General features: G+C 42.8%; 1 protein-coding gene, 1 non-coding gene and 1 pseudogene across 2 annotated transcripts; all 3 read left to right on the plus strand.

The window, feature by feature from the left end:
• The first annotated feature begins 5,881 nt into the window (after window positions 1-5,881).
• Window positions 5,882-241,967, plus strand: LOC124551771. Its single transcript, XM_047126470.1, has 9 exons — window positions 5,882-5,951; window positions 17,636-17,639; window positions 50,312-50,607; window positions 141,146-141,232; window positions 152,644-154,791; window positions 199,059-199,167; window positions 212,759-212,940; window positions 221,657-221,755; window positions 237,126-241,967. Exons 1-9 carry the CDS (start codon window positions 5,882-5,884, stop codon window positions 237,446-237,448), a joined length of 3,318 nt encoding a protein of 1,105 aa, XP_046982426.1. The 3' UTR covers window positions 237,449-241,967.
• Trnat-ugu lies at window positions 127,686-127,760 on the plus strand. The gene has a single exon. It is a non-coding gene; the product is annotated as a tRNA-Thr (tRNA).
• Window positions 218,023-218,138, plus strand: LOC124552614 (annotated as a pseudogene).
• Window positions 241,968-288,358: the final 46,391 nt, after the last annotated feature.

A 288,358-nucleotide genomic window follows, 5' to 3' on the forward strand; every position in this document is an offset into this window, starting at 1 on the left:
GGCCATCGATTGTTCACTGACAGCCAGTCTGTGGTATCATACAAAACAAGGACTTCATTATTTTATTGGTATTGTTTTGACAGTGCAGTAATTCATTGAGTTGGAAGCACAGAAGAAGTAACAGGTTATGCGCTCATTTCATAAATAGTGCCAGTCATGTACGATGGTTTTTTCCTTGTATGAACATCAAAACTTTCCTGAAAAGTTTTATTCGTATTACAGAATGAACGATAATACATTTCATGATGCGCTGCAGAACATTCAAGATAAAATTTCGGAACAGGAGAGACAGTGTTGTAGGACCATATCAGAACAGAAAAATTGTGTACAACGATAAGGTGAGATAAATTACTGCACAATCATTATTTTGAAGTAGAACTTTGTACAGAACTCACTGCCTCCAATTCATTACAGTCAAGCTATTGCATTTTAAGTTCTAAAAATGTTTGCTTCTGGAGAGGAAGGCTGTTTTTTGGACTGCTGAGACACACCAGGAAGTAATTAACGTCACCATGTTCGGTAATATCTTTCTGTGCCTTCATCAGAGGTATTTTGTCCTTTACAAGCTGCAAAATTCTCCGTATTTTTCTCACTAGTTCCTTTCTTTTTTTGTGATGTGGTGCGTGGCAGTGTCAATGGCTCGCCGACTGGAGACAATGACGACCTCTCTAACGATATTCTTCATCTTGTGATCCAGACAGGGTGACAGGCAAAAATACTTGAGATAATGCGGCCGGAGTGGCCGAGCGGTTCTAGGCGCTTCAGTCTGGAACCGCGCGACCGCTACGGTCGCAGGTTCTAATCCTGCCTCGGGCATGGATGTGTGTGATGTCCTTAGGTTAGTTAGGTTTAAGTAGTTCTAAGTTCTAGGGGACTGATGACCTCAGCTGTTAAGTCCCATAGTGCTCAGAGCCCTTTGAACCATTTTGAGCTTGAGATAATATCATTTGTATCACTGGTTCTGTTTCCACTGACAGAAACTGTGCACAGCTCTTGGAATTAAAACATCTTTTACGAAATTCATGCGATGAAACCATGCCGAGTGTAACTGCATTTCAATAGAATTTTCTCTGCATCACCTGAACTCATTTTGCCAAGGTTTTTCTTCTTTTTTATTTTTTTAATTCTTCTCTGCAACTGTCTCTAAGGAGTTCCACTTCGATTTCAACTTTTTATTTTGAAGAATGCTAAAAGGGAGTAAGATAATATGACTCGTTAGTTTCCTGTTGTTACAGATGTATGTGATACGTGGTACTTGCTGGAATTAAGGAAAACGTGGAAGGGAGGACCCACCAATATAACTTTCCTTTCATACAACCTGTTTAATAATATATATCAACTGTGTTTCACAGATAATCGAAACATTTAACCATAAAATTTTCTTTAACAAAATGAACAAATTTGCAAAAATTTTTTACCTTAAAACTTAAGTTGAATAAGCTTTTAATCTTTGCAAAATAAATCTGAAATGCTGTATTGTAAAACAGCAACCAATATGGCAGTGATTACAAAACGGCCGGACCTGCAGCCCGCCCATTATCTGGTGAAACAGCGGAGTTTACTACCGCGCTGGACACAGTCTGTCTTATTAAATGCCCTTCTGCAACACATGAAAACTATATAAGCACCATTGATGACAAGAGTGATTCAATTATACAAAACAGATGACTTAACCTTTGATTTGAAAGTTGTATGTCGAAAGGTTCAGGGTTAAGATGCGCACCTGTGCTTAAAGGTTAAACAGATTAGCAAACAATATGACAATGATAAGGTTTACTTCAAAGTAACCAACTCTTAATTTCAATCGGCAACAAGTCCCTACTGGCAATTTTATTTTGACTAAAACCCTCGAGACAGTTGGCTTTTAATATTTTAAAAGTTAAACTGATTGTCAGTTATTAAGACCGCTCTGAAGGAACGTCTTAAAACTTTACTTGTGAACACTTATTACAAGAGAATTCACTCGGCGGAACTACAAGATCCAGCTAAAATACACCAATAATGAGCCGGTCTTTCAAACACAGAAACGAATAGCTTAGTACAACAGGTTGTTCAGATTATAACTAATGACTGAGAAATACAATTATAGTCAAAGAAGTGAACCGGTTAGCAGCTAAATCTAACCATAAGGCCCCTCTTTCTTCTGACGGCAACCTGTGCCTTAGTACAATTGTTCCGGCTGTATTTACGACCAAAAACTGATTAATTAGAACATTAATGATGGGGTACAGCCCAGAAAGGAAAGACAATATAATAGCAGGACAAATTTTCAAACGATAACTAGTGTCTTAGTACAATGTTACTGCCTATATTTATGACCAAACAGCCGAGCGAGTAAAACTCTGAGGGTCGGGTACAAACCAGAAAATAATAAGGAGGGCAGGTGGAGGATGACACAAATCACCACGAGGGTTGCAGAATGTTACTCCCCTTTATCAGCAAGCAGTTCCATGGATTCACGACCCGTCGCAGCGGCTACTGAGTGGTGCCGATGAAAGCCAGGTAGAAGAGGACAGCCAGGCCACGAGCGGTCGTCCGACACGAATGTTGCCAACCAGCCGGCGGGATGTCGGCCTGCCGCTTGTAGCCGGCGCTGAACCCGGTGAAGTACTCCGGTATCTTCGCTCTGCGCAGATCCTCCTTGCGCAGCTCGTGGCTTCGGCAGCTCGGACCTCACGACTACTTCTTGTGGCGACGCCACCACCAATCTCCAAACTTCGTGCCTTCCTCACGGGCCAGCGAACTCCGAATACAGGGCTATTACAAATGATTGAAGCGATTTCATAAATTCACTATAGCTCCATTCGTTGACATATGGTCACGATACACTACAGATACGTAGAAAAACTCATAAAGTTTTGTTTGGCTGAAGCCGCACTTCTGGTTTCTGCCGCCAGAGCGCTCGAGAGCGCAGTGAGGCAAAATGGCGACAGGAGCCGTAAAAGCGTATGTCGTGCTTGAAATGCACTCACATCAGTCAGTCATAACAGTGCAACGACACTTCCGGACGAAGTTCAACAAAGATCCACCAACTGCTAACTCCAGTCGGCGATGGTATGCGCAGTTTAAAGCTTCTGGATGCCTCTGTAAGGGGAAGCCAACGGGTCGGCCTGCAGTGAGCGAAGAAACGGTTGAACGCGTGCGGGCAAGTTTCACGCGTAGCCCGTGGAAGTCGACGAATAAAGCAAGCAGGCAGCTAAACGTACCACAGCCGACGGTTTGGAAAATCTTACGGAAAAGGCTAAAGCAGAAGCCTTACCGTTCACAATTGCTACGAGTCCTGACACCCGATGACAAAGTCAAACGCCTTGAATTTTCGGCGCGGTTGCAACAGCTCACGGAAGAGGATGCGTTCAGTGCGAAACTTGTTTTCAGTGATGAAGCAACATTTTTTCTTAATGGTGAAGTGAACAGACACAATGTGCAAATCTGGGCGGTAGAGAATTCTCACGCATTCGTGCAGCAAATTCGCAGTTCACCAAAAGTTAACGTGTTTTGTGCAATCTCACGGTTTAAAGTTTACGGCCCCTTTTCCTTCTGCAAAAAGAACATTATACAGGACACGTGTATCTGGGCATGCTGGAAAATTGGCTCATGCCACAACTGGAGACCGACAGCGCCGACTTCATCTTTCAACAGGATGGTGCTCCACCGCACTTCCATCATGATGTTCGGCATTTCTTAAACAGGAGATTGGAAAACCGATGGATCGGTCGTGGTGGAGATTATGATCAGCAATTCATGTCATGGCCTCACGCTCTCCCGACTTAACCCCATGTGATTTCTTTCTGTGGGGTTATGTGAAAGATTCAGTGTTTAAACCTCCTCTACCAAGAAACGTGCCAGAACTGCGAGCTCGCATCAACGATGCTTTCGAACTCATTGATGGGGACACGCTGCGCCGAGTGTGGGAGGAACTTGATTATCGGCTTGATGTCTGCCGAATCACTAAAGGGGCACATATCGAACATTCGTGAATGCCTAAAAAAACTTTTTGAGTTTTTGTATGTGTGTGCAAAGCATTGTGAAAATATCTCAAATAATAAAGTTATTGTAGAGCTGTGAAATCGCTTCAATCATTTGTAATAACCCTGTATATATCGGCAAGCAAAGACCTTCGAAGGACACAACCCACACATACGATCGGCAATGGGGCCGCAAGAGGGATAGTCGATACTTCACCTGAGCCAGTGGCGCCAGACAGAACAGTCTGCTACCTCAATGGCGCCACGGCTCAGTATGAAAACAGATATAGTAAGTAAATGTAGATGAACTAAGGAACTTTGTATCATTACAGTATCTGTAATTTTTCCTCACTGACTGGAAAATGTGAAGGAACTTCTTTAAAAGAAAAAAAAGGATTTCGTGCACTGAACTTCTGATAAAAACTGACAGAAAACGTCTGGCACGTTTACTGCAGGCACTGAATCGTAGTTCCATTGGCCACCGGCTTACGCTGCAAATACAGCGTGGTTATAATTAAACATTCGCTACTTGAGCCAGTGTAGACGGAAAACTATTTACCATGTAGAAACCCAACTTTATAGGAATGATGTTCAGAGTGTGTGCTGCGGGTTTTGCGTTGTTAGTAGTGTTAGTGTCATGACTTGCCGTTAGGCGCCGTTACTGGTACGGCGACATAGGGTTCAAACACAAGCATCAGTGATCATTACAGATGCAGACAGCCAATATGAGTCTGAAAATGGTGAGGAGGGCTGTTTTATAAAACAACCCCAATAGTGCCCCTTCTCTTCGGGACTCTCGGTGCATTTAGGGATTCTCTTTCCGCAACGGAGCTGAAGAACACGATTCGGAAGTTCGAATTAACTGGCGGTTTGGGAACTGCTCCTGGGAAGCGCCGACGGCTAGTTTCCCCACAAATTGTTGTAGAAGTTACTATCGCCATAACTGAGAATGCGAGACGCAATGGGCGATCTTCAGCCAGTGCACGATCTGTGTCACGACAGCTCAACATTCCATGGTGCCCCATTCGAAAATTGCTGCGTACAAGTGCGAAATGTTATCTTTAGTGCAGATCCAGGCAGTCGTGGATGCAGATAATCTTCACATTGAGCAACGTATATAACCTGCAACGTAAACGTAGTACGTAGGAAACAAATGTTACTCTCTAATGTGGAAATTAAAATGTGTTTCCTTCAATAGTTTATTCGTTACTTCTCTTCCACATTTCCTTACAAATATTTCCACTAAGTTTTATTGTCCTACGATCACTCGTTTTACATCGGTAGCAAAAGTTTAATTATAGCCCCCCTTACTTAAGCATTCTGACTTATTGCCGGCGCTGCCGGGCGCGGCTCTCACCATTCTGTTATGGCCCGGCTGCCGGTGTGAACACCACAATGGAAAACAAAGCGTTGACATCCTGTCCAATCCTTCACGTCGTGGCGTGGCGTGGCGTGGCACGCTTGAGCCGTCCACCTAAGGTGCCTTAGAATTCCGAGTCCGGAAAGTTGGACAAATTGGCAACAATGTACGATGCGGTAGTGTTTGATTTCGTCCTGCTGGCATAAAATGGTTTCTTATTGTAATTTTATTTTTCGCGTGCAATAACTCTGATAAACTGAATGAACACAGAATAGGCTACGCAAGACGCTTAAGTCGCTATGAGTGTTTTTATCAAGTGTCATTTTCATATTTCAATTACTATTATTTGTCGTGCGTTTACGTATTGGATTTCGCACACCGCAGTGATATGAAAGTTGTTTAACACTTTCGCTGCGGCTGACGTGATTTTCTGTGTAGTGAGGACGACGCATACCACGGCGATTGTCATTTAGAGGTTGCAGAAGAATTGCAGAGTGATGACAGCGTGGAAGCACAGCTTTCGAATCTGTTTCGTGACAGTTCCAAATCTGACGATATGGATCACGACGACTGTGTGGAAATCGACGGCGAAAAAGAGCCCGACCTGTCACACGGAGATAATCCAGGTGAGTTCTGGCATAAAGAATCACATAATATGAAGTATCACCCATTTACGAAGGAAGAAGTTTGGCAAATTCATCCTGATGGCAATTCTCCTATGGATTTCTTCAGATTATTGGTAACAGACGAATTGTTGCAACTTGTAGTTGACGAAACGAACGATAACGCAGTCAACATATTGCCGAGCGAAAATACAAAAGAGGGATCTAGGGTCTGTAAATGGAAACCTCTAAGTATTGGTGAATTACTAGTTTTCCTGGGTGTTTCGTTACATATGGGTAACGTTAAATATCCGCGATTACAAGAATACTGGAAAAAAACGCTGTTTGAGAATAGAGGAATAGCGACGAGTATAAGCAGATACCGGTATTTGATCATATTACGCTCTCAGCATTTTGCAAAAAATCCACTTCTAGGAAACCCAAAACCAGGCGATCGTTTATATAAGATACGACGTATATTGGATTATTTTAACACTAGAATGTCTCAAGAGTATTACCTGGGAAGAGATTTATCGATAGATGAATCAATGATTCTTTGGAGGGGAAGATTGTCATTTAGACAATACATAAAAAGCAAACGTAATAAACATGTCGTTAAGATGTACATACTCAACAATCCAGACGGTTTCATAAATAAGTGCGCTGTGTACACGGTAAGTAGTAAGGATATGGGGGGAAAAGGTCACGCTGAAAATGTCGTTTTGCATTTGATGGCAGAAAAGCTGCATGTTGGTCATCACATTTACTTAGACAATTATTATAACAGTTTTCATTCAGCTACAACTCTGTTGAACCTAAAAACACTTTCCACAGGTACTCTGAAATTAGATAGGAAACATACCCCCCCGAAGACGTTGTATCGGCAAAACTTGGGCGAGGAGAGACAGTTGCGCGGTATTCTAATGGAGTTATGATTGGAAAATGGAAGGATCGACGAGAGGTTTCCTACATTTCCACAGAACACCTAAATGTTATGGAGCAAGTGACGAATGCGCGCCAGCAAATAGTCACGAAACCTTTGCCTATTATTAGGTACAATGTGCGTATTTCTGGGACTGACAAACAAGATCAGATGTTATCGTATTATTTATGTGAACGAAAGACTATCCGCTGCCCGAAAAAACTATTCTTTCATGTCATTGACATGCTAGTTTTAATTCTCTATATCTGTACAACAAATACTCAGGAAATAAAATGACGTTGTACGATTACAGAATGAACATTATAAAGTGCTTCCTTCCACCAATGGACGCTCCACGAAATATGAGCAAGGAAAATAACAAACAAACACACGTTGTGCAAAAGCGGGAAGCTACTGCAGTGAAGAAGCAAGTAATGAGGAAGCGGTGTAAGAAGTGCACGGAACAAGGCAAGCGCACTGATACACCATACGAGTGTACAACCTGCCCAGACAAACCTGGATACTCGTTGAACTGCTGTATAATTTCCCATAAGTAGCAAAAACGTGATAACATCGGGGAAACTCCGATTATCAAAGACAACTTCTTTTATTTCTTTTGACATTGGATGGTTTCTTTTTATGACGTGAAAAGTAAGTCGACTTATTTCTTATTGCGTTGTAAAGCGTTCACTTCAGTTTTTTGCGAAAGAATTTGTTGTGCTAAATTTGTTCTAATAGCACCGTAATTGAAGTGATGGGGGACTCTATCAGAGTCAATCTTAAAAATGCGCATTTGAAGTAAATATAATTTCAAATGAATCCAGTTTCCTTTTTCCTTTTTTTCCTTCATAAGAATTTGAGTTCTGGAATCCAAATTTTTCCTGAATGCTGTGGATTTGTTGCTGTTTGAATTGTATCATTTGTTACATTATCAACAAATCACGAACATTTGAATGACGCCTGTGGCCCCTATAGGTGTCAGACAGCGAACAGACTTTAACGAAAAAATGGCTCTGAGCACTATGGGACTTAATATCTGAGGATACCAGTCCCCTAGAGCTTAGAACTACGTAAACCTAACTAACCTAAGGACACCACACACATCCATGCCCGAGGCAGGATTCGAACCTGCGACCGTAGCGGTCGCGCGGTTCCGGACCGAAGCGCCTAGAACCGCTCGGCCACCACGGCCGGCAGACTTTAACACATGACCACAATACAGTCGAAGCTTATTTGAAGTAATGCATCTCAGGTGTCATCATTAAGTCAGTATAGAACATGATCGTACAGATCTTACAACATCTTGACGTCAGCCTATAGCTCAGGTGTGCTCTGGAGCGTCGTCTCTGAGCGGTGCCTGCCGTTTCAGAGTGTTACCTGCTCTTTCAGAGTGTTACCGGCCCGCACTCAAGCTTTACTGGTCCGCACTCGCACGGTGCCGGGCCGCACTGGAGAGTTGGGCGCGTGCACCGATGCCGCAGCGAAAGTGTTAAGTGTTATAAAAGAGAGTTACAACTGCAAAACATGTCAAACATTGGTGCAAGACATTGCTCACTTTGGGTTTCATGGAGAGGGGCAGGCAGCGGGAGCAGTTTGAAACGCTTATACCACGTTTGGGGCGAATATTATCAAACAAATCAGGTTAGAAAAGGATTTTCTTGTTTAAGATAGTTCTGGCATGAATGACTTTCCACATTCAGTTACCCTCGATAACTGACATATCTGATGAACTGCAACATTTGCACTCAACAGGCCAGCTTGCGAGGTTGGATGTATGAGTACTGCACGCTCTAATTCAAAACAGCAAAGATCAAAGATGTGACTTACCATATTTTTGCTTGAGCGTCAACATTTCGTTCTTTCAGCATTCCTATCCAGCATTGTTAGTGTTCATGAGTTATCTTCTTAAGAAGGAATTAATGGCTGATCCTCCTCGTGCAAAGAGCAATCTGAACAGATAACATTTTTTTATGTAGTGGCACGGACTGCACTACGAACTGCCGCGCGGTGTAGCCATGCGGTCTCAAGCGTCTTGCCACGGTTCGCGCGGCTCCCCCCGTTGGAGGTTCGAGTCGTCTCTCGGTCATGGATGTGCGTGTTGTCCTTAGCGCAAGTTAGTTTAAGTTAGATTAAATAGTGTGTAAGCCTGGGGACCGATGACCTCAGCAGTCTCGTCCCATAGGAACTTACCACAAGTTCCCAAGTTTGCACTACGAACTCCTCTGAAGGAGAATTTCCATCACAACTGACATTGTTCTGACAACTAAGACACCTTTCGCTTGCAGTATAAAGAAAAAAAAAACCAATAAAACCGATCCAATTGTTGCTACTACACAAGGACACACTCTGCTGGTTTCCCAAAGAAAACTATCCGAGAGTCTGCTTGGAGTATCATGGCTCACGGTCTTACTCAAATGATCTTGGGCCCTTAAATGTTCAGCTTCTGCATTCCTTATCGAAAAACCGCCAAGCTAATTAGTTTTCAGATGAAACTGTTCTTCAAACCTGATTTGACGTCTTTAAATCCGAACATTTAAACTACTTTAGTATGACTGAAGGATGCAAAATCCAATATGTAATTGCATGATAAATACTAGAACTTCAAATAAGAAAATTACGCACGGTAAACACACATTCACAGCAGCCTAAGCGTCTTGTGTGACCGCACGTGTCGTTGCAGTTATTGCGTATGGAAAATAACAATAAAATAAGAAACCATTTTATGCTAACAACGCGAACTCAGAAACATTCGAAGTACATGATCGCCATGACAAATGGCGGCTAGCGTCAAGCAACTAATGGCGGGTGGGCACTGTCGGGCAACTTTCAAGCGTAGTTGTTCTGATATTGACGCATCCACATTCTCTTTCAGAAGGTTTTGCTGTTACTGTTGGTTTAGAAAGTGATGCAAATTATCTTTGAGACTCCATCAGACTGATACAGTTAGCAGACGGCAGAAGTGTGATTAACAAAATAAAGGAATGAGTTGACTCGGACTCGCTACTTTGTGTCTACATTGAGTATCGTTTAGCACTAGATCGCCAGCAGATACGGCACTGTAACGCATCGCTAGACGTGCAGAGTGCAGATTGCCGGGCTTAGAATTCTGAGGGGCGGCCAGCAATATTTGCACTTTAAATGAAGGATTCAGTCTATGGCGGTCAGCCTGCGGCCAGGTTTTGTGTCTTAAGACAGTACGTTCCGCGAAAGGACTGCAAAGAGAAGAAAAGTCGAATTAGGGCACGTATGGAGGTGTATAGATTGTTGTTTTTCCCACACTCCATTTCTGAGTCGAACAGGAAAAGGAATGGCTTGTAGTGGTACAAGGCACTTTCCTTCATGCACTATACAATAGCTTTCAGTGAACCTACATTAATGGAGCCATAGATACGAAAGTGTCGTGGCGATTCTTAGCTTACTTCACCGCCTATCTTTGGAAGAAAACTGACGTCGTTCTTGCGAAATACTGTTGAGTAAGTTTAGCCAGTATTTCAGGAATACCATAACAAATCAGTTGTCTTCATTGTAATCTAGTTCCGACGCCACAAAAATTAATAATCCGGCTATATCCGTTCATCATAAGAATAAACCTGATGTAAATATTGCACTATGTGTTCTTCCGCGTTTGCTGGAACCTCATTGGATTTCCGTTTCACGCGGGACTGCAGCCAAGCTTTCTTGAGTACTGTCAAGTACGATAATTAGGGTACGTTTTGTGCTGTGCGTTACGCGCACATCGACTTAGCGATAATACGGGACAACAGCTTTACCAGCGCATTTAACTTGGGCAGGACTGGCCGGTCAACTGGTAGAGCTAGCCTGCAGTGACGTGACCAGCTGCACTTCTCACGAAAAAAGGGACGAGCAGAGGAGCAATACAGCTTCGAATGTCATTTAATTTTTAAGCAGAATGAAATAATACACTGCAGATCTCCCACAACACGCTCCTTAGACGGCTAGACGAAAACCGCAACACGTTATCGTTTTTGCTAACGTTCTATTGTAATTAAAAACAAGAACGATGAAAATTCTTGACTTAACCACAGGGTAGTTTTTCTGCATAAGCTGTGTGTAATGTAAGAGAGTATTGAAGGATTTCACCGTATAGTTAAATATTGAAGCCACTGAAGGTATTACTTACAGTCAGTCGTCTGGTAATCTCTTAGCTCCTTCCTCATCCGGCTCGGAGAAATACATTTCGGTTCTGGAAGTGTCACCTGCTACGTTGATAACGAGCCTATCACAACAGAATCCACGAAGCCAACCAGGCGCTGCATTTTCTCTTCTTCTGTTATGACGAGCCGTTCTATAGCCCGCCAGCGTTCGGCAGTGACGTGTGAAAAAGCTAGGTGCGTTAGTTCCAGACAGCTTAACAGTCTTGTTACTTCCTGGGCCAAATCCCGCAACCTTGCTCCAGATCAGTTCTGTTGGGTACATATTGTAATGGTACGGTAGCAAATGTAAAAATGTAGCATTTGTATGATGTGCTCGATGACGTGAAAAAGACTGTTTTTCATGTTTCTTCGATACTTACCTACCCCTGTGGTATAAAACGATGGACGTACTGCAAATAAAGACGATTTGGTTTTTCATTTCTGTCTTAAAAATTAAATCGTTATGTTTTCTTATTTTTAATAACTTTTATGAACAGTCTTTCATAAAACATCCATAATTAAGAATTTGTATTTGAAAAGGAAACAGGAATTTCGCGTCCAATATGTAATTAGAAACAAGAAGACGTGCATTATTCATAAAAATGATTATGAGTTTTACAATAAAGAGATGTAGGTATTTCAAAATGACGAGAAAAACAATTGATATTGGGGAGATTTGAATCAACGGACGAATAACCGTATTTCGTGCGCATCCCATTACGCTACCAACTGCGATACACATTTAATACGAGGTAATTTATCAACTGCTTTAAATACAACACTGGAAAAACTTAAAAGGCAATTATCTCCGTAAATTTATGGAAAACAGTAAGAACAACCTATTTCTCGGCACTTATTAACCGTGTTCCACAGGCGTGTTTCAATAGGGAACAGAAAGAAGGTTCAGCTATTTTTATTCTGTGCATTAACAGCGCGACAATCAGAGCACAACGCTTTAGCGGCTGTGACTGTACACGATTTTTGAAATGAAAACTACGTAGCTTAAGCGTGATTAAGAAAAACGTTGATGGCTGTTAGTGCATTTGAATATCTTAAAGTTTCATTTTACACAACTTAGTAAAAATATATCTAATACATAAGTAGGACCTACTTCCAAGAACTTAACAACACCAGTGTACGTGTGCTAAGGCTTCTGACCAATCATCGTTTTTGTGTTTGTTTACATCAGGTTTATTCTTATGATGAACGGATTATAATAGTACGTATCGAAACATACAGTCGTACCAACCTCCACCCCTAAGCAGGACAGAGCAGGACAGAAAGAAAGTTACTAATACTGATAGTAAATCCTCCGCCACAGCCTCCCCTCACCCGCCTGCCACCGCTCCACCGTGTACTGCACAGTGACTTGCAGTGTTAAGAATTCCAGGCCTGAGCGTCCAAGTGAGTCTTTTCTGTAAATCACTTACGGCGAATTGGAGTGTTTCCTTTGAAAAAGTTGAAGCTGACACCCGTGCTCGTTCTTGGCCTACCCGAGCTATAGTTCATCACTGTTGCTCTTGACGATGACAAGAATTGTGACTCTAGTCCTACTTTCTGCCTTGTAAATAGAACTATCTGCAGACAACATTCTAAGCGTATGCAATAAAACAATTAGAAGTTAAGAAATACCGCACAAACAGCCCCACATGTGCAGAAAGCAGGACTCAGAGAAGCCATAGCCTTAGCACATCCTGATTGCCTGGAATTCTTGAGCTATACAGGGTGAAAAGTATTTAAACCGACAAACCTTAAGAGGTTGTAGGGGACATCAAAACAAATATTTTTCCCTAATGTCATTTTTTCCTATGAGGAGTATTTAAACCAGTAGAGGAAGATTTCTCTAGCGGCAAATTAATTAAACCAACAAACACTTTTCCATTTTTTTATGACCAAGAGACAACATATTAACACAACTCAATTTCAATTAAAGTAGATTTTCAAAAATGCCTCCATTGACACATAAACAAAGGTTACACCGTCGGATCATGTTCTGTCAGACACAAAAAACCCCAGAGTATCCTGAATTGTTCCCTCTGCTGCTACTATCCGTGCAACCAGATTCTCTTCTGATGAAACAGGGGTTGCGGAAAAAAGGTTGTGCATCTCTCCCCACACAAAAAAGTCCAGAGGGGACATATCTGGGGATCGAGCAGGCCATGGTACAGGACCTCTTCTGCCAATCCATGTCTCTGGGAACCGTCGGCCCAGGAATCGACGCACACGATGACTGAAATGTGCCAGCGCCCCGTCATGTTGGAACCACATGCGTTATATTGTAGGGAGCAGACGTCTTCCAGCAATTCTGGCAATCCTCTGGCGAGAAAATTGTAATAGTGCCTGCCATTTAATGGCCTAGGTAGCAGATACGGCCCAATTAAACAGTCCCCAACGACACCAGCCCACACATTAACGAAGAACCGCACTTGATAAGCGCTAGTAACTGTGGCATGTGGGTTATCCTCACTCCAAACATGCGAATTGTGCATGTTGGAGACTCCATCACGCCCGAACGTTGCTTCATCGGTAAAAAACACAGAGGATGGAAATGTAGGATACATTTCACACTGTTCTAGGTACCACTGCGAAAACTGTGCTCTGGGTGGATAATCAACTTGTTCCAGGTTGTGGACACGCTGTAAGTGAAATGGACGTAACAACTGCTCTCGAAGGACTGTTCTTACATTCGTCTGTTTCGTCCCCATGTTATGCGCTATTGCACGAGTGCTGATTGAAGGATCCCGCTCCACATGCTGCAGGACAGCTTCCTCAAACTGCAGGGTTCTTACCAACTGACAGCGTCCCTGTCCAGGTAATCTGCTAAATGACCCGGTCTCACGCTGGCGTTGGTACACAGCAGCAAAGGTCGTATGATGCGGGATACGGCGATTAGGATACTGTTGTTGATAAACCCGCTGTGCAGCTCGTCCGTTGGGGTGCGCTACGTAGTACGCACCAACCATATCAGTGTACTCACTCCAGGTGTATCCTCCATTAGTAAACAGAGACAATGCACTACTGCACTGGTGGACAGAAGTTGCCTACAACTGAAGAGCGTAATACGCCCTCTAACAACCGAAGATCGTAATACGTCCTCTAACAACTAAAGAGCGTAATACGGCCTCTAACAACTAAATACCGTAATACGGCCCCCCACCGGTTTAAATAATCCTCATAGGAAAAAATGACATTAGGGAAAAATATTTGTTTTGATGTCCCCTACAACCTTACAAGGTCTGTCGGTTTAAATACTTTTCACCCTGTATAGCCACCTACTAACGAACTGGGAAAACAAGTTTAGTATCAGCAAATAACGCAACAAATCTACTGGTGCAACGATGAGTATACAACCATAGGTTTTTTATACGGACATCAGAAGAAGTCAGTTATACCTGTTATAACAACACAAGTAATGTTGTTGTTGTTGTGGTCTTTTGTCAAGAGACTGGTTTGATGCCGCTCTCCATGCTACTCTATCCTGTGCAAGCTTCTTCATCTCCCAGTACCTACTGCAACCTACATCCTTCTGAATCTGTTTAGTGTATTCATCTCTTGGTCTCCCTCTACGACTTTTACCCTCTGCGCTGCCCTCCAATACTAAATTGGTGATCCCTTTATGCCTCAGAATATGTCCTACCAATCGATCCCTTCTTTTAGTCAACTTGGGCCACAAATTTCTCTTCTCCTCAATTCTATTCAGTACTTCCTCATTAGTTATGTGATCTACCCATCTAATCTTCAGCATCCTTCTGTAGCACCACATTTCGAAAACTTATATTCTCTTTTTGTCTAAACTATTTATCGTCCACGTTTCACTTCCATACATGGCTACACTCCATACAAATACTTTCAGAAAAGACTTCCTGACAGTTAAATCTATACTCGATGTTAACAAATTTCTCTTCTTCAGAAACGGTTTCCTTGCCATTGCCAGTCTACATTTTATATCCTCTCTACTTCGACCGTCATCAGTTATTTTGCTCCCCAAATAGCAAAACTACTATACTACTTTAAGCGTCTCATTTCCTAATCTAATGCCTTCAGCGTCACCTCATTTAATTCGACTACATTCCATTATCCTCGTTTTGCTTCTGTTGATGTTCATCTTATATCCTCCTTTCAAGACACTGTCCATTCCGTTCAACTGCTCTTACAGGTCCTTTGCTCTCTCTGACAGAATTACAATGTCATCGGCGAACCTCAAAGTTTTAATTTCTTCTCCATGGATTTTAATTTCTTCTTCGAATTTTTCTTTTGTTTCCTTTACTGCTTGCTCAATATACAGATTGAATAGCGTCGGGGAGAGGCTACAACCCTGTCTCACTCCCTTCCCAACCACTGCTTCCCTTTCATGCCCCTCAACTCTTACAAACGCCATCTGATTTCTGTACAAATTGTAAAAGGCCATTCGCTCCCTGTATTTTACCCCTGCCACCTTCAGCATTTTAAAGAGAGTATTCCAGTCAACATTGTCAAAAGCTTTCTCTAAGTTACAAATGCTAGAAACGTAGGTTTGCCTTTCCTTAATCTAGCTTCTAAGATAAGTCGTAGGGTCAGTATTGCCTCACGTGTTCCAACATTTCTACGGAATCCAAACTGATCTTCCCCGAGGTCGGCTTCTACCAATTTTTTCCATTCGTCTGTAAAGAATTCGTGTTAGTATTTTGCAGCCGTGGCTTATTAAACTGATAGTTCGGTAATTTTCACATCTGTCAACCTCTGATTTCTTTGGGATTGGAATTATTATATTCTTGTTGAAGTCTGAGGGTATTTCGCCTGTCTCATACATATTGCTCATCAGATGGTAGAGTTTTGTCGGGAGTAATACCGTACATGAATATGTCGTTGGTCTGGGGAACCAAAATACAGAAAATATCAAGGTACCACATTTAAAAAAACAAAAAGCCGGTGGTCCTTAACATCGCCAACGCAATATACGGAAACTGAACCAACTGTTAGTACATAGCAACCATATATTTTCTTAGGGTTTTCTAATAGTTGAACACATTGATGACATTCTGTCATCTATTTCGGTGTTAGATACTAGCGCTGCTGCAGCACTTCGTTACAGTATGTGAACGAAATTTCCAGGACGTAAGTTCAAAAGTGTCAGACTTCACGAGGTACAAAAAAATAAAATAAAATAAAACATAATAAAATATGCTTATAAATGAAGCCATTTACTTCAAATACAATATTTCGTGTATTTATCATACACTCCTGGAAATGGAAAAAAGAACACATTGACACCGGTGTGTCAGACCCACCATACTTGCTCCGGACACTGCGAGAGGGCTGTACAAGCAATGATCACACGCACGGCACAGCGGACACACCAGGAACCGCGGTGTTGGCCGTCGAATGGCGCTAGCTGCGCAGCATTTGTGCACCGCCGCCGTCAGTGTCAGCCAGTTTGCCGTGGCATACGGAGCTCCATCGCAGTCTTTAACACTGGTAGCATGCCGCGACAGCGTGGACGTGAACCGTATGTGCAGTTGACGGACTTTGAGCGAGGGCGTATAGTGGGCATGCGGGAGGCCGGGTGGACGTACCGCCGAATTGCTCAACACGTGGGGCGTGAGGTCTCCACAGTACATCGATGTTGTCGCCAGTGGTCGGCGGAAGGTGCACGTGCCCGTCGACCTGGGACCGGACCGCAGCGACGCACGGATGCACGCCGAGACCGTAGGATCCTACGCAGTGCCGTAGGGGACCGCACCGCCACTTCCCAGCAAATTAGGGACACTGTTGCTCCTGGGGTATCGGCGAGGACCATTCGCAACCGTCTCCATGAAGCTGGGCTACGGTCCCGCACACCGTTAGGCCGTCTTCCGCTCACGCCCCAACATCGTGCAGCCCGCCTCCAGTGGTGTCGCGACAGGCGTGAATGGAGGGACGAATGGAGACGTGTCGTCTTCAGCGATGAGAGTCGCTTCTGCCTTGGTGCCAATGATGGTCGTATGCGTGTTTGGCGCCGTGCAGGTGAGCGCCACAATCAGGACTGCATACGACCGAGGCACACAGGGCCAACACCCGGCATCATGGTGCGGGGAGCGATCTCCTACACTGGCCGTACACCACTGGTGATCGTCGAGGGGACACTGAATAGTGCACGGTACATCCAAACCGTCATCGAACCCATCGTTCTACCATTCCTAGACCGGCAAGGGAACTTGCTGTTCCAACAGGACAATGCACGTCCGCATGTATCCCGTGCCACCCAACGTGCTCTCGAAGGTGTAAGTCAACTACCCTGGCCAGCAAGATCTCTGGATCTGTCCCCCATTGAGCATGTTTGGGACTGGATGAAGCGTCGTCTCACGCGGTCTGCACGTCCAGCACGAACGCTGGTCCAACTGAGGCGCCAGGTGGAAATGGCATGGCAAGCCGTTCCACAGGACTACATCCAGCATCTCTACGATCGTCTCCATGGGAGAATAGCAGCCTGCATTGCTGCAAAAGGTGGATATACACTGTACTAGTGCCGACATTGTGCATGCTCTGTTGCCTGTGTCTATGTGCCTGTGGTTCTGTCAGTGTGATCATGTGATGTATCTGACCCCAGGAATGTGTCAATAAAGTTTCCCCTTCCTGGGACAATGAATTCACGGTGTTCTTATTTCAATTTCCAGGAGTGTATGTAGTAATATCTCCTTAACAAGTACTTTCCTCATTACTACTACTGTAAATGGAAAGTTCCTGTGCCATTATAGTGTTGGGTAAACCTGTGTGTGGCGTAAGTGACAGAGATGAAGGAATAATTTTGACAGATTCTGGCTAAAAATATTAATGTTTAAAGTGCTAGCTTCACTTGTTATTAAATCTTGATTTCCTGCATCATTACAGGGTACAAGATTCTGACACGGAGCTATGACTCATGAGGTCTGGGAGTGCTTTGTCATACAAACAGAAACAGGACCGCACACTTGTGTTGCGGCAATTTTGCCAGTCACTGTCGTGATTCAGTGGTGGCTGTGTGTACCTCTTCCGTCGAGAAAGTAAACCGGACGTTTTTGTCTCTGCCTTTACGATGTGTTTGCGGTGAATAACACTACAGTCAAAGGAGCTGCAGAAAAAATATGTGCTTTGTAAGTTTTCTATCACCTTAAACCTTACATGTTACTTTCTTAAGGAGCGTTTAAGGAGACTCGGATCTTCAAACAACGTAGTTGTCGTTTTTTGTATACTAAAATAATAGAGACTTTCCTTTTTACCATGACTATGTGTTTTGCATTTAATTTAGTTCTAGATGTTTTGTATTTATTTTCCCAACAGGTCCTAGGGCAAGTTTATAGCTGCATATTCTCGTAACAAATCTGTCATTCAGACTTTTCAGGAAACCTACAGCTGATATATTCGTGCAGCATGTTCTCACAGATGCTTACGTGCTATTCAGTGCACGTTTTTTAAAAAGATGAAACGTCCAGGTAGGTGCACAACTAAGAGAATAATTACAGTTTCTCGCGGCAACGCAAACAATGCTGTGTCCGAGGAGACATCACCTCCGACATCCAGTGCAAAGAAGCCTCATGGATCTAAAGAGCAGAATTCTGGTTCAAATCACATTGTTCGCACTCATTCTGTTTCTGAGTACGACTATGAAAACATTTCTTCAATAAGGAAGTGTAAAACAGATTTCGGAAAATTAGATTTATAATGCCAATGATAGCCTTTAGTAGACAGTGGTTATGTAAATAATTATGCTCTGAACCTAGGTTTTCGTCCTTTTGGACATAATCCATTAAATGTTCAAGATCTGTAGCAGAGTGTATTGCATTCTACAGTTTGCAGTATATGATGCTACACCACACACAACAAACGAAATACAGTTCACCGTCATGTGCTCTTAGAAATAAATGATCAGTGAGATGTCATTAATCAACAAAGACAGAAAGAGGAAGCTAAGAGAAAGAATGATTTGGAGAGGCAAGGTAGACAGCGAATGAAAGGTGCTAAAAGAGGCAAAGATGAAGAGTCGTCAGAAGATCATTCCAACGATTCGGGACTTCATGAGGCTGTTGCTGAAACTTCGAATATCGTTTCTTCAAAAAAATATTTTTTTTATCAAATAAGGACCATTTTCAAGTGAACTGTTAGACATGAAGACATATAATTTTAAGATCTTGACGCGATATGCCAAGTTCTTCCTGAACGTTTTTTCAGTGTACGTGCATGCTCCGTTTCGCGTGCTGCCGTTCTAATTTTAGTATTTTCACGCAGTTCGTCACACAATGACACCATTGCTCCAATATGATATGGTCAGTGTCTCAAACACATAAAGTGCACCTGTACGCACCAAACCGTCAACATCATATTACATAGAAGTACAGCTAATGATTAATACAAAATTAAGCACATGCAGAGCATATAGAAGCTAATAATTGATCATAACAACACATCATGTAACGCCCAAAACTAAATTACGATTACATAATTGGGGAATGGAAAGTATAGTACAGTAAAAGTACACTACTTCGTCCTGAACTAGTATTGTAACATTACCTTATCGTCCAGTCAACGAAGAAAAATTAGGGGAAAAAATTCGTGTTGTCACAAATCTTTGTAGGTTGATGATTTGGGGAGGGGACCAAACAGCGAGGTCATCGGTCCCATCGGATTATGGAAGGATCCATCCCGTCATTTTTGCCTGGAGCGATTTTAGGGAAATCACGGAACATCTAAATCAGGATGGCCGGACGCGGGTTTGAACCATCGTCCTCCCGAATGCGAGTTCACTGTGCAACCACTGCGCCACCGCGCTCGGTCAACAAAGCATCGTGAACAACATGCTAAAGATCTTCATCTGCGGGATGTGACAGCTGGGGAGCGGCGCGTTTAAACGACACTTTTTTTACGTTTTTCTAGAATAACTCGTAAACCGCGGCTTCTACCGAAAATATCCCGGTGCAGAATTAAACTACAGTAAATTTCCTACAAAAGAGGTCCAGTTTTCTCTCTAGAACTAACAGTTTATGCGTTGCAGAGGATGAAAAAAATCGCAAATTATTAAAAATAGTGATTTAATGGTAAAAGATTAATGTTTAATGCCCATTGAACTTAGAAATAAAACAAAATTTAGATTCTAGCACAAACACCCAGATTTTGGGACAGTGTCATAAGAGAATCGATTGAGATTAAAATGGCTGACGACCTTATGAATCGTGACACAGGGTACCAGCTAAGCAGAGCCTGGGATCCGGCTCTGGAATTGTTAAAGGAGCAACGGGGCCAGCTGCAACACTACACAAACAGAAGAACCAGAGACATGGAGATGGTAAACGAGCCCCTGACGGACTGCCAGGAGCACCAGACCGAAGATGGAACACCCAGAAGTGGGACTGGTGGGCGCGGACCGCAGAGGGAACATCCAGAACCGCAGCAGATGAAAAACGGAGCGGCAACGCTCCAACAGGTCGTGGTGAGCGGGCGCGGACCGCAGGGGGAACGCCTGGTACCCCAGACCGTAGATGAAACCCCCAGGAGCGGGTTTGGTGGGCGCGGACCGCAGAGGGAACACCTAGAACCGCAGCGGACGGAAAACGGAGCAGCAACGCTCCAGCAGGTCACAGGGAATGGGCGCGGACCACAGAGGAAGCGCCTGCAGCCGTTGGTGGAGGGGGAAGTCCATAGGCATAAATACTGGACCAGGTCCACTCGAGGAACAGTCTCAGGTCGCACCTGATGAAGGTCTCGAGCTACGTGACCGAAATATCGTGCAAGTACGACGCTGATATCCGGCAGAACACCCGACAACCCAAGATGTCATTAGATCGCCGGGAAAGCCTGAAGAGTTACAAAATATAAATTAGTTATTTTTTTTCTTGAATGAGTACATTTCAAAACTCAACTATTGTGTCATCATCTTGCAGACTGAGTAACGGTGCACCGTTCGTTCAAGTACCATAGCACATGCCACAAGCCATGGAACGTGTAATGCCCGATAATCGGCAGCCACACCGTGTGCTGAAAACAAAACCGTCCCCATACATTTCACTCTGTCCTTGATTGTCCTTATACAGGGTAATATTCTCGAAACTTCTCCAATAACTCGTCTAAGGCGTCTTTCCCCTCTGTTTAATTAAATATATGTTCCGCTGATACATTAATCCCTTCATCCATAGGGGGTCCAGTTTTTTTAGATTTAGTTGCTGAGATTATAAAAACTTTTTATAGCAATCCTCGTCATTTCTTGCGTCTGCAGCGAATATACCTGTCTCCCCAACAGAGCAGATACGTCTTCGGATGGTATCTCTCCATGCATCCTTCCTCTCTTCTGCATGAACTAATTCCTTATTGTCGCAACTGAAGGATCGAACACTACACATTTCGCCGCCGTTTTTGGGATTTTTCTTCGGTTTATCAGAGAATTCATTATCAATAGCTTCCGCACAAAGTAGACAGCTACTTTTAAAATCAAATATCGCTTCAGCTGAAAGCAAACGTTTGACACCAGCTGACGGTGAAAGCTGTTCGCCTGAAACAGCCTTTCTCTGAAATATTTTAATAGACTTTTCTGAAAGGTGCATGAACAACATCGTGTCTTTTTGTTCCTGAAATTATCAGCTTCCCCATCTTTTCTCAAATAATTGGTATTTACCAATCCACCTATTCCTTTCTCGGCAACATTGTGTAGGTCACTGACAACGTCCTTCTCACAGGTTAAACATTTATATACATAAAACGGTCTTAATTACAGCATATAATTACTCATTCAATAAACTGAAAATCATTTCATTATTTAAACATGAGCACAGTGAAGTTATTTTGCCTACACGCATAAGAGGACTAGACAGGAAATGCTGGGGAGGATATAGTCGATTATCATGCGTGTAAACTGAAGAGCGAGCAGTTCTCGTGGTGCTGGAACTGACCGTTCCCAGAAGAAAGCCACAACAGTCGTACAGGACGACTAACAAACAAGTTTCCAGCTACCAGCGCAAGGCGGTGTGCGAAGATTTCCGTAGATTGTCTTCGTTTGTGTTGTTTTATTAGTAACTAATATCTGTATTCCATTTAGTGTAGATGCATTTTGTGGAAAATAAACACTTCCCAGACGTGTCTGCGCACAACGCATTTTGTGGAAGATAAACACTCTCCAGGTGTGTCTGTCCAATGCGTCACCTGAAAAGCGCGTTGCGGAAGGGTCGGTATGATTGTGAAACAGCGTATAGTTGTTTCCTGCGACGTAGTGGTGTAGAGAGAGTGGGGACTCACTTGCTCGTTCTTCGTTTTGCAGACGCAAAGTATGTAAGTGACCTCATTCTAGCGACATGCCTTCCCTCACATTTCTTCCCTCCACCCACGCTCCCTTCCGCTGCCACCGGTCACTTATTCAGAACGCAATTTATCCCTCAATATTGCTTTATTCTACTTAGATATGGTACAGTCATGTATGATTTGGGCTTAACCTGCTTCGTTTAACAATAAACATTATTTTTATGCCATTAAAACAGTATTTTTAAAAATTTGACGTTTTTCCATGCCCTGCTACGCAGAAACTATTAGTTCTAGAGAAAAAAAGAATAGGGCATTTCTTGTAGGAAATTTAATGTAATTTAATTTTGTACTGAGAAACATTTTCGCTAGAAGACGCGGTTTATCTAGTTATTGAAGAAAAACGTAAAAAGGTGTCATTTAAACGTACCTCCACAAGAATGCTCACACCCGATAGATGGGGGGATTTTTAGCATGTTGTTCACGACACTCTTCCCTACCACTGAGTAAAAAATTGCAACTACACGAATTTTTTCCCCCGTTCACTCTTTTTTGGTCTTCGTCGACTGGCCTATTAGGTTACATTACAGATTCTAGAACTGTGCACTCGCGACGTAGCGACTATGGTACAGTCACCTTCTGCATCAGTAACAGACACAGCAAAGATGAATATAAGTCCACTGAGGCGGTCAGCTGTGAGGCATTTGTCATGGTTTCTGATAGATACAAAACTACACTGCTCACCACAATTAGGGGTTCAGGTAAGATATCATACAGAATAGGCATATGGTAACGTATTTTATTCAGATATCGGTTACAATTGTAATTTGTGTGATACAGTAGGATATTTTCAAAATGGCTCTGAGCACTATGGGACTTAACTTCTAAGGTCATCAGTCCCATAGAACTTAGAACTACTTAAACCTAACAAACCTAAAGACATTACACACATCCAGGCCCGAGGCAGGATTCGAATCTGCGACCGAAGCGGTCGCGCGGTTCCAGACTGTAGCTCCTAGAACCGTTCGGCCACCCGGCCGGCTACGATATTTTCCTATCTCAACTCTTTACTTGAGGTTTACATGGCGTTTGTGTAGAACGAGGCACCATGCGGCTACTATAACAGTGAAACAGTCATTCTCGTTGCCCTCTAATATGGTGTGTGATCATCTCGTACGCCAGTACAGTTGCTAACCTGCGTGGCATGGGCAGTACGAGGTTATCAATCAGCTCTTGAGGGATATTTGGCCATTCTTCCATGAGCGCAATATCCAGCTCTGCAACCGTTGTGGGTGGTGCCGATCTGACTGCAATGTGTCTGACAAGTGCATCCCAGATATGCTCAGTCGGGATTTCGGTGAACAAGCTGGCCACTCCATTCGTTCAATCCCCTCAGCTTCTTCCCTCAGCTTCAAGCATATTGTCCACCAGTGCCGCTCTGTGAGGACGAGCGTTATCGCCCACCAGAAGGAACCCGTCTCCTACGGCACCAGCGTAGGGTACAATAAAAGGTGGAAGGATCTCGTCTCTATACCTCTGAGCAGTCAAAGCGCCATTCTGAACGGCATAGAGGTCCGTGCGTCCGCCAATACTGACGCCTGCCCACACCATTCGTTCACTACCATGTTATGTTGATGTTTCCTGCACATAAGCAGGACTCTTCCGAGTTCCACGTTCTCTCCAGATGAGGGAACTACGATTGTCCGGCTGAACACAAAATCTTGACTCATCTGTGAACAGCACCTGGCGCCATGCGTTACGACTCCAATCCTGATGTTCCTCCGCCCAGTTTCTGCGGGTTAAACGGTGCCATGGTTTCAATGGGACACACACCATAGAACTGCGTGCGTAGAGGTACATTCCCGAAGATGATTTTGGACTGTTTGTGTTGATATTGTTCGTCCTGTTGCTGCCTGGAGGGTGCGTTGCACCTGAGTTGCATTCGGCCTCCTGTCTCGACGGGCTGCTAACTGGGGATAACGGTCATCTCTTGCTGATGTTACTCATGGGCGACCTTGACTTTGCCTTCTTTTAATGATTTCTGTCGTCTGAAATCGCGTCCAGATCCTGGAAATTACACTGTCGGACACTCCAATAGCTGCAGCCACCTTCCTCTGTGTCTGCCCCCTTCCAAACGTCCTATGGCTCTCCATACAATTCGGGTAAGTAACGTTGTTGTTGCATTGCACTACCTGCTCACTACACTATCTGAACCCAACTGCTTATGTAATTCGCTTGGCAGAGTAAACACAAGTCAACACCAAACCCCTCTGCAGCAACTTTCCGTTATTACCACTATCTCAGTGACCGTAAATTTGTTGTCTCCACTCCGTACAACGGACAGAAAGACGTCGAACCATTTTAGCTCATTCTTCTGATGGCAATACTACAGAATCTAGATATCTCAACTGATCCCCTAATTGTTTTGACCAGTGTATTTTTCATGGATACGCCGGTCACACGCCTGCGTTTAGCTTCTCTGCGCGGTGGACGTCGGCCGGAGAGTGTGACGTACGAAACACAGGACGTGACTACCAAGCAATGGGGACAAATGTTCATGAACTCTGCGGTCTGTTATATCAATGGATTATGTTTTAACGCCGGAAGTCCCTTTTAATAGTCACTGTGAGCTTAATTCGTTGCTATAAGACATAAGTTGTTTATGCCATTAGAAAACTAAGTAATCAATTCTGACCATTAGTTCTTTGTATCAAAGTTCTCAGTTTAAGATCCTTCAGCATCTATCCAATTTTGACTCTGAAGAATTGGGACCCCTTGTATATTAAGCAATTAGTGCTTCTTTTTACTCTTATTGTATGAAAATGTTTCTAAATATCCGTGTTCTTCACGATCATCAATTCCAACCGAAACGTGGAAAAATAAAAAGAACTGCAATACACGATTCTTATGAAATGTTATTAAAACGTTAAGGAGCTTCCGTAAACTGATAATGTGAAGAACTGATGTGAATGTGACCAAGTGAGAGACGTGCAGTCCTGTCTCTGACTAAGATAATATCTCAAAAAGCTGAATAGTAAGACATATTTAGCATGTACTTGTCATAATTATTTTTTAAATGATGTAGGATACTCGGGAGTTTTTATTACTTTATAAGTAATGTACTCTTCTCTCAGGTTTTCTCGGCTAGATTTACTGATGTAAAGTACTGTTGGTGTTGCGCTGCTACCTCTTAATTTGTCGATCTGAGTGCCCATTTCTTGAGAACACTGTTCGTGGGAGCAGTAATACTTCGGAGAATCTTTCCTTGGCTGACAGCATTGGAGCTTTGTGGATCAGAATATTCAGGATGGAATTTCTTTGTGACGGATGGTGAGGGCTCGAGGCGTGCAAATAGAGAACAATGTGCGTGGATTTTTGCGGCCTTACGAATCTCTCGTGTTTCGGCGTCAATTTCATATTATGAGTTATTATGTTCCAAGAACTTTTTGACTTTTTAATTCCATGTGGCCACACCACAAACTTGTAGTTCACGTATCGGTAAAACATGTTGACTTGAATTTGGCGGATTCTAGTATTCCATGTATTGTAGGTTCGCCACGACAGACATTAGTGGACTACACACAGCCAGCCATCGCTTTGTTCATAATATTTTCCGTCAAATAAGAAATAAGTTGACGTGAGAACATGCCTAAGAAGTTCAGTGTAACAATGGATGGACTTTTGGGTAATTAGTACCAAACAGGAACTCTCGTGAACAGTTATCCGTAACCCGGAGCCACAAGTGACTAGAGCAGTTAAAAAGTCAGTGCACCATCTACGAGTTCTGTTAAAAAAATAACGGAAATTTGTTCACAAAATTTTTCTACGCTTACCTTTTACCTATCGTGCATAGTCTCCTTCGAGATAATCTCCTCCACAGTTGATACACCGCTCCCAGCGTCGTTTCCACTTCCGGAAACAGTCTTGGTACGCTCTTGCAGGATCGCGCAGGGCGCCGTCTTCGAATTTTCTTTCATCTCGTTTATCGTTGCTAATCTTCGTCCTTTCAACGGGGTTTTCAACTTTGGAAATAAAAAAAGTCCAGATGGGCCAGTTCTGGAGAGTACGGGGGATGAGGCAGCACAGTGATTTCGTTTTCGTGCAGCAGTCAAGGACCAAAAGGAATGAATGTGTGGGTGCACTATCGTGATGCAAGAGCATTGAATTGTCTCGCCACATTTCAGGCGGTTCCCTTCCCACATTTTCTCGCAGGCGTCGCCACACATCACAATAGTACCATCGATTAACAGTTGCATGGGGGCTTAATTAAAAGAATAAGTGCAATAACTTTAGTAGCTGTGTGAGCGGTTACGAGGTCTCGTAACCGGTTGGCCCTGACTAGTATTAGCACACAATCTGACTGCATAAAATAAAAATAAAGAATGACAAGGAATTTCCATTAACACAATTGATTAATTAACTCCCCTGCAACTATAAAAGCTACGAAACAACAAAGCACAAGTCTAACTGTTCTGTGTGGTAGTGTGACTCAACGTACATGTATCTGGCTCGGTTCTTCCTCAATACGACAAAATATTTTAAACACCATTTACAATGAACTAATTGAAAAACCAGAAATACTACAATTGCACATAGAAACCAGAATTAAAAGTCTAATAAATGAACAGGAGCCAGATGCTTCGCTGACTGTACCTGGGAGCAAGAGGCATTGTCATTAAAGAAAAAGTAATACCTTTTTACCTCATTATATATTGACGAAAATTTTCCATTACACCAGCATCATAAATCAAAAGCCCATCTCCTTTCTCAAATACACTGTGGCATTTGCAACTTCTTCCATCTATACATTACACCAACCGAACAGCATCTACTCTCTCGCCCAACAGAACAACAACTGCCCTCGACATCCTCTCAGCTACTACTGCACCAGCGGAGGCGGCGGAATAATAATCTTTGGCGCAGTCTTTGGCGCTGTGTCTCAAGTGTAGCCACCTTTCACAGTCTGCCCTTGTGGCACGAATTCATGATGACCTGATTCTTCAAAGTTAAAGAAAACTATTAGCATGGCTTTGACATTTGACCTGACCTGACGAGCTTTCTTCTGGTCTTGGAGAACCTTTTCCGACCTATTGTGGAGAGTGAACCTTGGTCTCAACATCATAACTGTAGACCCCCATCTTATTAGCAGTTGTGATTCTCTTAAGGTACATCTAGTTCTCATTTGCGCTATCCAAAAGCTCTTCACATGTTGCAAGCGGCAGGTTCTTCTGGTCTTGACTCATGAGCTGTTGGACGGATTTGGCGGCAACACGATGCATTCCAACATGCTGTGTCTGGATATCATGGCATGATCCAACTGAAACGTTAAATTGCTCTGCTATCTCTCGGACAGTCAGTCTTCGATTGGCATGCACAATTTCGTTGACGTTTCTGACATGAACGTCGTCTACAGACGTCGGAGGGCTTCCTGAACGAGGGTTTCCGTCCGGCCATTTTTAAACAGAGTGAATCATTCGTAAACCAAGGACGGTTTAAGTACTTGTCACCATAGGCTTCCTGTAACATTTGGTGTCTCTCTCGCTACGGTCGCAGGTTCGAATCCTGCCTCGGGCATGGATGTTTGTGATGTCCTTAGGTTAATTAGGTTGAACTAGTTCTAAGTTCTAGGGACTAATGACCTCAGAAGTTGAGTCCCATAGTGCTCAGAGCCATTTGAACCATTTGGTGTCTCTCTGTAAAGGTTTTTTTAGAGTTTCACGCAAAATTTAATGCAGACGCGTTTCTCCTCTAACTCTGCCATCTAGAATTCGCAAACTCTGCGATACAAGCACTGGACAACAACTAATAGACGTACAACAATGAAACTTCGGGCAGTTACACATTAAACACAGGCATGTGCAGGGATGTCAGCCGCATTTCGCTCCAACACACCATTTGCGCGAAATTACGAATGTTTCGGAATTCTTTGAATAGACTTCATAATGCAGACTATTACGTCTGCTATTTACATGTGGTGATATTTGTTACAAGGGCGTTAGGCCGTGGTCTAACGCATGTTTCTGTGTATAGCTTTTCGTCGCGTAACGTTAAACACATTATCAGAGGCTATAAAGTTCTAGAGGAAAATTATTTACTTTAAAAGCTTTGTACCTATTCCGCATCAGTCTGGATATTCCACAAAGGAAATTTTTATGCGTGCTAATATGACATACAATTAAAAATAAAGTCTTTTCTGCAGTCATTTTTAGTAATTTTCGCTGTTACAAGTACTTAGAAGTATCTGGACAACGTACGAGGGTCATTCAATAAATGATCCCCCATCATTTTTATCAGAAAGTATTTATCCTTCAGAGCTGCAGTTTCGTGATAATATCAGTCATCGTTTCTTTTACCTGCACTGTTTTTCTATATAGCCCCCATCACGCTCTAGGACCTGACGCCATGCTTTAACTGTATGAATTAAGCTCTCATCATTTTCAGATTTTGTCGCAAGTAGAGAATCCAAAACAGATGAACGTTCGAGAGCGCCAAGTCTGGGTTATGGGGCGGTTGAGGCTATGATCTCCAACTCTATTTGGCGGTCTATTCATTTTTTCTGAGACGGGTGTGAACGTGAACTGTCGTGTTGGAACAAGATTTTAGGATTCTTTGAGACCGACCACGTAGGAACTGTTCTTCAGTATGTTTAGACTCTTCATATATGCCTCTGAATTACTGGTTGACTTTTGGGCAATATACCACTAGAACATCACTGTCCAAAAAAGAGTGTTACCATAACTTCTCCGTCTTCTTTGATGGATGCAGACGATGTCGCTCAAGTGACTGCCTTTTTGAGTCTGGCTCAAAATTACGCACCCAGGTTTCATCATCTGTACCGAGATGTAACAGAAAGGCCTATCCATTGGTCTCAGATTTCTCCAACTGCTCAGAAGAAGTGGCCTTGCTTTGAGTATTGTGGTCTGTTGTAAGCTTTCGTGGAGCCCCAACTTGAACACATCTTTGAATATCGACATCTTTGAATATCGAAGAGACTGAGTCATTCCACACGCACTTCCAAAGCTCTCCGATAACTGTAAAACCATTTGTCGTGTTGTGATGCGGCGACCTGCACGAATCTGTGCGACTCACGTTCTGGGAGCAATAGCTGTAACAGAACATCGCGAATGTGGCCGAACATGGAACTGAGCTTCTGCCCTACCCGATGCTTTCACTTTTCTACCCACTGCCCAACACTGTTCCTGTCAACTGTAACAATACCACACACTGCACACAAACATCTATGGATGTCCACCAGAGTTTCTTTTTCTGCAATCAAGAATTCAATAACAGCACATTGCTTGTAACGTCATGTTGATGGTTCACCACAGCTCTGCCTTGTTTAAAATTTCGCACATGTGTAGAAGAAACATTATATATGAAGGACCAACAGGACGTTTTACGATATACAGGGTCTTTCAGTATGATTATACGGGTATTAAGGCTTTGTAGCATTTATTACTTTCAACTTACAATTATTAATCACACATCAAATGTAAGAGCAACTGAGACGGTTTTGTTTCTGTACCTGTGCGCAAAGGGAAGAGTGCGGGACGACCAAGAGTGGCCGAAGAACGTGTTGAACGAGTGAAAGAGTTTTTCGTGTACAGCCCTAAGAAATCAGTTCGGAAGGCTAGCCGTGAATTAGCAGTTCCAGGGACGTCTGAGTAGAGACTTATAAGGAGTGGCTTGCAACTACATCCTAATCGTTTGCAGTTGTTACAAGCTGTAAATCCTACAGTTTTGCAAAGCAAATGTCGCTGCATGACGATGAAGATTTTCTGGATCGTGTCGTCTTCAGTGATGAATCGACATTTCATCTAAGTAGAAATGTAAACACACATAATGTGCGATTATGGCGGTCAGAAAATCCCCTCGAGATGGTACATTTGATACCGGTCTCCCAAAAATTGTGCCGTATGCCGGTGAAACAAATGTAACTGGAGTTTCTTACCTTGATAAGCTAGGACTATTGTTCTATCCTCAACTGGAAGAAACTGAATCACGGAACTTTATTGGAAGCAAGATGATGCGCCATGGCACTGGCATAACTCAATACGTCACTGGTTAAACGACGTTATATCCGACCGCTCGACTGGCCGCAAGGGGCCGGAGGACCAAGCTTGTTTGCATGTTTTCCATGTTTACACACTATCTGACGCCATGCGATTTTTACCTTTGAGGGCTTCACAAAGGATCATGTGTACGTGCCTTCGCTACCAGCTAACCTACCCGACTTTAGAAACAGCATGGTTGTAACAATTGTTCCAGACACACTGATCAAGGTGTCGAAGATTGATGCTCACACTGAACACTTTTAAGAAAAACAGTTGACTGATCGGCGCACGGTTTTGTGAAAGAAAGATCTGATGCTGAACGTCGGTACACTGGCTCGTTCCTGATTGTTACAATGTACGATGCAATAGGTTCAGGCAGCACTTAAGCAACTACCTAGCAAATTATCTGTCGCTCAAAAGTAGCAACTACTAAGTGTGAAGAAGTATACTCTGCAAGGAAAATGAAGCCTTTCATTACGTTGTAGTAATTGTATCAACAACAGTAACGAGGTTATTTCTGCGGAAAAAGTGAAGCTATTGTATACGATCTGCAATATCACTTCTGTGTCCGAGGCCACTAACGAACACTGACAGTCGTTCCGATCGTTGACGTTTCTAGTCCTGGCACGGTAAAAAATTGAGGCTAGGGGAGAGGAAATGCCGGAGTAATATTACGTATTACCAGACTTTGCTCCAGAGTCTCGGTTATATCTTAAGGAGGTACACCTCTTTGAAAATTTCAAAAAATCAGTTTTTGTTTTTTAGGCTTAAAATGTTCTCTGGGATGTCTACTTTATTACAGTGTTCACCCCAAGTTTAGCAGGAGCTTCGTGATCGAGTTGCAAGGCGATCTGTGAAGAAGTGTCTCCAGAAACCATTCACAGTGGGGAGAAAATAGTCGACCTGTAGTTTCAACGACGGTTGAACAGGAATTATGAAAATTACGAACGTAATCGAACTAGAGATCAAACTAGCCTGATAAAACTTCTGCACGAAAGCGGACGAAAAATGTATCAATCGAGCAGAGCTGCGGATAGCATAGGCTGCCAAAGAGGCCCACAGCACCATCGTGGCCACGAAGAAGGCGGAGGAGGACTGCTTTTGGATCTGGAAGGATTGCTGTATAGTTCAGGGATCACTGATTACGTTTAACTTAACTACAAAAAAATGTAACCCAAAACTTTAAACATGTTTTTCTCGAAACCGTATTTTTCAAACTGCCGGGAAGTTAACTTGAGAACTGTACATACGATTGAATTCTCTATCAGAGAACACAGCCTATTCGCGATATCTTCAAAAGTCTATTTTCGCTGCACACTTTTGTTTCGATTTTGTGGTCGAGGAAAATGATGACTGTTTCTACACGTCAACATTTTGTTAGAACTTAAAACGGGGTGTTCAAAAAGTCTCTCCGCAGTGCCGTATGATTGTTAGCCGGTTATTTTCAACAAGATGGTGCAACCGCGCATACAGCTCGCCTTTCAATGTCACTGCTTGTTGATGTTTTTGGTGATCGTATAATTTCACAGGGACTTTGGCCTCCACGATCGCCTGACCTAACACCACCTGACTTTTTCTTCTGTGGTGCAGCAAAAGCAACTGTCTATTAAAAACCGTCCAAAATCCATCGATGAATTGAAAACTGCAACATCCACTTCTCTGCTTCTGTCACAGAAGAAATGGTACAGCTTGCGTTCGGAAACATGATTAGACGAATTGAATTGTGTATTCAATAACATGGGGGACACTTTCAACATTTAATGTGAAAAGCTGTAAGTAAAAATGAATGTTCAATAAATTAATAACTTGTATTTCACTGAGTTTCATTTCGGTATATTCACTGCGGCATACGGCACGCGGGCTAACAATCATACGGCACCGCGGAGAACTTTTTGAACACTCCGTATATTTCAGTTATTTCCTAAGTGTGCTGATAGAAAATATATTGAAATTACCTATACAAAACGTTTTGTTATATGTCCAATAGGACGGATTCGAGAATTACCGCCGCTGACCAATATTCCGACTTCCTAACGACAAAAAGGTAAGGAATGAAACTGTGTCATTAGATTTAGTTTTACTTTTTATTTTACTTGAAAAAATCACAAAAATCAAGTATTATCCATGTGTTCAAAAAGAGTTAATTCCTTAAATCTATTCGGTGTTTCCACAGAGGTGGCACAACACATGGGATACTTTCTAATATCGTGTCGGACTTCCTTTTACTCGGCATAGTGCAGCAACTCGACGTGGCAAGGACTTAACAAGCCGCTGGAACCACCTGCAGAAATAATGAGCCATATATAGTCATCCATAATTGCGGAAGTGCTGCCGGTCCACGAGTCTGTGCACGAACTGACCTGTCGTTTATGTGCCATAAATTTTCGATGAGATTTATGTCGGGCGTTCTGGTTAGCCAAACCACTCATTCTAATTGTCCAGAATGCTCTTCAAACAAATTGCGAATATTTGTGTCCCTTGACATGCCGCATTGTCATCCATAAAAATTCCATCGCTGTTTGGTAACATGAAGTTCAAATGGTTCAAATGGCTCTGGGCACTGTGGGACTCAACATCTGAGGTCCTCAGTCCACTAGAACTTAGAACTACTTAAACCTAAGTAACCTAAAGACGTCACACACATCCATGCCCGAGGCAGGATACGAACCTGCGACCGTAGCGGTCGCGTGGTTCTAGAATGAAGCACCTAGACCACTTGGTCACAGCGGCCGGCTAACATGAAGCCCTTGAATGAAACTGAACAACGCCGTCTCCATTGAATGATTGGTTCAGTTGGACCAGAGGATCTTTTCCATTCCATGTAAACACAGCGCACACTATTATGCAGCTACCACCAGCTTGCATAATGCTTTGTTGACAACTTGGGTTCATGTCTCTGTGGGGTCTGAGATCTGCGACACACTCGAACCCTACCATCAGCTCGTCCCAACTGAAATCGGGACTCATCTGACCAGGCCACGGTTTTCCAGTCCTCTAGGGTCCACCCGATTTCGTCACCAGTCCACGAGAAGCGCTGTAGGTGATGTGCTCGCGTCGGTCGTCTGCTGCCATAGTCCACGAACGCCAAATTTCTGCGCACTGTCCTAACGGATACGTTCGTAGTATGTCCCCCATACATTTCTACCGTTATTTCACGCAGTGTTTCTTGTCTGTTAGCACTGACGACTCTACGCAAATTCCGCTATTCTCGGGAGTCAAGTTAAGGTCGTCGGCATCTGTGTTGCCCGTGGTGAGAGGTAATGCTTGAAATTTGGTATTCTCGGCACGCTAGTAATACTGTATATCTCGGAGTACTAACTTCTCTATCGATTTCCGAAATGGAATGTCCTATGTAGGTAACTCCAACTACCGTTCCGCGTTCAAAGTATTAAGTGCGGCACTGAGGTGTTCAACGATGAGTCTCGCTTCTGTCTGTGGCGGTCAGACGGACGCCGACCTATCCAATGCCCGGAATGATGGCGAGGGGAACTGCTAGATATGACAAGAGAACTGATTTGGTCACTGTTTAAGGGAGGCTGATTGGTCATCAGTATGTGGCAAAGATGGTACTAACATGTCCTTCATGAGCAGTGTATCAAATGACACATTCCAGTAGATTAATGCATAATGTCACACCACAAACGCCGTGAGGCATGTACGGTTCCATGACTGGTTGGCCAGTCCTCTAATCTGTGACTCACAGACCATCTATCGGATACTATGAGAAGACATTTAGTTTCATATCAACCACCAGCCGACAATAGTCGTAACTGCCACAGCATGTGTACCAGGCATGACAAGAAATTCCTCAAGATGTCTTTAGGAGGCTGTTTTGTTCCATGTCGCAACGGATAGTTACTCGAGCCATTTTTCTAGAGAGATTGAATAATGCCATTGTTAAACATCTCTATAAAAAGGTGGAAGGGGAGATGTCAATAACTACACCTCTATAAGAAAGGTGATAGGGGAGATGTCAATAACTACCGACCTAACGAATTTGTTTGCGTGGCCATCTACCGACCTTATCACTAACGACATAATTTTCCAAAATGTTTGAAAAGATGATGTTTTCTAAAATAGTATCCCACCTGAGTAAAAAACCAGAGTTGGGATTTCACAAGAGGTTCTCTACTGACATGCCGTTTACACGTCCACTTACCAAAATTTATAAGCATTAAATAACGAAATAACGGCGTTCGGATTTTTCCACGACCTGTCTAAGGCATTTCATTGTGTGAATCAAAATATCCTCCTAGATAAATTGAAGTTTTATGGGATTGATGGTACAGCCAACCTATGAATAATGGCACATCTAACCAAATGAATGTAGGAAGCTATACTAAGTAATATAACAAATTTAATCAGAGGAGATTTCTCTGACAGAGGAGAAATCACATATGGAGTTTTCCAAGGCTCAATCTTATGTCCACTAGTGTTTCTCAAATATGTAGACGATCTTCCGTCTAGTATACAACATGCAGGATTAGTTCTTTTGGCAGATGGCAGTAATATATAATCAGTTCAATCACACGTAAAGAAACGGAAGAAATGGTAAACAAAGGTCTTAAAAGTATCATTGACTGGTTTTCTACAAATGGTCTTACCCTCAATTTGAAAAAAATACAACATATTCAGTTCTCACCAACAGGTGTACTACACCAATGACAAGTAACACATAGAGGAATGGACACAACAAAAATTTTAAGTGTCCGTGTTGATGAGAGTTTAAACTGGGAAAAGCTCTTTTTGTAACTTGTAAAACAACTTAGTTCATTCACATTTGCTTAGAATCGTTGCTTTTTTGAGCCGAGACAAGTCAGTAAGTTGACATGTTTTTCGTCACCCAGGGCATAATGTAGGCATGTGTTAAAGGTGTTGGGCATTCTCACTATTGGTTCAAAGTGTATTTACTCTCTCATGAAATTTGTTGGAAATAATCTACTGCAGTTCAAAAGGAAGAATGATTTACATAATTACAATACCAGAAGGAAAAATGATATCCATTAGTTCACATTATGGTTGTCTTTAGCCCAAAAAGGGGTGAACAATGCTGCAACTAAAATTTATGATCACATAGCCAGTGATATAAAATTTCTGACAGACGGCGAAGTAAAATTTAAAATAAACTGGAAAAGTTTCTTCTTCACAAATCTTATTCCGTAGAAGAATTTCCATTATTGTGATGTGTAAAAGGTGGTGGGTAGGATTTATTAACTCACGAGTGTAGATTTAATAATAATAATTTTAAAAAATACTTATAAACGTTCAGCATGTGACTATATTGGAAATTAATTTCTGATGTGAAAGTAAAATGACTCGGTCCACATCATTACGATTTGTCGGGCAAATTATCCATGGCACATGAAAGTAACAAACAGACTAATACAAGAATATGATAGTTCCCGTGGGGCTCACACCTCATGCTGATGCTGATGATGCACGTAATACCGAATGAACAGAAAAATTAATCATTTAGTACCTTATATATATGTACAAAATTTCGTTAGTGTATACTGCGCAAGCGACCTTATGGTGTTCGATGGAGTGTACTTTGTATAACACTGTCACTTGTATCCCACTTTCTATAGCAGTCGAGAGTGGTGCGCGGGAAGTTCGACTGTTGCTGTGTCTCCATATGACGTCGAATTATACAGATTTTACCTTCGTGATCTTTTCCTAAGATATGTATAGGCGGCAGCGATATAACGGATAGTTCTTACAAGGTACCTTGTACGTGATGGACAAGGATTCTTCCAACGAATCAGTCTAGCTTCTGTCTTTCCTACGAGTAGCTTACGTTGTCACTCCACTTCGAATCGCCACGTGTGCCTACTCTCAAAATTTTAATGGGTGTGTCTGCTTCCAGTGATAGTTCAGCAGTCGTATAAAAAGCAGTAAGCGGTGTTTCCGCTTATTTATGTGCAGAACGATACATTTGTTTATATTTTGGTTGAAATGCCAATTACTAGCACAGCAACCTATATGTGCGGTTCGGTAAACAAGTTCCACAAGTTTCGTAAAACGGAACTTTAAGGGTCCTTATACAGGAATTACTTGCAGCTGACTAGCAGATAGTCTTCCCAGACAGCAAAAGTGCAGTAACCCTTAATGTTCTTCTTTCACATGCGTTAGAGGACATCGCAGGGAAAACGTGGTAATAGCATCAGCGTCGCTCAGATCATAGCGTGGCAAGTTCGAGAAAATGTGTTTCAGGAATGTATCTCCAGCACTGGATCGCGTGAAGATGACATAGAAGTGGCGCCATTTGAGATCTTATACCCATTTTTACACACTACGATATGTCTAGGATCTGTGCTCGTTGTGAGAGGACACAAGGAGAATTGGCTGCTGTCCGTAAACGGCTGGAAGCAGCATTGGTTACCTTCGACGTGCTTCTGGCTAATGCTCAAAGTTGCAGCGAGAGTGGCTGGCAGACAGTGGTGGGTTGGCTTGTCTCTGAGAGGAAGGCGGAATAGGTAACAGGTCGCGCGGCTGGTTCCCTGCGCCTTAGCAACGGGTACGAGGTGCGACCGAGTGTTGATGGTAGCTCTTAGCCAGCACGGGATGCCTCTCCTGTTGGGCCAGTGGCCGATTTTCCTGACCCGTCCGGACAAGTGCAGAGGCTGAGTATGCTTGTCATTGGGAGCTCCTATGTTAGGCGAGTGACGGAACCATTCAGGGAAATAGCAGGCAAGGCGGGAAAGGATGCCAATGCGCACTCGGTATGTTTGCCGGGGAGGGTCTCGTCAGTGATGTGGAAGAGGCCTGCCGGTGGCTGTCGAGCGCACTGGGCTCCATATAGTGGCACATGCCGGCACGAGTTACGCCTGCTGCTTGCGTTCTGAGGGCATCTGCGGCTCCTTTCGGAGGATGGTCGATTTGATGAAGACAACTAGCATCGCATGCGGGGTGCAGGCTGAACTGTCTATTTGTAGCAGCGGTCCCTGTATTGATCGCGGTCCTCTCGTTTGGAGCGGAGCGGAAGATCTAACAAGAGACTCAAATGCCTCTGCGACGTTATCGGATGCGAGTTTCTCGACCTCCAGAATTGCAGTGTTCCCCTTAAAAAAGGTCTGGCGTGCACTACACGCAGGTAGCGGCTACTAGCGTAGCGGAATACGTGTGGCGTGCAAATGGGGCTTTTTTAGGTTAGAAACCCCCCCCCCCCTTGGGATCAAAGACGATTTGCCTGATAAACTAGCCACAACGTCCTCAGAGAACGTTCGTCGTCGCAGATCAGAGATAGAAAAGGTTAGCATGATTTTAGTAAACTACAGGAGCATCCAAGGAAAGGTCTCAGAATTAGTATTGTTTACTGTAGGTTATAAAGCACAGATAGTATTATGAACAGAAAGTTGGCTGAAACTGGACGTTAATGACAACGAGGTCCTAATTTCAGATTGGAATATTTATCGTAAGTATATGGTGGCCGCATGTTTACTGCAGTAAAGAATTCATTAAACTCGAGCGAGTTTATCACGGATTCCGATTGTGAATCAATCTGAGTGAAGTTAAGTATCGGATATCGGTCAAAAATGGTAATCGGATGCTTTAACAGGTCGCCTGGGTCAGGAGCTCTGGTGGTAGAGCGCTTCAGACAGTACTTGCAGACTATCGTTAGCAATTTTTTAAATCATGTAATAGGGGGTGACTTCAACTTTCCAGATACAGCTTGGGAGTGTCATTCTATCAAAACTGGTGCCAGAGACAGCGATTCGTGTGACATTTTTCTGGATGTCTTGTCCGAAAATTACTTTGAGCATACAGGTAAACAACCAGCTCGTGAGGTCAACGTCTTAGACCTCCTGGCAACAAACAGACCTGAACTTATCGAATCAGTTAATGTAGAGGAAGGTATCAGTGATCATAAGGCTGTGATAGCATTTATGACGACGGGTCTGACGAAACATGTTAAGAGAGGTAGGAAGATATTTTTGCTTAGCAAGTATGACAGGATACAAATATCAGTGTATCTAAGCAGTCAGCATCAAATATTCGATAATGAGGACGAAAATGTGGAAAACAAATGGAAAAAATTCAAAGAAATCGCGTTATATGCCCTAGACAAATATATTGCGGTAAGGTCATAAGGGATGGGAAACACCCACCATGGTATAATAGGTATGTTAGAAAACTGCTACGTAAGAAAAGAGAACTTCACCTCAGGTTCAAGTAAAAACCTAGCAGACAAACAAAAGCTGAACGAAGCGAAAATGAGCGTAAGAAGAGCAATGAGAAAAGCGTTCAATGACTGTGAAAGTAAAGCTTTGTCAACCAATCAGCGTAAAAACCCTAAGAGGTTTTGGTCGTATGTAAAATCAGTAAGTGAGTCAAAATCATCTATTCATTCACTCAGTGACCACACTGGCACGGAAGATGACAGAGAAAAGACCGAAATACTGAATTCGGTCTTCAAAAATTGTTTTGCCGTGGAAGATCGTTACACGGTACCTCCTTTCAGTCGTTGTGCGAACCTCAAAATGGCATATATTAAGGTAATCGATTACGGAATAGAAAAACAACTACAATCGCCTAGTAGTGGAAAGGTGCCAAGACCAGATGGGATAGCTATAAGCGTCTACAAAGATTATGCGAAAGAGCTTTCTCTCCTTCTAGCAGTAATTTATTGTAGATCGCTTGAGCAACGAAGGGTACCTAGCGAATGGAAGAAATCGCAGGTCATTCCTTTTTTTAAGAAGGGCCGTAGGACAGATCCATACAATCTATACACCTATGTCGTTGACGTCATACTGTTGCAGAATTATGGTTCATGTTTTATGCTCAAGGATTATGACGTTCTTGGAGAAAGAAAATCTCCTCGATATAAGCCAACACGGATTCCGCAAACAGAGATTCTGCGAAATTCAGCTCGCTCTGTTCTTCCATGAGATCCACAGTGCCGTAGACAATGGTGCTCAGGTTGATCCTGTCTTCCTTGACTTCAGGACGGCATTTGATACCGTCCCACACTGCCGTTTAGTGAAAAAAAAAAACGAGCCTATCGAGTATCGGAGCGGATTTGCGGCTGGATTCAAGACTTCCTTGCAGACATGTCGCTTTTAACGCAACAAAATCGACAGATGTAAGGGTAATTTCTGGTGTACCGCAAGAAAGTGTGACAGGACCGTTACTGTTTACAATATATATAAATGATCTAATAGAAAGCGTTGGATGTCCTTCAAGACTATTCGCAGATGATGCGATTGTCTATAACAAAACAGCAATGCCAGAAGATAGTAACGATTTGCAAAATGACCTCCAGAGAATTGATGAATAGTGCAGACACTGGCAGTTGACCCTATACGTAAATAAATGTAACATATTTTGCATACATAGGAAAAGAAATCCGCTACTGTATAACTACACTATTGATGACGAACCGCTGGAAACAGTATCTGCAGTAAAATATCTAGGTGTAACTATCAGAAGCGACCCTACGTGGAATGACCATGTAAAACAGATAGCGGGGAAAGCAGATGCCAGACTCAGATTCATAGGAAGAATATTAAGAAAACATAACTAATCCACGAAGAAAGTTTCTTATAAGGCGCTTGTTTGACCCATTATTGAGTATTGTTCATCTACCTGGGATCCCTACCAGGCAGTACTGACAGAAGAGATAGAGAAGAACCAACGAAACCAACGAAGAGCGGCGCGTTTATTCACAGGGTCGTTTAGTCGGCACGAGAGCGTTACAGAGATGCTCAACGAACTCCCTTGGCATATGTTACAAGACAGTCGTTTTGCTCCACGGAAAAGTTTACTATTGAAATTTCGAGAGTGCACTTTCCGGGAAGAATTGGACAACATATTAATTCCCCCTACATACGTCTCTTGTAATATCCATGGAGAAGAAAATTCGAGAAATTAGAGTCAATATGGAGGCTTACCGACAATCGTTCGTCCCCCGTGCTATTCGCGATTGGAACAGGGTTGGAGGGCTCAGTTAGCGGTACAAAAAGTACCCTCCACCACACACTATTAGATGGCTTGAGGAGTATGATGTAGATGTAGATGCAGATGTAGAAGATAGCCAACACCCTTACCTGGTCTGGTATTACTGTATGTTTTAAATCTGTGGAGAAAGTTAAAGAATGCTAAACCTATTCAGGTTTTTGCTATCATCATTAGTCAAATTCCAGTGGTGGCTGTGAAACTAACGAGTGAGAAGAACTACTGAGTCTTCACTTATTTTTATCATTTAAAACACTGACCTACAGAATTTTGCCTGACAAAGACAACTCAAACTTGACCTATTCATTTATTACCCACAACATATAAACAAGCCCAACGCAGTCTGACTGCAGTACAGTGACAACATGGCTTCAAATAATTAACACAAAAGAATGGCCCTGAATTGCAATAAATACTAACAATAACCCATACTTTTTCAGAAGTCACTTACATTACAGAAAATCTTCGTAACACGAACTACAGCAAGCAGCAACTACAGCCAACTAAATAAAAAGATCCTAACTACAACAGACTCTAGCTTCTACGACGCATATGGTTAGCAAAAGTAAGATTTTGTTGAAGAGCAAACGATGTATTTAGAAAATTTCACCTTATTCATGTGACATCCAGTTCTAAAAATTATGTAGTTGTCAATAATTTCAGTACTCAAACATTACCAACTACATCCATCCTCTTTTTACAATGCATGTCCCACCAACACTGAGTCTCCACTAAGAAAATCATGTCCAAACCCTTCTCTATCCGATCGATGACTGCTAGTCTGTCCAACCACAGAATCTCTTTCCGAGGGTGCAGAGCGCTGCCAACATAAAAAAACATACAACTTACAACAGACTGTATCAATACCGCTGACAGCGCTCTGCACCCTCGGAGAGAGATTCTGTGGTTGGACAGACTAGCAGTTAGCGAGCGGATAGAGAAGAGTTTTTGGACATGATTTTCTTAGTGGAGACTCAGTGTTGGTGGGACATGCATTGTAAAAAGAGGATGGATGTAGTTGTTAATGTCTAGGTAGTGAAATTATTGACAACTATATAATATTTGGAACTGGATGTCACATGAATAAGGTGAAATCTTCTAAATACATTGTTTGCTCTTCAACAAAATCTTACTTTTGCTAACCATATACCTCCTAGTTGTTAGAGCGTATAGTAGTTAGAATCTTTTTATTTAGCTGGCTGTAGCTGCTGCTTGCTGTAATTGCTGTAGTCGTGAAATGAAGATTTTCTGTGAGGTAAGTGACTTATGAAAAAGTATGGGTTATTGATAGGATTTTTTGCAATTCAGGGCCATTCTGTTGTGTTAACTATTTGAAGCCATGTTGTCACTGTATAGCAGTCAGATTGCGTAGGGCTTGTATTATTTGAGTTGTCTTTGTCAGTTAAAATTCTGTAGGTCAGTGTTTTAAATGATAAAAATAAGTAAAGACTCAGTAGTTTCACCAACTTAGTAGTTTCAACTGGCTAACATCCACTAACATCTTTTCTCTGCGACATTTGACCAGCACGGGTTGCTACCATTTTCAAGGCTCTGACTATTCTGCTGCTTCACACATTAATTTATGCAGACTTGAAACAATTCTCATTGTATGCTTATGCGAAGTTTACCAGTTTCGTATGTATTTAATGGGACATTTGATGCTGCGAAATGAATATGACAGAACAATGAAAGACTTGAGATTATCGACAGTGCTGCTCACATAAAAGAAAGTCAAGTACATTGCAGCCGGAGATGGTATTTATAAAAATCTACTTATAACCTACTCGTTTTCCTTTGTTTAATACATACTGTGAGTATTTGTTTTGGTCACATTCTAACAACTATATCTCTATAACCAATGAAAATTTTACACATTCTGTAGGGTGGTTATAATTAAATTTACGCTGCTTGAGAGGGCCCCCAAGAAAAAGCGAGTGATCTAGGACAATGAAGCTGAATGGAAACGTTTGTAAGATTACGCGGAAGAGAAATAACGAAAAAATTTCCAAATGAAACGATAACATTTGTTTATTACATTCCATGTTTACGGTCCGTTTTACAAATGTTGCTCAATGTGATGCCCTTCTGCGTCTACGACAGCTTGGAATCACGCTAGATACAATTTCACAATATCGTTCGCGGCACTCTTCGAACTGTGTGCCATGGAATGTTCAGCTGTCGTGACACAGCTCACGCAGTGCTAGAAAGAGTGATCATCGCGTCCAGCATTCTCAACCTTGACAACAGTAACTTCTTCAACAATTTGTGGCGCAGTTCGCTGCCGGCCTCTCCCAGGAGAAATTCCAAAATCGTCAGATAATTCGAACTTCCGAACGTCGTCAAGCCCGGAACGCAGAGAGGACCTCTCCGTATTGCTATAATGCGTCGACACTCACGAAGAGCAGCAGCATTCTTTCTGTTGTTTTTATAGAACAACTTTACGAGTAAAGGCGCTGCTCACCTTATCCAGACCCATTCCGACTCTGTGCAACTGTAAAACACACTGACGCTTGTGTTTCAACCCCACGTCGCCGTAACAGTACCTGCGCCTAACGGCGACTCATGACACTAACACCACTAGCGACGCAAATTCTGCAAACAACATCTGAACATCATCCCTAGACAGATGGGTACCCATACGGTAAGCAGTTTTAAGTCTACACTGGTTCCAGTAGCGTAACTTTAATATAACCAACCTGTGTAAGGCACGTTTTATTCGAATTCGTCTATAGTACCGCCTGCGCCGCCAAAAATATTTTCTATTCTTCGCAGCGGGAAACATGTAATAACTAAACCACAAATGTAGCGTTTTAGAGTAATTTTCCATTTAAAAGTCTATTACGCACATCTAAGGTTTATTACTGAATTGTATAAATTTTTACTATACAATTTATGATTTAATGAACTGCTTTCAGATTTCTCTTTCTTTTCGTGACGATTATTTCGTATTTCTGGCGGTCCGTAATTATAGATTACACACAAAGATATAAAAATAGCTTATTAGAGTAACAGCATTACTTTATTGCTACTGTACTGTCATTCGCCCAACTATAATATTTAGAGCTGCCACAGAAATTCTGAGTGTTTCGCTAAATTTACAGGTAAAGTCGTTACAAGGCTGTAATAGCTGTGTTGTCAGATTTTTGAGGTTGTTTCCAATAAGTATTGTATTGTATGGGGACCTAGAAACGACGGAGAGGCGTCGTCCCCGCCGCAGCCCTCAGTGGTACACAACACCACAACAAGCTACAGCAGTCCACTCACCCCACCGCCGCCCCACACCGAACCCAGGGTTATTGTTCGGTTCGGCCCCCAGTGGACCCCCCCCCCCCCCCCCCCCCCCCCACCTCCCGAAACGACTCACACCAGACGAGTGTAGCCCCAATGTTTGAGTGGTCGTAATTATGGTGTACGCGGACGTGGAGAAAGTCACTGCTCAGCAATCGCCGACATAGTGTAACTGAGGCGGAATAAGGGGAACCAGCCCGCATTCGCCAAGGCAGATGGAAAACCGCCTTAAAATCCATCCACAGACTCACCGGCACACCGGACCTTGACACTAATCGCCGGGCGGATTCGCGCCGGGGACCGGCACGCCTTCCCGCCCGGAAAGCAGCACGTTAGACCGCACGGCTAACCGGGCGGGAATTACAATAGGTAGTAGTATGGTCATTATGACAAAAAACTTTTATATGAAGTCCCAGCATACTGCTGGAGTGCAGGACCAACAAGCAGGGCTATTAAATCTATATTTTCCTTCAAGATCCGTCAGAGCTGCAATAATAGTCATTTCTTTGTGGTGACTAGTGTCAACAATCACGTTCATTTTCTAACTATCATCTTAGACGTAAGTGTAATTATACAGTTCCCATCAATGTACACGTGTGTAGCCAAATATTCGTTATTCCTGATCAGTAATTATTAAATAGATGTTGTTGTGGTCTTCAATCCGAAGACTGGTTTGATGCAGCTCTCCATGCTACTCTATCTTGTGCAAGCGTCTCCATCTCCGAATAACTATTGCTACGTACATCCTTCTGAATCTGCTTACTGTATTCATCTCTTGGCGACCACTATGATTTTTATCCCCACACTTCCGTCCAATACTAAACTGGTGATCCATTGATGTCTCAGAATGTGTCCTATCAACTGATTCCTTGTGTCATATCAACCGATCCCTTGTTTTAGTCAACTTGTGTACATATTTCTTGTCTCCGCAATTCTGCTCAGTACCTCATCATTAGTTATGTGATCTACCCATCTGATCTTCAGCATTCTTCTGCATCATCACATTTCAAAAGCTTCTATTCCCGCCTTGTTTAAACTGTTTATCGTCCATATTTCACTCCAGACAAATACACTCAGAAGGGACATTCTAACACTTAAGTTTATACTCGATGTTAACAAATTTCTCTTCTTCAGAAACGCTTTCCTTGACCTTGCCAGTCTATATTTTATATTCTCCTTACTCCGGTTTCCTTTACTGCTCGCTCATCGTACATATTGAATAACATCGGGGATAGGCTACAACTCTGTCTCCTCCTTTCCCAATCACTGCTTCCCTTTCACCACTCCACTCTTATAACTGCCGTCCGGCTTCTGTACGAGTTGTAAATAGCATTTCGCTCCCTGTATTTTGTAAGTAGGCTGTTTATGTGTTTGTATGTTGGCAGCGCTATGTAGCGCTCTGTATTAAATCTCTTGCGCGTTTTTTGTCTCTGGCTTTTATTAAACCCCAGTAAGATAGTAGATTCTCATGTTTCCACAAACTGGCAAGTAGAAATTATAATATAAATTGTGTTACATGAAGTCTATGTGTTGATTATTTGTAAGTCAGCTGTTAAGTAAGTAGTTTTCAACCTTTACATCCCAAAAAATTTGTGATGCAGCAAATTTGTCTGGGGCAAGAAATTTTTGACCTGTAATTTTTAAAATTCATATTTTAATTTTAGTTTTTACCAGTCAGATGTCTCACATCTAACTCTATATGGTTACTCTGCATTTCACAGTTAATTGCCTGGTAGATGGTTTATGGAGCCACCTTCTAGATATTTCTCTATCGTTCAACTCTCGAACACCACACGAAAAAACCGAACACTTAAATAATTCCGTTCCAGTTCTGATTTCTCTTATTTTATGCCGGCGCGGAGTGGCCGCGCGTTTAGAGGCGCCATGTTACGGATGGTGAGGCCCCTCCCGCCGGAGGTTCGAGTCCTCCTTCGGGCATGGATGTGTGTGTTGTTCTTAGCATAAGTTACTTTAAGTAGTTTGTTTAGCGTCCGATGACCTCAGCAGTTTGGTCCCTTAGGAATTCACACATATTTTTCTTATTTTATTATGGCCAATTATCCATATGTAGGTGGGCGCCAACAAAACATTTGCGGTTTCACAGGAAAAGATGGTCATTTAAATTTCGTGAAACATTCTCGACGCAACGAAAAACGCTGTTGTTTTAATGATTGCCACCTCAATTCGCGTATCATATCGGTGGCACTGTTTCTCCTAGTTCACGATAATACAAAACGAGCTGTCCTTCTTTGAGCATTTTCGATGTACTCCGTCAATCCTATCTGATGCGGAACACACGCTGCACAGCAATACTCCAAAAAAGGGCAGACAAGCGTAGTGTAGACAGTTTCTTTAGTATATCTGTTGCATTTTCTAAGTGTTGTGCCAATAAATCGCAGTCTTACGTTTGCTTTACCTACAAGATAATCTGTATGATCGTTCCAATTTAAGCTATTCCCAGTTGTAGTCCCTAAGTACTTACCTGAATTCAGGTGCGATTTATCATGTACAAAGAACACGCAGGTGGTGATAAGTCCTAGATGCAAAGACAGGAAAACTAAATATCCGTGCTGTACATGGAGTAAATTCTTATGCGCAGAACACATTTTTTCACATGTGGAAGGTGGTTAATGAAGTAGACACTGAATGAACATTGTTTGCTCCAGATATTTCTTGTAAGCAAACTATACATTACAATCAAAATTAGGGCATATGTGTATTTATCACAATGTGAGTATTATGACTGAAAATTACAAAACTTTTCAGAACACTAAGAAATTAATGCTCTTAAGGAAAGAGAAAAACATTATTTATCTGACATACACAGATCATGAAAAGTTTTGCATCACCCCTTTATTTCTAAATGGATGGTTTCGAAAACATGTGGCTGTGAGACATTCATATCCATTCATTTTTAGTGAGTCCAGGTCATCAAATCAAGAGAAACTAGCACTCCTGAGGAGTCTCAATACGTGGTGGTACGTCCACTTGCTCGGATGCAGGCTTGAATACGTTGTGGCTGAACATCGATGAGATCATCAAGCCAAATTTTCACACTCTTCAATGGCAATTCTGCGTAAGTCGTGCAGATTGCATGGTCACTGTCGACGTCCAAAAACGGCTCATTCCAATCGATCCCAAACGTCTTCGATTGGTTTCATGCCGGGGGAATTCCATTCAGGTTATCCTATCATGCTGAAGGAACGTGTTTACGAGAACAGCAGATGAGCATACGAGCTATCTACCAAAATGTTGGCGATACGGTCCCACCATTGGCTGCAAAATCTCTTCCGTGTACGACAGTGAAACTGACCTCAACATCCACGAGAGGTATATGGTAGCCACATCTAATGATGCTCCAAAACATAACACCACCACCACCTTATTGCACATGTGGAACGCAAGGTTGAAGGTTTTCTATATTGCAGGGTTGTCTCCAAACACGTTGTCAGCAATTGTCAGGGTGCAAAGTCTGTGAACAGCATTCTACGCCAGTACTGGGGCGTCCATTCCGTATGATTCCTTGCCCATCTGTAACAGCGTTTTATGATGTGCGACGTGGATCTCGCAATGCTAGTTGGGAAGAGAGATTCGCATTAGGCAGTTGTCTCTTAATAGTTTGATACCACAGTAGCCTTTTCCAATGCCAGATACAGTTCTAGAGTACTGATCCCACAGTTTCGTTGACTGAAAAGTGCCAGTCGCTGTAGCCGAGCGGTTCTAGGCACTTCAGTCTGGAACTGCGCGACCGCTACGGTGGCGGGTTCGAATCCTGCCTCGGGCATGGATGTGTGTGATGTCCTTATGTTAGTTAGATCTAAGTAGTTCTAAGTTCTAGGGGACTGATGAGCTCAGATGTTAAGTCTCATAGTGCTCAGAGCCATTTGTACCTTTGACTGAAAAGTGGTAGATATCGATTATCCTGGCACCTTCCGGATGTGGACTGTCTGTGTGGTATAACACCTCAACACTACCTGTCAATTGGAACCGATTCCGTGTGCGCACCATATAACATTGACTCCAGTGAACACGTCGGGCAATTTGCCTGGTTGACAAGATTCTTGTGCAACATGGCGTTACGGATCCGGTTGTTGGTCGCGATTGTCCTTCGTGGCATAATTGTTGTCAATCTACTGTGCTATAGACGTCTGTAATGCGCCCTTACTGGTGCTTTACTTTTAGCTGAAATTCTGCTATCTACTCTAGTGCGGCGTTCTACCCGTAGGTAGCGCTTGTGGTAACTCTATGTACACTACTGGCCATTAAAATTGCTACACCACGAAGATGACGTGCTACAGACGCGAAATTTAGCCGACAGGAAGAAGATGCTGTGATATGCAAATGATTAGCTTTTCAGAGCATTCACGCAAGGTTGGTTCCTACAACGTGCTGACATGAGGAAAGTTTCCAACCGATTTCTCATACACAAACAGAAGTTGACCGGCGTTGCCTGGTGAAACGTTGTTGTGATGCCTCGTGTAAGCCGGCCGCGGTGGTCTCGCGGTTAAGGCGCTCAGTCCGGTACCGCGCGACTGATAAAGTCGCAGGTTCGAATCCTGCCTCGGGCATGGATGTGTGTGATGTCCTTAGGTTAGTTAGGTTTAAGTAGTTCTAAGTTCTAGGGGACTGATAACCACAGATGTTAAGTCCCATAGTGCTCAGAGTCATTTGAACCTCGTGTAAGGAGGAGAAATGCGTACCATCACGTTTCCGACTTTGATAAAGGTCGGATTGTAGCGTATCTCGATTGCGGTTTATCGTATCGCAACACTCCTGCTCGCGTTGGTCGAGATCCAATGACTGGAATCGGTGGGTTCAGGAGGGTAATACGGAACGCTGTGCTGGATCCCAACGGCCTCGTATCACTAGCAGTCGACATGACAGGCATCTTATCCGCATGGCTGTAACGGATCGTGCAGCCACGTCTCGATCCCTGAGTCAACAGATGGGGACGATTGCAAGACAACAGCCATCTCCACGAACAGTTCGACGACGTTTGCAACAGCATGGACCATCGGCTCAGAGACCATGGCTGCGGTTACCCTTGACGCTGCATCACAGACAGGAGCGCCTGCGATGGTGTACTCAACGACGAACCTGAGTGCACGAATGGCAAAACGTAATTTTTTCGGATGAATCCAGGTTCTGTATACAGCATCATGATGGTCGCATCCGTGTTTGGCGACATCGCAGTGAACGCACATTGGAAGCGTGTATTCGTCATCGCTATACTGGCGTATCACCCGGCGTGATGGTATGGGGTGCCATTGGTTACACGTCTCGGCTACCTCTTGTTCGCATTGACAGCACTTTGAACAGTGGACGTTACATTTCAGATGTGTTACGACCCGTGGCTCTACCCTTCATTCTGTGAAACCCTACATTTCAGCAGAATAATGCACGACCGCATGTTTCAGGTCCTGTACGGGCCTTTCTGGATACAGAAAATGTTCGACTGGTGCCCTGGCCAGCACATTGTCCAGATCTCTCACCAATTGAAAACGTCTGGTCAGTGGTGGCCAAGCAACTGGCTCGTCACATTACATCAGTCTCTACTCTTGGCCGGCCAGAGTGGCCGAGCGGTTCTAGGCGGTACAGTCTGGACCCGCGCGACCGCGATGGTCGCAGGTTCGAATCCTGCCTCGGGCATGGATGTGTGTGATGTCCTTAGGTTAGATAGGTTTAAGTAGTCTAAGTTCTAAGGGACTGATGACCTCAGAAGTTAAGTCCCATAGTGCTCAGAGCCGAGCCACTACTCTTGATGAACTGTGGTATCGTGTTGAAGCTGCATGGACAGCTGTACCTGTACACGCCATCCAAGCTCTGTTTGATTCAATGCCCAGGCGTATCAAGGCCGATATTACGGCCAGATGTGGTTGTTCTGGGTACCGATTTCTCAGGATCTATGCACCCAAATTGCATGAAAATGTAATCACATGTGAGCTCTAGTATAATATATTTGTCCAATGAATACCCGTTTATCATCTGCATTTCTTCTTGGTGTAGCAATTTCAATGGCCAGTAGTGTACTCGTATTTTAACAAATATAAGGCTGACGTTCCGATCGATACAGGATCAGTCACAACTGAAACACGCTTACACGAAAATCGGAGTGGTGCTACACTTTCGTTTTGTGTATGTATGTTCTCAGAGTTCATTAACAATGTTTTCATCAGTATTTCGAATGAACACAATTATTTTTTATTTCCAAAGAAAAAGATATTGATTTTGTGTTACTCAAACTCCACTGTACTATTAATGTCAAATTAATAGGCCATGCTAACGAAGGGTTAAATACCCGCCAGGATAGCCGAGAGCGCTAAGGCGCTACTTTGTGGACTGGGGTAGGCGCGCCAGCCCCGGATCGAATCCGCCCGGCGGATTAACGACGAAGGCCGGTGTGGCGGCCAGCCTGGATGTGGTTTTTAGGCGGTTTTCCACATCCTACTAGGTGAATACCGGGCTGTCCCCACGTCCCGCCTCAGGTACATGACTCACAAACATTTGCAACACATTCACACTATTTCACGATTTACGCTAGACGCAGACTGCTGGGGTACACTAATTCCGTCCTGGGGGGTACGGGATGGCGGCAGGAAGGGCACCCGGCCACCCCTTTCAATTGACATGCCAAAGCTGGTTAACCATGGCCGACCCTGCGTAATCGCTGGACAAGGCGCAAGCGATAGATAGAATAGTAACGGAGGGTTAAATACGGCCCCTTTCTCAGTATCGAGAGTGTGGTCCTGAGAAGACCGGACTCGGATGTGAGTTCCCGCGGAGGCCTGAGTAACGCAGAGCATTAATCGGGGAAAACACGAGCACGGCGTGGCTGGCGGTGAGGCGGTGGGGACGTGTACGCCGCGATCGCCCCCGCCCCCGCCCCCGCCCCTTCCACCCGCCGGTGACGTCTGCTGTGAGCCGCTGCTGCCAGTCGCGGGGGACATGCGGACGCGTGCGCCACGCCAGACCTGTGCCCGCAACGCGCCCACCACAGCAGACCGGCGAGCCGCGGCAGCGGACGCGACACCTCGCTGCACACTCTCCACCAGGCTCTCCTGCGTCGTCCTCGAGCGCCGTGCAAAAAGCGACAGGTGAGAGGCTAACACACAGCTCACTGGGTCTTTATTACCTATTTCACGGGCTCTCCACCAATTGCACCCGATTTCCCAAGCTCTTGTGTTCGCTGTTCGTTTCTAGTGCCTGATGTACCCAAGTTACGACCAGCCCCCGATTCTTCAAAGAATGGAACTCTCACTTATAAAACAGCTTCAGACGCCTGATGACTTTACAAATCAGATAATGTGTCAAACATTTCACGTTACGGCGTAAGCGAGAAAACGTTAAGAAAAGTTTCAAATTATGTTTTAAGTTCGTTTGAATTGCTCTTATCACGAAACGCTCCATTGTAAGCAAAAGCTACTTTTCAACGCATCGCGTCATATCTCCTGAACTATGTGTGGTACAACGGTATAATTTTGGGGGTACCTTCAGTGGTACCTACGGATATTGTCTGTAAGGTGTGCTGCCAGTAGAGTTAGTAATAAAGAAGCAATAAGTTAAAACGTCATTCCTGATGCTGAAGCTTTACTGTGCTCCATTTTAAGCAGAAGCTAGTTTTTCACGCATCTCAATATTTTTGACATAGTATTTCCTGAACTTTGAGTCGCACGATGATAATTTCGCTGTTACATTCAATGTTTTATGCGATACCGTCTGCAGAATTTGTTGTGAGTAGAGTTGCTAGTAAATAAGGAATAAATGTCATGGCTGATCTGTATCTACAAGGATACTCTGCAAGCCATACTTAAATGCCTGTCAGAGTGTTTATCGAACCACCTTCGCAATAATTATCTATTATTTCACTCTCGAACAGCGTGCGGCAAAAACGGACACCTGTATCTTTTCGTGCGAGCTCTGATTTCCATTATTTTATTATAATGACCGTTTCTCCCTGTGCAGATTGGCGTCAACAAAATATTTTCGCATTCGGAAGAGAACGTAGGTGATTGAAATTCCATGAGAAGATCCCGCCACAGCGAGAAACGCGTTTGTTTTAATGATAACCACCCAAATCCTCTTTCACGTCCGTGACACTCTCTCCCCCTATTTCTCGTTAATACAAAACGTGGTGCTCTTCTTTGATGTTTCTCGATGTACTCCGTTGATTCTATGTGCTAAGGATCCCAGAACGCTAAAGTTTTCCTGCAAGAGCATCGAAAACCTTGTGAGTGATAATTTTTTTTCCTTTGACCATTTTGTAAGGGCGCCAGCGAAAAAATGTTTCATAAAGATTTGAAATTATTTTTACAGCTTGTTGGAAGTCGCTAAGTGCTCTCACTTTCAAATACTGGATGAACACAGTCGGAGTAATTTGCGCGTAGTGAGTGAGTACATACAGGCTTTCTAACTGTAAGCAGTTGCTATATTAAACCATTTAACAAAAACATTATACATCTTTTTGAGTAGATTGTAACAGCAGTTTTAATTTTTAAATTCGGTCACCAGTTATATGAAATATTAAAAATCAAATTTTCGTCGCCCCTGGAAGCTATTAAATAGTCAACCTGGAACCGGGACAGTTAACCATGAACTATACACCGCGTTAGTTGGCTGGTAGTATAGACAAGTTCAAGAGGTGCAGTGATAAGATAAGAAATAAGGAATGCCTCCGTTGAATCGGTGACGAGAGGAACATGTGGAAAACATTGATAAAAAGAAGGAGTAAGATGTTTAGACGTATTTTAAGACATAAAGGAATAACTTCCGTGGCACTTGTGGAAGCTGTAGGGTAGATAAACTGTCAGAGAAGACGCAGATTGGAATATTTCCAACAAATCATTGACGTCGTTGGGCGCGAGTGATTGAGAAGCAGAGGTTGGTACAAGGGGGGAATTCGTGGTCGGCCGCACCAAAATAGTCATAAGACTAGAGACTAAAAAAAAAAAAAAATAATATTTAGGGGTTGGGCAGTAATAATATTAGAGCCCATGTAATACATAGGGTATTTCCACCGATTTTACAAGACTATATCATCTACGTTCACCTTTTTTAGAAGTCTAGAACATGTTCAGAGCTCAAACATAATGAGGCATCTCGAACAGAATAGACTCTTCTATGGATTGCGAAAACGTCGATCATGCGAAAGCCAACTTGCCCTTTTCTCACATGATACCTATGGATCAAGGAAATCAGGCAGATACAGTGTTTCAAACATTTGACTCCGTACTACAATAACGGTCATTACCAAAATTATGAAAGTGTGGGATGTCAAACAAAAGCTGTGACTTGACTGAGGACTTCTTAGTTGATGGAACGCAGCATGTTATCTCGGATAGAGAGTGATCGTCAGAAGTCAAAATAACTTCAGGAGTACCCAAGGGAAGTGTTTTGGGACACTTTTTGTTCAAGTTGTAAGTTAATGACCAAGCAGACAATATTAATAGTAACCTTAGACTTTTTACAGACGACGCATTTATCTATAATGAAGTACTGTCTGAAAAAAATCAGATCTTGAAAACATTTCAAAGTGGTTCAGAGATTAGAAACTTGCTTTAAATGTTCCGAAGTGTAAAATTACACATTTCACAAAACTGAAAGACGTACTATCCTTTCACTACAATACTAAATATTCACGATTAGAATCAGTCAACTCCTACAAATTCAGTCGGATGGCAGACTTCAGTTGATTGGTAAGATGCAGAGGGAACACAGTCACTCTACATAGGAGACTGCCTACAAATCACTCATGTGTCCTATCATAGAATATTGCTCAAGTGGGGCCAAAGCCAACGGCTTTGCCGCACTGGTAACACCGGTACCCGTTAGATCACCGAAGTTAAGCGCTGTCGGGCTAGGCTAGCACTTGGATGGGTGAACATTCGGTCTGCCTAGCGCTGTTGGCAAGTGGGGTGAGGAAAATTGAGCAGCTACTTGGTTGAGAAGTAGCGGCTCCGGTCTCGGAAACTGACATGCAGCCGGGAGAGCGGTGTGCTGACCACATGCCCCACCATATCCGTATTCAGTGACGCCTATGGTCTGAGGATGACACGGCGGCCGGTCGGTGCCGTTGGGACTTCATGGCCTGTTCGGCAGTAGTTTAGTTTTTTTTTTTTTTTTTTTTTTTTTTTTTTTTTTGCGGGGACAAAACCAAATAAGGCTCACAAGGGATACTGAATTTATACAAAGAAGGATAAACAGTAGAGTGTCATGAATACCATAACTGGCAGATTCTTCGAGACAGACGCAAATCATCTCGTAAAAGACTATTTACAAAACAAAAGAATCTAAAGATATTCTTCAGTCCTCCCGTAGGGATTGCGAAGGCAAAATTGGGCCAATTACAGCTCGCACATAGGCATTTATGGGGTCATTCTTACCGCGTACAAAGAAGATTGGAACGTCAAGAAACCCTCTGTCGTGCTCTTTACGGTGTTTCGCAGATTATGCAGACATACACTATGTGATCGAAAGTATCCGGTCACCCACAAGAAACATACGTTTTTCATATGAGGTGCACTGTGCTGCCACCTACTGCCAGGTACCTCTTATCAGCGACCTCATTAGTCATTAGACATCGTGAGAGAGCAGACTGGGGCGCTCCGCGGAACTCATGGACTTCGAACGTGGTCAGGCGATTGGGTGTCACTTGTGTCATACATCTGAACTCGAGATTTTCAAACTCCTAAACATCCCTAGGTCCACTGTCTCCGATGTGATAGTGAAGTGAAAACGTGAAGGGACACATACAGCACAAAAGCGTATAGGCCGACTTTGTCTGACAAGGATCGCCGACAATTGAAGAGGATCATAATGTATAATAGGCAGACATCTATCAAGACCATCACACAGGAACTCCAAACCTCATCAGGATCCATTGTAAGAACTATGACAGTTAGGCGGGAGGTGAGAAAACTTTTATTTCATGGTCGAGCGGCTGCTCACAAGCCACACATCATGCCGGTAAATGCCAAACGACGCTTCGCTTGGTGTAACGAGCGTAAACATTGGACGATTGAACAGTGGAAAAACGTTGTATGGAGCGACAAATCGCCGTACACAATGTGGCGATCCGATGGCAGGGTGTGGGTATGGCGAATGCCCCGTGAACGTCACCTGCCAACGTATGCAGTGCCAACAGTAAAATTCGGAGGCGATGGTGTTATGGTGTGGTCGTGTTTTTCATGGAGGGGGCTTGCAGCCCCTGTTGTTTTCCGTGGCACTATCACAGCACAGGCCTATACTGATGTTTTAAGCATCTTCTTGCTTCCCACTGTTCAATAGCAATTCAGGGCGCCACGAACTTGCAAGTCATTTTCAGCTAGGTGTCAAGATACTTTTGATCACATAGTATACAGGGGGTGGACAAAAATGTGGACACAGCACATTATCATGTCTAAAACGGTCATCTCTGACTTGATAAATACAGGTCGTCTAAAGTTTTCAAAGGTATCTTATCCCACTCTTCCTGCAGGATATTGGCAAGTTCAGCTAACGGTGACGCGTGTGAAGGCGATCATGCTCCTTTCGCCAAAGCAGACCACAAAGGCTCAATTATATTGAGGGCTGGTTACTGTGGTGGCCAAAGCAGATGCGCCAATTCAATCTCGAACGCACAAAGACAGTTTTGGAGAATGCAGGCTGAACTGAGGCCCTGTCGTCTTGGAAGACAGCATCACCATTGGGGAACAAACATTGCACAATGGAAGGGACCTGATCACCCAGAATGGTCACATAATCCTTGAAGTAATGTGGCCTTGAAGAGTAACCATGGGTCCCAAGTAATACCTTGATATGGCTGACCAAATCGTCACAGAAACCTCGTCATGTTTCACTCTTCGGACGTAAACTCGGCCTGAAGTTGGAAACAGTGTGAAACAAGACTCATCCGTTCAAATGACATTCTTTCGTTTCTCCAGAGCCAGGTTTTATGGCGCTGGCATCACGTTTTCCTGTTACGGGCATCTGCATCACTGCATCACTGATGAGTGGTTTTGTAATTTCAGTTCGCCCTCCAAGTCTCTGCTTATGAAGCTCCCTTCGTGTTGCTTTGCGCTGACAGGGTTCGCGAGTGCGACATTCAGTTTTGCCGTGACTTTTTCAGCTGCCGTCCTGTTAATGTTTCTCACAATTACACTACTGGTCATTAAAATTGATACACCACGAAGATGACGTGCTACAGACGCGAAATTTAACCGACAGGAAGAAGATGATGTGATACGCAAATGATTAGCTTTTCAGAGCATTCACACAAGGTTGGTGCCGGTGGCGACACCTACGACGTGCTGACATGAGGAAAGTTTCCAACCAGTTTCTCATACACAAACAGCAGTTGACCGGCGTTGCCTGGTGAAACGTTGTTGTGATGCCTCGTGGAAGGAGGAGAAATGCGTACCATCACGTTTCCGACTTTGATAAAGGTCGGATTGTAGCCTATCGCGATTGCGGTTTATCGTATCGCGACACTGCTCCTCGCGTTGGTCGAGATCCAATGACTGTTAGCAGAATATGGAATCGGTGGGTTCAGGAGGGTAATACGGAACGCCGTGCTGGATCCCAACGGCCTCGTATCACTAGCAGTCGACATGACAGGCATCTTATCCGCATGGCTGTAACGGATCGTGCAGCCACGTCTCGATCCCTGAGTCAACAGATGGGGACGTTTGCAAGACAACAACCATTTGCACGAACAGTCCGACGACGTTTGCAGCAGCATGGACTATCAGCTCAGAGACCATGGCTTCGGTTATCCTTGACGCTGCATCACAGACAGGAGCGCCTGCGATGGTATACTCAACGACGAACCTGGGTGCGCGAATGGCAAAACGTCATTTTTTCGGATGAATCCAGGTTCTGTTTACAGCATCATGATGGTCGCATCCGTGTTTGGCGACATCGCGGTGAACGCACATTGGAAGCGTGTATTCGTCATCGCCGTACTGGCGTATCACCCGGCGTGATGGTATGGGGTACCATTGTTTGCACGTCTCGGTCACCTCTTGTTCGCATTGACGGAACTTTGAACAGTGGACGTTACATTTCAGTCGTGTTACGACTCGTGGCTCTACCCTTAATTTGATCCGTGCGAAACCCTACATTTCAGCAGGATAATGCACGACCGCATGTTGCACGTCCTGTACGGGTCTTTCTGGATACAGAAAATGTTCCACTGCTGCCACGGCCAGCACAATCTCCAGATCTCTCACCAATTGAAAACGTCTGGTCAATGGTGGCCGAGCAACTGGCTCGTCACAATACGCCAGTCACTACTCTTGATGAACTGTTGTATCGTGCTGACGCTGCATGGGCAGCTGTACCTGTACACGCCATGCAAGCTCTGTTTTACTCAATGCCCAGGCGTATCAAGGCCGTTATTACGGCCAGAGGTGGTTGTTCTGGGTACTGATTTCTCAGGATCTATGCACCCAAAATATCGTGAAAATGTAATCACATGTCAGTTCTAGTATAATATATTTGTCCAATGAATACCCGTTTATCATCTGCATTTCTTCTTGGTGTAGCAATTTTAATGGCCAGAGTGTATCTTCAATGGCCCGCTGTCATGGTCATTCTACACACTCCTTCTACCGCTTGGTGGTTTAGTGGATGATGTTTCTCCGCTTTCCCTGTATGCGATACAAATCTTCGATACGGTGCCTCACGGAACATCAAACGCTTCAGCTCCCTTGGTTAAGGAAGCGCTCACCATACAAGTACCAACAGTTCGCCCACAGACGAATTCACAGTTCTGACCACGACTGACACTTGTAACGTATTGAGGTCACTGCACAGGTGCGTTTCGTAATCAAACACAAGCGAGCATCGTGCAGGCTTGGCTAGCATCTGCATTTATGTTCGAGGGTGCGTTCCTCGCGGTCTTTCCATAGTTTTCAAAAATGGTTCAAATGGCTCTGAGCACTATGGGACTTAACTTCTTAGGTCATCAGTCCCCTAGAACTTAGAACTAATTAAACCTAACTAACCTAAAGACATCACACACATCCATGCCAGAGGCAGGATTCGAACCTGCGACCGTAGCGGTCGCGCGGTTCTAGACTGTAGCGCCTAGAACCGCTCGGCCACCCCGGCCGGCCCATATTTTTCTCCAACCTCTGTAGATGTAAATGTAGAATGAAGATAGAAACTTGGGATGAATTTTAACTTATCCTCAGGACTGCAAGGCCTGTATGTATGCACAAACAACCTTCAGATGAGTCGACATAAAAGTGTTCTGGGTATGGTACCGCGTCATAATGTGAAAAACTACTGCTGCTGGAGAAAAACCAACGTTTTGGCCACGGTTGCAGCGGCCTTCTTGTGGGTCTAATGGTGATAATTTTTATAATCAATTTTAGGATCAAAAGTTTCATTTACAAACACTGAATATGTCCTCCGCCAGATATACGACAAACATCCAGGCGATAACCAAACTCTTCCCATACTAAATTTGTTTTCGGATGAGGTCCACCATGAGGAAACACATTTTATCTACTTTTATCCAGACATGTTTCGTTGAATTAACTACATCATCAGTTTTTTTTATTCTGTTCCTAGTTATCAATGGGCCTTTACATCAGTCCTCAGGAAGAAAATTCTTGAATTCCTCCTGAGATGCTAGAATAGGCTAACACGGCCCCCCGTATTTTTGCAATACATGCTACAGTCGCTAAACAGTATTAAAGACTCATGATTGTGTAGGATTCGAACAATGTGTTACTTGATCTACACACATTCATGAAATCGGTCTCAGATGTTTTCTGTAGCGTGAATGGGGGGCGTTATCAACTTGGAAAATGTAATCACTGGTTGAGAACAATTCTTACTGCATCAAAGGCCCCTGATTACCTAAACTAGTTGTATTAACTTTATCACCTACCTCTCCGTTTACAGTAATTAGATGAATTACTTTAATCAATCGTTGACCGCCCAAACCATTAAGAAACTTCAGTTGAACTTCTCAAAAGCAAGAAGATAATCTGGGTTGTACATTTGACCTGTTATTTTCCAGTGTTAAAAATAGACTCTCTGGATTATATTACCAGCGTCACAGTAGTCCAGGTTTCGTATGAATTACCTAGCTGAAACCTTCTTGCTGAATTTACCTCATTTAATAGACGTTTGACAGAAGCAGCTGTACAGTCGACATGTCTACATGTTTAGTTTGTATTGTTCCTGTGTACTGTTTTCGTTGATATCGTATTTCGACGCAGAAATCAGCAGTCATTTTCAGAATAATAATCCTATTAGATGTTACCATCCTTGGTAGCGTTCTACTGTAACCGTTCCACTCTCAGCTTCAGTATAAGGTGATATACTATAAACTCTGCATCCAGACTTGTCACGAAGTGCAGTAAATTTAGATACCAACGGCATATTTGTGACTCTTATTACGAATGTGTGAACTAAGCAGAGGAAATTGGAAGTTCGCTAGAGCCTCTATGACTGTATCACCACAACACTTACGAACGTGCTGAAGCGCAGGGTACTTCTAGAGGTATTATAATGCAAGGATAAAACCATGCACACCGGTAGCGCACTATAGATGTCGTGAATCAAGGCCCACAAATGAGATGATATACTGATGTCTATATTCTGATGGAATATGCCATTACTTTCCTGCGTGTTCTGTATTTGAGACATTCTAACATATGTGAAATGATTGTAAAATTAATGACAAAAAACTATTAGAATAATTTAAATACAACAGAGTTATAAACAACAGAGACCAGATTTTAGCTAAATGTTTTGTTGTTTCTGAGCCAGCGGGATTTAGGAAAAGGACATTTGGCTATTGCTGCTATTTTTACTTTACAATTGAGTCGTAATTTTAGATAACGTTATTGGGAACAAACGATCTGTCAGTTAAGTTAAATTAGTGAAAAACAGTTTTGATCTCATAGACACTTACTAAAAATGTGACCCGTTTCCGTCTCTAGTAGTAGGCTACCTTGAGACAACGCACAATCCGGCTGCGGATGACGATGCTTGGAGCAGTTGCGCTGATCCCGGTCCAAAAACTGTTAGAGACCGAAACCGATCATATTTTTAACAAACAAATGACTGTGAGATCGAAGCTACCTTTTACTAATTTTACTTAACAAGAGTTCAACCGATAGGTACAATGTTTGTAGCTTCTGAGAAAGTCTTCAATAGAGTTTTAACAGAAAAGCTGTGGAATATCATGAAGAAAAGAGGATATCATTATTATCTAATATCAACCATTAGATCGTGTGCGCAAATACGTAACTACTGTTGGATCCAACTGCAAAACTGTCAAAACCCCAACAAAAGAATGAGACAAAGATGTTATTCATCCTACACGCTCTTTAATACCTTCATGGTGCTGATATTTTCAGATGGAAGTTTAAGGTAAGTACTGGGAACAACTTTATGATTTCTCGATACCACAAGCACTGCTTTATGTTGACGATCTTACACTGATTACTAAGAAAGAAAATGGTCTTCTAATAATAATGAATTAAATGAATTTTATTCATAGTGGATGCTGTTGATCTCCGTGACTGTTCCCTTATAGGGTGTAGAAAAATTTCCGCTACCAGTCAAAATGAAAGGTTATTTTTTTGTCACACGACCGGCTTCAGGCTTGCGCCCATCTTCAGGTGTTTATACATTGATGTACATGTGTATACGCTGGAGATCACTGTATAAATACGAAAAAAATTATTTGCTGGTGACTAAACAGATACAAATAGGACAATTGTAAGTGGCAGGGCAGCATTTGTCGAAAATATATCTGTACTTACATAAATCTGAAGTATCATTCTAAAGTTACGCTGTGGTGACCGTTTTTCCACTTAGTTACACACTTATTATCCTTTTCACGTCCATATTTCAGTTTTATAAAGTTTAGTTTCATGTTTCACTATTACGATGTGCACTCGTGAAATACATTGTGTTTATGTACAAATATGTGGGCTGTGGTCAAAGAACTAAAATGCAGCATGTGTAAAGATGTTGTTCATACAGAAACATGTAGGTATGGTCAAAGAACTCAGCCACAGGAAGTGCAAGGGTGTTTCACATATAGAAACTTGAAAAGCTATTATAGTCAGCGAAGTTTTTTGATACACATTATGAAATTTTTTGATCCACAATTTTGTTGGAGAACTTAGAGCTAGGAAGTACAGTGATGTTATACAGGGTGAAAAGTATTTAAACCGACAAACTCTTGGAGGTTGTAGGGGACATCAAAAGAAACATTTATCCCTAATGTAATTTTTTCTATGATGAGTATTTAAACCGGTAGAGGAAGATTTCTCTGGCGGCAAATTAATTAAACCAACAACCACTTTTTCATTTTTTTATGTCCAAGAGACAACACATTAACACAACCCAATTTCAATTACAGTAGATTTTCAAAAATGCCTCCATTGACAGTTAACAAAGGTTACACCGTCGGGTCATGTTCTGTCGGGCACGGGCAAAGACCCCAGGAGTATCCTGAATTGTTCCTGCTGCTGCTACTATCCGGGCAACCAGATCCTCTTCTGATGCAACAGGAGTTGCGTAAACAAGGTTGCCATCTCTCCTCACACAAAAAGTCCAGAGGGGACATATTTGGGGATCGAGCATGCCAAGGTACAGGACCACCTCGGCCAATCCACGTGTCTGGGAACGGTCGGTCCAGGAATCGACGCACACGACGACTGAAATGTGCCGGCGTCCCGTCATGTTGGAACCACATGCGTTGTCTTGTTGGGAGCAGGACAGCCGGCCGAAATGGGCGTGCGGTTAAAGGCGCTGCAGTCTGGAACCGCAAGACCGCTACGGTCGCAGGTTCGAATCCTGCCTCGGGCATGGATGTTTGTGATGTCCTTAGGTTAGTTAGGTTTAACTAGTTCTAAGTTCTAGGGGACTAATGACCTCAGCAGTTGAGTCCCATAGTGCTCAGAGCCATTTGAACCATTTTTGGAGCGGGACATCTCCCAGCAATTCTGGCAATGCTCTGGCGAAAACATTGTAATAGTGCCTGCCATTTAATGGCCTAGGTAGCAGATACGGCCCAGTTAAACAGTCCCCAGCAACACCGACCCACACATTAACGAAGAAGCGCACTTGATGAGTGCTAGTAACTGTGGTACGTGGGTTATCCTCACTCCAAACACGCGAATTGTGCATGTTGAAGACTCCATCACGCCCGAACGTTGCTTCAACGGTAAACAATACAGAGGATGGAAATGTAGGATGCATTTCACACTGTTCCAGGTACCACTGCGAAAACTGTGCTCTGTGTGGATAATCAACTGGTTCCAGGTTGTGGACACGCTGTAAGTGAAATGGACGTAACAGCAAAGGTCGTATGATGCAGGATACGGCGATTAGGATATTGTTGTTGATAAACCCGCTGTGCAGCTCGTCCGTTGTGGTGCGCTACGTAGTACGCATCAACCATATCAGTGTACTCACTCCAGGAGTATCGCTCCATTAGTAAACAGAGACAATGCACTACTACACTGGTGGACAGAAGTTGCCTACAACTGAAGAGCGTAATACGGCATGTAACAGCTGAAGAGCGTAATACAGCCTCTACCGGTTTAAATAATCCTCATAGAAAAAATGACATTAGGGAAAAATATTTGTTTTATTGTCTCCTACAACCTCCCAGAGTTTGTCGGTTTAACTACTTTTCACCCCGTATATATGAAATAACTAAAAGCTGTTACAAATTAAAAAATGACAGCTAGAACTGTTTTGAGCCACAGTGCTGTCAGAGAACTTAGATCTGGGAAGTAGAATGATGTTACACACATGAAATTTGAAAGCTATTACAAATTATACAGTTACAGCTTGTGTTTACAATATGGCTATTGCAAATTACGATAACGACACTTGAACTGTTGTATGACTGCTACATCGAGTTTCCATAGAATATTACTTTGTTATTACATCAGAGGAGTAATTAGTTTTTGTTTTTGAATATTTAATTTAATCTTTGTAGATAAGATTTGTTTGCAAGCTCCGCTTGTTCGTTGAGAATAAGTTCTGGTGAGTTAGAGCTGTGGATATAAATTACTAGCTCTTTCAGCAGGTTACAGCTTTTAGTAATTTCATATATATAACATCGTTGTACTTCATTGCTCTAAGTTCTCCAACAAAAATGTGGATAAAAAAATTTCACAATGTGTACCAAAAAACGTCGCAGTCTATAATAGCTTTTCAAGTTTCTATATGTGAAACACCCTTGCAGTTCCTGTGGCTAAGTTCTTTGAATATAACCTACATGTGTCTGTATGAGCAACATCTTTACACCTGCTGCACCTAAGTTCTTTGACCACAGCTCACATGTTTGAATGAAAGCACAGAGTATTCACGAGTGCACATGTTAATAGTGAATCATGCAACTAAACTCCATAAAACTGAAATATGGACGTGAAAATGATAATAAGTGTTTAACTAAGTGGAAAAACGGTCACCACAGCGTAACTGTAATAATGATGCTCCAACTTTATGTAAGTACAGATATATTTTCGACAAATACTGCCCTGCCACTTACAATTGTCCAACTTGTATCTGTTTGGTCATCAGCGAATAATTTTTTTGTATTTATACAGTGATCCCCAGCGTATAAACACGTACATGAATATATAAACACCTGAAGATGGGCGCAAGCCCGAAACCGGTTGTGTGACAAATAAATAACCTTTTATTGTGACTGGTAGCGGAAATTTTTCTACAACCTAATAATGAATTGATTAAAATATGTTAGGAATGGAATCTGAAAATATCGATGCAGAAATCTAAAACTATGGCTTTTCCACATAAACATCTGCCTTTGACTAAAACTGTTCTTAGCAATATAATAATAACAGAACAAATACAATACATCGCCTATCTCCTCTGCGACATGATGCATGATTATGATACAGATATACAAAATGAAGTCAATAAGATTAATCACATTTGCAGGACAATCAGCAGGTTTGTGATTGGTTGGCGTACGTCATAATTACGTGAGGCCGCCAGAGTTGTGAGCATATGTGCAATGCTGGCGCCGGAGCGCCCATAGGACCATAAACAATTCAGTGCATTTCTCTGTTCTTTTTCACCATCGTGAGATCGCTGCCACGTACGACTAAGATTATAGCAGCTGTCCCGGTTGAAGTTATCCTCTCACATTCTAAATTTCTATTGCGTTTTTAACAGCAGAATCCCAGCATGTATAAGGGGCCATCACCAAGCTTCCATTCGAAGGGTGTACAGTCAAGAATCGGCATGTCAATCAGGCAAAATCGCCGTTCTTCCAAGTACTTTGCTGTCGTTGACAGAAATACAACGTTATCAGAAAACCACAAAGTTTTTATTTCTTCTCCCTGGACTTAAATTCCTACTCCCTTTACTGCTTGCTCAGCGTACAGACTGAATAGCATTGGGAGTAGACTACAACCATGACTCACATCCTTCTCAACCACCGCTTCCCTTTCGTGCCCCTCGACTCTTATAACCGCCGTCTGTTTTCTGTGTAGGTTGTAAATAGCCTTTGCTCCCTGTGTTTTAGCCCTGCCATTTTAGAGTTTGAAACAGAGTATTCTAGTCAGCACTGTCAAAAGTTTTCTCCATGTTTAAACGTGTCGTCTAAGAGAAGTCGTAGGTCAGTATTGCCTCGCATGTGCCTACATGTCTTCAAAAGCCAAGCTGGTCTTCCCCAAGCTCGGCTTCTAAAAGGTTTTCCATTCTTCTACAAAGAATTCGTATTATTATTTTGCTACGATGGCTTAAAGCTGATTGTTAGGTAATTGTCACACCTGTCAGCAACTGCTTTATTTGGAATCGGAATTATAACATTCTTCTTCAAGTCTGATAGCGTTTCACCTGCCTCATAAAACTTGCACACCAGATGGAAGAGTTACGTCACGGATGACTCTCCCAAGGTTCTAAGTAGTTCTGACGGAATGTCATCTACACCACGGGTCTTGTTTCGATTTAAGTCTTTCAGTGCTCTGTCAAATTCTTCTCGCGGTATCGTATCTCGTATTTCACTTTCATCTACTCTCTCTTACATTCCAATATTATTATCTTCAAGTTCATCTTCCCCCTTCCACGTTTCAGTTTTCCCTTCTTTGCTTAGGACTGGTTGCCTATCTGAGCTCCTGATATTGGTGCAGCTGCTTTTTTTTTCTCCAAAGACCTTTTTAATTTTCCTGAGGCGCTGTCTATCTTTCTCCTAGTTTCATCAAACCTTACTCTTTCTTTATTAGAAAGACTGTGTTCAGAACTACGTCGGTCAGCCTATTCGTACCTTTGCCGACTGCCGACTGCGGAAAATCAAAGGCACATCAAAAATGGAGAACTAGAGAACTCAGCAGTTGCTGAAGTCAGTTTCACAATAAAACACAGACTAATGTTTGATAAATAAAAATCTTGTCCCACACTTCTACATACTGGGATTCTGCTATAAAAGGAACAGTAGAAGTCAGAAAGTGCGAGAACAGCTTCAATCGGGACGCCGCTATAAGTAAGCGAGGTTTAGGTGCTGAGCAGACACGGAGAATGCACAGAACTGTCCACATTCACGCGGGTCGCTGGCACCAAGTATGCAGATATGGACACAACCTCTAGCAGCATGACGTACGGTGAACATCACGATCCGTCTATGGTCACCAGAACGGCAGCCAGTTATTTCTGGCAAAACTGTGGAGGATTACGTAGAATTACCCATATTTGTCGCGAGAAGTAAAACGAGAATGCTTTATAGAGGATGTCGCGAGAACATTCGGTCTCATAGATTGCTTTAAGCCAAACGCAAATAACACGAATTCAGAAGTGCTTTCCCCAAGAGCTGACATCCACCACTGCAGGTGCACTAAGAGCTCTCGTATTGGCGTGCCATGTGTGTGACGATTCCCACGTTGTACCGTTCACTGTCTCTGTGACGCAACGCTTGTTTTCCGTAGATTCTCTAACCCATACACAGTAAAACAATCTTTTAACTCGTACCTTAAAGTACGATATACAACTACAGAAAGGCAAGTTGACTGTTTATCTTTTCTGTGTTTTCGTCGCAGTATATTTATTAAATTTTGTGATGTGTTTGTTTAAAAGGCTTAATCTCGTGTTTTTGTAAATGTAAATTCATTTAGTCTGTAGCGCAGCAGCTGGTCACTGAGCAGCCAGCTACATAGCTGATTAACTTATCAGTATCCATTCGTGACACATCAGAAGGGTAGCGAGTTGCACATCTAGGATTCTCTCCACTTTTATAGTTTACTTCTTCAATTAGTCTTGCTAGGATCATTAGGATGTGTGTGCACTGTGAGTGGATGACGGAGAAGCTGGCCGAAGTTCGCGAACAGCTGAATGCGCTTTTGGCTACGGTCAATCACCTTCAGGCTGCTGCCTCGGCATGTAGCGATGGTGGAGAATCCGGCGCGTCGCATGGGTGACCTCAGTTGTCGCTTGTATTGCCCACCGACTCTGCTTCCGAGGCACCTCCTAGTGCACCTGACGCGGTGGACCCGACCTCACAGAAGGATGGGTGGCGGGTGGGAACGCGGCCACGTCGATCGAGGCGGAGGGCTAATGTGGAGACTGGCCGCCTGGGCTCGCCTATTCACCCTGTGAGTGGACACGTGGTCGCTACTTCAGCAGTTTCCGAGCAGGCACAAGGGGGAGGTGTTTACTAGTTATTGGGAGTTCCAATGTTAGGTGCGCTATGGGGCCCCTTATGCAGATCACATTCAGGATTGGAAAGAAAGCCAATGTGCACTCGGTATGTCTGCTGGGGGGCCTCATCAGGAATGTGGAGGAGGCCTTGCCTGCGTCTACTAATCGTGCAGGGAGCAGTCGTCTGCAAGTTGTGGCTCACATCAGCACCAATGGTGCCTGTCGCATGGGTTCTGAGGCCATCCTCAGTTCGTACAGGCAGCTGGCAGAGGTGGTGAAGACTATTGGTCTCACGTGCAAGGTGCAAGCAGAATTTCCAATTTGCAGCATTGTTCCCAGATTAGATCAGCGTCCTTCGGTTTGGAGCTGAGTGGAGGGTCTCAGCCAAAGGCTTCATCGACTCTGTGACAGTCTTGGCTGCAGATTTCTAGACCTGCGTTAGCGTGTGGGGATTTGTAGAACTCCCCTTGATAGATCAGGGGTGCGCTACACAAAGGAAGCAGCTACTCGGGTAGCAGAGTGCTTGTGGAGTGCACAAGCGGGATTTTTAGGCTAGGCGGTAGTCTGAAGTGCTTCGACAGAGACTCGCCAATCGATATGCAGCAAGAGAAGTCAAACGGCTTTCAGCATAAAGACACCTCAACTGTCATATTTTTATCAGGAAATAAAGTTCCCAAATTTACTTCCCTCCATGAAAGTTCTCGTGTTTTTTTTTTTTGGGCCCGAGAGCTGGCTGAAACCCGAAGCGTAAAGCTCTGAGATATATAGCGAGTCGTGGAACGTATAACGGAAAGATAGATTAGAGGGCCTCTATTGGGGTCAAAGTTGAGTGTGACACTAAAGTTATCTGGTCACGTACAACAGGTGGAGGTGAAACCAAGTTAATTGTTGGATATTTTTACCGGCCACCGGACTCCGCTGTGACAGGAGTCATTCAAAGAAAGTCTGTAGTTAGTAGCGCGTAAATACTCCGATCGTGTAGTACTAGTTGGAGACGACTTAACCTACCGAGTGCAGACTGAGATGTCTATGGATTCATTAGGGGCAGGGGAGCGGGGAAGGGGTGCTGACAAACAGATATGCGAAATACTTTTGTACAAGTTTTCTGACAACTGTCTTGAGCAGCTAGCTCGGCAGCCCACACGCAATGGCAATATCTTAGACTGTGTACCTACAAATAGGCTGGATCTCACTGACAAGAAACGGGGACTAGCGATCATGTTGTCATTTTAGCAACTATGATTACGGAAGTTAATAAATCAGTCAAGAAGGCTAGCAGAGTGTTTGTGCTAGATAGAACACAAAAGCAGATGTTAGCATCTCACTTAGACAGCGCATTGACAACGCTTACTTCCAGTAAAATGGACGTAGAGGATTTATGGGCAAAGTTTAAGCAGATTGTAAATCGTGGTCTGGAGAGTTATGTGCCTAGTAAGTGGCTAAAGGATGGGAAAGACCCACCATGGTTTCATAACGAAATTCAGAGCATGCTGAGAAAGCAAAGGTTTTTGCACCCCCTGCTCCAAAGGCAACACACGAATGACTACAAGCGAAGGTTAATAGAGATTCATGCGTCTGCGAAAAGATCTCTCCGTGAAGCATACAAAACTACCAAGGTCATACCTTAGAAAAAGATCTAACGGAGAACCTGAGAAAATTCTGGTTTTATGTACAATCGATAAGCTGGCCAAAAGCTTCCATTCACTCCCTTGTAGACCAGTCTGCTGTTGCAGTTGAAGATAACAAAACGAAAGCAGAAGTTTTAAATTTCACGTTCAAGAAATCATTCACACAAGAGTATCATATAAACATACCGTCGTTTGATCATCGGACAGACTCCCACACAGACGACATAGTAGTAAGCAGTCCTGGCGTAGCGAAATAACTGAAAGATTTGAAAGCAAATAAATAACCAGGTCCGGATGGAATCTCAATTCGATTTTACAAAGAGCGCTCTACGGCACTGGCCCCTTGCCTAGCCTGCATTTATCGTGAACCTCTCGCCCAGCCTCAAGCCCCAAATTACTGGAAAAAAGCACAAGTCACTCCAGAATATAAGAAGGTTAAAAAAAACGCACCCACAAAATTACAGACCAATATCACTAACTTCGGTTTGCTGCAGAATCCTAGAACATATTTTCTGTTCGAACACAACAAACTTTCTTGAAACTGATAAGCTTATGTCCAAGAATCAACGTAATTTTAGACAGTAATTCTCATGCGAAACTCGGCTTGGCCCTTTCTCACATGATATACTGAAATAATGGATGAAGGGCAGCTGGCAGATTCCTTATTTCTAGATTTCCGGGAAGTATTCGATACGGTGTCCCATTGCAGGCTGTTAACGGAGGTACTAACATTTGGAGTAAGTTCACAGATATGTGAATGGCTCGAAGACTTCTTAAGTAAGAGAACCAAGTACATTGACCTTGACAGCGAGTATTAATCGCAGACGAGGGTACCGTCAGGTGTGCCCCAGAGAAGTGTGGTATGACCGCTATTATCCTCTATACACATAAATGATTTGGCGGATAGGGTGGGTAGCAATCTGCAGTTGTTTGCCGATGATGCTGCAATGTACGGTAAGGTGCCGAAGTGAGTGACTGTAGTAAGATATGAGAAGAGTTAGAGAAAATTTCCAGTTCGTGTGATGCATGGCAGCTACCTCTAAATGTGGAAAAATGTAAGTTAATGCGGATGAGTAGGAAGAACTAACCTGTGGCGTTCGGGTACAGTATTACAAGTGTCCTGCTTGGCATAATAAAGTCGTTTAAATGTCTGGGCATAACGTTGCAAAGCAGTATGATATGGAACGAGCATGTGGGAACTGTGGTAGGGAAGGCGAATGGTCGATTTCGGTTTATTGGGAAAAATCTTGTGAAAGAGTGGTCCGTCAGTAAAGGTAACAACGTATAGGATGCTGCTGCGACCTATTCTTGAGTACTGCTTGAATGTTTCAGATACGTACCACGTCGGATGGAAGGAAGACATCGAAACTATTGGGAGGCAGGCAGCTAGATTTGCTACAGGTAGGTTCGAACAACAGTTAAGTGTTACGGAGATGCTTCAGGAACTCAAATGGGGATCCCTGGAGTGAAGATGACGTTCTGTTCGAGGTGCACTACTGGGAAAATTTAGAGAATCAGCATTTGAAGCTGACTGCCGAATGATTCTACTGCCGCCAACATACATTGCACGTAAGCACCGCGAGGATAAGATACGCGAAATTAGAGATCATACGGAGGCACAGAGAGAGTCGTTTTTCCCTCTCTCTATCTGCTAGTGGAACAGGAAAGGAAATGACAAGGAGTGGTACAAGGTACCCTCCGCTACCGTACGGTGGCTTGCGAAGTATCTACGTACATGTGGACAAGCCGACATTCTAGTCACATGTCGACAAGGCTGAGAGACTGGCTGCCATCACACCTGAAAGAAGTACAAACACATCATTTAAAAATGCACTAGATATAATCTATCACTGCCTGAGTTTGCTAATAATGTCACAGAAGTATGATTTTTACGTCTTTTTGTATTAATGAAATGTAGATTATTTTCCCCTCTGTAGATTCAAAAAGTTAAAGGGGGCGCATCCCTGAGCGTCTCCCCAGAAACTCAGTACTGCTCATACCCTAATCGAGGTTTGAACCAGCAAATTCCATTTTGCGGGGTAAGGTAAGGTGGTACAACTTCGATCTGTTGCAACTAGAAACATATCAAGGAAAGAAATAATTTATTATGATACTTGTTCTCTGACGTTTAATGAATATGCACAACAAATATTACATCATTGCAAGTGTTGATTCAAACACAACGTTACAGAACTGAGTAAAATTGTTCGAAAATGTACCACAGTAGATAGAACTGTGATCACTTCTTAGTACAATTCTGATCATTGGCTTCTTCAAATAAAAAGCACTTTTTTCCTTAGGCACCGACGCAAATTTCGTGGTTCCAAACATAACATTTTTTACAGCCAATCCAGTCACCCTTTGCCAATGATTTCTCGCTATAATAATTCAATAAACAAAATCCACAATTATTCTCATTGCTTACTAGCGATTTGAAACTTTTAATACTTCTTTCATCATTACTCATAGACCTACATTTCTGTTTATTGTTTTCGTTGCATTTGTGTATTCCTTTCTTTGTTCTCTCTTGAAAAAGGTTTCTTTTACTGCAGAGGTTTTCCATATTTACGTCTGAAGTGAGTCGAATTGATGTCTGCGTTTTTCTTTCCTGGAATGATGGTTTTTTCTCTGGAGTTGGCAAAATGTCCTTGACAGCATCGTGCTGAGAAATGGTACTGGATGCTGGTGTTATGATTTCCCATGGTATTCAGTTATATCTTTTCAAGGTATGCGCTCTTCACCAAGAATGTTGGTAGTAGCTTGATTGGTGGAGGTTGAAGGAGCAGGAGCCTCGAATAAAGTTGAAGGTGCAAATTTCTCCCCAGGAACGGGCTGTGCACTCGAATTCCTTGATTACACGCACACAGAGAATAGTACAGAATCTTTATTTTGTAATGCTTTCTATGGGACTATGACGAATCCACACAGTTGTATTTTTATGATATTGAGTCTTTAGAGACTTGAAGAAAGTTCTGTTTTATGGATGAAGTACATGTGTACTGTGTGGAGACAATCCCAAAAGTTATATCTCATTTACCTGACAGCACTCTACAACATCCAAGCTGCCATGGTTGTAACATGCGCAATTTTTTGTATTTCTTGAAGTGTTGAAACCAGATCATAAATACTCCTTCATTAATGTACTCTGATTCACTCATATCTGGGCGTTTCCTCACTCCTTTGAAAATTACCATTGGTGGTCAATACGTACCAGATGCGTTCATTTATGCATGCAGCAACAGTCACTGTTTGTCCTCTTTCCACGTTTGTTACTGAAACAGCTTCTCACTTACCTTTAAGACTAATTATTTTTGGCGGTCTGTTGTTGAGAGGAAAGCTGGAGTAATCCATATTATAAATAGACTTTGGTTTATCAAGCATATCACGTTACTTTAAGATTACTTTCAAATTCTAGAAAAATTTATTTACTTCCGGTTTATTTAAGCCTTTAGCTCTGGCTCGTGAGAAACCATCAAGTTTTCGCAGGTTAAGGTTAGTGTGTCTCTGAATAAATGCTCTAAAGCAATCGATTCCAGCAACCTTGTCTTCTAAGTTCAATGGATGTTTCAAACCATTTTTCTCAACCAACGGAAATGCGGCTCTTGTTAACTGGAGTGGCAACAGACCCAAACCTCGCTGTTCTAGAAATAAAGCTCTCTGGATCAAAGCATCTTCCATTTCAGAATTGAGTGCTGATGGATGACCAGTTCTGTTTTCTATAGTTGGAGGTAACCCAGCTTGCATTTTGTTTTTAATTTGCATTTTACCATGCATATTGCTGTGAGGAATGTCGTGTAATTCTCATGCAGCTTGAAGGCTCAAATGTCCGTCCATTAAACTCTTTACTGGATCATGTAATGCATTTGGACTCTAATTATTGTAGAGTTTCTTCTCTTATCTTTCTGGGGATATCTAAGAGAAAAAATAAGGGTTTGTTTTAAAACTCTCGCGAGAAAATATGATTAAGTATACAGAACTTATCTGTAGTAATTTTGTATAATATGTCTACAGTAACCAGTCTTGAGACTGAACTGCATTGATCGAAATTGTACTAGGGCATCGAAATTGTATTCAGGTATCGAAATTGTACCTTTTTCCTGTTCAAAAAGGTGCTATCGGTGAGAATGAAATTACGAGTAAATAGTAATGAGCTGTGTCAAGAGATGGGAGCACATGTCACTCAGTCTTTCTCTATGGATGCCTCAGAAAACGCAGAAAATGAAAACAAGTCTCTAACTTCAGTACTGTAGAATTTACAAGCACAAGGAAATTAGTTAGCTTATAAGAGCGCTTAAAAAATGGTTCAAATGGCTCTAAGCACGATGGGACTTAACATCTGAGGTCATCAGTCCCCTTGACTTAGAACTACTTAAACCTAACTAACCTACGGACATCACACACATCCATGCCCGAGGCAGGATTCGAACCTGCGACCATAGCAGTAGCGCGGTTCCGGACTGAAGCGCGTAGAACCGCTCGGTCACATCGGCCGGCAGTGCTTAAAACTAACAAGGGAACCTCCCCATCGCACCCCCCTCAGATTTAATTACAAGTTGGCACAGTGGATAGGCCTTGAAAAACTGAACACAGATCAATCAAGAAAACAGGAAGAAGTTGTGTGGAACTATGAAAAAAAATAAGCAAAATATACAAACTGAGTAGTCCATGCACAAGATAGGCAGCATCAAGGGCATTGTAAACTCTGAAGTGCCGTGGTCCCGTGGTTAGCGTGAGCAGCTGCGAAACGAAAGGTCTTCGGTTCAAGCCTCCCTCGTGTGAAAAAATTTTTATTTTCAGACTATTATCAAAGTTAAGGCACTCAAACATAATCAACTTCGCTCTCCAAAATTCCAGGACATGTTCAGATTTGCTTGGACACATGCAGGATTTGACGGTCTACACACGGAAAAATTTGAAAACGTTAGAAACATATGTTTTGACAGAGCACAGGGAAAACTGTGCGACTGTGAAACTGTTGCAGTCATTTGTTGCAGTTCATGTGACAAACTCTTATGTTTTCATCACTTTTTTGGGAGTGATTATCACATCCACAAGAAAACCTAAATCGGCAAGGTAGAAGAATCTTTTTACCCATTCGCCAAGTGTACAAGTTAGATGGGTCGACAACATATTCCTGTCAGGTGACGCACATGCCGTCACCAGTGTCGTATAGAATATATCAGACGTGTTGTCCTGTGGAGGAATCGGTTGACGTATGACCTTGTGAGCAAATGTTTTCGGTGCCCACTGGACAGGCACGTCCTTTCGTCTACTAATCGCACGGTTTTGCGGTGCGGTGGCAAAACACAGACACTAAACTTATTACAGTGAACAGAGGCGTCAATGAACGAACGGACGGATCATAACTTTGCGAGAATAAAGAAAGTAAAACTTTCACCCGATGGAAGACTTGAACCAAGGACCTCTCCCACCAGAGCTGCTCACGCTAACCACGGGACCACGGCACTCCTCAGCTCACTATGTCCTTAATGTTGCTTATGTTGCGCATGGACTACTCAGTTCGTATATTTTGCTTATTTTTTTCGTAGTTCCACACAACTTCTTCCTGTTTTCTCGATTGATCTGTGTCCAGTTTTTCAAGGCCTATCCACTGTGCCAACTTATAACTAAATCTGAGGGGGGTGCGATGGGGAGGTTCCCTTGTAAGTAACTTCACTTATCTCTCAACGAGAAAAAGAATTGAATCTCTGTTGCACAAACTAGTGTATTCAGAGAAAAGACAGGAGGAGCTGCAGAACCTTCCGCACTGCAGCAGCGCCACACACTACTAAACTGGAAATTGGCGCGAAACCTTATGTTCATCGGAATTGTTCCTATATCGAAACTTTACCACCGTATCCTAGCAATGCAATTCTTAACTACGGAGATCGGCATCTGTTCTTTTACAGTTGGACAAGTAACACCAAAGTCAAGTAAACAGGAAGCGTTCGGCGTGTTGAAAATATGTCTATTCATCTGTGCTTAGACAAACTACTTTCTTTGTTTCTATTAATCCTGCTTGATTAACTTTTTTGGTTTAACGGAGGATAATATATGTGCACTAGGTTTTCAACAAAGCCCATGTTACGTATGGATCTGAATTGATCAGATGCATAAGGAGAAACCTAAACTCGTTTCTGTGGAGCCCAAGACCGGTCTCTCAGTATTGACAATACTACTGCATTGCTTAATTCAAGCAAGTCAGGTATTTTTCATTTGTGTATAGCAGGCATTAAACTTGTTTTCATAGTTTAACACACACTGCACTGACATCCGAGACTGGGAGCTGCTACATCCGGATTGAATCTGCACACCGGTATGGGTTGTTGTTCTGAAACACGAGTCACTCGAGTCTGATTTTTAGGCAGGTTTTCAGTAGTCATCTAGGCCGATTCGTCATTGCTCCTCTGACAGTGAAAATAAACAATTAAAATACGAAAACAAAGATTGAAAAGTTTAGACGATTCACACACCCTTTCCATTCCCTATAGGCGGTCGTGCCCAACCTTTCTTATATCATTACCCCTGTGTGCAATTGGACATTAGCTAGTACCTCCACCTTCCACCCCTCTCCCGCCCTCTGTTGCCTCCACTCCCCCCCCCCCTCCCGCACATTATCACCAACTGTAACACCTGACTGAACTGTACAATGAAAGACTTTTCTTGGAACACTTTTGTTGTTGAAATGATGCAAGACTGTGATATTTTGTTTGTTTGTTCGTTTGTGTGTGTGTGTGTGTGTGTGTGTGTGTGTGTGTGTGTTTGTGTGTTGTGTGTGTGTGTGTCTTAGAATGAATGACGAAGTAATTCGTGGTGATCCCAAGTCCCACTCACAACTTCTTCTCAGATAAGAAAGATAACCATCCACACTTGTTACAAAACATACTTCCCCTGCATTACTCCTCTCCATTGTGGCGTGTGTGTTGGGTTGTTTGGAGGAGCAGACCAGACAGCGAGGTCATCGGTCTCATCGGAGTACGGAAGAACAGGGAAGGAAGTCGGCCGTGCCCTTTTAAAGGAACCATCCCGGCATTTGCCTGGAGCGATTTAGGGAAATCACGGGAAACGTAAATCAGGATGGCCGGACGCGGGATTGAACGGTCGTCCTCCCGAATGCGAGTCCAGTGTGCTAGCCATTGCGCCACCTCGCTCGGTAATTGCGGCGCTTTCTTGATCCGCACACTGCAAGCTCTTTTAAAATCAACCAAGTTAAAACGTGTGCACTATACTTACTGTTCGTAAATCAGCCGATTGCTGCGCGCCTTACTTCTGAACTGTCAGAAATTGGAAGAATTCAAGCTGTTAATGCTTTGCGTCTGATCAGAGCCATCATATACACTCCTGGAAATGGAAAAAAGAACACATTGACACCAGTGTGTCAGACCCACCATACTTGCTCCGGACACTGCGAGAGGGCTGTACAAGCAATGATCACACGCACGGCACAGCGGACACACCAGGAACCGCGGTGTTGGCCGTCGAATGGCGCTAGCTGCGCAGCATTTGTGCACCGCCGCCGTCAGTGTCAGCCAGTTTGCCGTGGCATACGGAGCTCCATCGCAGTCTTTAACACTGGTAGCATGCCGCGACAGCGTGGACGTGAACCGTATGTGCAGTTGACGGACTTTGAGCGAGGGCGTATAGTGGGCATGCGGGAGGCAGGGTGGACGTACCGCCGAATTGCTCAACACGTGGGGCGTGAGGTCTCCACAGTACATCGATGTTGTCGCCAGTGGTCGGCGGAAGGTGCACGTGCCCGTCGACCTGGGACCGGACCGCAGCGACGCACGGATGCACGCCAAGACCGTAGGATCCTACGCAGTGCCGTAGGGGACCGCACCGCCACTTCCCAGCAAATTAGGGACACTGTTGCTCCTGGGGTATCGGCGAGGACCATTCGCAACCGTTAGGCCGTCTTCCGCTCACGCCCCAACATCGTGCAGCCCGCCTCCAGTGGTGTCGCGACAGGCGTGAATGGAGGGACGAATGGAGACGTGTCGTCTTCAGCGATGAGAGTCGCTTCTGCCTTGGTGCCAATGATGGTCGTATGCGTGTTTGGCGCCGTGCAGGTGAGCGCCACAATCAGGACTGCATACGACCGAGGCACACAGGGCCAACACCCGGCATCATGGTGTGGGGAGCGATCTCCTACACTGGCCGTACACCACTGGTGATCGTCGAGGGGACACTGAATAGTGCACGGTACATCCAAACCGTCATCGAACCCATCGTTCTACCATTCCTAGACCGGCAAGGGAACTTGCTGTTCCAACAGGACAATGCACGTCCGCATGTATCCCGTGCCACCCAACGTGCTCTAGAAGATGTAAGTCAACTACCCTGGCCAGCAAGATCTCCGGATCTGTCCCCCATTGAGCATGTTTGGGACTGGATGAAGCGTCGTCTCACGCGGTCTGCACGTCCAGCACGAACGCTGGTCCAACTGAGGCGCCAGGTGGAAATGGCATGGCAAGCCGTTCCACAGGACTACATCCAGCATCTCTACGATCGTCTCCATGGGAGAATAGCAGCCTGCATTGCTGCGAAAGGTGGATATACACTGTACTAGTGCCGACATTGTGCATGCTCTGTTGCCTGTGTCTATGTGCCTGTGGTTCTGTCAGTGTGATCATGTGATGTATCTGACCCCAGGAATGTGTCAACAAAGTTTCCCCTTCCTGGGACAATGAATTCACGGTGTTCTTATTTCAATTTCCAGGAGTGTATATGGCTCTGAGCACTATTGGACTTCTGAGGTCATCAGTCCCCTAGAACTTAGAACTACTTAAACCTAACTAACCTAAGGACAGCACACACATCCATGCCCAAGGCAGGATTCGAACCTGCGACCGTAGCGGTTGCGCTGTTCCAGGCTGTAGCGCCTAGAACCGCTCGGCCACCTCGGCCGGTCACCAGAGCGTTCAATAGTAATAATAATAATAATAATAATAAACTGTGCGCTGCACTATAGTAGCCCTTACTTAGTTACCACTGAGTCGTGTTGTCAATTAATTCCATTATCTGTTTCGGAGCGATTAAGGAAGCAATTTCTGGACTGGTGCAGGTACTATTTACAATTTGGAGAAGACATTTTCTTGAGATATTTAGCATTTTTGCGTATATGTCTCACCTTTATCATCAGCGATGTACAGGACGAATAGCCGGCCCCAGTGACCGAGCGGTTCTAGGCGCTTCAGTCCGGAACCGCGCTGCTGCTACGGTCCCAGGTTCGAATTCTGCCTCGGGCATGGATGTGTGTGATGTTTTCAGGTTAGTTAGGTTTAAGTAGATCTAAGTCTACTGGACTGTTGACCTCAGATATTAAGTTCCATAGTGCTTAGAGCCATTTGAACCATTTTTGAACAGGAGAAAGTACAACATAGTGGATGTACTACGTGAGGAATTTGTAACCGCCATCGCGTTAATGCTACTAATTGAGAAAAAGTCATTATTCGTAACGTATATAATCAAGATTAAAGTCTTCCTAAATTGTGATAAAAGTGATGATCTTTTGAAAATAATTTAGTTTCGTGACTGAAACAGAATCGAATCGTTTAGATTTTGCCCGTCAGAAAATTTCATTTTACACCTCAAGGGGTAAATATCCCCAAGTTGGGAACGACTCCTCCAGGGTAACTGTCGCTTATGGCAACAGGAAAGGGGAAGCAAAAATAAGATAAAATAATTGCTAGTTTGTGTATGAATGATAGTCCACCTTTAAACACACTCATATAGCGGGAGAAACGGCGGAGAGAAATAACTACGGCTTGATTTTGACTCGGAAACTCCCATGAGCGAGTGCAACATTTTTTAAGACCCTGGAAAGATCAGGAGAAGTGGTTTTCGGGTCCCCATCCCAAAGTCCTCTTTTCGGTAACTGTAAATCACTTCTTGCAAATGTCGGGTTGATTTGTTGTGAAACGAGTGTATTGTGGATTCATACAAACTTTTCATGTCGATAGTGCTGCGTGTTTAGACGGAGTAGGTCGTATTTTCTAGTGGTCTGTTGATGCCTTTGCGGCTTCATACAGAAAGGTTCAAATGGTTCAAATGGCTCTGAGCACTATGGGACTTAACATCAGTGGTCATCAGTCCCCTACAACTTAGAACTACTTTAACCTAAGTAACCTAAGGACATCACACACATCCATGCCCGAGGCAGGATTCGAACCTGCGACCGTAGCATACAGAAAGGGAAGGGTGAAAGTTCAATCTCCCGCTTGTGCGTAACTTTCATGTTTTATCGTAGTATCCACTGGAAGTAATTTAGAAGACTTATGGAAAACATAAATGTGGATGGAAATCGGAGATTTGAACCTTAGTCATCTCGAAGACGACTCCCGGATCTTAGCCAGCGTTGCACCTCGGTCCGTAACGTGCTTTCATAAGTGTAAGACCTTTGCACCGATATGGATACCTTGTCATTCCGAATCATCAAATGCTGCCTATCTTTCCACTTTTTCACTGCATGCGTATTTCTGTCTAACCCAGACCGAGTTCGGGACTGTTTAGAACTCCGCGACGAATGCGCGACACGGTTCCACGTACTCTGACGACACGTCGAGACCTGCCGATCTGCGAGCGGTCGCAAATTGGTGTTACGTGCTTCCACGTGCTCGTTAGGCGTCCATCACGCGCCACTAGTGACGCTACAGATGAAACACACTATTTATTAACTTCCACTACTGACTATCGGTACTTTGTCCTGGAAGTTTTCTGGAATTATAGGAGTTTGGAAGGAAATTGCCTCATTATGACTACTTGATGTACAACGGAGTTTCTTCTAGGCAAAGGTATCCATCGTCAACTCGCAAAGGAAAGGTGGGTATGGAAGCTAAATATGTAAATTGGTTATAAGTAGCAAATTAAGTTTCAAATAGATATAAATGTCACAAAGAAAAAGAAACGCTAGAATTATTGCCCGGAGTAGACGTGAATTGGTTCTAGCTTCCAGATATAGGGTGAAAATTATTGAACTAAGTGAAAAACAACTTAAATTAGTTACAGACCATGGCGTTTACACACTATATTCAACATGTAAACGTCACAACAGATATTCGGATATAGATTATGACATGTTCGATATGCCTGCCATCATTGGCGATGAAGTGTCGGAACATCGATGTTGTCGATGACCTCCTGAATGGCTGTTTTCAGCTCAGCAATGGCTTTGGAGTTATTGCTCTACACCTTGTCGTTACTATAGCCCCTCAAAGAGCAGTCGCATGTGTTCAGATCAGGAGAATATGGCAGCCTATCGAGGGGCATGCCAGTGGCCTCTGGGTACACTAGAGCCAGAATGCGGTCCTCAAAGTGCTCCTCCAGGATATCAGACACTCTCCTGCTTCGATGGGGTCGAGCTCCGTCTTCAACCAACCACATATTGTCGAAATCTGGGTCGCTTTGGATAATGGGTACGAAATCATCTTCCGAAATCTTCACGTACCGTTCGGTAGTCATCGTGCCATCAACGAATATCGCACAGATAACTCCATGACTAGACATTGCACATCACACAGTCAGCCGTTGAGGGTGAAGAGACTTGTCTATCGTGAAATGCTGATTCCCAGTCCGACAATTGCGCCAATTTTGCGTATTGACGATCGCGTCCAACTGAAAGTGGGCTACGTCGCTAAACCATGCGCATGCGCAAACTAATTCGCATCATGCCCCACGGCCAGCATTGCAGTTTGAACGTCTTATTGCAAACCCCTCAGAAGTTATGACGATTCAATAATTGTCACCCTGTAGGATTTAGGGGTTTGAAAGCATACGAGTATTCCTCGAAATTATGATACGGCACTATTTTATAAATACTAAATTGCAAAAACTTAGTGACTAGATTGATTTTTTCCGTTTGAGGTACAGTAGTTGAGGGGCCAGATCTGTCTCACATTCACTGCGGTTTCTTGATAATATGGAACTATTTTGTAGGCGGAGACGTTGTGCACCTTACAAGCGGACTTTATGACTTGCTCTGTCCTCTTCGATTTTCCTTATACTTGTGGGATTTGAAGGTCAATACAGTAACATCAGTCACCTAAAACGGCACGAATCCAGAGGAAAAAAACCGCTTTAGTCTTTTAATCGAAAAGACGACGTTTCAAATCTCACTTGTAGCACCTTTTTTTTTTTTACTTTTATTGAAATTTTTTATTTATTACCAGATGTAAATGTTCAGTAATAAGCAATGAATGATAATTTTTAATAAAAGTAACATTTTTTAATTTTAATTTCTGCTCGCATGAAAATGTAAGTATTCACAATATATTAAAATTTGGTACAAAAGTGCGAAAAATCTACTGATGAGCCAAAACCTTTTTGACCGCTGCCTACCGTTGCCCAAGTTGAATGCGTCCTGGTGCTATTACGGACACGTGACGCAGTAAGGAAAGAATGTATTCGGAAGAGAGACGAATGGGCAGTCATTGTAAAGAAGATACGAACCGCAAATGCGGAAGTCCACTGAGATGAGCGGTTTTAACAAAGGGCACATTGTTGTCGCGCTGCGGCTGAAAAGGTGAATCCCTGAAAAGGCGAAGCGGGTCCGCCGCTTGCGCGCTACTGTCGTGAGCACCCACGGGACGTGGTTGGAGGACGACGGAATTATGCGTAGGCTGTATGATACTGCACGCCCAAGTCTCGTCACAAAACGTAGGTCAGAGAATCCGCGACTGTGTAATCCAGGATAGGCAGCGGCGATGTGTGGCAGATCTGACGACAGGGCACAATGCTGGTGCAGGCACTGGTGTTTCGGAGCACACCGTTCAGAGGCATTAGTTGAACACGGAGTCCCACGTCACACGACACTTACGTGTTCCAGCCAACGAATGTATGACATTAATGTGTGATGTACCGAGGTGTTGCCAAGATACTCGTGCCCATCCAATTGCCATAGCGTGCTAAAAGTTAACGTTTTTTATATCAGCAGCTTTTCCCTTCTCCGGAAAAGGAATCAACAGAATGATATGTATTAGGTTGGTGCATAAGTTCGTAACGCTTTTCCATAATTTTTACAAACACAATCAGATGCACATAACAGAGAATTTAGTCAGCTATAATATATTCTCCTTCACTAATTACGTCGGGCTGACTTTTCGATTCCGCTGTAGAAATCACGATGGCCGTGTTCGGTAGACCTCGTCCTCGACATAACCACATAAAAAGAAGTGTAATGGGGTTACGTCAGGAGAGCGTGGAGGCCAAACCATCACGATTAATCCATCGTCCAGTAAAGGTCATATCGAGATAGGCACGGACGTCCAAACCCCAATGAGGCGGTGCACCGTCTTGCTGAAACAAGACATCGGGGTGATACTGATGCAGCTGAGGAAGAGCATACAGTTGCAACATGTCCAGATACACTGCAGATGTGATGGTAACCTCAGCGAAGAAGAATGGCCCGATAATTCGATCGTGCAATAGCGCGCACCAAACATTCACCTTTGGACTGCCTCTTGTGCACTCCATGACCTCGCCAGGGGGTTGTGAACCCCAAATGCGCACATTATGGCGATTCATTACTCCATTGACAAAAAAACGTCGCTTCGTCGGAAAAGGTAATTCGTCTGAGATAACCATCATCGTCCTCAATACGTGATAGCATTTCGACCGCAAAGTCATATCGACGTGTACTGTCATTGGGCAACAAGACCTGAACGATTTGCACTTTGTATGCACGAAACAATAAACGTTTGTGTAAAATGTCACGGAGAGAGCTTTTTGGCATCTGTAATTCACGTGAGGCCCTGCGCACCGATTTCTTCGGACTTTGCAGAAAAGACTGCCTTACAGCTTCCACCCTGTCTGCTGAGGTTCTTGGTCGACCAGGCCTCGGAAGGTCAGCAACAGATCCTGTGTCCTTGAACCTCTCGTACCAGGCTTTAATGCTCTTGATATCAGGTGGATTCCTTCCAAATGTTGTCTGGAAGTGTCTCTGCACTGTGGTTGGAGATCGTGTCTCATGGTACCACACTGTGCCTTCTCGTGATTGGTTAACATGGCTTCTTGGACACTGCACCTCATCCACTACTTACGTACTGCGTACCTAAAACAGAAAAAACTTTGATAGTTGTAAAAAATTCGACACAAGTTTCATATTTGTATCTTACTTCTAGCCTGAGTTATCAATTTATGTAACCAGGGAAAAACTTTTCAGACACACTGTACTTTTTTTTTTTTCGGGTGCGCTCAGGTCGTTGTATGGCGAGCTGCTGCTTTGTTTGGGCTCGACCATTTCTTTCTGTTCCTTATATTAGCACAAAAACTCCATTTCTCGTGAGCAGTAACGACGCAGGTTAGGAATGGTCGGTGTTGTTCACGAGCCAATTGATGACGAGTAAGCAGAGATGCACAAATGCCCATCCGCTGGTTTTTGAGAGTTTGGCTTAAAGCGCGCGGTACTCATACCCGATTTTTGAACCTTCACCGTTACATGCAAATGTCGTACGATGGTGGAATGGTCAGAGTTCATCACATTTTCCAGTTATCGAGAACACTGACGTGGATCATTGTGAATTAATTCATTTAAACGACCTTCATCAAATCCCGAAGATCTTTCTCAACGTTGAAAGACACTTATGTCGAAATGATCGTCCTTAAAACGAATAAACCATTTTATTGCCATGCTCTGTCCAGTGGCACTATCCTTATATACAGCGCAACAGTTTCTGGTTGCCTCCGCTGCTCTCATTCCTCTACTGATCTCAAAACAGAAGCGTATATCACATATGGTCCGATTTCCCCAATTGGCACTCCATTTTCTAGCGTCTACAGCTCCACTCACTATTTCCAAATAACAAAATGATAGTATGTAAACTCAAATAGAAACACGTTTGTTTGTGTGGCCATCCTCCGCAGCAAGCATATAAATACCTGTTGTGCAAATCAAACTGCCTTTTCCTGCTGCTATTTATTTTATTTAATCCATACGCGTTTCGCCTTCTACTGTTTTAAGGCATCATCAATGGGATCTATAATGATACAGTTTTGTTAGTTTTAGGGGATCTATAATGATACAGTTTTGTTAGTTTTAGATTATCAAACAGTTCACTTCGCGACTTTTTGTAAAAAATGTAATTACTTACGATTTGTTGACTTGCCTTTCCTCACATCTGGTCTGGAGGTCGCACTACCACTTTTATCATTGTTCTATATTCACCTCCTCGTGTTTTCGCCATCCACACACTGCTCAGCATGTTTGTCACTCTTTTTTGTGGTGGACTATCGTTCTTCTGTCACTCGATACAACTATTTCGTCGTACACTTCTTTTCACAGCGTAAATATTGCGACTCCATTACGTGCTTCACCGTCTTTGGTGTGTTTAACTATGTGTCGCCAACCTAACGAAGTGTATGTTCGTTACTAACTTCTGTTTATGTTGTTTATACCGTCTGTGTGCGTATGAGTGAGAGAGAGGGGGGGGGGGGATAGAGCTGATTATTTTTTTTTTTTGGGGGGGGGGGATGGCGGTTGTACTAGCTGTTAGCGAGTGGCTGAAACTTTGGTGACAGCTGTTTTGACTTACCGTTTCAGTATTCTGGGGAGGGGTCATGGATGAGTGAGTGTAAAGATGTTGGGTTCTATTATTATTACATTCAACATTGTTTTTATATTTATCCTTTTTGCGAACATTATTCTATTATTTTATCTGTTAGTGTAAATAATGAATTGTTTGGCATGTGTACTTGGTTATTCAACAGCGTTTTCCCCTCTGCTTTGGTTTTATGTATGTGGTAATTTTCTTGCATGGTGAGAAGGTGCTTTTTATTGTTGATTCTTATTATTCTCATGCCATCTTCTCTCACCTGAGAGAAAATGACCACAAACCAACCACTAGAGAAGATGACATGATAATAATTAGAATCAACAATAAAAAGCACCTTCTCACCATGCAAGAAAATTACCACATACATAAAACCAAAGCAGAGGGGAAAACGCTGTTGAATAACCAAGTACACATGCCAAACAATTCATTATTTACACTAACAGATAAAATAATAGAATAATGTTCGCAAAAAGGATAAATATAAAAACAATGTTGAATGTAATAATAATAGAAACCAACATCTTTACACTCACTCATCCATGACCCCTCCCCAGAATACTGAAACGGTAAGCCAAAACAGCTGTCACCAAAGTTTTACCGAGCGAGGTGGCGCAGTGGTTAGCACACTGGACTCGCATTCGGGAGGACGACGGTTCAATCCCGTCTCCAGCCTTCCTGATTTAGGTTTTCCGTGATTTCCCTAAATCGTTTCAGGCAAATGCCGGGATGGTTCCTTTGAAAGGGCACGGCCGATTTCCTTCCCAATCCTTCCCTACCCCGTTCTTGCGCTCCGTCTCTAATGACCTCGTTGTCGACGGGACGTTAAACACTAACCACCAACCACCAACCAAAGTTTCAGCCACTCGCTAACAGCTAGTACAACCGCCATCCCCCCCCCCCCCCCCCAAAAAAAAAATAATAATCGGCTCTATCCCCCCCCCCCCTCCTCTCTCTCACTCATACGCACACAGACGGTATAAACAGCATAAACAGAAGTTAGTAACGAACATACACTTCGTTAGGTTGGCGACACATAGTTAAACACACCAAAGACGATGAAGCACGTAATGGAGTCGCAATATTTACGCTGTGAAAAGAAGTGTACGACGAAATAGTTGTATCGAGTGACAGAAGAACGATAGTCCACCACAAAAAAGAGTGACAAACATGCTGAGCAGTGTGTGGATGGCGAAAACACGAAGAGGTGAATATAGAACAATGATAAAAGTGGTAGTGCGACCTCCAGACCAGATGTGAGGAAAGGCAAATCAACAAATCGTAAGTAATTACATTTTTTACAAAAAGTCGCGAAGTGAACTGTTTGATAATCTATAACTAACAAGACTGTATCGTTATAGATCCCATTGATGATGCCTTAAAACAGTAGAAGGCGAAACGCGTATGGATTAAATAAAATAAATAGCAGCAGGAAAAGGCAGTTTGATTCGCCAAACAAGTATTCAAATAGAAACAGTGAACTACAAATAAAAAATGACAATCGATGAATAAACTAGTAGCAACCAGAATACCAAAATGCAAAACAGAAATACTACGAAAGTATGCACCGACCTAATTCAACGAAATGTTCAACCTGTAACGTATGGCATGCTTTTCATGCGACTTATTCCTACGGCAGAGGAACGATTATTTTTTTCTGGCTTTCCAGTGTAAATTTTAGTTATTGTATGCCTTAAGGACTAAAAGGCAATCACGTGGTCTGCGCAGTTAATAATGGGCCAATTGTAGACCACTATACTACCTGTCTCGACCTTGTGCTGTATACTGGCAGGGAGTCCGAATCAGAAGACTTCTATTAGTGTTTATGCTCTCAACACGAGACGGACAGACTTTAAATGTATTGTATCGCTCGGTGTGATGAGAACAATGCTGAATGGCGCAAGACCACAGCTAGCGTAACTGACGGCAGACACCGAGCGTTTACGAGATCCATGGTCAGCCACGTGCTACCCGTGTTCGCTTTAGCGCGAGAGCTCTCTCTCTCTCTCTCTCTCTCTCTCTCTCTCTCTCTCTTTTATTCCAGACCTTGAGTCTATCATTTGGAAATTCTTACCCGACCCTGGGAATGCATCCGTAATTTCTAATTCCAGATGGTATGAAGTAGAAAATAGATGTATCACGTAACAAAGTGGAGTACGAAACGTGACTATGACTATCACGAAAATGAAGTGGTGGTTGGCAAAGCGCGTAATCAAGCAACTGGGAGGTAACTTGACTAACGAAGTTCAATGCCGAATTCCAAGAAATAGGTGCAACTTTGGCTTAAGGAGCGTTGAATAAATGGAACTACAAACATGCCGGAACAAGCTGGAAAAGTTTAAAGAAGGACATCATCCAGAAGAGTATGTAAAATGGCTGATGATAATGTTGTGTAGAGGTTACCACATGAAGTGCTGCAGTAACAAACATAAACCTTTTTCCATAGATCTGTATTTTTCCATAGATCTGTAGTGGGAACGTGAACAGTACAACGCACACCGAGGTAGAAACACAACACTTACTTTACCCAAATATCCTATTCTAGCTTCTTGGAGCGTTCGGTATGTGCGGTATCACATGGTTATTGCTTGACTTCCCTGAGTTTCTTTGCATTAGTAAGGAAATTAACTGCTCTGCGGACATTACTGCCTTCGAAGCAAAACAGTTTTTTTTTGGTGTGTGTGTACAGCACCCATCGGTTCTACATCAGCGCATATTTTAGCTACAGTTAAGTGAGCAATGGAGAATTCATATCATTTTTCTCTCCCTTCCCACTCGTATATGGACAGAGGTAAAAACAACTAACTGTGTTCTTCTGTGTACGTCATAATATTTCTTAATAGTTAAACAAAGTGTAAGTGGATAGACACTTTTTAGTGCCTAATCGAAATGTTGATTCTTTGAGCCTACGCAATAGTATTTCACCAAGTAACGCTAACTTTCCTCCAAAGATTCTCATGTAAGAACCCTAAGTATCTCCCCAATTCTATCGTGCTTACTCCTAAAAGTTTGAGAGAAGGTCAAACTGCTGTTTTAATATCAGCTACCGTAGAGCCCAGTGGCTCTAGTAGTACTCAAGCATAGATCTCACAAGAGCCTTGCGTGTAGCACCTTATGCAGATGCATTACACTTTCTCAGAATTGTACCTGTAAATTGAAGTTGTCCATTTGCCCTACCTATAAAATATTTCTTGTTTTCTGCTGCTTCAAACCCTTTTGCTGTGTGAAAGCCAGATATTTAATGGACTAGACTGAGTCCTGCGGTACACCGCTAATACTGTACTCAGGCACACTGCTTCCCAGATACTGACGTGTGAAGTAAGTTACCATTTAGAATACCAACACACATCTTAGCTGAGCTGTTTTGAATTTTCTTACAAGTTGTTAACTAGGTTACTTTTACTTCCAAAACAACGTCTTCGACAAACAGTTTAAGTGAGGTGCTGTCCCTGAAAGGTCGTTTACGTGCATTGATGAATTAGAGCGGCCCCGCCACACTCCCTGCAAACATTCCGAATACGTTATTTCTTATTTCCTGTGAGCGCACGTCGCCCAGGACCAATTGCTGAGTTCTAAACACATCAGCAAAAGTTTGGCATTGACCGTTAATTTCGAAATTCATGGCATGCATATAGATTAATTTGTAATGTGTCCAATCACCAAATCAAAAAACTAGCATTTGTGTAACGACAAAATCGCCTGTTCGCCATGGTTTTCTTTTTTTTTTTTTTTTTTTTTTTAACAGCAGTCCTGAGCAACATCAGTACGAAATGAAACGACCCCTTGGTCTGATGCAGGCTCGAATCCGTCGTGACATACCATCGATGAGTTCATCAAGCCAACCCTGGTGCATATTGTCCCACTCTTCAAGGCGACTCCGTTCTAGTAATCCTAGGATGCTGAAGGAAAGTATTTATGAGAACAATGCGATGTGCATACGAGTTATACCCCGTCAAGACGAAATTGTCACCGCAATGTTGGCGATGCGATCCCACTATTGGTTCCACAGACTCGTCCCTGTACCGTAGAGCAGTGAAATTGCCATCAACAACCACGACGGGTGTACGGAGGTCCCATGGAATGCCACCCCAGAACAACACTCCACCACCATCTTGTTGCATACGTGTACACAGTCTTGGAGGCATTCGGTGTTACCCGGTTGTCTCCAAACACGTTTTCTGTGGTTATCAGAGCACAAGCAGATCCGAATTTCGTTTAAAAACAACATCCAACGTCGATCCTTGTACATCCGTTCTGCATGATTTCTTGTCTATCTGCAGCGCAGTCCTTGGTGTTGTGGTGTACGACATGGAGCTTGCCATGGCCGTCAGGAATGGAGATTCGCATCATGCAATCGCCCCATAACAGTTTGATGCGATATATGACGTCCTGTGGCCCCTTCGAGCACCGAATTCCGTTCTGGTGCTTTCAGCCCATGGTTACTTTAGCTCAAAAGGGGAAGTAGAGATCGATCATCCCGTGCACCTGTCGAATGTGGGCGGACAGTGAATAAGTCCTCAACACCACCTGCCCGTAGGAACCGATCCCATGTCTGCACCACATCAGTTTGACTCGAGCACACACATCAGGCAGATTCCGTGGTTAAGGCTGCGTTCATAGTGGCACTGACAGCAGTAGTAAGATACCTTCGCTAGTAGTCGACGGCAACGTCAGCCGACAGCTTGGTCGCAAGTGCGTCCGATCTCCGTCAGTTTTCGGCAGGGTCAATAGGTTACGTTAGGCTAAGTTAAGATCTATTCTATGTATTAGGTAGGCTAGATTCTAACTTCTTACAACGTCAGGGGAGACCTTCCTATCGGTACAGGAACAATCAGAATAGCAGCACACCAATATGACGTATTGGAGTGGTGCAACAGTTTTGTTGATGTGTGTATAAGTAAATCTTCTGTGAGCCAGTAACATTTGTCAGAAGATACTCTCGTATGCTTTTATTAGTCAACAAAATGGTTCAAATGACTCTGAGCACTATGGGACTTAACATATGAGGCCATCAGTTCCCTAGAACTTAGAACCACTTAAACCTAACTAACCTAAGGACATCACACACATCCATGCCCGAGGCAGGATTTGAACCTGCGACCGAGCGGTCGCGCGGTTCCAGATTGAAGCGCCTAGAAGCGCTCGGCCACACCGGTCGGCTATTAGTCAACAACATGGACGACAGTGAAAAGTTTTTGAAAATCTCTCAATTTGGTTTTAGTCCGTTTGTAAACATCTGTTAATCACCTGCGCACCTGCCGATCAGCGAGCACAAAGGTAAAAACATTTGTTACGTTTCGAAGAGTACCGTGTTTCAAAGACAGAACGGAAACACACAATTTGCCTTTCGACTTATTTCGTTCAATGATCTCCCGCTAATACACTCCTGGAAATGGAAAAAAGAACACATTGACACCGGTGTGTCAGACCCACCATACTTGCTCCGGACACTGCGAGAGGGCTGTACAAGCAATGATCACACGCACGGCACAGCGGACACACCAGGAACCGCGGTGTTGGCCGTCGAATGGCGCTAGCTGCGCAGCATTTGTGCACCGCCGCCGTCAGTGTCAGCCAGTTTGCCGTGGCATACGGAGCTCCATCGCAGTCTTTAACACTGGTAGCATGCCGCGACAGCGTGGACGTGAACCGTATGTGCAGTTGACGGACTTTGAGCGAGGGCGTATAGTGGGCATGCGGGAGGCCGGGTGGACGTACCGCCGAATTGCTCAACACGTGGGGCGTGAGGTCTCCACAGTACATCGATGTTGTCGCCAGTGGTCGGCGGAAGGTGCACGTGCCCGTCGACCTGGGACCGGACCGCAGCGACGCACGGATGCACGCCAAGACCGTAGGATCCTACGCAGTGCCGTAGGGGACCGCACCGCCACTTCCCAGCAAATTAGGGACACTGTTGCTCCTGGGGTATCGGCGAGGACCATTCGCAACGGTCTCCATGAAGCTGGGCTACGGTCCCGCACACCGTTAGGCCGTCTTCCGCTCACGCCCCAACATCGTGCAGCCCGCCTCCAGTGGTGTCGCGACAGGCGTGAATGGAGGGACGAATGGAGACGTGTCGTCTTCAGCGATGAGAGTCGCTTCTGCCTTGGTGCCAATGATGGTCGTATGCGTGTTTGGCGCCGTGCAGGTGAGCGCCACAATCAGGACTGCATACGACCGAGGCACACAGGGCCAACACCCGGCATCATGGTGTGGGGAGCGATCTCCTACACTGGCCGTACACCACTGGTGATCGTCGAGGGGACACTGAATAGTGCACGGTACATCCAAACCGTCATCGAACCCATCGTTCTACCATTCCTAGACCGGCAAGGGAACTTGCTGTTCCAACAGGACAATGCACGTCCGCATGTATCCCGTGCCACCCAACGTGCTCTAGAAGGTGTAAGTCAACTACCCTGGCCAGCAAGATCTCCGGATCTGTCCCCCATTGAGCATGTTTGGGACTGGATGAAGCGTCGTCTCACGCGGTCTGCACATCCAGCACGAACGCTGGTCCAACTGAGGCGCCAGGTGGAAATGGCATGGCAAGCCGTTCCACAGGACTACATCCAGCATCTCTACGATCGTCTCCATGGGAGAATAGCAGCCTGCATTGCTGCGAAAGGTGGATATACACTGTACTAGTGCCGACATTGTGCATGCTCTGTTGCCTGTGTCTATGTGCCTGTGGTTCTGTCAGTGTGATCATGTGATGTATCTGACCCCAGGAATGTGTCAATAAAGTTTCCCCTTCCTGGGACAATGAATTCACGGTGTTCTTTTTTCAATTTCCAGGAGTGTATTAGACTTGTTCTCTAAAGAAAAAAGTCACAAACTTGTCTACTACTAAATACCTGTGCTTCAGTTTGGACCCCCTCCACGACGCAACATCATGTTTAACATAAAAGAAACAAGCTAGCACCTTTTATTGACTCGAGGTTGTGAAAGCGCATTCTTCCTTATTTTTGTCCTTTAGTCGGTGTTGGTTAAGTTCAGGCTGTATTCTAAAACTGAGCCACGCGGCGCAGTATTTAATATTCTGTAAAGGGCACCATAATCGCCGTTGACTGTAGAAATTATTTATTTCACAATTGCAATTTCGGTGTTAGGGCCATTATCAAGTGGTACTACAAAAGGTTTTGCTCCAGCACATGTCAAACTTTAAAATCCTGCCACATGTATACGTTTCATCCCCAGAAAAGTGCCTTTTCACTATCAGAATACAGCAACATTAAACGAGAGTGAAGCTCCGTCCATCGTGTAGTGATATAAATTATATAAATATTATCAATGTTATTATCCCTAACACAAATTACAATAAACTGCTGTTCTTACGCACTGTTTAATTGATAATAGCATTAAGGTCATAACTGCAATTGTAAAATAAATAACTTCTACAGCAAATGACTGCGAACCCCAGCCATAACAAATTAATTAGTTAACATTCTGCATTAACGCAATGAATGAGAAAGTTTTAAATCCCCTTTTAGCCATCCAGATACAGGTTTTCTGCGGTTTTTGTTTCAGAATACAGGGAAATGCCGGAACAGTTCCTTGGGAAAGCTACGGTCAAATGCTTGCCTCCTCCTTGCTCAAATGGTTGAAATGGCTCTGAGCACTATGGGACTTAACATCTGAGGTCATCAGTCCCCTACAACTTAGAACTGCTTAAACCTAACTAACGTAAGGACATCACACACATCCATGCCCGAGGCAGGATTCGAACCTGCGACCGTATCGGTCGCGCGGTTCGAGACTGAAACGCCTAGAACCGCTCGGTCACAGCGGCCGGCTCCCCTCCTTGCTCAAACACAGCTCGTATTCCGTCTCTAAGCATGTCGTTGCAGACGTTACGTTGACCTTAGCTGTCGTTAGTAAAAAGAGCCAGTTTAGTTTCTTTCATCAATATTCAGATTGGTTTAACGCGCCAGCATCTGTGTCTTTACGTATGTCCCGCCACTCCGTCCCCCCTTGTGTTTTCTACTTCTCCTCTCCTCACTGGTTCTGTGGAAAGCTTCCTCATTTCTTACTTTACCAGATCACTTAATTTTCAACATCCCTCCATCTATCACATCTCAAAAGCTTCTATTTTTTTTCTCACAATCCATGATTTAGTTTCATATAACTCTGTGCTTCAAACGTATAGTATATTCTCAGAAATTTTTTGCTCAAATTAAAGCCGATGTTTTATCCCCAATTACTCTACAAATATTAAATTTTAGTTTATGAAACTTAGCTTGAACCACAGTAACGATGGAAACGAGTGACATAAGAACGTATCTGAAGCGTCACACAACTCTGTTCCAGGCCGTTCGCCAGTTGTGCTTTAAGTTTGCGTGCCCATCTTTCCATTTTTCTGATTTTTTTTTCGGTTCCCTGTATTCTGTGGTTGCATATTTCTTCCCGTGCCCGGAATCAAAATAGCACATTTCCACATGTTACCAGATAGGGCAGGCAGAAGTGGCCGTGCGGTTCTAGGCGCTGCAGTCTAGAACCGCGAGACCGCTACGGTCGCAGGTTCGAATCCTGCCTCGGGCATGGATGTGTGTGATGTCCTTAGGTTAGTTAGGTTTAACTAGTTCTAAGTTCTAGGGGACTGATGACCTCAGATGCTGATTCCCATAGTGCTCAGAGCCATTTGAACCATTTACCAGATAGGGCTAATATAGGCTGCTGCGCACATGATCTTCAGCAACGCTCTAGATACATCTGATTGTGGTCTTGACCTTGTTTTCTCCGCACATCATGATTTTGAGAAGTGAACCTCTGTGATTCAATCGGAAGTGTGCGTGTGTGTGGTGGTGGTGAGGCGGGGGGAGAGAGGAGGCGTGATCTGCAAGGTCTGGAATCGATAGGTGCGTGCCGCCGTGACTGTACCAGACGACCGCCACGTAGCTGAGCGCAGGCCACAGAACGACCTTGCAGCGGTGAACGCAGAACTGGGCCGTCAGAGATGGTTGTAGGTGACGCACTGGATAAAGGCCTCGTGCTTTGTGCCAGGTGCTTTGCCCCATAGCTCCTCTAATGCTAATTAGCGAGAGCGCTAACATAGAAGCTGGGTTAGCGTGATGTATTGGCACTCAGCTCGAAGGAACAGGAACATCACGATATAAATTTGACCATCCGGTGAAGAACAAGTGCCAAGTCATATTTAGCAAATACATCCATACAGGAAAGAGCCATGAACAAAAAGCCAATGTAGCTATCATCTGATTATTATTGTGGATGACATCATATTAAGAAATGGCTACGTTACATCTTCTTCAAAAAGGATAGTCTTCTTGCCAAAGGGACAGTCAACATCTTTTTTAAAGACGTACATTGCACACCTCATGACGAATGAAGCACATACCACGTCAAACTGTCGTACTACACGTTTCAATTAAAACCATGCAAGAGAAATAAATACCAGTCGGATTTGCGCTGATATCTTGTCGTGTCATTGCATCTTCATTTTTTTTCTTTTTTTTACTTTATTGAGTTTCGATTCCCCCCCCCCCCCCCCCCCCCCCCCCGAAGGGGGCGGGCTGGCAGCAACTTAGTACGCCGCTCTTCAGCCTGCACAATTTGTTTTAAAAAGATGAAGATAATAAATAATAAAAGCAGGCGATAAAATCGGTGACTTAAATGGTAAAATGGCGGAAAATCGTGGCACTTAAAACATAGAATAAAGGGTTGATGATGCTAATAAAATACATATGACACAGACAGGTAAAAGAATAGACAGACAATTAAAAAAACACGGCGACAGTCTGGTTTCTGTTCGCAAGAGATATAAAATTTACACCCAGCTACAGCATGGTTTCTGTTCGCAACACTTTGGAAAGACAAACAACACTGAACATTCACTTGAACACTGCACTAAAAAATTGGCACAAATACGGTATACCACAGCCGAGGGAAGATGGGGGGAACCTGGACAGATGACGGGAAAGGAAAGGGGGGGAAGGAGAGGAAAAAAGGAAGTGGGGGGAGGGGGGAAAGGAGCCGATGGAGGACGAGGACCCATAAGAGGGGGGGCGGGTGCTGGGCAGATGCGACAGGGCGTGGGGAAAGGCAGAGGAGGGGCACACAAAAGGACTCGGGGGGGGGGGGGAGGGGAGGCAGAGAGAGGTTAGGTGGGGAGAAAACAGAATGGAAGGGGGGCAAGAGGGAGCCCAGGGAAAGGACCGAGGAAACGAGAGGGAGTGAGGATCAGAGGTGATAGGACGGATAAATGGAGGGACAGAGGGCATCATCTGGGAGGGGGAGTTTACTGAAGCCACCTTGGAAAAGGAGATGAAGGGTGTAGAGATGGTGGGTATGGGGGACACAACAGTGAAGGCGTGGAGAGGGCAGGGATTGGAGAGGAGAGGAGCAACCAGGGGCTGAGGGGGATAGAGGCGGCGGGAGGTGTAGAGTACGCGGATATGTTCGAGGTATAGGAGCAGATGGGGGAAAGGAATGAGGTCATAGAGGATCCACGTGGGAAATGGGAGGCGTATACGGAAGGCGAGGCGGAGTGCATGGTGCTTGAGGATCTGGAGGGACTTATAGAATTTGGGAGGGGGGGGGGCGGATATCCAGGTGAGACTGGCATAACAGAAGATGGGACGCATTAAGGATTTGTAGGTGTGGGGGATGGTAGAGGGGTGGAACCCCCATTGCATCTTCGTTGATTTCATCCCAATTTATCAATACATTTGTTCCATGAAATTTCGGGTGAACTGTCGGATGTCTGTAATTTGCTGCCATGATATTTCAGCGGAGAATGTTCTGGACATGGTCAGGTGAATAATAGCGGAACTGCACAGTGAACTCACCTATTTGAGGAACCGCCGGCATATGGGTGATGTACCCAGCTGTCACTGCATGTGCGCTGCTTGAGCACATGAGCTGCTGCTGCAGGTCATTGCGCTGCGCCGCATGCCCCCCAAGGTGAAAGCTCGCTTCACAGCTGTTGTCTTTGGAAGGTAAACTCGCAGTACGGCGCTTACTACACAGAGTGAGAAGTTTTTTTATGACAGAATTACATGCAGAATGTAACTGGAAGCTGCCGTTCCGGTTGATAAGGGATGGAGGCAGTCGTATTTCCAGTTATTCATTGATGATGCAGCTGCAAAAGTTTGACGAATGGGCCACAATTTTTGTTTCATTCTATTTCATCAAATGATCAGTGGAAATACAGCGTTCCGTGATAGGGGACTTGGAGGGTGTGTGTACGCCGCTAGTGTGCCACGACGCGACCCTGAACAGCGCGCGTCGTTTGCCCTGTAACTCCTACGATCTGCCGCACTCAGACGGCGCCCTGTAAACATCTGCCTTGCGTAACTCTGAGTCATCTTTGATAGATCCCAGACGCACCGAGATTTTTGGAGAACGAAAGATCACTTTAACCTTTGCCTATTTTCGTGGAAACAAGCCCGTCATCTTCCTTGTTCTGCCGTTTGTACGTCTGCAACACTCTCTGTACTTGTCGAGACGAATATCCATCGTTCAGGAACACGTTTTGTAGGTGTTCAGTTCAATTTGCGGATTATCAGCATCTGAGATCGTGCAGGGTCGGTGGGTCAAGGTCTCCAGAACGCCCATTGTTTTTGCAGGATGGGGGCAACAGTTAGCCAAGGGTGCCATCGCTCTTTCGTCGCACCAAGACGTCAAAAAATGTCAAACTACCTTGTTTCTCCATCTCGATAATAAATTTTGTGTGTTCATGAACAGAGCTCGGATGTTGTAGGAACTCTCGGAGACTGTCCAAACAATGAGGGAAACCTATCAAAGTGTCAACAACGTATCGCCTAAATACTGTTGGTTTTAAAACAGATGAGCAGAGGACTCGCTCCTCAGAATCTTCCATAAAAAAAGTTGGCCACCACGGGAGACAAAGGGCTTGTAATCTTTCCCTCCCACACATCACTATTAAAATTCTCTGTCTCCGCACGAGTTCTGAAAGCTTCGAGAGGCGTAAGATATACAAAAGAAAATCTTTTTACTTATCTTCATTTTCTCTTGTCGCTGGCTCCTGTTCTTACTTCTAGGAGTACATTCTTCCGGCTGAAATTTTGATTTAATGTTGTGGGTTCCCGATGATTAAATAACAGATAAAAATTTGCCTGTATTATTCTTGAATTTTATTCTTTGTCACATTTTTCAATATCTTAACTTCTTTATAATTTCCACTTAATATTCCAAATTACATTGTTAGTGTCGATCATTAAAAAAATACATCTGTCCCCATCAGAGGCATACCCACTACTACTTATATTCTGCGCTACTCACAATATTGCAAAGAGTTTACAAAGCAAAAGAGCTTACGAACTTTCTTGACAAAAAAAGAATCTTCATCAAGATATAACATTTTTTTATAAATGAATCCAGAAATTAATTTAATAATTAGCATTAGATTATGCAATTAATAATATGAGTTTTAAATATGCCATATATTTCGTAATTTCAAATATTTCTAAAAGAAGAGCAATTTTAACTGTACGTACATAGTACTACTAAATTAATTTCTTTTTACATATATTAGACCGAAACATAACACATCGTATATAAAATCATATGAAGTTCATTCAGTTAAACAGCTGATATAATGTTCGCCTATACAAAAATCGATAATATACATGGTATCGGTTATTTCTATAAAAAAAAAGGAAGTGTTAGAGGAGGGTGTCCCATTTCAGGCTCCCCATAACAACACCTTCTTATCTGTCAAGATCACATGCCACTTCGATATTGCCATGTGCTTAGATACGTTATCTAGTGTGTGCTGTGGGTACTCCAGTTATCACATTTTACCTGACGATGGTCCGTTTCTGTTCGAAGGTGGTTGTTTTTAATAATGTTGCAATACAGACTTGTGCAAACCTTGATTTTCTAAAAATCATCGTTTAACTTATGGAGCTACAGTATGGCGGAACAAAGTGGAACAGAAGGTGGTTGGTAAGGAGATTGGCAAGGTACAAAGATTGGCCTGCTTAGCCCGAACAGGTGGAATCAGCAGCACATCCACTGCTGGTATGGAGACCGTGCTGGACATGTCCCCATTGCACCTTTGGGTTACAGTGGAGGCAATGGCATACCGGATAAAAGCTAGAAGTAACTGGATGCCTTTAGGATATCCTGAGTCCCACACCAATACAGGGAATGCGGTAAATATAAGAATGTTCGGGGAATTGCCGGCTGACTAGACAGTAACTTCAAGCTGCTCCAATAAACTTTTCAGTGTAACAATTGGAAGTAGGGAGCAGTGAAACAACGAACCACGATACCGTGCGGGAGACATAGTCTGGTGTATTGATGACCCGACAACAGACGAAGGCTCTGGGGCTGGGGTATATGTAGTACAGCCTAGATTGGAGAGAGCAGTCTCTGTAAGGAAACTGGCCACAGTATTCCAGGCGGAAATACCAGGCTATCAGGGTGTGGAGGAGACTGTTGTAGGTGGTACAAGGGTAGTAGCATCTACATTCATTCAGACAGCCAAGCAGATCTGAAATCTTTATCAGCCCCTGCAACGAGACCAAAATCGTTGCAGAGTGCCACAGAGCACTAGGGGAAAGCAACAGGGAAAACTTGCTGCGGGTCGCTGGTCACTGATGGTAAAATCAAAACTATGAAGCTGAGTCAGAAGGCAGCACTCGTAGAATACTGGACTATGGTCCAGAAACAAAAATATGGCATGCTAATAAAGCCAAAGCCATGTTTTAAAAATGGTTCAAATGGCTCTAAGCACTATGGGACTTAACATCTGAGGTCATTAGTCCCCTAGAGTTAGAACTACTTAAACCTAACTAACCTAAGGACATCACACACATACATGCTCGAGGCAAGATTCGAACCTGCAACCGCAGCAGCTGCGCACTTCCGGACTGAAGCGCCTAGAACCGCTCGGCCACAGCGGTCGGCGTCGTGTTTTAAGAGAAGCTGCATAATCCTGGACTTGAACAGGAAACAGTTTAAACTTATGGTAGAACTAATGACAGGCCATAGCAACTTTAAGAAAAAACTACACACGATGGGTATAGAGCAAAAGCCCCTGAGTGTAGGCTGTGTGGTGACGGTGATGAAACCGCACGACACCTAATTTTCCATTGCGAAGTGTTGTTGACACACAGTATTTGAGGACATCAAGTCCTGAAGAAATTGTGTCTAATAAAGAACTAGTAAAGGGCCTCCTACTATTCTTTATGGGTACTGGCTGGATTTACTAGAATCACAGGCAGTGAAACCGTACAGTACACCGTGTTTCGGTGCGAGCAATAGCGATTGAGGCCACTGCTGTTTCTGTCTCCCTATTCAGATCAGTGCTTTGACTTTTAACCATTAAGTAATTATTACTTCGGATATCCCCACATATAATCACATAGTGTAGGTTTATATCCACAAAGTACTGCGGATAGCCGTATCTGCACATACCTCTAGGCATTGACTACATTAACATAATTCATTCACAACTTCCTTTTCACAAGTCACTAATAAGGATTAACCTAGCCACAGGTGATAAGTATGATCGTCCGCTTTTAGAAAAAGAACAGAAGAGTGTAATGTCCCGTCGACGACGAGATCATTGGAGACGGAACACAAGGTCAGTTTTGTGAAGAGAATGTAACGCGTTCCTTTCAAAGGAACCATCTCGGCATTTGTTCTAAGTGAGTTTGGAAACTCATGAAAAACCAAAATTCGGTAGGGGATTTGAAATTCCGTACCCATACTATTAGTCCAGTATGTAACAATAGGCTGATTTCTTTTTGCGAACTGTATTGTTCGATGCTGGCCTCTCCATTTATGAATCGTCCGGTAGCACATTTGGTTGTTTTTGTGTTGTTCAGGTTTTCACAGGAGATTTATCCTTTTTGATAATTATGAGAACATTCGGTGTGCTTTAGGTTTTTTTAGTGCCCACATTCTTGGATAGAGTCATCCTGACACCATTTACGTTGAGTTTAAATATTTAAATATTTGAGGCGTCTTGTCGCGGTCCGCGCGGCTCTACCCGTCGGGGGTTCGAGTCCTCCCTCGGGCATGGGTGTGTGTGTTGTCCATAGGGTAAGTTAGTTTAGGTTAGATTAAGTAGTGTGAAAAGTTAGTTTTAGTTAGATTAAGTAATGTGTAATAACGCTGCAGGAGGTAGCTTCTAGAATAGTTAGATTAGTAAAGAGACTAGTTCTTACCCATTGAATAACTAACAACTCACATCCTGTAGCATGTAAGAAGGTTAAAACTAGAATTAGTAAATGCTGCTAAATATCATTGAATTTATTGTAGATCTTAAGACCGACTATGTGTAAGGTGGTGGCTTATCATGAATGATATTATTGGTTGAAAAAAGATTTTTAAAAAAGTAGAGGGTAAGCTGAGGGACCGATGACCTATGCAGTTTGGTCCCATATTGCCGGCCGGAGTGGCTGTGCGGTTCTAGGCGCTAGAGTCTGGAACCGCGAGACCGCTACGGTCGCAGGTTCGAATCCTGCCTCGTGCATGGATGTGTGTGATGTCCTTAGGTTAGTTAGGTTTAAGTAGTTTTAAGTTATAGGGAACTGATGACCTCAGAAGTTAAGTCCTATAGTGCTCAGAGCCATTTGAACCATTTTTTGGTCCCATATCTTACCACAAATTTACATATTTACAGTTATTAATAAATAAAATCATACATTTCGTAAAGTAAAAATAATTGAATGAAACAAATTATTGCATAAATGCAAGTTCGGTGAACAATTTTGTAACGCACAGAGAGCGTTTATTTTGATCTCAATATTAAAATATGTGTCTTTGGTGTAATGTTATCTACGAACTCATGTCCGTGCCAAAACCGTATACTTGTAACTCAGTTACTTGTCTATCGGGCATGAGGCTAGTTTTCTGTGGTTGAAGGAATCACACACGTTTAACTCAGACTGTTCCCAGTTGTAATAGCCAAAGTTTTTAAGAATGAAGGTTATTTTTTGTGACTGCTTTGTTTGTGTAAAAACTATTGTTTTTACAAGCGTCTGAATAGAAGTTGACACGATAAAGAGCCGACACCGACATACAAATAAAAAATGTGTTTCGGTCGTAATTGATTGAAAAACACGGACCGTCATATAAGGATTCGTCAATTCAGCGCCTGGAATACTGCGGTACAAGCAAGATAAGAAGAGATTTACATTTTGTATTACTGCCACTCACTTCTTATGCTGAAAAAAGGCGACGAGTCACTGAAATTTCATGCTATAATTTTCTTCGATTGTTGGCACTAATATCACGTGTGGGATTGTTAGACGTGTCTTGCCACAGCTCCATCTCAGCCGGTCCTCTTTCAGTGAATCGCTTGAGAAGGGCAGTGTGCGCTGACTGCCTGTGTCTCGAGGTGCGCCGCCGTCATTCTACCGCCGCGTAGCCTCTGTGAGCGGGTTCTCGGCGGCGCGGCGGTCTCTCACGGAAGCGGCCAAGGCCGGCGGCGAGACACGGAAGCGCGACCACTGGCCGTGTCAACTGAGGACTGAGGACTCAGGATCTGTGGGCGCTCGTTTCCCTCTTTTCAGAGGATCAGGCTTCAAACCCACGTCCAGCCATCTCACGTCGGCCCCTAGTCACTCCAGATGAATACTGTAGTTTCTCTTTTAAACGAGCCCAGCCTATTATCTCCGCACTCTCGTCCGAGGTAGTTCATTCTCAGTCTATAACGACCTCATCTAGTGCTCTGGGCTTCATTTCTTCATCAGCCCAACTGCACTTCATCGGCTATAGCAAAAACCGTCCTGATCCATGTGTTGATATACACTACTAGCCATTAAAATTGCTACACCATGAAGATGACGAGCTACAGACGCGAAATTTAACCGACAGGAAGAAGATGCTGTGATATGCAAATGATTAGCTTTTCAGAGCATTCACACAAGGTTGGCGCCGGTGGCGACACTTACAACGTGCTGACATGAGGAAAGTTTCCAACCGATTTCTCATACACAAACAGCAGTTGACCGGCGTTGCCTGGTGAAACGTTGTTGTGATGCCTCGTGTAAGGAGGAGAAATGCGTACCATCACGTTTCCGACTTTGACCAAGGACGGATTGTAGCCTATCGCGACATTGCTGCTCGCGTTGTCGAGATCCAATGACTGTTAGCAGAATATGGAATCGGTGGGTTCACGAGGGTAATACGGAACGCCGTGCTGGATCCCAACGGCCTCGTATCACTGGCAGTCGAGATGACAGGCATCTTATCCGCATGGCTGTAACGGATCGTGCAGCCACGTCTCGATCCCTGAGTCAACAGATGGGGACGTTTGCAAGACAACAACCATCTGCACGAACAGTTCGACGACGTTTGCAGCAGCATGGACTATCAGCTCGGAGACCATGGCTGCGGTTACCCTTGACGCTGCATCACAGACAAGAGCGCCTGCGATGGTGTACCCAACGACGAACCTGGGTGCACGAATGGCAAAACGTCATTTTTTCGGATGAATCCAGGTTCTGTTTACAGCATCATGATGGTCGCATCCGTGTTTGCCGACATCGCGGTGAACGCACATTGGAAGCGTGTATTCGTCATCGCCATACTTGCGTGTCACCCGGCGTGATGGTATGGGGTGCCATTGGTTACACGTCTCGGTCACGTCTTGGTCGCACTGACGGCACTTTGAACAGTGGACGTTACATTTCAGATTTGTTACAACCCGTGGCTCTGCCCTTCATTCGATCCCTGCGAAACCCCACATTTCAGCAGGATAATTGACGACCGCATGTTGCAGGTCCTTACGGGCGTTTCTGGATACAGAAAATGTTCGACTGCTGCCCTGGCCAGCACATTGTCTAGATATCTCACCAATTTGAAACGTCTGGTCAATATTGGCCGAGCAACTGGCTCGTCACAATACGCCAGTCAGTACTCTTGATAAATGCCCAGGCGTATCAAGGCCGTTATTACGGCCAGAGGTGGTTGTTCTGGATACTGATTTCTCAGGATCTATGAATTGCCTGAAAATGTAATCACGTGTCAGTTCTAGTATATTTGTCCAATTAATACCCGTATATCATCTGCATTTCTTCTTGGTGTAGCAATTTTAATGGCCAGTAGTGTACTTGTGAGCGTGGCTGTCACCCAGCACCGCTCTCTTGCACGTCAAGTTGACCAGTTCTGGCTACAAGATCAATGGTGGCTATCTTTAGCATCTCACATCGTTTAATTACTTGGTGTCAATATACTCGAGAAGGGAATTAAAGTTCAGGGAGAAGAAATAAAAACTTTGAAATTAGCCAATGACATCGCACTACTGTCAGAGACAGCAAAGGACTTGAAAGGACAGTGGAATGAAAAACAGATAAGATGAGCATCAACGAAACTAAAACGAGGTATAATGGACTGTAATGGAATTAAATTTGCTGATGCTGACAGAATTAGTATAGGAAATCAAATGCTAAGTTAATCTGGCAGCAAAATAGCTGACGAGAGTCGAAGTAGAGAATAAATACGGAAAGAAAATAGCACGAAAAGCGTTTCTGAAAAAGTTGAACTTTGTAAGATCGAATATAAATTTAAATAGTAGGAAGCCTTTTCTGAAGGAGTTCCTATAGAATGTACCCTTATAAGGAAGGGAAACGTGAACAATAATTAGTTCAAATCAAATGGCTCTGAGCACTATGGGACTTAACATCTGAGGTCATCAGTCCCCTAGACCTAAGAACTACTTAAACTTAACTGCCGGCCGGTGTGGCCGAGCGCTTCTAGGCGCTTCAGTCTGGAACCATGCGACCACTACGGTCGCAGGTTCGAATCTTGCCTCGGGCATGGATGTGTGTGATGTTCTTAGGTTAGTTAGGTTTAAGTAGTTCTAAGTTCTAGGGGACTGATGACCTCAGATGTTAAATCCCATAGTGCTCAAAGCCATTTTTAAATCTAACACATCCATGCCCGAGGCAGGATTCGAACCTGCGACCGTAGCGGTCACGCGGTTCCGGACTGAAATGCCTAGAACCTCTAGCCACTGCGGCCGGCTAACAATAATTAGCACAGACAAGAAGAGAATAGAAGCTTTTGGAATCTGGTATCGCAGAAAAATGTGAAGATCAGATGTGTAGTTCGGATAACTAATGCTGAGGTACGGAATGAAATAGAGAGGGAGAAAAAAAAATTGTGACACTGACAGATGCGATCGGTTGACAGGATACATCATGAAGCAACGAGAAATGGTGTGTGTATGTGTGTGTGTGTGTGTGTGTGTGTGTGTGTGTGTGTGTGTGTGTGTGTGTGTGGATGGATGGGTGCGTACGTGGATGGTGGAGGTGGCGGTGGAGGAGGAGAAAGTAAAAATTGTAGAGAGAGATCAAGGCCTGAATACAGTAAGCAGTTTCAGATGGGTGTGGGTTGCAGCAGTTGTGCAGGGATGAAGAAGCTTGTTCACAGAAGAACAGCGTGAAGAGCTGCATAAAGGCTGTTTTCGAATTGAAGGCCGCACCAAGCGGTGGGAAGCGATATGAAATGGGATGATCACGTAAAATCTGTATCAGGGAAGGCGTATAGAATTTGGTGGATGGTTTCTGGGAAATCGTAATGTATCTGTGAAGAAAACAGCGCACAAGACGTTAAGTCCGACGAAATCGAGATTATTGTTGCAGTGTTTGGCTTCACAATAGACATCAAATGAATTCAGAGACACTCCGCTAGGATCAGAGCAGATCGGTATAGCCCAAAGGAAGTGTAACAGGAGTGCTCGGAGGACGAAGAGGGGAATCCTTGGAAGAATGGCGCGAAATCCTGTTGGACGAATTTAAAGAAATTGTATTCGAAGAAGACTGTGCGATCATTATGCCGCCACCACCGTATATCTCGCGATAGCATCATAAGAGACGTTAGCGCACATAGAGGAGCATATAGACAGTCATTTTTCTCTCACTCAATACATGAATGGAATAGAAAAGAAAATCGATAGTATTGGTCTTACGTAACTTCTGCCAAGCACTATACAGGATGGTATGGGTATAACATAACATCAATATGTAGTTCACTGCAGGCTAATAACTGTGCGTCTTGTATGTTTGTGGGCTCGTTAGTGTCTCCAAGTAGGTGCGCCCTAAGTGAGCTTGGCAGCAGATCAGGTACTGTAGACATGAGGACGCAAAACGGAGTGTCTATACTGACCGACATACTCCACTTCAGAGTGCATTTACAACCGTGCAGAAAATATCAGGTAGAAAATTATGTGATTTGTTTGCAGGAAGACTGTTAGACCCAGAGAAAACAACTAACCCACTGAAGTATAGGATTTGTCGACCTGGACAAAGCGTTAGACAACGTCAAATGGTGCAAGATGTTCGAAATTCTAAGAAAAATAGGGGTAAACTGTAAGGAAAGACGGGTAATATACAGTATGTAGAAGGACCAAGAGGGGACAATGAGAGTGGAAGACCAGGAAAGAAGTGCTCGGATTCAAAAGGGTGTGAGACAAGGATGTAGTCTTTCGCGCATCCTGTTCAGTGAATATATCGAAGAAGCAATGACTGAAATAAAAGAAAGATTGAAAAGTGGGATTAAAATTCAAGGTGGAAGAATACCAATGATAGGATTCGCTGGTGACATTGCTATCCTGAGTGAGTGTAGATAGGAATTACAGAATCTGTTGGATGGAATGGTCTAATGACTACAGACTGACAGTAAACCGGAAGAAGACAAAGGTAACGAACTGTAATAACAACGAGAATAGCGAGAAACGTAACATCAAAATTGGGAATCGCGAAGCAGACGAAGTTAAGGAATTCTGATACCTTGGAAGCAAAATTACCTATGACAGACGAAGCAAGGAGGAATGGAAAAAGCAGAGCAGCACAGTCAAAGAGGGCATTCCTGGCCAAGAGAAATGTACTAGTATCAAACATTGGCCTTGATTTGAGGAAGAAATTACTGAGTTTGTTGTGAATCATGGACAGTCGGGAAACTGGAACAAAAGATAAGCGAATCGCTTGGGATTTGGTGCTACAGAAAAATGTTGAAAATCAGGTGGACTGATAAGGAATTATGAGGTTTGAAACATCCCCTTAGAAAAATTAAGAATGACAGTGCTGGTAAACCTCTTACGTTATTTGAGTTTCAAACAGCTGAGCAAAACTGAACGTACTCAGACATTTCTCTCTTTACTTATTCTGATCAACCGTAAACTGACATATATATATTCACGCAATCTGACTTTCAATAATCCCTACAAAAAGATGACCCTGACTAACAATAACCTATACCTTTCATGAATCACTTACCTCTCAAAAATCTTCGTTACTCAAACTACTGCAATACAGCTTGTGCCAATACTGCCAGCTAAATAAAAGATCTAACTACTGAAGATACTAACTACTGATAGGCATAATTAGGAAATGAAAGATTTTGATGGAGAACAGACGATGTATTTACCTTAATAGTGTTCAAAAGTCATAATATATACACTCCTGCAAATGGAAAAAAGAACACATTGACACCGGTGTGTCAGACCCACCATACTTGCTCCGGACACTGCGAGAGGGCTGTACAAGCAAAGATCACACGCACGGCACAGCGGACACACCAGGAACCGCGGTGTTGGCCGTCGAATGGCGCTAGCTGCGCAGCATTTGTGCACCGCCGCCGTCAGTGTCAGCCAGTTTGCCGTGGCATACGGAGCTCCATCGCAGTCTTTAACACTGGTAGCATGCCGCGACAGCGTGGACGTGAACCGTAAGTTGCAGTTGACGGACTTTGAGCGAGGGCGTATAGTGGGCATGCGGGAGGCCGGGTGGACGTACCGCCGAATTGCTCAACACGTGGGGCGTGAGGTCTCCACAGTACATCGATGTCGTCGCCAGTGGTCGGCGGAAGGTGCACGTGCCCGTCGACCTGGGACCGGACCGCAGCGACGCACGGATGCACGCCAAGACCGTAGGATCCTACGCAGTGCCGTAGGGGACCGCACCGCCACTTCCCAGCAAATTAGGGACACTGTTGCTCCTGGGGTATCGGCGAGGACCATTCGCAACCGTCTCCATGAAGCTGGGCTACGGTCCCGCACACCGTTAGGCCGTCTTCCGCTCACGCCCCAACATCGTGCAGCCCGCCTCCAGTGGTGTCGCGACAGGCGTGAATGGAGGGACGAATGGAGACGTGTCGTCTTCAGCGATGAGAGTCGCTTCTGCCTTGGTGCCAATGATGGTCGTATGCGTGTTTGGCGCCGTGCAGGTGAGCGCCACAATCAGGACTGCATACGACCGAGGCACACAGGGCCAACACCCGGCATCATGGTGTGGGGAGCGATCTCCTACACTGGCCGTACACCACTGGTGATCGTCGAGGGGGCACTGAATAGTGCACGGTACATCCAAACCGTCATCGAACCCATCGTTCTACCATTCCTAGACCGGCAAGGGAACTTGCTGTTCCAACAGAACAATGCACGTCCGCATGCATCCCATGCCACCCAACGTGCTCTAGAAGGTGTAAGTCAACTATCCTGGCCAGCAAGATCTCCGGATCTGTCCCCCATTGAGCATGTTTGGGACTGGATGAAGCGTCGTCTCACGCTGTCTGCACGTCCAGCACGAACGCTGGTCCAACTGAGGCGCCAGGTGGAAATGGCATGGCAAGCCGTTCCACAGGACTACATCCAGCATCTCTACGATCGTCTCCATGGGAGAATAGCAGCCTGCATTGCTGCGAAAGGTGGATATACACTGTACTAGTGCCGACATTGTGCATGCTCTGTTGCCTGTGTCTATGTGCCTGTGGTTCTGTCAGTGTGATCATGTGATGTATCTGTCCCCAGGAATGTGTCAATAAAGTTTCCCCTTCCTGGGACAATGAATTCACGGTGTTCTTATTTCAATTTCCAGGAGTGTATATCAGTTCATGACATCCAGTCTTACAAATTTCGTTTTTATGACGGACACACGTCCAGATCGTCCGCTCTCAAAAGTCTGGTCTCTCTCCCCACATCCACCACTGCTGGCGGCTCACCTCCAACTGCGCAACGGTACGCGCTGTTCACATCCTACTGCCCAACACTACAATAGCGAATATTCCAACAATGCCAACCAGCCACAGATTGCACAGAGCAGTCATTGATTTTCATACAGAGCGCTACGTGGCGTTACCAACATAAAAACCTAAACAGCCTACTTACAGATTCTCCGCAGAATTGGCGAAGGAACATACGGAAAGCATTGACAAGAAGAAGGGACAGGATGATGTTAAGACATGACAGAATAACCTCCTTGGTACTAGAGAGGACGAAAAGTGTAGGGAAAAACAGAGATTTGCGTACATCCAACAAGGGGAATTCGTGGCGGGCCGCGACAAGCCACTCAGAAGGCCGGTGTCTCAAATAGAAAATAAAGAAAGCGATCGTGTAGTTTCAACTGTATGCGTTTACGCCATTAATTATGATACATCCTGTATAAGATCTCCATAAAAACCTGTTTTCAGAACCTGCGTTCAGTCTCGTTGAAGCAATTCTGATATGGTCTGAATGATTTTTTCTGTACTTTATAAGGTATATGATTGTGAAACATATACAGCTACTAGAATTTCCTGAAGAGCTTCCGGCAACAGAGAAACAGTGTTAAGAGAGGCTCCGCCAGCTAACATCATTAACAGTCCCGTAGCGCGCCAGGAAACAAACACGATCACATATCATAGCAATTAAGATAGCTGAAACCGTCGCTCTAGCACTGAATGGAGATGTAGCATCGTACTGGTAGTCACAGCTTTCGAATACTGGCGGAGCTCATCAGCTAGATGATGGTCAACCTATCTCTTATACTATCGGTATCGTTTAGCTTGTAAACATCGCTAGGAATATGCCGTACATTACTGTCTGTCATGAAAGTTTCTAACTGGCTGCAACGAAGCCTCCAGCTTCATTTAAACGTCTCCAACATACCTCATAATGCAAGCTGAAAAAGACGACAAATGGGTTTATTCGTGGATACACGACGAAAAAAAAGAAAATAGAATACGAAGTATACCCTTTTACAACCCGTATTATTGTCCTCTGCAATCAAAGAACACAAAAGAACAAGAAGGAACGTCACCCTGGGTGTAACACACTTGGGAGTGCTACCCAAGTGTGCGTTTGCCTCACAAGCACACTCTTGACTCTTGGGAGCTATTAGATGTGCACCACTCAGCACTGCCATTTCCAAACTTCAATTATTTGTCTTTGTCAGGTAAACTTTTACCGATTTGTTTGCATTTCTTCGGCAAGATGAACTGCTATGTAAATGTGTTGTCTTGAATTGTTGTTAAAAAGACTAGAAAGACTGTTTACTACTCATATTTGTCGAAATACGAGTATTTGCAGCTCCAACCGTCGTCTTGATGTTGTCTAACGGATGATGTTTGCGTCCAGTATTTTAAGAATTAGTGAAGATATTTATTCATAGCTTTAAGACATCGTCGTTTATTTTCACTTCACACATGACAATCAGTTCCATCTTTCAGCCTTATGCACTTTGCTAAAGAGAGCCTTCCACTTTTCTTTATAATACACACTGCATGCAAACTGACGAGACTGAAATACATTTGAGGTGCATTACCAATTAAAAGTCACAAATTTAAATAAAATACACATATGATGCACATTTAATTCACACTACCCAAATCAAACGTACAGCGCGACTTCTAGAACAATGACTTCCTTGCTTGAATAGAGACTGTCTTACGTGAAAGCTAAATAAAGACTACGAATTTTGGCCTGTAGCCCTATAATATATTTTAAACTTTGAAAATCTGTATCTTTCCAGAACCAGCAATTAAACAAATTAAATTATGTACGTATTTTTCTGCATACCTGAGTTAACATCTACCAAGAAAACTTGAATCTCGATATAACAAAATTATAGAAATAAAATATTTACATATTATGGAACATAATTTTGAAATGAAACTTTTGTAATGTTTATGAAGCATGTCACTTCGTTAAAACAATAAATATCTTTTTCCTTCTTCCATGTGACGAGCTTTTATGAAAAATTACAACAGTTCTTTATATAATGAAGAGTGAAATTCATGAGCGATTTTGGTAAATGTGTAGTCCAAAATGAGAAATATATGCCAGTTGTGATGAACAAAAACAAATAAAATTTATAGTTTCGTTGGAATGCTCTAACTCGTCCTCCATACAGCCCATATCTCTCACCACGCAATTTCCATATTTTTGTAGCCCTGAAGACAGATATTCGTGGCCATTGATTTGCTTTGAACGGGGAGGTGCACGCCTGGGAACGTTTATTGTTCTGTGGGCAACCGCAAACATTTTTCCATGAAGCCATTGACCGGCTTATCTCACAGTGAATTAACAGTTACGGCGATTACTTTCGAAATAAAACGTTTACTTCCTTTTCTGCACCTGTCTCGTTTTCATTTGACTGCCTCTTGTAATCCACTTCTCAAAACAAGTTTCCCGCCAATTTACATAATACTGGGGGCGTTCAACAAGTAATGCAACACATTTTTCTCTCTCGGCCAGTTTCGACTGAAAAAATGCGGAATTTGTTGTGGGACATCGTGAAATATTCCTGCTTCAGCCCCCCTAGTTTCACTAAGTTTCGATAGGTGGTGACGCTATATGTAGCGTACAAAATTTCATCTGTAACGGAAACGCGCTCCAAGCAGACAACTGTCATTGAGTTCCTTTTGTAGGAAAACCAGAGTATTGCAGATATTCGTAGGCACTAGCAGAATGTCGACGGAGACCTGGCAGTGAACAAATGCACGGTGTGATTCTTGAGTTTCTCCCGGCGTATTTGATAATCAAAATATCCACGGGGCGCGGACGGCGGAGGGAGCGCGCCGCGGGCGGAGGGTATTTAAATTGGCCGCCGCCGCGACCGAACCCAGTTCCCTCTGAGCAGCCATAGCGTACGGATCTCCGTGCCGGCACGTTCACAGGAGCTCAGTCCGTCAATTCACCTGATGATGGCGACATGTATGATCGCCGAAATATTGTGCCCGTTGGACACTATAAACCGGCAGCACACCCGTGGATATTTTGAGTATGAAATGCACGGTGAGTCGTTGGCGAGGCATCTGTCACAATCGCAAAAGGTCGCGCAAACCTGTCCGATCTCCATCCTACAGCCCGGATCTCCACACCTTCCCGTTGGCACAATGAAGTATGCACTTCGCGGGAAGCAATACGTGGACGATGGGGAGGATACTGATGCAGCAGCACGTTGGCTTCGAACGTCGACCAGTAGAGTGGTACCACGCCGGCACACAGGCCTTTCCAGTAAGGTGGCGTAAGGCCGTCGGAATGAACGGAGACTATGTTGAAAAACAGGGTTTTGTAGCTAAAAAGTGGGAAATAATGTGGTAGATCGGAATTCTGAAAAAACCAAACTCTTTCAGGAAAAAATGTGTTGGATTACTTATTGAATGACCCTCGTACAATAAATGCCGAGTATTTTGCTGAACCGTTAATACCCTTGTTGTTTTAGCTACTAACTTACTGAAACAAATATGGTTTGCTTGATGTACGTTTTTGACTATTCTGAAGCCGTTCGTAGTGTTTGGAGTGTAATTATTCGCAAGATAGTAGAGAAATATGTTGAAAATAAAGGCTAAGATGAATCGAGATTGCTGGATGGAGAATTTGAATCCCGCGAACTTCAGTCTATAAAATAATGCCTTAGCGCTCCTCCACTCGGTCGCTTTTTCATAGGGATATATAGCGTTATAAATGTATACAGGGTTTAACGGGTATAAGTGTACATATTTTTATAAGTGCTACCTTAATATGTATATACATCAGTCAGCTGATTGTTTCGAAAGTCGTCCTGCAAACACATCACATAATTTACTACCTGTTATTTTCTGCACGGTCGTAGCTGTACCACTTAGTGGACTCAGTCTGCCAATACGGACTAAATGTTGTGCATCCATATCTCCGCACTTCAACACCTTATCTGCTGTACAGGAGAAAATAACCATTAATGGCTTGCTCTTGCTGCGTGTACTTGGAGGTACTAACCAATCTAAAAACAGATGATTTATAATAGCTATAATTATTAGTCTGCAGATGATGTAAATACTGATGTAATGCTGTTCAGTATACTAACCTCAGTCACCAACAGCAATATCTGCAATTATACCCATTACACCCTTTGAAATCCTACTAAACATACAAAAAAGACACAAATTTGCTAGCAATTTGATAAAATAAAAATGTGGCGAATGTGAACCATGTAATGTAATAACCCCATCTTTGCATAGCACTATATAGTTGTCTGAGTTCTGGTTGCGATACAGTGTACCATTTATGAAAAATAAGGGCTGTCCACGTTTTTTGGGGCCCGGTGTAATAGTAGTTGAATCAGGGCGTGGGAGATCACTGACTTCCAGTTTTTGAAATGCCTCACCATGCTAGTGATACTCATTATTATGCTATTTGTCTTCAAGTGAGACGACATTAAACGAAGTTGGTGTCTCGTGGATTTCCCTTACAATGTTTTGGCTTTCATTTTGATGTTGGAGGTTTCCATTCACGCCTTACAAGTTGTGACTAACAGTATTTACCCGTAACAACATTATTTTACTCTTACCTTAGAAGAAAAGCTTGTGTTCTAACCTTGTTGCGGCAACCACTGGAAACATCATGCTGAGTCCGGGCCAAGTGAGTTTCAGTTACCGCCTACCTATTTTCAGTTTTCTGTCTTTCTTGAAACGTATCTTGTTGCAGTCTCAGTTTCCTTAACGGCTTCTTGCTACACTCGAATACCAGAAAAGCTATCTCGTCACAAGGTCGACAGTACGCATTGAAGTGTGAATATTTGTGTAATATAGGCTCGAGTATGTTGTCCGGGCAATTATGCACGAAAGCCCAAAAGGCCTCTAAACTGTACTTGGCTGTTAGCATAATTCTGTCCGTGTCTCTGAATACAACCTAATCCCACTGCTTTTGCGTTTAGCAAGAAGCGAAAAAATTACGTAGGCTACGCGGCAAAATTTGCGGTTTATCACTGACAAAGTGGTTGTTAAGGAGTAATTCTGGGGCATAGTCTTCACACGTTACTCCGTCTGAGATGAATGCAAAAGCAAATCCCAATTTCAACGGTCGATGTTCGAGGCGAAGCTAATGAACCTTGTTTGCGAGGTCAGAATTGGCGCAGATTCGTCAGTGTGTGTGTGTGTGTGTGTGTGTGTGTGTGTGTGTGTGTGTGTGTATGTGTGTGTGTGTGTGTGTGTCTTCTGCTGCAGACTGGCGTGCGTCATTTGTGACTGGACTCACTTTGTAGCGGCCAGGCATCGGTGTTATTTTCGGGAGATTTTCTTAACATGTTGCAGCCCTGTCAGCAACTGTGATAAATTAATATGTCAAAAATCCGCATCAGTTGCGAAATGTTACTGGTCTGTACCCAGTTTTCAGCTAGAGTAATCTAGCCATCTTCAGAAGCATAAAATATACTAATACATGCCAGAATAAGGCACGGTCAAACATAAAAAGCTTAAGTACCGTGGTACGTTACTTAGCTGAGGAGCAGCCCCGGCAAGAACTGGTCAGTTTCACCGTAGCGTCCGCGGCTAACCGACCGTTTTCCATGAAGTGGGGCCGGGGCTGTTCCCCAGCTAAGTAACGTAGCTTGACATGGTACCAAGGTACTTTAGCTTTTTATGTTTGACCGTCCCTTATTCTGGCATGTTTTACATCTGAAGAAGAAGGTTAGATTAGCTGAAACCTGGGTAAAGACCAGTAACATTTCGCAACTGAGGTGGATTTTTGACATATTTATTTTCAGGAGCGCTACGAAAGAGCCCGATGGTGGTATCGTAGTTTGCCAGTTCCTTGAGTCTCTGCTTCCCCTGATGTTCCATTGCTCCAAGTGGACGGTATTCTTCCGGGTTTATAGGTGATCTTTGGCTCCATCTCTTACCATCACTGAACTGCCGGTCGATTGCCGTGAGATGGACTCCCTTTCTTAGCCCAGTAAAGGAAGACTGAAAGTCGTATTGCATTGTTGGGTGGGAGACAGCGACAGGTAGGTTCGGGCACGAAATCGCAAACTGTTTTCTTCTTCCAAGCAAAATGGCCTCTTTCTCACGGTGTGTGAGAATTGTGTCAGGTAACAAATGCAGACGTGTACAGTGTGATTTTGTGTGGTGGTATGAGAAGGGAGAGGGTGAAAACCGATGTTGGCACACAGCCTACTACTCTCGAATAACCAAGGGGACATCCAGGATTAACGTCCCAATTCGACGGCGGATGACCACCATAAGTGTGACACGCCCTCACTTCTTGCGGAGAGGTTTGGAAGTTAATCCAGGACATTAGCGCAAAGATTGATGACCAGGAATGCTACAATGCCGTCTCTCTCTTCCCCATGCAGGTAACCCTTACAATGAAAATTTCTTCTCCCACGAGATCTTATGTATGAGAAAGAATGTTGCCTGATATATCGTTGAAACATTTCCTTACATTTCAAGTATGTTTTTAATTCGTTGTGTTCAGATTCTTGTAACATTTCTTCTTCTTTATTCCTCAATTCAGTTTAATCACATTGTTACGGTGCAGCGAGTGGCGGATAAGCAAGACGCATGCAAAGGACTATACAAAATTAGTGTGTGAACAGAAAAGAACTGAGTGGTTCCATCTTCATGTTTTATGTATATTCTACAGTGTTTAGAAGAACTGAGGAGGTTTGGTGGAATGAGGCTTTTAATCCGAAATTAGGCACTCACGGAAAATGCGAGTTGCCACCCAAAATTTCCAAGAATTTGAATATTGCGCCCAGTCAGTCAGCAGTACAAACTTCCGTCGCTAGGCGCTTTAGTTGAGTCTTTCAACTGACACTGTCATGTGGCGCGACTGTGATTGCATCATTATGAATATTATTGTTAATATCTTTACATCGTGTTCTACTACACCTGTGAATTTCAAAAGCGGTGACTTCAATGAGGAAGGACCCGCATTAAGTTTTGTTATAAACTCCAAAAAATGGTAGCTGAACTCCACTGCATGCCAAGGGAGGCTTTTGGTGAGCAAGCGTTGAGTCAAACAAGAACATTTGAATGGTTTAAGCGATTTAAAATTGTCCGGCAGTCTGTGAAGGTAACAAACATTCTGCCGACCGCCATTATGCACAACTACGGAAACTATCGCTGAAGTTCGCGAAGTGATCCACGAAGACAGAAGGCAGACACTCCATGTTATTTGTGAAATCGTAATTTCATTCGCGACATATCAACACATTGTAGCTGATGAACATAAGACGAACTGCAGCGAAGTCCGTTCCTTAATATTTGAAATTAGAGCGACTAGACCATCAAGTGCTGATGCGCATTGAGCTACTAACAATATTTCGAAAAGATTCAGTTTTTCTGTCCAGAGTCATAACTGCCGATGAATCATGGGTGTACAGTTACGAACGTGGAACTAAATAGCAGTCTTCTTCTTCGTGCCGCAAAAACGCGCGTCAAGTTCACCACAACATCAGGTCAGTGCTAACGATTTTTTTAACATTATTGGAATTGAGTCATAAGGAAGTTTGACTGCGATGTTTTGAAGAGACTGAGGGAAGATGGACGCTAACTGTCTGAGAGATGGGAGAACAAGGGCTGGTGCATCGCAGCTGCACACACCTCGCTCGTTGTGAGATAATTCCTGAAAAAGAATCGTGGCAACTATCTTCCCATCTAGACAGCTCACCTGATCTAGTCCCTTGCGATTTCTTCCAATTCCCGAAAATGAAACTGAAGCACTGACTTCACAAAAGAGATTTAAGCGAATCGCAACAGATTTTCCACGATTTCCAGCGCTGCCTCCAACAATGAGAAAATCGCTGGAGGCGTTGCATACAAGCGCATACGGCAAAAAATCGCAGCACCAAGGAGTCGTGCGACATAAACGGAAGTTGGTAGGCGTGTTTCTAGATCTGAAAGATGGCATCTTTTCAAATTTCGTGTCAGTCGTATGAGTGGCGCTAGCAGCGCTACTATGAGGATGCAGATCAGGTTTGCTTTAAATATACGCTGTAAAGGCCGCCACCGTTAGTTATCTTTGAGACTGGACGTAGTGAGTTGATGTCAGCCAAGAATGTCTCCCGTTTTCAACAGCTGACTGAGTTCGAACGACGTCGTGTAATAGGGTTACGAGAAGCTGGAAGTTCCTTCTTACTGCAGAAAGACTTGGCAGAAATGTAGGCAATGTACATTACTTCTGGCAGAGATGGTTACAAGAATGTACAGTCGTAAGTAGACCGGGCTCCAGATGACCACGTGACACTTCCGACAGGGAAGACAATCGCGTTCGGCCTGTGGTTCTGGGGCATCGTATTGCTTCTGCAGCAGCAATCTGAGCAGCAGTTGGCACCACAGTGACACTACGGGCTGTTACAAGTCGGTTACTTCAAGGACAGCTCCGAGCCAGACGACCTGTAGCGTGCATTCCACTAACCCCAAGCCACCGCCATTTGAGACTGCATTAGAGAACAGCGTGGAGGTTCGTTGTGTTTTCTGATGAAAGCTGATCTTGCCTAGGTGCCGGTGATGACCGTGTGTTGTTTAGAAGGAGGCCAGTTGAGGAGCTGCAACCACCCTGTCTGTGTGCTACCCACACTGGAACGCTGCATGGAGTTTCAGTCTGGGGTGTGAAGAATTTTCGTGGTTATCCTGCGCACCCTGACTGCAAATTTATACGTTACTCTGGTCATTCGACCTGCTGTGCTGCCATTCATGAACAACATTCCAGGGGGAGTTTTCCAACAGGATAACGCTCGCTCAAAAATGGTTCAAATGGCTCTGAGCACTATGCGACTCAACTTCTGAGGTCATCAGTCGCCTAGAGCTTACAACTAATTAAACCCAACTAACCTAAGGACATGACACACATGGCTCTGAGCACTATGCGACTCAACTTCTGAGGTCATCAGTCGCCTAGAGCTTACAACTAATTAAACCCAACTAACCTAAGGACATGACACACATCCATGCCCGAGGCAGGATTCGAACCTGCGACCGTAGCGGTCACGCGGTTCTAGACTGAAGCGCCTTTAACCGCACGGCCACACCGGCCGGCCAACGCTCGCTCACATACCTTTGTTGTAACCTGATATGCTCTGCGGAGTGTCGACATGTTGCCTTGGCCTGTTCTATCGCCTGATCTGTCTCCACACATGGCACATCATCGGACGACAACTCCAGCGTTATCCAAAAATAGCATTAACCGTCCCTGCATTGAACTACCAAGTACAACAGGCATGGAATTCCATCCCACAAACTGACATCCGGCACCTATACAATACAATGCATGCACACTTGCATGCTTGTATTCAACGTTCTGGTGGTTACACCGGTTGTAAATGTACCAGCATGTCACATTTGCAATGACTTATCTCTCACTGACGTTCACCTGTGGTCTCGCAATTACTTAAATGTTACCTAGGCAAACGTATTTTCGAAATTTCGTTACTCTAGATTAATTACTTTTTGGTTTTGCGATTTTTCCCGTAAGTGTATTTTGAAGGTGACGAGGGAAATTATGGTGTAAGATAACTTATAGCCCATCGTCCAATCCAGTGATCGTTATTCGTTTCGTTGATTGATGGTGCTTTAATTCGAGTTTGACGATAAAATAATTGTTTTAGGAGAATGAATGACATATTACTTCCATAGGACAACTATCAAAATACCATTTTTCACAGTATGAGTATTTTACTTTGTCCGTTGGTAAACAACGTTAGAGAGGTCATGATCTTGCGTGAGGAACCATTCTTACACCCGTCTCAAGCAGTATACGTAGATGGTCCGAAATGTAAATTAAACCTGAGCTATGGATTCCACAAATACTATATTCTGGTATGGTATGGCATGGCTGTTGAATTGGTGTTACACTGAAATAAGAGCCTATCACTAGAAAAAAGAAGTGAGAAAGGTTAGGGAATAATATCTCCCTGATACTGGGATAATTAGAAACGAGTACAAACGCAGGACAACATGGACGGCGTCAAGAACATATTTCCTACTCAATTTATTTTAATGTTTCATCATCTACATTACTACTAACTCTCAAATATCTCTCTTAAAAAAAAAAAATCTGCAGCTGCTAGATTTTCCTTCAGTATTCGATGAATAAGCTAGCGTGTACTAATTTTCTTTGGAATTTTATCCTTACGCCTCATATTTAATCAGCAAATATGTATTATATATATGTATATACCTGACATGTCAATTAATATGCACACTTATAATAGATACAATATGTGATCAAAAGTATCCGGACACCCCCATAAACATACGTTCTTCGTATTATGTGCGCTGTGCTGTCACCTACTGCCAAGTATTCCATTATCAGCGACCTCAGTAGTGATAAGACATCGTGAGAGAGCGGAATGCGGCGCTCCTTGGAACTCACGGACTTCGAACGTGATCACGTGATTGGGTGTCACTTGTGTCATACGTCTGTACGCGAGATTTCCACACTCCTATACACGCCTAGGTCCACTGTTTCCGATGTGATAGTGAACTGGAAACGTGAAAGGACACATACAGAACAAAAGCGTACAGGCCGATCTCGTCTGTTGACTGACAGAAACCGCCGACAGTTGAAGAGGGTCGTAATGTGTAATAGGCAGACATCTATCCAGACCATCACACAGGAATTCCAAGCTTCATCAGGATCCACTGCAAGTACTATGACAGTTAGGCGGGAGGTGAGAAAACTTGGTCGAGTGGCCCCTCATAAGCCACACGTCACGCCGGTAAACCCCAAACGACGACTCGCTTGGTGTAAGGAACGTAAAACATGGACGATTGAACAGTGGAAAAACGTTGTGTGGAGTGACAAATCACGGTACACAATGTGGTGATCCGATGGCATGGTGTGGGTATGATGAATGCTCGGTGAACGTCATCTGCCAGCGTGCGTGTTACGGTGTGGTCGTGTTTTTCATGGAGGGGGCCTGCACCCCTTGTTGGTTTGCGTGGGACTATCGCAGCACAGGACTACATTGATATTTGAAGTACCTTCTTGCTTCCCACTATTGAATAGCAACACGATCGACCACCTGTCCATAGTGCACGGCCTGTGATGGAGTGGTTACACGACAATAACATCCCTGTAAAGGATTGGGCTCCACAGAGTCCTGATCTGAATCCTATAGAACACCTTTAGGATGTTTTGAAACGGCGACTTCGTGCCTTGTCTCACCGACCGACATCGATACCTCTCCTACAGAACACCTCTGGGATGTTTTGAAACGCCGACTTCGAGCCATGCCTCACCGTCCGACATCCTCTTAGCAGTACTCCGTGAAGAATGGGCAGCCATTCCCCAAAAAATATTCCAGCACCTGATTGAACGTATGTCTGCGAGAGTGGAAGTTGTCATCAAGGCTAAGAGTGGTCCAACACCATATTGAATTTCAGCATTACCGATGGAGGGCGCCACGAACTTGTCAGTCATTTTCAGCCACGTGTCCGGATACTTTTGATCACGTAGCGTATTATCTTCCCTTTGATCCAAGTTTTAGCGATGCCACACACAGTAGCTACAAATCAGTTGTTGCACTGTACCTCTTACCAGTCAATCCAATTCCTCTCAATAGTGTCTTATCGCACAGTGAATAAAATGCATAAGAAACATCTCGTGAGGAGGAAGTAGATCGCCAGCAATGGATCTTTGAAGTGATGAACATAAATAACACGAATTAATGACGACCGTCTCTACCTGTAGCCAAACTCTCAAATTCTTGGTCATGAAGAAATGGCTGTATATTTATACAGAGGCTACTGGTTTAGGCGAAAGAAAAAAAAAAAACAGAAAACATCTGTTCTTTTTCCTATCTCAGTGGCATCATCCTCTTATAAAGGGCTTCTCAGACGTCCCTTATAAGCAAAAGCTCATGGCAATGAATCGCCTGTGAACGAGACGCAAGTGTTAACGAGCGTTAGTGAGACATTTACTTTAGAGAAATTTCTTCAAATAATATATGTTAGCAGAAGATAGGCGATGAACAACAATGCAGATGTCACTGAGCGCACAAATGTGTAAGGGGTGGACATGCTGAAGACGTCAGTGGTGTTATGCTGTGATGTGCAAGTGATGGTGGAGTCGAATACATGCAAGAATGAAGTACAGCCAATACGTAAACAAGTACTTAGATCGCAATTGTGGGGTTCCATATCTTCGTGTCATACGAAAGATTATGGTACGAGTTGAGCCATGACAAAAAAAAAAAACCACCAAAATCGTATGTCCAATGACGTGTTGTGTGCGTTGTACGAACGACAGAATCAGGTTAGGACACAACATTGTAAGAGTTTCACTTAAGTGTATTTAATGAAGAAAATGACATTAAGCATGCTCTGCACGGACCTGAAAATATTCGAGGCTTTTCTAGGTCAAACAGTTACTAGAAGATCTATTACTCCACAATATCATGTGTACCATCAGACCTGCCCTGACAGGCGCACACGTTGCCACCGCGCTACTGGGATTAGGGGAGGCGCGGTGGTCATAGATCGAATCCACCCGGCGAATTAACGTCGTGGGCCGGTGTGATGGCCAGCCTTGATGTGGTTCGCAGAAGTTTCGAAAAACCTTCTCACACTTCCGCGTGAGATAACGCTTGACGCAGACAGGTGAGGAACAGAAATTCCATTCCCAGGAAGCAGAAAGTGGTGGCAACAGGAGGGACATCCAGCCACCCTCTAGCACTAAAATGGCCAAATCCAGATTAATCTTGACGACTCCTCATCGAAAAGCCCAGGAAAAGGAAGAATACGTGTGAGACCAAAAAGTAGCGAGCAATCATTACGCTGAGTGACGAAAGTCATGGGACACCTTCTCAAATCGCATCGGACCTCCTATTGCCCGAAGTAGTGCAGCATCTCGACGTGGCATGGACTCAACAAGTCGTTGGAAATTTCGTGCGGACATTGAGTCATGCTGCCTCTATAGAAGTCCAGAATAGCGGAACTGATGCCGGTTCAGAGCCTTTGTGCACCAACTGATCTCTCGATGATTCCCCATAAACGTTCGATAGAGTTCATGTTGGTCGATACGGCTGGCCAAATCATTCGCATGAATTGTGCAGAATGTTCTTCAAACCAATCGCGAACAATTGTGGCCCAGAGACATAGCGCATTATCACCCGTAAAAATTTCAGCGCGCGTTTTGGAACAGGAAGTCCATGAATGCCTGAAAACGGTCTCAAGAGTAGCCGAACATAAACCAGGATCCTGTCCGTTCCATGGAAACCTGGCCCATGCCATTATAAAGCCACCAGCAGTTTGCACAGTTCCTTGTCGGAAACCTGGATCCAAGGCTCCGTGGGCTCTGCGCCACACTCGCCATCAGCTCTTACCAACTGAAATCGAGATTCATCTGATTCAGGCCACAGTTTTCCAATCGCCTAGGGTCCAACCGATATGGTGACTACTCCAGGAGAGGCGCTACAGGCTGTGTCGTGCTTTTAACATAGGAACTCACGTCCGTCGCCTGCTGCCATAGCCTAGTAACGCACTACGCACTATCCTAACGAATATGTTCATCACACGTACCACATTGATTTCTGCGGTTATTTCACGCAGTGTTGCTTGTCTGTTAGCCCTGACAGCTCTACGCAAACGCCGCTGCTTTCGGTCTTTAAGTGAAGGCTGTCGCACACTGCGTTGTCCCTGATGAGCGTTAACGCCTGAAATTTGATATTCTCGGCACACGCTTGAGACTGTGGATCTCGGAATACTGATGTCCCTAATGATTTCCGAAATGGAATATCTCATGCGTCTAGCTCCAACTACCGACCCGCGTTCAAAGCCTGTTAATACCCATTGTGCGGCCATAATCACGTCGGAAACCTTTTACTTGAATCACCTGAATACAAATGACAGAGCCGCCAATGCACTGCTCTTTTAAACATTGTGAACGCGATACTACCACCATCTTTATATGTACATGTCACTATTTACGACTTTTGTCAACTTAATGTGTTTCCAGGCTATGGATGCCGCCATTCTACAAAACAATCGATGGTCAGCGAAGGTGGAGGCAAGTCTTCCACACTCCATGTACATGCGTACCGTCCAATAGGACACGACTCACGGCCGCAAGTAATGTTGTACCGATTCTTATTCACATGTTGCTCGTTTCTGAGTTGTTATAAAACAACACTGATCGCTTTTCCCATTTTTTAATAATCAAATATTTCAAAGCATTGCAAATTTTATGAATAAACATTACTCATGTTTTAAGAAAATTATCTAACACTCAAAATTTTAGTACCATTGCTGTGTAAATTTGATAAATAGGTTTTGTTTCCTGGTAATAGGGAAAAATAAATTGTTGTAACTGAGACCAAACAAAAACAAAAATACCAGTTGTTCAGAACTATAACACCGGAAATGATTTTAAATGCTTAGTTCCTTCCATCCCTTCAGTGAATACACTAGTACCTTTCTTTTTACTACTTGACTGATAACGTCAATTGTAGCCCACATTTCAGCCCAGTATTTTTTCATTCTTTTTGAATGGGATTCTTTGCTATCTTATGATTATGTAATCTCGTGTTTTTCTGCATGTCTGGCAGTGTAAATGCTTGATTTAATCGCTCTGCTTTCTCTAATCCACGATTCACGTTTCTCCGTCTCAGTTTCGTTTTAAAAACCATACTATTGACAAAGATTGCTATCTTGGAATCGACGATGGAAAGAATTCGTTCATTGTGCAAGGATTAGGATTGTGATTCGACTACAGCAACAAGTAAGATCTGCACCATATAATTAGAAAAGAGGATGCACCCTGTTGACCAGAGACACGTTGTTTCTTTACTTCCCTACATACTCGCCGGAAAATAAAGGAACGTTCACAAGCGAATAATTGTTTCTTCCGTAACTTGGATAAGTAGCGTAATGCTACCTTGAATTTAATGACGCCCTTTCCACAGTCCACGTTACGGTCTCACATTCTGTTTTAATAACCCATTATGAGTCTTTTATCCAGGTGGATTGTCTGTTTCCTTAAAGATTCTGGCTACGCCAAGAGAATGACGTGGCGTCAGTTTAAATTGTAAGCGTCCAGCTAGGTACTAGTTTTCATTCTGTAGAAACGCGAAGAATATTAGAAAGAATTCGCGGTAACCACAGCCATTAGTTGCCCAACGGTTATATGCACTCGAAAAAGAGTGTTATTTTCGTCGCGGAATTTGTGGCATTAAGTGCTTCGAAGAGCGTACTAGCGACTGTAGCGCTATTAATTTTTTCACTTGTTTCATGAGCATAAGCTGGAAATAGGTTTGCAACTATAAATGTTTAACAAAATAATGAATAAAGCCGGAGGTCGAGACGAAAGTATAAGAACCATTTGCGGAAGAAATTAACGGAACTGGGAATGTGTGTGAAGCAAAATCTGGTAAATACCTACATCAGCGTTCTAAAGCAACTGAAACAAAGACGAAGCTGAAATTCTATATGATAAAAGGTGTGTTTATATCAAGTTGCATTAATTTATCCGTCGGTGTTGTGGGAATGGGGAGGGAGGGGGGAGGAAGTGTGGTTAGGCTTCGACGTCCTATCGAGTACTAAGTATTTGGAGAAAAAACACGAGCTTTGATAAAGCAAGAAAGAGGCAGAAAATCGAGCGAGACCTTTTTAAAGGGACTCTCCGGCCATGGAAAATTTATGTCTGAGTGGTCAGACGAGGATTCGAACCTCCACCCTACCCGCTCAGTGTGAAGCCAACCAGAGTAAATGCCATATTAGTTCCGAGGCATCCACACGCGAGAGATAAGGACGTCACCAAACAGATTCCGCATCCACCAATCAATGTACTGTTTTAGTATCTCGTAGCGGAAGACGAGACGAATAAAGGAGGATAAACGTAACTAAAAGCCAAAAAGCCGTTGTCTTACGGGACTACAGGATGTGTTACTACTAACATTATGCAATAGGCCTTGAAAACTGGAACAATCTTCCCCAAACATCTACCTGAATAATACCAAAAGCCACATTACACTGCATGGCGGAGAATATTTCAGGTATTACTATCATTTTCACGTTTCCTGGTCCATCCGAGACCATGGAACAATGACTGCTAGTAAGCCTCCGTATCCGTTGTAATTTATGTAACAAGATATAATCTCAATCAAAATAAAACGAAGTCGTGATCGAACTATAAGAAGTATAGAAAGTCTATGTGATCTAACGCAACACAATGAACAAAGTCTGTGTATTAGAGAATATAAAAACAGAGGGAAAATTCCAGAAGAAGTCGTGTAACCAAAAAGACTAATACTACGTAATAAATTGCTACAACACAGAGGGCTGTGCAACTGATAAAATGACATCTAATGAGAAAAGACTTTTTTACGAAGGCGTTAAAGAATGGCACCAGACAGAATACCTAACAGTAGCTTTCGTAGCGACGTACCCGGCCGTGCGAAGTCAGCTATTTTCATGGTTTGGCAAATTGCTAAATATCTCTGGGAACTGGATATACGTCCTAATGTGTGGTACCACCGGGAATTGCGTCAGTAGGTGAAATTTGGCTCCTCGTTGCTACTTCGCCCACTTTGAAGGTATAGAACTCGAATTTGTAATAAATCGTACAGGATATGAATGAAAAACTACTTTGTTTTTGTTTTTTTGTTTTCATTGCTTCCTAAGGTTTTACAGATTGTCTGTACCTCAGACTATATAATATTTTCCGATTTTTGTATGCTGTGTGGGAACAGTATGAATTGGTGATTTATCTGGTAATAATTATGCAATCAGTCGCTTTTTTAGTTTTTTGATACGATTTATTCAACCATACACATGTTTTCGAGCCACTGCAGGCTCATCATAGGATGAAGATGTACAAGAACATTATGCTGTAGACTAAGTGTACCTAGATGCAGTGCTAATGCTGCTGGCAGAAATGACGGAAATTTAACAATCGGTGAGGAAACTTTTACAAATCTGAACGTTTCTTATGTTTCAGCCGCTTAGCTTGTGGTATCCATATCAGATCTCTTCCTATCATGTACATTATTAAGCTACGCACACAAACATACGCAGTAGTTAGCTGCACTTGGTTTTACACTGATGCACAAGAAGCAAACACTGGATGTTTTTACAAATAATATGGATATTATAGATATTACACTTTACCACAGCATGGACTTTGGCATAAAATACATTGTATTACAGTACAAATATTACTAGTACAGATATTATATTTCAGTACATTTTGCTAGTTACAGGTACGTTTTTATATTGGCAACATAATTTTAATGTTGGCTAAAAGTCATGCAAAAGGTAAACACTTAGATTGTAATATTTGCTACGTACATAAAAACTTTCTATAAGTTACAGAATGCCATAGTTATTACATTATAACGAGAACAAAATTGATATGTGTTATTATTGCCATTTTTGTTGTTTTGGTGCCAGGATGTCCTAGAAATACGCATGCGAAAAACACAGGTCGCAAATGTCATCGTATTTGAATGACCGATCTTGTTTATGGTTACTGCCAACGAAGCATTGATTCACTTAAACGGAATAGGTAAATCAGTTGGGATTACTGGCACATGGGGTGTGAGAGAGACTTCTCCAGATGCTGGATCTGTGAGAACAGTATTTTCAATGACATTTCTCGTGTCTTAATTTGAGAACGGATGGTATTAGTAAGTTTCGGAAGCCTGCGGGGAAGAAAACAAAGCAGCACATAGTTGGGTATACAGTTTTTGTTTGAAATTACATATACAGAGAAAAAATATAACTATAGGATAAACAATTTGTCTAACGATTTAAATGCCCTGCTACCGTAGTTACAAGCGACTGCTAGAAAGAAAACGAAACCGAATATTTTCCCTGCACAGCACAGTCCTTTTCTTTCTCACAGTTGTTTTGAAGAGTGTAGCGAGTACATGTTAAGGGTTTGAGAGCTGGGTTTACGTTAAATTCACTGACAGGTAGATGTTCATCGGAACTCTAGTCGTACCTTCGTCCTAATAGCGAGGGCGTAACTGCACCATATGAAATCAGCTGTAACAGCCTCCTCTCACGACAAGGGCCAGCAGCGTGGTCTGAAACAGAGATCCGTATAAGTCGCAGGTCCTACCTGGCAGCGCCAACAACAGTTTAATTTCTGGGCCTTGCCACAGAAGGCAGGCTGATGTCATCTACCAAAGACACTGTGATTTACCAACTCTCGATTATTTGGCAACGATTCTCTCTTCATCTTAAAACAACCCACTGATACAGTTATGCAACTTCAGAACTCTAAAGGACTGCGACATTTAAATCTAAATTTTTAGACTGTAAAAAATTATATGACTTGAACACATAAATAGAAGATCTCCAAGCGATTTAAATTACTTTAAATTTCTTGGGCTTCGAAACTTGATATTATTGCCGATCAGCATCGGCGACAAAGACATAAAAGACACCACGACGATTTAACACACCTGTGACTACGAATAAGCAGAGTATCAATTGTCAAGCTACTTAAACGATACCCAGTATCTATGGCAGCTGTAGAAGTTTCCCAAACTGGCCCGCTAGTGTACATAATCACATCGCAAAAGCACTACTTACTCTGGATAACTTAGTATCAGGCAACTCTCGGTTTTCGACACTAGCCTTGATATTGATAATAATATTTGGTAGGTGCATAAGTTCGTTGCGTTTCCCAATAAGTTTAATAAACACAATAAACACACATAACAGAGACTTTAATCATCAATGATATACAACCCTTCACTATTTACAGCAGTTCGCCAACTGTGATGTAACTTCTCGATTCCGCGACTCTGGAAATCACTTGGTTTCAAAGGCGAAGAAATCGTTGAGCCATGCTTGCAGCGCATTTTCAGTTGACAAGGAAGTTCCTTTAAAGTTGTCCAATATAGAGCGGAAAAAGTGAAAATCTAAGGGTGCGAGACCAGGTGAATAAGGTTGGTGCGGAATGATTTCCCAACCCACCTCTTGTATAGTGTTTCTTGTCAGTCTAACAGAATGCTGGCAGGCGTTATCATGGAACAGCATCACTTCCCGCAGTATTCCAGGTCGTTCTTCATGGACTGCGTCTGCAAAACGTCTCCGTTCTTGACAATAAATATCAGAAGTGATCTTTATTCCTCGAGGAAGCAATTCGTAGTACACCACATCGTCGCTGTTCCACCAGATGCATAACATTATCTTTTGTGGGTGTGCGTAGGTCTTTACATAGGGAGCTGTTGCTTTTTTTGGGGTGAACCATTCCTTTCTTTTCCTAAGGTTAACATAAACGTACCGTTTTTCGTCACCAGTAACACTACCGGATAGGAATGGTCGGTGTTGTTCGTGAGCCAGTTGACGACGAGCAAATAGAGATGCACATATGGTCATCCGCTCATTTTTGTGATTTTTGGCTTAGAGCATACGGTACTCATACAGCCGATCTTTTAGCCTGCTCCATTGCATGCAAATGTCGCACGGTTGTGGAATGATCTCAGTCCTTCACATTTGCAAGTTCTAGAGTACAATGACATGGATCATTGTGGATTAATGCATTTAAACGTTCATCATCATACCCCGAAGGTCTCCCTGAATATGGAGAGTCGCTAACGTCAAAACGATCCTGCTTAAAACCAGAGAACCGTTTTCTTGTCGTTCTCTGTCCAACGGCATTAGCCTCATAGCGCAAATGTTTCTGGCTGCTTCTATTGCTGTTACCCCTCTACTGAACTCCAACGGAAGACTATTTCTCCACTTGGCACTCCAGTTTTTAGCATCCCCAGCTCCACTCACTATTTCGAAATGACAAAATGACACTATATTAATTCGAATAGCAACAGTAGACTATAAACAAAAAATGACAATCAGTAAATAAACCAATAGCAACCGGAATACGACCGTGCAAAACAAAAGCGCTACGAACTTATGCACAAACCTAATGTAGGCAGATACTAACCTTTCTAGCCTAATGCGGAAAAACTACAATATGCAATCCTTTAATTAGTAATGAGGGTCTAGCTCCATTCACCATTTAGATTTTAGACCGATAATTAACCTTAGCCTAGAACTACAGAGCTCAGTCAACGTATGTGAGTGTAGCTTACACTAAGGAACCAGAAGGCTGGCGCTTTATTACATGTAACCAAATCAACAGCCATAAGCACGGCTACTTATGCCGTTCACAGTAACCAGCACTAAGGACATAAACCAATATTCGGGCACACCCACAGGTCAGTCTCTCGACAATAACGGCCAGCACAATGTTCTGCCTGAGATGTCTTAACGAATTTCAGGCACATAAAAGAATTACTGACTTCAGTCTTCAATATGAACACAACATGTTAAAGCACTCATCGATCACCAAACGGAGTACCAAAAGCAAGTCACATCGTCAGCCCACGAGGGCGGACTGAACGAAAGCCACTAGCACAGGAGTGAACTAGAAGCGACTGCTTCGTGATCACATTAGCAAGACAATTCCAGAGCGTGTGCTTCGTATCAGCTTCGTCGCGTAGTAAAAAGGAATACGCAAACTGATCCGCAGCGCCCGTGGTCGGCGAGACTTACACGCATAACCACAGTCACTTTACTCCCTTAGTTATACCGTTGGCCGAGTATAGAATAGGTTTATGCAGAGCATCAGTTGTGATAGTTGTAATATCATTAGCATATCGTCATTCACAGAAAGACTACGTCACCTCGTGACAGGAACATACCGGCACACACAGCAAACGACTTCATTAACTTTTTGTATGTCCATCCTTTTGACCGGAGGTCTGGGGGATCACAGCCTTTCGCTATTGTAAGAAAAGGAAACGCGTACAGCCGTCCTTATGATCTTATTTATTGTGTAGCTGCCAGTTTCGGCGCTTCAGTGCGCCATGTTCTGGCCTGTATGCACGATCAGTAATGACAGCATTATTAACTTATCAACCATGCAATACAAAGACAGATTACAAACAGAATGAGAACCAAGGACAAGACTCTACAAGTGAATTTACAGTAATCATTTGACAGAACGAACAGATACTGGCATTGTCACATGCCTAAAATATATCAAAACGAATTTCCACTCTATAGATTGTACAATTATACCATTTCTTAATAACTTCATTAAATAACTGTTCCATTCTTTTCATTGGCCAGTCGGATTGGACTGCGTCCTTCAGTTCTTTGAAGCGCTTCCCTTTCAGTTGTTTCTAGCGGACCAAATACCAGAAACGAAATTAGAATTATATTAATACCTTCAGACACCATATCCATATAAGTATATAGTTCTGGCAACAACGGCCATGACCTTCTTCTTCTGTGCGAGTGCACACATATTCCCCGAACTCTTACGGGACTTGGTAAGAATGTCTTCCACGAGTAATGAGTGTGTTGGGGTGGGACACTACGAATGTAGTGTGTGGACATTCGAGGTGAGAATATGGGTCTTGCGGGAGGAGTGCGCGAGATAGTCCCTACAGTCGCACTATCCACTGGGCCCTCGGTGGCTCAGATGGAGAGAGCGTCTGCCATGTAAGCAGGAGATCCCGGGTTCGAGTCCCGGTCGGGACATACATTTTCACCCGTCCCTGTTGAGATATATATCAACGCCCGTTAGCAGCTGAAGGTATTAATATAATTCTAATTTCATTCTAGACGGCTGCAGGTCATCATGTCCGAAAGAACAGACACCATATCCATATAAGTAAATACCTGAAAGGCGACACGTGGGAGCTGTAGGGTGGTTGCCCAAGCTGCTCCCACTTGCACCTGGCCATTACACTTTGTGCGACCTTGGAGACGTGTAGAAGCGCGTTATCGTGGAGCAAAATCACTCCCTCCGTGAGCAACCCCTGCCATTCGCTCTTGATGGACTGCGTAGGTTAAGGTGTGTCACGCAGCACGCGTCAGTGTTATTGAGCTTTCCGTGATCCAGGAATTCGATGATTATAGGACTGACGTCGAAAAAGACAGTGATCATCACCTTAGCTGTTGAGACGACAGATTTGAACTTTTAGCGGCAGTTGACGACGCATGATTCCATTGTATGCTGTCTCCAGATGTGTCACTATTTTTTCCCAAAGCGGGATATGCAGACTGCAACCGGGTTTATTCTTACGACGTTTCGCAGCTTTTCATTTGAACACTCCTTATAAAAATAACACTCGCGATTCAGTTTCGCAGCTCGCTCTGTTCACCAGTGAAGTAACTGGAAGATCATATTATGCATCTTGTTGCACAACCGCAGGCATCCAACAGCTTATGTGACGTCTGAACAGACAAGGCCTACGGTCCGACGAAGCCACTTCTGGCCACAAAACTATAGCTCTCCTGTAAAAGCTGCATATCCACCACACCAAGCGACGAAAAGAGAGACTTGACACGCCGGCCGATCTCGCCTCCTCAGCCTGGAACACCACATGAAGGATCCGCCCCGATAGCTGAGTGGCCAGCGTGACGGGATGCCGTCCTACGGGCCTGGGTTCGATTCCCGGCTGGGTCGGGGATTTTCTCCGCTCAGGGACTGAGTGATGTGTTGTCTTCATCATCATTTCATCCCCATCCGGGGCGCAGGTCGCTCAATGTGGCGTCGAATGTAATTAAGACCTCCCGGCCACTGACGCCAAACGCTCATTTCCATTTACCGCAGGAAGGGCCCCGCACTACATTAACGCGGCGATTCAAATTTCCGGACGGAAGAACACCCGGCACAACAGAAAACCTGTAGATTATTATTGTTTAAAAATATATGTAACGTATGTTCAACAGACGGTTTATTTTAATACCGTATAAAATTTGAAGTAAATCGGTCCAAGTACATTTCGAGATTTTCACTAGCAACGTTTCCGCTTTATACGAGGGCCGTTCAGAAAGTAACCTCCGGTTGATTTAAAAAAATACACCAAGTTAAATAAAAATATTTTAATATATACATCTTACAACTACATCTTTGCACTATTTTTCTACATAGTCTCCATAGCGATTGAGGCACTTATCGTATCTCTTCACAAGCTTTGAAATTCCTTCTGCATAAAAATCACCCGCTTGTGCCTGGAGCCAGCCTGTGACCGCATCTTTGAGCTCTTCGTCGTCATCAAACCGCTGTGACCCGAGCCATTTCTTCAAATGCATGAAGAGGTGATAATCACTTGGCGCCAGGTCTGGGCTGTAAGGTGGATGGTTGATAACGACCCACTTGAAGGACTCAAGAAGGGCCGTTGTTCTGCGAGCAGAGTGAGGACGGGCGTTATCATGCAAAAAAACGATACTGGAAGTCAGCATACCACGGCGTTTGTTCTGTATAGCCCGTCGTAACTTTTTTATTGTTTCACAGTACACGTCTTGATTAATGGTCGTACCACGTTCCATGAATTCAACCAACAACACCCCTTTGGCATCCCAAAACACCGTTGCCATCAGTTTTCTGGCAGAAAAATCTTGCGAGGCTTTTCTTGGTTTGGTAGGCGAATTTGAATGTGCCCACATCTTTGATTGTTCTTTTGTCTCAGGGTTCACGTACTTAATCCAGGTTTCGTCACCGGTCACGATTCTGTTTAACAATGGTTCTCCTTCGTCCTCATAACGTGACAGAAAGTCTAATGCAGAGGCCATTCTTTGAGTTTTGTGGTGGTCGGAAAGAATTTTGGGCACCCATCGTGCACAGAACATACGGTAACCCAATATTGCTGTCACTATCTCGTACAAGAGAGTCTTAGAAATCTGTGGAAAACCAGTAGACAACTACGACATTGAGAAACGTCGATTTTCACGAACTTTTGCATCAACTGTCTGAACGAGTTCGTCAGTCACCAATGATGGTCTACCACTCCTCTCTTCATCATGAACGTTTTCTCGTCCACTTTTAAATAAACGTACCCATTCACGGACAACTCCTTCACTCATAACTCTTGGTCTGTACACGGCACAAAGCTCACGATGAATAGCTGCTGCAGAATATTCTTTGGCTGTAAAAAACCTTATGACAGCACGCACTTCACATTTGGCGGGGTTTTCTATTGCAGCACACATTTCAAACTGCCACAAAAACTAAACTAGCGCAGGTACGACGTTCACTCGACCACGGCTTGATGCCGACTGACCTGTTGAGTGCGTGAACGCACAGATGGCGTCGCTACTCCCCCCACAACCCGCACTGTGACCAATCGGAGGTTACTTTCTGAACCGTCCTCGTATATTAACGCAGATCTTACTACTTGTGCTCAGATATCGTATACATTTTCTGTCTATGAATCGCGTAAATTTTATTCTGTGTGTTGGCGAATTTTGATTTTCGATGTAGCGTGTTTTCTGCGATGGAGACTGCGGAACAGCTCATCATTTGCCTAACCGAGCGTGGAAAACCACTTAAAAGACCACACTCAGACTAGCTCATGTAAAAGACCAACAGTCACTGATCCGCCAGATGAGCTCAGTTCGGATGTAGCCAATCCAACGTTTCTCACAAATCAATATGCTCGAGTTGAACAATACGAGAGAGACAGCGACGAATGTCAAGCAGTATCCTTGAATATATGAAAGGCAGGATGACACAAATTGGCTGTTTAAAAGGAATATAACATGATATTGCAAAAATAAGCGTAGCACAAGAGACTGTCACAGAAACTCCGACCCTTGTTTGGTACAAGTTTTCAGTTACATGACGTTACATGGTCAGTTTTCTTTGAAACCGTCAGACAGCATCTCTAGGTTAGACACATAATAATATAGCAATGTAAAACGTAATTACTTGAGACGTAATGAAGCTACTTATTGGTGGTTTGCTTCTACAAGTATGGTAACTCAAAATGTTTCCCGTGTTTCCTTGCGGCAGTTGGTACCGCGTGCACAATAGTCATGTGGACTCCACAGCAGAAGGTGTTCTGTGTGCTTTCTTTCACGGAGCTAAAGTCTGTTATATTGGTACGACGCCATTTTCGGCATGAGTATGGACTGCGACCAACTGATGATGTTCCCAATTACCTAACAGTCAATAAATTGGGGCAAGCGACTTTGGGAAACTGGGAGTTTGCTGTCGATGTCGGACCACCACGCTAAGCACACAGTTCCAGAGGCCCCCTACAGCCGCAGACGTTACGCCACTTGATGTTTTACTGTGAGGGTTTATCAAAAATCAAGTGTATCAGACAACAATTTGTGATCTGTCAGATCTGCGCCGCCGCATTTATGCAGGTATCGCAAATGTTACGCCTGTAATGTTGCAAAATACTTGAAGAGAAGTGGAATACACGTTATATGTCTGTTGTGCCATTAATGATGCCCATATCGAGGTGTATTAGGTGTGTAAAAACGTTTTGTCAATATCAATTAAATTCTCCAACAGCAGTGCAACTAAGATGTTATTTTATTTTATTTTGACGACAACCAGTTTCGGCATTCCACTGTGCCATCTTCAGGCCCCATTTGCATCTTTCAAAATAAATGGTATTGCCATACAGTGGCAAACATCCCTGAATTTCGTGGGTTCAAACCTTTCCACAAGTGTTTGATTCGAAGACTTGGTAGAAAGCACTTGTGAAACGGTTTGAATTCACGAAATCTAGGGATATATGTCACTGTATGGCATTCTCGTTTATTTTGTGAGATGCATATGCGGCCTGAAGATAGCATAGTGGGATGCCGAAATTGGTTGTCGTAAAAATAAAATAAAATAACATGTTAGTTACACAGCAGTCGGAGACTTTCATTGATATTGTCAATTACTTAACCAGCTGATGTCTCATGGCCAGGATGGATCTACAGAAAAAGATACTGAGTTACCATACTTGCAGAAATTTACCGTCAATAAATATCTCAATTACTTTTCTAGTTATTACATTTTATATCATTGTATATTTAACAAGGACACCCCGTATTTCAGAATATTTTATGCTCATTCCCATGACTAAGCAGTCGATCTCTGTCACTACATAATAACTGCAAGCTAGAGTCAATAAATGGTTCAAATGGCTCTGAGCACTATGGGATTTAACATCTGAGGTCATCAGTCCCCTAGAACTTAGAACTACTTAAACCTAACTAACCTAAGGACATCACACACATCCATGCCCGAGGCAGGATTCGAACCTGCGACCGTAGCGGTCGCGCGGTTCCAGACTGTAGCGCCTAGAATCGCTCAGCCACCCCGGTCAGCCAGAGTCAATACCTCCAGTGACTGTCCCTTTTATTGCTCTCTTTTCACTTTTCTTTTTAGTATAGTTAAGAGCCGTACAGATGAGAGTGTATTAGCTGGCTAGCAAAAGATAAAGAGTCTTCTTAAAAGGAACAGACTACCATAAAAATGTTCAGAGTCCGTGGCTGGGTCCCACCTCAGGTAGCCGACACGGCATTCACTTCCTTCACCCCCGCACTCCAGGCAGTGGACGAAACAGATATCGCCCAGAGAAACCGCAGCATTGTCCAAAGAAGACGTTTAAGACAATAATAAACCTCTAGCCAGGTGTCGCCTTGCCGTGGGAAGCGTGTGAGTCCCTGTTCCTTTAGGAGCGACCCCACAAAATAACGTTCTGTATTAATTTCAGAATCCAGCGTCCTGATTCGTTTTTACTGTTATTTTCCGTGGAGCACACATTTTCACGGCTGTGCCTACGTGCCGGTCTCATAGACCCGTTTCGAAATTGTACCATGGCGTGGGAGAGACCTTCTGCCTGCCTCCCCACCCCAAGGCTCCACTGGTTGAACACAGTGTAAATCTGCACGTATAGGGCATTGTTTAACATCTTTACTTACGTTTTACTGCACTGAACTCACAATATCTGCCACCACTGGCCAGCGAGATACCTGTTCTGATAGAAACAGCCAAGTGTCAGAGCATTTACACTGAAGACACATGCCACTATGCTACGGAAAAGTAATGACAGACGCTGCTAGGAGATGGTGGAGTAAAGACTTCTTGTCGGACGAGCGGTGAGGCGAGCCTTGCGGTCGCAAAGAAAGATGTCCTTTTGTGTACTGAGTACGTAGAGAGAGCTGAATTCATTGTCTCCAGCTGCAACTGCCGCCGCCTTCCGCATTGCGGTATGAGTTTGATAAGATGGACCATCGTTGCATCCACCGATTCCTTAGGGACGCGATATTAGTTCACTCTCTTCAGGAGCCCGTTATCCCGTTTTAATGCTTTATAGCCAGCTAGTTGCTTTCAGTATGCACTTTGTCGATCTTACTGTTCGTATCCATTTTTTTGTGTTCTTCCTACAATTTACTAACCATGCTTACAGTCACTGGTCGTATTAGTGTATTATCCGCATACTTTTTTTGTCGTGTCCATCCACCTGCGCTAAGGTTAGTGTTCACCATGAGAACCTCCTCGTCCAAGCGTTAATTGTTCAGCTCTTCATCTCACTGGATCACTCATGTGTTTTGCTTTTCGATAATAAATCTAATTGTTATAGTGACCACTTGTTTCTGTCACAAATCACATATTGCTATGTTTGATTTGGCCACTACTATTAGTTATCATTTCGTCAGACATTGTCGTCGCACGAAATTACCATTTCCTGTAATTAATATGCACTATCATTTGGCTGCTTCCCTTCTCCGTTAATCATGGGAGATCGGACAACAGCATTATAAGGGTACGTGAAACAGCACAACCGACACCCCACAATATTCTTCACATTACAGATTCAGCATACGCAGTCTGTCCAAGACTGCTTGTGTGATATTCCAAACTGCAATACTATCTCGTTGTGAGTTGCGCTGTTACGATCCTTAAGTTTCAACAACAGCCGTATTAAAGATCAAAGCGCTAGCCTAGCATCGCTGCGGCAGGCGCCCTAGCTGCGAATGGAACGGTATGCGTTTGACACCCGTCAGAAAACGGCGGTGGAGAAGTAATTTAATATCAAGTTTTGTGTTGAGCTTTGTATTCGCTGGCGAGAATTCGTCAAATTCGACCTGAATACCGTCGAGGGCAGCGTGGAGGGTAAAAATCGTAAAGGGAAACCAAGAGATGAATACACTAAACACCGTCACCTGAATACGCTTCTGCTTACCCAGTTTTATGTCTATGACATCGTTTAATACTACTACTCAGGGAACTACGACAATGAAGAGATCTTTTTTCACAAGTGCTTTGTGCATGTCCTTGGCGTTCGACAGTGAACTAGAAGCGACGTACTGCACTTTATTAATACTGAACATGTTATTTGCGCTCACTGCGGTGTCACGCCGTATTATTAGCCACCATATTTCACTTGGTGAATCTGTAGTTGTTCTGAATGCGAGAGAGTTGCTGTTTGTTTCCGTAAGCTACACAGTCGTTGAATTTTTTTTTCGGAATCACACTTGCCGTTTGCTTAACTTATAAACGTACGCAAGAATCGGGAGAAACGACTGGAGACTGGTGTATATACTCCTGCATATCGTCGTTAAAGTAACAGTATCGCGTAAATGAGTTTTCCAGATTTCGGTTAGTCGGAATACTTAACTCAGCGCACCTGCTTTTACCGTCTGAATGATGATTTTTCTATTATTTACGATAAAAATGAAGCTCTCGTAAGTGAGACAATGTTTAGCAATCTCTGAATTGTCCATCACTGCAAAACGAAAATCGAAACTCCGTCTAACTGGAGCGTCGGATGCTCCACGAGGCTGTTCGCGGACGATGCTGTTGTCTGTAGAGAGCGAGGCCCACCAGAAGGACAGGCCATGGCGCGTACGTCACAGCACGTGACACTGCAGGCCTTCCGAATGCCAGCAGCCGTCTCCGGCAAGGAGCCAGTAATTGTTTCAAACGAGTTTAAAAATTGTTGACTGCTCGTTAAAATACACGCAAGCTCTCGATAGCATACGAGAAATTTATGGCCTTTAGTGGGTATCGTCTCAGTTAAATTTGGATTTCCCGTGAGCTGAGCGTTCGCGAAGTATGGCGGACAAGCCATCACAAGTTCGTTGCAGGGCTCGTATATCTCGTTGGTTCGGGTAGAGAGGTGGTGATGTCAGAAGACCGTAGCAAAATGCCAGTAAAGGAACTGAAAGATATTGAGTTCTGGTGCAGTGACTGGCCGCTGTTAACCACTTTCAAATACAATTCTCCAGTTTCATACATAACTTTCAGGTGAGCAGCGATTTCTTTCTCCGTGAAAAGATCGTTTCCTGAAGCGCTCTCCGTTTCCACCAACTGAAACAGTTTAAGAACTGCTTTCCAACACGAAGAGATACGTAACAAGAAACAGCACTGTGTACTGTGACTGCGCGCGGCTTTCCACTTAACCCGTAGCAACTCGAAAGAGTAGCTGCGCCGTATTGTTTCGTCAACGACGATACGTGCTGTAACTGTGCTGTATTTTGAGTACATTTATGTATTTCTTTATTTGTGTAACACAGTTTGTTTTCTCTAAGTTCTCCTATCATATACCTGAAGCCCCATGATGTTTCCACAGTTTCGTGACTGTAGAATCCTGAAAGAGGCTTACAGTATAATTTTTCACAATTTCAAAGCTTCAAAAGCATGAGATCGTAAGTTATTGTTGTGATTGCAAACTTCTTTGCTGGATAGAAGGAATGGGGAAATACGTCTTTTTGTATGAATCTTCTAAAGTAGTCAATTCAGTCTTTGACATTTGCAATAGACATTACTCCTTTAAGTGTTCTTGCAGTTTTCTGTTAAATGTAAATTAAGTATGCTTTCACATTAGAAAGTATAGATAACAGATAGAAAAGCTTGTATTTTTTTGTGAACAAATAACTAGCAATTTCAAATTACAACTACAAATTGTGATTGTAGTTTATAGGGTTAGATCATCGGGTGAAGGAGATAGAGTGGTGTGTATTATTTGCTAAAATTTTAATGGTTTTGATTGAATTAAAAATAGAATAACAATTTGCTGAGTCACCATCTATGTACAGAACTGACCACGATATCATCGTTAAAAAGTGTACCTCGTCGATGATAGAAAGTTGGGCAAAGCAAGACTCTTAACGTATGAAACAATCAGAAGACTTGTTATGGTTTTCTGATGGTTTTATACGAGTACGTTGATGCCCATCTTTGACTAAGTTTTTACTACTGACGACACCCACTTTGTAACGATGACTTGCGGCCAACATTGTCCATAGATTCCGATTCTTTATTAAGCATGGTCTGAGAATGGTTGTTAGTCTACCGAAACAGGTAATTAGCAAATTGTAATTTTAGTTTTTTGATCAAGATTATGAAAAATTTTAACATATAATTGGTGTCCTTTGTACGTGAAGTAAAAAGTGTTAATTACTCCATAAAAGGATGTTAATATTATTATTTTTTTTCTAGATGGGGTGCAACTTGCAAAATTTGTATCTGTATAATGTGCAGATGATAAACTGATTGGGGAGGAAGACAGTTTAGCTCGGTAGTATCTTACGTATTAATTTCAGAAACTGTAAGTAGGCTGTTTAGCTTGAGCAGCGAAGATTTTTGTGAGGTAAGTGATTTGTGAAAGGTATAGTTTAATGTTAGTCAGGGCCATTCTTTTGTAGGGAATTTTAAAAGTCAGATTGCGTTGCGCTAACAAAATATTGTGTGTCAGTTTAAGCACAGTCTTGTATAATTGTTCAAAGGGGACGTTACAAAACTTACGATCAGCCAAAAGGTTTGTTGCACAATGGACTGACATTCAGTATTCAACTCATGTAACACAAAGTCTGCTTGTTTGAAATTCAGATGCAAATTTAACCACATGCTCATACAATTTGTATAAAAGTGTACTTTTTCTAGAACTTTTCTCTTTGAACGCACTGTTCTCGTAAACTTGTGCATAATACATATCTCCTAATGATTTCAAAATTTTTTGTATTGAATGTGTCTTTTGTCTGTTAAAGGGTGTACCAAACCACACGAGGACTGACACCAAATAAAATTTTCCAGATAATGCCTTGTCATTCTGAGGTGATACGTAACCGAACGTCTGGGACTAACGTACTTATAAGTATGGTCACAGCTGAAAGATAGTGTATAGAAACTGCTGTTATTAGGGATAACTTTGTTTCTGCCAATAATCGCTAAACATCAACAGTATGATGCTGTTTCGTAGCTGCTTGGCATATTATCTGTCACTATCGTACACCACAACCATTTGTTTTGACAGCATAAAACATGCTGGAGAGTTGCTTAGTTTGCTTCACTACTGTCACGGCGTTTTGTCCCTATGGGTATCTCTCTGGAGCGTCACGTGGTTTACATACGACCCCGGTTCTCGTAGCTCGCCGGAGAGGAGCGGACACAGAACTGGGCCAGCGTTTGGCGTGCTGTGCTGTGCTGTGGTGTTGTCTGCTGTGTGTTCTCGTAACGGGCCGTGGCCGGATGCCGTGTCTGGAATTCCCGCAGCCACGGACACGACCTCACTCTTTCGCTGCCGGAAGAGGAAACCAGATCACGCTCGATACTCGCCCGAATTACAACAGACATCAGCTGTTGTCTTTTTGTTGGCGTATCTCTTCTCCCAAAGACCGCTATTAGCCGCGGGCAACTGACGGCGCCACTTGTGACGTCAGTGGTGGCGTCACTAACTTGCCCAAAGGTTCATGAACTTGGCAAGGAATGGTCTAGAGCAGGCCTGTTCACGAGGCGGCTAGGTGGGCAAGAGCGCGGTAAAAAAAAAGGATGTGACTGTCAGATGTCATGTAGCGCAGAGAAATACAAAATGTGCGCTGTCCTCAGAGGAATGGCAATACGTTCGCCGTGTTTACTCGTTTCAGCATACTGAGGACGTAAAATTTGTTTTATGTCGGAATCTGTCCTATGTTAAGACTATATGACTCCGTACCAGTATACGGCTGCCCTACTTGGTGTCGACGTCACCTTTTACAATCTGCATTAAGTTAATGGCGCCCTTCAGCTCGCTTTGAACTTCTGACTGTCTGAGAAACTGCCAGCCCAGCCAAACGTAGTTCTCAAAAAATAAACTGCCCACAAGCATGGGGAACCGCTATAGGATAATCTTCAATAAAAATTAAAAAAAAATAAGTTATGTATCGATTATGTACGAGGGTAATCCCAAAAGTAAGGTCTCCTATTTTTTTATAAGTACGTAGACCTGTTTATTTCTCCAATGGTTTACATCAGTTTACAGGTACAGCTTGAACATTTAGCTATTTTGCGACATAATCACCATTTCTGTCGATGCATTTTTGTAGACGCTTGGCAGTTTTTGTATGCCCATGTCATACCAGCTCGCTGCCATGCTGTTCAGAAAGTTATGAACCTCTTCTTTCACCTCGTCGTCGGAGCTGAATCGCTGGGACCACAATTAACGCTGACAGGTACTGCGAGACTCTGAAAAAACTCAATTCAGAACCGGAGAAGAGGAATGTTGAGCAAAGGCGTACACATTCTCCATGACAACGCTCGCCCACATATCGCTCGGCAAATCTTGCTCTCCTGCAATAGTGGAACATAATCAGCCCCCCCCCCCCCGCCCCCCCTATAGTTCCGACTTGGCGCCCAGTGACTATCACCTGTTCCCTAGGTTAAAAGAACATTTGGCCGGAAAGCGAAACAGCTCCGACGACGATGTGAAAGAAGTGGTTCATATCTTCTTGAACAGCATGGCGGCGAGCTGGTATGACATGGGCATACAAAAACTGCCACAGCGTCTACGAAAATGCGTTGACAGAAATGGTGATTATGTCGAAAAATAGCTAAATGTTCAACCTGTAAACTGACGTAAACCACTGTAGAAATAAACAGGTCTATGGTAGTGGTTACAAAAAAATAGGAGACCTTACTTTTGGGGTTACCCTCGTAAAAGTCGACGAAACTTCCACTTTCGCCGTATTTCAGTATAGCCTGCAGGAACTGTAACTAAACTGCTCCAGTTAACGTAGGTCGTAGTATCGAAGGTCCTAGGAGATGATTATCCGCAATCCCCGAGCACGTGTATACAGAGAACCTTCGTTAGTGCACTCTAACATCTATCCCGTACGGGTTCGTATAGTCCCAGATGTGGCTGTTCCTGCAGTTAAACTACCCGCCAAGTGTAAAGACAGCCTCATTTGTAAATAAAACACGTGTGTGGAAGGCAGTATCATTTACTCTTTGGTATACAACCCGCTACACAAACTGCATGCGATGTCGTTAATCAGCTGGTCCTTGAGCTCGCACTCTTTGAAGATGGTGCGCATGTAGGTTGTACTCCTGTAATACTCTCCAAACCGGTACGTGGCTGGTTTCCACAGCAAGGGCTGTAACACGCAGCCTGCCTGAAGGTTCACTGCTACCAATCACTTCATCCTCAAAAACTGGTATTCTCACCTCACACCGACCACTACCAACATGGTGAGCAAGCAAACTCCCTGCTTCTTGTAAGTGTCCATGAACTGCAGCAAAGGTACGGTAGAGTGGGTGTCTTCTGGCATATTTTCGTCAATATGAAGATCTATTCTTCAATTTGGCCTGGCCTCACCTTAACACATAATCATGTCATACGAGTGAGCTCAACAAATCCGTATTCCATGCTTCATTAAGTACTAACAGCAAGAAAATCTGAATTCAGGAGCAATAAGATACGCGGCACCGATTATTACAATATTACAACAACAGAAGCTGCATGAAGCACTGATTAGATGCATGCCACAGCGGATACAGTACTACAACAACACGAGCTGAGTGACACACCGGGTACGAACGACTGCACAGAACAACCTCACTAGGAGCTGCGCAACACGTCTCTAAATGGCGATGCGCGTAATGACCGTGCATGTAACTCATGAACGACGGACCAAATCTTGTATCCTATTTTCTCATTTAAAATTGTTGTGTGGTTATTCACACGAAAAATGATCGTCTTTGTGTGATCTAACATCCGTCAAAGTTTGTCGGTCAGGTCATGAAACACCCCGTAGATGTAAAATCGGTCTCTGAACATCAACGGCGAGAGAAAATTTACTCACATTCTCGAGAGACCAACACCGTAAAAAAAAGCAATGCGCCCGTACCAGTTTCGTTATAAAAGATCAGGATTTGGTTGCTTACGAAAAATGGTTGTGTCTTGGTAGAATTACATGACTCAAAAAAGTCGCAGAAATCCCCGATACTGCTATTTGGTCATTTAAAATTGTTATGTGGTTATTCGGTATGTACTTTGCTTTCTCAGTCGAACTAAGTTTCTCAAAGCTACAAAATATTGCTATCTTTACTACAACATTAAAGAAAAGAAAATGTGAGTGAAGAAATTGGTCAGTTGTTACTGACTGTTCTTGTGGAAGTTCAATGATCGAGTATTTCAGCCGGTTTGGAAACGTATTCTTAACTAATGAGGTGTACAGTATGTGATTAAGGATATAACACATCCGCGCCTGGATTCAGTTCCATCAAACTTTTTCCGGCTTTGTGATCGTGTTATTTCGTTCCTCCATCGTTCTAGCCGCTGTTGCAACCCGCCGTCATCAGGTTGTATTAAACTGAATTTTATATTAAATGTTAATCACTTTGTTTTATTTGGTATATTGTGAGTAGAGGTTGCGTCCAATCGATGACGGGTGGAATTGGAGGAGGACTTTGAAAGACATAATTGGCTCAGGATTTCCTTAACTTCGTGAGTTATCGGAGAAATACTGGCTTTATTCACGAGAGATGGTAGTTTTGGATCCCGATCGACATATTCTGCTTAACCTTACCCTAGTATCTACAAATCGTTATAGGGGAAAGGTTGTTTTGGTACTCTCAAGAAAAATGTTTCTTGTAACTTTTTTACTGTAGTGGCCTGAAGGGAAAAGTGTCAGGGGAAAGAACTAATGAGTGTAAATGATCAGTTTATGCGAATTGTAAGAACACAACATTTTGAACAGAGGAAAGAGAAAACTATTACTTTTATATTTCGATTGTATGCATCTGCAAATCAGAAACGACAGCTGTTGTGTCGAACAGACATAAATGTTCTGATTTTAAGGTAAAATATCTAATATACAACAGTGATTTCGTGGCGCCGCCGTTGTTCACTCGCAATTTTCCTCCTTTTCAGTTACATCATCGGCATCTTCGATGTACATATACACACTCCTGTTGGTCTTCTGCCACGGGCTGGAACACGGGGCGGCGTTTACTCATGGTGAGTGAATATGTAAATATGATTACTTAACACTTTATCACCCTAGCAAAACAACTGAGGCCCTTCTGTCTTTCGTTTGCGTGAAATAGTGTTACTTCGACCAAGTGAGCTGAAAAGTAGTATAGTGTGGATGTTCCGAGAAAAGTGCAGCAGCACAGATGTCAGCAAGGAAAATATTAGTGTTCTTTTTGTTTAGTTTAGGATACACACAATATGGTCATCATCCAGAGAAAGAAAGAAAAAACTAAATATGGTAAAAAATAAAGGGTAGCTGTAAGTCCATAAGACGAAGGCGTGGTTAAATAAAATTGGGATACGGGCTGTCAGGATATTATTTTCATTTGTATGTTATCGTTGGCAACTGGTGTACATAATATACAGCTACCACCATAGTACATAAGCAGTACTAGTGATCTTTAAAATAACTTTATGGAAGTACTTTCAGAGCATACAGTATTTAATAGCATATCATAATAACACACCGCGGTAATGGACAATAAGTACAGTTCTTTTAGAATATTGACGTAAAGGTAGCACTGAATACATATACATCAATTGAATTTGGGACATTATCTTCTGGTTATATGATACCTTCCAGAGGGCGAAGATGAAGCAGTATCTACAAGATACGGCAGTATTACATGGCAGACAGTCCGTGTCATGGTACGTAAGTTGTCCATAGGAATAACACTCAATTATACGTCCAATTTACTATTCCTTAAAATGTCGCCTTATCTGATGTGAGTGTAGTGGTGACATTGGTGGAAAATTGGTGTTTAATTTGTATCACGCACGAAGTTAGTTACTGAGCGCTACACGACTCATAGGAAAGAGTATGCGATTTAAATCACCTCCCGTTGTTGAACACGTTGAAGTCCGTGGAGGAGTCAGGGAAAGTTTCTATAGTGAAAGCCCCAGTAATATACGTTGGTTATCGTCAAGTATATGTCCAATCACAAAATCATGATCTCCTTGGGGAAGCAGGTTGCGCATTATAATCTTCATGGTCTCTCTGCCGTCGCGTGAAAAACAGAAGACTGAGAAATCACTCCCGCAGCCCTTCATACACGAATGTCTCGAGGTACAATGGAAAGTACCGACTGCTCACTCTCCTATTCCAGCGTCGTGTGTACTCGCTTTAAGTACACTGTCAGATCACATACCACAGAAAGGACTGACAGCAAACAAAGTAGCTGTTCGACAGATAAAACACAAAATAGTTTGGAGGGGAAAAATCTGAGAGAAGATAAAGAAATGTGGGCATTATGTAGCAAATAGGTTGTCGATCAGTTCCCTCTCTGGAGCCTTCAAATAACTCAGCAGTTCTCCTTCTATGTTTATCTGGTGACTTGAAATTGAAAAGGGTAGAAAAAAGGCTCAGATCTAACTTTTGTTTCGACTGGCTTCCTTCTGGATATCAGTTAAGTCACTGCGCGACAGAAAAATACTTCAATCAGATTGTTACAATGGTCTATTTTCTAGTTTCTTCACATGTATCCCTTCCCGTACATTCAGCGTCAGTTTAGCGAGTCGTTAGAACAAAAATTCTTCAACACCTTAAATTAGCTTCACGTACTTTTATTACGGGAGCACGAGGAGTTCAATCGTATTTACTTGGAACGTGGTGTGTGACATAAACTGGGAGGGAATAGCACTCTGTAGTGAAATCGCGGACGATAACCTCGGGACCCCCACTGACGTAATCGTTTCGGAGAAAGGAAACAGTGTGAGACGGCTTCCATACCGACAACAAGTGTAACGAACAATTAGGAATGGAGAGCAGCAGACAGTCAGTCAAGGACTCCTGAGTGATGGGAAAACTAATTTAGGTAGCGTTGCAACAGCGGCTGCTTTTCATCCGGGTTAGAGCGGCTTCTGAAGTCAAGTACCAGAACATATTCAAGCTAGCTAAGAAGCGTTGGCCGGTTTGATACCACTGTCATGTTAAACTGCAAATATTTAGTATTTCGCGAGGCATTTCGGCATCATGATGCCATCACCAGATCCACGTCTATTAATTATACATTATCTTGTAAGACTGCAGCTGGCTTAGGTCGGATATTCTCATTGTTGTCGAGGTTGTTGTGTGAAACTGAATTTAAGTAGCGAGGTTGTATCGCCGTCGTCTTTGTCGTCGCCTTGCATACGAGAAATAAGCATCAGCCTGTTGAATCCTCACAAATTTTGTGTCCGTTGTCGGCTTGGTCCACCTATATCGCCGGCCGCGGTGACCGAGCGGTTCTAGGCGCTACAGTCCGGAATCGCGCGACTGCTACGGTCGCAGGTTCGAATCCTGCCTCGGGCATGGATGTATGTGATGTCCTTAGGTTAGTTAGGTTTAATTAGTTCTAAGTTCTAGGGGACTGATAACCTCAGATGTTAAGTCCCATAGTGCTCAGAGCCATTTGAACCACCTATATCCCTCCTTTCTTTCGGATTGTACTTTAGAAGTTGCTTGGGCAGTATTTCACCTATTATTCTATTTACATGTTGTTTCCACCTAACTCTGTTCAAATGGTTCAAATGGCTCTGAGCACTATGGGACTTAACTTCTGAGATCATCAGTCCCCTAGAACTTAGAACTACTTAAACCTAACTAACCTAAGGACATCACACAGCCAAGCCCGAGGCAGGATTCGAACCTGGGACCATAGCGGTTCCAGACTGTAGCGCCTAGAACCGCTCGGCCACTCTGGACGGCACCTAACTCTGTATTCAGTTATTTCTTCATTAATGCCATGTTCAGTTCACACCAAACTACTTCATTTTTAATTAAACCACTTTTTGTACAGCATTTCACTTTCTCTCTGTAGCTTTCGAAATTTTAATTTTTGAATCTTTCTGAGTTTTTAATTAAGTGTTCTTTTGACTGTTGCACATCATACTTGAAATTTGTGCAGATTTCTTCTATAACATCGTCATAGAAGATAGGCTCCTGATCATGGTGGGAGCAGGCACAGCATTGTGTCAAACTAGCTGTCGCTATTAAACGTGTCTGAAGCTGAAAAGTAGGTTGTTATAAAATAGATAAGATAATTGAAATTTATTTGCTAGTGACTAAATAGCATATTTCGGCACTTACTGATAACTGTCCCTTCTCAACTTAAATGTACTTCCAATACTGGGAGTTCCTCTTAAAAGTCATCAAGCGCATTTTCTCTTATTTTTCAGCAGATATTTGCAATTTCGTTTTTTCATTGTGTAGTTGGCGTTAGCCCAAGTAAATACTGTTCATTACACCTTTTACGCTACACCCAACGTCGACGGAAAGCATAGGTATTTTTCCCACTACAAACAAAATTATTTTTAAGAAGGAATTTTACGTGATCATCCCATAAAGCGGTCCCAAATTAGGGTAGTGCGATATTCGTTCTATCGATGTATGTTAACAGTGACAGTGAACTTAAAGAATATCCAGTATTCCAGTAGTGGCAGCACCACCCAGACCTTCGCTGACTACTAACACTGGCCAGCAGCGCTGCTCAGTTGCTGCTACAGTACTGATTATATACATGGGTCTCTCCTAAGAGTTGTCAAGCACCTTTTCTTTGGTGTTTCGGCATATATTTTCAGTTTCTTTTTTGGAATTTGTGGTAAGATCGTATGAGACCATACTGCTGACGTCATCGGTCCCTCAGCTTACACACTTCTTAATCTAACTTAAACTAACTGACGCTAAGGACGACACACACACCCATCCCCGAGAGAGGATTCCAACCTCCAACGGGGGCATCCGCGCGGACCGTGACAAGACGCCTCAAACCGCGCGGTTACCCCTCGCGGCTTTTTTGGAATATGTGAATAATGTCAGCCCAAACAAGTTCACTCAAACCTCGATATAGCGCATTTCATAGGACCACGAAAATTAAATTATTGTACCAGGGTTATTGTTATAATGAGGTTTGGAGCAAGGAGTCATGCTTTCGTGGCTTAGAAGTACATTACTGTAGTGCTTTTCTGATGAAAAATAACATTAAAAGACAAATAATGAAACACATTTTGTTAACTTCATTTCTGTAGAATATCTTACTTTTGTGTACAGAAAAATTCACTTATTTTCCTTTGTTTCTTTTTCTTAAAGATTCTCTTGTGAATATTGTCTTTATCTCCTCTAACGAAATCAATTGTTGCGCTGAAACACTGAGGATTGGAGATGCTACTTGCTGAATGGTTTGCAACTAACCTATTAGCTCCATCAGAGGAGGAGAATTCGCACTTATCGCATCACTGTCATCGTCAGAATTACCCTTTAACTCCTCGATGATAGATTCGTCGATATATGGTTCAAACACCAACGCCTCATCATCCACTGAAGCATCTATGGATATACCAGCAACTGCTGAATCAATCTCTAGGTCACTTTGAATATCATCCTGTGTTATTTCATCCATCACAACATTCTCACCAACATCTTCACTTTCGGAAATTCTTGCATTTTCCCAGCAGTTCACAATCATATTCGGCTGTACACTGTTCCATGGAATTAGCAATCATGTCACAAGCCTGCTTCACATTGAAACCGTAGGAATTGCTCCCCTTTCTTTCAGTATTTGCGATCACGTGTTAAACTAAACGTGAACGGTATTTTGTCTTAAAGTTCTTAATTATCTCCATATCTAGTGGCTGAAGAATCTAAGTACGTTCTTCAACGCTGTTGTTATGCACACCACAATTACCCACCATCAATGCAATTTTCTGATTCTTCATTGACATCTCTTTATGAAGCGAGAGCAGCCACTCACTAAAAAGAGTAGGCGTCACCCATGCTTTTCGATTTGCTTTGTAACTGACTGCAATAAAAGAAATCACATTTACTATACGACTGTAGCAAAACATTACAGCTGAAGCTATACTGTACTGAATTAACTTATAAATTAAAGGAAGGTAAAATAAAATGTATGTATACTCTTATCTGGTAAGCTCCTAAGGTTTTGAAGCACCGCGGGTTCGCTGATCCGATCACCATTGGTTTCGCTTTGTGTGTCCCTGACGCGTTGCTGCGGAGAAGAACAGTTAGGGGTACTTTAGACTGCTTCCCTCTTTTATACTTTTCTTCTCTAAAGGCCATCGTCTTCTGTGGCATCAGATGATAAAACAACCCTGTCCTCATCTGCGTTGTACGAGTTTACACATGGTGTTTTTCCTCAAAATTCTGCATCACCTAAAGGTGCTGGTTTTTCTTCTCCTGAAATCACTTTAAAAATGATCCCATGCCTGTCTTTAAATCTTTGCAACCATCCATTACTTGCCTTAAAATTAGAATTGCCAAGTAACTTAGAGAAATCTAAGGCTTTTTGACATATCAACGGACCATTAATTGATACATTCTGCGCACGCATCTCATTAAACCACCGCAGTGTAGCTCTGTCCACATCGTCAGCAGCAGCCGTCTTCATTTTCTTGAAGGGTTAAATTTGCCACCTACAAAACTTTCTTCTGTTCTTTTCGTTTTTTTTTAAGGAATGTAGATAACGTTGATTATGCAGTCCATACTTCATCGCCACGTCTACATGTTTCTTTCCGTTATAAGTGTCTTTGAAAACATCTATTTTTGTCTCCAGTCTTATTTGTTTCCGAATTCCAGCCATTATCCAAATCTAAGCTAAGTCCAAAGCGTTTACATCAACTAAAAACATTCACAGATTGCAAAAATCGCGGAGATAAGCTGCATATGAGCCCAACAAAACACGTCTGTCTGCTACTGAAGTCAACAATGGACAAACTAAACACTCGTTCAAACAAAGGAGCTCTTTGACGTTTGCCGCTCAGCACAGCTCGCCCACGGCTGTACGCTATTCTCTTTACCGCTAAAATAAATACAGTAATGTAGTATGTAGCGTAGCATCTGGAAATGAAGCGCCCGAAAGTCTAGTAGCTAAATAAACAATACCTACCGCTATAGTGAGCTTGTTAGAGGTAGGAAACAGTAAATTCCTCGAAATTCTGTCTTCGTTATAACAGGGTGTCGCTAAATTTACTTCATAGTTCTAATGAGGGGTAATTAACGAACTACATATAGGACATCGGCCGGGCCCACATAAAATTATCACTGTACGCGGGTTTATCGTTGTATTGGTAATCGTTATACGGAGGTTTGACTATATTGCTCATCACGCCATTCATGCGGCGCCAGGCGTCAACGGAAAGTGTCACTGTTTCTCGTTACAAGTGGAATTCTACGTGCCCTTTTGATAGAGCGGTCCCAAGTTAGTCTAGTTCGTTTTATCGATATGTGTTAACAGAAACATTAAAACACGACCAGTGTTGCAGCAGTGGCAGCACTGCCCTGGCCCGCCCTCACTGACTGCTACCAACACGCAGTAGCGCTGCTCAGTCGCTGCTAGAGTACTGGTTATTCATCGTGTTTTAATGTTACTGTCAATACCTATCCATAAAACAAATATCACACTACACTAATGTGGGACCGCTCTATCGAAAGGACACGTAAAACTCCACTTCAAAAATCATTTTGTTTATAATGGGAAACAATCTGACGCGTTCCGTCTACTATGAGCGTCACATGAAAGACATGATGAGCAGTGTTGGTTTGGGCTGACTCCAGCTACAGACTGCAAAAACGAAATTGCAAGTATCTGGCGAAATAGCAGAGAATATGCATCTGACGACTGTTAGGAGGGTATCCTGTATATACAGCCAGACTTACGGTATCCACCACTCGGGTAGTGCTTCTGAAATCCAGAAAATCTCGACCAGAGTCCAGATCAGGTTATTTCTAGGGCCGGCCGGAGTGGCCGTGCGGTTCTAGGCGCTACAGTCTGGAACCGAGCGACCGCTACGGTCGCAGGTTCGAATCCCGCCTCGGGCATGGATGTGTGTGATGTCCTTAGGTTGGTTAGGTTTAATTAGTTCTAAGTTATAGGCGTCTGATGACCTCAGAAGTTAAGTCGCATAGTGCTCAGAGCCATTCGAACCATTTATTTCTAGGTCCACTGATGTGCAATACGTTCACACATTAACACTTCGTGCCATCATCGACGCCGTACGCCCTCCAGCACAGTATTCGCTTGAGTAATTGCAGTTAACGACTTACCCTGACACATAAGCCGGTCGTACAGTTTCTTTCTTTCCGCTCTGATCGCTATACCGCAACATGTCGCGTACAACACTGGGGTCCACAGAAATTGTGACTCTAGGGAGGTCTGTAACCCGTCGCCTCGACGTCTACCCACTCCTCTAACCCCCCCCCCCCCCACCTCCCCCCACTCCACAACCCCTGCTTCTCTCTCTCTCTCTCTCTCTCTCTCTCTCACACACACACACACACACACACACACATAATGCAGTAGTTGTGAATATGTCTTCATCTTGACTTTCACTTATATTTATTTGATAGCTGGTATTTAAAGTGAAAGTCATTCTCCTTCCTTTTAAAATTTCAGGCGAATCTTGAACTCTTGGCTGTTTTGTTTAACTTGTGTGACGATGATCCGTCTTGTACGATAGTGCAGCCCCTCCCATTACGACTTTATGACTACCCCACGAATATCTTCGTGATACGTGTACAACCTGATGATATTTATTAATTTGCTATTTTTGTTTGGCCTATTATCTAGATATAAGAATAGAGCAATGTTGAACACGAATTAGTATTCTAACACAAAATTTTAAATGTGTTAGTGTAACTCAGTTTGTTTGATGAGAAAAGAAATCTCTAAATAAGATAGTTATACTAAAAAAAATCTACATACTACCCTTTGTCCGTCTGGCTTACAGATTTACGAGGGCTGGAACTTAAATAGTGGCAACTATATATTCACAACCGATACAAAAAGAGTTGTTCAAAAAATGTTGAAATGTGTGTGAAATTTTATGGGACTTAACTGCTAAGGTAATCAGTCCCTAAGCTTACACACTACTTAACCTAAATTATCCTAAGGACAAACACACACACCCATGGCCGAGGGAGGAATCTAACCTCCACCGGGACTAGCCACACAGCCCATGACTGCAGCGCCTGAGACCGCTCGGCTAATCCCGCGCGGCCATAAAGAGTTACATGTTTACACCTGTCACTGTCCTTCAAAGTAGTCACCAGTGCTGTGTAGAACCAGTTGCCAACGGTGTGGAAGGCGTAGTATACCGTTAGCTGAGCCTGTTATGTTGATAGTGCGAATGGAGCGGTCTACTGCCTGTCGAATCTCTGGAACAATTTTGAAGCGAATGCCAAGATGTGGTTGCTTCATCTTCGGAATCAAATCAAAGTCACAAGGACTTAAGTCCGGGGAGTATAGTGGATGGTACAGTACTTCCCAGTCCCACCGACCGAGCAGAGCAGCCACAGCTTGCGCTGTTTGCGCCCGCGCGTTGTCATGCAAAATGATGGGTGGGTTGCGCAGAAAGTGTCGCCGCTTCTTTCGCAAAGCTGGTCGCAGGTGATGCTCAAAAAACGAACAATAATACTGTGTATAATCTTGATCCAACCCCATTATTCCTGTTTGTAAAACATAGTGGCACCGTTACGTTAGACCACTTGTTCACAGGTGACTGTTTCCCTAAATGTGCGCACGCCGGTGACGTGGAATGGGCGAGTCCATTTGCTCGGAGGTAAGGTAGGTATGTCGAAAACGTGTGCCATCAGCGATAATAGTAGATCTCATTGCATAGTGTCTCTACAGCAGTGTTGCCACTATTTAAGTTCCAACCTACGTATTGTCACATGCATTGCTGTACTCTACCCCACAGCCGCGCGGGCTAGCCGTGCGGTCTCAGGTGCCTTGCCACGGTTCGCGCAGCTGTCCCCGTCGGAGGTTTGAGTCCTCCCTTGGGGATGGGCGTGTGTGTTGTCCCTAGCATAAGTTAGTTTAGGTTAGATTAAGTAGTGTTTAAGCCTAGAGACCGATGACCTTAGCAGTTTGTTCCCATAGAGCTTACCACAAATTTCTAAAATTACTCTACCCCACAACACAGATTTTGTAATTTATAATTCTAGACTACATTATGCTACACAACACTACACAGCACGAGACTACAGGGCCGGCAGCTGGTATGAGTATAGTGGGTAACTCAACCACTCACAAAATTCAGAGTGGTAAAGTACCCACTGTGCATTTGGGGGAGTATACGTACACCGAGCAGGAGCTGCTGTGCCACTTGCAGTTACAAAGACATACTTACATCTTAGTGAGAGTTCTCTCCTACTTCTGGGAGAGCTCCTGTCTTCTCCAGGGCGCCGGACAGTTGCCTCAGACGGTAGCCAGCCATCCCAAAGTGGAGCAGTAGCATCACGAACGTGTGGTGGCGTTGCTAACCTTAACATACTTGTGTAGCTTGCAGGTGCACATTTGGAAACGCTGCCGTCCCAAACAGGAGAGCAGCATACCCGAGCTATGCGATCGCTGCCAATCACCGAGAGGTACAGTGTAGGAGCCATTCGGATCGGGATAGAAGCTCTATCAACGTTCTCTCCCGAACTTATTTCCTCACAGCTTCGTCTTACGGACTTAACAGTTACAGCTACACTTGCACTTATGAAAATACATGTCCAGATTAACTAACCTAAAAAAAAAGAACTAGAAGAAGTGGCGTAGGTAAGCTCAATACTTCCTTCTTTTTGTTTCACAGCGTATTCCGATACTTATTCTAGGCGCTTACCTAAAGAGGGCAGTAACAGACGTTTTTCAGTGTATTATGCGCTTAGCTGCAAATCGCTCCCTGGTTTTATAATATAAAAAGAATTAATGAAATTATTTTTCATCGGACGGTGCTTTGTCTTTAGTGCTGCCGGCTAGTGAAATTTCAGAAAGTTGTGATGGGTAGTTCCGATACAGAAACGACCGGTTTCTGACGCAACTATACAGAATCGAAGATGATACAGAAAACTATTCATATTGTAAAAAAAAAAGTGTAACTCGAACTAAAAAATAAACGATATACGTGAATAGTAAAACCGAAAAATTTATCATAAAACCATATTCTGAAGTTTTCGACCAACTGATGGCGTCATTAAAGAGTCGATTCGTCAAAGATTCTGCGAAACGTTTTAAATCACTGGAAAATATTATTCTCCGACAACCTACAGATTTCGATGAAATTGTGAAATGTAATAAAGAACGTTTCTGATGGAGAGGTTGATAGGCAATAGAGACATATTTATGAAACTTTCGAAAAGACAAAACGTGCAGGCAAAAAACTTGAGGGAAAATGTAGAGCTTTTTTTTTAGTTATGAATAAACAAGAGCTCTAATACCAGAGTTCATCGCTATGTTTACTTCGTATTACGATTCCTGGAGGCCGGCAGATGTGGGCGAGCGGTTCTAGGCGCTTCAGTCTGGAACGGCGTCACCGCTACGATCGCAGGCTCGAATCCTGCCTCGAGCAGGGATGTGTGTGATGTCCTTAGGTTAGTTAGGTTTAAGTGGTTCTAAGTTCTAGGGGACTGATGACCTCATATGTGAGGTGAGTGAACTGCTGTAGCCATTTTTGGGATTGTGAACCACTGAGGCTATGGCGAGGACGGAGCCTCTCCGTCGTTTCTAGGTCCCCAGTTCCATACACACAATACCGTGTTTAAAGATTTAGAAGTCAGTGTGCACATGTAACCTCATATCTCGCTACACTAAAACACCTGGACCACCAAAACGACCATGTTCGACAATGTTGCTGGATGCATGTCGTATTCTCGCCTCTCGCCGTATGATGGTATGTCCAGCATTGCCCGGACTTACATCCCATCGAACACGAGTGGGATGTCTTGGGGAGACGTACTGTAGCACGTGCGCAAGCACCAACGATGACTGAGCAGTTTTCAACCGTGCTAGTAGAGGAATGGAACGCCTTGCCACAAAAACTACTTACCAACCCGGTGTCCAAAATGGGAGCCCGTTGCAGAGCATACACTGCCGTTCGTGGTTCAAGAATGGTTCAAATGGCTCTGAGCACTATGGGACTTAACTGCTGAGGTCATCAGTCCCCTAGAACTCAGAACTACTTAAACCTAACTAACCTAAGGACATCACACACACCCATGCCCGAGGGAGGATGCGAACCTGCGACCGTAGCGGTAGCGCGGTTCCAGACTGAGGCGCCTAGAACCGCTCGGCGGTCCGTTCGTGGTCATCACACACCCTTTCAGGAACCATGACCCGTCTTTTGTAGCGTTCAGGGTAGCATCATGAGTGGTGGGGACTTGATTGTAATTATTGTCTTTGGAAAAAATCATTTCTGTTCATCTCATTGCGTCTTTCTTTCTGTACCATACTATAGCAGTGTTCTGTATATGTGGTCCAAGGTTCATAGAGCTGTGTTACTTGGAAGTTAACACGTATGCGAAAATTAATTTTGGACACTAGTGTAGACTGACAAGCTGATGACGGCTAGAGAGGAACTAAACTTATTTTGGCCAGTCGCTGCAGTGTTGTTGACGAGAGTGACGGCTCGTGGCCTGCCCGCAGAGCCGGCCGGCCGCCCCCGCGGCGCGGGCGTCATCGTGGCGCCGCCCGCCGGCTGCTGGTGCGTGCAGAGCAGCGCCTGCGCCGCCGCGGCGCGCGCCCCCGCCGCGCTGCTGAGGGCCGCCGCCTGCGCCCGCGGCGACGCCGGGCCCTACGTCTGCTGTGACGAGCTGGCGCGCCGCCTGCCCTTCACGCAGAGGCCGCCCACCGTCGAAGACAACGACATCTCGCACGACAGCCACGCGCTCGACCTGCCGGACCTCTGGCACGCGACTGCGCCCGGTGGCCACGAAGTTTCTTTACAGGTCCCCTTCCGACAACGCGGCACCGCTTACCGGGTGCCTGCACCTGGGTCTGCAGGCAGAAATGACGCCACATCACAGCCGTACGACAGACGAGTGTACCGACCGACGACTACTTCCTCCAGTTCGCCGCACTACGAGTACGACAGACGAGTGTACCGACCGACGACTACTTCCTCCAGTTCGCCGCACTACGACGGTCATCACAGCTTCGATTACGGAGGTAACCCTGGCTATTTTCGTGGACCGGACGATGGTTTCATCAGAATCTCGCCCACAGCGACGCCGACGTCGCCAGTGAGAACTATTAGTGACCCGTATTCCTCTGGAGCGACGAATTCTCCCTTCTCTTCCTGGAATCTCAGTCCTACAAAACCGCAGACTCAGTATACTAATAACCGCGGGACCACCAAAAGCCGCAAGAATACGGCTCAGCGCGAAAGCAGCACACAAACTCCCCATTTCAAGCCTGCTCTGAACGAAGAATCCACGTCTCTCAGCTCTTCACAAGAAGATGACTTCCCACATCGCGGAATAATCGAATCTGAAAGACGCCACGACACCGGCAGTGTACCGCAGGACAAGCCAGACAATCGTGACGGAACTCCATCGCACGCACAAACTCCCGATTTCAAGCCTGCTCTGAAGGAAGAACCCAGCTCTCCACACGAAGGTAACCCTCCACATCGCGGTATCGTCGAATCTGAAAGACGCCACGATACCAGCGCAGTACCACAGGAGAAGCCAGTCCATCGTGACGAAACTCCACCGCACGCACAAACTCCCCATTTGAAGCCCGCTGTGAAGGAAGAACCCAGACATTTCAGCTCTCCACATGAAGATAACTCGCCACATCGCAGCATCTTCGAATCCGACCGACGCCACGATATCACCAGAGCACCACAGGAAAAGCCAGCACACCGTGAAGTAAACGAACCTGAACGACTACACGACACAGCAGGAGTGCCGCCAGAGAAGCCACCAAATCGTGGTCCCAACGAGTCAGACAGATGGCGCAACACTGGCAGAGCACCACAGGGGGGCTCACCGCATCACGGTCTCACCGAACCTGAACCACACCAGAACACAGACAGAGTAGCACAGAGGAAGCCACCACATCGTGATGCTACTGACCGTGAGCGACAGCACGGCAGAGGTAGAATACCACACGAGAATCCACCACCTCGTGGTCTTCCCGAATATGAACGACGACACGACACACGTCGAGTATCGCAGAATCCACACCCAAACCCAGTACCCGACTGGCCGCACCAGATACACGGCCCCGAGCATCCGTTCCCTTCCAACCCTCACCACCACCACCATCAACACTCTGACGGTTATCATCCCCATTCATTTCCAGACGTCGAACATTCCCAGACTCTGCCAGAGGACGAGAGACGACCAAACCCTATCCCACTTTTGCCTCCAGAGTTTCTTGAAAACGAGACAGAGTCGACGCTCTCAGAACACAGCAACGACGCAACGGCGACGACAGCGGCAACAACAACGACGACGACGACCACAACGACCAAGAGGCCGATGAAGGCGATTACCACCACCACGACCACGAGCCGGCCGCCATCTGCCTACAATGACGACGCTATCGTCTTCCCCGATTCCGCAGAGACTGGCAACCACGGCGGAAAGCGCTGGACTGACGAACGCGCCGTGGAGAAACACCACCAGCCGAGTAATGGTGACTCCCAGCATCGCGGGGACCCGGAGAAACACCCCAACAGGTCGCTGCTGCCCAGCGAGTGCGCCACGCTGCTCGAAGACCGCATCGTCGGCGGTAGCAAAGCAGAACTCGGCTCCTTCCCCTGGATCGCCAGACTCGGCTACTCCGGTGAGTAACAGACGCTGTTACGAAGCGGCATTCAGTTTATTTATTACTGCAACTTTCCCAGACTTGCTTCACTCTGAAACTAGCCTTCAAATGGCGTATCTGAGTTTCTTTAGAACCGTTTATACAGGACATTTTTAAAAAAAGTGTTTCACTTTCGCACAGGAGATACTATAATACACTATTGGCCATTAAAATTGCTACACCACGAAGATGACGTGCTATAGACGCGAAATTTAACCGACAGGAGGAAGACGCTGTGATATGCAAATGATTAGCTTTTCCGAGAATTCACACAAGGTTGGCGCCGGTGGCGACGCCTACAACGTACTGACATGAGGAAAGTTTTCAACCGATTTCTCATACACAAACAGCAGTTGACCGGCGTTGCCTTGTGAAACGTTGTTGTGATGCCTCGTGTAAGGAGGAGAAATGCGTACCATCACATTTCCGACTTTGATAAAGGTAGAATTGTAGCCTAACGCGATTGCGGTTTACCGTATCGCAACACTGCTGCTCGCGTTGGTCGAGATCCAATGACTGTTAGCAGAATATGGAATCGGTGGGTTCAGGAGCGTAATACGGAACCCTGTGCTAGATCCCAACGGCCTCGTACCAGTAGCATTCTAAATGACAGATATCTTATCCGCGTGGCTGTAACGGATCGTGCAGCCACGTCTCGATCCCAGAGTCAACAGATGGGGACGTTTGCAAGACAATAACCATCTACACTAACAGTTCGACGACGTTTGCAGCAGCATGGACTATCAGTTCGGAGACCACGGCTGCGGTTACCCTTGAGGCTGCATCACAGACAGGAGCGCCTGTGATGATGCACTCAACGACGAACGTGGGTGCACGAATGGCAAAACGTCATTTTTTCGGATGAATCCAGGTTCTGTTTACAGTATCATGTTGGTCGCATCCGTGTTTGGCGACATCACGGTGAACGCACATTGGAAGCGTGTGTTCGTCATCGCCATACTAGCGTATCACCCGGCGTGATGGTATGGGGTGCCATTGGTTACACGTCTCGGTCTCCTCTTGTTCGCACTGACAGCACTTTGAACAGTGGGCGTTACATTTCAGATGTGTTACGACCCGTGGCTCTACCCTTCATTCGATCCCTGCGAAACCCTACATTTCAGCAGTATAATGCGCGACCGCATGTTGCAGGTCCTGTACGGTCCTTTCTGGATACAGAAAATGTTCGACTGCTGCCATGGCCAGCACATTCTCCAGATCTCTCACCAATTGAAAACGTCTGGTCAATGGTGGCCGAGCAACTGGCTCGTCACAACACGCCAGTCACTACTCTCGATGAACTGTGGTATCGTGTTGAAGTGGCATGGGCACCTGTACCTGTACATGCCATCCAAGCTCTGTTTGACTCAATGCCCAGGTGTATCAAGGCCGTTATTACGGCCAGAGGTGGTTGTTCTGGGTACTGATTTCTCAGGATCTATGCACCCAAATTGCTTGAAAATGTAATCACATGTCAGATCTAGTTTAATATATTTGTCCAATGAATACCCGTCTATTATCTACATTTCTTCCTGGTGCAGAAATTTTGATGACCAGTTGTGTAGTATTGGATTTTCACTTTACGTCTTTACTAAAGCTCTTTCGCTACTTTACTTAGGTATCAGATGATACATATGAGGGTAATCCCAAAAGTAAGGTCTCCTATTTTTTATAAGTTCGTAGACCTTTATTTCTACAATGTTTTACATCAGTTTACAGCTTGAACATTTAGCTATTTTCCTACATAATCACCATTTTCGTCGATGCATTTTTGTAGACGCTGTGCCAGTTTTTGTATGCTCATGTCATACCTGGTCGCCGCCATGCTGTTCAGAAAGTTATGAACCTCTTCTTTCACCTCGTCGTCGGAGCTAAATCGCTTTCCGGCCGAATGTTCTGTTAACCTAGGGAACAGGTGATAGTCACTGGGCGCCAAGTCTGGACTATAGGGTGGGTGGGTGATTATGATCCACTGAAACTGTTGCAGGAGAGCAACGGTTCTCCGAGCGCTGTGTGGGCGAGCGTTGTCATGGATAATGTGTACACCTTTGGTCAACATTCCTCTTCTTCGGTTCTGAATTGCCCATTTGAGTATTTTCAGAGTCTCACAGTACCTGTCGGCGTTAATTGTGGTCCCAGCGATTCAGCTCCGACGACGCGGTGAAAGAAGACGTTCGTAACTTTCTAAACAGCATGGCGGCGAGCTGGTATGACACGGGCATACAAAAACTGGCACAGCGTCTACAAAAATGCATCGACAGAAATGGTGATTATGTCGAGAAATAGCTAAATGTTCAAGCTGTAAACTGATGTAAACCACTGTAGAAATAAACAGGTCTATGATCTTATAAAAAAATAGGAGACCTTACTTTTGGGATTACCCTCTTATGATCATTCAAATGCACGACATCGACATTTGTAGAATATGCCGAGCGAGGTGGCGCAGTGGCTCGCACACTGGACTCGCATTCGGGAGGGCGAAGGTTGACTCGCGTCCGGCCATCCAGATTTAGGTTTTCCGTGATTTCCCTAAATCGCTCCAGGCAAATGCCGGGATAGTTCCTTTGAAAGCGCACGGCCGATTTCTTCTCCTTGACACAATCCGAGCTTGTGCTGCGTCTCTAATGACCTCAATGTCGACGGGACGTTAAACCCAGTCTTGCTTTCTTCCTATTTACACCTATAGAATATCCGTGATTTTAAACAACTCTGGTAGCAGTTGACATTCTACACGATGTGACCGAGTTCATTGCTGCCTATAAAAATTTTGTCATTATCATACAGCTATACTACGTTCGTGATAAGAACAAATCTGTTGTAAATATTAGACTGTGTGCTCTTTCGCGTCCGCTGGAATCTCACTGGACTTCGTTTCCCGTGGCGGGAAAGCCAAGCTGTCTCGAGTGCAGTGAAGTACGATAATAAGTTCTGTGCTGTGTGTTTGGTGCACATCGATTCAGCGATAATACACGACAACAGCTTGACCAGCGCATTTTAACTTGGGAAACGCTGTCCAAGCAGTGGGTATGGGTATAACTAACCTGAGGTAATGTGAACGGATGCAGTTAAGACGCCAAAGAGTCGAGCAGAGACACAGCATAGCTTCTAATGTCATTTAATTTGTATACAGAATGAAATTATACACGGCAATTCGCCAGTAATACGCTTCTTAGGAGACCAGAGGGGCCGGCCGGTGTGGCCGAGCGGTTCTAGGCGCTTCAGTCTAAAAACCGCGCGACCGCTACGGTCGCAGGTTCGAATCCTGCCTCGGGCATGGATGTGTGTGATGTCCTTAGGTTAGTTAGGTTTACGTAGTTATAAGTTCTAGCGGACTGATGACCTCAGATGTTAAGTCCCATAGTACTCAGAGCCATTTGACCCACGTTTTTGAGACCAGACGGAAAACATAGCAGGCTCTCCTTCTTAGGTAACTTAGTGCTGTACTTGAAAATAAGAGTGATGAAAATTCCTATCTTAAACATAGGGTAATATTTCTGCGTGACTATGTGTGACGACAAGTATATTGCAGGGATTTCATAGTACAGTTAAATATTGAATATGGTAAAATTTGAACTCCCTCCATATCTCAATCCGAGGCATACATTTCAGTGCGGTACTGGAACTGCCATCTGATACGTTCATAATGTCAACAACAAAATCCACGAGACACACACAAGCGTCACGTTTCCTCCTCTTCTTATATGACTCACTGCTCTGCATCCCGCCAGCCTTCGGCAGTGATGTATGACAAAGATTCGTGCATTAGTTCCAGTACGACTGCCAACATAAATATTTTATTACTACTTGCGACAAATCATTTAACTTGGGTTCAAATTGCACAACTGTAAAAATGGAACATTTGTACGGTATGCTCGATGTCGTGGAAATTATTACTTTTAAAGTCGCTGTGACTTATAACACCACATCTGTGATATAAAACAATGGACACACACCAAATAAAGAGAATTTTATTTTTCATGTTTGTCCTAAAAGTTTTATTTGTAATGTTTTCCTAATTTAAACAATTTTTATTAACAATCTTTTATAAAATTTCGATGAGTAAGAATTAATATATGCAATTAAAACTAGAATTTTGCGTGTGATATATAATTAGAAACAAGAAGTAGTGCATCTTTCATAAAAATGATGATTATATATGTATAAATAACCTATATAAATTACCTATGATATATGTATCAATCTGGAGTGGATTTTCATTCATTAGTCTGGCTGGGCGTAGCATTCATACAGCAGAAAATATACAACGCTTACATACATACATACAAATTTACATATTTAAGATAAGGTAAATTCTATCATTTAAAGAAATATGTACATAAGCCAGCTGTCTGTTGACACTACAGGATGTTTTCAGTGGGGTTTTCACTGTTTCTCAAGTATTCTTCAGCCCTTGTTTATTTATTAATTAAATCGATAATAGTATAATGTAGTTAACCATACGGTATTGTATGAACTATAAGACGCCACGGATTGTAAGACGCACCTTAATTTTTAAGCAGTTTTTAAAATAATAACGTTTTAATGATTTTTTATTGTACTGCAAAACCATACTAAAAAATTCTTAATTTATAAAACCGAACTGAGCTTTAAAATCCTTGAAGATCGTTATCAGAACTTTCTTCTTTTTCTTCTTCCTCCTCGTCGTCATACTTGTTCTCTTCATATATGTGATAGTATCCACTGCCATAGAGAGCGTTACTTATACCGCATTTCTTGAAAGATTCAACAATAATGTCTTCTCGCACTCTAGACCACGACTGTTTTATCCACTGACTACTTGTTTGATTGCAGGTTGTTTAAAGTTTCCTTCGGCGTGAATCTAGTTTCATACCAGCCTCGTCCACCAACCCCTGTCATGTACGTGAATAGCAACACCTGGCGGTATTTCAGAAGGCGCTTGAAAATGATCGTTGGATTAAGTTTAGTACCGTCAGTACAACATTAAAGGACACCAGTGTAGTGCGTTTTTTCGTATCCATTTGTTTTTGTAGCTACAGTTTTAGCACATTTCATGGCAGCAGTTGTGCTACTCGGCACGTCAAATGTCAGAGGAGTTTCGTGTTGAATAGTAAAGCGATGGGAAGATAATATTTTCTCTTTGTGCTCTTGTGGCATTTTCTGACATATTTTGGTTTTGGTTCGCATTCTAAGTCCATGACACTTCATAAACCTGTAGCACCAACCAACTCCACCCTCTCTCAAAGTCTGTAAAGTTCCACTGTGGAGCGTGTATTTCAATCATTTTTGTATTAATTCCAGTGCCATTTTGAGGGTGTCCTCGAATCCATTCCAGTAGCTCATCTTCTACATCTTCTAGTTCTGGCCATTTTGCATTCAGTCCTCTGTTTGCACATTTAGTCTTCCTCATTTTTTTTCAGTTCTTCTTTACTAGCCCGCCAATCACAAATGTTTTTTTTTTCTGTTGGTGGAGGGCTCAAATGCTACTCAGCTGCTCTGTTTCCATGTTCTGCTGCATATGATATTACTTTCAATTTATGCCTGCATCGTATGAATACTTTTTACTTTTTTCCTAACGAAACTAGCTACTAACAAAAATGTTGTACTGTTACCGGTAACACAAATCACTTTCAGTTCAACTTCACTGGCACGGTAGACTGCTACGACGCATCATAGGCTAGACAGTGTTCTGGGTTTGTGATGGCGGGGCGGAGGGAGACGGTGTTAGCAAGTTTGTGAATTCCAGCAACTCATGTTCGTCGCATCGGTTGCCAGTTGAATCTAATGTTGCCATATAGAGATAGGTTTTCTGCGGCGTCGAATATGTAGCCATTTTTAAGAGTGGCGGTGATTTTAAAACAAACACTGGACTTTTTATATTAATTTCGAGTATAAGAGGTAACTGAATTTTGAAGGCAATTTTTCGAAGAAAAAAGTGTCTAATAGTCCGTAAAATACGGTACCCCTTATATATCGCTGGTTCTCGTGAAATTTTGAAGCAGCGCGCCTTTTGTGCGGCAGAGGTACTGTCTTGCAGTTTTGCGTTCATCCATGAATGCCCAGTTGATACTGCCATACTGGTACGCGCCAGAATAAGAGGAGGAAATCGTCGTTCGATTTTGGTGCGAAACGATCACGTGTAGCCTCGTCGCACCTAAATTACTTGGACAGTGACGAATTGTGAGTTACGAAGTATTACGTCGGTTGGTTGGGTAAGAGTTATTCGGTTTATTCGCAGAAGCTGTACATGATTAAATGCAAAATCAGTGTAAGAAACAGTATCGTCGTTCTTAGCAGGTTTCGCTGGCGGAATATACGAGGGGAAGTCAAAAACTTAAGGGAATTTTTCATTTTCTCTCCGTAGGGCTTGGTAACACTGCTAGAATCCAGGGTCGAAATATTGTGGTCGGCAACAATTCTATACAACGTGTCATTCTTATTTCTGCGTTACAGTGTTGCCAGATCCTCCGAATTTTCGTTAGATCTTCCGATTTTTTAATTATAATACGAAGTTTTGTGTAAATCTTCCGAAATTTTCCCATCTTTCTGAAATTTTGAGTGAATTTTCGGAAATTTTCCGATCTTAAATCATCGATACTACATGTCATATGTCTATCAATTCGATCACAACGAAACATTGCTGTAAGAATTACTATCGATGTACTACTACGGTGTTGTTTGGACGCAAGGGCAGGCAAAGCTTTGAAAAACAAACACTGTCCTGCTGATGTAATCAAAATTTTGTCGATTCAACAAAGGAGCATCCGGGCAACAGCGCGTACAAGGGACTGGGCACTTCGTGACTATTACCAGGTGACATCATAAGGTTGTGGAAGATAGTGGAGTGTTGGAGTTAATTCTAGTGTCCGACTCCACCCGTCGGCTTTGACTAATGACGTAACTTGTTTTTTTTTTTTTTTTGTTTATGCCACAGATTGTAGTTATGAATGTTAAATGCTTTTTCTGGAATTCTTCGTTACGTGCGTATAGTAAAAATCTGATGTACATTGTTCTGTTTTCATATTGTAATTTGTTTTTGGTATCTTTTGTTGATGAAAGCATTCGTGATTTATGGGATTCCGATTTCTTATACAATTGCTTTTCATTATGGGTGAGTCAGTTGTATTTACAGTGAAAATGCCCCTTGGCAGGATGACTGACCGTAAATCAACTATAAGATTTTTACGATCAATGGGCGTTATTGCGGAATTTTGCAAGTGCAGTGATTGTGGTATGGTGTTCACAAGGCTCCATTTTCAAGAACTTCCGATGATTAAACGTGGAAGTGCGCAAAAAATAATATATGGAGGTCCATACGCAGGAGACCTGGTTCGAAAGATCGAGGCCGAATTTAGAAGTAATAGTCATGTTAACTTACTATTCTTACTATTATTATTCTTCTAAATGTGTCACGCACGAAACAGCGGTTCGTGTGGCACTGTAGTTAACTGGGTTTCATTTTATAGAGAAGTATGCCGGGAATTTATAAAGTATAGGGGATCATTGAATGGGGAGGGTAGGGTTTACAATTGAAATAGACGAGTCAAATTTTGGAAAGAGAAAGTATGAAAGAGGGCATGAGGTTGTTGGGCCTTGGGTTTTTGGAGTAGCAATTTCTGGAGGGGATTGTGCAGATGTTGTATTTAGGATCGTTCCAATTCGTATGAAAGAACTGTTAACGTCTTTAATTGAAGAATATGTGGAAGAAATTTCGCTAGTGCGACTGGATGGGTTTGCTTCCTACAAGGGGTTGGATGACGGGTTATCATTTGGTTGTAAATCACAATATTGAGTTTAAAGATTACAAGACAGGGGCGTGTACAAACACTATCGAGGACATTGCGGAACTGTAAAATCTGTCGTCGGGCAGGGAAAGAGAAGGATTTTAGTATTGCAAGGCCATATGGATAACTACTGTTGGAGGAAGAGTATTCCTAAAGGTTATTGTGTATTTCTAGCATTTATGAAAGTAGTCAGCAAAATGTACAAGCCTCGTTTTGTTAGTTAGGTGTGGGTAAATTTTCTATTTTTTTCTTGTTTTCTCCTGTTTTTTTTTTTTTTTTTTTTGATGGTCTGTGGATTTTGTACTTTTTTGGTTTGTCTGGGGAGGGCGAGGGTTTTCAAAAAAAAAAAAAAAGTGTTCAAATGTGTGTGAAACCTTATGGGACTTAACTGAGAAGGTCATCAGTCCGTAAGCTTACACACTACTTAACCTAAATTATCCTAAGGACAAACACACAAACCCACGCCCGAGGGAGGACTCTAACCTGGGCCGGAGGGTTTTCTGTCGTTTCAATATTTTTTGGTGTAATGGTGGGCCGAGGGGTTGGGTGTTGTGTCTTGTGCCTGTGGGTTTATGTGATGGATTTGTGATATAATTTGTCTTCATTATTTTAAAATTTTGCGTCTGGGTGGGGGGCGGGTGGCGGGGAAGAATTGATTTGGGTGGTGCCTCTTTCGTGCCTGGCAGCTAGTGTGTCTTATCGATTTTTTGTTTAGTTATTCTGGTTGTCGGTTCCAAAGTTCTGTTACTTTTGCGTTTAATTTTTAGTTTTTTTTATTGTGTAGTGATGTTTTTTTCGGAGTAGGATTAAAATCCAAGGAGAAGAAATAAAAACTTTGAGGTTCGCCGATGACATTGTAATTCCGTCAGAGACAGCAAAAGACCTGGAAGAGCAGTGGAACGGAATGGACAGTGTCTTTAAAGGAGGATATAAGATGAACATCAACAAAAGCAAAACGACGATAATGGAATGTAGTCGAATTAAGTCGAGTGGTGCTGAGGGAATTCGATTAGGAATTGAGACACTTAAAGTAGTAAAGGAGTTTTGCTATTTGGGGAGCAAAGTAACTAATGATGGTTGAAGTAGAGAGGATATAAAATGTAGACTGGCAATGACAAGGAAAGCGTTTCTGAAGAAGAGGAGTTTGCTAACATCGAGTATAGATTTAAGTGTCAGCAAATCGTTTCTGAAAGTATTTGTGTGGAGTGAAGCCATGTATGGAAGTGAAACATGGACGATAAATAGTTTGGACAAGAAGAGAATAGAAGCTTTCGAAATGTGGTGCTACAGAAGAATAGTGAAGATTAGATGGATAGATCACATAACTAATGAGGAGGTATTGAATAGAATTGGGGAGAAGAGACATTTGTGGCACAACTTGACTAGAAGAAGGGATCGGTCGGTAGGACATGTTCTGAGGCATCAAGGGATCACCAATTTAGTATTGGAGGGCAGCGTGGCGGGTAAAAATCGTAGAGGGAGACCAAGAGATGAATACACTAAGCATATTCAAAAGGATGTAGGTTGCAGTAGGTACTGGGAGCAGATCCCTGATGTAGTCCTACTCTCAGTGGAAATGCCTTTGTTGCACCTGCACTGCTCCTAATTTGTGTCAGTGCACCTTCATACATGTCCGCTACCTCCCTGATGTATTTTTCTGGCAGGAATTTACTTCTCAGACATCTCCATACCTCTTGCCTCGGCACTCTGTCATATGCCTTCTCAAGATCGATAAAGGCTATATGCAATTCGGCTTGCACTTCTCCGTGCCTCGCCTTAGTGCAAATATTGCATCGGTTGTTCCTCTTCCCGGCATAAACCCAAACTGTTTCTAGACGCAACCTCTTCTCAGTTATCCTTTCCCAGATATTCATTGTGTGGGACATCATTGTTATCCCTCTATAATTGCCACAGTTTTGGATATCGCCCTTCCCCTTATACATGGGAACCGCATGCGGCATTCTTTCTCCTTTCCACATCTTCTCCATTAGATCCCAGATTATGGCCTTCCCATTTTTCATTTTCTTCATTGCGTTTTTGACTTCTTCCCTACTTATACTTTGGGTCATTCCTTCATTTATATCTCCATCCTCATACTTCTCTCGTACATTTTCCTAATTTAATAGTCTTTCAAAGTACTCCCATCACCTTTTCAGGATTTTCTCCAGGTCGTGTAATACTACATCTGACTCATTCTTTATCTGCCTCATTGATGTTATGTCCTTGGTCACCTTATTTCTTACTTTAGCAATCCGTAGGAGTTGTCTGCCGTCCTGTCTTCTTTCCAGCTCCTCATACGCCTCTTCCATTGCCACAGCCTTTGCTTTTGCCACTGCTCTTTTTGCCATCTTGTAGTCTTCCCTATCCTCCTGTCTTCCTGTTAAGTCCCATTGTTTTTTACCTCTTTCTTCACTTTTATCGCTTTCTGACGCTGACCATGCCTCCTTATCTTTTGTGGTCCCTTTCCTGTCGTTACACCCAGCACGTCTTTTCCAGCTTTTGTCATTACATTGCTATTATAACTCCACCACTCCTGTACATCCTCTGGTGATTTCACTTCTCTTAATACTATTTCCCTGAATTTTTCTCGCAACACTTCTTCTTTCAGTTTCCATCACTTTATTCTTTGTTCTCCTCGCTTGATACATTTACGTCTTTTCCCCACTACCATTTCGTAATCGGCCACTACGAGTACATTTTCCTGTCAGGCACGACGTTTTATTTAATTACTTCTTTACTACGAACTGTATTCGCGACACTTTTTTCAGACAGTGCTCATATATAGCACTGAATATACATGCAAAATTATACCGTTGTACGGCACATAGTACAGGAGACATGACGTCGTAAACACTGAGATGCGTGAAAAACTGCCGCATCGTGTACGACACCAGATTTTATTACTTCTTTGTTGTTAGATCTACTCGCAACCCATTTGGCACACAGTATTCACATAGCCCCGGGGGGGGGGGGGGGGGGGGGTGAGAAAGGAGAAGGACAGAGAAATGGAGGTGGTGGAGATGGACGAGAATTCGAGGTGGAGGAGGTGGACAGAGAGATGGGCAGAGAGAGGCGGAAGGAGCAGACCGCCTAATGGAAATGAAATATATACCCAGGAAACGTCGGGGACTCAGCTAGTTCGTAAAAAATGGTTCAAATGGCTCTGAGCACTATGGGACTCAACTGCTGTGGTCATAACTCCCCTAGAACTTAGAACTACTTAAACCTAACTAACCTAAGGACAGCACACAACACCCAGCCATCACGAGGCAGAGAAAATCCCTGACCCCGCCGGGAATCGAACCCGGGAACCCGGGCATGGGAAGCGAGAACGCTACCGCACGACCACGAGATGCGGGCCGCTAGTTCGTAAATAAAAGGCAAGCTGTGAACTGCGTACCTGCAGCTCTCGGTCTTAAAATCCATTGCAAAAACTGTAGGACTTAAGCTCGCGCCATGAATACTCCCATGTCTGTAAGTTTCTGCAAAAACCTGCTCAGCTATTTTGAGACGGAAAGTTGCGTCGAAGACGTCATTCGGCGTAACGCCGTTGGGTAAAGCATAGCAAAAAACCACGTCTGAAATTTCCCTCTCGGAATAACAGAGCTAGATTTCGGTGCTTATTTGAACACTCTTGAAAGTTTTTCAATTATAAAACGTTATTAACATTCTAAATCTTTATTCTTCATGTTTGCATACTTGCCGTTCTATGCCGCTAGAGATCTCTGAATTGTAGCGCTTAACACGGCGGTGTGTAACGTAACTATGTCGGCGAGTGAGAAACAGCGTGCCGTAATCCGGTTTTAAATTCGAAGAATTCATCCACTCTCTCCTTCAGTGTGAAAATACGAGTCCACGTACGAGCGCTGCGACATCTGCAAAAATCAGACGCCTTGAGTTCACTGTCAATCGTCCTCTATACAGTCCCCACTTCGTCCTATCTGATTTTCATCTGTTTCCAAAACTGAAGGAACATCCTCGAGGACTTCGCTTTGATAGTGATGAAGCGGTGCAAGCCACCGGTAGTTGGCTTGAGGAGTATGATGTAGATGTAGACGTGATGTCAACAGAGCCAAACATTCTCCAGCGACGATATCAACAAACTGGTCTCGTGTTGAGAGAAGTCTGTTCGTTGCCAGGGTGACTATGGTTTTTTTTGTGGTTTTAGGACGCACAACTACAGTGGTCATTAGCGCCCAGACTAAATTATGAATACACTGCGAGGTACAATGTTAAAACAGCAACTAAAAAGGACAACACTATAAAAGGCACATTAACAGGCAAGGGATTAAAAGAAAAGAGCATAATAAAATGTCCTTAGACAGGTTTGTCAAGTGGATAAAACGAAGAACGCGAGCAGCTGCTCCTGGGTCATCCCCTAAAATTGCATCCAGGGTGACTATGATGAGAAAGTGTAAAGTCCAGGTTGAAATGTGTATAAGGTGTACTTGCTTGTGCGAATGGGCGTGTGTGTGTTTTTTTTTTCTGATGAAGGCTTGGCGTATAGCTTAATGTGTAACAGTCTCTTCGTTGTGCCTTTCTGCAACTCAACATGTCTCTTTACGGTGCGCAGCAATCTGTCCTTTCCATAATTGTTGAGAAACAAATACGTAGACATGAAGAGTAAAGATGTAGAATATTAGTAACGGCTGCAGTATTAAAAAAAAAAAAGATTTAAGAATTTTCACATAAAGTATGGAAGGCATTACTTTTCAGCACGCCCTCGTAAAATGACCCATACCTCAACAACTAATTGTTTTTAGACTTACGTTTGTTACACTTTTTTTATAGTTTTGAGCCGTACTATCTCTTAATAATATGAGATTCTGAAACACCGAGAATTTTATTTGTTCAAGTCGTCGTGATCAGAGCATACGAAAATACAACATGCCTCAACAAAGTTTGATGAATTCATCGATGTGTGAAGGTGACATGTTCTAAAAATGCCTGCACGTAAGTGCGAATGACAAAGACATAGCGCACAGCTCAAGGCAGTACCAAGTTGAAACAAATTTGCGTTTTGTGGCAAGTCTAACATACAGGGAATTAGTACGTAACAGTGCGAAAACGCACGAAAATAAGAACTGAGTCAAACGGATAAGCATAGGCTAACTTTTGTTAAATCTTTTTAAAAACATAGTCAAAGATTAATAAAATATACCAAAAGGCCCAATAGTGTCGTAGTTGATGAAATTTGACTATTTTTCATAAATAAAAAATAACGAACGTGGAAACTCACCAACAGCTGGTCCGTACTTTCACTCGGTAGCGTTTTGGCGGAATCGTAATGACATAGTACGTCCTCTTCAGTATTCGTTCAGCGGCGCATCATACGGTTCTTGGCGCGTAGGGAGTTTGTGACTCACTAGCGACGGCGTGGAAGGCAATGCCCCTTGGCAGTGGCGTGATGGTGCCACACAATGAAGCTATCGATAATAAAAGATCAGTCACGATTCCTGAGTCATGGGTAGCTGGCATTTTCGTTGAACTTACAGCTCACCACAAGAAATAGTTTGCCATAATGAATGCAAGAAGGAAGGAAGCTTGAGTTCAACGTACCGTTGACACTGAGCTCGTTAAAGACAAACTGTTCAGTTGCATATGGATAGTGAAGAAAAGCGACGATGACAAATTTAAGAAAGTAATGTGACATATGCCTAAATGTAATTTAGGGGGCCCATAGGAAATATGAAGATGAGAAGTCGAGCATGAATTCAGCGTCTTACCCACTCCATCGCCTCGATCGCTGAAATAACTCAGCAAATAGGAAATCGTTGACCGGTGTTACAGTGAAAGATTTTGTATTAGCAACTACCATGTCTTGCACAGGGAAACGAAAATAGCCTTATAGTATGTCTAAATGTCTCTCAGGATCTAACTTACCCTAGACAATGAACAGTTATCTGCTCTCTGCAAAAGATGCCGGAAGTGGTTCAAATGGCTCTGAGCACTATGGGACTTAGAACTTAGAACTACTTAAACCTAACTAACCTAAGGACATCACACAACACCCAGCCATCACGAGGCAGAGAAAATCCCTGACCCCGCCGGGAATCGAACCCGGGAACCCGGGCGTGGGAAGCGAGAACGCTACCGCACGACCACGAGATGCGGGCCCCGGAAGTGGTCACCGGTAGCATCGATGTAACATCTTTTCTCTTTACATTACGTTATATCGAAATGGTCAGTCTTATCTTTATCTATATAACTAGTTTATGACAAATTTTTGTTTCGTGGTGGTGGTGGTTGGTGTTTAACGTCCCGTCGACAACGAGGTCATTAGAGACGGAGCACAAGCTCGGGTGAGGGAAGGATGGGTAAGGAAATCGGCCGTGCCCTTTCAGAGGAACCATCCCGGCATTTACCTGAAGCGATTTAGGGAAATCACGGAAAACCTAAATCAGGATGGCCGGAGACGGGATTGAACCGTCGTCCTCCCGACTGCGAGTTCTGTTTCGTGTTCCAGTGCGATATGTTTTTCGTTACGGACAATCGTTAGCACTTTGCAATGACACATGAGATAGTGATGTGTTTCGATGTTTTATTCTGCGAGCCTTACAGAGGGCTCTAGAAATTTACACCTACCTGAAGAAAAAGAAAATCAGCAAGCAATCCACACTAAGAAACACCAATTTCTTAGACATCTGGCTCCCCGTTGTCGACAGCTTCACCTAAAAATACTCTCCAGGTTCGCAGCTTAAAACTATTTTACATTTTTATTAAACCTCAAATATTTCCTTTATTGTTTTATTGGAAAGACATGAATTTGAAATTTTGAACAAGTCGAAATAGAGCATCTGTTAAAGCTAAAGCATGGTAATAACTTTAATGTATCGAACTGTGTACTTTTTTTTGTGTAATCATGACGTGATCCCATTCCACAGTTGTCACTGGGCACGTAACTTTTTATATCCACTTGACTTTAACCGTTTTTATCATTTGAATTTGCTTCTCTACAGGATAACGTAAGTTGTACTTTCTCTACTTATACTGTACATATTTACTTTGTTTCTGATCTCCCTCTATAGGCGGCTCTGGTGATCTTTCGGTAAAGCGCTTGAGTGGAAACGAACGGCTTGCGGGATCGAATCTCACTCGGATCTTGGATTTTCCAGACTGCGTTTTAACCTAGCTTTCACCTCTCAACGATGTGAGGAGTAGCCAAAAACGACACGTGGCTCGGAATCCACGTTAAAATGTAGGTCCCCATTCACAGGCTGGATAATGGGTAGGTTGGGGACACGCAAATCGCCGAGGTGCCATCCAGTTGAACGACTTGCACCAGGCTGGTGAGCCACACGATATTATTATCTCCCGCTATTTAAAGTACTTATATATCCACTGTATTATCCATTAAAATTGGAAGTTTCAGTTACACTGGCAAATGGTCGAATATAATGGCCGAAATCGGTCGCGTAGAGCTTGTAAAGTTCCTTTTAGCAACTGGAGCGTTTTCTCGTGAAGTTACTGGAACTGCTCTTGTGGAGACTGCAACTCAGAATATATGCACTTGTGCCTTATTGACATCATTAGAATTTTGAGAAAAGTCCAGTTTGTGGTGTGAGGAACATGGGGGCATTGTACTGACCGATAGCACAAACCGTTGGCTGTAGTGCAGTGGCTGCAGAATGAGATGCACTTAGGACAACTGTGTGCAAGAAGAGTGGGCACAGACCCTTCCAGGAGGGCTACAACACCACAAGAGTGTAGGACTGTTCGACTCTCTCTATTAGACGGATGACAACAGCTAAAACTCGCCAAGGGTTGGTCACCACGAATGGTCCGGAACAGATTGCGCGAAGCTGGGTTGAGATTTCTAGTTGCCACGCGTCTTGTACCGTGACACTAGACCACAAACAGAGAGACTTGTATAGTGTAGAGCCAGAGTCAACATGGGACATGCCGTGGCATTATGTTCCGCTCACCGATGAGACTCACTTCGGTGTGTGATGTTGGATCGATGCCAACGTATCCTTAGACGACATGGTGAAAGGCCACGGTAAGCAGCATTTCTGAAACTCCAGCTATTGTGGTGTGGAGAGCTACTGGAGACTACAAAAGGACTGATCTGGTAATTATTGAAGGGAGGATGAATGCTCATCGGTACGTAGCAAGAATGGTAAACCTTGTTGTCATATCCTTTGCGATTGGGGTACCAAATTGTATATTCCAGCTGGATGGTGCACACCCCCATACTGCAGCTTACGCCTCGAGAAATTTAAGAATCCTTGTCTGACCTGCTCGGTCCGTAGAGTTTGTCCGGGCAGCTGTATGCGAGGTGATTCAGCTGCACTTACAGATCTCGTTTTCTGCAACCCACAGTGTTATATCTGCCCTTTAGAAACCACGGTCAAGATTTTCATATTCTCTCACTCGCTACGTGGGAACTATTGGTCCTACAGAAAAAATGAGCAGGATCTTTTTGTAGAAAAATTAGCATCGTTAAATTTTGAACTGGGATACGTTCTCACTGGAGGCCGTAGTTTTCCAGATATTCAAGGAAAACGTACGAAAGTGACCTCCAAATGCACACCCTCTCCCACATTCAGTCCCCACCGGTCAGGATTTCTAGTATGTTGTTCATGGCACTCCTTCCTGCTACTGTACAAAAATTTTGCGACTACACGAATTATTTACCACATTCGACCATTTTTGTTCTTCATTGACTGGCCTTATTAAGCTATCGGCCTAGGGAGCACTTAAAAATTGTAAAACTGACATCTTCGTGAATTTTACCTAACAGATTTGTGAATTTTAACAGAATAAAATAAATAATTACATCGCTGTATTCGCAGGACCTTCTGATTACGAATCTAATGTGCTTGTAAGATTTAAGTTTGAATTTTCAACACAGTTCGTTTTACAAAAGTCGTTTTTCTTTTATAACCCTCATGGACACGTTTAAATTAACAATGAAATACTAGACTATCCTGCTGGCGTAATCGCCCAGTCAATAGAGACTAAAAAACGTCGAATATCCGGAACAGTTCGTGCTGTCGGAAATTTTTGTACAGTGGTAGAAGGGAACGTCATAAACAACATACTAGAAATGCGGGTGGAAGTGCTTTTGAAGGTCACTTTTGTACGTTTTTGTTGAATAACTCGAAAACCATGTCCTCTAGCGAAAAAGCATCCCAGTACAAAACTCAAGTACGTTAAATTTCCTACAAAAAGGCCCTGATCATTTTTTTCTGCCATAACGAACACGGTGTGTATTCTTGCCTGTGGCCAATGGGGGTCACACACCATGCTATTGTCGTTACTGGACATCGGTTCCCAATTTAATGTGAGCTTAATCATTTAGTACCCGCTACGTAATGAACATTACCACAATTTTTAACAAATATCGGACTGATGCTTCGTGAAACACTTTCAAACTTTATAAGTATAATAAGGGCAAAAATAACTGGAATAAGTTGGATGTTTTTGTCAATCACCAGATTTAGACATATCAGTCAAAGAATTAAGATCCAAAAGTTGAAGCCTTGTCGCCCGCAGTACTGCAGACAGCCGCCAGAGCGCATCGTTCTCCGCGGCGAGCATGTACCTTCCACAAGAAATTTAGTAAAACATTTGAAGTCCGCATACGATGTGGATCTCTACACTGCCTCTCAGAATGTCAAAAATTCGTTCTTAATTTTAATTGTGGCATGAGTTGCGTTAAATGTTTTTAAATAGATTAAATTCTCCCGTTCATAAACAGCTTCAAACTTTAGACTTTACAAATTTTCATATTGCACTGCGTTTCTTGTACATAAGATTCTGAAAACGGCGTTTTTATGCAACTGTGTCAATATTTAACTCGTAACAAGCATGTAGTTCAACGTTTTATGTGTTACAAAACTACAAAAGTAATGTACAATACTGAAATTTAACGTATAGTATTTCTCTCAGTGGTTCGCCTAAGTACGTCAAAGATCTTTTCTTAATTTTAATTGAGACCGATGTTGCATTGGTAATTGAAATTTTCACGTCCAGAAAAGCTTTCTTAACATAACATATCTCGAAAACTATTACGCAACTGAAATAATATCTTGATTCCTGTATAAAATGAAAAACATCTCTAATGCAGTCTAATTTACCATAAGGAGATGATGGAAGCTGACTCAAAAGTATTCCTTAGTCTAGCATTTTACTGATCTCCCACAACTGTAGTTGTATAGAACAACACTTACCCGCTAAAAGCAAAGGTCCCGAGTTCGAGTCTCGGTCCGGGACACAGTTTCAGTCTGCTAGTAAGTTTCATGTAGTTGTATATATCGGAACAATCAGCAACCAGTTGCATAAAAGAAATTTTATTTTCTTAACCAGTTTCGGTCACTTAGCGGCCTTCTTCAGGCTGTTGTAACTGTTGCGTTATTTGCAAGTGTCAACAATAAGATGCGTGCAGCATGACGCTCGTAAATAGTGCGATGGTTTTAATCTTTTCAAGAAGGCTTTTGACACTTTTGACACCGTACCTCACAAGCGGCTTGTAATCATATTGCGTGCTAAGGAAACATAGTCTCAGTTATGCGACTGGATTCGTGATTTCCTGTTAGAGAGACCACAGTTCGCAGAAACTTACGGAAAGTCATCGAGTAAAACAGAAGTGATTTCTGGCGTTCCCCAAGATAGTGTTATAGTTTCTTTGCTGTGCCTTATCTATATAAACGATTTAAGAGACAATCTGAGCAGCCGTCTTAGGTGGTTTGCAGGTGATACTGTCGTTTATCGTGTAGTTAAATCACCAGAAGATCAAACCAAACTGGAAAACGATTTAGCCAAGATATCTATATGGTGCGAAAATTGGCAGTTGATCACAAATAATGAAAAGTGTGAGGTCATCCACATGAACGCTAAAAGAAATTTGTTAAACTTCGGTTACACGATAAATCAGTCAAATCTAAGGGTCGTAAATTTAACTGAATACCTCGGAATTACAATTACAAACAATTTGAATTGGAAAGAACACACAGAAAATGTTGTGGGAAATACGAACGAAAGGCTGCATTTTATTGGCAGAACGCATAGAAAATGCAACATATCTTCTAAGGATACTGCCTATACTACGCTTGTCCAATCTCTTTTGGAATACTGCTTTGTGGCGTTGGATCTTTACCAGATAGGGGTAATGGAGTACATCGAGTAAGTTTAAAGAAGGGCAGCACGGTTGATAATTGAGGAATAGGGGAGACTGTGTCACGGACATCAAGCAGGATTTAGGGTGGAAACCATTTTAGAAAAGGCGTTTCTCGTTGCGGCGGGACCATCTCACGAAATTTTTTCCTCAGAATGCAAAATCATCATTATAAAATAAGGGAAATCGGAGCTCGTACGGAAAGATACAGGTATTCGTATTTTGCGCGCGCTGTTCGAGAGTAGAAAATAGAGAATTATTGTGAAGGTGGTTCGACGAAACCTCCACCAGGCACTCGAGTGTGATGTGCAGAGTATCTATGTCGATGTATGTGCTTATGTAGATGAAGAACAGAACAAAATCGCAGCTCATCGGACGACACCATACGCATATTGTTTAATGCTGCCCAGATTGGTCTACTGAGGATGTTCACCTTCATGTACCGAGTGAGTATAGCACCCTACGAGGTACCGTATTCCAGATGTCCATTGTACATAGTTATCTTCACAGTGTTCACTGCGCAACTAGTTGAAATGGATCCGCATTCACTGACAGCAGCAATTCCTGTCGATTTTGAAACCGATTGTCATACACGAGCAATGACGCTCTACTCTGGTCCCTCACAGTTAGGATCTTTTTACGACCACTGTTCTTATACCGAGGTACATGGCTGCAAGTGGTATATCATTCCTTATACTTACGTTGGGAATTTAGCCTACAGTTACAAATCAGGCAACTACATTCATATCTGCAATTCCGTAACGCCTCCACATCGATCTATTGAGTCATATGATCTAAGGTACCAGTTTTACACCTCTACCCTTGCCCAAAGCGACCTGTCTGCTCTTTTAAGGGGACGACTAATATTTTGTCCAGTGAGCTTAACAAGTATGTACACTTTAAGGGAAAAAAATACGACGAACTGCGAAGGAATTATGTGAATGGCGCGGAAGTCGGTATATGTGATGTACATGCACACCACAAACAAATTATTATAAATTCAGAAAAATTGGATGATTTATTCAAGAACAAGGGCTTCACAAACTGAGCAAATGAATAACTCGGCTGGCCGTTGTGGCCGAGCGGTTCTAGGCGCTTCAGTCTGGAACCGCGCGACCGCTACGGTCGCAGGTTCGAATCCTGCCTCGGGCATGGATGTGTGTGATGTTCTTAGGTTAGTTAGGTTTAAGTAGTTCTAAGTTCTAGGGGACTGATGACCTCAGAAGTTAAGGCCCATAGTCCTCAGAGCCATTTGAACCATTTTCAATAACTAAAAATGGTTCAAATGGCTCTGAGGACTATGGGACTTAATATCTTAGGTAATAAGCCCCCTAGAACTTAGAACTACTTAAACCTAACTAACCTAAGGACATCACACACACCCATGCCCGAGGCAGGATTCGAACCTGCGACCGTAGCAGCCTCGCGGTTCCGGACTGCAGCGCCAGAACCGCACGGCCACCGCGGGCGGCTTCAATAACTCGTTGCTCCACGTCTGGCCCTTATGCAAGCAGTTATTCGACTTGGCATTGATTGACAGAGTTGCTGGATGTGTTCCTGAGAGATTCGTGCCAAATTGTGTCCAATTGGCACGTTAGGTCGTCGAAATCCCGCGCTGGTTGGAGAGCCCTGCCAATAATGCTCCAAACGTTCTCAGTTGGGGAGAGATCTGGCGACCTTGCTGGCCAAGGCAGGGTTTGGCAAGCACGAAGACAAGCAGTAAAGACTCTCGCCGTGTGCGGGTCGGTATTATCTTGCTGAAATGTACGCTCAGGATGGCTTGCCATGAAGGGCGATATTCTACGCCCCATTTTATTGCCCTTAATAGCAATCCAGTCTAGGTTTACATTAGAGCAACATAACGCCCACCCGCACACATCGAGAGTTCCTACTGTTTTTCATGCTTGCCAAACCGTACCTTGGCTAACAAGGTCGTCGGATCTTTTCCTGATTGAGAAAGCTTGGAGCATTATGGGGCAGGGCCCTGCAAACCAGCTCGGGATTCTGACGACCTAACGCGTGAATTGGATAGAATTTGGCTCTGTCAATGAATGCCAAGACGGATAATTGCTTGCGCAAGGGCTAGAGTTAGAGTAACGCGTTATTAACTTCCTCAACATGTGAAGCTCTTTCTCTTGAATAAATAATCCAATTTTTCTGAAACTGTAATAATTTGTTTGTCTATACATATGCATCATATCTACCGATTTCCGTCTCATTCGGATAATTTCTTCGTGGCGCATCATCTTTTACTTCGTCGTAAAGTGTATATAGCGCAGCCATCAGTCGACAGAACGCTCCTTCATATCGCTGTGAAATGATTGTTGAAGTTTTTTTTCTGTTCTATTTAATTGATAGTGATCGAGTGGGAAACTGGAAACATAACGGAACAATGCTCACGGTAAAATAATCGCAAATCATTCGTATTATTGTGAGCCATATAACAGCAGGTTCTGGCAAAATGTCACCGAACGACGTTACAGAAACTCCTCGACCATGACCTCGCCGAGGCCGAAGAGATCCATGTTGGCGTGAACAGCTCGGGCGAGCATGACCCCCACGCCGAACATGAGGAAGCCCCTGATGTGTCCCCAGTGCAGCAGACTGCGGTACCACGACTGCGGCGGGCCGTGCTTCGAGCCGCCGAACCTCGCCACGTTCTCCGCGTCCCCAAGCACGAAGTCTGAAACAGACCGGATCCGACGATGGTAATCGTGTTGATGATAATGATTTCATGGCAGTGTTAGCGGTGCCCATGCAACATAACAACTAATTGCTTGGTGAGAGGGAAAAGGTCTTTTACTCGTAAGCAATCTTCTTAGGACACTGGTTCATGAACTCAGAGACTTCACAGCCAGTCCTGACAGTAACAGCAGAAACAGCATTCACTTACCAGTATATTGAAATGGATGGTAAAAGTCAACAAGCATTGGAACGTGAATGTCTACCTGCAACGTCATGCTTTTGCCTCTCATGTAAGAAAGTCATAAGATAAATTACTAAATAAAATGAGTATTCGAAGAAAATGTCATGATTGTTTCATGGCGTATGTGGCTGCCTGAGCAACTAATGAAAATTGGCAACAAGGGAGCTTGCTACAAAAATCATGTACTCGTCCCTTGAGGGTTATTATGATTTATCTAAATCGTTATTATTTACCTAAATCGTTCTTGGGCGATGCCGGGAAGGTTCCTTTGAAAAGGCCACGACTGATTTCCTTCCCCATCCTTTCGTAATGCGAGCTTGTGCTAGGAGAAAATTTGTGTGTCAGTAGCCATGGAGAACATGGTTTCAGTCACTCAGACAACAAGAGACCTTAACATGGCCGGGAACAGAGCACTCTCCTTTGACACACAGGCACCTCAATCAGCGGGACGACCAAGTGTGTGCGGTGCTTGTGGAATACCTGTGTTGGTGCGCCACGTTTTGCTTGATTGCACTTCATATTCCGACAAGAGGGCAGCAACTTTTGTTTTCAATAAAATTTGTCCACTGTTTTAACTAACAGTGAGACTATTGTGGAACAGGTTTTAAGAATTTGTGTGCTATTCGGACTGCCTCCCGTAATTTAGATGTATCTCAGAGTGGCTGGTTCATACTTTCATAGTCAGTGCTCAACATGACCACTATAACCTGGAGCATACTGTTACAATTTTAACTTCGTGTCGATTTATCTTTTAGTAAGTACTTTTTAACTGAGACTAAAGTTTTTATTTACACTATTTTAACATCAATGTATGTACTTGTTATCACTGCGGTTCGCTCTTTCCCGGATACTGAGTTTTGACGTCTTGATCAATAGGAGTTATGGTTATGCAGTGATGAAGAAACTACAGCAGAGCTAATGTGAATCGATTTATAAAAGCTCTGGAATAACACAAACATGCTCCCTGCAGCGAGAGAATGAGATAATATTGAATTTTAATGTTGAGAAGGAAAACTGCATGGTAGTCACATTCGAATCAAGGTTCTAATCGTGTGATGAAATCCATCACTGTAAATGTAAATAAAATGCGCACCGAAATAGACACGCAAGAGCACAATTCTTCGCTAACAGTTCATTTCGTGCAGAACACTAAGTGACGTTTGTCAAATTTCTTTTCGCAGTACTAACCTGTTTAGCGATGTTACTTCCCGTTTCTGAAGTTTTTAGATTAAGTTTTTAGTTTAGGAAGATAATCAACTAAGAGTTTGTATTTGATATTGATACATATAAAAGATATCTTAAATTTTCCGTAACAGGTTACTGAATAATCCCATTACACAAAGGAGTGGGTGCTCGTACCGCCTCAAAAATCAGAGACGACTTCTGCAGTTGTGACAAAACAGGCAGATTATTTCATCCGTTATGTTTTTCTACTCCTACAAATAACCAATGTTTTCGCTAAATTTGATCTTATTTTCAATGCATTTACCCGTCGACATGTAGCAGCTACTTAAAAATCTCAGGCTCCTATTTAAACCAAACTTCACTTAAATTTGTTATTCAGTTTCTCATTTCATTTGTTCTAATTCTATTTGTGAAATTAGTTGTCATTTGGGCATTGTGAACTGAAAGTTACAGTTAACTGAAGTTAACATACAATTCGTTATATGCAAAAAAATCTATGAGCTAATTAGCATAATTCCGTAAAGTGCCCTACTCTATTTGAAAGTTACGCATTCCAACTTCCCTGTAAAGTATTTTAAATTACCTAAAACTAATTATCCTCCGCAATAATTAAATTTGAAGTTCATGAGCACCTCCGTTTTCCACCGCAGATTTAATCAAAACCACAGTTAGATACCGGTCTTCGACTACCGATGTTTGTTACCTTCATTTTTCTGTGCCATCTGACATATAGTATTCATTTATTAACTCAATAATTCATAAATTCACATAATTAACCATTATTTGTAATATGGCGTCTACCTACGAAAACGAGGCAATTGACGTTGCAGAAGAAAAATAGTGTTCATGTATTTTCATAAATTTGAAAAGAGCAATATTTTCTATAATCCAAAATTGTATTGGTCAATGTAGTTGATTAAAAATAGCAAATTCTCATCTATACATTTTCAATATATTGTGTAGGTTTCAGAATAACAGTTTGTTCTAGCGCCCATCTTTAGGTAGTCACATGTCACCCAAAATGTTCAGTCCGCGGTTTGATAGTGAGCGAGTAACAGCTAAGTCGTACGCGATCACGTTTTGACTCACGCCACAATTTATTATGCACATCCTACAAGGGAATATTACCACGATACCCACAAACTTTAATGTTTAATTACTTTCGAGTGATTAAGTATGTAAAATTAATTAAGAATTCTGCCTGAACTGTGACGTAATTAATAGGTACTATGAAAGATTATTGGCATTGAGTGATTGATGGACACGGTGTTGATAGTTATGGACCAACTTCAACGAAATATCGAAAATTATTAAAGGACTGTGTGTGAACTGCGATGAGTCAATGTTAAAAGTGAACTGTTTAATTTGTGCCACAGTGGCAAACTTCTGAACTGTAATTATGCGTGTTGGCCTGAAGACTTGCGCTAATTACTGTTCGTAGTGTAATAACTGTTCAGTGTAATTAGTAACTGATATTTGAATCATTTAATCTTGCAGCTTCGAGTTGATCAAGACCGGTGCTACCGCGGAAGAGACTACGAAATTCAGGTCTGTTCCGTTGCACAGTGACTGAAACAAAGAAGAAGAAAACCAAACGTACGCTTGCTTTCCTTACATCAGCCTATTCTGCACAAATACGATAGGCTTCAACAAAAAACGTGATTTCTAAAGTACGAGTATTTTGCACTAACCTAAAAAGTCAAAACGTTGGTGATGTACATTCGAGCATTTTCGCGGCTGAGGTTTTCATAAATTACTTCTAGGCAGTGTCATGGGCTGTCAGATGTTGAACCAACGTTTTAGCCACTATTGAAAGTGGTCTTCGGCATTGTAAGTAATAATGACCATTTTCAATAGTGGCGAAAACGTTAATTCAACATTTTTCGATGTGAAGCGGCCTGCTACTCAGAATAATTTTATGAAAAATCATAAAAAGTTTGCACTGCAATGTTAAAGAAATTCTACGACTCCAAAAAACAAACGTATACCGCATTCCGGACCAATATGTCATGTCGAATGCGGGAGAGAACATCAGAGGAATCAAGGAAAGGTGCAAAACACTGAAAACTCAATAGCCTGAAACACAAGCCAACCAGGCGTCGCCGAGCGCTGCCTACAATATAATCAGAAAATGAGATACGACAAGACCAGTATCGTTGTTCAGGCCCCTATTTTCTGGGGCAGCTTAGTTAAGAAGCCTGACAGAATAGCGATGTGAGAAAAACAAATAAACAAGGGTAGAGATTTCAGTTTTAGCAAGAATTGGCACGCAGAGACCCCGCCGATAAATCAGCAGTCCTTGTTCAACACGGTATAAGGGCGCTGGTACAAAAAAGAAGCGCATCATATGGCTAGAGAACGGAGAGTACTTGGAAATTAAGTATCACAATAACTGTGACCAATACCGAAAAAATAGACACTTGGTCATCAAGCTCTAAAATGAAACTATAAGACGCGATAGAAATGAACTCTGTGTGCCGTTTAGTTTCCTCACAGCTGAATGGTAGGTATTAAATACAATAGTGAAGAGAACCCGCAAATGCGAAATAAGTCGCTTTTAATTTTCTTAAAGAAAACGGAGAACCTCTACCGGAAAACTAAATGTAGGAGTTGATGTACCTCTGCTTCATTTACATACAGTATTTTTTACAGATTAATTAGCTTTTGTTGTTTCCATCAAGAAAATAGGTAAACCCAGGTATTTCTATCAACCGCTTCGTGCGAACCGCTCATTACTTTCCTGTGTGGTCTATTCTCTTACTATTGCTCACTATACAGGGTGCCTCACGAAGATTTGCAAATATTTTAATATGTTATTCTACAAGCAACAATAAAGAAAAAAGTTCATATAAATGTAGGTCAGCAAATGTTTAGTTATGGAGTTACGGGTAATAAAAGATTTTGACTGAAATTTAGCAACTTCGCTATCGCAAAACTGTACGAGGCTAAAGTAAAGCACGGTCTCCATTTATCTGGTTGTTATTGGTCTGGTGAATCTAATAAAACATGTCTCAGACTTGTATCTGCAGTAGTTTTTCAGAACATCCAGAGAAGCAAAGACGTAATTTTGTAAAATTTTTAATTTATTAACTACTTGGGCCAGATATTTTTTTCAATTCCAGACATTTGCACAAGGTTTCAACTGAAGTTGTAGAGAATTTAATTTTGGACGAATGATGATAATAACGTTAACTGAAACTGTATGAATGTATCAGATAATCGGCTTTTATTAATACCATAGCATACGTGAATTCATGTTAAACCGGAAAAAACAAAGCTCAGTGTTAAAGAAGTTGTACAGTGTACACACAGTTTCACGGTACATTCATAATAAATGTTCAAAAATGTCTCCACTGAGTTCAATGCATTTAGCCAGTTAGATGTTCTGGGAAAATGAATGGTCCAATAAAATGTGTGTTGACTTACCGTGCTTCTGTGGATGTTATGGGAAACTACTACAGATACAAGTCTGTGACATGTTTTATTAGATTAACAGACCGATAACAACCGATGGAAATCGAGTTTTACTTTAACATCGTACAATTTTGCGCTGGCTTCATATTGGCAAAGTTGTTAAATTTGAGGCAAAATCTTTTATTAGTCGTAACTCCGTAACTAAACATTTGTGGGCGTATATTTATATGAACATTTCTCTTTAGTTTTACTTGTAGAATAACATATTAAAATATTTGCATATCTTCGTGACTCACCCTGTACATGTCTAACCGTTCGTCTTTGACGTCTTCAAACCAAAATTCTTTCCTCGGTTTCAATACGTCAAACTTCGCGCATGCGCACTAAATTTGAGAACATAGGTTGCAGCCTACTTTTCATTCTGTATACTTTCTGTTCTGTGATATGTGCACTGGGAGACGAGCATAGAGTAAATTTCGATGCAACACTTACACAATCAAGCTGTATGATTGGAGTACAACCAGGGAGCACTCACCTGAACACCGCTGGTAGCATCTGACGACTACAAGTGAGTCAGTAATCAAACCAGAGCCGGATGAAATGAGATTTTCAACTCGGTTGCATGCCTACATAATCGAAAATGTACCCCGTAATCTAAAAAGTGAGGTTCCAAAACATTGGGGCCGCAGGGAAACTGTTTGCGTGGCTGTTGACCACACTATGTTTTTCCTTGCTCCCTCCATTCTCTACAGAAACCACTGCATATCTGTTGGAACTTTCAGTCTTGGCTTGGCAGCCAGTTCTATTGGATTCCCCGGTGGCCACAACCGCCAGATGCGAAGTTCGTGGAGTTATTCGGTTTTGAGTGCAAAAGACGTTAACCCAATCGACATCAAAATGGTTCAAATGGCTCCGAGCACTACGGAACTTAACATCTGAGGCCATCAGTCCCCTAGAACTTAGAGCTACTTAAACCTAACTAACATAAGGACATCACACACATCCATGCCCGAGGCGGGATTCGAACCTACGACCGTAGCGGTCGCGCGGTTCCAGACTGAAGCGCCTAGAACCGCTCGGTCACACCGGCCGGCTAATCGACATCCATCGACAGATGACGGAAGTGTATGGAGAGTTGTGTAAGACGTCAAAAGCGCCCGCAAGTGGTGTATAGAATTTGCAGATGGCTCAAAATGGTTCAAATGGCTCTGAGCGCTATAGGACTCAACATCTGAGGTCATCAGTCCCCTAGAACGTAGAACTACTTAAATCTAACTAACCTAAGGACATCACACACATCCATGCCCGAAGCAGGATTCGAACCTGCGACCGTAGCGGTCGTGCGGTTCCAGACTGAAGCGCCTAGAACCGCTCGGCCACCACGGCCGGCAGCAAGTGGCCTTACTGAAATTGATCACGAGGAAAGAAGCAGGAAACTGCCGAAGAGACCAATGGTGCTCCAAGAACGGAAGATCACTCTCGATGACCTCTGCAGTGTTGTTGCCGAGGTTTCTCCAAGCACCATTCGCCGGAATTTCACTGACGTGTTGAAATTTCGTTAGACGTGCGCTAAATTGGTCCCAAAAATGCTGACAGAAGACCACAAACGGCAATGCTTTGAAACTTTCCGCCAACTTCTTCAACGCTGTGCTGATGAAAAGAACTGGATTCAGTAGTCACGTGTGATGCAAGCTGGGCCTGCACTTCACACCTGAGACAGAACAAGAATCACGTGAGTGGAGCCATTCCGATTCACCCAACCCGCGCAAATTCAAAAGAACACAGTCTGCCCGTGAAGTTGTGGCAACTGTGTTTGAGAAAGAAAGGGGATATTGAGAATCCTCTTTCTGGAAACATCCCCCAGGCTGTGGCTAAGCCATGTTTCCGCAATATCCTTTCTTTCAGGAGTGCTAGGTCCGCAAGGTTCGCAGGAGAGCTTCTGTAAAGTTTGGAAGGTAGGAGACGAGGTACTGGCAAAAGTATAGCTGTGAGGACGGGACGTGAGTCGTGCTTGGGTAGCTCAGTTGGTAGAGCACTTGCCCGCGAAAGGCAAAGGTCCCGAGTTTGAGTCTCGGTCCGGCACACGGTTTTAATCTGCCAGGAAGTTTCAAAGGGGATATTGTTGGTCGACTTCATGAATCCTAGGACAACAATAGAAACCAACAGGTATCGACAGACATTAAAAAAATCTCAGACGGGCGATCCAAAACTGAAGAAGAGGAGTACTGAGCAAGGGCATAAGTGTTCTCCACGACAATGCTCGCTCTCCCATCTCCCGTCAAACCGTGGATCTTCTGCGTTAGTTTGGATGGGACATTATCAAATGGGACATCACAATCTCTGGTTAGCATCGTCAGCAACCATCAGTTTTCGTGTATTTCTCCAAAAATATTGAAAAATATAACCAGTTTAGTATCAGTTCATCTCTAAATTGTGTTGCCGTATGGTTGCAGCGTCAACTCATCCGTGCACAGCGCTTCGGCAAGCAAGTACAACGGCGGCTGCGCGGGTGTTTGCAGACAGCCGTTGGTACTCTCAACGTCTTCAAAAACTTTTGACGAAAAACTGAGATTAAAATGACAGCGGTCAACAGAGCAAATACCGTGCCACCATTTGAAATTCATGAGTGGATATCAAAGTTTTAAACATGGCTGCTTGGTTCAGTGACCGTTTCTAAATTAAAATTGAAACAAATGAGCCCTGGGTCACAATTATTTTGGTCTTATTGACCACGTTTCAACACTTCTAAGGTGCCTTCATCAGAATTAAAACAATTAAAATTGGCCTATAACATAGTTACAAATTTATAGGAAAAGACGTTTTTATATAAAAAGTGTAAGTACTGACTAACAATAACAGACAAAGGCGGTTGTTACATATCACATATAAAATAATTAACACGCATGAAGAGCTTTAGTCACAAAATATATAAAAAAGGAAAGCGTGAAAGCGAGCCACTATGAGCTTTTCGTACCTGTACAGCCACAGGTTGCAACGGACTCTGCAATCTACTTCCAATCTTAAGAATTAAAAATGACCGATGATGTGGTAACGAAATATCTGTTTGATAGAAATTTGCGGCAGATATTGTAACCTTATACATAATTTAATGATAATACGAGCTTACCGAGCATCGTCTCAGATTTTTGAGCGGGTTCGGAACTTCCTTGCAGGCAAAACTCAACACATTGCTCTTAACAGTACTAAATCTACATCTTTAATGTAATTTCAAAAATTCCTCAAGGAAATGTGTTAGTACCGATACTATTTAATATATATATACATCATCTAGAACAGGGAGTCAACTTTTTTACCGACCTGCCGCTTTTGTTTCTCTACTAACAGTAACATTTTCCAACCGCCCATCGCTTCCACAGTGCTAGTGATTTATAAAGTTGGGAAGTATTTTACTTTATAAAATTTATACAGCAGAATCACGGCAAATTAAAGCATATATTAACATATGTCACAATTTTATGAAAACCCAATGAAAATGTTTTTACAAGATCACAATGAAAGCTGGAACGCCAACAAGTGACCGGTAGGGAACAGGCTGACTACCACTGATCTAAGAGGATGACGTCGGAAACTCCTTGAGGCTGTTCGCAGATGGTACGGCTTTCTATAAAAACGGAGCAACGCCGGAAGACTGTAGGGTACTGCAGGAAGACCCGCAGACGATTGATGCTTGGTACACGGACTGGCAGTTGACTCTGAACGTAAATAAATGCGACACGTTGCATATAAATAGGAGAAGCAATCCTCGGTAATTTCCAAGAATGACTGCCTATCGAAGTCACGCTCCAAACGATACATATCGAACGAGCGATTCTAAATCGATCATGCGGCTCTGGTGGCGGGCGTTATGATCAATTATTTGTGATCGTCATTTTTATATGTTTTCTGTCGTTCCCTCAGTTGCTCTAAATTACATACCTCCGCGAATTATTTGTGAGTTGCAAGGGAAACCTAGACGATTTATGTCGGTAGTGAGTGGGATGTCTGGTGTTCTTGACGTTTCTTCGGCGGATTCTCGAACATGGAAAAATCTAATTCCATGCTTATCCAGCGTAGAAAATGATTTGACTTTTTGTCGCAAATATTGAGTACCACCGGACGAGGAAAGCAGGGACTGTGTAGACTGTAGTGATCACCGTAAACATACTTATAACGCTCCCCACCAGAGCTGCAGGATCGATTTTGGATCGCTCGTTCGAGATGTATCGTTTGGACCCAGCGAATTGATAGGCAATCATTCTTGGAAATTACCCAATCCTCTAGTGCACATCTACACTGTTACAAAATTTGCGCTAGAAATAGCTTATTTTCTTTCTTCGTCACGTTAGTACGTTTGTTAGTAATTAACGCTGAAGTGGCTGGACAGATTTGGATGAACTTTGTGGTGGTGATAGCCTATACCCTGAATTAACAAATATGCTACCGTTCACTCCGAAAACCTAAAACTGCTCCTGTGGGGTGGTCCACGTGACTATTGTTCCCATAGGGTGGGTAACTTGATGAAAGTTAACTATTAAATGAATACATTAAGTTTAGCGCAGAGAGACTGACGCCCAACAATGAATCGGTAGGAGACACCATTAAAAAAAATATTTATGAAGTAGCTGGCGAGGTGACCACCCGCAGCTCATTCGATACAGTGATGACATGAGACAAGGCTTCCACTGAAGTGTTCCAGGTTGGCTTGGGCTGCGTCGTGGTTTGTTGTACTTCACCTCATGCACCAAACACTTAAATAAGTTGCCACCTGAACATTCCATTTACATACAGTGAGTGTTGCTTATTGAACATTCGGTTGCCGTTAGGTATTATTAATCAGTGTCCAGCTACCTTGTGCCCTAAATCCGTGTGCCTTCTTCCTCCAAGTTGGCTCAGACCTCAGACCTCCCCTCCTCCAGATAAAGCTGCTGAAAATTAACTTCTCGTTCCCATTCACCCCACCACATAAACAAGAAATAAGATGCAATTCACCTTCTTATATTATCTTCAAAATTACAACTCACAACGTGATAAATGAAGTCAGCTACCAACTCGTGTAATGCCTCTCTGTACTACGTTCATAGCGAATCTGATATTCAACTTGATGATTAACAATTACAATACATTTATTATCTTTGACATTCACGTTCTTAGATTTCATGGAGCTCTCTTCCGCACCGCCCGGTCCATGGAACTCCTTTCTCCACCTTAGCAGGTAGGCTCATCTGACTGCTAACCACTTCCGTACAGTTGTTGGATTGTTAGCTCTGGTATCAACACCTACGATTTAAAACACCTCCCATCAGTGGGGTACTCACCACTTATCGACTACTTTCAGCCACAAACATCTTTTCTGTGACATACGCATTTAGTGAAGTGATACCTCTCATTCCGTGAATGGGATGTATAACTACATTACATATCCTGTAAAGTTTCTAAACTCATTAGAGCTGTAGGGGATGCCGTCCAACAATTTAGAGCTGTCATACTAAAGCATAATCTTGATGCACCGCGGTTGTGCAATGGCGCTAGGTTACGAAACTCGAAGCTGAGAAGGCACATCGTGCAGGCCTCTTTCGTCACCAGCAGAGCCAAAGGAGAGAAGGTAACGATACCAAGAATTTCTTCATCCCAATAAGTTTGCTTTTCCAGTTCAAACGCTTGCCGTTTCCTTTGAAAGTGTCATCCTCGTTCACTATAAATATGAGTCAAGGACAAACGTTGAAAGTGGCAGGTATTCATCTGGGCACACCGTGTTCTTCGCACGGTCTGCTCTAGGCTGGCTGCTCACATGTACAGAGAGCCAGAAATCTCTACATCCACGCAGAGAACAAGGAGTCTTGGGACGTTGTTTACAGTGAATTCTGCTCTCCATACACACCAAGCCAAATGGCTCTAAGCACTATGGGACTTAACATCTGAGGTCATCAGTCCCCAAGTCTAAGAACTACTTAAACCAAACTAACCTAAGGACATCACACACACGTCCATGCCCGAGGCGGGATTCGAACCTGCGACCGTAGCAGCAGCGCGGTTCCAGACTGAAGCTCCTAGAACCGCCCGGCCACAGCAGCCGGCCACACCAAGACAATTATGTTCTTTTCCGTGCTAGGCATGTCGCGAACGTTCGTGAAATTATTTACTTCCTTATCACATTTTGTAATTCGCTGTTCTTTGGCGTAAACAATTATTCCTTAATTAAACGTGTGAACTGTAAGCGACATGTATTCTGTCAGCTTCTCCCATCGTCTCAAAATTTGATATTTTTTTCCGATGTCGCGCGGTATTCTGGGTCCCAAGTGGCTCGCGCCCCAACACCTACGCATGGATAGTAAATGTCAAAACTAACATTTCTTTATAATTAATTGTTTAACTACAGGTAACACTGCGGGGCGCAGCTAGTTATAAGTGATCGGAAAAGCAGATGCCAGGATCAGATTCTTGGGAAAATCTGAAAGAAGTGGTTTACAAACCACTTGCTGGACTGATTCTTGAGTATTGCTCATCAGTCCGGAACTCTTACCACGTCGGATTAATAGAACGGCTAAACAAAATCCAACGATGAACAGCGCTTGTCGTCACCTGACCGTTTGGTCGGCACGAGAGCGTTACGTAGACGCTCAACAAACCCCAGTGGCAGTATCTACAAGAGACACGTCAGTGGCAGTATCTACAAGAGACACGTCATCTATCACGAAGATGTTTACTACTGAAGTTCCGAGAGTAGGTTTCGCGCAGAGTAGGGCAGCGTACTGCTTCCTCCCACATACGTCTCGCAAAATGACGACAACGGGGATATCTGAAAACTTTGAAGTAATCGGGAGGTTAACGGACAATCATTCTTGCCACACGCCATTCCCGAGTGGACCAGGGAAGGGGGATAAGATAGGATTAGATAGTGCTACTCCCTCTGCTGCATAAGGAGTATGGATGTGGATATTGATCTGTTCTCTGTATATCACGGTTTGACATTATTCACGCATTTTCCATATCATTTACTTTCCCTTCCTCATTTCTCGCAATGACACATGAAACACTGGCAAACATTAAAATTTTTGAGTCATCTGTTGCGCCTAGTGGAAACAAACTGAAAAATCACAAAACACTGGGTCCAGAAAAGGGTCCAGTGATATTTCCTTTTTACGTCACAACAGTAAGTCTCAAAGTTGTTCTTTGTTAACACTATTTTTACGGAACAACAGTCAGTCTCATTTTTTTTGTTTACTAACACTGAAGGGAAACCTATTTCCTGTGCATTAGAAACGAAACGAACTGTTTTTGAGATTTAACCATAATTACACAATGCACCAACATACATAGAAATATGGTACGTTCCACACATAGAAAAGTTTGATTTACTTCAAAGAAGATCCGCAGAAGCCTCATTATTTCCCCTTTCTCATGCGCTACATCTTAGAAAGAATGATTTGCCTTTGCTTTCCAGATATCAAACTGCGAATCTGCGAATAAAACAGCGCTGTTGTTCTGGCAAAAAATTTACGACTTAAGTCAACTCATTATATTCGTCATTAATTGTGTGAAAGATGATCGCAACAAACGAACAACAAAACTTCAAAACTTATAAGTCGCGATAACGGGCAATTTGTGCTTTCTAATTTGTACACTTATAAGTTGTTAGCTGGTAACGCATGTGTTCATTTGTGCTTCCTAATCTGTACACGTATATGTTGTTAGCTGGTTACGTATCTGTTCTTGAGTGGTGTCGACGATAAAGTACGGGCTTTCAATGCTGTGATTGTGTTAAGCATGTACTGTAACGATCGAAGGGTCTAGTTTAGCAGGGGATACAACCCGTCGGCTTTGACCAATGACGTCAGAATTGACCAGAGAGCGTGCATTACAAAGATGAAAGAGCTGAGAAGAATGTTCGGAAACAAAGGAATGCAAGAGAGAAAATGGCTCGGAGCACTATGGGACTTAACATCTGAGGTCATCAGTCCCCTAGACCTTAGAACCACTTAAACCTAACTAACCTAAGGACATCACACACATCCATGCCCGAGGCAGGATTCGAACCTGCGACCGTAGCGGTCGCGCGGTTCCAGACTGTAGCGCGTAGAACCGCTCGTCCACTTCGGCCGGCAAGCAAGAGAGAAAAACTGTACTTCACATATACAGGGTGTTACAAAAAGGTACGGCCAAACTTTCAGGAAACATTCCTCACACACAAAGAAAGAAAATATGTTATGTGGACATGTGTCCGGAAACGCTTACTTGCCATGTTAGAGCTCATTTTATTACTTCTCTTCAAATCACATTAATCATGGAATGGAAACACACGGCAACAGAACGTACCAGCGTGACTTCAAACGCTTTGTTACAGGAAATGTTCAAAATGTCCTCCGTTAGCGAGGATACATGCATCCAACCTCCGTCGCATGGAATCCCTGATGCGCTGATGCAGCCCTGGAGAATGGCGTATTGTATCACAACCGCCCACAGTACGAACACGAAGAGTCTCTACATTTGGTACCGGGGTTGCGTAGACAAGAGCTTTCAAATGCCCCCATAAATGAAAGACAAGAGGGTTGAGGCCAGGAGAGCGTGGAGGCCATGGAATTGGTCCGCCTCTACCAAACCATCGGTCACCGAATCTGTTGTTGAGAAGCGTACGAACACTTCGACTGAAATGTGCAGGAGCTCCATCGTGCATGAACCACATGTTGTGTCGTACTTGTAAAGACACATGTTCTAGCAGCACAGGTAGAGTATCCCGTATGAAATCATGATAACGTGCTCCATTGAGCGTAGGTGGAAGAACAAACTAAAATGAGCTCTAACATGGAAATTAAGCGTTTCCGAACACATGTCCACATAAAATCTTTTCTTTATTTGTGTGTGAGGAATGTTTCCTGAAAGTTTGGCCGTACCTTTCTGTAACACCCTGTATAAGGGCCAGTAGTATTTTCACGTTAACGATATCGCGTGTTTGTATCTTAGTATTTCTCCACAAAATACAATGGAAAGAAATGAATGAAATATATTACTAGCAAAGAATACATCACGTTACATGTGTGTCAGTTGTATCTCGAAACTCTTTCGAACTGTATTGCTTAAGTGCAGTACGGGATACAAGTTCAGCCTACGTCGATTTCTTCGTTTTCACTAGCATTACTGTCCTGTTCTTCACTTGAACGATGTATCAAACCCTAAGTGGAAAACGGGATACAAATTGTAGATGTGTTGTTTATTTCGCCTCCGCTATTATTAACAGTCTTTTGTTACGTACATATCAGTACTACTGATGACAGAAGGACCTACGTATGTAATATATGTATACCAGACTTCCGTTGACCTCTATATATGTACACTGGGAACGAAAAGGTGGAAATAGACGTATGTTACATTTGCAACCTGTACCTCAATTGAACTACACGGAGACAAGAAGACGACACACTTACAATTTGTATCCTGTCCTTCACTATGGGGTACAGTTTTCTTGTTGCCTAGGACGCTAATAGTATCCCATTCGTTACATTTGTTATCTTGCTCGCCAATTGACATATATAGTGTCAGTGTAAAGGCGAAGTGAAGGACGGGATACAAATTTTAGTTGTGTCGTCAGTGTAAAAGCGAAGTGAAGGACGGGATGCAAATTTTAGTTGTGTCGGGGGTTTCGCCTGTAATATAGCAAGTACACATTCGAAAATGTGTCACTGATACTAGTGCTGGGAAATGAAAGAAGATCGACAGCTGAGAAATTTCTATTGCGTACTTCACAACACGAAAATACACATATTGATGGAATAAAACAGTGAAATATGTCAAAATAGTGAAATACAGTGAAAGAAGCAAATGGAAAAGTGAACTTACCACACGGAAATATCGAGGAATAACCGAAGCTCGCGTAGACAGACAGTAACGAAAATTACATACCCACAATTCCTATAATGAAAATAAGACACTAAATATTGTTCTACAATAACAAACTAATACTCCAAATTACCTCAATATGATTACGAATAATTATTTTAATGTACAATGATAGCGCTTATCCGGAGCACAGAACGGTTTTATTATCTATGCCTCGAAGTGAAGACATTACTACGACTAATGTATGACGTCATTCGTCAAAGCCGACGGGTTGTATCCCCTGCTTCACTAGACCCCGATCGAAGTACGTGAGCTCTACGGTTTGCGATCGAGCGATAGGTCTGCTTCGAAATGCGCTTCTTCTCGTTACGTAAGTCTTGTAAGCAGAGCACTACGGGATTTCCATCTCTGCAAGATTGCAGTTAGCACGTCTTCGCAATAGTTCTCATCAATCAGAAAACTTTACATACATCTAATTATCTACATAAGAAATGGAGAGGATAATTTAGAAAACTATTGGTTCAATTACAGAGCAGTGTTTCAAACTAATTATTCCATAAATATAGCTGTCTTTAACCTATGCTGCCATCGAGAGGTCAATGTGGATATCACACTTTTCCTGCACATTTAGAAACTCGACAATGGGCGGACATAACTATCATACACATCTCAGTATTTGCGACTAAAATAACACAAAATTACGTTATCGCCGTTTCACTGTTCCAGTCACCGTCTTCTGTTGTATAGCTACAAAGAGATTTTGAAAACAACGTGTATTACATTATTTCTCAAGCATCGAATGCAGTCTTTAAGCTTTGGGTTTGTCACTTTTTTTCGTCTCAGTGTTTGAGGGTTGCCACTCGCTCGACAACTCCAACTTCCTACTGTCCTCAGATAGCTATATAATACTTGTTTGCCTCAATGATATCTTTTGCGTTTTCCAGTGAACTGTGACGTCAAAGTTACTATGTTGCCAACATCATCGATCGAATTTGCTGGCTTGTACAACACATTCAATCGTACCCAACAGTCAGACGACAGCTCCGCTTGGGACAAATACCTTTGTTTTTCTGATATACTATAAACCAAACCGTTTATCGCTCTTTTATACTGCGTATAACATTTGTACTAAAAGTAAGATACCGTGCAACAATTAATATTGTGATGGGTGGGCATTACTCACCATTTACAACAAAGACTGTTGGATTCTCTCTCTGCAGCATTACGTAGTCCGATGGTTCGTACATTCTTGAAAGAAGCACAAACAAATCACCACAGCTCTCAGCGATTACAGTGAGTTCCTACAAACAAAACAATGTTGTTACAAAGAAGTCATTTGATTTCTAAGAATAAATTACATTTACTCCATCTAATGCGAGTTGCTCGAAATAAATTTTTATCTTGATTCTATTATAATTAGTATATATAATTTTTTCTATTATTATTCTCTCTTCGTATTACTTCTGGAAGACCTATCCAACCTTTGATATTAACGTACATCTTCCGGCAAAAAAGGAAATTTAGAATGTAGTTTATTTTTCTCCGCGTTTACAGTATCTTCTTCAAAGAAGTTTATAGTTAAGTTATTTGTAATACTTGCTTTTCTCTAAACCTGTTCTGACACAATACACTGAACTTAACGTACAACTTTTCTTCGTCTTTCAGAAGTAATAGATGTCAGGCTTAAGGCTATCGTATAGCCTGTAGTCCAGTATACTAGGACAGTAGGCTAGGACTTATTAAAAACCATCATAAAATAAGAGTGCCAAAGGTAGATGGCTGAACTGAAACAAGAAGAAGGAATGTAAGGATTTACCATCCCGTCAACGTCGAGGTCATTTGGGACGGTGCATAAGTTCGGTAGTTGATGAAGGAAATCGGTAGTGTTCTTTTCATAGGAACCATCCCGGCATTCATTTTAGGGCATTTTGGGACAGGCTGGAAAATACTTATAAGTGATTTCACTAGGGTACTAGAGACACGCCTTAGAGCTAGGAATAAAGATGGCCACAGGTCTGTTGATACAGCGGATGGAAATGATCTCATTGTCAGAATATTTTCTACAAGAAGGCAGATCTTATTTCATGGCGTTACAATAGACTCACTTCCTCCATCCCATAAGAAAAGCCCTCCTTATTAGTACCGACATAATGCCATCAAAATATCTTTATTACAGCTTTTTTGTAAGGTTACACAGCAGACAAATATCTTCCTAGTATTCAAACTTATATTCGATATTAAAGTACTTGTCTTTTTCAGGAAGGCTTCCTTTTCATTGCCAGACTGCACTCAGTATCCTATTTACTTCTGACGTCATCAGTTATTCTGCTGCCCAAATAGCAAAACTCGTCACTACGTTTAGTGTATGCTATACTAATTTAATTCCCTCTGCAGCATTTCATTTAATTTGATTACGTTTTATTATCCACGTTTCCCATGTATTCCTCTGAATTGATCGCCAAGTCCTTTGCAGGCCCTGATAGAATTACAATACCATCCGCAAATCTGAAAGCTTTTAATCTTATATATACTTTGTCTGTGTACAGGATGAGAAATAATCTACAACCATGACTCACTCACTTCTCAACAACTGCTTCCCTTTAAAGTCTTTACATTATTATAACTGCTGTCTGATTTCTGTAGCAGTTGTTGACAGTCTTTTGCTCCCTGTGTTGTGTTCCTGATATCTTCATAGGTTGAATAAATGTATTCCACTCAAACGATTTCTCTAATTCTACAACTACTGTAATGTGGGTTTCTCTTTCTTCGATATATATATTACAGTAAGGCGTGCGGTCAGTACTGTTTCGCATAGTCTTCAGTTTCTCCAAAACTCAAACAACTCTTCGCCTAGGCCGTTTTTTACCAGTTGCTCTATTCTCTTATAGATAATTAGTATTAGTATTTTACAACCATGAATTATTAAACTTACTGTTCGGTAGTACTCTCACCTCTTATCATCTTCCTTCTTTGATATTGGACTTATTAGAGTCTTAATGTAGCCCGAGAGTAATTCGCCTGTCTCAAATATATCGCATGCCAAGTGAAACCGTTTGATCATAGTTGACTCTCCTGATGATTTTACTAATAAACAAGGATTATCGTCTATTCCAACAACCTTCTTTCGACTTAGGCCTTTCAGTCTTTTGTCAAATTCCTTTCGCAGTAACGGATCACGAATCTCACCTTCATCCACATCTTCCAATTTCATGAGATTGTCTTTCAGTTTCTTTTCTTTATACAGTCGATATTTACATCCCGTCCACATTTCAACTTTGTCTTCTTTGTGAATCTGTATCATTTGAGCTCCTGATGGTAAGCAAGGAAGATTAGAGTTTGACGTCCTGTCAACTCATTAAAGTCAGAGAACAAACCGGGAATGTCTCAAGAAAGGAGAAGGAAATCGCCTGTTGCCTCTCATTCGAACCATCTCGGAATTTGCGTAGAACGATGTAGTGAAACTACAGAAAACTAAAATGTACATGACCAGACGTGGATCTGAACCGTCATCTCCGCGAATGTGAATTCGAGGCGCTAACCACTGCGGCATCTTGCTCAGCCAGATGCTTTTCTTTTTCTACAAAGGTTTATTTACTTTTCCTATAAGGACCATCTGGCTTCTACAGCGTTCGATGTCTGCTTTGCCACTGTCAGTCTCCTTATGCGCATCGTCCCGTCGATCCAAAAAGTTTCGTTTAGCAAAAAAAAAAAAAAAAAAAAAAGGGATAAATACTAAGACGGTGATTTTAATGTTCCAGGTGTTCTACATAGGTTCTCCCCACTCGAGTGCAACGCACAGAATGCTCATACAACAGTGTGAAACTGCCAGAGAAGTCCTTCATTGGAATGTTATTCAACTGGCGCGTCATATTCGCTTGCATGTCGGTTATGTCATCAAAGTGGTGAACCTTGAAACGAATTTCTGCACTTATCGATTTGTGGTAGGTTCGCGTCAATTCCATCAAGTCTCGCCACCGTTGATGATTTTTTTTCAGAAAAGAATTGCTCGTGTTTCGCATTTCAATCAAATAGAGATGGAAGTCCACGTGTCGTTTTTGTTAGTTCGGGACTCATGATCTGCGGGACAAACTTTACACACAATTTTCTCTTCGTTGAAACATCCTGGAGGATATCTTGAATACTTGATACTTTATCTATGACCCGATATTGACACACTACGGCCGGACGTCCACTGCGTAACACAGCCTGCTGAAATTGGTTGGTCAAATGAAGATCTATTGTTTACAATTGTTAATTCAAGCTGCTACTGCATTTATGCGCTGACGTCGCTTATACGCCAGGAATAAAACCAATCTCGGAACTTTCAGGATGGACTGTGTATTCCATTACGCCTGTTTCATTTGCAGAATATTTATATTTATTCTTTTCATTACTCATATTTAACACCGAAAGAGTATTTTTGAAGGCTACATGAGCCGATAGTAAGGTGTGGATTCAAGTGCTTAGCGAAGTGTTTCTATTTTTACATCTATTGTTTTCCAAGTTTCTTACTTGAAGTTCCCAGAATGTAGCGTGAAAACTAAGGGCCTCGAAAACGGCAGGGTAGCCGTGCGGTCTTGGGCACCTTGCCACGGTTTGGCATAGGTGTGTGTGTGTGTGTGTGTGTGTGTGTGTGTGTGTGTGTGTGTTGTACTTAGCGTAAGTTAGTTTGAGTTGGATTAAGTAGTGTGTAAGACTAGGGACCAAGAACCTCAGCAGTTTGGTCCCATAGAACTTACGACAAATTTCCGTTTCCAAAACGGCAGTGAATTCTACAAAATTACAAGCTGTATTTGAAACAGGATGTTTTCCCGACGTGGATGGGGCTTGCCTCCGAAGCGCCTGTAGCGAACAGCCCATTCAGGGAAAGGTTCCAATTCACAGGATGATCCTACCTACTGCCGACAGCAAGTCCTACAAGTTTCGTGAGTTCAGAGGAAGTACCGACAAAACACACAAAGCTGAGTAAGCCAAGAAAGAAAGGAAAAGAACAATGCTTTTAATCTGCTGTATTTGTCTGAACTGCAAATTCATGGAAGATGTAGTAAGGCCATGTACTGAGCACGAAAGCAAACAAATTATTATTACACAGAATGTCCTCAGAAGAATGTCTCAGTTACAAATTTTAACAGTATCAATTGTAAGCGCTGCGGAGTGTTGGTTCACGGTCACAATTATTGAGTAACTCAAAATACTTTTAGTTTGACGCTTGCGCGAGTACTGCTTTATAGTTTTCCCGCTGACGGTGCCACATACGCAGCGTGGCGGCTCCAGAGTATAAAGCGTTTTCTGTTTTCTGCAGTTTGTTAAGAGCGAATCTGTAATTTCCGTTCAACATGCGTTACATTTAAAATTTTATTGTGATCCCCCAAGTGGAAAAAACATCCGCCAATGGTAAAGTCAGTTCGAAACGAGCTGATGTGGGTTTAAAGGGAACACCAAAAGTGTCTAAAGAGCACGTTGACTGTATCAGAACATCTTACCTTCTTAGTCCTAAGAACTCTGCTCGGAAAGCACATCCTCAACTTGAGTGCCAAACACGATAGTGTGGACCGTTTTAAGAAAGAGTTTACACGCACAGTTGGTACATGCTTTAGAGCCAAATGGCTATTGTGCATGTTGTAACTTTGCAAATGAAGTGTTGTAGAGGGAAGATGACCTTGTTGATCATGTGTGTCCAGCGATAAGGTGACTTTTCTTATAGGTGGAAAGGTTAATACCCACAATGTTCATTTCTGGGGGTCAGAATATCATCACGAATCTGTACAATATCAAAGAGATTCCCCAAAATTAAACGTTTTCTGCGTTGTGTCCCAACTTCAAATGTGCATCATTTTTATTGATGTTCGTCTTGTAACTTCTTTCCCATGTATTCCTCTGAATTGATCGCCAAGTCCTTTGCAGGCTCTGATAGAATTACAATACCATCCGCAAATCTGAAAGCTTTTAATCTTATATATACTTTGTCTGTGTACAGGATGAGAAATAATCTACAACCATGACTCACTCACTCGCTGAAGCTACAGTAACAGAGGTGGCTTATCTGGATACATTGCCAGAACGGTTCTTTCCCCAGTTAAAAGTGAATCCGAATATTTATTTGTTAACAAGATGTAGTCCTTCCCCACTGGAATCTGTTTGTATGAATGTGGTTGAACTTTGAAGTCTCTGACCGTTGGCTTGGTTGTAATGCTCAATAACTCTTTTCCGCTGACGTCCACGATCACCAGATCATTCGGCATGCGGTTTATTTCCTTTGGGGCTTTATAAAGAATTATGTCTGCGTTCCGCCACTACATAATGATTTGCCTGAGTTCACACGCAGATTTGAAGATGCTATTGCTTCCATTACAGATCTCCGTGTGGAGGGCATAGTAATAACCATCCCTGGCGGAGAGAAACGAGTGAAAGAGTTGAAAGCATGCAAGTCCCCAGGTCTTGATGGAAATACAATTCAGTTTTACAGAGAGTACCCTACAGCAATGGCTCCTTACTTACCTTGCATTTGTCGCGAATTTGTCGCCTAAAGTAAAGTCCCAAGTGACAGAAAAATAGCGCAGGTGACTCCTGCATGTAATAAGAGTGAGGAAATGGCTAGTAGTGGTACCAGGTATCCTCCGCCAAGCTCCGTATGGTGGCTTGCGGAGTACGTATGTACGTATAGAAGTAGAGTTATTAACCAATGAGTGGGTAGAATTGGATTTTACGTTGGATGTATTCAGAGGCCCACATATAGAACATGTGTAAGAAAAACTAGTTAGTTTACCCTCAGTTTGTTGTGGTCTTTAGTCCAGAGACTGGTTTGATGCAGCTCTCCGTGCAACTCTATCCTGTGCAAGCTTCTTCATCTCCCAGTACCTACTGCAGCCTACACCCTTCTGAATCTGTTTAGTGTATTCATCTCTTGGTCTCCCTCTACGACTTTTACCCTCCGCGCTGCCCTCCAAAACTAAATTGGTGATCCCTTGATGCCTCAGAATATGTTCTACCAACCGATCCCTTCTTCTGGTCAAGTTGTGCCACAAATTTCTCTTCTCCCCAATTCTAGCCAATACCTCCTCATTAGTTATTTGACCTACCCATCTAATCTTCAGCATTCTTCTGTAGCACCACATTTCGAAAACTTCTATTCTCTCTTTGTCTAAACGATTTATCGTCCACGTTTCACTTTCATACATGGTTACACTCCATACAAATACTTTCAGAAACGACTTCCTGACACTTAAATCTATACTCGATGTTAACAAATTTCTCTCCTTCAGAAAAGCTTTCCTTGCAATTGCCAGTCTACATTTTATATCCTCTCTACTTCGACCATCATCAGTTATTTTTCTCCCCAAGTAGCAAAACTCATTTAGTACTTTAAGCGTGTCATTTCCTTATCTAATACCCTCAGCATCACCCGATTTAATTCAACTACATTCCATTATCCTCGTTTTGTTTTTGCTGATGTTCATCTTATATTCTCCTTTCAAGACACTGTCCATTTCGTTCAGCTGCTCTTCCAGGTCCTTTGCTGTCTTTGACAGAATTACAATGTCATCGGCGAACCTCAAAGTTTTTATTTCTTCTCCATGGATTTTAATTCCTACTCCGAATTTTTGTTTTGTTTCCTTTACTGCTTGCTCAATATACAGATTGAATAACATCGGGGAGACGCTACAACCCTGTCTCACTCCCTTCCCAACCACTGCTTCCCTTTCATGCCCCTTACAACTGCCATCTGGTTTCTGTACAAATTGTAAATAGCCTTTCGCTCCCTGTATTTTACCCCTGCCATCTTCAGAATTTGAAAGAGAGTATGATGTAAGATTTGTTGTAAACAGCCTAAATTAAACTGCTTTAGTACACCATTGAAAGTGGGGCATTCTTTTATGGGTACACCATATTAATTTATGTTCTTTACTTTGACTATTGTTATAATGATGAAGCACGTGTGGGAACGTGACTTGGCAGTCCGGCCGGCGGCCGGTAGAAAGTGATGACGTGCTCGGTGTTTGCGTTGCAGTGAAGGGGCGCAGCCGGACGCTGTACCGGTGCGGCGGCGCGCTCATCAGCAGTCGCTACGTCATCACGGCGGCCCACTGCGTCACCACGCTGCCGTCGGACTTCCAGCTGTGAGTATCGCCATGCCGCTGCTACAGCCTGCACGCTTACGCTCGATCTGTCGCGCTCTGTGACATTACTCACTCGGTTTTCGTTGAAGTCGTAGCTCCACTCTACGAGGAAGCCGTAACTCTGGAGCAGCCACACACTTCCCTTGTAATCGATGTCCACGAACTGGTCTTGGAATACCCCATCGTTGAGAAGGGAAATAAATGCTCTCGAATTCCCTTCTTTCTGTAAACGGTTACAGTACTCTAGAATGAGATTTTCACTCTGCAGCGGAGTGTGCGCTGATATGAAACTTCCTGGCAGATTAAAAGTGTGTGCCCGACCGAGACTCGAAATCGGGACCTTTGCCTTTCGCGGGCAAGTGCTCTACCAACTGAGCTACCGAAGCAAGCACGACTCACGGCCGGTACTCACAGCTTTACTTCTGCCAGTACCTCGCCTCCTACCTTCCAAACTTTACAGAAGCTCTCCTGCGGACCTTGCAGAACTAGCAGTCCTGAAAGAAAGGATAATGCGGAGACATGGCTTAGCCACAGCCTGGGGGATGTTTCCAGAATGAGATTTTCACTCTGCAGCAGAGTGTGCGCTGATATGAAACTTCCTGGCAGATTAAAACTGTGTGCCCGACCGAGACTCGAACTCGGGACCTTTGCCTTTCGCGGGCAAGTGCTCTACCAACTGTGCTACCGAAGCACGACTCACGGCCGGTACTCACAGCTTTACTTCTGCCAGTACCTCGTTTCCTACCTTCCCGAGTTCGAGTCTCGGTCGGGCACACAGTTTTAATCTGCCAGGAAGTTTCGTTACAGTACTCTGTTAATCGCACGTGTTAGACAACGTCAGTCGCGTAAGGCCAAATACCGCTATTATTTCGTGGCCAGCTGAACATATCGAAATGAGCAGCCGGCAAACAGTAGTACGTTAAGAGGCACGTAATTTTTTGCATATGGAAATACATATGGAAATTCTTGTATCAGCTGAGACATTGTAGTAATAATTATTTTAAATTGAACGGCGTAGTTATTCTAACGGAATCCTAAAGATACTGAAAAGACGAGTACAACTATATTCTGATTAAAATTAATTGATTGTTGACACTTTACGCGTTGGAGCTGGTTTCCTCCAATCAGAGCGCTCATCGTCACGCCCGAGCCGTTCGCCGTTGCCAAACTGTTACAACAACTGGTCAGTCCACTTCGAATTCCTTGTCTGGCATTCTTTCTTTAAGTGCTTGGATCCAGAATTAGGGGTCTAGCACTTTTATTTCGTATTTCATTACCACAAACAATGCACTCACATACCGTTGCAAACGAAATACACACGTTTCATACACATGATTAGTAAACACTACTGGATACTTCTGCATGGGACGCAAATCAGAGTCACACTTGCAGTTGTAATCACAGAGATCGACTCTTTTATGACAGGCTTCACACGACATTGCATGAAACCGAGTTTTTGAAGGCTGCAATTCGCCATTGAGACTGGATGAAGACTGTGACAAATATATCAACTCGTCCCGGTATTGTAATTTAGCGCAATGGTTAGCGTATTAAGTTTCCATGTTAAACATCGTAGATTCGAATCTCACTACATGTCGCGAATTTTTTTTTATTTCCAAATCTAATCGAAAGAGATTATCACTTTTATTCAATTAATTGGCTTAAAGAGAATTTCTTTGTTTCTAATTCTTTGCCCCGCCATTTTCATTATCCTGCCGCAGATCAGTCATTGGTTACTTACAATCAGCTGTCCACAGAGCATTTCGATTTTCCGACTTACCTTGCGGCGCCACTTCCAATATTGCTCCGCGTTACACATTAAGAGCAGTTGTGAAGTGACTTGCCGTGTTTGTGCGTTGCCTACAACAGAGCGGTAGCCAGCAGCCGGTGACAGCACCGTTAACTCACAGACGTCAACTATCAAGTAACTTTAAACGGACTATGCATACAGTACGTTCCAAGAGGCATCCATACATATTATAAAAATGGACGTTGATAAGTATTTATGCGTGTTTTGTGTATTTACATACGTTCGACATGTCCTCATAAACAACTGGGCTGATTTCAACCAAACTCAGTACACAAGATTCCTTACTGTAAGGCAACAGTCGCTGTGGAGGGAAGAGCCACCTACCTGTCATATTTCAGGAAAATGGGAATGAGTGTATGGCATCGTTGGCCGGGAAGCCCCTATACGGGGAATTTCGGCCGCCAAGTGCAAATCTTATTTCATTCGATGCCACATTGGTCGACTTGCGTGCTGGTGATGAGGATGAAATGATGATGATGACAACACAACACTCTGTCCACGAGCGGAAAAATCTCCAACCTGACCGGGAATCGAACCCGGGCCCGCTTGCGTGGGAGGCGAGCACGTTACCACCCACACAAGAAGGCAGACGTATTTCAGGAGATACGACATAAACAAAGAGATGGATGAAAAACTGCCGCGTCATGCTTGACGTTTACATTTATTATCTTTCAGCTACTAACTCTATTCGCAATAAATTTTGCATGCAACATTCACATCTACCGCTAAATGCTCCTACAACATTATATCATGATAGCACATATAGTTCAGGAGATATAGCGTCGTAGACACTGATTTGCGTGACAAACTGCCGCATTGTGCATGACGAAACTTATTACATCCTTGCTACTAACTCTATTCGCAACATATTTCGAAGACAGTATCCCCATATGCCGATGAATGTTCTTGCGCAAATACATCATTGTACGACACATAGTTCAATAGATATGATGTCATCAACACCGAGATACGTGAAAAAATGTCGCATCATGCACGAAGTTTTAATACATCTATTCTTCTCTAAAAAGGAATCTCTACAGTCGAGTCAACTGAAGGAAACACTAACATTGGGCAGCTTTCAGCTGCGAAGCGCAAACGGCTAAAATCTATTAGGAAAACCGTCTATGGAGCTATGAAAGGTGTTACAGTATAGAAATGTTTACAGAATTGCGTTGTAGACACGTAAAGCAGTTGCTCCTAGCGTACAAAAACTGCCCGGGGGCATTGTTTCTTAATGTTGATACCGTACTTGTACATTTGTACGTACATTATGCGTATTTCTTTGTACGACTGTTTCATTATTTCGAAGATGCTTTCAAGAATACATGGAAATGAAAAATTTTCGATATAAAACTTCCTGGCAGATTAAAACTGTGTGCCCGACCGAGACTCGAACTCGGGATCTTTGCCTTTCGCGGGCAAGTGCTCTACCATCTGAGCTACCGAAGCACGACTCACGCCCGGTACTCAGAGCTTTACTTCTGCCAGTATCTCGTCTCGTACCTTGCAAACTTTACAGAAGCTCTCCTGCGAACCTTGCAGAACTAGCACTCCTGAAAGAAAGGATACTGCGGGGACATGACTTAGCCACAGCCTGGGGGATGTTTCCAGAAAGATGGTAGAGCACTTGCCCGCGAAAGGCAAAGGTCCCGAGTTCGAGTCTCGGTCGGGCACACAGTTTAAATCTGCCAGGAAGTTTCATATCAGCGCACACTCCGCTGCAGAGTGAAAATCTCATTCTGGGTTCTCGATATAGTTCATTTTTTGTTTTCGTTTCTAATAGAAAATTAGTGAAATGAATACCTGGGCAATGCTGGGTTTGTCAGCTGGTAGTAAATATTTTAGGAGGTGATAATCCTGAGTATTTCGAATAAAATATTGCATATTCAATGTGATCAATTACCGTCGGTTACAGAGATGCATCTGTTAGAAATCAGTCCAAACCAGTACTACAGATGGTGATAAGCAAAGGCAAAGGAATAAGTTCAAACTCGATTTTCATAAATTTCACCTCCGTCTTCAACGCACTGTCGAATTCTCTCAAAAACACTACGTTAGCCTTTCTGAGGTGTTCTCTGAGGTGTTCTTGACATTATTTTATGAGGACACTATTGTTCATAGGACGTACGACCAAATCATTTCTTATGTTTACTTTATCTTTGTAAACTTTATCACCGTACCCTTGCAATCATCCCCACACACAGAGAATCTACAACGGCAACTTCTGCTGACTTTGGTGGCCAAGAAACGTGACCATTTTCGCTGGTCCATCTCCGGGAATATTAGGTTTCGATGAAATATCAGCTGACAATTAGAATGTACAGGGTCCCCGTCATGCTGGAACAACATACAAATTCTTATAGCTGAAGTATCCTCTTCCAATAATGCAGGAAGCTCTTTTTCAAGAAGGTCTAGATAAAGTGGTCCTGTAAGACAATGCAGTAACATAATAGACCAATCATCTGATTGCCTTTTACATCACGTAACATATTTACAGAAAAGTGTTCTTGAAAATGTCTCTCCACCAAGGTATGTGGGTTTCTGTCGGACCACTGATGTGAGTTACGATTGTTTTTGATACCCCATGGCTTCATTAGCAAACAGTATTGATGAGATTACTCGACTCTTTTCATTCAGCCAACTACAAAATTCTAATAATTTTCCTTCATCTCCCTCTCGAAGGTGTTTAATTCAGTGTAAATCAGATGTAGATACATAAACCAATATATAAAAAGCCTAGTAACTTGAGCACCAACACTGGAAATGCGAACTTATCACTGTAACCAGCTATATCTCTTTAAACAATAATAATTGAACAAATGCAATGTGTTAATCGAATTAATCTATACTACCACATCTAAAGTGTTTAGTATTCCTTCTGAAACGCCTTGTATATACTACTTCTTAATGTCTTCAATGAAGTATTCCGCAGAAGTGTAAGAAGAACAGAGCTAAAATTGAGAGATAAGATGGCCTATATCCGATATTGCGATCCTGCGTATAAGAACAAAGCCTGATTTCATAGTCCACACCACCCCATCCTTCACGGTGTTTACACTTTTAACAGTCGACCGGCCATTCAACTTCAGCTCATTTCTGAGGTTATTTTGCGGAAAGTTTCAACGCCAAAAATAATTATATTTGCTTCAATAATAGTGTCATTTACCGAGGAGTTCGCTTCGATATAATGAATTGATCGCGAAATAAAATGGGTATTACTGTCAATGTCTTTATAGTCTTCATTAATAAATCCCTATGCTATAAGAGGTGACGAAAAATTTTTCTTTTCAGGCGCTGCGTCAGCTTACTTGCTGCCCAGCGCAACTCTGATGCTCGTATATAAGCTCCTAAATGTAGACAAAGGCCTTCGGGCGGAAACGTTTTGATCATCCCTTCTATTATGAAGCGTCGCAGCTGTCATCAGAGGCGTATCAGGGTGCTGAACACTGTCATGTACTCAACTGGCCATTCAAATTGCAACACCAGAAAGGATAATAAATACGGAAATTTTACATATTGTGCATAGTAAGAAGAAAACACAATTTAACTAAAGGTGATTTGCGGGGATACTGGGTGGAAAGTGTACTACACAAAGCTGAGGCCTCTGGCATCAACAAGGGCCGGCCGTCGTGGTCTAGCGGTTCTAGGCGCTCAGTCCGGAACCGCGCGACTGCTACGGTCGCTGGTTCGAATCCTGCCTCGGGCATGGCTGTGTGTGATGTCCTTAGGTTAGTTTGGTTTAATTAGTTCTAAGTTCTAGGCGACTGATGACCTCAGAAGTGCTCAGAGCCATTTGAACCATCAACAAGGACTGTAATGTGGCTGGTCGTCCAGTGGAACCGAACTTGAAATATGGATAATGATCATTCTATGCTACTTTAATTATATGCAGAGTTCATAAACTGCTGAGGCTGTCAAGCGGTGGTGTAGCAGTCTCTTCGCAATCCGTGACCAGATGTTTTCAGTGAATGAGCAATCTGCACAATGCACGGTACAGGTTGAAAATGGAATACTCTGTGTGTCAAGGTAGGTCAACATATCACTGCAACATGCGGTCTTGTGTTTCTTGTTGAAAGATGTCATGGATACTTCAAAGATAGAGCACAGCCACCGGCCTTAATACGACAGAAATGTAACTGCTGCTGTCCAAATTACAGGATTTACATAGAAGAAATGATCCTTTAGGTATCCACTGCCATCCTATACCGTGAGACGCAGCGCCAGTATGACGATTGTAAATGCAATGTGGCAACGGCTCGGAGCCTCCACACGTAGATAAGTGCATTGTGATGCAGTGCGCACAACCGACACTCATTTGAAAGAATACGTGGTGCCACTTCTGTATCCAGTGCTGTCGTTGGCACACCACTGTCTAAGGGTCTCTCACTCATGCTGCATCAACTGTCAACGTGCTGACAGTCCGTGGTGCTCCACACATTGTCGCACTGTCAAGCTAATTTCATAAGTCAAAGTACGTGACGTGGCTGTTGCAATACTGCACTGGCGACCGAACAATGTGTGTTCCCTTTCGGGCACTAGTCGCATGGGCCGCCAAGATGTGACATGTAACTGAGTACCCTGAAACCATCGATTCGACATTAGGATGGCACTCGTGGTATCCCGACCAACACGAGGAGCAGTATCATAAACCGCGATAAACCTCAGTCTCAATAGGCCAAGGTCCTGCCGATGTCCAGTTGTGGGACGTACTGGTCTACGTTTCTCCTGCTTACACGATGTAAAACACAGTCTTCTCACAAACAGCCATCTTTCAGATGCGATTTCGAATGAGAAACCCGCTGCGAAACCTTTTTTCATACGTACAATGTAGTTGGTGTTAGTCACACCCACATACATATCGAAGCCCGTGGACAGATCGACTCTCTATCACGGCTGATACTACGGTGTTACGGGCGCGAACGGAAGAGTATGCTCCGAGGGCTATCGGGGGCTTTCGGCACCGCTCTGGTGGAGGCACTGCGCTTTGTGCTTGGGCTATATCCGATAGACAGAACTATGAAGTATCGCGCGGCAACGTATTGGCTGGAAACGGACAGACCAGACAAAGAGAGAGGCCTCTTTGAGGAGATACAGACCTTGAAAGAACTCAGAACGTGGAGAGCGAATTGGTGGCAAAAGGAGTGGAATAAGTGTGAAAAGGCCCGTAGAGTAGGTGCATTTTTCTCCAATGTCAGGGAGTAATTGAGGATGAAACATATCAATAACAACCAGGGCATGTTTTATTTGTTAACCGGCCACGCATTTGCTGCATGTAAATCTCGGTTAAGAGGTTGATCGTGCCTGTGGAGAGACAGACAGAGAGAGAGAGAGTCATTTAGAGGTCAGACCCTATGGGCCAATCTCACCGACTCTGCAGACAGAATATCTAGAGCGCTGCATAAAGTGTGCTTGCAACAGCGTCGAGAGCACAAGCGGCAATGGATGCAGGCGGCCAATCAATCTGCATACAATACTAGCGAGACAAACTACAGTGGCAGTGGTGGCAGATTAGATGACAACGACACGGGCAAAGACACACAACCATAGAATAAGTACTAAACGTCTGGTCACCAGGGTGTTACGAAAACAAGTGCTTATTACACAGTAATATTAGACTGTAAGACGACTGTAGAAACAGAGGACAGCACTCGCTGCTGTATAGAATAACCTAACCCAGATGTAGGGTGACGCCATCTGAGGGCAAGAAGCTCAAAATATTGCTGAGGTCCTCGCTCTCTGATAGAGAGTGGCTCTGAGCACTATGGGACTTAATCTCTGATAGAGAGTAGCAGCAAGTGGGGCAGTGGCTGCCTAGGGGCGATAGAGTCCCAACGTTTTTCTGAGATACTCGCTAATCCACAGCATTGGTGGTAGCATTCCTTAAATCAGAATACTTTCTTACCTTTCTATTTTCCTACCTTCTTAATACATAGTTTTAGCGTTTCCGTGACCCAGTTAGCACTAACTTCCCAAGTACTTAAAGCTGCAACTTTGTTCAAACGCTAAGAAATTCAATAAGTTTTATATTATGTATATGTACAATTTAATACTGTGATAACAAGACTGTCTTACAAGGAGATCATACAAGCTCCGCCACGCCAATTTGAATCATATTGACTGGATGCGTAGGACACGATTAGGTCTACAACATGTAAACAGGAAAACTCTCAACGGTTCTCGAGAAAATCGATTTAGAAATGTTAGGTGTGCTTATTTATTTTTGAGTAGTCGCTTATATACGCTGACGCTGCAGTCGAACGAGTAAGCGCTTAGTTTCAAAAGCGCGGGATCTCAGGATGAAATCTCGCTCCCGATACTTTTTTTCATTCTTACGTAATTCTAATAAAATATTTATTATGACTGCAAAATATCGATATTTAATGATTCATTTATTATTTTCAAAATCTTTGTACTGATAAAGACGCAAGGTTTTTCGTTAAGAGAGTGAAAACAGAGGACACACGAGAACTTGCAATCAGATTAGTTTCGTCATTTTGGTTCAAATGGCTCTGAGCACTATAGGACTTAGCTTCTGAGGTCACCAGTCCCCTACAACTTAGAACTACTTGAACCTAACTAACCTAAAGACGTCACACACACCCATGCCCGAGGAAGGATTCGAACCTGCGACCGTAGCGGTCGCGCGGTTCCAGACTCTAGCACCTAGAACCGTTCGGCCACCCCGGCCGGCCTCCGTCATTTTATCTGTATATTTGTGACGAGTCCAATATGTAACCTATGTTACACTGCACGAATCAAGTTGATACTGATCATAGAAAAATGGGAAATAATAATTTTTGTGACATACAGCACACGTAATGACTGCCAAATTTGCATCTGCATGTTTTTTTCGATGTGTCTATTGCAAAATATGGTTCAAATAGCTCTGAGCACTATGGTACTTAACATGTGAGATCATCAGTCCCTTAGACTTAGAAGTACTTAAACCTAAATAACCTAAGGACATCACACACAACCATGTCCGAGGCAGGATTCGAACCTGCGACCGTAGCAGCAGCGCGGTTCCAGACTGAAGCCCCTAGAGCCGCTCGGCCACAACGACCGGCTTATTGCAAAATAAACTTAGTTTACATTCATAAACGCCTCTCTTTCACCACACAATTTGGCGGCGTATCGCGTGTATTGAAACGTATCATCGATTACCTGTGCAGACAACTGGTGATGTTTGACTTGTTGTATTTTTATATAAATCTTCTCTAGAAGATCTCTCGAAAGGCCGCACCAGCGGAGTACACTGGCAGATCCCTCTCCATCGTCGTTCAGATTCTGGTTCCTTCAAGCTCTCCACGAATCAAATCAAGGAGAAAAAGAAATTGTTCTTCTCTCAGGTATGGCTTCATGATGGCAGTCAGAAAATTCTTGTGTAGTGCTATTGTCAGTTTCACAAAATTTTGTACATGGCTGAACGTTCAGAGACCGTGAATAGTTACAATTGAAAGAAAACAGCCCTCGGTCACTAATTTTTAACGAATTAAAATTAGTGACCGAGGGCTGTTTTTTTTCTAGATCTACATCTACATCCATACTCCGCAAGCCACCTGACGGTGTGTGGCGGAGGGTACCTTGAGTATCTCTATCGGTTCTCCCTTCTATTCCATTCTCGTATTGTTCGTGGAAAGAAGGGTTGTCGGTATGCCTCTGTGTGGGCTCTAATCTCTCTGATTTTATCCTCATGGTCTCTTCGCGAGATATACGTAGGAGGGAGCAATATACTGCTTGACTCTTCGGTGAAGGTATGTTCTCGAAACTTTGACAAAAGCCCGTACCGAGCTACTGAGCGTCTCTCCTGCAGAGTCTTCCACTGGAGTTTATCTATCATCTCCATAACGCTTTTGCGATTACTAAATGATCCTGTAACGAAGCGCGCTGCTCTCCGTTGGATCTTCTCTATATCTTCTATCAACCCTATCTGGTACGGATCCCACACTGCTGAGCAGTATTCAAGCAGTGGGCGAACAAGCGTACTGTAACCTACTTCCTTTGTTTTCGGATTGCATTTCCTTAGGATTTCAATGGTAGTGTGAGTTTGCCGGACGTTGCAGGTATATTTACATGCTTACTCATCAACTGATGTTTTCACTCTTGGTTAAAAGAGCCAGTTGTCTCTTCAAAGCATTTTTCTTTCAAGTACAAAAGTAATAAATGGATCATTAAATTTTAATTTGCACAGCTGTTGTTAGACTTACATGGGAATGAAAAAATGTCACGGCAGCGAGATTCGATTCAAATACGTATGCTTATGAAACTACGCGCTTACTCGCTTGGCTGCGGACTCATCGAGTACCAGCGACTGCACGAAGTATATACGCGTGTCTAAAATATTCTAACTCGATTTTCTTGAAAGCGGTTGAGAGTTGTGTCTTCCTGTCTACATGTGTTTAAGCCTTAGTAGTGCCCTACACACCCTGTCAATATTAATCAAATCGGTGAGGGGAAGTTCTTACGATCATCTTGTTAGTCACTAGGTGTCAGGTCATTTGTGAACGCCAGCGAAAAAAATAAAAGTAAACAAATAAATAATAAAGCATGTAGTACACTTCATCCGGATCAACGTCGTTGTTCGCGCCTTTATGGCGCTAGAGTGTACGGTGACCAGTCTAAAGTATGTCTAAGTTAGTTGTCACCAACCTTTCTGAGACCACAGCCCCTAAGTGTAATCAGGTATTAGGTAATAACCCACCCCCACGACCACCGTCTGTCACCACCATCATCGACATTAGCGCCTAACGAAACTGCAGAATGAAAATGAGTTTTCTTTGAACATTTTTATTCTTAAAATGACAAAAGATAAATGGTATTTAGTTTTTTAGGTGTTTTATTAAACAACGAACTAATGCGTCAGTGAGACAATTGGCACTGCTTATTTCTGACCTTTTTTTTTTGTACAGAATGATGCGATTGTCAGTGGGTCGCGAATGCTGCCTACAAGCCTACAACACCTTCTGAAAGAATAAAGCTGACTATCTACATTGAGGGTACACGATTGTTACAAAACATGTTTGGTCTGCAGCACTCCTCTCCCTAATGACAATTGATTCATCCCGACCCTGGCTCCTCATTTAATAAAATTAAACAAGTTAAAATGTGGACTATACACTTATTGTTTGTAAATCGCTTGATTGCTGAACTCCTTACTTCTGAAATGGCGGAAGTTGGAAGACTTCAGGCTGGCAACCCTTTTGTGTCTAACCATTGCCACCAATAATAATAATAATAATAATGTTGTGTTGTCTTCATCATCCTCATCTGATCCTCATCGACGCGCAAGTCGCCGAAGTGTCGTCAACTGAGACTTGCATCAGGCGAACGGTCTACCCGACGGGAGGCCCTAGCCACACGACATTTCATTTCAGCAGTAATAATAATGATAACGATGCGTAGGCGCCAAAGCAATGTATTACCTGTTACGCAGTTATTGTAGTGCTATGCTGCCAATTACTTCATTTATCTATTTGGAAGTAAATAATGAAACAATTTATAATCCATTTAGGGTACTATCTATAACCTGGAGAAACCATTTTGATAAGATATTTCAGCATGTGTATGTCTCAGTTTTACTGTCACAGAATGGTGGTACAAAGTACAGAATATGTGTGTACTGAGTGGACTATATGAAGAAGATGTTGTTCATACAATCGTTTTAGAAACTGTAACATTCACCACATTGTGTCACGTGTGAATCGTAGTATTTGAAAAACAAATGTGGTCGTTGGAAATTTATGTAATTATTATTGGAGTCTTATGAAAAGTGATAATAGGAATAATATTTTTAAAATAATTTAGTTCCGTGACCGAAACACGACTGAACCCTTTTGTTTTTACCTCTCAGAAAATTTGATTTTACGCTTCAAGGGGTAACTATGTAACGTCCCCCTCCCCTTGTATTGACAATGTTAGAAATATATGACCGTGTAACCATGTGCCTAAACAATTGGAATAAAATTTTGAAAAGGCTATCGTTCCGAAGATTCAATATAAAGTCGATAAATGACGGGGAGGTTAACAACAAGATGCCTTCCAGGACAACTTATTCCGCCTACTTAATTATTGTAAAATTTAGTATGGTTGTTCGAAAGGTTTGTGCTATCATTGAAGTATTGTGCCAACGAGAAGGGGTATCACGTGGATCTGAACAGAATAATAAGAGTTACTGCAATAATTATAGATAAAAGAAATACGGTCGCCAGCCCAATTGGGCAAAATTTCTGTTCGGTATGTGAATTAAAGAGCTGAACAGTCAATGTCAAGAATTACTCGAACACGCGCGGCAACAGAGGGCTGCACGCACGTTAGCAAAAACAGTTGAAACATTTGTCTAATAAAGCGAGAAAGAAAATAGTTTGCACTCGAAATATCATTAACTGATAGAGCTGAAATTTTGAAAGCATACAAGATAACACTTAGATTAATGGTTACTTACAGTTGTAAGTGACAATGGCGCTACCTCACAATAACGTCTACTATTTTCATATGAATTTTGGAAAATGGCAAAAAATAATTAAAAGAAACTCTATTGACTTCTGAACAGGGAAGTAGAAATTGATAATTACTGTATCAAAAGGTAATTATTATACTTTAGCACGACTGCAAGTCAAAATGTGAACCAGAACTGTACTAACAACAAATTACAATAATCACTGATATTTGCACTCACTCATTAATTCTAGTTAGTGCTTTTGTTCAAAGTGCCAGGAATCATTTTAATTTGATTTACTATTTGCAACAATTAGATCGCCTCAGATTAAAGTTCAAATTTAAAGTTAGTGAGACTGAAATTACTGAATGCTTTAAGTTCAAATCTTTAATCTAACTGAATCATTTAGTTCATAAGCAAAATTAACTGACGCTGCAATTTTCATTTTTCGTAAACGGTACTCGCATTATTGTAACAATAGGACAGGACAGGTACCTACTTGGTGAATGATTTTAGGAGAATCATCTGTAAACAGTTTTGATTAAACTATGGTAATTATTCACTGCAAAACACCACAAAGCTGAGTAACGCCGTTACAAAACTAGTTGACAGTAAGCTGTGACGCAGCAATCTTACTTCAGTCCATTCACGCCGTGACGAAGTTGCTGACGACGATACTGCTGCTGGTTCCTTTCCACGATAATTAGCGAGCAGGGGAGTTATTGGCAATGATATTGGCGCGGCGGGTTCTTGATGTTGCTGCAGCCAATATTTCCACCGCCCGCGCTCATCACTTGCCACGTGCCGCTAAACAATCACTCCTCCAGTACAGTGCACGCCATCCATGCGTCCGCACTTCACCAAGTCTCACACCAGATATCTCTCTCTGTGTAGCGCGCACTCTGACGTAACATCCTCCCGCGTCCAGAGACGCCGCTGCTCCAACGATACTTATTCGTTGACAGAAACCTAACGTTTCCCTAACATTCCCTCAGCGATTACTCAGCGATATTTACATAATAAACATAATTGATTATACGGCAAAATAAACAAATTAATTCATACATCGTGTACATATAAATTTACATGAAGATAAAAGCAAGTATAAATACAATAATAAATGGTCAAAGAGAACATCGGCATGAAAGTGTTACAACCACCCCCAAGTTGCGAGCCACTGCTATTTCAGTAGCCAACATGTGTCCAGTTGTTGTGAAACATGGGAAGCTCGGTGGACTTGTGAAAGGCTAATAGTTTTCAGTTAATGGGTGTACGTACTTGTCGAAGTCCAAGGTGGTGCTCATGAAGGTCTGGAGTTCAGTGCGCTTGTGTCTGTGCGCCGGCAGGAAGGCGGTGCGGCTGGGCGAGGTGGACGCGCGCGGAGACCCGGACTGCGACGAGGTGCAGTGCGCCGAGCCGGTGCAGGATTTCGCCGTGGCCGCCGCCGTGGTGCATCCGCAGTACAACTCGCCCAAGTTCCGCCACGACGTGGCGCTCGTCCGCCTCGACCGCGAGGCGCGCTTCTCAGGTTAGTCTCAGCTGCCAGCGCTGCCGCAGGAACCAGCTGCGCCGTCGGCCTTCATTCTCATGTTTTATCGCAGACAGCAACTGTCTTCCGGAGAGACCGTCACTTCTGATCTTAATTTTGCTTCCTGCAGCACTAACGTAAACAGTGATCATTTGATTAGCATGGTTGTGGGTATAGCTACAGTCGTCAAGCAGCACGGAAGTTATGCGGCTCGCAGGTCATAATTCTCACCACTGTCCCAGTCGCTACATTTACATACTCTTATGCCGTTAGATACGGTTTTTTGTATTTCAGTTTCCTAATACCCGTTTCTGTTGGTCTTGTATTGTTGTTCTTGAGCCGGCCGAAGTGGCCGTGCTGTTAAAGGCGCTGCAGTCTGGAACCGCAAGACCGCTACGGTCGCAGGTTCGAATCCTGCCTCGGGCATGGATGTTTGTGATGTCCTTAGGTTACTTAGGTTTAACTAGTTCTAAGTTCTAGGGGACTAATGACCTCAGCAGTTGAGTCCCATAGTGCTCAGAGCCATTTGAACCATTTTTTTTTTTTTTGTTTTGTTCTTGAGGTAGTCAGTACGAAGTCTGGTTTGATGCAGCTTTCAACGCTGTTTTGTCTTGTGCAAGCAGCTTCATCTCTGCATAACTTCGACAACCAACATCCACTTGAACCTGTTTACTGTATTCAAGCCTTATTCTCCCCATACAATTTTTGCACCCCGCATATCCCTCCATTACTGAATCTGACGATGCAGTGATGCCTCAGGATGTGTCCTACAAACCGATTGCTTCTCTTAGTCAAATTGAGTCATGAATTTCTTTTTTCTCGAGTTCGTTCCAGCACCTCCTCATTATTTATTCCATCCTCTCATCTAAGTACCAACTTTCTTCTGTAGCACTACGTTCAAACACTTATGTTATCTTCTTGTTTGCTCATCGTCCATGTTTCACCTTCGTAAAAGGCTAAACTCAATTCACATGCTTTCAGAAAAGACTTCCTAAAACCTAAATTTATATTCTATGTTTAGAAATCTCTTTTTTATCAGTTGAAGACATAAAGTTTGAAAATGAGCAAGTGATCATATTTTGGCACTTTATTTTACAAGTCCCTTTTGATCACACAAACTTTTACACTTCACTATTACCGGTTTCGGCTACTGCCGTCCTCAGATCATAAAATGTTCTGATGTAGAGTCAACATCAAGCTAAACATGTAGGTAAATAGCAAGTGCACTTACTATGTTCCTACATGTTTGCTTTGACGTTGATACTACATCAGAATATTTTATGATCTGAGGATGGCAGTAGCTGAAACCGGTAACAGTGAAGTGTAAAAGTTTGTGTGATCAAGGCAGACCTGAAAAATAAAATAGCTTTTTCTTTTTTTCAAAAACGCTTTTATTCCTATTACAAGATGGTTCAAATGGCTCGAAGCACTATGGAACTTAACATCTGAGGTCATCAGTCCCCTAGACTTTAGAACTACTTAAACCTAACTAACCTAAGGACATCACACACATGCATGCCCGAGGCAGGATTCGAACCTGCGACCGTAGCAGCAGCGCGGTTCCGGACTGAAGCGGCTAGAACCGCTCGCTCACAGCGACCGGCTTCCTATTACAAATCAACATTTCACACCCTCTCCACTTCGACAATCTCCAGTTATTTTGCTGTTCAAATATCTAAACTCATCGACCACTTTTAGTGTCTCATGGTCTAATTAAATTGTATCATCATCCAGTGATTTCTTTCCACTACATTCACTCACACTTGTATTACTTGACATCCTCTTATCAAGACATTATCCAATCTCTTCAACTGCTCTCGCTGTGAACACTTAAATACCGAGTCTGGAAATGTAGGTTTGGTTGCTGGATTTCAGCTTCCACATCCGATTTTATGTCCATGTGAATGCTCCACTGTTTTGGAGTTCCTATTCGGTGGTTAGGTTTTTACCTGCTTATTAAAGAGCTGGCAAGTAACAACGAAGTGCTTTTCTGTGTGTTGAAGGAATCTTGAACAGACTAGAAAGTTATCCATTTCCCTTATTTAAACTAAGGCGAGAACATTTCGTTCTTATTTAAAAAAGTCATGCCTAAATTATTATATTATCTTCTATTAGCAAATATGATCCCATTGGTAATAGTCCCATATGCTTTGTAGATGGCTATTTGGAACCTTCTAAACTCACTGCATTTCTTATGCCAAAGTGTCTCAGACACAGTCTTCAGCTGCTGATAAAATATTTGCTATTCTATGCATAGGAAGAGTAACGTATTTTCAATCCTTCGAAAGTTTTCTAACCATCCCAAGCCTTGAAAATAGTTCAGTACAATAATACACCGCCAGTCATTCCCTTAAACAATACGCATGACATAGGTCCGTGGAATAAAACAGTATTAATTGAAAAGGATAAGATTTCTAAATATCTATTTTGAAACAATTTCCTCCGCTTCCCTTAACAGTTCAGGGACATTCATCAGAAAACCGTACTCTGTTTTCATTTAAAATATTATGATTGTATTGATGAGATATTTAATTTCATGTACAGCTTGCACGAACAGGCAAAGCTGCCCACAGATTTCTAAAAAAATATTATGTTACCCATTCCCAAATTCCATAAATTGTGAATACTACAGAACTCTGAGTGTTTGTTCATGCACCTGAAGTAATATCCTCAACTGTACTAGGCTGCATAGAGCAGGAAGTTGGAGCTTTGCAATCAGATCACTTTCTATACTGGAAAAACAGGGGACCAGAGAAGCAGTACTAATTCCAACACCGTCTATATATTAACAACTGCAAAGGAATCTAACAGGTCTTGAAACAAGCAAGAACAGACTATAAAGATCGAAGAATAACATGGAACTTTTACCAAACTGGAACAGCTGTTACGATCTTGATGGAAGGACAAAGCGACAAGAAGAGCAGAAAAGAAAAAGCGACCGACAAGACAGTGCATTATCAGCGATTGTCCATACCTGTACGTAGAAAAGGCACTTTAAAAAGTCAGAGATGACTAACAGATAGATATACGAGGGTCACTCCAAAAGCAATGCACACTATTTTTTTTTTAAATCCATCTTTTATTCTACATGTTTGAAAGTTTTACAGTGTGTAGATACATCCTTTAGGAACAATATTTTCATTTCTCCATATAATTTCCATCCCTCTCAACTGCCTTACGCCATCTTGGAACCAGCGCCTGTATACGCGCACGGTAAAATTCTGGACCAACCTGTTGGAGCCACTGTTTGGCAGCGTGCACAAGGGAGTCATTCATCTAGTTCCACGAAAAGAGTCTTTCAGTTTCCCAAAGAGATGATAGTCACATGGAGCCAGGTCAGGACTGAAAGGCGGGTGTTGCAGTGTTGTCCATCCGTGTTTTGTGATCGCTTCCATGGTTTTTTGACTGACATATGGCCCTGCATTGTCGTGCAACTGCAAAACATACTGCTTTTGCCGATGTGGTCGAACACCACTCAATCGAGCTTGTAGTTTCTTCAGTGTCGTCACATATGCATCAGAGTTTATGGTCGCTCTACTTCGCATGATGTCCACAAGCAAGAGTCCTTCAGAATCGAAAAACACCGTAGCCATAACTTTTCCAGCAAAAGGTGTGGTTTTGAATTTTTTTTTCTTGGGTGAATTTGCATGATGCCACTCCATTGATTGCCTCTTCATCTCTGGTGAAAAATGATGGAGCCATGTTTCATCACCTGTCACAATTCTTGCAAGAAATTCATCTCCACCATTCTCGTACTGTTCCAAAAGTTCGCTGCATACTGTTTTTCTTGTTTCTTTGTGAGCCACTGTCAACATTCTGGGAACCCACCTATCACAAACCTCTTTTAACGCCAACACTTTCAGTATTCTGCAAACACTTTCTTCTCCTATCCCAACGTAGCGTGAGAATTCGTTCACTGTGATGCGTCTGTCAGCAGTCACCAAATCGTTAACTCTCTGCACATTGTCTGGAGCGTGTACAGTACGAGGCCTGCCGCTGAGAGGACAATCATCAATATTGCCGTGTCCGCTTTCATCACATAATCTGCTTGCCCACCGACCAACTTTACTGCGATCGACAGCAGCATCTCCATACACCTTTTTCAACCTCTTGTGGATGTTTCCCACTGTCTCGTTTTCACAGCACAGGAATTCTTTGACAGCACGTTGCTCCTGACGAACGTCGAGTGTAGCAGCCATCTTGAAGACATGCTGTGACGGCGCCACTCACGGGAACAGGTTGAACTAAGTTTGAAAACAAGCAGGAAGGATGTATCTACACACTGCAAAACTTTCACACATGCAGAATGAAAACTGTATTTTTACAAAAATAGTGTGCATTTCTTTTGGAGTGACCCTCGTACTAATACATGGCCAAAGAAAAAAAAAGTTGAAATATGCCAGTGATGCAGCAGTCCCAGCTGAAAGTACAGAAGATCTTGAAACTGTATTAATTAAAATGGGACGTTGAATATCATCGAAGTACCATTGTGCTGTAAGGGTGTCTTGCATGACAACGTCTATGCTGGTAATCAGGGCCCAGTTCGAAGCAGGACTCATAACTGAAGGCAGTTCTATTCCAATCAACGAGATTCCAGGGTGAAGACGTGTCTGGAGACGCCCCAGATAACGTTCGGATACCAACCTGACCTGACATGCGGCCCGACAACAAAGAGTGGTGGTATGGCGTGTCACTTTATCTCATGGCAGGACCCTCTTGGTTGCCATTCGTGGCACCCTTACAGCACAACAGAGCGTCGACGATATTCAACGGCCTGTTTTTGTGCTCTTCTAGCCAAGCCATCCTGGGCTTATATTACAGCAAGATATTACCCTTCTGCACACGGCGAGAGCTTCTACTGTTTGTCTTCGTGCTCAACAAACGCTACCTTGATTGGCAAGGTAGCCGGACTCTCTCCAATTGAAAACGTTTGTTACATTATGGGCAGGGCCTTACAAATAGCTCGGGGTTTCGACGATCTAACGCGTCAACTGGACATAATTTGGTACGATATCCCTCAGGAGGACATCCAACTCTGTCATCCATGCCACACCGAATAACTGTTTGCGTAAGGGCCAGAGTGGCAACGGCCTTGCCGCAGTGGGCACACCGGTTCCCGTCAGACACCGAAGTTAAGCACTGTCGGGCGTGGCTGGCACTTGGATGGGTGACCATCCGGCAGCCATGCGTTGTTGCCATTTTTCGGGGTGCACTCAGCCTCGTGATGCCAACTGAGGAGCTACTCGACCGAATAGTAGCGGTTCCGGTCAAAGAAAACCATCATAACGACCAGGAGAGCGGCGTGCTGACCACACGCCCCTCCTATCTGCATCCTCAGTGAGGATGACACGGCGGTCGGATGGTCCCGATGGGCCACTTGTGGCCTGAAGACGGAGTGCTTTTAAGGGCCAGAGATGGACTACCGCGTTATTGAGTTGCTCAATTTGTGAAGCTCTTTTCATCGAATTTTTCTGAAATTGTAATCGATTGTTTGTTTGTACGTGTATGTCACATCTACCGATTTCCAGTACATTCGAATAATTCCTTCGTGGCGTGTCTTTTTTTTGTCTTAGAGTGAACTAACTCGGACAGATTTTCATACTGAAGTCAGTAGCGGCTCGTAAACACTCATTCGCAGTTTTCTCGGAAACGGGTTGTCTGCAGGCGCAAGTTTACTGGAAACTTTTTTGCTACTGTTACCGTATACTTTCACAGTGGCAGTTTTTGCTATTAATTATGACTCACTGTGTATATTCTTTCACATATGCAAAATATTATCATTTCTCGCGCACTAAATAAACTTCAGAATATTAGTATGCAGCTATGTGTCCTCTACATTTATTAGAGGTGAGACGATACCAGAATAGTTGCAAAGCAAAACGCGATGTTACGGGATTGATGACATTGTCTTCCGTGCTTTATTTGGGCGATTGGTTTGCATAAAAAAAGACGAATTACAGAGTAGGGGGAAATAGGCAGATGACAGTACAGAGCAGCTGACTAGGGGAAGAATGAGCATCTTTACTGCTGCTTGTATGTTGGCTCTTGGTATTTCAATTCTCCGACACTTGTGTATGCTTTCTGCTGTCCAGATGGCTCCTGCCTTTGACTGCTTATTAAGGCGCGTGCTTATCGGATGTTTGGATGCGTGGAGCATCCCATCAAGACGTTGCGGCACACCACTGTATTGTATTGACATTCACCTGAGACCAGGCGCCGATCGACGGGAACAAACAAGCTATTAGCAGGCAAGAGAGCCTGCAGGCGTACAGTCTTTTCTTAAGGATGCTATAGAGACATCAGATAACACAAGCTAACGAATGGTCTGAGAAATCTTACTCGCATGTATGGTTGACACTACTGGGCACTTCGAACAGTCACAATCAGAGTTACTGTCGAGACAAAACGATTGTGCATAGAATCAACAGAACGTTTCCTAATGCAGTGGACCTATCAGAGCGGCCAAACTATAAACTGCTTGCAAATTATGTGCAACTCCTTGTAGGTAAATCTGAAGACAAATATATCTAAAAAAAAAAGACAGGGGCTCATCTTATTTACCAAATAAGAATGAAGATAAAAACGCAGAACAGATTGGAACTTCACAAATGTTGCGAAACATAACAATAATTTCACAAACGAAAACATCGCTACATTCAGAAATGAATCCTTTGAAGCATTTCCTGGTGGAGAAGTAGGTGATAAATAGAAGAACCAAGAGCGCACGAGACTAGGTAGCGCCTAAGTTGCAAGCAAATCCTTGTGCGTAATGCGAGCGTAGAACATGACTGGTAGAGTATCTCAGAATGTCACAGTAATTGAGGCACACAAGAATGAGTTAGCATGGCGTAAAATTTGCAGAAACTTTATAAGGCCTTATTTGAAACGCGTCGTTTCTGATTCATCACAGAATGAAAGCTTTAGTTCCACTTACAGCTTCGTCTTGTTCTGCTGAAATGTCTTCGGAACATATATTAATCTTATTGAATTTACACATCTGCGCTCTTCTCATACCTGCTTTATCTCAGAGACGTCAGTGAGTAGTTACAGCTGCTGCATACGTCCAGCATGCGATATCTATAAGTAGTAAGTGATTTTAGAAGACCATTATATCACTTTTGTGACAGTTATTTGAATGCTCTATTTTTAAACTTCGATAACTTACTTAGACCAATAAGCGACTCTTGTGGCAATATTTTATTCTGATATTTATTTATGCCATTTGTAACCTCCCCACCGAAATTTTAAAATGACAGAAATATAAAATGAATAGGAGCCAAGCGTAACCTCCCTAGCAATTAAATTTAATGACAATAAAAGTGAGAATTGCAATCTGACTCAAGGTGTAAGCTGTCACGAAAATAATGAAAAACAATTCAATGCTAATGAGACTTCAGTGACAATGTAAACTCAATTAAACCTAAATATCGGTCTTTGGCCCTGTGCAAAAATCATAATTAAATTCTTACCTCAGTATAACTGCATGTCAAATTTCTGCTCTTATTGTTGGCCACGGCTTGGAGGAACTGCATTGCAAATAATATATATATATATATATATATATATATATATATATATATATATATATATATATATATATTTGCTTTGAAATGAAAATTATTATTGGGGCACTTGTTGAAAATTAATTACAATAAATAAACTTTACATTATCTGATGATTACCTTAATTAACAATATACCTCATTCAGCATCTTGACCAGAAACCCATGTCGACGCTCGCCGACTCCTCACACACAACTGCACTCGACTGCTACTACCGACGTACTGCACTGCTCACAGACTGCCCACTGGCAGACTGCTCGCAACTGTACTGCACGACTACTAACGTACTGCTCGCAACACTCGCGCGGTCAAGCGCAGACTAACTACGATAAATGGCTCTCTGGTCAGAGACTCTGCAATGCCTCGCCATCGCCGCCACACAACATACGTGTTTCACATTGCACTAATTTTTTAAAATTTTGCATTGTACTGCATATCATATTCGCAATATAAAAGGAAAGTGCCATGATTATGATATTTTAATAAACTGTCGCTGCTTGTGAATCAAAATTAATATTATTTCGTCGCACTAAAAAGTAGTGGTGCCTCGGAGTACTGAAAATATGAAATGTCTAGCTGGAAGCAAAGCTAACATTATTGCTAAACTGGAACATTTACGTTTGAACAAGTCGTTTTGTTGTATAGAATTGTATTTAAAAACCATATAGTAGTAGATATAGAGCGTAAGACAAAATGTTTGCTTTAGTTGTTAAATTTTAATATTGTCAATAATCGCATGTGTTGCATGGAGAGATTAAACTGCTTGTCTTTGTTGTTTAGCATATGTTTCAGTAATAGCATTAAAAGTGTAAAAGGGTATAATATTCTACTATTTAGCACTCCGGAAACGAGTAGCATGTAGCCGTGCACGCAAACAAAGCCTGTGAACTGATTCCTTCCCCAGTTTTTCTATAGAAATTGTGAATATGATCTTTGAAATAATTAATATAAATCTTATAACGGTGTGTTTTCTAGAGCGCATTTTGTGAGTCGCCATTTCTTTCCTTATACTGATAAAGTCGGTTCGTACAGCTGTACTGTGTCCCTACTTTTTGCATCAAAATGAAAATTAAGAGTATGAAACTCTTCATTTTTCTTTCTCCGTACTTCATGACGAGATCCTGTTTCATGCAAATCTCTGCTGTATGTTTCAGCGTACGTGATCCCGATTTGCCTGCCGTTCGGCGACCTTGCCACCCAGAACTACACCGGGCTGAAGGTGACTGTGGCGGGGTGGGGAGCCACCGAGAACGGTGAGTCCAGCAGATGGTTGTGCCACTTGCCGCGATAAACGACGTCTCGGAAGACGGAACTGTGAGAGTCCAGGCGCCCCGGACGTTGAAGTCGTTAGAAAGATAAAGGAGGTCAGAGTTTAACGACCACCTCATTAGACACGAAGTGATTTGAGATGGAACGGGGTGGCCAAGAAACCTGCCGTGGTCTTGGTCAAGGAACCATTCCTACGTTCACCTCTAGTTATCTGGGGAGCCGACGAAAAGTTTAAACCACACTGATAGGACGAAAATGAAAGATATGGACGATGCGTTTATTATTCAATTTTATTAATTACTGCACCATCTCACTCGACTGTAAGAAATTGGTCATATAGGTAAAACTGTTAAGTATATATACAGGGTGAGTCAAGTAAGATGTAACATTCCTTTCATTTCCTGAACGGTTCCAGATATTGAAACGAGATTTCCTGCATTTGATAATATGCTGAGGGACTCGAAATGTGAACTCTGGTATAAACCGAGATACTGGAACAAGCACAGTTGTTTTAAAGGAACTGTATACTTTCATAACTGCTTTCAGTAGCCCTTCGAAGGACAATTACAGTGATGTAGCGCTTGTTGATATGGACGTTGACACCTTTCGCAAAAGAGTATGAGAAATGCACAAAACTGGAACGCAATGCAGCCAGAGTCGGTGATTGTGCTGTAAATGACCCCAAGCAGAGCTCTCATGGCAGGCTCCGTCGTTATGGTCGATGCAGCAAGACAGCCCTACGCTAAGATAAAACCTGATTTTCCATACGACCTAGCTTCAGGATCCGCTATGATCTTTGTGTATTGGAACTAAGGCATACGCTAGCTTGTAGGGCAGCAAGTGGGGCTTAGGAAAACTATTTTAAACGTGCATACCTTTTCAGGTTTTTGTGGAAACAACTACAGTTTCGTCAGGCAGTTTTGGTTGGTTGGTTGATTTGGGGGGAAGGGACCAAACAGCGAGGTCATTGGTCCCATTGTATTAGGGAAAAATGGGGAAGGAAGTCGGCCGTACCCTTTCAAAGAACTACCCCGGCATTTGCCTGAAGCGATTTAGGGAAATCATGGAAAACCTAAATCTGGATGGCCGGACGCGGGTTTGGACCGTCGGCCTCCCGAATGCGAGTCCAGTGTACTTACCACAGCGCCACCTCGATGGCCGGGCGGTTTTCCAATGTCGTTTCGACACCGTTTGTTTGACATTCGCCGAGTAAACTTAGCACGCCTAACTTCTCCTCGTTGTTGTTCATGTCTGCATGCGAGAAACGTTGAAGCAGAAACGACCTGCAGCGCGGCCAAGTAAACAGTCGAATGGCTTGATACAACGACATACCACCTGCATGAGCGTGTTTACAACGCAATGGTCCATTTCGGCCTACTTGATTTTCAGTTTTTGAATTTCTCGTATTATTTTGCGAAGAGTTTCAACCCCTATATTAACAAGTATTATATCACTGTATTCGTATATTCAAGCGCTTTCGGATGCCGTTAAAAATATATCATTCAGTATTTTGAACATGGCTCCACTTCAGCAACGGTTACAGAATAGCGGTTGAACAAGACAGCCAACCAGTTGCAATAAATGGTGGTACTCAATTAACCTTAACCACGATTTCAACGCAGTCAAACCCGTCTTTTTCAGAAGGACGAGGAAAAAAAATCACATTAGCAAACAGTCACGTAATAATAAGATCTCCACATAAAATGTGTCGGCAACGACTTGTAAATCCATTTGTAAAAGATGCACTCAGTCGGCATGTAGATCTTAACATTGGCTGGCATTTTATGTGATTGATTTTACTGATGTGACAGACCCTTGAGGTTAGTGGCCGTAACTTATACAAATGGATATGCATATCGTTCACAACACATTTTATTTGTAGATGTTAGATCGGTTTACTAACTCATTGTTTGCTAATGTGAAGGTTGATTCTTGGCCTTCTGAAGAAGACGGGTTTAAATCCGTTGAAACCATGATTAAAGTTAACTGAATAGCACCATTTACTGCAAATGGTACGCTGTCTTAGTCTTATTCACCTGCTAAGTGTATCATTCTATGTAAAGATCATGCTTGCCTCAATATCTCGATCGATACAAGAGTTAAGATTCTTTATTGCATATCAAAATACATTGCCGAAAACCTCGCTTTGATATCTAAAGCCGTTCACGAAATAAAAGGGGTGTTACGTCTTACTTGACTCGCCCTGTGTAGAGTCTCTAGTGGCACATCACCTTTGAATAGAAATGCAGTTTTAGTTAAAAATAAAAACAGAATATCTCCTACTGAAAGAGGCGTTAGTTTACATGGCGGTAAGTTCAATTGAGAAAGGGCTAAGTCAATGAGATCCATGCTGACTACATCGTAATAACAGTAGGCTCGTTCTCCGCGTTGTTAAAGGCAAAGGAAGCCACTATCTACCATACAAGATAGCTGCTACTATATTAGGACTGCGAAGAACAGGTACAAAAGTGCGATTTGCATTGACCAAAGGTTATTCCAGGATCGTAGAGAGTGAGAAGAGCCACTATCTGAAAAAAAAAACGTAGCGAAGAATGCAATAGATGATAGATGCATTCCAGCGGAGAATCTAATTGCTGCGGTCAGAGAGACGCGTACAGAAGAGAAAGGAGCAAGGATTGGGAGACCGAAGATCGGTACAGGGACACATCGTACGGACGTATCCACCCCAAAAATACCGAAGGTACGATGGCACGCTCAAACGATATGAAATCTAATCCCACTGGCAAACGGAACTCGAGGCGTTTTGTAGTACCGGTAACACTCTGTAGTATTCAAGTCATATCATCGCCCTCTGCCACTGGGGGGAGATCCATAATATCAACAATACATACTTTGGCTGTCTTAGGCACAGATAAGAATCAGACTGACTGCTTAAAGAACTGGTTAAAATGAAAAAAGAGCCTTTCTCGAATTTGTTGATGTACTTGAAAACGGTGAATATAAACATTTATGAATTACTCATGGAATTCTTGTTAATGGTTGATATTGAAATGTAATCAGTCAGTTCGTCTGTGTATCCATTCATTCTGCTTCTTTTGAAACTAGTTAACCTGAGACCTTTTGGACAATGTACTTATTTAAATGTTATCGTTAGTGGAATTTGTGTTTTTAGTAACTTAGCAATTTTTAGAAAGCCAGTCCTTTAAGCATGAACAGACGTATAGCTGTCGCAAACTGCAGGTTTGAAGTGAAATTTGCGTCAGTTTTAATTAGGATAAGCTGCAACAAGATACTTGTTTAAATATTTGCTTATTTTCTTTCCTAATTTTGACTCATTTCATGGTTATCTTCGGAAGCGGTCTGCAGAAGGCGTACATTACGAATACTAAAGCAACGTGTAACTAGTGTGATTATAGGAAGATACTTCCTAGTTTTTAGCTCTCTTACTGAAAAGGAATAGTAATGCAACAACAACATGACTTTTGCCTCCGCTGCTTAATGAAAAAGACTCAAGTTTTCCGGCACGTTTCATAATGATGATGAACATGAAAAGGGTTGAGTTGAATAATATGAGCGAACAGATATTTCATTTACTGTAGCTGCAGCTGATATGATTTACGGCCACCGTGTTCAAAATGGATGTTTCTTTGTGACTAGTACTGGTTTATAATATCGTGGTTTCGCGAAAAAAGCGACATATTTCAGAACTGCTACGGAAGTAATTTATGTATTTTGCACTTCCTTCACTACATGCTGTGTTGTGGCTCAGATGTCGATTACAGACCTCTGTATTTTGTATGGGTCTTCCAACTAAGTTAACTGAGCGTTGTCCGCGAAAGGAAACGATCGGAGATCGACCTCCGTTTAGGCACTTTGTTTTACGCTGTGAGGAGACTTTATTTTAGTCTACAATCTGGAGCAAAATAAAATTTTCACGCCATCATGGTTCATTTTATGTCTACAATAAAATAATGTCATTTTCAATTAATGAAGTTATCTATTTTTCCGTCCACGTGTTCTTAAGTGAGTCTCTCATCTTCATATGGAATAATCTGTTTTCCACTCAGCGGCCATTACGATGTTTGTGCGCCCAAGTTTCATTTACGTAATCTAAGACAATGCAATTACGTATTAACCCTGCAGGCCTCGAAAAGCCAGCAAGAGGAGCCATGTGTGTTTTTACTTCATTCTTTTATTTTTGTTTTATTTTCTGTATCAAACTACCATATTACGATGCACAACTTCACATCTTTCACTCAAGTTTCTCTCCACAGTAAAAGTTTCTAATAGTAGTGTGCGTTTGCTTACCGATTTGCCTTATCACTATTACTATTTTTCGTAATTATGAAAGAGCAGTTAAATAAAGAATGAAATACGTAAAATACTGGGAAATTTTCAACATATATTTAAAATATAAGAAGAGTAATATAGAATCACTTTTACTGTTTCATTTGGAGTGCATAGTGATTTCTAGTTCTTAATCTAATATTGTCCCGAATTTTACATTTTTTTCTCATGTCACAATAACTGCGCTCGGAGTAATGAAAAGCTGTAAGTATGATATCAGAAGAAAATTAATAATTGCCAAAACAGTATTACACAGCATGTACCCATATTTGCAAATTAATTTGCGATGTGAATGACTCGTTCCACACGATTTATCTTGCAAAATGATCCACAGAAAGTGAAACTAACTAATGGTATTACTGAGTGCACTGACAGGCTAATGGACTGAAGAGATGAATAGAATTATACTTTTTGGTCTAAAGAAAGCTTGCATGTATACGAAATCACTATGACAAAAGTTACTACATCATTTTCGGTAGTCCAATTATGACTACGTCAGCGCATATCGAGAGCGAAATTCTGTTTGCTACTAAGTGCCTATCATGCTATGTCGTGAGTCACGTGCGAAAGAACGATTTCGCCCATGTTTAGAAATAGCGCAAAGGTTATCTCGTTCAGGGACTGCTTAGATAGTCTGCTACCGCCATGAGCTAATAATGATAAACAATTTACTAAAACGTGTGTTAATATTCTGATCGACAAAAGGATGTATCATCCACAAGAAATCATCAGCAATGTCGTGCACTAAAGTATTTGTACATGCAAACATCTAACGTCACGTCCATTCAAACCAACGCCATTATTTTGCTTCAATAGCAATAGTAAGTTATAATAAAGCAGCTCACAATTTTTCATGCCGCTATAACAAGTAGTTCTTCTCTAAAGGTTGTAATCCCTTGACAGGATAACAGCCAGAGTTCATGTTGCGATGCTGTAGCGCTCCTGTTTTTCCCATGTTTCATTAAACGATAACACAGCATTACTGGCTCTCCATTTCAGAGTATTTCACCCCACAGATACATTCTTCTGCACCGATGTCAAATCTTTACTGAACGAGTCACTGGGATTTGAGTGCCGAAGTACACATTTCCGGACGAAGTCTGGATAAGCTAGGTCCCTGTAAATTGGCTTTATGGCGTCCAAAAGAAATAGAAATCTTGTGTTGGGAACACGCTTCTAAAGCTTCAACCTTACGGAATTTACACCGTGATTCTAGACCAGGCGGACAAAGTAAATGTAATGGCTTTCTCTCATTTGAGAATGTTTGTGGAAGTACATGGCTCAGTCTGTTTCCTAAATCATTTCTCTTATTCCTGATGGTCATTACATTATCACGGCTGAAGTTCATTTACTGTTTTATAAGATATTTAACCCTTCAGTGGCTTGTCAACTCACAGTTTGTTGGTGTACAGAGTCTGAGTTAAGGCTACGCAACGTGTCCTCGATCGATAAATGAAAACCACAGCCTTCTATGCGGAGTAATTTCAAAGATGTCAATATACAAAAGATGTCTTTCAAAACTTTCACTCAAGAAGTGTAATAAAATTAAAAGTAAAATACTTCTAAAAGACACACTGAGATAAATTAAATTACATTTTACATAGGAAAAAGTTAGTAGTATCATAGGAATTGTTCTGAAAAATACCAAAAATTTCTGAGATTTGCTTGAAAACTCCCCTAACACCAACGTTTTGGTGAATTTGTGGAATGGCACAAGAAATTAAGGTACAGATGTATTTAATATCATATTTGCTAATCAGTAATTACGGCAATAGTTAATATTGCTCATCGCACTACTTTTTGTTTACTAACTGTGATGTTTTTTATTGCCTTTCGGTAGTTCGTGAAATGACCCAGGTATGCGTTGATTTTTACTGCTCACTCCATATTTATCGTAACACAGATTTCTCCTGCATTTTGACAGTGCCTTCTGTACGAATGTATATGTTAAAATAATTGAAAAAAAGTGTCAAGAACTAGCTAAAATTGCTCGTCGACGAATACGACGTTCCTACACTGCCGTGTAATTTCGTAACTCAGACGTCTTGAAAATGAAAGACTGTTGAAAGTATTTAATAATTATATTTCAAATTAATAAGCGAAAAGAGTTTGTCAGAACAAAAAATCTGGAAAAATGTAACTGTGGATTTACTGGTGTATTTTATAAAAAAAACTCATACACTGCTATGCAAAACTTAAGGACGAGGTGGGTGAAGTAACAGAAAGCATTAATAACTCGATGGAAATGAGCGAAAGGGCGGGAGCATGTTGCCTGAGACGTGTCAGCCGTGCACAGAAAGCTGGACGTCACGTGGCGTTAGGTTAGCGCAACTATAGCGCCAAAGCGGGCTGGCCCCGCAACACGAGGCAGATCAAGGAAACGGAAAAGGCAGCATGTGTCAATCAATGAGTGCTTACGGTGCACTGTGGTGGTGTTCTTCGTTACAACTTCTCTTCAAATGGGGAAAAATCATGGGTAAACTAGAAGAAAGACATGTATGTCGATTACAGCGTAGGAGTTTGGAATTGCTCACAGTGTTGCTTCATTTGCATGGGGAATGTTCCAAAATACAGGCACTGCTGCCCGAATGAGAGGTGGTGGTCCAACACGTTCAACTACAACAGCAGATGACCACTAGATAGTGAAACAGGCGAGAAGGCATCCATCATCCACATGAAACAGCTGATTCAATTGCAACCACACGCAACATGACCACAATGCACGCTCCATAACAGCAGGGCAACTGCATGGGCGTGATCTTGTCAGACGACCAATACGTTTTGTTCCGTTGACACCTACATGTCAGCGGAGCCTTTTGCGGTGGTGCCAAGAGCATAGCGACTGAGGAGTGAGGTCAACACGCGTTTACATCTACACGTACGAGGGTGGTTTGAAAAGTTCTCGGAATCACCACGAGAGGTCAGCGGTAGTGCAACGAGTTTTTCACAGGATATTCATTGGACTGCTGTCTGTAAACACGTGTCATGTCAGTGCTCTTGGAAGAGAGCTGTGGCGCTGATGTGGTTGTGTTGTTGTTCCCGCGTAGTGATTTGCGAGGATGGAAAAAATCGAGATTCGAGCAGTGGTAATAAGTACATCATAAAGAAAGGTATGAAAGCAAAGGAAATTCATACCGATTTCCAGAATACACTAGGGGACTCTGCTCCTTCATATTCAACTGTTGCCAAGTGGACAAATGAATTTAAATTTGGTCGGGAGAGCTTAGATGATGATCCGCACAGTGGTCGGCCAATATGTATCACAACTCCAGAAATTATTGCAAAATGCACAAAACGGTCATGGAGGATCGCCGATTGAAGGTGCGTGAAATTGCTCACGCTTGCCAGATCTCATCTCAAAGGGTATATAACATTTCAACTGAAGAATTAGAAATGAGAAAATTATCTGCAAGATGGGTGCCGCGACTCTTGACGCTGGATCAAAAAAGCAAGAGAATGGACATATCGGAACAACGTTTGGCCCGTTTTAGGAGAAACGAACAAGAGGTTTTGCGCCGGTTTGTGACCACAGATAAAACTTGGGTGCACTACTATACCCCAGAGACAAAACAAGAGTCAAAGCAGTGGAAACATGCTGATTCTCCGCCACCAAAGAAAGCAAAGGCGGGAAACGTAATGGCATCAGTGTTCTGGGATGGGAAGGGGATTCTGTTTGTAGATTATCTCCCCACTGGGCAAACAGATACTGGAGGATGCTATGCTAACCTCCAGGACAAATTTCAACAAGAGATACGCGAAAAAAGCCCGGTTTAGCAATGAAGAAAGTCATCTTCCATCAAGACAAAGCGCGCCCACACACACATGCTGTCACCATGGCAAAATTAAGCGAACTAAGTTATGAATTGTTGCCACACTTGCCTTATTCACCTACTTTGGCTCCATCAGACTTCCATCTGTTCCCAAAACTGAAAATTTTTCTTGGTGGACGAAGATTCACTTCAAACGAAGAATTGATAGCCAGAATTGACAACTGTTTTGGAGGCCTGGAGGAAATTCATTTTCAATGTGGGATCAAGGCACTGGAACATCGTTGGACCAAGTGCTCTAATCTACAAGGAGACTACATTGAAAAATATAATAAGTTTCAGTGATGTGAGTATTTTTTTTCTATTCCGTTCCGAGAACTTTTCAAACTACCCTCGTATATCATACTCCGCAAGTGTGGCGGAGAGTGTTTCTGAACTGATCCTTCCTACCCACTTCCACTCGCGAATGGCACGTGGAAAGAATGATTGGCGTAAAGCCTCTGTTTTACCTGTAATCTCTCCAATTTTCTCGTCGTGGTGCGAGATGTATGGTGGAAGGAAGTAATACGCTGCCCGAGAGTTCCTGGAATGCGTTCTCTCGAAATTTCAGTAGTAAATCTCTCCGTGAGGCATAATTCGTCTCTTGTAATGTCTGCCGCTGGAGTTTATTGAGCATCTTTGTAATGTCCTCTCGCTGACTAAACGATCCCGTGACGAAACGCTCCGCTCTTTGTTGGATCTACTCTATCTCTTCTATTAGCCCTGCCTGGGAAAGGATCCCATATTGACGAACAATAGTCTACTTCTGAATCGGTTGAACAAGCGGCTTATAAGCCACTTCCTTCCTGGATTAGTTACATTTCCTTAAGATTCTTCCAATGAACCTCAGTCTGACATCTACTTTTCCTGCTATTTGTGTTAGGTAGTTATTCCACCCAAGGTCGCTTTGGATAGTTACTCCTAAATATTTTCCGGTAGACACTGTTTGCAGCACTTTGCCATCAATAGTGGAGTTGTACAGTAGTAGATTTCTTTTCCTAAGTGTAGGCCTACGCAGTATGTTATAATTATTCGTGTTCAAGGTGAACTGCCAGAGCCTGCACCATTCATCATTCCTCTGCAGTTCCTTCTGCAAATCGACTGCCTTCTGGGATTACTATTTTCTTACAGGCAACTATCATTTATATACACTGTAGATAGTTCTGATCCTGTCACACTTTCCTGAGATACCCGGGAAATTACCTTTACGTCTATCGATTTTGTTCCATTGGGGGTGACGTGCTGGCTTCTATCTACAAGTAAGTCTTGAATCCAGTTGCAAATCTGGTCTCTAATACTCAGTAAACTCTTAGTTTTTTCACTAACCACCAGTGCGAGACGGTGTCAATTGCCTTCTTGAAGTCAACGGACACGGTATCAACTGAAGCGTTTTTTTTTTTTTTTTTTTTTTTTTTTTTGTCTATAGCGCTGTGGATCTCATGAAGGAACAGAACGAGCTGAATTTCGCAAGATTTCTGTTTACAGAAGCCATGTAGATATTTATAGAGGAGATTTTATTTCTCTAAAAACTTCGTAATTCTTGAGAATAAAACATTTTTCATTATTCTACAACAGGTGTTTCTCACATCTTCGTCCTCATCACCGAACATTTGATGGTGACTCTCAGATGCTCTGAAATTTGTATCCTGTCACTCTTGCTAACCAAAAATATCTTCCTACCTTTCTTAACATTCTTTGTCACACCCGTTGTCATAGGTGCTACCAAAGCGTTGCGGTCACTGTGCCTTCAGATAGTTCAAATGGCTCTGAGCACTATGGGACTTAACATCTGAGGTCATCAGTTCCCTAGAACTTAGAACTACTTAAACCTAACTAACCTAAGGACATCACACACATCCATGCCCGAGGCAGGATTCGAACCTGCGACCGTTGCAGTCACGCGGTTCCAGATTGTAGCGCCTAGAACCGCTCGGCCACCGCGGCCGGCCACTGTGCCTTCCTCTACGTTGTTTCGCGATGCGCGATCGATTATCTGAATATCTGCCATTTCGTCGTTCGTAAGATGACTGAAAGAAGGGACCGTGTTACGATCTTCCGCGGCGAAACAATTTCGGAAGACCATGTTCTGTATTTCGGCCGTCTCGCTGTTATCTTCAGCTCCGGTGCCAGCATGTTGGCCGCGCGGGATTAGCCGAGCAGTCTCAGGTGTTGCAGTCATGGACTGTGCGGCTGTTCCCGGCGGAGGTTCGAGTCCTCCCTCGGGCATGGGTGTGTGTGTTTATCCTTAGGATAATTTAGGTTAAGTAGTGTGTAAGCTTAGGGACTGATGACCTTAGCAGTTAAGTCCCATAAGATTTCACACACATTGTTTTTGCCAGTATGTTGATTTTACGTTAGACCAATAGCTTTTATGGTTTTTGCATTCATCGGATGACAAAATTTTACTTCCACAATCATTGAACGATTCTCACATTGTTTTCCCCATGCTCACGTTAGCTTCGTTCAGTTTTTGTTTCTCAGCTAGGCTTTAACTACTCTTGAATCTGTGATGAAGCTATCTGTGTTTACGTAGCTGTTTTCTAACGCGGATTTTAAGTCACGGTGGGCGTTTCCCATTCCCTAAGACCTTGTGTGAAACCTAAATGTCTAAGGCAAATTGAACGATACTTTTGAATGTTTTCATTTGTGCTCCACATCTTCGTCATCACTGAATATTTGACGCTGACTACTCAGATACCCTGTAATTTGTATCCTGACATCAGTCAAAGTTATTGTGACACTGTACTCCCTACCCATGTGCGTCTTTTCAGGGGTGCATTCGGCCCTGAATTCATTTTTATAGGCGATAGTGTGCGATCGCATCGGACTGCGGCCGAAATACTGAACATGGTCTTCCGAAATTGTTACCGAGCGAGGTGGCGCAGTGGTTCGACACTGGACTCGCATTCGGGAGGACGACGGTTCAATCCCGCGTCCGGCCATCCTGATTTAGGTTTTCCGTGATTTCCCTAAATCGCTCCAGGCAAATGCCGGGATGGTTCCTTTCAAAGGGCACGGCCGACCTCCTTCCCCATCCTTCCCTAATCCGATGAGACCGATGACCTCGCTGTCTGGTCTCCTTCCCCAAAACAACCCCCCCCCCCCCTTTCCCCGAAATTGTTTCGCCGCGGAAGATCGTAACACGGTCCCTTCTTTCAAAAAATGGTTCAAATGGCTCTGAGCACTATGGGACTTAACTTCTAAGGTCATCAGTCCCCTAGATTTAGAACTACTTAAACCTAACTAACCTAAGGACATCACACACATCCATGCCCGAGGCAGGATTCGTACGTGCGACCGTATCGGTCGCACGGTTCCAGCGCCTAGAACCGCTCGCCCACTCCCTTCTTTCAGTCATCGTACGAACGACGAAATGGCAGATATTCAGATAACCGATCGCGCATCGCGAAACAACCTAGAGGAACGCACAGTGGCCGGCCGCGGTGGCCGAGCGGTTGTAGGCGCTTCAGTCCGGAACCGCGCTGCTGCTGCGGTCGCAGGTTCGAATCCTGCCTCGGGCATGGATGTGTGTGATGTGCTTAGGTTAGTTAGGTTTAAGTAGTTCTAAATCTAGGGGACTGATGACCTCAGATGTTAAGTCCCATAGTGCTCAGAGCCATTTGAATCATTCCGTTTCCTCCACTCTTCTGGGTATTTCAATTTTTCTGTCAGCAAGTGTACATACACACTATGTGAAGTGAACACTACTCATGTAATCAGATACTTTCCGGTTCTTACTCTTTGTTATAGTCATTCATTACACCAAGTGAAAAATGGTTCAAATGGCTCTGAGCACTATGGGACTCAACTTCTGAGGTCATTAGTCCCCTAGAACTTAGAAATAGTTAAACCTAACTAACCTAAGGACATCACAAACATCCATGCCCGAGGCAGGATTCGAACCTGCGACCGTAGCGGTCTTGCGGTTCCAGACTGCAGCGCCTTTAACCGCACGGCACACCAAGTGAAAGTGGTGTACAAGTTGTTTCTTTCCTGACAAGTAACCCCTTGAGTGCGAGGTCGCAAGTTCAATCCTTAGTAAGGCTCGTTCGAAAGTGTTATGTTAACATTAATGATACGAAAAATATTAGCTGTTAACGACTCACCATGTGCATCAGGAGCGTGACAGAAAATGAGTGTCCGAGAGGTACGAGATCAATCTTCTAGGGTATGTATGTATTACAGCTTCACAAATGTTAAAACAAACCATTAACTTACACCATCAACACTAAATGATAAATGGCACGTCACAGTGATCACAAAGATTAGCTCCATCGAGATAGGTGATCTCCTTGGGGGTTACAAATCGTGCCGGACGTTCTGCTAGGTATCGACTATTAGAAAAATGCATATAGAGTCATAGTGGTGCTGCGGGGTGACGAGAACTGATGGAATGTGATGGCATGCAACCGAATGCAAAACTGTCTGTCATGGAGCTTATTGTGAAACTGGCTACCCTTTAAGGCGTAGCTGCAGGTAGTGCGATAATTTGTTTTATAGGCACGGAAAAAACAAACATCCAGAGGCTGAATTTGTCCAGTGTTTCCAGGTGATATGAATCGCAACGTCACCTTTAACGAGGGATAGTTTGCCCTAAAGTAGTATGGCTTTTATACTCAGACCAGGAATTAAACAACAGCAAATTCTTTTGAGCGGCTATTGAACAATAGCATTCCTTACATCTTAGTTGTAATTCTCTTACGCCCATTTTCCCTCTTTTGCTCGCTGTGACGTAAATATTTTCTACTGCCCTGAAAAGTTACGCACATGAGAAAAATCGAGGGGATCAGAGCACCTCCTACTTCTCGCAGCGTGGCAGATAACTTTCCACTCACTTTACGACATTGATGTTAGCTGATCTTGATATAACTCTCCTGGAACTTCTAATTTCCAGGGCTCCTTTCATATGCATTTACTATTCAAATCCCGATTGGTCGAAGTTGGAAGCAAGTTCCTTACTAAGTGATAGGATTAGTTTGTTTATTTCACCTACAAATTTTCGGGCCAATTCCGCAGTTTGTTGTGCGTCGTCAAGCTGGCGCTTTGCTTTGAAATTCTGTTATCTTAGGTCTTCCTTTTCTGTAGTACTATCTGGAGCTATGCAACCATCCAGTGCTTCCCTTAAAATCGCTGTAATCTATATCGCGCGCAACTTGATTCGAATAACATAGTAGATCACTATCACGCACATCCTCTAAATTGTATCGAGTGTTCTTCAAACGCGCAGACACCAGTTTTTGCTACAAGTACGCCTTTACCTCCCTTGAATATCCATAGTTTTTCTTATGCACTACACGATCACATGGCTGCGGACTTATTGGAAATCTGGCCTTCTTCTTTTTTTTTGCGGGTGATCTAACATGTACGTAATTATATTTAGTACCTGCTCCTCGGACAACGATTGTTCTTTACTACGTTTCATTGGAGACGGGATTTGTGGCTCCCTGTCCGACAAGAACGATGAACTACATGGCTCAACACCTGTTTCAATATCACTTTCACCTGTTAAGCACTTATCGTCATCATTGTACTCATGATTTACATTGTCCGCACAGCCGAGTGCATACGACACCACACGTTCCACTTACTCATCTTACAGAAACATTAATATTTCATATGCTACTTCTTTCTCACTCTGACGTGCTGACGTGAGGAAAGTTTCCAATCGATTTCTCACACACAGACAGCAGTTGACCGGCGTTGGCTGGTGAAATGTTGCTGTGATGCCTCGTGTGAAGAGAAAAAATGCGTACCATCACGTTTCCGACTTTGATAAATGTTGGATTGTAGCCTATCGCGATTGCGGTTTATCGTATCGCGACATTGCTGCTCGCGTTGGTCGAGATCCAATGAGTGTTAGCAGAATATGGAATCGGTGGGTTCAGGAGGGTAATACGGAACGCCGTGCTGGATCCCAACGGCCTCGTATCACTAGCAGTCGAGATGACAGGCATCTTATCCGCATGGCTGTAACGGATCGTGCAGCCACGTCTCGATCTCTGAGTCAACAGATTGGGACGTTTTCAAGACAACAACCATCTGCACGAACAGTTCGACGACGTTTGCAGCAGCATGGACTATCTGCTCGGAGACCATGGCTGCGGTTACCCTTGACGTTGCATCACAGACAGGAACGCCTGCGATGGTGTACTCAACGACAAACCTGGGTGCACGAATGGCAAAACGTCATTTTTTCGGATGAATCCAGGTTCTGTTTGCAGTATCATGATGGTCGCATCCGTGTTTGACGACATCGCGGTGAACGCAAATTGGAAGCGTGTATTCGTCATCGCCATACTGACGTATCACCGGGCGTCATGGTATGGGGTGCAATTGGTTACACGTCTCGGTCACCTCTTGTTCGCACTGACGGCACTTTGAACAGTGGACGTTACATTTCAGATGTGTTACGACCCGTGGCTCTACCCTTCATTCGATTTCTGCGAAACCCTACATTTCAGCAGGATAATGCACGACCGCATGTTGCAGGTCCTGTACGGGTCTTTCTGGGTACAGAAAATGTTCGACTGCTTCCCTGGCCAGCACATTCTCCAGATCTCTCACCAACTGAAAACGTCTGGTCAATGGTGGCCGAGCAACTGGTTCGTCACAATACGCCAGTCACTACTCTTGATGAACTGTGGTATCGTGTTGAAGCTGCATGGGCAGCTGTACCTGTACACGCCATCCAAGCTCTGTTTGACTCAATGCCCAGGCGTATCAAGGACGTTATTACGGGTACTGATTTCTCAGGATCTATGCTCCCAAATTGCGCGAAAACGTAGTATAATATATTTGTCCAATGAATACCCGTTTATCATCTGCATTTTGTTCTTGGTGCACAAATTTTAATGGCCAGTAGTGTAGTTCCCATAGCTCTGCGTTGTATCGAGACCACTGGCATTGTAACACTGATGTTACTCCTCGACTAAACAGTTCAACCACTCCACTTAGCATCATGATGTGCTCACCTTTGGATACCTTCAGTGCCGTCTTATGCTGTCATTAGCAGCCAATATTATGGTAACACGGTAGACAGTATGTGGGGCGTCGAATGCCATAAACACCGTTGATCTTCTGCACCATGGCATTCAAGGGGTTCCTTGTGAGATTTTGGGCCTTCAGTATAACTGTCACATGTCTTAGCACTTCTCTTCAACGGCATTTTGCATCGATGTTAAGCAGGCCGTTTACGACAGCGACAGGTCGTCCGTCTGACGAGGCACTGAACTTTTGGCAGGTACGGGCAGTGACGAGCTGCGCTACACGCGCCTGACGGTGGCGGCCACGGACGGGTGCGCCGCCGCCTACCGGCGCACGCACATCGCGCTCAGCGGCGAGACGCAGGTGTGCGCCGGCGGCGCTCCGGGCGTCGACTCGTGCGACGGCGACAGCGGCGGCCCGCTCACGCTGGCCCACCAGCCGGGCGCCGGCGACCCGCGCCACGTGCTGCTCGGCGTCGTCTCCTTCGGCGCGCGCCGCTGCGGCTCCGACGGCTTCCCCGGCGTCTACACGCGCGTCGGCGCCTACCTCAACTGGTTGCTCGACAACCTCCAGCCCTGATCTCCTCCTGCTGCAGCCTGGGCTCGTCTAGCTACGTGCTGTCCCTGTGGTGCATCCGCGTCGCCGATGGGACTCGGTGGGGATAACGAGGCCATCAACCCCTCGCTCCCCCTTTCATTTATTACTGATGCTCTAGTAGTCAGAAGAGAAACAACATTCTAATACATCTTTCGCCAGTTTCATTTTCGCAACGATATTCACTTATTTGTTTGTCACCTCCTATTTATTGTCTTTTCCGGCAGATCAAATTCTTCATTACGTTCTGCCCAACACGTACCACATTTCGAGCTCCCATCCAGACATTTTTTATGCTGTAGTTAATGCAGCCCCTGTTACGGGCAAGTTTTGTTTTATCATGTGGAAAGGCATCGCGGATGAATTATTTCTTAACATGTTCCGCTACGAAGAGTGTACAGAATTTGCTAAGGAATGAAGTTGATAAACGTTCATTAATACAAAGTAAGCAACGTTAAGTCAGCTGCAGTTCTGACCTTCCAAAGCTCTACACCAAAATCGTGTCTTTCAAGTGTAATTGAAGTTACTCTTGTATTACAATGTTACCTGCGAGTACAACATGTGTATTCATTACGTTGTAATGTTATCACAGCGAAGCATAACGTGAGCATAATAGTGTCATTTTTCGTAAAGATATTTTATTTTTATTTTTTGTTAGTCTGCAGCTAATAGTATTTCTTGATATAACTGTACGACATCTACACTTTATTGTTTATTTATTTCATTGTAGTTATTTTCGAAGGTGAAGCCCCATTACCATGCACTCCTTTATCAAAGATAGATAAAGAGTAAATTCCAGTTGTCATAAAAGTCGTCTGTCATTACGTCATGAAAAACTCCATATAGGGCTAGTATAAATATAATCAAGAAGTATATCCTATTACGCGAAAAATCGGGGCACAATGAGATTTCACTCTGAAGCGGAATCATTGCTGATTTGAATATTCCTGACAGATTATAACCGTATGCCCCATCAGGACTGTAATAGAGGACTTACGCCTTTCGCAGCAACGGATCCACCGTTTCAGCTATTTTATTAAACTAAACTCTTTTATTGTCCTGAAATACAAGGTATTACAACTTTTTAACAAATGTGTGTACGTAGCTTAATGACGGTCAATACATCTTTCAAATTATTTTCGTGAAACACGGAATTAATAATAATAATAATAACAACAATAATATGACAGCTATTGAAGCACGACTCACGATCCGCCTTGGAATCTCACTTCTGCTTGCATCTCTTCTCTTACCTTCACATAAGCCCAGAAGTCTGGAAGGTAGGAAAGTAAGTATTGGGGAAACTGAAGCTGTGAGGACGGGTCGTGAGGTCTGCTCGTATAACTGAGGTCGGTAGAGTACGTGCCGGCGAAAGTCAAAGGAGCCAAATTCGAGTCTCGGCCCAGCAAACGATTTTAATCAGCCACAAAGTTTGAAAACTGCTGAAATGTCAAGAAATATACCGTAAAATGGACAACTACGTACAGAAAGTTGGGCTGAAGGTGAATCAAGACAAAATGGAATTCGTGCGATTAGGAAGAAGACAAGAGTAGCAATAATTTCTTGAGATAAATGACACGAGGTTCAAGAAAGTTAATCAGCTGAAGTAATGGAAACTTGGTTTATCAGTGACAAACACAAGAATGGACACCAAGCAAAGAATAGCAGTGGGAATCAAATGCATGTATTCCCTTAGGGAGACACGCAGCTCAAAATCAATCTCTGCGAATACTAAAATGAGAATATATAACACAGTGATATTCCCAACAGTCATGTATGGCTCAAAAACCTACAGCGTAACTAAATGACAAAAGGAAAAACTAATAATCTTTGAAAGAAGAGTAATGAGAAATACTTGGGGACCCATTTCAGATAACGAGGTATGGAGGCGAGGAAGAGTGAACAAATCTACTTCTTGATGCTACAAGCAACAATCCTACAGAAGCTGAAGAGCAAAAGGATCCAGCGAACGGGCCATGTAGCCCATAAGCCAGAAGAAAGACAGGTGGAGAAAGCAACTCCACACGTCCCAAAGGGCGATTAAGGCAGCGGTTGATGGACGACCTGACGAAGATCTGGCAGTCCTGGGGATTGAAGACATCTGGAGGAGCCATGCACGAAGCAGAAAGGAATGGAGTCAGTTTGTGGAAGCAGCGTGTGATCTGGAGAGCCTGAAATCGCCGGGTATTTATGTATGTATTTTTCAAAACTTTGTTTTTGTATATCAGCTGAGACTCAACTCTCTATGAACTTTTTATGCAGGAGCCCCTGATAATGGGCCTTCGGTCTTGGAACTGTTTGTGACTTAATATATAAAGTGAAGCTGTTGAACATTTATTTCTGGAAATAACGCCAGCTTTTCAAAAAGGAAAGGCAATTCACCGCTTGGTTACTTGACAAATAACATGTATTCTTTCTTAATAACTTACATTGTTAATCAAGAATGAACTCTTCATTCCGCAGTGCAGTGTGCGCGCTCTCCACCACACAGTGAAGATTCACTCTGGAAACAGCTCCTGGGCTGCAGCCAAGCTATTTTTCCTCCCTGTACTTCCTTCCATGAGTGTTAGTCCAGCGAAGTTTGCAGGAGAACAATTTTGATGTTCAGAAAGTAGGAGAGCAGAACTGGGAGGGTGTAGCGAAAGGCATGGTTTCTGGGTCGTGTCCGGTTTTGCTACAGAGTTTTAATCTGTCATGTAGTTTTAATACATTGTTAATATGTGTGGCCCATTTCCTCAGTTTATATACAAGATACACCGCATTAATAACATATATTTCAGCGTAATCTATTGCGACATAATCTTTCCACTGTCGCTGGTAGCTTTCCAGTTTCGTCCAGAGAAAATATCTTGGACCTGACTTTGATCAGTTTATCTGCTAAAATTTGCACTGTAATTTGAATTTTTGCTGCATTGGCTTTTTCAGATTAATCGACAAAATTAAACTGCACTTTGTCTTTTGAAATAAAAATACACAGTTTAAGATAAACAAAATTTTATAATTTTCTATATGTACAATATCATAAACCATTAGGTCTTTTACCTCAATAACAATTTACATACTGGAGCTTTTCGTCAGTTGTTTGAACTGACCTCGTCGTCGAGAGGAGGTTAAACCCCAATCTTCCTTCCTCTCTTTTCTTCAAGCAAGGTGCACATGTGTCATCATTAACAACTGGTCGTTTCTTCAGGAATTCGCCTTCTTCCCCCATGACCCATGGCAAGCGAACAGTGCAGATGTCAAAGATTACATCTCCTCTTTCTGACATTCAGCTTAGATGATCATCAGAGTTTTATTAGTCTGTTAGAGAAACTGGCATCTTCTTCCACTTCCTTCATAAACTGATAAATTTATAATTGCCGGTAAACAATCTGATTGTAAGTGCATCTCACTTTCCAAAACTACTGTTCTTTTTCACAACAGTACTTCAAGTTGAATATTTCCAAGTATATCACTTTCTCGCAATTGTAGTTCATCACCGGACCATCTCATGAACATATGTATGGCTGGACCCCTTGCTTCACTGTAACGCTATACATGGACGAACAAGAACTTTTACTCCATCTCAACAACGTGCTTCCGTTATAAAAACATAGTTCATTACTGATGCAATTGTAAACAGAGTATCCTTACTTACAGGACAAACGTCGAAAGGAAAATTTGATTAAACTGTCAAAGAGCTTACCATGTTCCGTAAGACCATGCTCTTGATTGTATCAGAAGTAGTTTCTAGTATGGTTGTAAACTGACAGAATTGGCTTTACCTTTTGAATGCATAATATCATTCGGAAAAAAAAAGACTAGAGCTCTCTCTTTCACAGTCAAATCTCAGTTAAGACTGTGAATGCAGAGAATATTTAAAGACTGAAACATTAAAGAGTCTGACAGCTTTAGACATTGTAGTGGAAAATATAGATGTAGCTACTGATATAATACTACTTGTCTGAATTTAATTTATTCTATTATCATCTGTATTTGTAGAAATGCCTTATAAGCGTATTTTATCTGTGCATATTTGTAGTTTGGCTAAACTGGTGCATGATGCGGTACGGGACCTATTCATGATCATGAGGACAGACATTTACCGAGTTCTCTCTTTTCATTGTACACACAAACTCTGATTGTATCCCTGCGGCTGATGTTTATTTAGACTGAACAATATCCCCGACACAAACAATATCGCCGATACAATAGCAGAGAATGGACAAAAATGCTGCTTTCCAAAAGGTTTTCTCTGTCCTAGAGTTGGTAAATAACCCTGCTGTCACTGCCACCTGCCAAGAGCCGCCGACTGAATACCTCACTTTTCGTGCATGGTTGATCGCTGCAGCTGAAATATTGCTTGATTGTGTGACATTTTTAGCTACTAAACATCTTCTAAAATTGTACAACAAGTTGTATAAAACACTTTACTTTTTTGTATAATTCTGAAAGAGATTTTTGTACAAAGAGCAGCTATTGTAAGAAAAACTTTGTTAAATAAACTTGTAATATTTTATCATAATTTTCGAATTCTCTCATTTCACTTCAATGAAAATCATTGAATTTACTCAGCTTCAAACAGCAAAGAGATCAATTTAGATATTTTTGTTAACATTAGTGGTGTGATACTGCTGTTTCTAAAACAGTGTCTATGTCAGTGTCATAAGGGGCCGATATGAAACCTCCCTCTCAAGGAAAATCAAGTTAAGATCGGAGACAGCCATCCGACTCATCCATGCCCCTCCTTATTTCCCCTTATCTTCCTCCTCCTCTCTCTCTTATGTCCAATCCCTCACACCTGTGTAGCATAAATCCATGATGGTGATTTACCCCACTTATGCTACTTTAAGTACATATTTCTACTACTATGTTTTCAGATAGCCCACTTGTGCTACATTAGAATACCCATAATGCCACTGATTCCTCCATATTCCTCTATACCCCTTCCCCCTCCCCCCCTCCTCTGACCCACTGTCAGAGAGTGCCTTCAATAATTTGGAGGTGCATGCAGTATTATTGTTATTGTTATTATTATTACTATTATTATGTAATATATAAGCAATTATACTGGAACAGGCAGGCATCAAGAGCGATGGAACAAGCAGCATAGGAGCACTGGAGAGGCCAGTCTCCATCTGTCTGTACAGCATAGGGGCTGAGAGACGCCCCTCGACTGAGGGTAGTGATGCTCGTCACACCAACCGCAGGGGCTGTGTGGCCTTTTATCCTCATGCATGTCTGTGCCTGCACTGACGAGGACAGAGCCACAGCTGAGGTTTGGGACAATATTTTCGGATCATCTACGTCTGTGTAGCCCAACTGCATGAATTGAAAAGGTCCAGAACACACATGCATTTTTTCTCGTGAAGCTAGCTCCTAGTGCCACCTCGTTCAGCTACTTCCCCCATCACCACTCCTCCCCCAAATTCCTATCTTTTCTGAGACAGATGCAATTCTGTCTATGTCTGTGCCTTGAGGGAGGCACACCTGTCTGAGCTGAAAAGAATAAGAACAGTACATTGGAGGATGGATATGAGTGTTGTAGGCAAAGTTAAAAGAAGTGGCATATATATCACCGGAGGGAGCTTGTTAATGAATGGCGCATGCTTAAGTGTCATCGAAACTTCCTGCACGTTCGTCAGAGACCGGGAAAAGGGTCGCTATTCAGGAAGCTGTAGAAATGGCGAAATCTTATGTCAGCTGGCTGAAAGCTGCACCCTCAATGTAGGACCGAGTTACTGCCGAGGCATTTACATTATCGATTGGAAACATTGTGTAAGACAATGACATTCAGTTTCCTGGTTCGTAGTCGACGCTGCCATAAGACAAAGGAGAAAGAAGAGCAGTAAAAGATGGCAAATAACAGGAGTACAAAGGGAAGAAACGTTTGCATAACAATTGTATGAAATAACGAGATACCAGGAAGAGTTAAGCAGTAAATTTAGAATAAAGCAAAAACCAGCGCAAAAAATTGAAACGATATGCTGGGGCGACACCAAGAGAATGTTTCAATAACACAAGGTAAGCCGTAGCGAGACACACAGTCCTTAGCCATGTGGCAAGCAGCGCAATGGAACGCAGAGAGCCAAATATCCACTCATTTTTTGCATCTCTAAAACTTTTGTCTAAGTAAATAAACCAAAGATAACTCTGTCTCTGTCGTTAGCTTCTCAATAAAATGTTTACGTTTTGCGTAGGAAATAAAAAAAACACTGGTTTTCAGTCCGTGTGTGTGTTTCTGCTATCCAGTCATTCTCATTCTATTTTTAGGAAACTATTCGTTACAAGAATTTGAGCCCTTTGCGTCTTATAATCCCACATCACAGCTTGATAACAAACTGGTTTTTTTCCGTTGTTGTTCGTAGTTATTATTATATTTTAAAACTAATATTTTCTAAGAGTTTATAGTGAGAAATATCGTTGCGGATCAGCTTACGTTCGGTGCATTTTGGACCACACATTGCTGCATACGGAGTACAACTAACGTATCTAAATCATTTTTAAAGTTATGAGAATGGCCAACTATTTCTGGTTTTTGAGTAAATAGGCGATATATGTTGGCGATTGGTCGTTACAGGCTACAAAGCACCAACTCTGATGTTATGTCCGTGTGCTAAGTGAAAACTATGTGACTAATGATATTTCTTTCACGAAGATCTCATAGATGCATAGTAGCATTCGTGAAACAATAATTTAAGAGAGAAATATTTTCGACATTTGACATGAGTTTCTAGCTCCATCACGAATACTTAACTCTGCATTGTTTCTACACATTCACAGTTCACCTAACAGCACTGTGCAACTCTTGGACTAAGAAAACTACAACAGTTTCCAGGAAGATCATTTAAAGAAACTGGCTCCAGATCTGATTATCGAATATTTCGTCTGTGAGTCTGTCTGAAAGTTTTTCTTGGAAAGTTGTAATTAAGTAATATTTGATTATTTTAGTCTCAAAAGAACGCATTTCAATACCAAAGTTATTGAAATGATTTGTATCAGAATGTGGTAAACAAATTATCCAATACTATTATCGCTTTGTGCCAACGGGCTTGTCGCTGTGGTAACACCGATTCCCCTCAGATCACCGAAGTTAAGCTCTGTCGGGATGGGCTAGCACTTGGATGGGTGACCATCCGATCTGCCGAGTGCTGTTGGCAAGCGAGCTGCATTCAGCCCTTGTGAGGTAAACTGAGGAGCTGCTTGGTTGAGAAGTTTCGGCTCCGCTCTCGGAAACTGACATACGGCCGGGAGAGCGGCGTGTTGACCTCATGCCCCTCCGTATCCGTATCCGGTGACGCCTGTGGGCTGCGGATGACACGGCGGCCGGTCGGTACCGATGGGTCCGCCAGGGCCTGTGGACCGAGTTTACGTTTTATCATCACTTTGTAAACAATAGCGGAATAGACTGCAGTGTCACTCATTTCTAACTACGAAAAACAAATTAACTCACACTTGTTCCTGAGAATGTTGTAATTTGACGATCTGCAGGATGTAAACATAGTTCTCGTAGTTGAGCAACCGTCAAAATTATAGTTCCGATCGATTTGATGCGTTGCACCAGGGGTAAGCGAGTAGGTTTATTTCTATTGGTCGGAGCCTGGAAGATAGTGGAGGAAGCCACAAATCTAGCAATCTACCACATACCGCAGCTTAATACGTAAATTTGCCTAATAGAAATACTGCTCATATATTTAGAAATGCATCTCTTCAAAAGATATGTAGAAACACATGCAATAACAACCAAAATAAAATAAAATGTGTGGAGTTGGTGAGTTGGGCAGTCGACGGCTGCTTGGCGTTATTAACAGTGAAATCAAAGCAGATCCGTCGGCGATAACCCTTTCAGGGGCAAAATAAAAAAAAAATTAATTTTTCCTTGTTTTTATTGTATTAATTTGCATACAGTAAGACAGAAAAATGTAAAAATTAAATGAAATGTACATAAACTGAACACATGCAGGGTGGTTTGAAATGGAGCCACTGCCCGCTAAATGTCATCACTTTTGATGATACAGTAAAAAGCAATTCCTTTCTGCAGATAAGCATAAGGCTACCTGGCAGTGACTACATGTCCATCTGCTTCTGTGGGGTTGTTTCTTTGTGCTGCAGTGCACACAGCGCCTTGAGGTTCCATGTTTTGGCAGAAGTTCCGATATACGTTTCTCATGGGAAACAACAGTTTTGAATTTTTTTGCAGATGGTTCTGACGGTGTACTGGGATGGTCAGGACTATCTTGGAAGACATTACTGCCTACCAGGCCTGTGGCAGCACGTCTTCGAAAATCCTTTAGCACTTGCCTCGCTGTTGGATTTCATAATCGAAACAGATTAAATTAATTTCTAATAGAAATATCAACTATATACCAAAATAATCTTAGCCACCACCTTCGTGATTTCCTGTCTATTGCATAGAAACTGTTCATCATATCTGCCTTATCGACACATCCCATAGTTGCATTATATGATTTCACTATTTTTGGGCAAGATACCTTTGTGATTTTTCCATCCTTTTCTTTACGGCTGACTTCTTCAACACATACAGGCGAATCAACTGTAGACAGCAATATGAGTACACGTTTGTCTTTCCATTTGATGCAGGCAATGCCATCAGAACGAACTGACGAGTCAAACTCTCCTCTTTGCAACTCTTCATCTGTTTTTAGCGTAGGAAGTCCTTTTCTGTGTGATCTAATTGTTCCGCAGGCAAAAAGTCCGTCATCTTTTAGCTTCTGTAAAGGTGAGACACTGGTAAAAAAAACTGTCAAAGTATATCCCTTTCCTTCCAAGCCTTTACACATATCTCGCACAATTCTCTCTCCTAAGGTTTTTTCCACTATGCCTTCAACTTTTCCAGTATAAATCTGAAACTCACAAATATATCCAAGCTTATCAGCTCTGACCCAGATTTTGTATCCCCTCTTGATTGGCTTTTGGGGCATATATTGTTTGAATGCGATTCGTCCTTAGAACTTCACCATGCATTCGTCTATAGCTTGCTCCTTAGTAGGTGCATAGAATTCTTTGAAGTTTATCAGTATCTGGTTGATTAGTGGACGGATTTTATATAATTTGTCATAATTTCTGCTCTCCCTTGAAGGCATAACAGCATTGTCATTGATGTGAATATGTGTCAAAAGCCAGCTGAACCTTTTTACCGAGATTAGTGAGGAGATGTACTCATCTTGAAGTTCCTTATGGGATGACCAGCAATCACAATAATAACAAGGTTTCTTGATTCTCATTAGAATCTTTATAGCCAAAAATACTTTTAGTTCTGCTTTAGAAAGAGGCCTGAAACTGCCACCTTTCTGTGTTGTGTACAGGTTAGACTGGAAAACTATGTGTTCTAAAATAGTGTCACAAAACAGACACAAAAAAATCTACTGGTTGCATATCTTCACTGTCATTTTTAAGTTTTCCTCGTACACCAGCTTCCTCTGAAAAATTGGCGGCAAGATTTATTGCACTGACGTCCTTTCTCCATGAAAAATTCGCAATGGAAGACAGTGGCAAATCGTCATTAGTGCTGAAACTGTCATCAGTGTCATTGTTAAAATGGTCCTCACTCTGACTTTCCGAATAATTTGAGATAAAACACGTGTTTTCATTCGCAAATCCAGATCGCTGTCTTCAGCTAGCACATCACTTTCACTGTAACTGCTGGTCTCAATCTGTGAGTCGGGATCTGACGGAATATCTGCGAAAAGGCACTCCAGAATTTTCTCATCCTTTAGTCTGTGAGAATACATCACGTGAAACTGGAAAAAAAATTCGTCACACCTACTAATGATGCCGTTACAGGAGCAGTGGTTTCAAATGGAACCACCACAACATTCACGGAAATAAAATGCATTATTTTGGTTATTATTGCAGTACATATAGTATTAATGTAAACAGAACAGTATTCTGCATTTAATACATGCATAAAAGTTACCTAATACAGAATAATACAGTCACAATTTGAGAACAAAGACGTTCGCGCACAGCGTACAAAAATGGCTATCCAACTCGCCTCACTAATTGCAAACATTTACAGATTTTGAAGCGATTCCAGTGACAGCCGCTAGAGGGCAGCACCAACTAGGCTACTGAATGGTGTCCTCAAATGTAGCCACTGCCCTTTTGTTACAAAATGAGAAAATTGTAGGTGGTTTCAAACGGAACCACTTCCCCTGAAGGGGATAACATGTACCCGTCATCTTGCCTGGTATCCATCCAATCGGCGGTACGGAAGTACATGCCAATAACGTTGCTGACACTCACGATACAATCGTTAACGTCAAATACACAGTTTCGGCTGAACGTAAAATCCATTTTCACTCGCTGTTCGTTGAGGTTAGTTCGTCTGTTTTTAGCTTTCGTGTCACCTTGGTGAATTCACGTTTTAGCGAACCAGTTTCAATGTAGTAAATAGTCTTACTGCTTCTGTAGCGATGCGATTTAACAAGGGCAGATATTCATTATGTTGCCTTTAGAATAAGAATCTTTAAGTACATTAACTTGTGCAACTTGTTTAGCAGCAAACAACTTAGTTCTCGTGACGACAGTCAATATGCAATTGTGTGCGCATTGTTACTGCTGTTTGTAACACTCCACATAGCTCGCAGTATTCAAATAGCCTACCATTTTAGTTTCATAACGGTCCTGTCAGTGTTGATTCCAAGTCGTGTCCAAAACTTAAGAGCTCTGCCGTGTATTTGCGTGTATTTTTATCCGGTGTGATACTAACAAGTTGCCCGTCACGGTACGCATAACTACACGCGAACATGATGTACTGCACACGTGTGGGCTAAGGTGTAGCCTCGCTCGGCTTTGATCGGTCCTTCGCGCAAGTTCGCAGTACAGCACAACTTTTCATATACACTACTGGCCATTAAAATTGCTACACCAAGAAGAAATGCAGATGATAAACGGGCATTCATTGGACAAATATATTACACTAGAACTGACATGTGATTACATTTTCACGCAGTTTGGATGCACAGATCCTGAGAAATCAGTACCCAGAACAACCACCTCTGGCCGTAATAACGTCCTTGATACGCCTGGGTATTGAGTCAAACAGAGCTTGGATGGCGTGTACAGGTACAGCTGCCTATGCACGATACCACAGTTCATTAAGAGTAGTGACTGGTGTATTGTGACGAGCCAGTTGCTCGGCCACCATTGACCAGACGTTTTCAGTTGGTGAGAGATCTGGAGAATGTGCTGGCCTGGGCAGCAGTCGAACATTTTCTGCATCCAGAAAGGCCCGTACAGGACCTGCAACTTGTGGTCGTGCATTATCCTACTGAAATGTAGGGTTTCGCAGGGATCGAATGAAGGGTAGAGCCACGGGTCGTAACACATCTGAAATGTAACGTCCACTGTTCAAAGTGCCGTCAATGCGAACAAAAGGTGACCGAGACGTGTAACCAATGGCATCCCATACCATCACGCCGGGTGATACGCCAGTATCGCAATGACGAATGCACGCTTCCAATGTGCGTTCACCGCGATGTCGGCAAACATGGATTCGACCATCATGATGCTGTAAACAGCACCAGGATTCATCCGAAAAAATGACGTTTTGCCATTCGTGCACCCAGGTTCGTCGTTGAGTATACCATCTTAGGAGCTCCTGTCTGTGATGCAGCGTCAGGGGTAACCGCAGCCATGGTCTCCGAGCTGATAGTCCATGCTGCTGCAAACGTCGTCGAACTGTTCGTGCAGATGGTTGTTGTCTTGCAAACGTCCCCATCTGTTGACTCAGGGATCGAGACGTGGCTGCACGATCTGTTACAGCCCTGTGGATAAGATGCCTGTCATCTCGACTGCTAGTGATACGAGGCCGTTGGGATCCAGTACGACGTTCCGTATTACCCTCCTGAACCCACCGATTCCATATTCTGCTAACAGTCATTGGATGTCGACCAACGCGAGCAGCAATGTCTTGATACGATAAACCGCAATCGCGATAGGCTACAATCCGACCTTTATCAAAGTCGGAAACGTGATGGTACGCATTTCTCCTCCTTACACGAGGCATCACAACATCGTTTCACCAGGCAACGCCGGTCAACTGCTGTTTGTGTATGAGAAATCGGTTGGAAACTTTCCTCATGTCAGCACGTTATAGGTGCCGCCATCGGCGCCAACCTTGTGTGAATGCTCTGAAAAGCTAATCATTTGCATTTCACAGCATCTTCTTCCTGTCGGTTAAATTTCGCGTCTGTAGCACGTCATCTTCGTGGTATAGCAATTTTAATGGACAGTAGTGTAAAATTAGAGTGCAGCATTCGTTTATCGGCTCGATATTCTTCAGAATGGTGCCGGCGCTGCTTAATCTTCACTATTAGTTAATGGTATCGGAAGCTGAGAGGTCCGGCGGCTGTCTGCACTCTACTGACTCTTTGGTGTCCAGTGATCTATTGTCACAACCTTTAAAAAATGTATACCAGTGACAGAAGAGAAGGACGAGTTTTCTCCTACCTTGCTGCCGGATAGTCGAAGGGTATCGCGAATTTGCTACAAAAAGATATCACAACACTATGCACAAAGAATTTAAAGATTTAGTTGACAATGAAAGACGATTCTTCGTCGCGTTCGTAAACAGGCACACGGTGCTCAACTTGCAGGCGTGGAGGACGTGATGAAATTGTAGGTATGGTTTTCTGAAGGCACACGCATTATTACCCTGTCAGTTGCAACAGTTTTTAATGAAACTGAACGAATAGTACGGGTACTTTATATACTACTGCAAAGAATGTCGGTTAACTCATGGGGCAGGGGTGAAACGCTTTTTCGATTTATACCTGCTAGTGTGGAATTTAGGAAAAAAAAGAAAACCAATAACGAAAATTAGAACATCCGGAATGAGTTGCAGACCTTGCATTTTAAGTAGACTTGACTGCACATTGCCCACCGTAAGACGTTGCAAGGTGAGAAACTGCTAACAATCCTAGCTGCTGACAACAATCCCTGAAAATTAACCCTTCGTTACTCTCACGAAAATTCGTGACATCGTCACTCGCTCGGTTGACTGGCGTCATCCACAAAGCAAGCGGTCTATTTGTATACTTTGAACGGTCTTTATTACTGGTTTTATGATTTTTTATTAAATCTAAATATAATATATTTAATATTTGTACACAGTATAATATATTCTAACGTTTGAAACAGTTTGACCATTCGAAGAACAATATCTTCAACTGAATTACTGGCATTACATGGTCCCTCTTGTTGCTTACCGACGTACGGTTCTAAACTCAAAGTGTAAGATGCTTTTACATCAACCAAAGCAAACGCTTTGAACCCACACTTTGATGCTTTGCTAGGAATATATTGCCTGAACGGGCAGTTTCCTCCAAATGCCAAAAGCTGTTCGTCAACAGTAAGATATTCACTAGGAGAAAAATATTTTTGGCAAGTGTTCTTGAATAGTTCAAGTACCTCTCTGATAGCAGCCAACTTGTCAATCTCTTTGCGAACACCTCTATCACGGATATTATCAAACCTCAGACATATCAACAGAAACCTGAATCGGTTTTCACTTATGCATAAATGCATGATTCAAGTCCGTTTCCCTTTGAGTTGTCCCTCAATTTCGATATACTCTTCCCAGAACAAGATTCACATAGATATAACAAACCAATGAAAACTCTGATCTCTATCGTATGTTTTTCTTTAGCTTTCGTTTCCCAAGAGCCGGCCGTGATGTCCGAGCGGTTCTAGGCGCTACAGTCTGGAACCGCGCGACCGCTACGGTCGCAGGTTCGAATCATGTCTCAGGCATGGATGTGTGTGATATCCTTAGGTTAGTTAGGTTTAAGTAGTTCTATGTTCTAGGGGACTGATGACCTGAGATGTTAAGTCCCATAGTGCTCAGAGCCATTTGAACCATTTGAACCCTTTCTCTAAAGAAGTTATCACGAATTTATGCATATATTATTGCATGTTGCAATAATTCTTATTATGTTTTCATCCAAGAACAAGTTCAGAATTTCTATTTCTGTCTTTTTTATACGAGTTTGATTTTTTGATCCAGGCAAATGCGTAATGAAATTAAAAGTTCTGCTTCTAACACTGGTAGGATATTTATTTTTCCTCCGTTTAGTTATTCCATCTTTCCCTAAATAAATGCGTCCTCTTGAGTTACTTCTTCCTGTAATTCATATTCATCATTTTCTGACACTTCTTGTTCTATTCCTGTATCATGACCGCTATCATGAACAGAATCCTCAGTCTCTGAGTCAGCGCTATCGCTGAGCATCTTCATCACTCAGCTCATTGAACCATCCCAACCATACATTAGGATGTCTACTAAACTCTGTCCGAGGTTTTTTGCCTTTTGACATTTCTTCCAAAATTTAAAAATAAAGAGAATATTAGGTAACATGGAAGGTAACTGCAATCAGTTTCAATACGTCTAAATTTACGCACATGAAAGATCGATTGAATCCAGGAAAGCAATAAAGTAATAAAGACTTACTTTGTTTCATATTGTGGCAGCAGAGTTCGCGCGGATGTACAAGTGTCCTCAAGACTATAATAATGTTTCATAAACAATGTATCTTTCGTAACTAAAAGCCAATAATGATTGGAGCTAACAGCGGAGAGTTAACAGAAAGGTACTGAAAATGGCGCGAACTCAATCCAGCCTTGTCAGACAAAATTGAGCGGGAAAGTCATGTGGATAACGAGTGTCATCCGCGCGAACGACGGAGGTTTAAAGACGGCTTCAGTATGTTTGTTTGTAGAACTGGTTCCCTCTCTCCAGTCTTGGGTAGAAACGTAGTGGAGCCAACACGGTAGGTTTCAAAAGACTTGCTGCTATTCAAATATGAGTAAGAAAAGAACACTATCTTATTCTTAATTCATTCACATTTTAATCGACGTAATAATAGTTACATTAAAAGGTCCAAAATTTCCATGAAAATTATCTGTGTAGCACTGGCAACAAGGACCGTTCACGGATTTCTCACTCATTTCCAGACTTAAACTCGAGCGCAAACACGTCTTCCACAAAACGTGCCTTGCGGTAAGACTCGACAATGAACACGCGCTCTTTTATTGTGAGCAACATTTTGTATTGCATTCAACTGCTCACTAAACCCGTGTGCTCCTCGCACTCAAACAAAACGTAATGACGCAGCGAAGTACTCAAACAGAGCTTACGGGACATGCGCATGAAGGGACGTGTGACAGTTTCCAGTGCTTTCTATGGTGGGCAGTACTCATGTTCATCAACAAGGGTCAGTTCCGCGTCAGTTTTACAAATATTAAGTCGTTCTTGAGTGACAGGACCTATGCGGCAAGAAGTGAAACCCGTTATATTAACCATTCACCCTTCCAGGCTAATTTTTTAATTTTTGCACAAAAAATGTAATTACTTGCACTTTTTGTTAGAAAGACCTTATTTACACTACAAAGTACAAAAATATAACTTTACTCTCATAGTTTTCAAATTATACTTCTAGTACATCAAGTCTGATGTGAACATATATAAATATTCTTACAGAGTTTTTCGGACATAACTGTTGCACTAGTAACACTTAATGTAATTTCAACTCTACATTCCCCATAAAAATTAAATATACTTCATTGTACAATAAAAACTATAAGTTTACAAGGAGGAGCCACGTTTCCGCCCACCATTTTTATTTCTGTTGTAATTTTCAAGAAAGCCACTAGATGGCACCTGTTGTTACACTCAGCTTATCAAGTGGGAATGTTACTAGAGCGTGCGATTGATCAATGGAACACGCAACCAACTAACTGACGTGGGGTAATGTATTATCCCGCGTGTCACTCTTTTATTTACAGTTCCGTTCCGATTACATCGCAGCCACTACGCTTCTGTATAATGTTTGTACCGGCCATGTTAATCAGCGGCCATTGTCCCCGAAGGTACGTCCCGTTGGGGTCCATCTTCCTGAAAATTGTTGAAATAGATTTTCTTTGTTTTCCTACTGAATTCCAAAAAACGCTTTTTAAGAGGCCACTGTTTGTGTAAGAGTCTTGATTATTAGCAACATCATGTTTTCTTTTTTAATAAGGACTGATTTTTCATAAATGAAGCTTTCCTTTTATGCATTCTTTAACAACAGTCTAGAGAAACATATAAATAAATATGTTTCTGATGGTTTTCGTTTTTGAGGTCGAAAATTACCCCACGAAATTACAAACGTCAATCTAAACAGCGAGTATAGTAAAATGTCACTATCATACTAGTACATTTCGCTTGTAGTGTATTTGTATGTGCGATAAGAGTATACAGTACATACAACAAAATCTTGTTAGGTCAGGGAATATCCAGAATCAGCGACTGCCGATCTCATGCCAGACACCATAGTTTTCTGTCCTTGGCAGCGACCGCACCACAGCGGGCAGAAGAGCTGCTAAAGAAATTTTCCACGGGAGTTTCGTCTGACTGCCTCCTGCAAAAACTTCACTGAGCCACAGAAGTAATTCCGGTTAGTGGCTGACTTGCGCAGCAGGTATTCTGCAAGCAACACGCCTTGTCAGTCCCACGAAACTTTCAATGAAAATTCTTTAGTTGCCCGCAACAAACAGAGAAGGAATAATGGAATTCGATTGCTCAAGTAGGGAAAATTACTCATACGTGGTTGCGAGAATGAGAAAATCGACGTGCGTAGGTTACTAACTGACGCTGAGTTATACTGAGTTAGGTCGTGCTGTGGACTGTACTTGCTCTATTTTCATTTTCTAGTTGTATAGTTTCAGTTAAGCGCTCAGCAATTTACTGTGCATTATCCCTTGAGAATTAAGATTTCTGAATGCTCGTAACAAAAGCGTAATATTCTATCTTGAAGATTTAAAAAAATACAGTGAAAAGATTGAACCAAGTTGAGATTCACACACTACCTGAACAAAACTATTGGAGAACCTTTATGCACTGAGGAATAGACCACTAGATGGAACAAGAGGCGGACAGACCCACATCAAAAGAGGGGTGTTGTGTTATCAGTAGGGAATCAGTAACAGTAGTATGAGTCGGTCAGAAGAACTCAGTGATTTTGAACGTATAGTAATCATTGGATGTCAGCTGCGTAACAAATCCACCAGGTACGTTTCAACCCTTCTAAAGTTGCCCAGCTCGACTAGTGGTGGTGTGAATGAAAGGTGGAACACGGAGGAACAGCAACGGCCAAATGAAGACCGGGCAGATCTCATGTACTGACGGAGGGGAACCGTTGAGCTTTGCAGTGTGTGGCTGTAAAAAGTCGCACGAGATCAGCTGAAGGAATCACTAGAGAGTTTCAAAATGCTACCAGTAGTCCAGCTCAATGACAGTGCATGAGGAGTTGTGGAGTTGAAAAGAATGGGATACAAAGGTGGAGCAGCTCTTCATGAGCTACACATTTCTGTAGTCGAAATAAAGTTACGCTCCTTGCATTTTCAGACGTACACAACCTTTTGCACAATGTCGTTCATCGATGACGTCTTATTTTTACTTAACGCACTTACTCAAACTTCTTTTTGACGTGAATACGCCTTTAAGACCAGAAATAGTCTAAGTTTGGATAGCAGTCATTGAAACGGAAGTGAAATGTTTACAATGTCATACTTTTAAGTTGTTGTTGTGGTCTTCAATCCAAAGACTGGTTTGATGCAGCTATCCAAGCTGCTCTATCCTCTGCAAGCCTCTTCACCTCCGAGTAACTACTGCAACCTACATCCCTCTTAGTCTGCTTGATGTATTCATCTCTTGGTCTCCCTCTACGACCTGTCACCACCTGCTTTCTTTGAGATTGGAATTATTATATTTATCTTGAAGTCTGAGGGCATTTCGCCTGTCTCATACATTTTGCTCACCAGATGAAAGTTCTGTCATGGCTGGCTGTCCCAAGGCTATCAGTAGTTCTAATGGAATTTTGTCTACTCCCGGGGTCTTGTTTAGACTTATGTCTTTCAATGCTCTGTCAAATTCTTCACGCAGTATCATATCTCCCATTTCATCTTCATCTATGTCCATCTTCCATATCCATAATATTGCCCTTAAGTACATCACCCTTGTATAGACCCTCTGTATACTCCTTCCACCTTTCTACTTTCCCTTCTTTGCTTAGGACGGGTTTTCGATCTGAGCTCTTGATATTCATGCAGGTGGCTCTATCTTCTCCAAAGGTCTCTTTAATTTTCCTGTAGGCAGTATCTATCTTACCCCTAGTGCTATATGCTTCTACATCCTTACATTTGTCCTCTAGCCGTCCCTGCATAGCCATTTTTCACTTCCTGTCTATCTCATTTTTGAGACTATGTATTTCTTTTCACCTGCTTCATTTACTGGATTTTTATATTTTCTTCTTTCATCAATTAAATTCAATATATCTTCCGTTACCCAAGGATTTCCGGTAGCCCTCGTCTTCTTACCTACTTGATCCTCTGCTGCCTTCACTATTTCATCTCTCGAATCTACCCATTCTTTTTCTACTGTATTTCTTTCCTCTGCTCTTGTCAATCGTTCGCTCATGCTCTCTCTAAATCTCTCTACAACTTCTGATGCTTTCAGTTTATTCAGGTCCCATCTCCTTCAATTCCCACCTTTTTGCAGTTACTGCACTTTTAATCTACAGTTCATAACCAATAAATAATTGTCAGAGTCCATATCCGCCCCTGGAAATGTCTTACAGTTTAAAATCTGGTTCCTAAATCTCTGTCTTAGTGTTCTATAGTCTATCTAAAAACCTTCCAGTGTCTCCAGGAATCTTCCACATATACAACCTTCTTTCATGATTCTTAAAACAAGTGATAGCTATGATTAAGTTATGCTCTGTGCAAAATTCTACCAGGCGGCATCCCCTTTCATTCCCTACCCTCAGTCCATATTCACCTACTACTTTTCCTTCCGTTTCCTACAGTCGATTTCCAGTCCCTCATGACTATCTGAATAATTTCTTTTAACGCATCGTAAGTTTCTTCAATCTCTTCATCATCTGGCGTATAAACTTGTACTATTGGAGTAGGCGTGAGCTTTGTGTCTATCTTGGCTACAATAATGCATTCACTATGCTGTTCGTAGTAGCTTATCCCCGTTTTTATTTTTTTACTCATTATTAAACCTACCCCTGCATTACCCCCGTTTGATATTATTTGATATTATTTGATTTTATATTTTAATCCTGCATTCACCTGACCAGAAGTCTTGTTCCTCCCGCCACCGAACTTTACTAACTCCCACTATATCTAACTTTAACCTATCCATTTCCCTTTTTAAATTTTGAACCCTACCTGCCCGATTAAGGGATCTGACATTCCACGCTCCGATCCGTAGAACGCTAGTTTTCTTTCCCCTGATACCGACGTCCTGAGTAGTCCCCGCCCGGAGATCCGAATGGGGGACTATTTTACCTCCGGAATATTTTACCCAAGAGGACGTCATCGTTATTTAACCATACAGTAATGCTGATAGATACCAGATAGATACCTGAGACCAAAACCATACACGTACCAGCAATTTGGTATCTATCAGCTCAGTTGCAGAGATTGTGAGAATATACACATTGGAATGACTGACAGGGCATTCGACACAAGATATATAGAACGCATCGGGGCATATACCGTACAAATCATTCAACATTTGCGGGTCATCTAAAACAAGAAAACCATAGACCAAGCAATATTGAAAACGATATGAATATCATAAAAATCAGTAAAGATAGACCCTCCTCCCTTTCCAAGAAAATCTCCATACACAAAAAGCATTAACACAAAATAAACAGTTGCTCAATGACCAAATAAGTATTGGAGACCAGACCTTACACAAAATAATGGATGGAATTACATGAAAAAGGAAAGAGCCTTTTCCATCCCTCACCCCCTCCTACAACCCCCCCTTCCTCCACCCACTCACTATTTCATTCCACTTCTCGCTCCTCAATTTCTCCTGTAACTCACACTCCATCACACTACTACACACTTGTGTCCACGCATCAGGGTTTCTCCCTCCCCTACAAAAAATCTAATAATAAAAAAAAAAAATGTTGTAGGTCAAAGACAAAGTAGTGGAATGGGTGTGTTGGCAACATTACAAAACACAAACCACAACACATACTTAGAAGCACAAAAGCAAACAGAATACAGTGGTGTGCATAAAAGTGTGTCTTGAAAAACATAAGAAATGGATAGTGCTGCAGAAAACTAAAAATTAGACCAAAATTATCAGTGTCTAACGCAGAAACACAACGATGTGCTAGCAGACGGCATTTCCCGATGTAAGCGAGAAATCAACTGAAAAGCACCGTAAGTACAAATCATCTTATTTTTATCGAACTGTTTTTCGATCTAAAAGCAAATTAAAATGTAAATAAATTAATTACAGACCACTGGTGATGCTTTACCTCAATAAAGCGAAACGCGTCTGGTGAAAAAAATCACGCATTTTGTAGTTGCATCGACAGAACAAAAATACCCTCAAGACTTATAAAGCAACTACGGATACTATGGCCACACAAATGAAGAATTTAAAATTTCCCTTTCTGTTTCTTAAAGATCATAATTTCCGAACATCTCACATATCCTATCTTCAAGTTCAGTAATGTCAGCTGAAACGAATGGATTACAGATAAATGTAATCTATGGTTCAAGTGTTGTAGACTGTATTAAACCTGAAACTTCTTGGCAGATTAAAACTGTGTGCCAGACCGAGACTCAAACTCGGGACCTTTGCCATTCGCGGGCAAGTGTTCTACCAATTGAGCTACCCAAGGACGACTCACGGCCCGTCCTCACAGCTTTACTTTTGCCAGCACCTCGTCTCCTACCTTCCAAACTTTACAGAAGCTCTCCTGCGAACCTTGCAGAACTAGCACTCCTGAAAGAAAGGACATTGCGGAGACATGGCTTAGCCACAGCCTCGGGGATGTTTCCAGAATGAGATTTCCACTCTGCAGCGAAGTGTGCGCTGATATGAAACTTCCTCGCAGATTAAAACTGTGTGCCGGACCGAGACTCGAACTGGGGACCTTCACCTTTAGCGGGCAAGTGCACTACAATCTGAGCTACCCAAGCACGACTCAGGCCCCGTCCTCACAGCGAAAGGCAAAGGTCCCGAGTTCGAGTCTCGGGTCAGCACACAGTTTTAATCTGCCAGGAAGTTTCATATCGGCGCACACTTCGCTATCTTATTCTGTATTAAGCCTGCTACTAAATTCTGTGAGTAGGAATTCAGGATGCTTAGCAAAAGATAGACAATCATATTCGACGACATTTACGGATTCCGTACTTGAATTCAAAGCTTGAAAGTGTGAGAGGGATTTCCTTTTTAAATGTGAAATCTATATTTTTGGCTTTCTCTGAAAAGCAAATTACTGTACATATCATGTTTGAAATGTTGCTATTTTCCCCTTGAAACTGAAGGTTTAGTTCATTTAATTTTGAGATGATAGCTGCCTAGAAAGCTAAATTTAGAAGCAAGAAGACGATATCTGAAAATCTCTTATTTCATTCAGAAGACCGTAGAGTCTTTTCAGAGTTTTCCTAGTATTAAGCTACCTTACGTCTGCATGAAGAATTATGTCATTTTGCTCAGAATCTGATACAAGCTAAAGATGTCTGAACGATCGGTGACGTGTAGAATATGATCGGATGTAATTTACTACACGAGTAACAACCTTCATGGCTTGATGAAACTTCAAAAACTTTGCACATAAAACTTCCTGGCGGATGATACAATGATACGAAAGAAGTTTTGAAAATGAATCAACTTCAGAAAAAGAGCAAGAAACTCATTTTTCTTTCTATCATTGAAGTCATTATTCTTTCAAGTCACTGTTGTTATACCTACAAGTTTAGAGAGTGCAAAATTGCTATCTTCCACAAATTTCAGTCATGCATTAAATTTGTCTGCTTCCCTAGTACGTTCATGAAGTGGCAACACTTTTACAAACTCCTCCATAACCGTAAAATTGTGAAACACTATTCTATTAAACACAACTTTTCAATATCGGAAATAACAATGTTTTTACAAAACTGAAGTGATAAATATTCACACGATTGCAAATGCTGATAAATTTGAGATTATAAATTTTTTGAAATCTGTTCAACACGACTAGCAACAGTTTCGTGAGAAAAGTGAAGTCATTTTACAGAAGACATAAGTGCAGATTTTTCTTTGTGACCTTCGAATAGAGATTCTGCGGCATTGATCATCGCTCCGTAACTACTTCACTGACAGATTTTCTCTTTTGCATTAAAACATAAGATTTTAGAAGAGGCCGTTTTATGTTACTATTTTTATGAGTTGGCTTTGCAAACTCTCATTGCTGCAAGGTTAATATAGAATTTGAGTCTCTAACTTCGTCTTCGTGATTCAGAATTAACAGGAAAATCACTATTAAAGTATGCGCGATTTGTCAGTGAATGACGTTCTTATTTGCATCACTTTTCTTGGGAACAGCCACACTGCTTTTTCACACTAAATACATGGTATGTCCTTTGAATTCGACAAAACACTACTGCACTTCCCAGTCACTGTTATAACTGTAAGTACTTTGTCTTTAACCAATATATATTAAGAATGATCGATCACACACAAAACACATAACTGAATCTACACTCAATAGCTCTCAGGTTATAATGAACGGTGCCAAAAACATTCCCCAGGAAGAAGCTATCGGTACAAACAACAATGTTCAAAAAGAGTGAATTTACAGTTTGTGCCAAAGTATCGTTAGATTAAAGTGACTCTGTCCCAAACAGTTTCAAACTACCAACAATTGTAGTCTAATATTTGTTCAGGATAATTATGAGTAAACTTTGAGTGTACAGAAATAGTTTTGTTCTGAAATTTGTTTTAATATTAGAAATCGTCGGAATAGAAATTTGCTTATGAAGGCGCCATGGGAACATACGACGGACACCGTGGTGCCGTGGTTGCGGCAGTGGCGTCAGCAGGGGGGGGGGGGGCGGGGGGGGGGGGGGGAGGGGGGAGGGGGCTGTCGCGTTGTTGGACAGCGCTGGCGCAGAGAGACGTGTTGCTGTTGACAATCCTCCTTCCCCGAGCCTTACCGCGGCGAGAGTAGCTCCGCAAGAAAGATTTTATTCTCTTCCTCTGCAGTTTTAGCCACTGTCATGTGCTATGTTACTACTAGGAACTACACATGTTATTAACGTTACCTCTGCAATACGAATATGAAACGTCAAGGGTTCGGGTGGGTTGTACCGTCGATACGGAACGCCGGCTTTGACCCATGACGAAATGATGTCGTTGCGTGTTACCCTATACGTATGCAACAAAACATACAGTTTTTATTTAGTTTCTTTATTATGTTTTGAATTGTAGGTTGTGGTGACAGAATGAAACGTAGCATAGCGCAAGATCTCAGATTGGCAAAATCGACGAATGTGAGTATGGAATTGTGTAACGATGACAAATAGTTTCAAAGGTTGGCACTATCACGAGAGACCGACGGCAGCGCCCTCTAGCTACAGATTCTGCCCCATTTCATCAGGTGCAGCCAGCCGGGACACTTCGCTTCAACTTCGCACCACCTTGCAAGTTATGTAATATGTTTGCATATGTTTATCCACTAGTAAAGGTGCTTTTAACAGCATCGGCAGTACCGAGACATTAGTACCTTTTTCTGTTCCTATTCCTTACCCACACGCCGCCTCCCAGGCGGGATACAAAAGGAATCCTACAAGGGAACGGCCCAGTCCGACATGTCAAAACGTGCCATGAAATTTTTTATATTGTAATATATCGAGAGAAACACAACGTGAAGATTTTAGTTGCTAAGACACACTGCAAGTATTTAAAAAAATGTTAAAAATACCAGATTCGTAGCTCGCCAGGCGGCTGGACAAGTGTACATCCCTGCTGTATCTATAGAAGATAGCGTATGCGCAACACGACGGGCACATAACCTTCGTTGTCGGCATATCGGTACACAGGTAACGCAGCACAAAACGTTCGTAATTTGTAAAGAGAATGTCAATTACCGTTGATAGCTCTCTGACGCAACTGTTCAGTTATTGTCGCTAGAATTTGCAACTCATGTAATATCCAGTTGCCTTTGCGGTATCGCTAGGTGTGAACGATGAGACATAAAGCTGAATTAATTTTCTATGTGATTTCTTCGTATATGTTTGCTAATATCATCTGTCTTTGTGCAGTGTCGCCGGCCGGAGTGCTGGAGCGGATCTAGGCGCTTCGGTCTGGAACCGCGCGACCGCTACGGTCGCAGGTTCGAATCCTGCCTCGGGCATGGGTGTGTGTGATGTCCGTCGGTTAGTTAGGTTTATCTAAGCTCTAGGGGACTGATGACCTGAGAAGTTAAGTCCCATAGTGTTCAGAGCCATTTGAACCATTTTTGTGCAGTGTCCAGAGTTCCACCAGTAATGTGGAATCCAATTAATGGTTTTAACGTTGCGAAGATGAAATATGAAGAACCATGTAAGCAATCAAAATCACCCATTTCTCCTGAAGATCTACATATATATTATTCATTTTTAATTTCTTGGACATTTAGTCGCATGATGTCGACATTTCGTTAGAAATTGTGGAAACGTTAGAAAAAAACAGAAGTAACTTGGAAAACTGCGTGAATCGTGATTCGAACTATCATTACGATGCTAATAAGTCCAAAACAAAAATAGAGTATCTTCCAAGTCCAGAAAAAAGAACAGTAATAGCTTTTAGAGAGAACGCTAAGGCTGTCAAATTTTTAGGTATGTGAGGGAGGGAGTATACGCTTGAAGTTGGTTTCGTTCCACAAGATCTAAACGTGAATTGTATAAATGGAAGACACATTTACACGAAATACTCGCAAAAGTGTGAAAGAAAAACTGTTGGAAGATTGGTCAACAGTCAATACACCGCTACGTAAGAGAGATGTATTAGACTGGGCCCTCTGAATTGGAAATGGATTGAACATTACCGAATTACTGATTTCCAGACTTCTTCGACCTGCTTAAACTGATTCACAAAATTATACGAAAAACTAAGTAGCAAAATTACGAAGGTTGCTTCAAGTAAACGTGTAGAGGAAATGTCATTTATAGATAATACTACAGAGAAATTCGTAGCCCACATGAGGACGAAGCTGCTTGATACCCCCTAAAATGCTGTGTGTGAAACCAGTCAATCAGGTTTAGAGCAAAAACTGTATGCAAACCTCACTTTATCATTTCGAGCGAAAGAGGACAGAGTCGCTTGTGCAGTTGACGAATGCTGTAACACATTCGTATACAATAATACAGTGATAAGCATCAGTGGATTACTGTATGCTCAGTTTTATATCTGTCTTCAGGAAGATGACAGCAAATTAGGACCAAAAATTAAAAAAAGAAGTACTGTTTACTTCCAAAAATCTTGTAATTGACATAGCAAAATCTGTAGAAATGGGAGAGAATAATTTTCAGTTTTATATCCGAAACGTCTTCTATTCATTTGGGGAAAATTATTCGTTGCTTTTGCTGGACTTATGACCTGGACATAACGACACCACTGTCTTTAGGAGGATGACGACAAAGTTTGACTCAGCCTCTCAATAAAAAAAAAAAAAAAAATTAAATGAGTAAAGCATTATTCAGAAAGTTGCAGACAGTACAATTTTCGATGGCTCTTTGTCATTTCAGGTTTTTCAACGGAACGGTATTGTTAAACTTCAGTCATTTCTGCATTATTAGTTTGCATCGCCACGCTTTACGAATTTGATCAAGTATGTCTGGTAGCAACAAAATATGCAGAACAACGGCCACGACGATTTCTTTCCGCACCTCATTTATATCTAAATAAAATTGCTAATTACTGTGAAGTATCTAAATATTTTTTTTACTCAGTTGTGCCTGGTGTAAGGAAAATATCTGTTTCCGTCATCCGATAACACTTCGAATTTTTGTGACGACTACAGGGAGTAATACAAGGAATTAATTTATTGTTAGTAAAATAAACATTTAATATTATCATAAGTACTGTGCTACAGGAATTGTTATAAAATATTTAGTATCAACGAATTAAAACCCTGACTGATGGAAGTCGTCGGTAATGTAAAATCATACACTGCCTTGATTTTCTTTCCTTTGCTAGTTACTTGTGTAACATTTAAATCGGCAACAGTTTACTGTCGCCTTGAACTGCAAGTTATTCAAAAAATTAATGATTTGAGACTTTTTGATATGCTTTAACTGCTTAAAATTAGTGTGTGTGCACTTCCAAATTGGCGCTGCGTTCCCATGTCACGGACGCGTCTGCTTATTCACCGAGTCGCACTAGGCAGGAAGTGCTGTACAAACCGCTGTTATGTGCGGTTCTCTGTGCGCCAAAAATGAGTACCTGTAACATTTTTAAAAAAATAGTTGCAGTTTGCCGTAGCAGCTAAATTTTTGAGAGTGAATTTCTTCTTGTGTGAAAAATTTCTGGGGAGGTTTCGACATGTGGGATTGTACTATTCTCTTGTTGGTTGTGGTTACACACTATAGTGTACACCGAGGAATAGTTTTAGATTGAAAGAGGACAGTTTGGTTGTGGGGTACGCGATGTCACGAGAATAATTACAATTCTCGTTGTGGCGCGTGTGTTACGCATATTACACTCCTGGAAATGGAAAAAAGAACACATTGACACCGGTGTGTCAGACCCACCATACTTGCTCCGGACACTGCGAGAGGGCTGTACAAGCAATGATCACACGCACGGCACAGCGGACACACCAGGAACCGCGGTGTTGGCCGTCGAATGGCGCTAGCTGCGCAGCATTTGTGCACCGCCGCCGTCAGTGTCAGCCAGTTTGCCGTGGCATACGGAGCTCCATCGCAGTCTTTAACACTGGTAGCATGCCGCGACAGCGTGGACGTGAACCGTATGTGCAGTTGACGGACTTTGAGCGAGGGCGTATAGTGGGCATGCGGGAGGCCGGGTGGACGTACCGCCGAATTGCTCAACACGTGGGGCGTGAGGTCTCCACAGTACATCGATGTTGTCGCCAGTGGTCGGCGGAAGGTACACGTGCCCGTCGACCTGGGACCGGACCGCAGCGACGCACGGATGCACGCCAAGACCGTAGGACCCTACGCAGTGCCGTAGGGGACCGCACCGCCACTTCCCAGCAAATTAGGGACACTGTTGCTCCTGGGGTATAGGCGAGGACCATTCGCAACCGTCTCCATGAAGCTGGGCTACGGTCCCGCACACCGTTAGGCCGTCTTCCGCTGACGCCCCAACATCGTGCAGCCCGCCTCCAGTGGTGTCGCGACAGGCGTGAATGGAGGGACGAATGGAGACGCGTCGTCTTCAGCGATGAGAGTCGCTTCTGCCTTGGTGCCAATGATGGTCGTATGCGTGTTTGGCGCCGTGCAGGTGAGCGCCACAATCAGGACTGCATACGACCGAGGCACACAGGGCCAACACCCGGCATCATGGTGTGGGGAGCGATCTCCTACACTGGCCGTACACCACTGGTGATCGTCGAGGGGACACTGAATAGTGCACGGTACATCCAAACCGTCATCGAACCCATCGTTCTACCATTCCTAGACCGGCAAGGGAACTTGCTGTTCCAACAGGACAATGCACGTCCGCATGTATCCCGTGCCACTCAACGTGCTCTAGAAGGTGTAAGTCAACTACCCTGGCCAGCAAGATCTCCGGATCTGTCCCCCATTGAGCATGTTTGGGACTGGATGAAGCGTCGTCTCACGCGGTCTGCACGTCCAGCACGAACGCTGGTCCAACTGAGGCGCCAGGTGGAAATGGCATGGCAAGCCGTTCCACAGGACTACATCCAGCATCTCTACGATCGTCTCCATGGGAGAATAGCAGCCTGCATTGCTGCGAAAGGTGGATATACACTGTACTAGTGCCGACATTGTGCATGCTCTGTTGCCTGTGTCTATGTGCCTGTGGTTCTGTCAGTGTGATCATGTGATGTATCTGACCCCAGGAATGTGTCAATAAAGTTTCCCCTTCCTGGGACAATGAATTCACGGTGTTCTTATTTCAATTTCCAGGAGTGTAGTTTCGATGAGTGGTTTATTTTTCATCACGTCGTGAATAAAAGCAGATGGATGGTATAGGCAGAGACAGCATTTTCCACTTTTCTTATATTTCGCACACGTTCCAAACTGTAAAGAAAATTCTATGTCTAGGCCTATTTCCGTGGTCCAAATAACGCAAATACAGACCACTAATGATTCTTTACCTCAATAAAGCGAAACGCGCCTGGCGAAAAAAAAAAAAAAAAAAAAACTAGTATTTTGTAGTTGCATCGACACAACAAAAATACCCTCATGGAAATTTTAAATCTTCAAGAAGATATATCTTTGACACCATATTTTGCTACTTCATGCAGTTTATGGATTCTGGTGGACGGAAATAAATATACCACGATCGTTAGTGTTGCTTCGAGAACTTATGCATCTTAGGTTCAGCATATCGTTCCGAGGTCACATTTGATTTATAAGTATCAACAAGAATAAATACTGATACAGCCTGACAGCCTCCTAACTAGATGACTCATTATAACCAGCTTGTTCCAGCTACACACCAGATTTTTCTGAACGTACAGCGAACATGCTGCGGCAAACTTCACACTAATTATTTAAGTTGTAATCTAACTAATTTTAATTATAAACTTTGAAATTATAAACTTTGAAATACTTTTGCAGTGTAACACGTTTGTAGTAGTAGTAGTAATACTAAAATAATGACTGTGGTGGCGGCAGCGCCCGCACAACCTTGGCCATGAGTTCATGAGTTGAATATGCCTGAGGATATAAGGAAGAGGACTACATTGCTCTAGGTCATGCAGTACTCAGAGTGGCCGAAATGGCCACCCAATACACTGATTGTGTAAATTTTCTAGGGCTCTGGTAACACACTACCTTCTTGGCAAATTTTCATTTGCAAAGAAACAAATGAGCGAAGAAAAACGGAAGTTACTAATGTGTGGGAGCACATTACACAGAACAGGTCTATTAAGGCACAAAACACGTACTGCGTAAACATTAATGGTAAAAGCGCTATTGACAAACATCATACATACAAGGTGATGCAAGATGGCGCTTCAGTTGCGCAGGAACTACAAACACTGCGTTCCAGACCAATGGAATCATGGAACGAGATCCAACTAGTCCAATTTTACACTGCTCCTGCTATAGGTTGAATGTATATGTGAAGACTAGCAACAATAACATCTTATGTAGACCACTTTGCGTTATCCAGTGTTAGAGATAGTCGATGACCAAGCACTAAGAACTATTTCTGGTGGAACAAAGATCAACTCCTTTAGTATCCATGAGAGTCCTGGTGGATTAGTAGCTATTGAAATAAGTTTTCAAAGGTTAATACTACAACGTTAAGCACAAAAATCGCAAACTGTTTCCTAAATTGTATGAAGTACACTTAGCTGACACTATAAATAATAACACCCTTCTCTGCTATATACCGGACAAAGCTGAAGAACACACATGTAACGCGTAGAACAGTCAAAGCAAGGACAGAATAAGAAACTAAAGACACTTATGGACGAACAACGCCCACATCAATTCTCCCCACACGTCATAAACCTCACAGACAGAAAACTTAACGATGAAGGAACGTAGTTACTACAGAAAGGTTTAAAACACACTGTAAACACAAAAGTAAATGATCATTTCATAGAAAATCTAATCATAGAATCTGAGAACATAGTCTCCAGAACAGAGGAAGGACAGAAGCACCTTCAACATAGACCTAACAAGGGAAATTAAAAACACCATAGATACATGAACAAAATAAAACAAGAGAGACAACCACAGAAGCTAAAACTCTGAAAAGCCTTAGAGAAAAACTACATAGAGACAACATAATCATGACAAAGGAGGACAAGGGGATAAACAGAAAACAGTAACAAGATACAAGAATTAATTTCCCAGAATAAAATCATGAAACTAAAGACAGACCTAACAAAAAGGTTCCGCACAAAAACGAAAAAATACTGACTATGGAGTGTATACTTGAAGACAGACAATAAGCTCATATGAGACTATCAAACCTAATGCCCCAACCTTTCTGAGTCAACCAAAGATTCACAAAGTAGATACTCCCATGACACCTGTCAGAAATGGCAAAACAGACACATGCTAAATGTACTCACACAGCGGCATAAAACACAAAAGACAGAACAGTGGAAAACACAGAAGAACTAATAAACCACATAAAAGGCTTATATATTCCAGATATAGCTATGCTGGTCTCATTTGAGGTAGAAGAAACAACCATGATAATATACACTCCTGGAAATTGAAATAAGAACACCGTGAATTCATTGTCCCAGGAAGGGGAAACTTTAGTGACACATTCCTGGGGTCAGATACATCACATGATCACACTGACAGAACCACAGGCACATAGACACAGGTTTGGATGTACCGTGCACTATTCAGTGTCCCCTCGACGATCACCAGTGGTGTACGGCCAGTGTAGGAGATCGCTCCCCACACCATGATGCCGGGTGTTGGCCCTGTGTGCCTCGGTCGTATGCAGTCCTGATTGTGGCGCTCACCTGCACGGCGCCAAACACGCATACGACCATCATTGGCACCAAGGCTGAAGCGACTCTCATCGCTGAAGACGACACGTCTCCATTCGTCCCTCCATTCACGCCTGTCGCGACACCACTGGAGGCGGGCTGCACGATGTTGGGGCGTGAGCGGAAGACGGCCTAACGGTGTGCGGGACCGTAGCCCAGCTTCATGGAGACGGTTGCGAATGGTCCTCGCCTATACCCCAGGAGCAACAGTGTCCCTAATTTGTTGGGAAGTGGCGGTGCGGTCCCCTACGGCACTGCGTAGGATCCTACGGTCTTGGCGTGCATCCGTGCGTCGCTGCGGTCCGGTCCCAGGTCGACGGGCACGTGCACCTTCCGCCGACCACTGGCGACAACATCGATGTACTGTGGAGACCTCACGCCCCACGTGTTGAGCAATTCGGCGGTACGTCCACTCGGCCTCCCGCATGCCCACTATACGCCCTCGCTCAAAGTCCGTCAACTGCACATACGGTTCACGTCCACGCTGTCGCGGCATGCTACCAGTGTTAAAGACTGCGATGGAGCTCCGTATGCCACGGCAAACTGGCTGACACTGACGGCGGCGGTGCACAAATGCTGCGCAGCTAGCACCATTCGACGGCCAACACCGCGGTTCCTGGTGTGTCCGCTGTGCCGTGCGTGTGATCATTGCTTGTACAGCCCTCTCGCAGTGTCCGGAGCAAGTATGGTGGGTCTGACACACCGGTGTCAATGTGTTCTTTTTTCCATTTCCAGGAGTGTAGCAACACCTAGATACTTACAATTAGTTACCACAAGAACACATACCAGAGATGAGCACCTGTGCAGCCCAAAGTGGTGTTAGGGGTAGAAAAGAGAATTATTTTCTTTTTTAAATTTTGCAATGCGTTCTTGCGACCACCACTGCGCTTCAATGGCGTGATGTGGGTTAAGTAATCAGGCAGCTCCACAGCAACAGGGATGGATGCCATGCTCGGTTCCGGTGAGCTAGGTACCTATCCACGGGGCTGCTGAGTAAGTAACGCCTTCACAAAGTTCAAAGCCAACCAATGGGAGAGTAGAGGTCGGTCACGTGGGGTGTGTGGGTTAGCTGGCAAGACAGTGGCCACAGCAGCAGATCGCTCTCCTGTCTACCAGCCCTCATCTCCTAATGGACGCGTCCGCCTGCTCCTCCCATTGAGGGCGAAATGCTCTCCGCCACTATGCGCGGTTCTTTCCGCGGTCGTAGCGGACTATAGACCAAATGTACCCCGCAGAATAGGAGAAGGAGAATAAATCTCCACTTTTCTGGCAACTCTCTGTTTCGTTCCACATGCAAGAGTGAAGGATCAGTCCTGGACGGCCACTTACTCTCTTTGACACATCCTGGCACGTACACACACTCCTACTCATCATTACCAACCAAAATTGCTTTAAAATCAATAAAGAATTCTACCTACAAGAAGATGGATCGTCAGCGGGATCCCTAAGTTCAGGAAAATTAGCAAATATCTTCATGAACAAAACTGAAGAAGGAATCTTCCAGAAAATATTACCAGGAAAATACAATATACTGTATTGGTGGAAACACGTGGATGGCATCCTCTGCTTGCTAGATGAACCAGAAAATAAAAGGGAACAATTACATGTAGAGATAAACACATAACAAATGGTTCAAATGGCTCTGAGCACTATGGGACTTAACATCTATGGTCATCAGTCCCCTAGAACTTAGAACTACTTAAACCTAACTAACCTAAGGACATCACACAACACCAAGTCATCACGAGGCAGAGAAAATCCCTGACCCCGCCGGGAATCGAACCCGGGAACCCGGGTGCGGGAAGCGAGAACGCTACCGCACGACCACGAGCTGCGGACAAACACATAACAGAAAAACATAAAGCTCACCCTAGGCACAGAACAAGCACACCAAATGAACTTCCTAGATATATCCATCACAAAAATAACGAACACTTATTCGACATGTAGAGGAGAAACACTACAACAGACACTATATTGCATCAATCATCTAACCAGAGACAGACCCCTAAAAGAATTTGCCCTCAGATATATGTCCCATACCCTAAACACAGTATCACTTGACAAACATAACTGTAATAAGAAGCTGGGCATAATCATTCAGATAGGAAAACAGACACCAAGAATCCCTTGTAAGAAACCTGAACAAGAAACTCCAGAAAAACATAAAAATAAAAACAACAAAACATCAGACAAAACCAGAGACCCACCACCAACATCACCACCACAACACAGCAAGGGCACAACAGACAAGCTGGTACACACTCACATATGCAAACAGACAGACACAAAGAATTGGAAATATTTTTAAGAAACAAGGAATAAAAACTGCATTCCAAAGCAATAACTCCATACAGAAATGTCTAAAGAAGGCAGATGACATTGACATGTACAAAAAAATCTGGGATTTACCAATTCTAGCATATACTTAGGACAGACCAGCAGAACGTTTGAAATAAAATATATATGGAAATATGGCACCAACCATTCAACATTTTCAGAATACCTCCAGCAAGGAAACCACTACCCTATCACAATAGAAAAAGGCATGACAATAGTCAGAGTAACATGAAAAATCTCTTAACTTTACGAGAGAACTTTCAAATTAAAAAAATAGTAATACAGAAGAAACACATAATAAACGACCAAATAAACTTCAAAAGCCATACGTTACTTAAACCAATAAAACATATTATAGAAAAAGAACAGCCCCCTAGACATCACAAAATGATATCACAAATTAGGCTATATCCCCAACTTGGATCACCCACCACTCTGTCGTAGTAAAGCAATAATTTACACACTCAATAGTTAGGACGTGTTAGCTCCCTTCACACACACACACACACACACACACACACACACATACACACACACACACGCACACACACAACCACACACACCCACACACACAAAGCAATAGCAGACGAACCCACCACTATCAAACCAAAGAAAAGACAAATGTACCCCGCAATAGCAAAACAAAGCACACGAAATGACAGTGGTTCTTCACAACACAAACGCGTGAGTATATTTAGTATTAATGGAAGTGCTGTGTGCTCATACGTGAAAGAACAGAACAGTGAGTAATGATCAGAATTAATATAGTTTATAGTAATAAGTTAAAGCACGCGAACTGTTCGTGATCCTAGAAACAGAATTATAAGGGAAAAAAATATTGCTACAGTGATGACTGAAGATATTTTAGAATAAAGCGAAATGCGCTTGGTCTTAGTAAGACATTCATTACAGGTGCAAAAGACGGTTTTTAATCTATACATCTTGTTAGTACTGCTTCCGTATGAGAAAGTGATTCATCTGTTGTTGTTGTTGTGGTCTTCAGTCCTGAGACTGGTTTGATGCAGCTCTCCACGCTACTCTATCCTGTGCAAGCTTCTTCATCTCCCAGTCCGTAATGCAGCCTACATCCTTCTGAATCTGCTTAGTGTATTCATCTCTAGGTCTCCCTCTACGATTTTTACCCTCCACGCTGCGCTCCAATACTAAATTGGTGATCCCTTGATGCCTCAGACCATGTCCTACCAACCGATCCCTTCTTCTAGTCAAGTTGTGTCACATACTTCTCTTCTTCCCAATCCTATTCAGTACCTCCTCATTAGTTATGTGATCTACCCATCTAATCTTCAGCATTCTTCTATAACACCACATTTCGAAAGCTTCTATTCTCTTCTTGTCCAAACTATTTATCGTCCATGTTTCACTTCCATACATGGCCACACTCCATACAAATACTTTCAGAAACGACTTCCTGACACTTAAATCTATACTCGATGCTAACAAATTTCTCTTCTTCAGAAACGCTTTCTCTGCCATTGCCAGTCTACATTTTATATCCTCTCTACTTCGACCTTCATGACTTATTTTGCTCCCCAAATAGCAAAACTCCTTTACTTCTTTAAGTGTCTCATTTCCTAATCTAATTCCGTCAGCATCACCTGATTTTATTCGACTACATTCAATTATCCTCGTTTTGATTTTGTTGATGTTCATCTTATATCCTCCTTTCAAGACACTGTCCATTCCGTTCAACTGCTCTTCCAAGTCCTTTGCTGTCTCTGACAGAATTACAATGTCATCGGCGAACCTTAAAGTTTTTATTTCTTGTCCATGGATTTTAATACCTACTCCTAATTTTTCTTTTGTTTCCTTTACTGCTTGCTCAATATACAGATTGAATAACATCGGGGAGAGGCTACAACCCTGTCTCACTCCCTTCCCAACCACTGCTTCCCTTTCATGTCCCTCCACCCTTATAACTGCCATCTGGTTTCTGTACGAATTGTAAATAGCCTTTCGCTCCCTGTATTTTATCCCTGCCACCTTCATAATTTGAAAGAGAGTATTCCAGTCGACATTGTCAAAAGCATCTCTAAGTCTACAAATGCTAGAAACGTAGGTTTGCCTTTTCTTAATCTTTCTTCTAAGATAAGTCGTTAGGTTAGTATTGCCTCACGTGTTCCAACATTTCTACGGAATCCAAACTGATCTTCCCCGAGGTCGGCTTCTACCAGTTTTTCCATTCGTCTGTAAAGAATTTGCATTAGTATTTTGCAACCGTGACTTATTAAACTGATAGTTCGGTAATTTTCACATCTGTCAACACCTGCTTTCTTTGGGATTGGAATTATTACATTCTTCTTGAAGTCTGAGGGTATTTCGCCTGTCTCATACATTTTGCTCACTAGATGGTAGAGTTTTGTCAGGACTGGGTCTCCCAAGGCTGTCAGTAGTTCTAATGGAATGTTGTCTACTCCCGGGACCTTATTTCGACTTAAGTCTTTCAGTTCTCTATAAAACTCTTCACGCAGTATCATATCTCCCATTTCATCTTCATCTACATCCTCTTCCATTTCTATAACATTGCTCTCAAGTACATCGCCCTTGTATAGACCCTCTATATACTCCGTCTCCAGCCATCCTGATTTAGGTTTTCCATGATTTCCCTAACTCGTTTCAGGCAAATGCCGGGATGGTTCCTTTGAAAGGGCACGGCCGATTTCCTTCCCAGTCCTTCCCTAACCCGAGCTTGCGCTCCGTCTCTAATGACCTCGTTGTCGACGGGACGTTAAACACTGACCACCACCACCTATATACTCCTTCCACCTTCCTGCTTTCCCTTCTTTGCTTAGACTGAGTTTCTATATGAGCTCTTGATATTCATACAAGTCATTCTCTTTTCTCCAAAGGACTCTTTAATTTTCCTGTAGGTGTATCCATCTTACCCCTAGTGAGACAGGCCTCTACATCCTTACATTTGTCCTCTAGCCATGCCTGCTTAGCCATTTTACACTTCCTGTCGATCTCATTTTTGAGACGTTTGTATTTCTTTTTGACTTCTTCATTTACTGCATTTTTATATTTTCTCCTTTCATCAATTAAATTCAATTTTTCTTCTGTCACCCAAATATTTCTACTAGCCCTCGTCTGTTCACTACTTCATCCCTCAAAGCTACCCATTCTTCTTCTACTGTATTTCTTTCCCCCATTCTTGTCAATTGTTCCCTTGTGGTCTCTCTGAAACTCTGTACAACCTCTGGTTTAGTCAGTTTATCCATGTCCCATGTCCTTAAATTCTCACCTTTTTGCAGTTTCTTCAGTTTTAATCTACAGTTCATAACCAATAGATTTTGGTCACAATCCTCATCTGCCCCTGGAAACGCCTTACAATTTAAAACGTGGTTCTTAAATCTCTGTCTTACCATTATATAATCTATCTGAAACCTGTCTTCCATGTATACAACCTTCTTTCATGATTCTTGAACCAAGTGTTAGCTATGATTAAGTTGTGCTCTGTGCAAAATTCCACCAGGCAGCTTCCTCTTTCATTTCTTACCCCCAATCCATATTCACCTACTACGTTTCCTTCTCTTCCTTTTCCTACTATCGAATTCCAGTCACCCATGACTATTAAATTTTCGTCTTCCTTCACTATCTGAATAATTTCTTTTATCTCATCATACATTTCATCAATTTCTTCGTCATCTGCAGAGCTAGTTGGCATATAAACATGTGCTACTGTAGTAGGTGTGGGCTTCGTGTCTATCTTGGCCACAATAATGTGTGCACTATGCTGTTTGTAGTAGCTTACCTGTATTCCTATTTTTTATTCATTATTAAACCTACTCCTGCATTACCCCCAACTGAGTTTGTATTTATTACCGTGTATTCACCTGGGCTGTATCCGTGGTCTAGGGGTGGCGTCTTTGATTCATAATCCAAACGTCTTCGGTCCCGGGTTCGATCCCTGCCACTGCCTAAATTTTGATAAATAATCAGCATTGGCGGCTGAAGACTTCCGGCATAATAAGTCAGCATCATTCTGCCAACGGCCTTGTCAAAGAGGCGGAGGAGCGGATAGAGGTTCAGAGCACTCTCTTGTCCTAGGAGTGGGAAATTGCCCCTAAAGGCGGAAGAATCAGCAATGGTCAACGACATGAAGATGCAGAAGGCAATGGAAACCACTGCATTAAAGACACGTAACGTGTATCCACAGGACATGTGGCCTGTAACTGAAGAAGTGTCATGATGATCTCTCCATTGGCAAAAGATTCCGGAATAGTCCCCCATTCGGATCTCCGGGAGGGGACTGCCAAGGGGGAGGTTACCATGAGAAAAAGATTGAATAATCAACGAGTCGGGGCGTGGAATATCAGAAGCTTGAACGTGGTAGGGAAACTAGAAAATCTGAAAATGGAAATGCAACGGCTCAATCTAGATATAGTAGGGGTCAGTGAAGTGAGGTGGAAGGAAGACAAGGATTTCTGGTCAGATGAGTATCGGGTAATATCTAATCGGAATCGACACCAGACCAACACCGACAACGATAGTTCAGGTATACATGCCGACGTCGCAAGCTGAAGATGAACAGATAGAGAAAGTGTATGAGGACATTGAAAGGGTAGTGCAGTATGTAAAGGGGGACGAAAATCTAATAGTCATGGGAGACTGGAATGCAGTTGTAGGGGAAGGAGTAGAAGAAAAGGTTACAGGAGAATATGGGCTTGGGACAAGGAATGAAAGAGGAGAAAGACTAATTGAGTTCTGTAACAAGTTTCAGCTAGTAATAGCGAATACCCTGTTCAAGAATCGCAAGAGGAGGAGGTATACTTGGAAAAGGCCGGGAGATACGGGAAGATTTCAATTAGATTACATCACGGTCAGACAGAGATTTCGAAATCAGATACTGGATTGTAAGGCGTACCCAGGAGGAGATATAGACTCAGATCACAATGTAGTAGTGATGAAAAGTAAGCTGAAGTTCAAGACATTAGTCAGGAAGAATCAATACGCAAAGAAGTGGGCTACGGAAGTACTAAGGAATACGCAAAGAAGTGGGATACGGAAGTACTAAGGAATGACGAGATACGTTTGAAGTTCTCTAACGCTATAGATACAGCAATAAGGAATAGCGCAGTAGGCAGTACAGTTGAAGAGGAATGGACATCTCTAAAAAGGGCCATCACAGAAGTTGGCAAGGAAAACATAGGTACAAAGAAGGTAGCTGCGAAGAGACCATGGGTAACAGAAGAAATACTTCAGTTGATTGATGAAAGGAGGAAGTACAAACATGTTCCGGGAAAATCAGGAATACAGAAATACAAGTTGCTGAGGAATGAAATAAATAGAAAGTGCAGGGAAGCTAAGACGAAATGGCTGCAGGAAAAATGTGAAGACATCGAAAAAGATATGATTGTCGGAAGGACATACTCAGCATACAGAAAAGTCAAAACAACCTCTGGTGACATTAAAAGCAACGGTGGTAACATTAAGAGTGCAACGGGAATTCCTCTGTTAAATGCAGAGGAGAGAGCAAATAGGTGGAAAGAATACATTGAAAGCCTCTATGAGGGTGAAGATTTGTCTGATGTGATAGAAGAAGAAACAGGAGTCGATTTAGAAGAGATAGGGGATCCAGTATTAGAATCGGAATTTAAAATAGCTTTGGAGGACTTACGGTCAAATAAGGCAGAAGGGATAGATAACATTCTAAAATCATTGGGGGAAGTGGCAACAAAACGACTATTCACGTTGGTGTGTAGAATATATGAGTCTGGCGATATACCATCTGACTTTCGGAAAAGCATCATCCACGCAATTCCGAAGACGGCAAGAGCTGACAAGTGCGAAAATTATCGCACAATCAGCTTAACAGCTCATGCATCGAAGCTGCTTACAAGAATAATATACAGAAGAATGGAAAAGAGAATTGAGAATGCGCTAGGTGACGATCAGTTTGGCTTTAGGAAACGTAAAGGGACGAGAGAGGCAATTCTGACGTTACGGCTAATAATGGAAGCAAGGCTAAAGAAAAATCAAGGCACTTTCATATGATTTGTCGACCTGGAAAAAGAGTTCGACAATATAAAATGGTGCAAGCTGTTCCAGATTCTGAAAAATTAGGGGTAAGCTATAGGGAGAGACGGGTCATATACAATATGTACAACAACCAAGAGGGAATAATAAGAGTGGACGATCAAAAACGAAGTGCTCGTATTAAGAAGGGTGTAAGACAAGGCTGTGGCCTTTCGCCCCTACTCTTCAATCTGTACATCGAGGAAGCAATGATGGAAATAAAAGAAAGGTTCAGGAGTGGAATTAAAATACATGCTGAAAGGATATCAATGATAAGATTCGCTGATGACATTGCTATCCTGAGTGAAAGTGAAGAAGAATTAAATGATCTGCTGAACGGAATGAACAGTCTAATGAGTACACAGTATGGTTTGAGAGTAAATCGGAGAAAGACGAAGGTAATGAGAAGTAGTAGAAATGAGAACAGCGAGAAACTTAACATCAGGATTGATGGTCACGAAGTCAATTAAGTTAAGGAATTCTGCTACCTAGGCAGTAAAATAACCAATGACGAACGGAGCAAGGAGGACATCAAAAGCAGACTCGCTATGGCAAAAAAGGCATTTCTGGCCAAGAGAAGTCGACTAATATCAAATACCGGCCTTAATTTGAGGAAGAAATTTCTGAGGATGTACGTCTGGAGTACAGCATTGTATGGTAGTGAAACATGGACTGTGGGAAAACCGGAACAGTAGAGAATCGAAGCATTTGAGATTCGGTGCTATAGACGAATGTTGAAAATTAGGTGGACTGATAAGGTAAGGAATGAGGAGGTTCTACGCAGAATCGGAGAGGAAAGGAACATGTGGAAAGCACTGATAAGGAGAAGGGACAGGATGATAGGACATCTGCTAAGACATGAGGGAATGACTTCCATGGTACTAGAGGGAGCTGTAGAGGGCAAAAACTGTAGAGGAAGACAGAGATTGGAATACGTCAAGCAAATAATTGAGGACGTAGGTTGCAAGTGCTACTCTGAGATGAAGAGGTTAGCACAGGAAAGGAATTCGTGGCGGGCCGCATCAAACCAGTCAGTAGACCGATGACGAAAAAAAAAAAAATTCACCTGACCAAAAGACTTGTTCCTCTTGCCACCGAACTTCGCTAATTCCCACTGTATCTAACTTTAACCTATCCATTTCCCTTTTTAAATTTTCTAACCTACCTGCACGATTAAGGGATCTGACATTCAACTCTCCGATCCGTAGAACGCCAGTTTTCTTTCTCCTGATAACGACGTCCTCTTGAGTAGTCCCCGCCCGGAGATCCGAATGGGGGACTATTTTACCTCCCGAATATTTTACCCAATAGGACGCCATCATCATTTATCCACACAGTAAAGCTGCATGCCCTCGGGAACAATTACGGCCGTAGTTTCCCCTTGCTTTCAGCCGTTCGCAGTACCAGCACAGCAAGGCCGTTTTGGTTAGTGTTACGAGGCCAGATCAGTCAGTCATCCAGACTGTTGCCCCTGCAACTTCTGAAGAGGCTGCTGCCCCTCTTCAGGAACCACCCGTTTGTCTGGCCTCTCAACAGATACCCCTCCGTTGTAGTAGCACCTGCGGTACGGCTATCTGTATCGCTGAGGCACGCAAGCTTCCCCACCAACGGCAAGGTCTATGGTTCATGGGGGGGGGGGGGGGGGGGGGGGGGAGGGTGATTCATCTATCCAATCGTGTCAAATGTGTAAATTATAAATATTCATCTATCATACATCTTCCAGCTATCTGTCTATACACATATAAACTGAAGTCACCTACCCCCTTTCTGTCTCTAAGTTTGGGTTAACCTCAGGAGCTACTGCAGGGATTTTGATACGGTTTTCTTTAGTGGATAGACAGATTCATGAGGAAGATTTGTGCATGTAATGTATAAATATTTGACGCATATCGGCTGAACTATTATGAATTCAAGTCCACCACCGCTGTAAAAAAGATGGCATTACCATATAGCGGTGAACTGTATGACTCCTTGAAGGTACAGCTCTCCACGACACGACAAAGCACCTATCTAACGGAGTGCATCTGCTATACTTCATTTGATGTAACAACAGGCGCAACGTGTTCAGCGCAGTGTGCTCATTGTGGTCATGTCTTAAGGTATTCACCTATTCTTTATCCGAAGGAAACAGACATGGGCACCATCTTCGTGATACTTTACACACAGAGAACGGTATGTGATTCAGAAATTGCTTTGCAAATGGCTACAGAAAATTTCGAAACACTTCTGTAGATGATTGAGGGACACATTTCGAAAGAATACTACTTCAGCTTGGCAAAATGTGCTTCCGTCAGATTAGCAAATTCTTTGAACGATGGGCAACGAGTTGTTTAAGTTCGATGTATCGTAATAAATATGACCAAAAACAAAAAGATAACTGCTTTCTTGTCCAGCTGCAACGTGACGTTGCTAAATAATTAAATAATTTCCCTGCAGTCATTTGACAAGAAACGCATAGCGAAAAAATACACTACTTCAAAACCTGATTTTTAATTTTTGATGTAAAAATTAAACAGTTACTTTAAAGCCTTGCTTGGTCTACATAACGCAAGTCTTTTCAATAGCACAGCATATGATTCAACCTTCAGCTTTCTGCTTTTCTTTCAATCAGACCTAGATGCATGCGCAATTGGTGGCAGGACCACAAGGAATCTGCGACAAAGAATTGCGTCAGTGAATCTATGTAAAGAATCAGTGTGATACAGCGGGAGAGGTGTCACGAGGCCATACATCTAAATCAGGCATGGTGTCTTTTTTATTGTTACTTTTTCATTTCTGGCCTCCAGATATCATCCACTCTTAGCCACATACCGATACATCACATGCTACGCATAAAATACATATCCAATAACACAAACACACACACACACACACACACACGAGCCCGCGCGCGCGCGCGCGCGTGCACACACACACACACACACTCACTCACACACACACACACACACACCAACAATCCACATAGAATAATACTTTGGTTGTAAATAGATTGATTAAATCACTATGTGCTTCCCACCATTATCGCGAGATGTGAGTGCAAACTCCAGTTAATCATGTAACACAAGACATTCATGCTTCCTGAGAACTTTCCTATCATACGTTGCTTAAATCATTTGTTATATGGAAGTGACGTTATGCAGTTATCTAACGCTGTTCCCTGACTTTTATTAACAGCTCTATACGATGGCCCATAAACAATATTACCGATACGCCACACATCATCCAGTCGAAGATACTTAGTGTTACTCATGCGAAATCGAGGTCACTAGTATAATTATAGTAATATACACCCGAAAACACAGATAGGCCTCATCCAAAAAGTAGAAGGCGTAAGATCACAACATAAGCTTCCAGAAGTTGATGCTCAATAATTTATTGTCCCACTTTCTACAGCTTTCTCAGTTAAAATACCAACTAGACGAAATAGATATAAAACGTGAAACAGATAAATTTTAATGAGAACTACAGCACTGGAAACAGTGAACCTGGATACTCTGAAGATCAGAGACCAAAATCTATATTTACAGCTCATTATGAAAAAAAAAAAACGTTGGTGTAGGAATATATAGCAAAATTTTCTCTTGCTGTCAAACTTTACGACACCATCTCTCAAATTTTGAAGGTAAAGTTGAAGCAATCAGAACTGTAGTAACTCAGTTGAATAACTTCTTACACACATTAAATAAACAGTCATGTTTTGCAATTCCAGAGTAACAATATCAGCAGTCATAAACACACAAAAACAAAAAATTATTCAAGTTAAAGAAATCCAAGAAGTAATTAAATCACTACAACAGAAGTACTCCCAGTGACAGAGATGATAAGGAAAAAGCAATTTTTCGAGCCAAAAAGGCACAAAAGTTAAACAGTTTCGAAAAACTGACATATCGTATTTTGCAGTGAAACGCACTATTAACATGTTATTTCAAGATGAATTAAAACGATTCAATAAAATTTAATGTGAGAGAAATATCTGGAAAAATCTCATGGACGATCAAGAAGATAACCATTCGCCTTATTCCACTTGGCTACTGGACGTGATTCTTTGGCTGCCCACTTGCATAAATTCTTCATTCTGGCGTCTTCAGAATTTGTTTTGTCTCACATGGTTGGTTAGATCATGAAAAAGCAACATTTGAAGGAGTGTACAAGATCAAATCATTGTAATTCAGATTTAACAACACTATACTCGGAAACTAGAAGGCAAATGACGCTAAGTCAACTGCCAGAATATTACAATAATAATAACAATAATGGTAATGGTAATAATAGCAACTACCAAGAGATAGGGCTACGTGTCATTCAAAACGTCTTGTTACAATTGTAGAAGGTGACGTTTTCGGTAGTGACGTCATGGTTTTCAGTGGGTCCTATGAAATGTTTAATGGAAAGATAAATGATAAGGTCATTACATGACTTTGGTATAATCGATCTTGCTGCTACCAAAAGCGCCCAACCGCCGAATTTGGTGATTCATTTTCAGATATACTTAAACTCTAGATCTCTTCCACGCTAAACGAAGAAACCAATCGACACTCCTGAATCAATGAGCGCGACATATATATTTACAGGTGCACTTAAGAAATCGTATCTCAATATTCAATTTGAAATAATCTCTCCTGACAGTCGTTCTCTTAGGCAGACAGTGGGTATCTATTACAGGCAGTAATAAATATAATTCAATATACAGAGTGAATGAAAGAGGACGCAATAACTTTGGAATGATACGGAAATGTATTGAGATAACTTACAGAATGAATAGAAATGTAACTTAACCTCAAGTTTCTCATAAAAGTATCAAGTGTCATTTTGGTTCGACGTAACTACCACTTGTGACGCGGCAAATATCCCACTGGTACTCAATTTCTCCCACACTTGTAGCAGCAAACAGGGCACAACTTGTGCAATGGCAGTGTAGATCCTATCTTTCAAGTCAGCTAAATTGTTTGGTGGGGGAGGAACATACAGACGATCTTCAATGAAACCCTAGGGAAAGAAATCCTGTGTTGTCAAGTCTGGGGAGCATGCGATTTGCCCCTCACACCCAATCCACCGACCTGGGAAGCGATTATCGACGTGAGGAAATGAGGTGGTGCACCGTCTTGCTGGTAGTAAACCATCCCTTCTCGGTCATCTTCACCGATCTGTGGAATTGAAAAGTTTTCAAACACACCCAGATACACAATACCAGCGATAGTTTCTTCCGACAGGTTTCTTCCATGAAAAACAAAGGGCTGTACATTTCCAATTTCTTAAGGGCACAAAACGCGTTAACTCTGGGTCTGTCACAAACGTGTTCTAGGATTGCTTGTGGATTTTCGCTGCCTCATATTCTGCAGTTGTGGTTGTTCGCCATGCAACTCACATGAAATAGTGGCTCATCGCTGAAGATTAATGTGTTCAGGAATGTCTCGTCGTCCTCTATCTGAAGCATAATTTCTGCACAGAACTGCCCACGAGCAACCTTCTGTGCATCACTAATGTGCTCTGCCATTGTGAATCTGTATGGTTTCAAGTGTACGCAGTACTCGCCAAAGAGTCTTTTGTGGAATGCCAGTCTCGCCAGACGCACGTCGCGTTTATTTTTGTGTGCAGGCAAAGCTCTCCCTAATCTGTTCGACACAATCGTCAATATCTGGTCGATCTGGTGATTTATCATGTCGCAGTGAGCAACCCATCTGAACAACCACCTCTGGCCGTAATAACGGCCTTGATACGCCTGAGCATTGAGTCAAGCAGAGCTTGGATGGTGTGTACAGGTACAGCTGCCCATGCAACTTCAACACGATACCACAGTTCATCAAGAGTAGTGACTGGCGTATTGTGACGAGCCAGTTGCTCGGCCACCATTGACCAGACGTTTTCAATTGGTGAGAGATCTGGAGAATGTGCTGGACAGGGCAGCAGTCGAACATTTTCTGTATCCAGAAAGGCCCACACAGGACCTGCAACATGTGGTCGTGCATTATCCTGCTGAAATGTAGGGTTTCGCGGGCATCGAATGAAGGGTCGGGTCGGAACACATCTGAAATGTAACGGCCAGAGTGCCGTCAATGCGAACAAGAGGTGACCGAGACGTGTAACCAATGGCACCCCATACCATCATGCCGGGTGATACGCCAGTATGGCAATGACGAATACACGCTTCCGATGTGCGTTCACCGCGATGTCGCCAAACACGGATGCGACCATCATGATGCTGTAAACAGAACCTGGATTCATCCGAAAAAATGATGTTTTGCCATTCGTGCACCCAGGTTCGTCGTTGAGTACACCATCGCAGGCGCTCCTGTCCGTGATGCAGCGTCAAGGGTAACCGCAGCCATGGTCTCCGAGCTGATAGTCCATGCTGCTACGAACGTCATCTAAATGTTCGTGCAGGTGGTTGTTGTCTTGCAAACGTCCCCATCTGTCGACTCAGGGATCGAGACGTGGCTGCACGATCCGTTACAGCCATGCGGATCATCTCGACTGCTAGTGATACGAGGCCGTTGGGATCCAGCACGGCGTTCCGTATTACCCTCCTGAACCCACCGATTCCATATTCTGCCAACAGTCATTGGATCTCGACCAACGCGAGCAGCAATGTCGCGATATGATAAACCGCAATCGCGATAGGCTACAATCCGACCTTAATCTACTCAGAAACGTGATGGTACGCATTTCTCCTTCTTACATGAGGCATCACAACGACGTTTCACCTGGCAGCCCCGGTCAACTGCTGTTTGTGTATGAGAAATCGGTTGGAAATTTTCCTCATGTCAGCTCGTTGTAGGTATCGCCACCGGCGCCAACCTTGTGTGAATGCACTGAAAAGCTAATCATTTGCATATCACAGCATCGTCTTCCTGTCGGTTAAATTTCACGTTTGTAGCACGTCATCTTCGTGGTGTAGCAATTTTAATGGGCAGTAGGGTAGGATGAGAGGACACATTAACACCCTCTCCATGCACAATAAAGCGTAAATTACTAATAAAAGTCTCTTCACTTACCGTTACCATTCATATATTTAGACTGAATATTGTGTCTTTCCTATTGCCAAACAAACACACGAACATCATTACATATTTGTTAACAAGATAAAGTCAGTCTGTTGATTTTATCTGCACAGAACAAACCAATTACTTGAATCAAAGATACAGATGCTTGAAGCCGATGTCCGCCATCTTAATTGTCTGGAAACATTATCGCCGGCCGAAGTGGCCGCGCGGTTCTAGGTGCTTCAGTTTGGAACCGCGCGACCGATACGGTCGCAGGTTCGAACCCTGCCTCGGGCATGGATGTGTGTGATGTCCTTAGGTTAGTTCGGTTTAAGTAGTTCTAAGTTCTGTGGGACTGATGACCTCAGCTGTTACGTCCCATAGTGCTCAGAGCCATTTGAAACATTATCTTCAGGTGTTTTGAATGTTTCGAGTCGTGAAGCCTGTTTAATCAAAAATGCTAGCTTGCGTCGTTTATAGGTGTACTAGTCGTTCTGGGGTAATTTCCAAGTATGATTGCCTATTGAAGTCGCTGGGTCCAAACGATACATATCGAACGTGCGATCGTAAATCGATCATGCAACACTGGTAGCGGGCGTTATGAGTAATTTTACGGCTGTCACTACAGCAATGACAGAGGAAGAGCGTTGCAAAAATACATGCAATTGCAAAGGAGACGACTTACCTTACTCGTCGTCGGTGTTGTCGTCATGTTAAAGTCCATTACGGCGGTCTGGATGCATAGTTTGGAAGAGTCGAACCATGTATTCCTCCTGATACTCGTTCGTTTTCCGCACTGTCCGCCATGGAATTGTAACGGTATTTCAGCATCGATACTGTTCTTACGAAGTTTTACACACTTCGCACCACCACAGTCTACAGTCTACACAGTCCCTTCTTCCGTCATCTGGTAGTACTCCATATTTCCAACAAAAAGTCAAACAATTTTCTACGCTGGATAAACATGGATTTAGATTTTTCCATGTTAGAGAATCCGCCGAAGAAACATCAAGAACACTATTCATCCCACTCACTAACGACATAAATCGTCTGGGTTTCCCTAGCAACTCAAAAATAATTTTCGGAGGTATGTAATTTAGAGCAACTATGGGAACAACGGGAAACAGATAAAAATGACGATCACAAATAACTGATCGCAACGCCCGCCACTGGAGTCGCATGATCGATTTACGATCGCACGTTCGATATATATCGTTTGTACCCAGCGACTTCGATAGGCAATCGTTCTTGGAAATTACCCGTTCTGGTTTCAACCGAGAAGTTAAGGAATGTATAAAATAAAATATTTCCCAGGAGAAGGCAAATGAGTGAATAAAATAATAGCTACCCACGGTTGCGGATCCAGGGGGGGGGGGGGTAGGGGATAAGGGACTCAAGGCCCCTCCCCCCCCCCCCCAAATACACACACAATAAGAGCTTCTGGATCCAACGCTGACAAATCTCAAATTAAAGTACATAATACCCCACTTCCTTAGTTCTGTATTACCTACAGTACAATTTTCGTAACTTATCTTTACTTAATCCATTTGAAGCAGGAATAATATGTTTTCAAATTTTAAATTTCTATAACAGACTATTTGCGTTATGAGTTTTTAATCCGCATGCCTCTCATTCGAGACGCAGCCCGACTCCCATCTCCACACGCCCGACCGCGTTGTGGCAGCACGTGCTACTTCAGATATGTTAGCGTTGCTGTACTCGTAGGCTTATGTGCAGTTTGTTGACTCGAACACAATACAATGAGCTATCAAGTGTTTTTAATTGTTATCGATGCGTCCTTTTTGTCATATTAAAAAAAAGCGCTGTTGGCGAGCGGGGTGCACTCCGCCCTTGTGAGGTCAACTGAAGAGCTTCTTGACTGAGAAGTACCAGTTACGGTCACGAAAACTGACAACCGCCAGGAGAGTGGTGTGCTGACCACATGCCCCTCCGTATCCACATCCAGTGACGCCCGTCGTCTGAGGACGACACGGCGGTCTGTCGCTACCGTTGGGCCTTCTGAGGCCTGTTCGGGAGGAATCAGTTCAAACGGCTATTGGCCGTTTTTAAATACGCCTGCAGAGTAGATTCAAAGAGTTAGTTTAGTTGTTGGTAAGTTATTGATTTGATTGTGAAGATACTCTACTTTGTGTACAACTTGTTTTTGTTTGCTATTGTTACAGAGCCCGAACCAGTGCTAGTGGCAGTGGCTGGTGCATACGATACTTGCACTGAAAATCGTTTTGATATTTCTTTTGTAACAGGAAAAGTACTCAATGACGAGCTTAATTGTGAACATCTGAAAGAGTCTCCAGAACCACCTCGTAATTATGGATATCTAGAGCAGACAGTCACAAGAAAGAAATTTCGATCGGATTAGCTAAAGGAATACTCTTGGCAAGTCTGTAGCCAACAACAGAACGGTGCATATGGTTTGCGTTGCATACTATACTGTGGCAAGCATTCTGTGGCTCTAAGATCTTTAGTCACGCAGCCATTTTGCGAGTACACTTTAAGAAAAAAGGAAAAACGCAAAGAAAAAAAACCATGCCCCACGAAGGAATTATCCCAAAGATAAAGAAATCGCTAGATGTGATGTGTATGCACAGGCAAACAAATGATAACATCCCTAGAAAAACAGGATGATTTATTCAAGACAGACAGCTTCAGAAACTGAGCAAGTCAGTAACGCGTTGGTCCACCTGTGTCCGTCATGCAAACACTTATACGGCTTGATATTCATTGACAGAGTTGTTGGATGTCTCCTGAGCGATATAATACCGAATTCTACCCAACTGGCGCGTCAGGTCGTCAAAGTCCTGAGCTGGTTGGAGAGCCCAGCACTTAATGCTCCAAACGTTCTCGGTCGGTGAGTGATCCAGCGACCTTGCTGGCCAAAATAGGGTTTGGCGAGCACCAGGACAAGCATACAGACTCTCACCATGTGCGGGTGGGCATTATTGCTGAAATGTAAGCATAGAATGCCTTGCCATGGAGGGCAACAAAACGGAGCGTAGAATATCTTCGACGCACAACTGTGCTAGAGAGCTGACGCGGATAACAGCCAAAGTAGTCGTGCTATGAAAAGAAATGGCCTTGGTTGTCAGGCCGTATGGTAGTCGACAGTCAGGCTGCTGTCGCATCGCTGTCCGCGATGTGTCCAGACAGGACTTCTCTGATAATCGGGGCTCAGTTCGAAATGGGACTCATCACTGAAGATCACTCTACTACAGTCAATGAGATTCCACACCGAATGGACACCACTGCAGACGGGCTTATTGGTGTGCAGAGGACAACGGCAGTCGGTGCAAGAAGCTCATTGTGCTCAGCCTCCATTCTGTGAACCATCAACAGGTCCTTGTGGTCAATGAAGCACCAGGTGCTCTGGGTGTCTCTGTGACGATTGCTCGATCCTCATATTCTGCCGTTATCTAGGCCGACTGCTCCCTCCTTGACGCTGTGTTCGGTCATGGTCCACTCATTCCTGCCAACATCGTCGAATAGTGATATCGTTCCTATTCAAATGTCGAGCGATTCGTCGATTACTCTAACTGGCTTCTTTGCTCCAACTACACGCCCTGTCTCAAATGCTAACATCTGTCTATCCTGTTTACTCGCCTGTCTGCGAGGCATAATTACTATCCAACTGAGTACCCAGAATGACATTGTCAAAGATTTTATGCCCTGATCCTGACAAGGCACCATTTATAATCCTTGCCAGCTACATGGTGAAACTGCACAGCAACGTCACACATTCATCCATAGGCCTCCTAACTTCACAATTTCGCATTTTCCGTCGATACCAGCGTTAATATTTATCTGCAATCAGTTTGCATAACTCCTTCATGGTGTGTCACTTTTTCTGTCTTAGAGAGTATAAAAAAGCACTAACATTCGTAAGAAACCGTTCCGCCACCGATTATCACAATATGGCTATGTTAAAGAGTACATATTTCGAAAGTTCACACGAAAATCCTGAATGGGGCTGTCAAAATTTTAATTGAAACTGAGTAACTGAAAATGGTTAAATCAAACAGATCATGATGTTTGGTTTGTGGGGCGCTCAACTGCGCGGCCATCAACTCTCGTACAAATTCTCAATTTATACACAGTCCAAATTCTTTTTCGCAGTCCAGTCTAGCCACTGTTACGAATGATGATGAAATAATGAGGACAACACAAACACCCAGTCCTCGGGCAGAGAAGAACCCCAACCCGGCCGGGAATCGAACCCGGAACCCAATGATCCAGACGCAGCAACGTTAGCCACTAGACCATGAGCTGCGGACAACTCAAATAGAGAACGGTTGATTTCTGTAGTAAAGACTACGACATTATGTGGTCGAGAAAATTTTTCCGCCGAGATGATGGAATATTAAGTGATGAAATTGGCTAAGAAACAATTTTGAGCAATTTTAAAATTCCGCATTGACTCAGGTGATTCATCTTTCCCAAAAGACATAGAGGCAGCGCTGAGAAATGCTATATATCTGAGAAACAAAACTCAGACTTTACTGATTGATTGTTTATAATGTCATAAGCAAAAATGGACTGGAATACTCTCTTTCAAATTCTAAAGGTGGCAGGGGTAAAATACAGGGAGCGAAAGGCTATTTACAATTTGTAAAGAAACCAGATGGCAGTTACAAGAGTCGAGGGGGATGAAAGGGAAGCAGCGGTTGGGAAGGGAGTGAGACAGGGTTTAGCCTGTCCCCGATGTTATTCAATCTGTATATTGAGCAAGCAGTAAAGGAAACAAAAGAAAAATTCGTAGCAGGTATTAAAGTCCATGGAGAAGAAATAAAAACTTTGAGGTTCGCCGATGACATTGTAATTCTGTCAGAGACAGCAAAGGACTTGGAAGAGCAGTTGAACGGAATGGACAGTGTCTTGAAAGGAGGATATAAGATGAACATCAACAAAAGCAAAACGAGGATAATGGAATGTAGTCGAACTAAGTCGGGTGATGCTGAAGGAATTAGATTAGGAAATGAGACATTTAAAGTAGTAAAGGAGTTCTGCTATTTGGGGAGCAAAATAACTGATGA

This window comes from Schistocerca americana, chromosome 1 (assembly GCF_021461395.2).
Source record: "Schistocerca americana isolate TAMUIC-IGC-003095 chromosome 1, iqSchAmer2.1, whole genome shotgun sequence".
Lineage (NCBI taxonomy): Eukaryota > Metazoa > Arthropoda > Insecta > Orthoptera > Acrididae > Schistocerca > Schistocerca americana.

Bases quoted from the DNA above. Each gene is read 5' to 3' on its own strand.
- LOC124551771 (XM_047126470.1), top strand. From the start codon at position 5,882: ATGGATCACGACGACTGTGTGGAAATCGACGGCGAAAAAGAGCCCGAC. The intron at 199,168-212,758 runs GTGAGTATCGCC...GTGCGCCGGCAG, and splicing joins CTGCCGTCGGACTTCCAGCT to GAAGGCGGTGCGGCTGGGCG. The intron at 212,941-221,656 runs GTTAGTCTCAGC...TGTATGTTTCAG, and splicing joins CCGCGAGGCGCGCTTCTCAG to CGTACGTGATCCCGATTTGC.